Source organism: Heptranchias perlo, chromosome 38 (assembly GCF_035084215.1).
Source record: "Heptranchias perlo isolate sHepPer1 chromosome 38, sHepPer1.hap1, whole genome shotgun sequence".
Classification (NCBI taxonomy): Eukaryota; Metazoa; Chordata; class Chondrichthyes; order Hexanchiformes; family Hexanchidae; genus Heptranchias; species Heptranchias perlo.
Genome location: NC_090362.1, coordinates 6,616,265 through 6,877,943, shown reverse-complemented (window position 1 = coordinate 6,877,943; position 261,679 = coordinate 6,616,265). Strand labels below are relative to the sequence as shown.

General features: G+C 43.3%; 3 protein-coding genes across 5 annotated transcripts; all 3 read left to right on the top strand.

The window, feature by feature from the left end:
• Window positions 1-61,581: 61,581 nt before the first annotated feature.
• Window positions 61,582-64,195, top strand: ctxn2 (cortexin 2). 2 transcript variants are annotated; one of them, XM_067973258.1, is made up of 2 exons: window positions 61,582-62,005; window positions 63,336-64,195. In XM_067973258.1, the coding sequence occupies exon 2, from the start codon at window positions 63,364-63,366 to the stop codon at window positions 63,607-63,609; it is 246 nt and encodes an 81-aa protein (XP_067829359.1). In that variant the 5' UTR covers window positions 61,582-62,005; window positions 63,336-63,363; the 3' UTR covers window positions 63,610-64,195. The 2 variants fall into 2 exon arrangements, with proteins under 2 accessions (XP_067829359.1, XP_067829358.1); XM_067973257.1 differs by having other exon boundaries at window positions 61,587-62,005; window positions 63,308-64,195.
• A 39,070-nt stretch (window positions 64,196-103,265) lies between these two features.
• Window positions 103,266-223,329, top strand: slc12a1 (solute carrier family 12 member 1). Of its 2 annotated transcripts, none has more exons than XM_067973348.1 (26): window positions 103,266-103,905; window positions 127,424-127,555; window positions 128,518-128,593; window positions 137,304-137,399; window positions 149,595-149,734; window positions 149,915-150,025; window positions 150,188-150,299; window positions 150,410-150,537; window positions 150,642-150,726; window positions 152,760-152,911; window positions 155,336-155,443; window positions 161,689-161,812; window positions 164,562-164,663; window positions 164,916-165,071; window positions 168,388-168,487; window positions 175,948-176,059; window positions 182,283-182,423; window positions 182,934-183,040; window positions 186,694-186,776; window positions 194,743-194,898; window positions 213,070-213,192; window positions 214,028-214,139; window positions 220,188-220,274; window positions 221,569-221,704; window positions 221,814-221,881; window positions 222,270-223,329. In XM_067973348.1, the coding sequence occupies exons 1-26, from the start codon at window positions 103,498-103,500 to the stop codon at window positions 222,403-222,405; spliced, it is 3,291 nt and encodes a 1,096-aa protein (XP_067829449.1). In that variant the 5' UTR covers window positions 103,266-103,497; the 3' UTR covers window positions 222,406-223,329. The 2 variants fall into 2 exon arrangements, with proteins under 2 accessions (XP_067829449.1, XP_067829448.1); XM_067973347.1 differs by lacking the exon at window positions 137,304-137,399 and adding an exon at window positions 136,260-136,355.
• Window positions 223,330-234,973: 11,644 nt separating this feature from the next.
• On the top strand, window positions 234,974-261,285 carry LOC137304687 (deoxyuridine 5'-triphosphate nucleotidohydrolase-like). Its single transcript, XM_067973346.1, has 7 exons — window positions 234,974-235,117; window positions 247,668-247,800; window positions 249,299-249,390; window positions 250,691-250,735; window positions 258,952-259,026; window positions 260,719-260,789; window positions 260,906-261,285. Exons 1-7 carry the CDS (start codon window positions 234,991-234,993, stop codon window positions 260,960-260,962), a joined length of 600 nt encoding a protein of 199 aa, XP_067829447.1. The 5' UTR covers window positions 234,974-234,990; the 3' UTR covers window positions 260,963-261,285.
• Window positions 261,286-261,679: the final 394 nt, after the last annotated feature.

Here is a 261,679-nt window from a genome sequence, read left to right as displayed (position 1 = left end):
CATGGCATTATTCAAAGAAGAGCAGGGGAGTTCTCCCTGGTGTCTTGGCGAATATTTATCCCTCATCCAACATCACTATAACAGATTATCTGGTCACTATCACATTGCTGTTTGTGGGATCTTGCTGTGCACAAATTGGCTGCTGCATTTCCTACATTACAACAATGACTACACTTTAACAGTACGTCATTGGCTGTAAAGCGCTTTGGGATGCCCTGAGGTCCTGAAAGGCGTGAAATAAATGCAAGTCTTCCTTTTTTCTTTTTCTCTCACTCTGCTACCTCTGGTGCTTTGACTTCCTTCTCTTTTTTCCTTTTACTGTAGGCCCCATTTAAAGGGCCCCCCGCCAGCGTAAATGGGAGGGTAGCGTTCTGAAGATGGCAACGGGTCACTTACTGCCCCGTTTACCCTGGTGCTCCATCTCGGGCAGGGTCCTGAGAGAGGCGGCCAGAGTGCCCGCCTGTTTCAGGCGTGAGGCAAATATGTAGTATCCAAATTCGGGGTCCTACGGCATACATAGAACCCCCTATTGCAATTTGAGATACAAATGGGCAGAGCTTGCACCCTGCATACTCTGTCCGTTTGCACCAGGCGTTGAGCGGCCTAACCATACTGCTGGAGGCTGCTCAGAAAATGGCCAAAGTTTCTTTTTTAGCTTTTCTTTTTGTGGGGCCAGGCGCATCAGTATTGCTCCTCCTGGGCCCCCCCCAGGTGCGAGCCAAACGATTTCCTACCCTTCCGCGAACTAAAGTGGGATACCCGTTTGGCACCAGCTGCATGTGGCAGGCATGTTTCCCTGACGACCGTCCATTGTACGCCTCAAGTTAAAATCGCCCCTCATATCTGTGGTCGACACCAACTGTTAACTGAATGTAATCATTGCCAAGCCACTTCACCTCGGAAGTTGGTGCCATGTGAAAGAAGAAGATTAAACTCTCTTGTACAAAGTAAACCCCTCATCTCTTTTATTTAAAGTAAATCATGGTAGCTCCCACCTATTTGGAGTTCTCCTCACTTTTGTACAATAGCATCAGCCTCTTTGATCGTCTCATCCCAGAGAACAGCGGGCCTGTGAAATAGGCTATTGGCTTGTGCGGTGAACGCTGATTTGCTGAATTCCTCCGAGAGAGAGCTGGACCTGTTTCTGGCTGGAGTGGAGATCACCGTGTACAAGACGTAGGTACCCTGTGATATAAGTCAGGGTCAATGTGGTCCTAGTTTCGATCGGGGTTGGGGGGTGAGGCTGGAGAGGAATTTTCCACATTTTTTCCGCCTAATTGGCCTGGGTTATTAATCTGGCTTTTCCACCTCTCCCAGGAGATTACATGGCTCCAGGTGGGATGGGGAGTGTGTGTATCGTGATGCATAAGGCATCACCACTGTATGGGACAGGCTGGCTGGACCTGTTCAACATTTTCGTATGTTCGAGTCCGAACAGTTCAGGGCTCTTCTGTCCCTCTCCCTGCTCCAGTAACGGAGCCTACACAGGTGGGTCGCAACCCCACCGAGGTTACAGGGGACCCGAGCTTTGGATCTGGTGCTGTTCAGGCTGCGAGAAATCATCTCAGCTGGGTGCTGCTGTATACAGATTGGCCCTTAGGCCGGTCTGAATAAATTTCAACATGAGTTACATCATTGCATCGGGTGTTTACATGATGAAACAAAAGCTTTGCCAATTATCTTTGAAGGGTAACAATGCGCCTTGAATGCGAATATTAGTTTAGGTGCTGACTTCTATGGAGACAGAGGGTCGTCTGACGCAGTCCAGCATTTAGTTGCCATGGCGCGTTGCTAAGACACAAGTGGCCTCACAGGATGTGTTATCACATCAGAGCTATCAAACCTGTTGGGGAGGGGGAGAGGGTCAATTCTATAGTTAAACATTCATCCTAAACACCTCAGCTCCTTTACTATTTTATATGTAGATTATTTCACCAAAGTTGCATAGTTTCACTGAGGCACTATTTCCCAAATGTGTCAGAATATTAATAGTGTGGGCCCAAGTTTCCAGCTTTCAGACATTAGGGTCTTTTGGACGAGATGCTAAACCGAGTCTCCGTCTGCCCTCTCAGGTGGACGTTAAAAGATCCCTTGGCACAATTCGAAGAAGAGCAGGGGAGTTCTCTCCGGTGTCCTGGCCAACATTTATCCCTCAACCAACACCTAAATAGATTATCTGGCCATTATCACATTACTGTTTGTAGGACTGTGCTTATTTTCTGTTAAAGCTGTAAATTTAAATAAATACAACTGGTAACTGATTGGACGCCCACGCATCCAGTGTGGCTGTATCGGAAAATTGGGTGGAAACCATTTCGATATTTTTTTCCCTCCAAAATCCACCTGAAGTGCCTTTATGTGCAATGCCAGAAAACATCCCCCCTCCCACACGTTGGCCATGTTAACAAGGGCATTTATTCAATACTCATGACACTGAAAGAAAGACTTGTATTTACATAGTGCCTTTCACGACCTCAGGACGCCTGAAAGCACTTTACAGCCAATGAAGTACTTTTGAAGTGTAGTCGCTGTTGTGATGTAGGAAACACAATTGGCGCACAGCAAGATCCCACAAACAGCAATGTGATAATGACCAGAAAATCTGGTTTTTAGTGATGTTGATTCAGAGATAAATATTGGCCAGAACACTGGGAGAACTCCCCTGCTCTTCTTCAAATTAGTGCCATGGGATCTTTTATGTCCACATGAGAGGGCGGTCAGTGCCTTGGTTTAAAGATGGCACCTCTAACAGTGCAGCACTCCCTGACTGGAGTGGTAGCCTAGATTTTATGCTCAAATCTCTGGAGTGGGACTTTAACTCAGAGACAAAAGTGGTATCCACCTCTTGTTTGTTATAACTTTTCCCCTGGGCGGAGCTCAGGTTGAAGGAAGTCCAGATTTGGCTAACTCAGCACAGCTCACCCTCGACATTCTGCGTTGCCGTTGGCGTCAGACTCAAAAAACGGAAATGCGATTGGGAATTTAAGAGTTAAGTGAGTAAATTATTTGCAGTCAGTTTTGGACGTGTCCTGTCAGACAAAATTGGCCGACCTCCGAAAGTGATGGGGGGGGGGGGGTCACGACCCCTCGACCTCTCCCCCCACCAGCTCTGCCGTTGACTTTTCCTGTCCCATTTGGATTATTCTTGACTTTGTGATAAATTTAGTTGATATGGAAAAACGATCTTATCTGAAACAAAGCAAGACCAGACAGAACAGTGACATGGGTGGCTACAATCGACTGAGGGACCCTGCGGAGACAGAAGGTTATCTGCGTGACAGCTCTCAACTGTTTCAATGCACATTTTAGAATTTCTCCATTGTATAAGCTCTAAGGACACTGGACAATCTGTTGGGGAGGCAGTAATTGGAAAAGAGTGGCCAATGAGCAAGTTTCAAATGCCATGGGTTATTCAGATGTTATGGAGGTGCTGACAGTGCGGAATATGTAGGCCCTGATTCTAACCCGGGCCAGGCCTCCTGTCGCACTGCTCCCCGGACAGATCCAAGAAGGTGACTCTGGGCCTGTGCAATATGTGCTGGATATGGCCTCTACGGATAGCACCCTTCTCACCTCCTGTCTTCCAATAAGCCCAACTGCTGCTGGTGCCAGTTGCTGAGGGTCTTGCTGCTCCTCTTCCTCCTACTGCTCCTCCATCCAGAAGAAACTACAGTAACAATAAAAGCCCCGTGATGAGCACAGGACGCTTAATGATAAGGCAAAAAAAAAGGGCGCATAAAGCGATCTGGAAACTGTAAACTCTCCTGGCAAACCAGACGAAAAAGGATCCTATAATCCAATGAACTGCAGCTCGGTGCCCCTTTAAATACGGCTTCAGTGCCACCAGAGACCAATCCCACCAGGTTTTATTGGCGGCTCAAGCACTGGGCGGGAATTCTGCGATTTTGAGTGAAGGTCGCGGCCCGGCCCTAACTACGTCACAGGACCTCGTCATATGTTGACGAGTCTCCCGCCTGCCTGTGTTGGGCGTCTGTCCCGAATCAAAGAAAGTCCAATGTAAAATAGCAGCAGGCGGAAATGGAGTGGCAAGTGCACAAATGGGATTTGAATCCCTCACCCATCAGGCTGGTAGGGTCAAAATTGGGCCTAGAGACTCTGGAAAGATACATTCTGGTCAGAGGCACTTTGGAGAGAGATACTTTGGAGAGAGATACTTTGGAGAGAGATACTTTGGAGAGAGGAACTTTGGAGAGAGATACTTTGGAGAGAGGAACTTTGGAGAGAGGAACTTTGGAGAGAGATACTTTGGAGAGAGATACTTTGGAGAGAGGAACTTTGGAGAGAGATACTTTGGAGAGAGGAACTTTGGAGAGAGATACTTTGGAGAGAGATACTTTGGAGAGAGGAACTTTGGAGAGAGGAACTTTGGAGAGAGGAACTTTGGAGAGAGATACTTTTGAGAGAGGAACTTTGGAGAGAGATACTTTGGAGAGAGATACTTTGGAGAGAGGAACTTTGGAGAGAGATACTTTGGAGAGAGATACTTTGGAGAGAGGAACTTTGGAGAGAGATACTTTGGAGAGAGATACTTTGGAGAGAGATACTTTGGAGAGGTGCTCTGCTTTTTTTAACGTGCAAAATGGTAGTTTTTTTAAGAAAATAAAATACAGGATATTGATGTGGAATAAACTTGCTGATTGGAGCCTTCGTTCTAAAATGGAGACACTGACAACATTAGGGGCAAATCAGCTCAACGCAATCTAATAAATCCCTCTGTAAGTTAAAAATCTGTTTCTAACAGATTGCTCAGGCAGGATATGCGATCACTACAGTCCTGTTCATGTTACCAATAGCACACAGCACCCTGTGGTAACAATAGGGCAGAAGGTTCTTGCAAATATAAATTGTGACAGATTCTTATGTGCTGTTTCCTCTCACACACCCTTGCCAAGCAACTGTTGGATCTTCTTCATTTACTTCCCTTGGCAGTAGAGGAGCGAGCATTTTCCTTTCATGTTTAACTCTAAAACATCATTTACACCAACAACTTGAAGATTTTGATTGGGCCCGAAACCTGCTAAAAATGTATTTGATTGAGTAAACAGGGGAACTATATTGTGTCATCAAGTAAACCCAGATCTGGAAGGCAATCTCTCCTCCTGTTTACATACAGCAGAGTTTGATGTATACATGCAGAGGTATTTGATGTATATACAGAGGTGTTTGATGTATACTTACAGTGGCATTTGATGTATACTTACAGCGGTGTTTGATGTATACTTACAGAGGTGTTTGATGTACACATAGAAGATACCCACCTGAGTGTGTGAGAAGCCCACGAGTGTGTGGGAAGATCACCTGAGTGTGTGAGACCCCCACCTGAGTGTGAGAGAGGATCACTTGATTGTGTGAAAAGGATCACCTGAGTGTGTGAGAAGATCACCTGCGTGGAATGTGTGACATTCAGCTGTTAGGACCAAAGATTTACTAGAATGGTTCCAGGGATGAAGGACTTTAGTTACATAGATAGACTGGAGAAGCTGGGATTGTTCTCCTTGGAACAGAGAAGGTTGCGAGGAGATTTGATAGAGGTATTCAAAATCATGAAGGATGTAGACAGAGTAGATAGAGAGAAAGTGTTCCCATTGGCGGAAGGGTCAAGAACCAGGGGACATAGTTTTAAGGTGAATGGCAAAAGAACCAAAGGTGACAAGAGGAAAAACTTTTTTACACAGCAAATGGTTAGGATCTGGAACGCACTGCCCGAGGGGGTTGTGGAGGCAGATTCAATCATGGCCTTCAAAAGGGAACTGGATAAGTACTCAAAAGTAAAAAATTTGCAGAGCTACGGGGATAGGACGGGGGAGTGGGACTAGCTGGATTGCTCTTGCATAGAGCCGGCACGGACTCGATGGGCCGAATGGCCTCCTTCCGTGCTGTAACCTTTCTATGATTCTATGATACTAAGTAGAAGGGAACATAAACAGCTGCAATTTGCAATCCAGTGACATGCCCACAAGCTCACTTTTGCCAAAGGACTACGCAGTTAGAGAGTGGGAGAGAGGTGAAAGGAAAAAGCAGAGAGGGCTCTCCGGACAGCAATCATCCAAGTCAAAGAGGAAAAAAGAAGAGATTTCTAATAGGAAGGCAAGAAATAATAAAGGAGGGACAGCACAAGAGGAGGAATGAGAGTAAACAATTGCACGAGAATACACAAGGGAATAAATAGAAGGCAAAGATGAAATGGAGATGGAAGTGAAAGGAACAGGTTAGCAGTGTAATAATAAAGAAGACTCCCTGAGGTGACGAGCGCTTTGTGTGGAATGCAGACGGGAAGTTTGTGAACCTGCAAATATCAACTTGAACATAAAGCTCTGATAATTCGAAACTAGAGAGGGAATAGAAACTGGCTCTAAAGGATTTGCTTCAAGCCGTATGTCTTTGACACCGTTACCATGGAGACTCAGGGAACTACACTGTTAATTAAACGAAACCCTGGTATTATTCTGCAAAGCAAAATGTGTTCTTGCAGTTGACCTCATTGCTGAGTATGGCGCTCCCTCCCGGCGAGGAGACTCACTCGACGGGAGCACAGATCGGAGGATCGGATGTGAGGAAGGTGTGCCTGATTCCCTCTGCTATCGCCTCCAGCCGCCTCACAGTTACTCTGCTCATATATCAGTTTCTAGGCATGCTATCCTCAGGACAATATCTTTGCTTGACTGGCCATTTAAAAAATTTCTTAAAAAATACTCATTGCAATGACGCAAATTATATTGAAACACAACATCCCAACAAGTGACATCACCGTGTACCGATCTCCAAATTAAAAAAAATTGCTAAGCGCAAGTAATAAGGAATGATGTAACCAGGGTGATAAGGAGTCAGATCTTTTAGTGGACTGATCAACAGATGGTAAATGAAATTCAGTGGGGATAAGTACAAAATAATCAGTAACGGAGCAGAGAAATGAAAGAGGGATTATGTATGTGATGCAGCAGAGGAGAGTGATGTGTGCTGGCAGGACCACAGCATCGAACGCCAACTACGCCTCTATGAAGTGGAAGCTTTTTTCTGTTGCAATAAATATGCATCATACCACATAGTATCATAGTAGGTACAGAACAGGAGGAGGCCATTCGGTCCATCGTGCCTGTGCTGGCTCTTTGAACCAGCTATCCAATTTCCAATTAGTCCCATTCCCCTGCTCTTTCCCCATTGCCCTGTAAATTATTTCCCCTTCAAGTATTTATCCAAGTTACTATTGAATCTGCTTCCACCACCATTTCAGGCAGTGCATTCCAGATCATAACAACTCCCTGCGTAAAATAGTGTTTCCTCATGTCGCCTCTGGTCTTTTGCCAATCATCTTAAATCTGTGTCCTCTGGTTACCGACCCTTCTGCCACTGGAGACAGTTTCTCCTTATTTACTCTGTCAAAACCGTTCAAGATTTTGAACACCTCTATCAAATCTAACAACCTTCTCTGTTCTAAGGAGAACAATCCCAGCTTCTCCAGTCTCTCCACATAACTGAAGTCCCTCATCCCTGGCACCATTCTAATAAATCTCTTCTGCACCCTCTCTAAGGCCTTGAAATCCTTCCTAAAGTGTGGTGCCCAGAATTGAATACAATATTCCAGCGGAGGCCTCTGAGATGGCTGACGAATCCTGCCAGGACTCAACGTAGGAACAGGAGTAGACACAGGATTGGCAGTATTGATTAAGGAGAATATTGCAGTGCTGGAGAGAGAGGATGTCCTTGAAGGGTCAAGGACAGAATCTATTGGTTAGAGTTAAGAAACAAAAGAGGTTCCATTACACTACTGAGTATATTCTATAGGCCACAACTAGTGGGGAGGATATAAAGGAGCAAATTTGCAGGGAAATTACAGAGACGTGAAAGAACTATAGAGTAGTGATAATGGGGGACTTCATCTATCCTAATATAGATTATGATAGTAATAGTGCAAAGGGCAAAGAAGAGGTGGAATTTCTGAAGTGTGTTCAGGAGAACTTTCTTGATCAGTATGTTTCTAGCCCAACAAGGAAGGAGGCATTGCTGGATCTGGTTCTGGGGAATGAGGTGGGTCAAGTGGAGCAAATGTCAGTGAGGGAATATTTAGGGAACAGTGATCATAGTATCATAAGGTTTAATTAGTTATGGAAAAGGACAAGGAGCAATCTAGAGTAAAAATACTTAATTGGAGGAGGGCCAATTTCAGTAGGTTGAGAACGGATCTGGCCCGGGTAAATTGGAATCAAAGATGAGCAGGCAAAAGTGTAATTGAACAATGGGCAGCCTTTAAAGAGGTGATGGTTCGGGTACAGTTTAGGTACATTCCCACAAGGAGGAAAGGTAGGGCAACTAAAGCCAGAGCTCCCTGGATGACGAAAGAGATAGAGAGTAAGATGAAGCAGAAAAAGGGGGTGTATGACAGATGTCAGGTTGATAATACAAGTGAGAACCAGGCTGAATATAGAAAGTACAAAGGAGAAGTGAAAAAGGAAATAAAAGGGGCAAAAACAATGTATGAGAATAGACTGGCAGCTAAAATAAAAGGGAATCTAAAAGTCTTCTATAGGTATATAAATGGTAAACGGGTAGTAAGAGGAGGGGTAGGGCCGACCAGAGATCGAAAAGGAGATCTATGCATGGAGGCAGAGGGTGGGCTGAGGTACTAAATGAATACTTTGCATCTGTCTTTACCAAGGAAGAAGATGCTGCCAAAGTCACAATAAAAAAGGAGGTAGTTGAGATACTGGTTGGGGTAAAAATTGATAGAGGAGGTACTAGAAAGGCTGGCTGTACTTAAAGTAGATAAGTCACCAGGTCCGGATGGGATGCATCCTAGGTTGCTGAGGGAAGTAAGGGTGGAAATTGCATAGATGCTGACCATAATCTTCCAAACATCCTTAGATACGGGGGTGGTGCCAGAGGACTGGAGAATTGCAAATGTTTCACCCTTGTTCAAAAAAAGGTGTAAGGATAAACCCAGAAACTACTGGCCAGTGGTGATGGGGAAACTTTTAGAAACAATAATCCAGGACAAAATTAATAGTCACTTGGACAAGTGTGGATTAATAAAGAAAAGCCAGCACAGATTTGTTAAAGCCAAATCGTGTTTAACTAACTTGAGTTGATAGTTAATAGAAAGGGTTGATGAGAACAATGCGGTTGATGTTGTGTATATGAACTTTCAAAGGGCGTTTGATAAAGTGCCACGTAATAGGCTTGTCAGCAAAATTGAAGCCCATGGAATAAAAGGGGCAGTAGCAGCATGGATACGAAATTGGCTAAGTGACAGGAAACAGAGAGTAGTGGTGAACGGTTGTTTTCGGACTGGAGGAAGGTATTCAGTGGTGTTCCCCAGGGGTCGGTATTAGGACCACTGCTTTTCTTGATATATATTAATGATTTGGACTTGGGTGTACAGGGCACAATTTCAAAATTTGCAGATGACACAAAACTTGGAAGTGTAGTAAACAGTGAGGAGGATAGTGATAGACTTCAAGAGGACATAGACAGGTTGGTGGAATGGACGGACATGTGGCAGATGAAATTTAACACAGAGAAGTGCAAAATAATACATTTTGGCAGGAAGAACAAGGAGAGGCAATATAAACTAAATGGTACAATTCTAAAGGGGGTGCAGGAACAGAGAGACCTGGGGGTTTATGTGCACAAATCTCTGAAGGTTGCAGGACAGATTGAGAAAGCGATTAAAAAAGCATACAGGATCCTGGGCTTTATAAATAGAGACATAGAGTATAAAAGCAAGGAAGTTATGTTAAACCTTTATAAAACACTGGTTCGGCCACAACTGGAGTATTGTGTCCAGTTCTGGGTACTGCACTTTAGGAAAGATGTGAAGGCCTTAGAGAGGGTGCTGAAAAGATTTACTAGAATGATTCCAGGGATCAGGGACTTCAGTTACGTGGATAGACTGGAGAAGCTGGGGTTGTTCTCTTTAGAGCATGATGTGGAGATGCCGGTGATGGACTGGGATTGACAATTGTAAACAATTTTACAACACCAAGTTATAGTCCAGCAATTTTATTTTAAATTCACAAGCTTTCGGAGGCTTCCTCCTTCCTCAGGTGAACGTTGTTGGAAATGAAATCCTCGAAATGAAATCGCATTTATACATCACAGAACAATGCTTGGTGATTACAGACAGTTTTTTCAACTGCCCGTTGCTAAGGCAATCAGTGTGCAGACAGACAGGTGTTACCTGCAAGGTCTCCGAATATACAAATCACCAAAAAAAAACAAAAAAACAAAAAAAACAGAGATAGAGAGATAGAAACAGAAAAGACAGCAACTGACCCGTTATATTAAAAACAGATAACATTTGTTCGCTGGTGGGGTAACGTGTAGCGTGACATGAACCTCTTTAGAGCAGAGAAGGTTGAGAAGAGATTTGATAGAAGTGTTCAAAATCATGAAGGGTTCAGATAAAATAAGCAAGAAGAAACTGTTCCCATTGGCAAAAGGGTCGAGAACCAGAGGACACAGATTTAAGGTGATTGGCAAAAGAACCAAAGGAGACATGAGGAAAATCTTTCTTACACAGCGAGTAGTTATGATCTGAAATGCGCTGCCTGAAAAGGTGATGGAAGCTGATTCAATCATGGCTTTCAAAAAGGAATTGGATGCGTACTTGAAGGAAAGAAAGTTGCAGGGCTACGGAAAAAGAACGGGGGAACGGGGCTAAGGAATTGCTCTTACAAAGAGATGGCACAGGCTTGATGGGCCAAATGGCCTCCTTCTGTGCTGTAACGATTCTATTCAGTCCTTTGAACCTGTTCCGCCATTCAATTAGATCATGGCCATTTATCCACTTTGGTTCCATAAACTTAATACCCTTACCTAACAAAAATCTATCAATCTCAGTTGTGAAATTTTCAATTGACCCCCACCTCAACAGCTTTTAGGCGGGAGAGAGTTCAAGATTTCCACTACCCTTTGTGTGAAGAAATACTTCCTGACATCACCCCTGAACGGCCTAGCTTTAATTTTAAGGTTATGCCCCCTTGTTTTGGATTCCCTCACCAGAGGAAATAGTTTCTCTCTATTACTTTATCAAATCATTTAATCATCTTACACACCTCAGTTAGTCACCCCTTAATCTTCTATATTCAAGGGAATACAAGCCTAGTCTATGCAACCTGTCCTCATAATTTAACCCATTAACTCGTGTCAATGACGGACATCGACAGAAGTAGAAGGAATACCTGAGCTTCTCACTGAAATTGTGTATCGCAGACCATGGGACAGAGTTTGCTGACCCTGTGCCTGGGACTATTGGATTGGCTCAGCATGATATACACAGGGTATTCACCGTGTGTGCTGCTCCCTGCCCGATTTTCCTACATCCGTTGTGCCAGTCGGTGCAATAGCACGGAACCGGGAAAATCTGCCCCTCATATTTTAATAGTGCCGATAAACACGCACCTCACACCGTCACACGACTCCACAACACAATATGTAAGCAGAACCCCCCAGGCCTCCTGCTCCCGATCACTGTCCAGTCACAGTTGCTGAAAACATATGCATGAGCTTTGAATTAAGGATCAGACTGGGGTTAAGCTGCGCTGGCCCCCATGGCCAAATTGCCTGCTGATACCAGGCTCAGACACAAAGAGCTTCACTTGGGTAAGGGGCTGGAGGGAATAGTGGAGCTGTATACCGACATGAATCACCATCATTGGGAGCGATAGGTAGAAACAGGTTAAGTGAAGTAAATCATTACTCTTTGGCTCGTCTGCATTGTTAGAGGCTCCAGTGCACATCCATCACTTTACTCTTAGCCGTTACACTTAAACAATAGCCAACATCCCTGACACATGCCCACAATTAAGAAAGATGAAGTATTTTTGAAGTGTAATCATTGTTGTAATGTAGGAATCGCGGCAGCCAATTTCTGCACAGCAAAGTCCCACAAACAGCAATGTGATAATGACCAGATAATCTGTTTTACTGATAAGAACATAAGAAATAGGAGCAGGAGTAGGCCAATCGGCCCTTCGAGCCTGCTCCGCCATTCAATAAGATCATGGCTGATCTGATCCTAACCTCAAATCTAAATTCATGTCCAATTTCCTGCCCGCTCCCCGTAACCCCTAATTCCCTTTACTTCTAGGAAACTGTCTATTTCTGTTTTAAATTTATTTAATGATGTAGCTTCCACAGCTTCCTGGGGCAGCAAATTCCACAGACCTACTACCCTCTGAGTGAAGAAGTTTCTCTTCATCTCAGTTTTGAAAGAGCAGCCCCTTATTCTAAGATTATGCCCCCTAGTTCTAGTTTCACCCATCCTTGGGAACATCCTCACCGCATCCACCCGATCAAGCCCCTTCACAATCTTATATGTTTCAATAAGATCGCCTCTCATTCCCTCACCAGTGGAAATAGTTTCCACTGTTGGTTGAAGGTTAAATATTGGCCAGGACACCAGGGAGAACTCCCCTGTCCTTCTTCGAAACAGTGCTGTGGGATCTTTTAAGTCCACCTGAGAGGGCAGACGGTTTAATGTCTCATCCGAAAGACAGCACCTCCGACAGTGCAGCGCTCCCTCAGAGCTGCACTGGAGTGTCAGCCAGGCTTATGTGCTCAAATCTCTGGAGCGGGACTTGAACCCACAACCTTCTGACTCAGAGGTGAGAGTGCTACCCACTGCGCCACGACTGACACGTACAGTAGCACTGTAGTTACACGAAAGATATATCTCTTTCATTGTACATCCAGTCTCTGCACCTCCTTACAATGAGGGAGATATTGTCCTTTCTGTACTTGCACATTACTATTTATCCCACAGCCCAGAGGATACAATAGAAAGAAAGAACTTGTGTATCCAATGATAGGATTCTGCTCTCTGCAGTTGTCACCTGTGATGAATGTAATGTCAATCCAATGCCTCGTAACTAATGTAAATTGTTATTCTGCTTACAGACTGTTGCGGCATTGAGAATACGTATCTGAATTAACAGAGAAAGGGAGAATAAGACGGAGAGTGGATAGGTTTGCCTTTGGAAAAATTGCCCATTTCAGGACCAGATTGAATTTTACAATCAATTTTCAAATCACTGTCACATGCCTAGAATTTAAACTTGGGTATAATCCTGCAATGAGGCATGTGTTAAGTTACCAGAGAAGCAAAAGAGAGAAGCTTAAAAGGAAGTGACTGCAAAGGTAGTTTTACTGAAAATTTGTATAAAGGACAGAAGCAACTAGGAGGAGACATTTGATGCACAGTTTGGGCACTTTTAACCCACGTGATCCTGCCACATTACCCTTGGGGTGTGGGAGCGGCCTAATTTAATATGTAGCGTGGAATTTGAGTGCGAATCCTCCTCCTGACTGGATCTCGGCTGTTGGGAGGGAGGGAAATCAGGGCAAGCAGTCAAAAGGCTGCTTTTATAAGGCGCATTCATATGGCGCCTTCCGTGGCCTCATGACATCCCAAAGTGATTTACAGCTAATTAAATACTTTTGAAGTGTAATCACTGTTGTGATGTAGCGGCAACTAATTTGCACACAGCAACACCCAACAAACAGCAAGGAGCTACACGGCCAGATAGTCTGTTTTAGTGAGAGTTACTAGAATGGTGCCAGGGATGAGGGACTTCAGTTATGCGGAGAGACTGGAGAAGCTGGGATTATTTCTCCTTAGAGCAGTGACAGTTAAGGGGAGATTTAATGGTGATGTTCAAAATTATGAGGGGTTTTGATAGAGTAGATGGGGAGAAACTGTTTCCACTGACAGGAGGGTCGGTAACCAGAGGACACAGATTTAAGATAATTGGCAAAAGAACCAGGGGAGAGATGACGAGAACTTATTTTACGTAGGAAGTTGTTATGTGGAATGTACTGTCTGAAAGGGTGGTAGAAGTAGATTTAATGGTAAATTTCAAAAGGGAATTGGATAAATACTTGAAAAGGAAAAATTTGCAGGGCTATGGTGGGGGGAGTGGGACTAATGGATAGTGCTTTCAAAGAGCCGGCACCAGCACGATGGGCAGAATGGCCTCCTTCTGTGCTGTAAGGTTCTATGATTCTATGAAGTTTCACAGAGAAACATAAAACAAACATTACACTGAAAACAAAATAAATCCTGCAGCTTGTAACAGTAGAAAAAGGGACGGCATCTTGCTTTTTCCCCTTCTTTATTCCATCATAGACTAATCAATCCTTTGACTCACATCTCAATGTTATCTTTCAATTTCTGATCTTTGCTGCACCTATGCAACTCCATTACAGCCTTTGTCTGCTGTGTGAAAGAGCTGCAATCAACTCCTCATTGTCCTCCGGCCTAAAAGTTTTCTCCGTTGATGACAGAGTACCAGGAGATGGGGGCGCTGGGGAACCAGTCAAGAATCCCAGTCCCTTTCTCGGTTCACTTTCCAAAACTGAGACAACTGCCTCTCTCTCTGCGAGTCCCGTATCCTGTCTTAGGGTTTGGATAAACACACCACTGAGCTCTGCCATTTCCAAGTGCAAAGTAATACATTTTGGCAGGAAGAACGAGAGGAGGTAATATAAACTAAATGGCACAATTCTAAAGGAACAGAGAAACCTGGGGGTATATGTGCACAAATTTTTGAAGGTGGCAGGACAGGTTGAGAAAGCGGTTAAAAAAGCATACGGGATCCTGGGCTTTATAAATAGAGGCAGAGAGTACAAAAGCAAGGAAGTTAAGTAAACCTTTATAAAACACTGGTTTGGCCACAAATGGAGTATTGTGTCCAATTCTGGGCACCTCACTTTAGGGAGAATGTGAAAGCCTTAGAGAGGGTGCAGAAAAGATTTACTAGAATTGTTCCAGGAATGAGGGACTTCAATTACAAGGATAGACCGGAGAAGCTGGGGTTGTTCTCCTTAGGGCAGAGAAAGAAATTTGATAGAAGTGTTCAAAATCATGACAGAGTCAAGAACCAGAGGACACAGATTTAAGGTGATTGGCGAAAGAACCAAATGCGACGTGAGGGAAAACTTTTTTACGCAGCGAGTAGTTATGATCTGGAATGTGCCGTCTGAAAGGGCGGTGGAAGCAGATTCAATCGTGGCTTTCAAAAAGGAATTGGATAAATATTTGAAAGGAAAAAATTTGCAGGACTACGGGGAAAGAGAGGGTGAATGGGACTAACTGGATTGCTCTTACAAAGAGCCGGCATGGGCTCGATGGGCCGAATGGCCTCCTGCTGTACTGTAACGATTCTATGATTCTATGATTCACTCCCAATTCCTCTAGACTATAGTTAAGCTCCTCATATCCGTACTCTCGCTGTTCACTGATTTGGGGCCTCTCCACAACTTACGCTAAGTGCTCTCTCTTCTGTTACTTGATCCTTCACTATCTCATTCTCAGTTTTGAGACGGTCCCTTTCTTGTGAAACTTTAAGTAGGGCTTCTGTAACAAGCTATTCCAGTCGCTCTTAAATCTTGTCTTTAAGCTCCTGTACTTCATTCTCCTGCAGCTGTTTAACCATTTGCTTACGCTCTCTACTCTGAACTTCTACTTTACTAACCTCCTTGGTCAGACAGTCAATTCAGCCAATGAGTTGGAGGTGGGGCAGGACTTACAGCAAACAGTCCGTTTTACAGCAAACCAAGTCTATTTACTCAGCAAACTGCAAAGCAAACAAAGTCTATTTGTAGAGTCTACTTAAAAAGAGTCTCTACGACCCAAACCACCGCAACTTCTCCTGATAAAAGCAGGGCGATTTCTCCAGCAAAATGCAGTGAGCAGAGGATAGTTATATAACACAAACTAGGTGTGTAAAATCAATCCCAGTCACTTACAGCAGTGTAGGCTCCAAGGGTGATTGATGGGGAAATTACACAATCATCTCCATTCTGGCCAGGAATAGTGGTGTCACTGTAAGCAATCTTTTATCTTGGCACAATTCCTGCATCATCAAGAATAGACCCTGAACCAGAACAGACTTGATTTTGTTCTTGCCTTTCTTTGGGTCACTGAGCTCTCCTGCCAGACACTCAGTCTGGAGAATGGACAGATTATCCTGTGGAAAAATGATCTATTACAGGACCAGATTGAATTTTACAATCAATTTTCAAATCACTGTTACATGCTTAGAATTTATACTTGAGTACAATCCTACAACGGGGCATGTGTCGGGTTACCAGTCAGAGAAGCTTAAAAGGAAGCTTAAAAGGAAGTGACTTGCAAAGGTAAATTTACTGAAAATCTGTATAAAGGACAGAAGCAACATTTGATGCAATGTCTCAGCACAGTTTGGACACTTTAAACCTAGTCTCTTGTCTAGTTCAACACCCATTTATGGTAACGTCACGGGGTAGAACTAAGCACAGCTTCCTCAACAAGTGAAGAACACATGAAACACGGAGAAGGGTCATTTGCCTCATCGAGCCCACTCTCCCTGGAGGGTGGAGTTTCACTTAGCTCCAGGTAACTCTGTCTCTAACAGTAGTTCTATCTGGACAAGCACAGCGACTATAACCCGTGCTCTGTGTTGGTTAGCTGTGCAGTTTTAGCTGATTAATCTCCCCCCGGGGCAGGATTTTTCTCAGATCGGCAGAAAAATGGCAGGTGGTGGGGGAGGGGCGGGTCTTCTGCCAGCCCATGTGATCCCGACACACTTACCTTGGGGTGGGGAGAGCTGCTTAATTTAATATCAAGGGTGGAATTTGAGCGAGAATCCTGCTACTGACTGGCCCTGGGCCGCTGGGAAGGAGGGAAAGCAGGGCAGGCTGTAGGAAATGACTTGTATTTATATAGCGCCTTTCATGACCTCAGGACGTCCCAAAGCACTTTACAGCCAATGAAGTATTTTTGAGGTGTAGTCACCGTTTTAATGTAGGGAAACGCGGCAGGCAATTTACACACAGCAAGATCCCATAAAAGGCAATGAGATAATGACCAGATTATCTTTTTTCATGATGTTGGTTGAGGGATAAATATTGGCCAAGACACCGGGGAGAACTCCCCTGCTCTTCTTTGAATAGTACGATGGGGTCTTTTACATCCACCTGAGAGGGCAGTGGGGCCTTGGTTTAATGTCTCATCCAAAAGACGGCACCTCCGACAGCGCAGCACTCCCTCAGTACTGCACTGGAGTGTCAGCCTAGATTATGCGCTCAAGTCTCTGGGGTGGGGCCTGAAACACAGCTCAGACTGGAGGAAGGGAGAGATAGAAAGGGAGAGAGAGGATGGAGCTGCACTTGAACGTTGAAAAGCAATGGCAGAAGGAAAGACTCCCATTTTGGGGCGGGGTGGGGGAGTCTGCAATGATTCTCAGAAGCAACAGTGGTGATGATGCTGGCAGAGATAAGGGCCAGGAGACAAAGGCTTGGAACCCACCGAGTTATACTCCAGAAACAGGATGTTCTGGCAGTCTGGAGGGAGGTCAATGCCAAGTCTACCAACCCACGAACAGCTCTTCCCTACCGGAAATATGTAAATGACCTCACAAGGCTGGCGAAGGTAAGTGAAGGCATAAGTGCCCATGTTAAGATACTGCTGGAGGCATTCATGACCAGATAGTGTGAATTAATAAATGAATGAGGCCTTTATTAGATACAAGAGACTCCCATTGCCCCTCACGGGCACATCTCCTCTCCAACCATTTCTACTATTCCATATTCCATTTCCTGCAATGTTTGAGTGAGATGTGAAGAGGCTGCTGCTTTCCCTGCACCCGATAGCATGCTCACAAGGGAATGTCTGCAGACATCTGGGTGAAAAAACATTGGGGGTAGAACTTGACTCCGTGCGATAGTGTAAAACGGGTGATAGCGAGTCGGCAGCCAATTTCCGGTCTCTCCCGATTTTTATTTGGATTGAAGTCAATAGAAACTGTGAATTAGCCTGTTCCATGTCTGAATCTTTCTGTTCTTTGCAAAGGAGAAAAATTCACAGAACCGGAGGCAAAGGATTAACACAGGTGGATGAATGGCAGCCATCAGACCCCTCAGTAGGCATAATGAGGAAGCTCTGCAACTCCTGGGCAGACACAGTGTGGGAGATGGAGACATTGGAGGGAAGGTGTCAGGTCGAGGTTGGTACTGTGAGTTTTTGCCGTCAGAAGACTTTCTGATGATGTGAGAGGCCTCCTCCTGTTGCTCAGTCACATTTTCTGATTTGCAAGCAAGGGAGCACCTTCCTAAGGTGAATGTCCCTTGAGTCCCTCACAGGTGCTGTACGCTTACAGAAAGAAGCATCTGAGGGGCTGCCTGGCACCGCTAGAGAGACCCTTTATCCACCTGATTCACCCACTCCACCGTGGCGCCCAGCCCAGATACACCCACTTGGGATGACTGCCTTACTGAGACAGAGCGGATATCACTGGGTGAATCACGGAGCAGAAGGAGCTGAGAGAGAACGATAAGGAAACGTTCATCTCTCCCTGGCCAGCCGAGGAACACAAGGACCAAGATCTCGGGAGCCCAGTCTTTAAAATATCTCTGACTCGGGAGCATAGATCTCATTGGCAGGCAATGGAGAGAGTCTCCTCTCATGGTGCAGATGGTGGAAAAGTTGGAAGAGTCCACAACCCACATTCACAGGAGGGAAGGCATGATGTGAGGGACATCCTGTGACTGTGGCAGTCCATGAGATCAATGCAGCCTCAAGACATCAGGATGACGCTATAAAGGCAGTTGCCACTTTCGGAATGGTGCCTGAATAAATGTGTTCGATGGCATCCTGTTCACCTCTCCTACTGCTGCATCTTAATGCTGATTTTAAAGCTTTGACCTGCATGTGTTCTCAGTAATGCAGCAAACTGACTGATCCCTGCCAAGACCCCTGCTGTTTTATGATGGAGTCTGTGCCAAAATAGTTGATTGCCGTTTTCACTTTTACCACTAACTGTCAGCGCGCTGCTGATGTTGCTTCATGTTTGCAGGTCTGGTTCCAGGAAATGACGCCATTTGGCTATGGGGAGGTGTAACCTTCACACGTTAATTCTTGGAGTGTGGCGGGAGCAGTGGCCTTTCGTAGGCATGCTGCCTGATGTAATGGTTCGTCTTAGTAATCGTCTCCCTGTGGTCCTGAGACTACCGGCCCTTCTTTGCTGCTCATCCTCCTCTTCCTCAAAGTAAGCCTTGCTGACAGACCCATGCTGCAGTGTGGATTGATCCAGCTGAGTCATGCTGGATGAACTGCCAGTTCTCTCTGTTGCCTTAATGCCACCTTCATACTCACTGAACTACATTGACTTCCGGTCCGGTAACACCTCGTATTTAAAAATTCTCCTCCTTGTTTTTAAATCCCTCCATGACCTCGCCCCTCCCTATCTCTGGAACCTCCTCCAGCCCTACAACCATCCGCGATCTCTGCGCTTCTCCGATTCTGGCCTCTTGCGCAGCCCCGATTTTCAACGCTCCACCGTTGGCAGCCGTGCTTTCAGCTGCCTAGGCCCTAAGCTCTGGAATTCCCTCCCTAAACCTCTCTGCCTCTCTACCTCTCTCTCTCTCTTTAAGTCGCTCCTTAAAACCTACCTCTTTGACCAAGCATTTGGCCACCCGTCCTAAGAACATAAGAACATAAGAAATAGGAGCAGGAGTAGGCCATACAGCCCCTCGAGCCTGCTCCGCCATTCAATAATATCATGGCTGATCTTCTACCTCAGCTCCACTTTCCCGCCCTATCCCCAAATCCCTTGATTCCCTTAGAGTCCAAATATCCATCGATCTCAGCCTTGAATATATTCAACGACTGAGCATCCACAGCCCTCTGGGGTAGAGAATTCCAAAGATTCACGACCCTCTGAGTGAAGAAATTTTTCCTCATCTCAGTCCTAAATGGTCGACCCCTTATCCTGAGACTATGACCTCTTGTTCTAGGCTCTCCAGTCAGGAGAAACAACCTCTCAGCATCCACCCTGGCAAGCCCTCTAAGGATTCTATATGTTTCAATGGGATCACCTCTCATTCTTCTAAACTCGAGAGAATATAGGCCCATTCTACTCAATCTCTCCTCATAGGACAACCCTCTCATCTGAGGAATCAATCTAGTGAACCTTGTTGCACCCCCTCTAAGGCAAGTATATCCTTCCTTCAGTAAGGAGACCAAAACTGTACACAGTACTCCAGGTGTGGTCTCTCCAGAGTCCTATATAATTGCAACAAGACCTCCTTACTGTCATACTCCAACCCCCTTGCAGTAAAGGCTAACATAACATTTGCCTTCTGAATTGCTTGCTGTACCTGCATGTCAACTTTCTGTGATTCATGTACAAGGTCACCCAAATCCTTCTGACTACCAACATTTCTTAGTCTCTCACCTTTTAAAAAATATTCTGCTTTTCTATTCTTCCTGCCAAATTGGATAATTTCACATTTCCCCATGTTATACTCCATCTGCCACCTTCTCGCCCACTCACTCAACCTGTCTATATCCCTTTGCAGCCTCTTTGCATCCTCCTCGCAGCTTACTTTCCCACCTAACTTTGTATCATCAGCAAACTTGGATACATTTCATCAAAAGCAAAATACTGCGGATGCTGGAAATCTGAAATAAAACCAGAAAATGCTGGAGAAGCTCAGCAAGTGGACATGACCCTCGGTCCCTTCATCTAATATCTCCTTATGTGGCTCGGTGTCAAATTTTGTTTGCTAACCCTCCTGTGAAGCGCCTCGGGAAGTTTTACTACATTAAAAGCGCTATATAAATACAAGTTCTTGTTGTTGTGTCATTAATACATTATGGCCTGGAAGTCAAGCTTGTGCAAATTTGCATGATTGGCCTTTAATTGGTAATTAATGGGCCTGTTTACGTGCGTTAAACCAGTTCAGTCCCAGGAGGAATTCTGAGAGTTTTGCAAACACACTAATGCTCCATTAATGCTAATGCACCAAATTACTACACAGTTAGCCTGTGCTTTATCTCTTCCACAGAATAATTTAACCCCCATTCTGTTTAGCACAAACATGACAAATACTTGGATTTGAGAATTAAGAATATTTATGTATTAATGAGGATAATCAGAAAAATAGTTGCTCACTAATCTTGGAAATAATATTTCTATTTAAATCTAATTGAAAGGAACATGTTGTCTTATCAGCAGTTAAACGACTGTTCTGTCTCTTGGTTAGTATAGTGAACACGATTATACAGATCCCGTTTTTGAATGAATATTTTCCATAATTTAATAGAATGAAAATCAATACAGATTTGGAGAACTGACTGAGTGAGCATATAACTAATAAATAACTGGGAAAGCTTATGAGTTCAATCATTGCAGCACAGATAGAGAATCAACATTCTTCATGTACCTTTATACAATTCATCTGAGACGCAATCTAGGACCTATCAGAAGATTACAAATTCAATCATCATCACATGGGAAGAGGCCTAAAGCCAAGTAAAGTTTTTATGACCGATTCGGGTGTCTGTATCTATTGGGAAAATGGGTATAGAACTTTTCTCCATGTCTTTATGTAAATATTCTGAACAATCTTCTATCAGGAAAGATTGAAACAGGCTGGGGCTCTCTCTTCCAGAAAAGAGAAGACTGAGGGGTGACCTGATAGAGGTCTTTAAGATTATGAAAGGGTTTGATAGGGAGAAGATTTTTCCACTTGTGGGGGAGACCAGAACAAGGGGCCATAAATATAAGATAGTCACTAATAAATCCAGTAAGGAATTCAGGAGAAACTTCTTTATCCAGGGAGTGGTTAGGATGTGGAACTCACTACCACAAGGAGTAGTTAAGGCGACTAGCATTGATGCATTTAAGGGGAAGCTAGATAAATACATAATGGAGAAAGGAATAGAAGGATATGCTGATAGGGTTAGATGAAGTAGGGAGGGAAGAGGCTCGTGTGAAACATAAACACCAGCATGGACCAGTTGGGCTGAATGGCCTGTTTCTGTGCTGTACATTCTATGTAATTTAGATCTAATTCCTTTATATTGTTTTTTTCCAACTATTTCTCCTCCAGAGTTCCCTTCTGAATCGAGCTAGGATGTAGGTGAAACAGAGACTGAATACTGCCACTTCTGTAATGCTACCTCCATATTCAAACCCACATGGACACTATTAATTGCTCCAACATGTCCCTCCAGCCTCCTGACCACTACCCTACATAAACTCCAACTCATCCAAAACGCTGTCCTTCATATCCTATCCAAGGCTATGTCCCACAGACTCATCACCTCTGTAACTCGTGTTCTATCCCAGGGTTAAGTCCCACAGACCCATCACCTGTGTAACTCGTGTTCTATCCCAGGGTTAAGTCCCACAGACCCATCACCTCTGTAACTCGTGTTCTATCCCAGGGTTAAGTCCCACAGACCCATCACCTGTGTAACTCGTGTTCTGTCCCAGGGTTAAGTCCCACAGACCCATCACCTGTGTAACTCGTGTTCTGTCCCAGGGTTAAGTCCCACAGACCCATCACCTGTGTAACTCGTGTTCTGTCCCAGGGTTAAGTCCCACAGACCCATCACCTGTGTAACTCGTATTCCATCCCCAACAAAGTCCTCCAGAGACATCACCTCTCTTGTTTGTATCCTGTCCCGGGGCTAAATTCCACAGACCCATCACCTCCATCGACTCTTGATCCCCCCCAGCTCATCGATATTAAAGTCCTAATTCTCATTTTACAATCCTTGCATGGCCATGTACCTCTCCTGCCTCTCAGCTTTCTTCAGCCCCACATGCCAGCTCATCCTCTGCTCCTCCACCTAAGGCTTACTGTGTGTTCCTCTCTCCGTCCCCATGCTATTATGTCAGCGAAAAAGTGCCCATATTCTCGAACTTCTTTCCGAAACCCCTCTGCCTTAGCACCTCTTTCCCCACTTTCGGAAGCCTCCTCAAGGCCTAACTTTTTGCCCAAGCCCTCCGTCACCTCCTATCACCTCTCTCCCTTTTCCTGCTTTGAATGCTCCAATCTCCTGTAGAGCGTATTGTTGTGTGGAGGGTTCTATATACGTTGTTATGGGCAGTGGCAGCCTCACCTATCAAACCCCAAGTGGTTGTTTCCTCCTGGAAATCGTTGAGTTGGCCGACCATTATACATCCCACCTGATTTTCCATTCCATTGACTTCAAATCGGGCGGGGCGGATAATGGACGTCCAATTTGATATCGCCCATTTTACACTATCACCCAAAGGTAAAATCACCCCCCTTGTCTCTGTTTGGCCTCTCCTCAGCAAGCTTAGCATCTCGCCATGTTTGAAGGTGCAAATCTTTGCGCTGAGACTCTGTGATGTACAGTTGCCGATGTATAAATGCAACATTATGGCACCACATTCACAGCGTGTTTTTTAATATATCATTAGCAACCTTCATTTCAGTCATTCAGCAGGATAAATTTCCTGCTTCCTGCTTAAAATTCAAGTACAACAGTCTTTACAGTAAATAATACTGAAAGCAATCTATTAAAATAAATTTACAAGGAGAGGTACAACACTGAAATATATTTGTTTTTACTGATTATTTTTGTTTTCTACATTTCATTGATGGTTTATATTTATTGGTTTCTGGAAAGTATCACCGATAACCTGATAAAACAAGCTGCTATGAAACCCAAGAACAACTTGCATTTGCATAGCACCTTTCACATAATAAAACACCCCAAAGCTCCTCGCACATGACAGCATGGACCAAACGGCAGTCGAAGAATCAGGAGAGTTGACTGAAAACCTAGCTGAAAAGATGGCCTTTGAAGCTGGAGTCTAAAGTGACAAGGTGAAGTGTTTTAGTGAGCAGGTTGCAGAGGGTGGGAGCGGGACGAATGGAAGTTCCTCTACCTAGTGAGGAAAACACACACGAGGCCAGAGTCAGAAGATAATGGGGTGTGGGCCATGGATGTAGGGCCATAAGAGGTCACATAGATTGGGTGGGACAAGGCCATGGAGACACGTGTCAATGAGAACTAGGATTTTGAATTCAGTGTGTCGATGGCTGTACATCGGAACATAGGAACAGGAGGACCTGGCCACTACAAACCATCTTCTTAAACCCTTTTCCCCTGTCTCCTCTACCCTCACCTCCAACAACAAGTGCGAGAAGTTCATGGACTATTTTGACACTAAGATTGAGACCATCCGTTCAGCTGCCTCTGCCGCTTCCCTCCCTTCCCCTAGCCCACCAAGCCAAACTTCCCCTACGGTTCCCCCCTGCCCTCACCCATCTTTCTCTAGTTTCTCTCCTATCTCCCCTCATGCCCTCTCCGAGCTCATCTCAACCATCTCGTACTCCCTCGCCCCTATTCCCACCAAACTGCTGACCACCCAACTTCCTTTCCTGGCCCCCATGTTAGCTGGTATTGTTAACGGTTCCCTCCGTTACCGTCAGGTACTGTCCCCCTCCCCTTCAAATCTGTCGTCACCTTTGACCCCTCTGTCCTTGCAAATGACCACCCCATCTCCAACTTCCCTTTCCTCTCCAAAATCCTTGAACGTGTTGTCGCCTCCCAAATCTGTGTCCATCTTTCCCGCAACTCCTCGTTCGAATCCCTCCAATCAGGTTTCTGCCCCTGTCACAGTAATGAAACGGCCTTTATCAAAGTCACAACAACATCCTATGTGATTGTGTCCGTGATAAACTATCCCTTCTCATCCTTCTCGACCTGTCTGAAGTCTTTGACACAATTGACCACACCATCCTCCTCCAATGGCTCTCCCCCGACGTCCAGCTGGGTGGGACTGCGCTCGCTTGGTTCCATTCTTATCTATCCAGTCGCGGTTTAGAGAATCACCTGCAATGGCTTCTCTTCCCGCTCCCACACCGTTACCTCTGGAGTCCCCCGAGGATCTACTCTTGGCCCCCTCCTATTTCTCATCTACATGCTGCCTCTCGATGACATCATCCGCAAATACAACGTCAGGTTCCACATGTGCGCTGACGACACCCAGCTCTACCTTTCCACCACATCCCTCAACCCCTCCACTGTCTCTGATTTGACATACTGCTTGTCCGACATAGCAAAAATTTCCTCCAATTAAATATTGGGAAGACCGAAGCCATTGTCTTTGGTCCCCTCCACAAACTCAGTTCCCTAGTCACTGACTCCATCCCTCTCCCTGGTCGCTGTCTGAGGCTGAACAGACCGTTCGCAACCTTGGCGTCCTATCTGACCCTAAGATGAGCTTCCGACCACATATCCACTCCATCACCAAGACAGCCTGCTTCCACCTCCGTAACATCGCCCGTCTCCGTTCTTGCCTCAGCTCATCAGCTGCTGAAACCCTCACCTATGCCTTTTTTACCTCTAGACTTGACTATTCCAATGTTCTCTTGGCCGGCCTTCCATCTTCCACCCTCCATAAGCTTGAGCTCATCGAAAACTCTGCTGCCCATATCCTAACTTGCACCAAGTCCAGTTCACCTATCACCTCTGTGCTTACTGACCTACATTGGCCTCAATTTTAAAATTCTCATCCTTGTTTTCAAATCCCTCCAGGGCCTCACCCCTCTCTGCAACCTCCTCCAGCCCTACAATCCTCCGAGATCTCTGCGCTCCTCCAACTCTTGCCACTTGAGCATCCCCGATTTTAATCGCTCCACCATTGGCGGCCGTGCCTTCAGCTGCCTAGGCCCTAAGCTCTGGAATTCCCTCCCTAAACCTCTCTGCCTCTCTATCTCTCTCCCCTCCTTTAAGATGCTCCTTAAAATTTACTTCTTTGACCAAGCTTTTGGTCACCTGTCCTAATGTCTCCTTATGTGGCTCGGTGTCAAATTTTGTTTGATAATCGCTCCTGTGAAGCACTGTGGGACGTTTTACTAGGCTAAAGGTGCTGTATAAATGCAAGTTGCTGTTGTTGAGGAGGCCATTCAGCCCCTTGAGCTTGTTCTGCCATTCAATTAGATCATGGTTGATCTGCACCTCAACTCCATTTACCCGCCTGTGCTCCATATCCCTTAATACCCTTACCTAACAAAAAAAAATCGATCTCAGTCTTGAAAATTTCAATTGTCCCTCAGCATCAACAGCTTTCTGGGGGAAGAGAGATCCAGATTTCCAATACCCTTTGTGTGAAAAAGAGCTTTCTGATTTCACTCCTAAATGGTCTAATTTTAAGATTGTGACCCTTGTTCCCACCGGAGGGAACAGTCTCTCTCTATCTGCCCGATCAAATCCCTTTATTAATTTTAAACACATCGATTAGATCACCCTTCAACAAATTTATGCAATGTCACTAAAAAATTCCATTAGTCATTTTTGCTAAACCGACAGCACTTTAGTCACTTTGAAAGTGGAGAAACTGCTCCTGGAGCTGTAAACACGGAATCACCACAGGAAACAGAAGCAGATTCTTCAGCTTCGAGGACAGACTTTGTTGCGAGATGTAGACTTCAGTGTCAGCCTTGGCTCAGTTGGTAGCACCCTTGCCTTTGAGTCAGAAGGTCATGGGTTAAAGCCCCACTCCAGAAACTTGAGCACACTGGATGGAGTTTCTGCTCGTTTATGCCAGTAACATCGTCCGAACCAGTGCAAAAAATCAGGGAATTTTAAACCTAAGTGAATTATGCTCGAAACCACTTACGTTCGTGTTTTCCATGGTTTTTTCCGCTGGTTTAAGATTCAATTCGCCCGGATCAGGCCCCGCCCACAAAACTGGCCACGCCCCCAGGTCGACATTGCGAGATTCCGTCAATTGTATTGGTTCGGGAAGGCTTTTCAAATTGTGGTAATATTCTTAGGCCGAAAGGCGTTTGTGGGCACGTTTTAAAAGTTTTTTTATATCAAAAAATATTTCATTTACTAAGAAACTGACCTGTGTACACCAATGAAACCAGTAAATAGTTCAGTATAGATTTTTAAGTTATTTTCAGTGATCTTAAATCAGGTTACTCACAGGTGGAGGACTGGACACCATTATTGAAAATGATTATTTTTTGTGATAAACCCATTTTCAGTTGTATTAATAAAACTGCACCAGGTTACTACTCTTGAATACACCAAGGAATGCTTTTTAAAGGAAAGAAAAAAATGATTCCGTTCTATTACGCTGACCGATTGCACTGGTTCATGGAAGATTTTACGTTTGTGATTATCCGGATGAATTTTAGCGCAAACTTGAACTGTAATCTAACTAGTGCAATTTTGAGTGCAATTTGGGCCCAATTTTCCAATAGTGCTGAAAGCGGGCACTCAAATCCACAATCTAGACTGATAGTTCAGTGCAGGAAAAGGGAAGGGAAAGGAAAATCGGACAGCCAATCCGATTCCGGCGTTTTACAGTATCACCGAAAGTTAAAATTGCCCCCTGGGAGTGCCGCCCTGTCAGAGGATCAGTGCTGAGGGAATGCTGCACTGTCAGAGGATCAGTACTGAGAGAGAGCTGCACTGTCAGAGGATCAGTACTGAGGGAGTGCTGCACTGTCAGAGGATCAGTACTGAGAGAGAGCTGCACTGTCAGAGGATCAGTACTGAGGGAGTGCTGCACTGTCAGAGGATCAGTACTGAGGGAGAGCTGCACTGTCAGAGGGTCAGTACTGAGGGAGAGCTGCACTGTCAGTGGGTCAGTACTGAGGGAGTGCTGCACTGTCAGAGGATCAGTACTGAGGGAGTGCTGTACTGTCCGAGGGTCAGTACTGAGGGAGAGCTGCACTGTCGGAGGGTCAATACTGAGAGAGTGCTGCACTGTCAGAGGATCAGTACTGAGGGAGTGCTGCACTGTCAGAGGAGCAGTACTGAGGGAGTGCTGCACTGTCGGAAAGTTAGTACTGAGGGAGTGCTGCACTGTTGGAGGGTCAGTATTGAGGGAGTGCTGCACTGTCGGAGGATCAGTACTGAGGGAGTGCTGCACTGTCAAAGAGTCAGTACTGAGGGAGTGCTGCACTGTCAAAGAGTCAGTACTGAGAGGGTGCTGCACTTTGGAGGGTTAGTACTGAGGAAGTGCTGCACTGTCAGAGGATCAGTACTGAGGGAGTGCCGCACTGTCGGAGAGTCAGTACTGAGGGAGCAATGAACTGACGGAGAGTCAGTATTGAGGGAGCGATGAACTGTCGGAGGGTTAGTACTGAGGAAGTGCTGCACTGTCAGAGGGTCGGTACTGAGGGATTGCTGCACGGTCAGAGGTGCAGTACTGAGGGAGTGCCGCACTGTCGGAGAGTCAGTACTGAGGGAGCGATGAACTGACGGAGAGTCAGTATTGAGGGAGCGATGAATTGACGGAGAGTCAGCACTGAGGGAGCGCTGCACTGTCGGAAAATCAGTACTGAGGGGGCACTGAACTGTCAGAGGGGCAGTACTGAGGGAACACTGCACTGTCAGAAGGTCAGTACTGAGGGAGTGCTGTACTGTCGGACGGTCAGTACTGAGGGTGTGCTACACTGCCGGTGAGTCAGTACTGCGGGAGCACTGCTCTGTCAGAAGGTCAGTACTGAGGAAGTGCTGCACTGTCAGGTGGTTCATACTGAGGGAGCGCTGCACTGTCAGAGGGTCGGTACTGAGGGAGCACTGCACTGTCTGAGGGTTCGTACTGAGGGAGTGCTGCACTGTCGGAGGGTTAGTACTGAGGGAGTGACACACTGTCGGAGAGTCAGTACTGAGGGAGTGCCGCACTGTTGGAAATTCAGTACGTAGAGAGTGCCGCACTGTCGGAAGGTCAGTACTGAGGGAGTGCTGTACTGCTGGACGGTCAGTACTGGGGGTGCGCTGCACCGTTGGAGTGGCAGTACTGAGGGAGTGCTGCACTGCCGGAGGGTGAGTACTGAGGGACTGCTGCACTGTTGGAGGGTCAGTACTGAAGAAGTGCTGTGCTGTCCGGGGGTCAGTACTGAGGGAGCGCTGCACTGTCGGAGGGTGAGTACTGAGGGAGTGCTGCACTTTGAGATAATCAGTACTGAGGGAGTGCTGCACTGTCGGAGGGTGAGTACTGAGGGAGTGATGCATTGTCGGAAGGTCAGTACTGAGTGAGTGATGCACTGTCGGAGGATCAGTACTGAGAGAGTGCCGCATTGTCAGAGAGTCAGTATTGAGGGAGTGCCGCACTGTTGGAGGGTCAGTACTGAGAGATTGCTGCACTGTAGGAGGGTCAGTACTGAGGGAGTGCTGCGCTGTCAGCGGGCCAGTACTGAGGGAGCGCTGCACTGTCGGAGGTTCCGTTTCGCGGATGAGACGTCAAAATCGAGGCTCTGTCTGCCCTCTCAAGTAGATGTAAAACATCAATGGCACTAATTGAAGAAGAGCAGGAGAGTTCTCCCGGTGTCCTGGCAAACATTTATCCCTCGACCAACATCACTTAAATGGATTATTTGGTCATTATCCCATTGTTATTTGTGGGATCTTGCTGTGCTCAAATTGGCTGCTATATTTCGCTACATTGCAACAGTGACTACACTTCAAAAGTAATTAATTTGGTTGTGAAGTGTTTTGGGACATCCTGTGGTCGTGAACCGTGTTATATATATGGAAGTGCTTACTTTCTTTCAGGAGTTAGATCCATCTTGATTCAAACTGGGGTCCTTATCTGTTACTAGTAATACAAATATTATGTATTTACAATTAGTGTAATTATTTTGTTTTGACTCATTGTTTATTTCAGCAGATGGCAAAGAATCCACGGCCGATCTGAGATTCTCCATCTCTTCCATTCCATAATGAAGAAAACTTCTATAATATTGGGAAGTTATCCAGTACGAAGTGTGTACAGACATGCACTGAGTGGAAAATAAAAATCTATTGACACAAATGTCATTCAGATCTTGGTTCCTTTGATTTTTAGCACTTTTTATTTGAATGAATACTTCATATCAACGCTATCATGGAATCATAGAGCACAGAAGGAGGCCATTCGGCTCATCGTGCCTGTGCTGGCTCTTTGAAAGAGCTTTTCAATTAGTCCCACTCCTGTACTGTGAGTGTGAGGAGGAGAGGCAGATCGATAATGGAGGGAAGAATGAAAGGGGAAAGATAGGGGAATGGAAACACAAGAAAAATCTGCTGTCTGGACTGATTAGGATGATCTCGTCCCTGTTCAGTTTAGATGAAAACCTGAGCCAGCTGCATAGAAATAGAAGTCTAGGGTATGACCCAGTGAAGGCCAAGTCTCCAGGCCCAGTACTGTGCATTATGGATATCACGTGTCTGTAATCTGATGCTGTGTATTGTCTGAATTCCCTGGACAGAGGCACAGACTGTGTGAATTCTGCTCCATCCAACCCTGCCAAGAGAATTTTGCAAACCACAAACACTAATTAAAGATTAACTAACAATGCAACTAATTTTTCATTAAGCTTGAAATAAATTCCTTTCTCTCATCAGAAGCTGCATTGCCCAGAAACAGGCATGTTCAAAGTAGGTGCATCAGAAATAGTGTCCCTATAGACAAAGGGGTGTCACCAAAACAATTCAACAAATATACAGACTAAATTTAGTATTCTATCATTAAACTGAGTTTTCATTGATTATGTTATGATAAAATGCTATTACATTTTATTAATAGAACAACAAAATTCCTCACCATTAGTTCTATAGCAGAAAGTCACAATGAGGCAGTAACCTTTCTTCCAGTTCTAGTGTGTTGGGAATTGGATATATACATGAAAAGGAAAAATTTGCAGGGCTACGGGGAAAGAACGGGGGAGTGGGACTAATTGGATAGCTCTTTCAAAGAGCCGGCACAGGCACGATGGGCCAAATGGCCTCCTACTGTGCTCTATGATGGTGTTGATATGAAGTGTTCATTCAAAAAAATCAAAGTGCTAAAAAATCAAAGAAGCCAGGTTCTGAATGATGTTTGTGTCAATAGATTTTTATTTTCCACTCAATACATGTCTGTACATATGTCTTACTGCATAACTTTCCTTTAACAAGGGATCTTTGAGCAGTATTCATTTTTTGAAGCATCCAATATCGTATTCCTCCTTGCTTAGCTCTCCTGCACTTTAATCTTTAATCTGGGGAGATGTGTACAAAAACACATCAGGAAATCACTCTCACTGAAGGTGCTGGGAGGCCATAATTTCTGACGGTCAGTAATTGTAATGCCGACTAACTGCCAAACGGAAAATAGCAGTCTTGGCTTTAAAGTTTGTTTTATTGATTTTATCACCAGGCTGCACTTTCCAGTATGGGTTGAACATGGCAGTAAACAATTAAGGTGCCAGCCGTGCCTCAGTGGTAGCACTCTCGCCTCTGAGTCACAAGGTTGCGGGTTTAAGTCACACTCCAGACACAAAATCTAGGCTGACGCTCCAGTGCAGCACTGAGGGAGTGCTGCAGTGTCGGAGATGCCGACTTTCAGATGAGACGTTAGACTGAGTCCCTTTCTGCCCTCTCAGGTGAATGTTAAAGATCCCACGTCACTACTTTGAAGAAGAGCAGGGGAGTTCTCCCGATGTCCTGGCCAATACTTATCGCTAAAACTTATTACCTGGTCATTATCACGTTGCTGTTTGTGGGAACTTGCAGTCGCGTTTCCTACATTACAACAGTGACTACACTTCAAAAGTACTCCATTGGCTGTAAAGCAAGTCTTTCATCCTATTGCCCAGCAGTTTGCCTGATCCCAATGTAAAAAAATTAAGAAAAGAAAATGGAGACGACATAATTTATTTTATATTTGTTGATCGGTGAAAAGAAAAAAGACAGAAATAAGGAACTTCAGCATTTAATTTTCTTGCCATTTAGAAAGAAAATTTGGAAACTCAACATCATGTGATACAGAGATATGGCCAGGCATTAAATCAATTGGATTTGTGTAGATATCCTTTTAATGTATCTGATACATTAAACATTTGATACGAGGATAAAGTTTCATAGCACCTTCACTAAAATGAGTGTACTTAGAAAGATTAAATGATAATGATGCAGCAGCACAAGCTTAATGGGATGCTCCACAGACTGGTATTTTTTGCATCTAATTTGCTTTACAGTCAATAAGAATTACTGCAATATTTTCAAAATGGTTCACTGGGAAAGCGTCCAGCAAAATGCTCTTTACATTTTAGTACCAACCTTATCCAGGTTCTTCTTGCAGGGCTCTGCTGGGCAGTCCAGGAGTCTATAATCTTCAGCACTACCTGGTTTCAGCTTCAGTTTTGAAATGAGACTATTCCACGTGATATAAGCAGTCCCAGCTCCATTGACAGGGGAGACTTGGGTTTAATTACTGAGTTCCTGATCTCAGCTTCACCGTGGGAACGCGAGAGAACGAAAGAACGAAAGGACTTGTAATTATATAGCACCTTTCACGACCTCAGGACATTCCAAAGTGTTTCACAGCCAATGGGAAAACAAGCCTTTTGAAAACATTTGTTTCCAATTTAAATTAGTTTCAACTGCTGCCTGAATCCTCCCAGTGCTGCTAGACCAGGGGACCCCACTCCCAGTGCTACCCTGCCCATGGCATTCCTTCCCACTGCTGACAGACACCAAGACTCTCCCTCCGGTGTTGACAGGTCCCAGGAAGACCCCTAGTGAGGGAAATCCACATTCCACACCCAAGTCCTGCCAAGCGCAGGTTCCCCCTCTCATGCTCCCAAACCCGAGGATCCCTTCCCAGTGCTGTCATATGGCAGGATTGCCCCCTCACAACCCTCCTTACAAATATGTCAAACCCCAGGTTCCCCATCTAGAGTGGTGCTAAACCACGGGGTGAACCCCACTGCTAAATATCAGGACACCCCCACTCCAGCACAGGACACCCCCCCTCCAGCACAGGACACACCCCCACTCCAGCACAGGACACACCCACTCCAGCACAGGACATACCCCACTCCAGCACAGGACACACCCCCTCCAGCACAGGACACACCTCTCCAGCACAGGACACCCCCCCTCCAGCACAGGACACACCTCTCCAGCACAGGACACACCCCCTCCAGCACAGGACACACCCCCACTCCAGCACAGGACACACCTCTCCAGCACAGGACACCCCCCCTCCAGCACAGGACACAACTCTCCAGCACAGGACACACCTCTCCAGCACAGGACACCCCCCCTCCAGCACAGGACACACCTCTCCAGCACAGGACACACACCCTCCAGCACAGGACACACCCCCTCCAGCACAGGACACACCTCTCCAGCACAGGACACCCCCCCTCCAGCACAGGACACACCTCTCCAGCACAGGAAACACCCCCACTCCAGCACAGGACACACCTCTCCAGCACAGGACACACCCCCACTCCAGCACAGGACACACCCACTCCAGCACAGGACACACCTCTCCAGCACAGGACACACCCCCACTCCAGCACAGGACACACCCACTCCAGCACAGGACATAACCCCTCCAGCACAGGACACACCCCCTCCAGCACAGGACATACCTCTCCAGCACAGGACACCCCCCCTCCAGCACAGGACACCCCCACTCCAGCACAGGACACACCTCTCCAGCACAGGACACACCTCTCCAGCACAGGACACACCCCCTCCAGCACAGGACACACCCACTCCAGCACAGGACACACCCCCACTCCAGCACAGGACACACCCACTCCAGCACAGGACATACCCCCTCCAGCACAGGACACACCCCCTCCAGCACAGGACATACCTCTCCAGCACAGGACACACCCCCTCCAGCACAGGACACACCCCCTCCAGCACAGGACACACCCACTCCAGCACAGGACACACCCCCTCCAGCACAGGACACACCCCCTCCAGCACAGGACACACCCCCACTCCAGCACAGGACACACCCCCTCCAGCACAGGACACACCCCCTCCAGCACAGGACACACCCCCTCCAGCACAGGACACACCCCCTCCAGCACAGGACACCCCCCCTCCAGCACAGGACACACCCCCTCCAGCACAGGACACACCCCCTCCAGCACAGGACACACCCCCACTCCAGCACAGGACACACCCACTCCAGCACAGGACACACCCCCTCCAGCACAGGACACACCCCCTCCAGCACAGGACACCCCCCTCCAGCACAGGACACCCCTACTCCAGCCCAGGACACACCCCCTCCAGCACAGGACACCCCTACTCCAGCCCAGGACACCCCCCACTCCAGCACAGGACACACGCACTCCAGCACAGGACACATGCACTCCAGCACAGGACACACGCACTCCAGCACAGGACACATGCACTCCAGCACAGGACACACGCACTCCAGCACACAACACACCCCCTCCAGCACACAACACACCCACTTCAGCACAGGACACACCCACTCCAGCACAGGACATGCCCCCTCCAGCACAGGACACACCCACTCCAGCACAGGACATGCCCCCTCCAGCACAGGACACACCCCCTCCAGCACAGGACACACCCCCTCTAGCACAGGGCACACCCCCTCCAGCACAGGACACACCCCCTCTAGCACAGGGCACACCCCCTCCAGCACAGGACACACCTCTCCAGCACAGGACACACCCCCTCCAGCACAGGACACACCCCCACTCCAGCACAGGACACACCCCCTCTAGCACAGGGCACACCCCCTCCAGCACAGGACACACCCCCTCCAGCACAGGACACACCCCCTCCAGCACTGCTTAACTACAGGCCATATCCCCCCTAGCACTGCTTAACTACAGGACGCCCTCCACATTTACTGCTCAACAGAGCTAGATTAAGAATTATAGGGGCGATGGCACCAAGAAAATTCAAGGCCCCTTCCTTGTGTCCCCGATCCCACAAACTCCCCCCCACCCCGATCCATTAAAACACGAATGTGTAGTAAAATGCATGAAGAAATATGCCCATAGAATGTTCACACATTACATTAACAATAAAGCAAATCATATCACAATATACTATGCTGAAATGAAACTACCCCCTGGAGTGGGCCCCATATTTGACTGGGGTTCCAAAGGCCTGTGTGTTAATCCACCCCTGCTGCCAAATCCCTGAACCACCCCTACAGTGGTTTCAAATCACAAGATAAACTGCTTCCATGCCAAGATGTCCCCAACCATACTAGAAAATCTCCCACCTTACCCCAGTGCCACCAATTGCCAGGACCGCTCCCCAATTCTGCTAAACCTCAGGACCATCCCACCCAGTGCTACCATAGGTCAGGACCTCCCCTGCCCCACTAAACGCCATGATTCTCACCACAAGGTTGCTTATCGCGAGATACTTAGCTCCAACCTAGTACATTGTGACCGCTTTTTTCTGTAAATCCTAGGCTTTATCAAATTTGAAATAAATGTTGAATATATAGGTAAAGGAATAGATATAATAAGAATCAAGCCCAGTCATGTAGTTTTCGTGGAAAGATGGATTTAGTCAGAATACCATATCGTAAAAACACACTTAGCTTTATTCAGTCGCGTTAAATCAGTGGCTCTGATAATACATTGCTCATTGCTTGGCATTATCTCACGGCTGTTATAAAACAGTATATCCTCTAACTTGCTGTGAGTGATACCACGGGTGAACTGCTATAATCGGTGAGTATAAATGTAACTTAACAATAATTACCTTACATCATATTCTATTGCTGGGTTAGCAACATCAACAACAACAACTTGCATTTATATAGCACCTTTAACGTAGTAAAACGCCCCAAAGTGCTCCACAGGAGTGTTAACAGACAAAATTTGACACTGAGCCACATAAGGAAAAAATAGGACAGGTGACCAAAAGCTTGGTCAAAGAGGTAGCATCTTAAAGGAGGAGAGAGAGGTCGAGTGGTTTAGGGAGGGAATTCCAGAGCTTAGGGCCTAGGCAGCTGAAGGCACAGCTGCCAATGGTGGAGCGATGAAAATTGGCCAGAAGAGGCCAGAATTGGAGGAGCGCAGAGATCTCAGAGGGTTGTAGGGTTGGAGAAGGTTACAGTAGCCCCAATTTTAACTCTGGGTGGGTGAGCGGTGGGTGAGTTAGAAATTAACCTGCTGCACAGTAAACAGACTGGGGATACTTAACACCGGGGCCTCATTGACATGAGGACGGTTCATTCCCAGCCGGAAAGTTGGGCAGCCCTTGGACGCCCGCTTGCACTAAGGTGTGTGGGGAAGGGGGTTCCGGGGTGGGGGCCAGAGAGACCTAAGCTTTCCTTGTGGGACTCGGAGGCTGCACACCTGGCAAACTTACCTTTTGTGGCCTTTTCTTGTTCCAGGCAGGTCCTGACTGACCATCACCTGGTGGACAAGCCGCTGTGGCTTCCCCCGCTCAGCCCAGAGTTAAAATTGCAGTCGGAGCTCAATGACATCATAGGACCAGCAATCTGCATATTTAAAGAAGGACCTCACTGGTTGTGGGCGGATGGCTTAACCTGAGTGAAAATCGCGATTGGCGGGTAGCTTTCCAGCGGGTAAAATTAGGAGCTCGCCATTTGGGGGCAGGAAACAGTGTGCTGCAGCAAGCTTTAAATGTCTGCAGCAGTTTAAAGGGGCAGGCACGATGAGAAGACTTTTGACCAGTGCCTAAAGTAAATATCTGTTTTGTGCAATGTCTGCTGCAGGGCACAGAGCCCTCAGTTTGCTAATGTAGATATGAAAATGTGGGTCAAGGACCGGAGGGAGAGCCTTTTCAGAATGAAGTGTGGGAAGACACTTCACGGCCAGTGCATGGAGTTGGCCAGGGCAGTCAGCGTGGTCTCCATGATCCCACACATTACCTTGTAGTGCAGGAAAGAGTTTAATGACTTTACCAGATCAGACAAAGTAAGTTGAGTCATCCAGACCTTCTACGAATGTTTGCCACTTACATGACCTCCTCTCACACTCTGCTAAAGTGCTGAATTGTTGACTAACAATGCCCAGGAAGCTGTGCTGTGCCCTTTCCCCCTCCCCCCACACTCAGCCTTCACCTTGAAGTGTTCCTTCACTCACATTCTTACATGCATTACAGGAAAGCCTTTACTTTTGAGGGGCCAACCAAAGGCTTGTCTTTCTGACTTAAAGAGTGCTGGCAATGTGGGCTCCTTCAAGCAAAGGCATCATGGCAGCTGCCAGGGAAACAAGGGTTAACCTGCATGGCAGTGTGCTGTAAGATCACAAATAAGCTGCACATCGACAGTGTGTGTCCTTCCTTATTGGCACATGTCTGGTCTTTGATGGAACGAGCATGTACGGCTGTGTAGGTGCCATCTATTGACTCCTTGGACTTTGGGGAATCCTGCCACTTGGTAAAATTGCTGCTGCTTCTCAGATAAAGAAGCTGCAGAGAAAAATACATCCAAAGCTTGCCGGATGTATCTGGGCACAGCTGGTTAGCTTATGCTAGTGATGCCCCAGAGGCAGCCTGGGGCATTGAAGTTAAGGGCAGTGATGACCTTAAAAGCCACTGGCAGAGTGATACATATGGTAAAGATGGGCTGCAGGTTTTCTTGAACCATGTGAAGTAACTCTGTGCCAGCTTCCTTTGTAAACCAACACCTGCACAGGCACTGCTCCCCGGTCCATTGCAGATAGGAGCGTCTGTGCCTGAGTGCTCTGTTGTGAGGGTATCAGCAGGTGGGTGGTCGTGTGTCTGAAAACCTGGCTTCCCTCTGTTGCACTTCTTCTTCAAGAAGGAAAGGTAGAGGGAATCCTCAATGGGAAACCCGATGTGCCCTGTCTGGGGTGAATGGTGCCCTGTCAGCAAATGGCATCAAAGTAGTTGGCAAAATTCGATGGTCATCTCAAAAAGACAGAACAAAAATAACGATGATAAAGTTTTAATGGTAATTTAATAATTGAATAAGCTTATTGAGTAATTGAGTTGTTGATTAATTGAGTTATTGAGTATTTGAGTAATTGAAGTTATCGAGTAATTGAGCAATTGGGTAATTGAATGTGCTTATCCTGTCAAACTTAATTGCACCTTCAGGGTAGTGTCCATGCACCCTGGACATCCATTTTCTAACGACATGATGAAGATTCACACAGGAGAATGGTGGGAAATGAGACGAATGACATCACCACGTCATTACCACCGTATTTATATGCGCTTGGAAACAACAGTGCAAAATCTTGCAGGTGCTAAAGTAGGTGGGGATCTGGCAGAACGGATCCCTGCTCCATTATCTACTCCCACTCGCTTAAGTACCAGCCCAAAATCAGGAGAGGCACAGCAAGAAATCTAGGCTGGAATCTTTTTAATTACTTTTTATTGATAAATAACTTCACGCCATGACTTTTAACTACTATTTAACATTCTGGGACAAATGATGCAATCTCATTCATTGGCAAGAAAACTATTGCCTCAGGGAATATGCTATCGGAGAATGATGTGCTGGTTAATTAATAGGAATATTTATGCAAAACATCAATTAGAACTGTCGAGACAATGTACAAGAATCATGTCAGCTGTGGCTCAGTGGGTAGCACTCTTGTCTCTGAGTCATCATGAAGGCTGTAGGTTCAAGTCCCACTCCAGAGACTTAAGCACATAATCTAGACTAACACTCTAGTGTAGTTCCGAGGGAGTGCTGCACTGTTGGTGGTGCCATCTTTCAGCTGAGACATTAGACTGAGGCCCCACCTGCCTTCTCAAGGTAGATGTAAAAGATCCCATGGCACTATTTCAAGAGAAGAACAGGGGAGTTATCCCTGGTGTCCTGGCCATTATTTATCCCTCATACAACATCACTAAAAAAACAGATTATCTGGTAATTATCTCATTGCTGTTTGTGGGATCTTGCTGTGCGCTAATTGGCTGCTGCATTTCCTACATTGCAACAGCACTTCAAAAAGTACTTAATTGGCTGTAAAGCACGTTGGGAATTCCTGAGGTCGTGATAGGAGCTATATAAATGCAAGTTCTTTCTTTTATGTCACACTCGCTGTGCTCTAATGACTACACTTTGTCTGGAGCTTTTCAGAAGCAATGTGAAATGATTAATAAAGAAACTTCTGAGGCTTTGCGATGGTAAAATTCATCTCTGAACTTTCAGCTCATTAGGAAATTCAATATTCACTGCACATGTTCTTTGTAGTAGATTGTCTGGTGGCCAGGAATTATATATTCCTACATGAAATTAGATAAGCAGCAATCCACAGAGATTATAGGAGATGTTGAAAGTGTCCACAATTTATGTTCAAGGGGTCTCAGTCAAGACTAAAAGTAAACAACTATTATTATAGAGTCAACTTAAAACTAATTCCAATATGACTCTTCCTCTACAAACGAATGACCCAAACAATATTGAAGGGCATTGCTCTGCTGAAATGTGTAATTCATGGGATCAATTCTCAGAAATGAGCAGAACAAATGGAGGCAACAGAGGCAGAAACTTCACATAACTTACTACTCTCGGAGAGTCACCGAACTTATTATCTAGCTGTTGATTATGTGCTTCATTTGTCAAGCCGATAGGATACTTTACTGCCCTTCTGAATATATTCTGTATTTTAGGGAAATCACAGAAAAATTAAGAATCTTTCTCTCAGCTGAAGACCAATTACTCATGGCTTAACCACTTGTGTTTTCCCATTTACTCTCGACAGATCGTGTTTTAGTGACTGAAAACAATTCAGCAGAGATGAATGACAAAGTTAATATTTATATTAAAGTCAAACTTGGGGCTCCAAAATCTTCTTGTTTAATACACAGCACACTCCTCCAATATCTAGTTCCCAGCATTAATTTGTTTTAACCATTTCATCTACACAGGAAAAATCAGTTTCTAAGAGGGTGAAGTTCCTCCTTGTATATATTGTCACAACTGCTCCATTGTCCAATGCTCTTTCTGCTGTATTAGTCGATGTTGTTGCTTGGTGTCAGCCTTGGGCCAGTAGTCACACTCTCACCGCTAAATCAGAAGCTTTCTAGTTCAAGCCCCAATCCCGAGACTTGACCAGATAATAAAGGCTAACACTTCAGAGCAGTACTGAGGGAGTGCTGCAGTGCTGCATGTTTTGGGTGAGACGTTAAACTGAAGTCCCATTTGTCCTCTCAGATGAATGTAAAAGATCCCACATCACTATTCGAAGAAGAGCAGAGCGTTCTCTCAGTGTCCTGGCCAATATTTGTCCCTCAACCATCACCACCAAACGCGGATCTTGTCATTATCTCACTGCTGTCTGTGCGATCTTCCTGTGTGCTAACTGACTGTCGTGTTGCCCCACATTATAACACTGACTACATCAAACTACTTCACAAGCTGTGAAGTGCTTTGGGACATTCTGAGGCCATGAAAGTCACTATATAAATGCCAGTACTTTCTTACCCCACAGAGGTTTTCCCCTGGTGTTGCTACATGTTCGTAAGCCCACATTGTTTCAATCAATATAATTCCTACAAGATCAGTGTCACTGAAATCCTTACACAATTGAATCAATCAGAATGCAGCTTCAGTGATGCTGCGAAGCCACTTGTTGAGTACCAATGAGCCACTTAACTGGTATAAACTGCACTTAATTTGTGGTTCCAGCTGTGGAGTGGTCATCAGGAGCAATGGAGCAATAGAACATTAGAACATTAGAGCAATAGAACAATAGAGTAATAGAACAATAGTACAATGGAGCAATAGAGTAATAGAACAATGGAGCAATAGAGTAATAGAGTAGTGGAGCTGTGGAGACAACAAAGGAAACCCCAATTCAACGAAGAGGCTCAAAACAAAACCAGAAAATGCTAGAAGCACTCAGCAGGTCAGCCAATATCGGTGGAGAGAACAAACAAATGAACATTTGGAGTGTGTGAACTCTTCGTCAGAACTGGAAGATATTACAGATGAATAGAAGGGGACAAAGGGAGGGGGGAATACACATACAAGAAAAGAAGTAGAATGACCTGCAAATTGATTAACTGGAAAACAGGACTTGGTTAAAAAGCAGAAGTGCTATAACTATGAGATAATAGGAGGCATCATTTTTTTTGTAGTCATTCTCGTGATGTGGGCGTTACTGGCAAGGCCAGCATTTATTGCCCATCCCGAGTTGCCCTGAGAAGGTGTTAGTGGGCCTTCTTATTGACCGCTGCATGTAACAATCTCTGACAGCCAATTCAGCCTCAGCCAATGCTCCCTTACACAATGCCTACTGATCTTCTCATTGCAGAAGAAACTACATTCAACAGACAGAAATGACTGTGAAACTCTGGAGATGCCCCACAGAGCAGAAACGTTAACCACTTTGAGGAGGCTGTAGCAGATGTTATCTGCAGGGGGGCCTTGGAGGATGTGAAGACAGTGAAGCTGCAGGACATAGTTGAGCTCCCGCTTTGTACCATTATGTTCACAAGTGTAACACTGGCCAAGAACATTACATTCATCTGATACACACAGTGTTTGATTCCGCACTTTGAATTGAGCATGTACTGCAATGCTGCAGCAATATGGATAACAGTAACTATACAATCAAAATGTGCCATCTTCTCTTTTCACAGGACTTCCCAGGATTCAGTGGAGCTAATGCCACTCGCTCTGAGCAAGGCGTTACAGAACAGCCTGCAACAACACTACCATATGGAAAAGAGTAGTCCACATATACGCTGAGTATGTTAGCAGTGAGATTGAACACAGGGTGGGACCCAGAGCACAGGTGAGATTGGGCCAGTGTTGAAAGCTGAAGAAAGGCTGTTTGATGCTCGGCAGAGGCCCAGTAAGGTGACTGGCCCTGGTGCCTCGCTTCGGGATTCAGATCTCATGGGGTCAATTTTCAAACAGAAGTTTGTGTACGAGCACGAACAGGTCACCAGTCTCCACTTGTCTCCGCGCACTACATGCTAGAAGGTGGTCTGCGTTGTAGTGGGAGTCCACCATCCATATCCAATCTGAGCGTGCAATGGCGGGTGTGAGGTGGCCCAGAAACATGCTCTTGGGATAATGCCAGCTCCAATCAGCTCTCATATCTTTAGGTGTTAGTTGTGGGTAAGTCGTAGCACTCGTGCCCCTGAGTCAGAAGGTCGTGGGTTCAAGTTCCACTCCTCTTGACGAGCACAAAATCTAGGCTGACACCTCAGTGCAGTACTGAGGGAGTGCTACACAGTTGGAGGTGCCGTCTTTTGGATGAGACTTTAAATCGAGGCCCTCTCACAGACATAAAAGATCCCATGGCACTATTTTGAAGAAGAGCAGGGGAGTTCTCCTCAGTGTCCTGGTCAATATTTATCCCTCAACCAACATCACAAAAACAGATTATCTGGTCATTATCACATTGTCGTTTGTGGGATCTTGCTGTGCACAAATTGGCTGCCGTGTTTCCTACATTACAACAGTGACCACACTTCCAAAGTATTTCATTGGCTGTAAAGTGCTTCGGGATGTCCTGAGGTCATAAAAGGCGCTTTATAAATGCAAGTCTTTCTATTATCAGTAACGGCCATCACATGTTCCTTCACAATTGAGAAGAGAAGCCATGAAAGAATGCAGCTTCCCCACAGCAAAGGATATTCCTGGAAAAGACAGAGCACTTCCTGAGTCACTTACACATGGATGTAGCAGGCCATTGGGATCTTAAGGAACTCATGAAGAGACCTTGTGGCTGGCACCATACCTAATCCTTCAATTAGGAGCAGGACATGGCGGAATTCGGTGCTTTAGTTCACGAGGTACAAGGGGAAATGTATTGGTATACTACAGTGACTACTTTCATAGCAAGCACTAATACACAATAAAAACAATACCCTGCACTTTTATAAGTGGTAGTCAGTCCTGCTATTAATCTGCTAATCTGAAAGGCATCCAACAAGATAATTTAGTTTCATTCTCAGGGTGTGGGCAACGCTGGCAAGGCTGGTATTTATTGTCCATCCCTAGTTGCCCTTGAGAAGGTGGTGGTGGGCCCTCTCCTTGAACCGCTGCAGTTTGTGTGGTGAAGGTGCTCCAGCAGTGCTGTTAGGTAGAGAGTTCCAGAATTTTGACCCAGAGACGAGGAAGGAACGGCGATAAATGTCCAAGTCGGGATGGTGTGTGACTTGGAGGGGAACTTGGAGGTGACGGTGTTCCCATGCACCCGCTGTGCCCTTGTCCTTCCAGGTGGTGGAGGTGGGTTTGGGAAGTGATGCAGTAGAAGGAATTGTTTATCTGCCACCAAGTATAGAAAGGCCCCAGGAGAAGCTAGAGTGTGATCTGTTTGAGGCAGATTAAAGGAACTATCTCATGTATACTGACTCTTACTCTGATTCCTTTGAAATAAACAGACTATCTGATAAGAAGAAAGAAAGGATTTGTATTTATATAGTGCTTTTTAACCACCTCAGGACGTCCCAAAGCGCTACACAGCCAATGAAGTACTTTTTGAAGTGTAGTCACTGATGTAATGTAGGAACAGAAGTGGAAAGAAGTTGTAGCTAAAAGCTCATCTTGCAAGCCATGATATTCCAAATGAACTTACATCAGTCAATAATCCATTATTCAGCTCAAGGGGGTTCCAAGAGTTTGAACAACACGAGGTCAGTCATAATATCAACTCTCCGATTAAATGGAAGGCAGAGAACACGGTTAAAATTGGAAAGGCACTCCATAAAAAAACACAGCACGTTTATATATTTAGGCTTTTACTTGAGTTATTTTCCTTAGGTTCAGCACCAAAGACACTCATGTAAGTGAGCCCTGGCTCCTTGTGAATCAGTGTACCTTTACCCGCCCAATATCTAGGTCATTGTAGCAAGTTCAAGGGTTGAACAGAGCCCCATTTCACTGAAGTTCATCCTACTGCTGACACGGGAAGTGGTAGAATAAATCCTATATCAGGCCATGGCTTCGTTGTAATCTACCAAACAGATTTATTGAACACTAAATAGAAAAAGAAACAATGTCAAAGATAAATAGTGCACCTGAGTTTTACTTTCAAAATCCTTTAAGGATTTAACAAAGGGAATTAAATGTATCTCTCCAACTCATTTAGAGCTGCCAATAAACATGTATTAAAAAGACCCACAGGATGCTTGTATTTGAATGGATTGCTTTGGACCATTCCTAGGAACAAATTAATTTTTTCCACACACATTTCACCATCTATGAACAATACCCACCTAACAGCTCCTGGAACAATCCAATTGACACCAATTATTAGGAACACTTTAAACACAATGCATAAAGCAAGCATGTAAACAAGGATGTAAATTAAAGGCTGGGAAAATTCCTTGGAGCTGCTCCCGCTCTGCTGGCCATTACTTCACAGGACGTGCAGCAGAAACTCCATTTACAAGCGTAAACAGGATTTCTGCCGCATTTCTGATGATGTAACGCCTGGAGAGCGGGAGCAGCTCCGAGGAATTTCCCGGACAAAGTACATCTCCCTTATACCCACACCAGACATATCATTAGTTCTGGGGCCATTGCGTATCAGTAGATTGGTTATTTTCTTTAAGTGAACCTGATTTCTAATCTGTTTGCACATGCAAGGAAAAAAAGAAGCCAATGACGTAATAGCGTTTGGACCAAAATGCTTCATTTTTGCCAGCCACAACTCTGGTACAATCCTTACTTCCCTTTGCTTGACTAGTACAAAATACTAGGAGAGATACAGGACAGCTCACCATCTCAAAGACTATTTGGCACATGGATCACAACATCCCTCCCTGCTGTGAGCCAAATTCTGAGGTGTAACTCAGGACAGCCAACCAGGCCTCCTTCTACAATGATGATACCAAACAGCTTGATAAGCTTAGAGAAGAAGCTGTCAGAATACAGCCAACAGGAAAGGGATGTCACCACAATTGTAAGTGGATGTCAGATCCTACAGTATAAGAACAGAAGATGAGAAGATCTTTATGAGGAACCCAAGATACTGAAATGCCCTCCTGACTGGACTCCCACCTTCCACCCTCTGTAAACTTCAGCTCATCCAAAACTCTGCTGCCCATAACCTAACTTGCACAAAGTCCCGTTCACCCATCACCCCTGTGCTTGCTCACCTATATTGACTCCTGGTTCGGCAATGCCTTGATTTAAAAATTCTCATCCTTGTTTTCAAACAGCCTCGCCCCTCCTTATCGCTGTAACTTTCTCTAGCCCTACAACCCTCCGCGATCTCTGCACTCCTCCGGTTCTGGCCTCTTGCGCATCCCCGATTTTCATCGCTCCACCATTGGCGGCTGTGCCTTCAGCTGCCCAGGCCCTAAACTCTGGAATTCCCTCCCTAAACCTCTTTGCCTCTCTACCTATCTCTCCTCCTTTAAGATGTTCCTCAAAACATATGTCTTCGACCAAGCTTTTGGTCACCTGTCCTAATATCTCCTTATGTGACTCGGTGTCAAATTTTGTTTGCTAATGCTCCTTTGAACTGCCATGGGCAGTTTTGCTACATTAAAGATGCTATATAAATGCACTTTGTTGTTGTTGCTGGAAGCAGAACCATAATTTGTAGAGAGATCTGCCCAGCCAATCCAAATTAAATACACCATAGCAACAACAGAGGAAAAGACCACAGCCGGTAACTAACAAGACATTGAGCCAAGAAGACAACTGCAGCCTCCGATGTACCAGACTCCCATCAATGCTACAAGAAACAAACCTGTTACCCTAGTAACGAGGAGTGGTAGTGAGAAAACCGCATGACAACAATTTGGTCTTTCAGTAACTTTGAACTGTTCATACTGGAACTGTTGGACATTATAGTTGCTGTTATTTAATTGTTCCTATTTAGATTCAATTTCTTTTGAGGAGAGAGACGTGTTGGTATAACTTTATATTGATAGTCAAGTACAGGATGTTCCCTGACTGTTATCTCTGAACTGACGGTTGAACATTAAACAGCACATTTTTAGTCTTGGAAGTCTTGCGTTTAGTGAGACTGCACGCTGCTGGCCGCATCTCGGGTACAAGCCAACACCGATCAGAAATCCATGGGCGCTCTACCCACCATTTTCCTTCCATTGGAAACTTTGGGCAGGCAGAGCGACCAAAAGGCAGCATGGGCTTCACTACATCCACCCTAAGTCTGGTCTCACTGCTGTGCAATTAAGTTTTTCTATTGTTCTTTATTTTTCCTGAGTGTCTTATGAACTTGATTAACAGCCGTGGCTCAGTTGGTAGCACACCTGCCTCTGAGTCAGAAAGTTATTAAGTTCAACCCCCACTCCAGAGTCTTGAGCACAAAGTCTAGGCTGACACTGCAGTGCAGTACTGAGGGAGTGCTGCACTGTTGGAGGTGCTGTCTTTCGGATGAGACATTAAACCGAGGCCCCATCTGCCTTCTCAGGTGGCCATAAAAGATCCCATGGAACTATTCCGAAGAAGAGCAGGGGAGTTCTCCCCGGTGCACTAGCCAATATTTATTCCTCAACCAACATCAATAAAACAGTTTGTCTGGTCATTTATTTCATTGCTGTTTGTGGGGCCTTGCTGTGCGCAAATTGGCTGCCCTGTTTCCTACATTACAACAATGACTACACTTCAAAAGTACTTCATAGGCTGTAAAATGCTTTGAGACATCCTGAGGTGGAGAAAGGCACTATATAGATGCAAGTCTTTCTTTAATAAAATCCATTCTGGGGCAATAAGTCTTTGCTCAGATATTTTAACTGCTCACCCCCTCCAATCACGCTGGGCAGAGTGGGTTAAAATCCCATTTGAGGTTTCAGATATTGTTGCACCAGCAACTCAAACTGTGTAACTTTAAATAACCTGCTTGAGCATGTCAGGTTCCAGAGGTCCCATGCGCCTGTTTTGCAAGTCTGCTCCTGTTAATTGAAAATCAATTCTTGCTCGAAAAACATTTGAATTATAGATTGGATAAAGCAATTTAAATAAAACAGGAGGTGGCTTTCACGCTATTTCAATTGAAATTAATGGATAATTCAAATTAAGCCACTTCATAATAAGAGACGTAGACTATTTCTGGGCAAGACTGGTTTTAATTTTTTTTAATTCGTTCACGGGACGTGGGCGTCGCTGGCGAGGCCAGCATTTATTGCCCATCCCTAATTGCCCTCGAGAAGGTGGTGGTGAGCCGCCTTCTTGAACCGCTGCAGTCCAGTCAGTTCAATAAAACAATGCATTGAAATGTTTTAATGAAGCCAGCACATCCTCTTCTTGTCCCCTCAAATCGATCGCTGTAAACATGTGAGGTTAAGTGCCCAATTTTCCAGGCCTTGCTTGCTGACAGTGAGGCCTTTGAACACCAGTGGGGCCTAACCCAAGTCTGCCTAGGGTTGGCAACTCTGGTTACATGACCTCCAGTCCCCCACTTCCCCGCCTCCACACTCACACCATTGGTCGTCCGACACGTCAACCCGCGTGGTGCTCCGCCTTCCTACGGCCAATCGGAAAGTGAGTAGACTCTTTGTTACCCAATTTGAATGATTCTTGACTATTAGTCAAACAGCCTTTTTTCGATCTCCATTATTTTTATAACTAATAAATGAAAGTGTTCAAAGAAAATGAAAAAAACACATTTTTTAATGCTCCTATTATTTTTGTCCTGGGTTGCTTGTAGCAGTGTCCTGGAAATTAATTTTCAATTCCTGGAGACTCCAGGACAATCCTGGAGGGCTGGCAACTCTAAATCCACCACTTCAGTGACTTTCCTCAGTAACTTGCTTTATTTAGTTTAAAAAGTGCCCCTTCACTTCCCTTCTTATTTCCTAATGTTTTAATTTGTGTCTACTGTTATTTGAACTTTTCACCATGGTAACCAAATCCATTGATTAAAAAATGTTTTCACTCCCACAGAATTTTCATGCTTCAAAACATCAATAAAATGATTCAAAAGTTGTCTGAATGTTTCCTGAGATATAAATATCAATACTAATATAGAAACTCTGCCCAATAATTATTTCAGCATGTTGACCTTACAGCTACATTTATGCAGTGGCAGCTTTCAAATCAAACAAGACTGCGGGGAAGATTAAATTTTTAAAAATAAGAAGAAAGCGGCTTTTGAGAAAAGACAAAGTAATAAAACCCTGCGGCAGTAAAATTCAAATGTAACTGGTCGTCCGTGCTTGCAGCTGATCCAATTCTCCGCTCAGTTGGAAGTTCTAAGTGGAAAAAAAACTCTGCAGAAAAGTGAATGCAAATCGGCAATAAGTGATCAGGGGGTCAATGTGATCAGAAGCACAGACATAGTAGGCAAATAAGGCGATGAAACGTCAATGGAATGTTTGAGATACCCTGAAATAAAATACTAATGTTAAAGCTGCCGATGGAATATATGTGAGCACACGTTTGTTCGAAATGGACCTTGCGATGCTAAGTTTTGCAGTTGTAAACAATTTTACAACACCAAGTTATAGTCCAGCAATTTTATTTTAAATTCACAAGCTTTCGGAGGCTTCCTCCTTCGTCAGGTGAACGATGTGAAAATGAAATCCTCGAAATGAAATCGCATTTATAATTCACAGAACAATGCTTGGTGATTACAGACAGTTTTTTCAACTGCCCGTTGCCAAGGCAATCAGTGTGCAGACAGACAGGTGTTACCTGCCAGGTCTCAGAATATACAAATCACCAAAAAAAACAACAAACAAAAAAAAAACAGAGATAGAGAGGTAGAAACATCGAAAAGACAGCAACTGACCCGTTATATTAAAAACAGATAACATTTGTTCGCTGGTGGGGTAACGTGTAGCGTGACATGAACCCAAGATCCCGGTTGAGGCCGTCCTCATGGGTGCGGAACTTGGCTATCAATTTCTGCTCGACGATTTTGCGTTGTCGTGTGTCTCGAAGGCCGCCTTGGAGTACGCTTACCCGAAGGTCGGTGGATGAATGTCCATGACTGCTGAAGTGTTCCCCGACTGGGAGGGAACACTCCTGTTTGGCGATTGTTGCGCGGTGTCCGTTCATCCGTTGTCGCAGCGTCTGCATGGTCTCGCCAATGTACCATGCTCTGGGGCATCCTTTCCTGCAACGTATGAGGTAGACAACGTTGGCCGAGTCACAGGAGTATGAACCATGCACCTGGTGGGTGGTGTCCTCTCGTGTGATGGTGGTATCTGTGTCGATGATCTGGCACGTCTTGCAGAGGTTACCGTGGCAGGGTTGTGTGGTGTCATGGACGCTGTTCTCTTGAAAGCTAGGTAATTTGCTGCGCACGATGGTCTGTTTGAGGTTGGGTGGCTGTTTCCTCAGGAGACTAACACGGGACGCAACCAACAGAGTACCCTTTGTCGTCCAGTACTTCCCCGGAGCGGAGAAACTACGCCATGTTCTCCGCAGCCTTCAACATGTCATCAATGAGGACAAACACCTCGCTATGGCCATCCCCACACCTCCACTACTCGCCTTTAAACAGCCACCCAACCTCAAACAGACCATCGTTCGCAGCAAATTACCTAGCTTTCAAGAGAACAGCGTCCACGACACCACACAACCCTGCCACGGTAACCTCTGCAAGACGTGCCAGATCATCGACACAGATACCACCATCACACGAGAGGACACCACCCACCAGGTACATGGTTCATACTCCTGTGACTCGGCCAACATTGTCTACCTCATACGTTGCAGGAAAGGATGCCCCTGAGCATGGTACATTGGCGAGACCATGCAGACGCTGCGACAACGGATGAACGGACACCGCGCAACAATCGCCAAACAGGAGGGTTCCCTCCCAGTCGGGGAACACTTCAGCAGTCATGGACATTCATCCACCGACCTTCGGGTAAGCGTACTCCAAGGCGGCCTTCGAGACACACGACAACGCAAAATCGTCGAGCAGAAATTGATAGCCAAGTTCCGCACCCATGAGGACGGCCTCAACCGGGATCTTGGGTTCATGTCACGCTACACGTTACCCCACCAGCGAACAAATGTTATCTGTTTTTAATATAACGGGTCAATTGCTGTCTTTTCGATGTTTCTACCTCTCTATCTCTGTTTTTTTTTTGTTTGTTGTTTTTTTTGGTGAATTGTATATTCTGAGACCTGGCAGGTAACACCTGTCTGTCTGCACACTGATTGCCTTGGCAACGGGCAGTTGAAAAAACTGTCTGTAATCACCAAGCATTGTTCTGTGAATTATAAATGCGATTTCATTTCGAGGATTTCATTTTCACATCGTTCACCTGACGAAGGAGGAAGCCTCCGAAAGCTTGTGAATTTAAAATAAAATTGCTGGACTATAACTTGGTGTTGTAAAATTGTTTACAATTGTCAACCCCAGTCCATCACCGGCATCTCCACATCAATTTTGCAGTGTTTAGCTAGGCCTTGATTATAGTTGGGAATATCAGGCAGCTGAAGCAATCAAGTGTCTTAGTAATAACTAACTGAGGAGAGCCAGTGCAAAATGAGGGGCAGCATATGGATATGACAGAAATGAATACATAGCCTAGACAATACAATAACCTAGACATGTGTCTTATCTTCTCCCTGCCTCATGAATCTTCAGTCTTTGTCACATAAATACTGATTTGAGCTTGTATGGGCAGCAGGCAGACTGATGTACACTTCATCAGTTGACAACGGTTATTAAAATGAATTGAAGTCCGTAGCGAGCGTTCAGCTTTCACCTAAGACATGTTGTTCACCAATATAATTTCACCCTTCTGCAGAAATAAAATTCCTGTTGTCAATTTTGAAGGATTTTAAAGTTCAAACAAACCATTAGTGCACCACGGTTATATTTAATAGACCCCTTGTTGTATAACTGTTAAGGAATCTGTGATATTTGAGATTACATCTTCTGGAGGCTGAGTAGGAGAAAACGCATTCACATACCCAGGGTTCAGTGCGGACCACCAATGGGCTTTGTGTTGAAGCTCCCTCTCTCCAACTGGTGGGACCCACATTCGATGGTCCGTCCCTGTGCTGCGGACAGGGAGATGATGATGGCAATGTACTCATCCATTTTATGGTGAGCGATGCTGCTTGCGAGGAGCTTCTGGTACCTGTTGTCCACCTGGAAACCAGCACTGGTCAGTTGTCTGATGACCAACTAGGTGACGATTCACCTTGGGAGGAGGAGAGCAGGATCTTTTTTGAAGTCGAGATGGTTCCAAGGATGAAATTCGCAACCAAGTTAACTTTTTGTGGCAGACTCAGTAATCCAACCCCTGAACCAGGTCAGACTACTGTCTCCACAGCACTGTTGATGATTAACCTCCCAATCCTGCCCACAGATGGAAGATCTATCACTGCAGGCTTCTTCCCACTTGACTCCAGACTCCAGATAACTCCAATGCCCCATGGGTTACGCTGGTCCTGGCTGGATAAGCAGCAGGAAGCTTGGCAGTGCTCTATAGTGGTGGGCTATGCAGCTTCAGCTGATCAAACTCCAGAATATCTCTGTATACACTTTAGGGATCCCTAAGCCTTCAATCCACCAACATGTGCCAAAGCTCTCTGGACTTAGGTAAGTATGTGGGTCCCTGCAAGGAGAAAGTGTGCCACTCTGTATTGGCCAAGCAGAAATATTACATTGTGTGGCTTTCTCTTAAACATAGCATGGATTTCTATGTATATCAGACACTTGGCCAATCAAAAAGGCATTAATAGAGCCCTTAAGTTGCATCTTATCATCGTGAGAATTGATTGTGTCCCCGTGTGAAAACTAGGTAGTCAATAGAAACAAGTTATTGAGTAAAACCAGTATCTATCACCTTATTTGCAGCAGGTTTTCAAAGGTTAGGGAGCCCAAGAAATTATCTGTGATGGTCTGAAGTTTGTCGAAGTATTTTAATTGGCATCGAGGCACCCATTAAAATATCTTTGATCTCCTGTTGATGAAAGTGGAATTATGAGTTGGCTGTACATCAAAGTCTTTCAAACTGCATGAAATCAATAACCTTAGGGAGAAGCTGAAATACCCGAAGTTCTCATTTAAGCTCTATATTTAAGCCACAGTCTAGTATGATGAAATACTACGAAGACAATATTTAAATGAAATCACACAGCAGGATTAGACTCGATCTCACTTACAAATCATCTTTGATCAGATCAGATCCTGCTTAGGATCAACCCTTTCCATCTACACAAGCATTTCCGCTCACTAGATCGTTAGAATTAACTGTATGACACAAAATTCGACTTCAGTTCAGAATTCTGGACGCAAGTGTTTTAAACCAAATATCATTTAAGCAGAAGGCTCTTCAGACAATTCTACAGCAGGCGACCGGGAGATCCCCCAGCGGAAATTCACCCCTATATATGTTTGAGTATAAAAATCTATCAGAAAATATTAAATAATCAAATTTGCAAGATGCATGCCTGAGAAAAGCCATTCCAGACAGAACATGGAGGAGATGGGCAATAGCTGAATGATATTTTGAGATGCAACATGAACTAGTGGACAATTCTGTCCTCAGACTGTTGCCCGTTGTATCAGCGTGTATTGGAGGGCATCAGCTGATCACTTGGCTAAGCATCAATGATAGCTTAGAATTGCAAATAGTAGGTTGAGAAAGTTGTGAAAATCGAATGAATCTCACAGCCGATGCTTAAAGTGACTGCACTACCGCTGAATATAGAGCTGAATCCTAAAGCTTGTGAATTTAAAATAAAATTGCTGGACTATAACTTGGTGTTGTAAAATTGTTTACAATTGTCAACCCCAGTCCATCACCGGCATCTCCACATCATGGCTGAATATAGAGCGAGTGGTGAGAATGATCAATTAGAAATACAATGCCATAATCTTCAGCCTTACATTACAGTGTGTTGATGGGTTAGTTCATAGCAGGGCAAAGTTCCACAACAACTGATTTTAATTTTAAATACTTGGGGGGTAATTTTGACTTTGTGCCATAGTGTAAAACAGGTGATAACAAATCTCAGCATCTTCTCCATCAATCCCCAATTTTATTTCCATTCACTTCAATGGGCTGCCGATTCGCTATCACCCGCTTTATACATAGTCAAAATTACTCCCTTGGTCAATTAAAGTCGATAATGTACTAAACAGTGTTCAAACTTTTAGTATGACTGGATGTTGATCTGACTTCACACTCCTGGCCTCACCTGCTGGGAGTGGATGTTGAACACGTGGGCGGCTGCTGTGCACTTTGTTGACCATTTATTTAAACGATCAGAGAATGAAGCACAGCGTGCGTCTGGATTTCGATATATTCTCCCTGCAGGTAAGGCTCTCTCCCCGGAGCCCCGACTCAGAAAATGACTGGTTCCACAGGCTATTCCGCAACCACCACTGATTGTGGGAAAATATTTTAATCACTTTGAGTATATTTATGAGATACAAGATCAAATGGCAAATATTATAGAAGGCTCTCAGTGTGGAGCCTCACTAGATGGCAGAGATAGGAGGTTGACAATATCAAGAAAAAAAGAAAAAAATTGCATTTATATAGCGTCTCTCACAACCTCAGGATGTCCCAAAATGCTTTACAGCTAATGAAGTACTATTAAACTGCAGTCACTGTTGTAATGTAAGAAATGCAGCAGCCAATTTGCGCACAGCAAGATCCCACAAGCAGCAATTAAATAATGGCCAGATAATCTTTTTTAAGTGATGTTGATTGAGGGATAAATATTGGCCAGGACACCAGGGAGAACTCCCCTGCTCTTCTTCAAGTAGTGCCATGGGATCTTTTACGTTCACCTGAGAGGGCTGATGGGACCTCGGTTTAACGTCTGAAAGACGTCACCTCCAACACTGCAGCACTCCCTCAGTACTGCACTGAAGTGTTAGCCCAGATTATGTGCTCAAGTCTCTGGAGTGGGAATATAGGGCCTATTCTGCGACTCACATTCTCATTCAATGAGGCTAAACCCTGGGAATCAGCCTCACAAAATGTCCTGCCTTCTTTCCATATGCAGTAGACTGTTAATAAATTAAGTGAGAGAAATGGATCTTCAAGGTTGCAAATCAAGTTTCTGAATGCTTCCGATTACAATAAATTATATTTCTGTATCACTCTCACCTACAGAAGGAGGCTTCACAGAACTTTAGAAGCTGAGGGAAAAGAAGGAATGCCAAGAAACAGGAAAAAATAGAATTGATGATGGCTGACGGTATGGTCAAGAGTTTTTAAGGAGATAATTAATTACACAATTACAACTAATTACATTAATCCAGCCACATGATGTAAAACTTTGGTACAGTTCCAATTATCTGTTCCTAGATTCTTTAGCACACTTTATATGATACTGCATATTAATTATTAATGGAACTAGCAACACCTAGTGACAGAAAGTAGGTTCTGCAGCAATTGTTTATTGTACTGAAAAGTTAGGGAGAGCTGTTCAGCTGAAGCTGAAATCTTACCATCAACAACCGCCGTCAAAATGAAGCCAGAAAAAATATTTATGATCAACAGCAACATTCTGGTTTCTTTTCTCCTCACTTCTGATCATTTAAAATGTGTTTTTGTTTAAATTTGATTACAGATGTCATCTGTGTACTGGATGCCATTTGGAGCTCTACTGAAAGACTACCATCGGTCCAAGGGACTCCGCGGGTCTCTTTCAAATTCTGATTTACATAGTATTGCATAATATTTACAGCATAGAAACAGGCCATTCGGCCCAACAGGTCTAGTCTGGTGTTTATGCTCCACATGAGCCTCCTCCCACCTTACTTCATCTCACTCTATCAGCATATCCTTCTATTCCTTTCTCCCTCATGTACTTATCTAGCTTGCCCTTCCCTGGCACTTGTACTGCCTTCACCTACTGTCCTTGCCTGAGGGGACTTAAGCCCCCTCCTTGTCTAAACCCACCACTGAGTCTTTGTTGATCATTTCCTCCTGAGCAGGGTTTTTCTGAATCCCTTCTCCAATGTGTTCATTCACCTTGACAGTATCAGACTGTTGACATGCGTGACATGATTATCCTTATTGACCATCAGTCAGAACTCTACACTTCAAGTAGGTAATACCTTCCACATATTGAAAGTATCTGATCTGACCTGAGAAAGTGCGACGTAGGAATTACTGACCCAGGGTTGAAATGACAACAAACAATGAAGCTGCCTGCGTAAATCACTTTTGCTGCATTTATATTAAGAGCTGCAGCTGACAGGAGGCCCGACTCCAATGACAGGACTGTAATATAAATTAGGAAGTGTGAAAGTACCTACAGAGGCCAAAATATCACCTTGGGAGGTGGCTTTTCCTCTGCCACCACAGTCACAGCACCGTGCTGGCAAACTCCTCCGGATGACGGCAACAGCGCTGACATTCTCTCTGGCCATGGATGGGTTGAGTGCTTGTCCTGTCTGCAGAGACCAATCCTTGTTGACCTGTATGGATCAGGAAAGTTCCACCACCAGAAAATTAAAGCTTAAAATGTTTATTTCAATTAATTCTCAGGATATGGGCGTCGCTGACAAGGCCAACATTTATTGCCCATCCCTAGTTGCCCTTGAAAAGGTGGTGGTGAGCCCCTTTCTTGAACTGCTGCAGTCCATGTGGTGAAAGTACTGCCACAGTGTTAGGTAGAGAATTCCAGGATTTTGACCCAGCGATGGTGAAGGCAGGATGATATATGTCCAAATCAGGATGGTGTGTGATATGGAGGAGAACTTGGTGGTGATGGTGTTCCCATGCTTCTGCTGCCCTTGTCCTCCTAGGTGGTAGAGGTCATGGGTTAGGGAGGTGCCGTTGAAGAAGCATTTAAATGTGGCACCTAAAGAATATCAACACTCTTGACAAACAAAATGTCCGAGACACTTTACAGAGTGGTAATAAGAAGATCAGAAAACCGAGCCAGGAAGAGAGAGTCTAGGAGGAATGATTGAAGACTTGGGAGAAAAGATTAGTTTTGAGATGGTTTTTAAAGGAAGACAGAGAAGTAAAGAGGTGGAGGGGTCTTGGGGAGGAAGATCCAGAGAGCAGGGCCTAGGTGGCTTTACCACCAATGGTGGGACTGAGGATGGGGGGTGGGGGGCGGGAGGATGCAAAAGAGGCCAGAGTTGTTAGATGGAAGGGTGGAGGAGGTGAGTCTGGAGAATGTAGCTGAGGTATGGTAGAGTGAGGCCATGGAGTGATTTGAAGGCAAGGATTTTAAATTCAATGCATCGGGGTGGGGGGAGCAGTGAGCCAGTGAAGGTGCACAAAGATGAGAGTGACAGGATAAGATATGAGTAGCTGCAATTCGGACAAGTTGGAGTTTATAGTGTGGGTGAAGGAAGCCAGCGAGGAGAACATTGGAATAGTCAAGACTGGGGGTGACAAAAGCATGGATACAGGTTAAAGGATACTCGGCAGTTGGTTTTCCATTCTTGCCATTACCCTGGAATCTGCCATGCAATACAAATGGTGCAATTCTAAAACATCAGAGTGCTCAGCAGAGTACTGACTCACTCTAGGTAGAACGCGTTCTGCAAATTTTACGCAGTTTCTATCCACTTATGTTAATTTAATAGAGTTAACATAAAAAAATTAAAGGCTTTTTATCTGAATGCATGAAGCATTCGTAACAAGATAGACGAATTAATGGCACAAATAGAAACAAATCAGTTTGATTAAATAGCCAATACAGAGACATGGTTGCAAGGTGACCAAGGGGAACTAAATATTCCAGGGTACTTGACATTTGTAAAAGACAGGCAAGATGGAAAAGGAGGTGGGGGTAGCCCTAATAATAAAGGATGATAAAAGGACAGTAGTGAGAAAGGATCTTGGCTTGGAAGATCAGGAAGTAGAATCAGTATGGGTGGAGATAAGAAATAACAAGGGGCAGAAAACACTGATGGGAGTAGTTTGTAGACCTCCTGACAGTAGTTATACTGTTGGACAGAGTATTAATCAAGAAATAATAGGAGCTTGAAACAAAGGTAATGCAATAATCATAGGGGACTTTAATCTTCATATAGACCGGGCAAATCAAATTGGCAAAGGTAGTTTGGAGGATGAGTTCATGGAATGCATTTGAGACAGTTTCCTAAAACAATACGTCATGGAACCAACCAGGGAACAGACTATTTAAGATCTTACCTTGTGTAATGAGATAAGATTAATTAATAATCTCACAGTAAGGGATCCTCTGGGGAAGCGTGATGATAATTTGATAGAATTTCACATTGAGTTCGAGAGTGACGTACTTAAGTCCGAAACTAGAATCTTAAACTTAAATAAAGCCAATTACATAGGTATGAGGGGCGAGTTGGCTAAGGTAGATTGGGAAATTAGATTTAAAAGTATGATGGTAGATAATCAAATGTGAACATTTAAAGAAATATTTCAAAATTCTCAATGAATATACATTCCATTGAGAAATAAAAACTCCAGGGAAAAAGTGATCCATCCATGGCTAACTAAAGAAGTTAAGGATAGTATTAGATTATAAGAAGAGGCTTATAATGTTGCCAGGAAGAGTGGTAAGCCTTAGGGTTGCGAGAGTTTTAGAACCAGCAAAGGATGACCAAAAAATTGATAAAAAGGGAGAAAATAGAATATGAAAGTAAACTAGCAAGAAATATAAAAACAGATTGTAAGAGCCTCTACAAGTATGTAAAAAAGAAGAGAGTAACAAAAGTAAACAAAAGGGTCTCTTAGATGCTGAGACAGGAGAAATTATAATGGGGAATAAGAGGCATTAAACAAATATTTTGTATCTGTCTTCACAATAGAAGACACAAAAAACATACCAGAAATAGTGGGGAACCAAGGGGTAAATGAGAGTGAGGAACTTAAAGTAATTAATATTAGTAAAGAAGAAGTACTAGAGAAATTCATGGGACTAAAAGCTGACAAATCCCCTGGACCTTATTGACTACATCCTAGGGTTCTAAAAGAGGTGGCTGCAGAGATAATGGATGCATTGGTTGTGATCTTCCAAAAATTCCTAGATTCTAGAACGGTACCAATGGATTGGAATGTAGCAAATGTAACACCGCTATTCAAGAAAGGAGGGAGAGAGAAAACAGGGTACTACTGACTACTTAGCCTGACATTGGTTGTCGGGAAAATGATGGAATCCATTATTGAGGAAGTGGTAACAGGCCACTTAGAAAATCATGACGTGTTTAGGCAGAGTCAACATGGTTTTATGAGAGGAAAATCATGTTTGACAAATCTACTGGAGTTTTTTGAGGATGTAACTAGTTGGGTAGATAAAGGGGACCCAGTGGATGTAGTATATTTGGATTTTCAAAAGGTATTCGATAAGGTGCACCATAAAAGGTTGTTACACAAGATTACACAAAATGTGGTTGATAGTGAGGAGGAAAGCTGTAGACTGCAGGAAGATATCAATGGACTGGTCAGGTGGGTAGAAAAGTGGCAAATGGAATTCAATCCGGAGAAGTGTGAGGTAATGCATTTGGGGAGGGCAAACAAGGCAAGGGAGTACACAATAAATGGAGGGATACTGAAAGGTGTAGAGGAAATGAAGAACCTTGGAGTGCATGTCCACAGATCCCTGAAGGTAGCAGGACAGGTAGATTATGTGGTTAAGAAGGCATATGGAATACTTTCCTTTATTATCCAAGGCATAGAGTATAAGAGCAGGGAGGTTATGCTGGAACTGTATAAAACACTGGTTAGGCCACAGCTTGAGTACTGAGTACAGTTCTGGTCACATTACAGGAAGGATGTAATTGCACTAGAGAGAGTACAGGGGAGATTTACGAGGATGTTGCCAAGACTGGAGAATTTTAGCTATGAGGAAAGATTGGATAGGCTGGGGTTGTTCTCTTTGGAACAGAGGAGGCTGAGGGGTGATTTAATTGAGATGTACAAAATTATGTGGGGCCTAGATAGAGTGGATAGGAAGGACCTATTTCCCTTAGCAGAGAGGTCAATAACCAGGGGGCATAGATTTAAAGTGATTGGTAGAAGGATTAGAGGGGAGCTGAGGAAAAACTCTTTCACCCAGAGAGTGGTAGGGGTCTGGAACTCACTGTCTGAAAAGGTGGTAGAGGCAGAAACCCACACCTCATTTAAAAAGTACCTGGATGTGCACCTGAAGTGCCATGACCTACAAGGCTACGGACCAAGTGCTGGAAAGTGGGATTCGGCTGGGTGGCTCATTTACGGCCGGCGCGGACACGATGAGCTGAATGGCCTCCTTCCGTGCCATAAATTTTCTATGATTCTATGATTCTATTCTATAAGGGCTTATGGGGCTGGTGGTAATATATTAGACTGGATAGAAGGTTGGCTAACGAAAAGAAAACAGAGTAGGAATAAATGGGTCATTTTTAGGTTGGCAGGCTGTAATTAGTGGGGTGCCGCAAGGATCAATGCTTGGTCCTCAGCTATCTACAATCTATATTAATGACTTAAATGAAGGGACGGAGTGTAATGTATCCAAGTTTGCTGATGATACAAAGCTAGGTGGGAAAATAAGCTGTGAGGAGGACACAAAGAGTCTGCAAAGGGATATAGACAGGATAAGTGAGTGGGCAAGAAGGTGGCAGATGGAGTATAATGTGAGGAAATGTGAGGTTATTCACTTTGATAGGAAGAATAGAAAAACAGAATATTTTTTAAATGGTGAGAAACTATTAAATATTGGTGTTCAGAGAGATTTGGGTGTCCTCATACATGAAACACAGAAAGTTAACATGCAGGTACAGCAAGAAATTAGGAAGGCAAATGGTATGATGGCCTTTATTGCAAGGGGGTTGGACTACAAGAGTAAGGAAGTCTCGCTATAATTGTATAGAGCGATAGTGAGACCACACCTGGAGTACTGTGTACAGTTTTGGTCTCCTTATCTAAGGAAGGATATACTTGCCTTACAGGCAGTGCAACGAAGGTTCACTAGATTGATTCCTGGGATGAGAGGGTTGTCCTATGAGGAGAGATTGAGTAAAATGGGCCTATACTCTCTGGAGTTTAGAAGAATGAGAGGTGATTTCACTGAAACATGTGAGATTCTGAGAGGGCTTGACAGGGTAGATGCTGAGAATCTGTTTCCCCTGGCTGGAAAGTCTAGAACTAGAGGGCATAGTCTCAGGATAAGGGGTCGGCCATTTAGGACTGAGATGAGGAGGAATTTCTTCACTCAGAGGGTTGTGAATCTTTGGAATTCTCTACCCCAGAGAGCTGTGGATGTTCAGCTGTTGAGTATGTTCAAGGCTGAGATTGATAGATTTTTGGACTCTAGGGGAATCCAAGGATATGGGGATCCGGCAGGAAAGTGGAGTTGACGTTGAAGATTAGCCATGATCTCATTGAATGGCACAGCAGATTCGAGGGGCCTGCTCCTATTTCTTAGGTTCTAGTTCTTTAAGGAAGTGGAGTGTATTGATAAAGGAAATGAAGTGGACTGTATATGGATTTTTAAAAGGCATTTCTGTATATGCATTTTTAAAAGGCATTTGATAAGGTGCCACATAGGACATTTGCTGATAAAATGAATGGCCCACTGTATTAATGGGAGCATGGCTGCATGGATAGAAAGTTTGTTATAGGACAGAAAACCAAGGGTGTGGTTAATGGATGCTTTTCAGAATGGGGGATGTAAACAGTGATGTCCTCCAGGGGTCAGTGTTGGGAACATTGCTCTTCTCTCTCTCTCTATATATGATCTGGACTTCCAATACCAAAATATCAAAATTTGCAGGCAACATAAAAATAGGGAATGCAATTAACTGTGAAGAGGACTGTACGTAACTTGAGGAGGACACAGGCAAATTAATAGATTGGGAAGATGTCAAGTGGAATTTAATCAGAAAAATGTGAGGTGATACATTTTGGAAGGAAGAGTAGGAAGACTTATATACTGAATGAGAAAACTTTAACGAAAGTAGAGGAGCAGAGAGATTTAGAAGTTCAGATACACAAAACTTTAAAAATGGAAGGACAAGTTAAGAAAACTTTTTAAAAATGCACATGGGATGCTAGCTTGTATCAATAGGGGCATAGAGTACAAAAGCAAAGAGGTCGTGATTGGGCCCCAGTTAGAACACTGTGCCCAGTTTTGGTCTTTACTTTAGAAAGGATGTTAAGGTCATGGAGAGTGTGCATGAGAGATTCACTAAGGTGATACCAACGATGCAAGGCTTTAGTTATGAGGAGAGATGAGAGAAACTGGGACTCTTTTCATTACAACAAAGAAGCTTAGAGTAGATCTGATAGAGGGTTTTTGATAAGGTAACTAGGCAAAAACGATTTCCACTAATCAGTAAGTCAGTAACTAAAGGGTATAGGCTTAAGATAACTAGTAAAAGAATGAAATAAAAGATTAGGATTATTTTTGTTAGGCAGAGGATTGTTGGGACCAGAATCAGTGGTAGAAGCAGATTCCATAATATCTTTTAAAAGGGAAATAGATAAATATTTGAAAAAGGGTATGAGGAAAGGGCAAGAAAATGGGACAAGGTGGTTAGATCTTCTCAAGAGCTGGCATCGACATGAAGGGCTGAATGGCCTCCTTGTGTGCTATGAAATTCTACAATTCTACCTCACCTTCATCACATTGCTTGTCCTGTGCCAACGGCTGTATCTTTGCAGAGTTGGACTCGTCCCAGCCAATGCCATGAGTTAACAGTTCCATCTTTTACTGATGTTACTTTATCAACCTCAAACTGTCAGACTTGGCCCTGATAATGGGCAGTTTTTCAGTGGTGGGGGAGTTTTCTTTAAGAGAACCCCTTCCACACTGGGCGGTGAGAAAGAGGAAGGTCTCCATGGGCAGGCTGGCACGCTGCTGATTTCAAATACCAGCCTCCACTGGCGTATTCACACCCGAGCTTTGGGCAGATGGCAAAGCCACTGATGGTGGCCAAGTTAACAGGTGCAGCACGGAGTGGAGGCTCAGCTCCTGAGAGAGAAAGATTAAAGACATGATGTTTAGCTCCTGAAAGGGGGGGGGGGGAGGGAGGGGGGAATCCATATTGACAGTCCCCCCACCCCCCGAATTTACGTGGCTCTCATGCCCCCCATCAGCAGGCAATGTTGGCACAACCTGTTACCAGTGCCACGCCCTAGTCACAGAGGATGAGAGAGGAAAAAGTGACATACACATTTTTTTAAAGATAAGAACAGCACCAGGTTCAGTTGAGTGGCAGGGCAAGGGTCTGCAAAGACTTGTGTTTAATCTCTGCCAGTCTTCAGCTGCTCCTGCCGTTCGCACGAAGTTTCCAGCCTGATCCATGTAACGGTGTCAGAGGGCGTCTGGTTGAATAAATAAGGACGTTCAAAAACAGACCAGACAGTAGCCGGCACACAGCAAACAGGAGCGGCTCGGGAGCCGGGAGATGCCCGGCACATGCCAGTGCCAGACTCCGGGCTGGGTGCATCAGGTGCCAATGTTGTTGCATCTATCGCCCTGACTGTCTTGGCGTTCAGAGCCGGAGATGAGAGCCCGGCGGCGGCCACGCTGCCTCCCCCCCTCGCCTTGGGGGCTTGTGTAGTATCCGGAGACGGTTCGGCCACTCGGGCTCGGGGGGCTGCGAACGGCCAAAGTTTGGCCTGAGTCGGTGGTGTGGAAGGTGGACGGTGCTGTGAAAGGTGGGTCGGCCGGCGGGGGGGTAACTGGGGTCCGGGTGGAGAGGGCTGGGGGCTGGGGGCTGGGTTCGGGAGGACCACAGATTGCCTGGAGTCCGCGGCACCAAACCGATGGATTCATTTCACAAGATGCGCAACAGGTCAGCCCGCAACTGGGACTGGTGTCTGTTTTATTCCAGTCTCTAACACACAGGGTCCGCCCAGGGCACCGGGCACAGCGATTCCATTACCTCAAGGCAACTTTCACGTCGTTTTGTTGCTGTTTAGCCTGTGGATTGGGATAATTGAATCTGAATGTGGAATCTGTACGGTCCTCACTGTGCGGGAGAACCCAATCTGAGCCGTCTCGTTATGTGTTACTCCCCCCTTGCCCCCATCCCTTCCATCTCTCCCCTGCCCCTACCCCCGTTGCTTCCCCTGTCCTTGCCCTTTCCCCTCACCCCTGGCTCTGCCCCTACAGCTACCCCTTCCACTGCCCCTGCCCCTTGCCCACCCTTGCCCCCTTCCCTGCCCCTACCTCTGCCCCCTTTCCCGCATCTTCCCTTGCCCCCACCCCATGCCAATATCCCTGCCCCCTTCCCCGCCTCTTTCCCCTTTACTGCCTCTTCACCTACCCCGCCCCTTCCCTCGTCACTTACCCTGCCCCTGCCCCGCCCCTTCCCCAACCTTATCCCTTCCCTCACCCCTGCCCCTGCCCATTCTCACACCCCTGCCTTTGATGCTGTTCAGAAGTTTCAAACTGGCATTTGACAGGTGCAGGAAGCTGGGGTCACGGTGCCTTGTCTCAGTGCACCTCACTCCCCTTCACCTCATGATAGAGCTGGGGCTCACCTGTCCCTTTACTGGGCTGTAGAGTTTAACACCCTGCTGTTTTAACCTCAAACCATACACGGGTGACCCTTTTGACCCCTCCCTACCTTTTATTTTTACCTGACGTCAGCATTACTAGACTTTAAAAAATCTAAATTGACTATAATCCTATAAGACCCTTGTGTGCTGTAGCACTGAGTCCATCCCTTGCATGAATTGAACTGGGAGTATCTTACTCACAATGCTGAATTTAATGTTAATAGAAAATGCTGGAAACACTCAGCAGGTCAAGCAGACTCTGTGGAGAGAAGGAGGTAGAGTTAATGTTTCAGGTCGAAGGTTATTGATCTGAAATGTTAACCCCACAGATGCTGCATGACCTGCTGAATGTTTCCAGCATTATCTGTTTTTGTTTCAGTTTTCCAGCAACTGTAGGTTATTTTTTGCTTTTCTGTTTGGTGCTGATTTTAATGTTTTCAAAAATTTTCTCTTTAGGTCTAACTGTGATTATGCTAATTTTTAGAAGACTATAAGGACAAGATTCTGTGACAATGAACAACAACCACTACAACAGCTCCCTAGGTATCGGGACAGGCAACTCCATGAACACCTTTCCACTCACCTTGGAGCAAAAAACCGCGTTTGCCTTTGTGGCCATCTTATTCATTTTCTTGGGCCTTCTAATTGTGCGGTGTTTTCGAATCCTCCTAGACCCTTACAGCAGTATGCCATCCTCCACTTGGACGGATGGGATGGATGGGCTGGAGAAGGGGACCTTTGAGTACACTCTGGCATGAAATCAACAGAGGGCCTTAGTGCTGTGTACCAACTCACCGTGCTGGGATATAAGTGCATAGACTCCCAATGGTGGTACTGGAAACACGGTGGCAATATCAAGGTCCCTATGCGCCAAGGGCTTGGTTACGGGGACAAACTATTAGACTTTAATGCAGAGTTAATTAGTAATTAGATGCGCCGTAGTGTTAAAATATCAGCATATTTAACAACAAAACCTTCCTGTTAGATTGTTAGTTGACGATAGACTGTTGTGCTAACCTGATTTGGTTCAGGAGAAATTTAAATTCTAAATTGTCAGGAGTCATTAATGAATAAATGAAAAAAAAGTTTTATGAATTAGAGCATTGTGAAAGTAATGTGTTGTATCAGTATATGAAATTAGGTCTGCATTATAGAACAGCTGGATTCTAGGGGCTCAGTGACATTATCTGTATGTATGAGTGACTACCATAGCAGGTTATGTCTGTTCATATAGTTCAAAGTCCAAGTAAAGTGGGGTAGAGACAACTAACTGTAATATAGCATATTCTGTGCGCATATGATTGTAAACTTATCGGTCAGGTATATGTAATTCAATATTGCAAATGTGGACCTATGATGTCCAATAAATTAATGTTACTCCACAATTCCTGATTTTGCATAATCTATTCAGAGACTGCAATTTTTTAAACTAATAATATGGCCCCTCAATCTTCACATTGTCTGCACTTTCTCTACTCTCATATATTAATCATTTAGTTCAGAATTCTAACTTTAAGGCTCATTGGGAGTGAAAAATGGAGCAATATTAATACATTTGAACATGCAGAACTTGCTAATGACAGATTGGGCTTTTTGAGTCTGCATTTATTAGTAAGAGAGTGAGAGTTGGTAATTAGAATCATTAGAGAGAACCAGCCAGTTAAAATTGAAACTAACCCCAAGAAAAGCTATGGCAATGTAGAACTGTGGAGGCATTTGTCTCTGATTTAGAAATTCAGTCTTTGATGGATTTTCAAGATGACATCCGACCCCTCAGAACAGAGGTGAGAGTTTCACAACAGGTCCCGGATAGTGCAAAAATTGGGCTTGTTCCATCTTGAAAAGAGAAGACTTCAAGGTGATCTGGTCACTATCTATCCCTCAACCAACACCAGCAGAAACAGATAATATATCTCATTGCTATTTGTGGGATCTTGCTGTGTGCAAATTGGCTGCTGCGTTTGCCTAGAAAACAACAGGGATACACTTCAAAAATACTTCACTGGGTGTGAAATGCTTTGGGACGCCCCGAGGATGTGAAAGGCAAGTTCTCTCTTTCTTCTGTTATAATAGCCCTGATAGTAAAGGATAGCATAAGGATAGTGGTGAGAAAGGTCAGGAAGTAGAATCAGTATGGATGGAGATAAGAAATGACAAGAGGCAGAAAACAATGGTGGGAATAGTTTATTGGACCCCTACAGTAGTTATACTGTTGGACAGAGTAATAATCAAGAAATAAGAGGAGCTTGTAACAAAGGTAATGCAATAATCGTGGGAGACTTTAATCTTCATATAGACTGGGCAAATCAAATTGGCAAAAGTAGTTTGGAGGATGAGTTCATGGAATGCATTCAGGACAGTTTCCTAGAACAATATGTCATGGAACCAACCAGGGAACAGGCCATTTTACATCTTGTCTTCTGTAATGAGACAGGGTTAATTAGTAATCTCATACTAAGGGATCCTCTGGGGAAGAGAGATCATAATATGATAGAATTTCACGTTGAGTTCGAGACTGACATAGTTAAGTCCGAAACTAGAGTCTTAAACTTAAACAAAGCCAATTACATAGGAATGAGGGGCGAGTTGGCTAAGGTTGATTGGGAAATTAGATTAAAAGATATGATGGTAGATAAGCAATGATGAATATTTAAATAAATATTTCATAATTCTCATGAATATACATTCCATTGAGGAATAAAACCTCCACAGGAAAAGTGATCCATCCGTGGCTAACTAAAGAAGTTAAGGATAGTATTAGATTAAAGAAAGAGGCTTATAATGTTGCCAAGAAGAGTAGTAAGCCTGAGGATTGGGAGAGTTTTAGAAACCTGCAAAGGATGACCAAAAAATTGATACTGAGAGAGAAAATAGAATATGAGAATAAACTAGCAAGAAATATAAAAACAGATTGTAAGAGCTTCTACAAGTAAATAAAAAGGAAGAGAGTAGCGAAAGTAAACGTGGGTCCCTTAGAAGCTGAGACAGGAGAAATTATAATGGAGAATAAGGAAATGTCTTCACAGTAGAGGACACAAAAAACATACCAGAAATAGTGGGGAACCAAGGGTCCAACAAGATGGAGGAACTTCAAGTAATTAATACTAGTAAAGAAAAAGTATTGGAGAAATTAATGGGACTAAAAGCCAACAAATCCCCTGGACCAGATGGCCTACATCCTAGGGTTCTAAAAAAGGTGGCTGCAGAGATTGTGGATGCACTGGTTGTGACCTTCCAAAATTCTCTAGATCCTACAACAGTCCCAGTGGATTGGAAGGTAGCAAATGTAACACCACTATTCAAGAAAGGAGGGAGAGAGAGAACAGGGAACCACAGGCCAGTTAGCTTGTCAGGAAAATGCTGGAATCTATTATTAAGTACATAGTAACCGGGCACTTAGGAAATCACAATATGATTAGGCAGAATCAACATGGTTTTATGAAAGGGAAATCGTGTTTGATAAATCTATTAGAGTTTTTTTGAGGCTGTAACTAGCAGGGTAGATAAAGAGGAACCAGTGGATGCAGTATATTTGGACTTTCAAAAGGAACTCAATAAGGTGCCACACTAAAGGTTGTTACACAAGATAAGGGCTCTTGGGGTTGGGGGTAATATATTAGCATGGATAGAGGATTGGTTAATGGACAGAAAACAGAGAGTAGGAATAAACGGGTCATTTTCAGTTTGGCAGGCTGTAACTAGTGGGGTGCCGCAAGGATCAGTGCTTGGGCCTCAACTATTTACAATCTATATTAATGACTTAATATGGAGCCCAGGATCCCATACGCTTTTTTAACAGTCTTCTCAACTAGTCCTGCCACCTTCAAAGATTTGTGTATGTGCACCCCCAGGTCTCCTTGTTCCTTGTACCCCCTTTAAGATTGTACCATTTAGTTTATATTGCCTCTCCTCATTCTTCCTACCACAATGTATCACTTCACACTTCTCTGCATTAAATTTCATCTGCCATGAGTCCGCCAATTTCACCAGTCTATGTCCCCCTGAAGTCTGTTACTATCCTCCACATTGTTTACTGCATTTCCAAGTTTCGTGTCATCTGCAGACTTTGAAATTATACCCTCTATACCCAAGTCCAGGTCATTAATATATATCAAAATGAGCAGTGGTCCTAATACTGACCCCTGGGGAACACCAGTGTATACGTCTTTCCAGTCTGAAAAACAACCGTTCACCTTTACTCTTTGCATCTGTCCCTTAGCCAATTTTGTGTCCATTCTGCCACTGCCCCTTTAATCCCATGAGGTTAATTTTGCTAACAAGTCTATTATGTGGTACTTTATCAAATGCCTTTTGAAAGAGCATATACACAACATCAACTGCACTACCCTCATCAGCCCTCTCTGTTACTTCATCAAAGAATTCAATCAAGGTAGTCAAACACGATCTTCCCTTAACAAATCCGTGCCGACTTTCATTTATTAGCCCATACTTTTCCAAGTGCCAATTAATTTTGTCCCAGATTATTGTCTCTCAAAGTTTCCTCACCACTGACATTGGGCTGGATTGGCCTGTAATTGCCGAGTTTATCCCTCTCTCCGTTTTTGATCAGGGCTGTGATATTTGCAATCCTCCAGTTCTCCAGCACCATCGCTATATCTAAGGAGGATTGGAAAATTGTGGCCAGAGCCTCCACATTTTCCACCCTTACTTCCCTCAGTAACCTAGGATGCATCCCATCTGGACTGGGTGACGTTTCTACTTTGAGTACTGCCAATCTTTTAAGTACTTCCTCTTTATCTATTTTTATCCTATCCAATATCACTACTACCTCCTCCTTTACTGCTACAATGGCAGCATCCTCTCCTCTAGTGAAGATGGGTGCAAAGTATTCGTTTAGTACCTCAGCCACACTCTCTGCTTCCACAAGAAGATCCCCTTTTTTGTCCCTAATCAGCCCCACCCTTCTTTTGACTACCCTTTTACTATTTATATGTTTATAAAAGACTTTTGAGTTCCCTTTTATGTTAGCCACTAATCTATTCTCATACTCTCTCTTTGCCCCTCTTATTCCCCTTTTTAGATCTCCTCTGTACTTTCTGCATTCAGCCAGGTTCTCTACTGTATTATGAACCTTACATTCATCATAAGCCTCCTTTTACAGTTTCATTTTAATTTCTATATCTTTAATCACCCAGGGAGCTCTAACTTTGGATGCCTTTTCTTCCCCCCTTGTAGGAATGTGTCCACTCTGTACCCAAACCAACTCCTCTTTGAAGGCCTCCTATTATTCAATTACTGCCTGCTAATTTTTGATTCCAATCCACCTGGGCAAGATCCCTTTTTAAATCACTGAAATTAGCCCTCCTCTAGTTAAGTATTTTCACATTTGATTGTTCCTTGTCCTTTTCCATAACTATTGTAAACCTAATGATATTATGATCACTGTTCCCCAAATGCTCTCCCACTGAAACATGCTGCACCTGCCCCATTTCATTCCCCAGAACTAGATCCAGCATTGTTTCCTTTCGTTGGGCTGGACACACACTGTTCCCAAAAGTTCACATTTCAGGAATTCCTCCCCCTCTTTGCCCTTTACATTGTTACTGTACCAGTCTATATTGGGATAATTGAAGTCCCCCATTATCACTACTCTATAGTTCTTGCATCTTTCTGTAATTTGCCTGCAAATTTACTCTTCTATCTCCTTCCCACCATTTGGTGGCCTATAGTATACACCTAGTGGCGTAATAGCTCCTCTATTGTTCCTTAATTCTAACCAAATAGATTCTGTCTTCGACCCCTCAACTACAACATCCCTTTCCAGTGTGATAATAGTTTCTTTAATCAATATTGCCACCTCCCCCCCTTTCATTCCTTCCCTATCTTTCCTGAAGTGGAGATGCCGGTGATGGACTGGGGTTGACAATTGTAAACAATTTTACAACACCAAGTTACAGTCCAACAAATTTATTTTAAATTCCACAAGCTTTCGGAGGCTTCCTCCTTCCACACCGTTCACCTGAGGAAGGAGGAAGCCTCCGAAAGCTTGTGGAATTTAAAATAAATTTGTTGGACTATAACTTGGTGTTGTAAAATTGTTTACAATCTTTCCTGAACACCTTGTAGCCAGGAATATTAAGTACCCAACCCTCCCCTTCTTTGAACCAGGTCTCTGTTATTGCGACTATATCATAGTTCCATTTGGCGACTTGAATCTGCTGCTCACCAACCTTATGCTACATACAATTGTGGACATGCACTCCAAACTCATCTTACTCTGCCTCGCATTTGCCCCTTTCTGATCTCTCCTATTTCTGAACTCTACTCCAGTGCTATTTGTCCCTCCCGGTCCTCTGTGCGCCTTGTTTCTCCTCTCCAATGTTTCATCCCACTGCCCATCCCCCCTGCCAAATTAGTTTATATGGCAGTATAAATGGCATCAGGAGACAATTCTGTTTCTGGAGAACAAGAATGGGGGGAATATATATGAAAAGGGCAGGAAGATGGGGCTAAAATCAACCAAAGAGGAACAGACTGTTTGGACCAAATGGCCTTTTCCTGTGCCTAAAATTCTCTCATATAAAGAAACAGTATGAAAACATTCTTTTTACAATAGTCCTCTATTGTAATTCTTTATAAATTACAATTAAAACCATACCTTTATTACCAAATTGTATTTTATGTCAGATTTGTGGCATAAACAGGACACCGTTCTGTTGAAACAAATGCTTTCTATGCATTCTGTTAATGTGAGGAGTGGGAGGGAGACTGTTGCAACTTACATATATCCAGGGTATTGGCAAGTTTTTCAATTCCACCCCCCACCCCCCCCATTTGAAATAAGTTCAATTCCCACTCTACGTTCCAGTATAATTTTCTTTAATTGCTGCCATGTACGTTTCCGCAACCCCTCATTGGTTATCCTGGTGTTCCCTGTGCACTGCTGTACTGTCATACATTCCAAGATTGTTAGAAGTTTAGGCACAGCCGTGGCTCAGTGGTGGCACTTTCGCTTCTGAGGCAGAGGGTTATGAGTTTAAGTTCCACTCCAGGGACTTGAGCACAAAAGTTAGGCTGACACTCCAGTACTTATTGAGGGAGTGCTGCACTGTTGGAGGTGCCGTCTTTTGGATGAGACTTTAAACCGACTGCCTTCTCAGGTGGATATAAAAGATCCCATGGCACTATTTCAAAGAAGAGCAGGGGAGTTCTCCACGGTGTCCTGGCCAATATTTATCCCTCAACCAACGTCTGAAAATCAGAATATATGGTCATTATCACATTGCTATTTGTGGGAGCTTGCTGTGCACAAATTGGCTGCCATGCTTTCTACCTTACAACTGTGACTATACTTCAAAAAAGTACTTCATTACCTGTATAGCGCTTTGGGACAGCCTGAGATCATGAAAGGCACTATATAAATGCAAGTCTTTCTTTCAAGTCTTTCCAACTTGGTAGAGTTGGTATAGTTCACTCAGGTATAGTGGTGCTGGTCACTCCTGTAAGTGGTCTGCCTGCCTTGCCCACACTGCCCTATATCTGACTGTACAATAGCATAACCCAGGGGTGTGATCTGAACTGGATATTCGTGTCTTTTGCTCGTACACTTCTTCAATCCTTTTGAAGGCGGACCAAAAAAATACTTGGTAGAACGAGGCCAGATATGAGTCATTAAGCTGTTTTATTTCACAGAAAATGGATACACAGAGCTACAGCTATGGTCAGACTCACAATTCCATCAGTGCAACTTGTCTTTGCGTAATAATACAAAATAATGAACACGCCAAGCTTGCATGCATCAGTGGGTCACCTTGCTTGACTTAAACAACATAACTTCTAACTACACCCCTGTATTCTAACCTTCTTGCAGCCTTTGCTGGGCCTGACTTCCACTTCAGCTTTCTGTTTTAAAACATCTGACTGACTTTACAGCCTTTACTGGACCTTCCCGTTCTCTGTTTTTATCACCATCGGTTCACAGCCAAAAGGGAAGGCTTGCCAGACCACCTCTGCTGAGCCCCTGGGATCAGAGACTTCCAACACAATGGGTGTGAGGTATTTACCAATTACTGATACTGGAAATGAACTGCTTATCATCTAGAGTGTTTGGGGAGGCAACTTCAAAGCTGAGATTATTGGCATTTTAACTTTCATTTCATTGACTTTTTAAAAAAACATGTATGAATACACTTTTGCTTTAAAAACCCAACATTTAAATGCAACTCTTTCCTCCCAAATTCTTTCTGTCGAGAAAATGCCAAACATCCTGAAATGCAACAAAGATAAATACAGATCAGGAGGGACATTTTGCCCATCTTAGTTCATCGATCTAGAAAATCCCAAAGTACAACTATCACAGCATCCTACTGCATCTTAAATCACTCCGAAGGTTTTTGCCTTAGAGGTGAAGGAACCAGTAGAAGCCATTTAGCAGAGAGAATGAACCATCTCACTGACAGTAAATGCTATAATTCATTATTTCAGTGGAGCGACAATACTTTCAAAACTTGAGCTCAGCATTGTTCATCGTCAAGTAGACTTGATCTTGAATTAAGCGACATCACCACTTTTTCTATCCATATGGGACACTGATTTTCTGGATGTGGGTGACACTAGCAAAGCCACATTTATTACCATCCCTAGTCAACTGACAACTGGGGTTAGGCAAGCTAGGCCACCTTAGAAGGCATTAAGAGTCGAGCATATAGTGTGGGACTGGAGTTACATGAAGGCCAGACCAGGTGAAAAGAAAGACTTGCATTTATATAGCGCCTTTCATGGCCTCAGGATGTCCCAAAGCACTTTACAGCCAATTAAGTACCTTTGAAGTGTAGTCACTGTTTAATGTAGGAACCACGGCAGCCAATTTGTGCACAGCAAGTTCTGCAAACAGCAGTGAGATAATGACCAGATAACCTGTTTTAGTGATGTTGGTTGAGGGATAAATATTGGCCAGGACACCTGGAACTTCCCTGTCCTTCAAATAGTGCCATGGGATCTTCTACATCCACCTAAGAGGGCAGACGGGGCCTCGGTTTAACATCACATATCCAAAAGTTAGCACCTTCAACGGTGCAGCACGCCCTCTGTACTGCCAGCCATGATTATGTACTCAAGTCTCATGGAGTGGGGCTTGAACCCACAACCTTCTAACTCAGAGGCAAGAGTACTACCCACTGAGCCAAGGATGACACTTCCCTGAAGGGCATAAGTGAAACAGTTGGGTTTTTTATAACAATCTGACAGTTTTTATGGTCATCTTTTCTGGTGCTAGTCCAAATGATCAGATTTATTGAATTCAATTCACAACTTAGATTTGAACTCACAATCTCTGAGTCACTATTGAAGCACCAGAATAACTACACTACAATACCCTGCTGACTTTGATGTTACAAATGGCTGGATTTTGATATCTCATCGGTTCTGGAGATTTTACAAAATGTCATCCATCAAGCACTTTCACAGTATAAAGGATGTCAAAGTTAAAGTAATGAGATGTTGGTGTATGGAACCACACCAAAGGAATATGACAAAGCATTGAGAGCAGTGACCTTAGGCAGAAAAACTTTACACTGAACAAAGACAAGGGTGGGTGTAATAAAAGAAGCAGCTGAAATCTATGGGCATATATTTTCTTAAAAAGAAGCACATCAGCAGATCCAAACATCAAGAATATGAATGCTCCCTGCAACCTTAGCAAAGTCATAAGCCTCCCAGGAATAGCCAGATTTGTAGCAAACTTTGTTGAAAGAAAGAACTTGCATTTATATAGCACCTTTCATGACCTCAGGATGTCCCAAAGCGCTTTACAGCCAAAGAAGTACCTTTGAAATGTAAGGAATCTTACAACACCAGGTTATAGTCCAACAGTTTTATTTGAAAATCACAAGCTTTCGGAGGCTTTCTCCTTCGTCAGGTGCGTCACACACCTGACGAAGGAGAAAGCCTCCGAAAGCTTTTGATTTTCAAATAAAACTGTTGGACTATAACCTGGTGTTGTAAGATTCCTTACATTTGTCCACCCCAGTCCATCACCGGCATCTCCACATCTTTGAAATGTAGTAATTGTTGTAATGTAGGCAGCCAATTTGTGTACAGCAAGGTCCCACAAACAGCAATGCGATGATGACCAGATAATCTGTTTCAGTGATGTTGGTTGAGGGATAAATATTGGCCAGGAAACCAGGGAGAACTCCCCTGCTCATCTTCAAATACTGCCGTGGGATCTTTTACGTCTAGCTGAAAGGGCAGACAGGGCCTCGGTTTAACATCTCATCCGAAAGACGTTATCTGTCACACAGGCACTATGTGAACTAACCAGAAAGAATGGGATGGGAATGGGAGATAGAGACCAAAACACCAGCACTCACTTTAAACAGTAAATGTCAGCCTAGGTGGTCCTGGCATCATAGTTGTCCAAAGGAACCTTTCTCAGTATATGACCCAGATAATGGTACAGCAGCAGAGCATTGTCATTTGTTGAGCAATGCTACTCACAAAGAGAGAAACGCTCTGAAATCATTTTTCAACATCTTTGACAAGTTTACTATTGTACTGAATGATGCAATTGCTATGCGAGGCACAAAACTTGTAATAGAAACAGAAAATGCTGCAGGTCAGACAGCAGCTGTGGAGAGAGAAACGTAGGGTTAACATTTCAGGTCAATGACCATTTGTCAGAGCTGGAAATATCCTTTTCACTGCAGGTTGGTGCTCTAACATTAGCAGAAGAAGCGAACCAAGGTGTCATAAAAAATGTATTCCATTCCAAACAACAACAACAACTTGCATTTATATAGCGCCTTTAAAATGGTAAAATGTCCCCAGGCACTTCACAGGAGCGTAATCAAACAAAATTTAATACCGAGCCACATAAGAAGATATTAAGACTGGTGACTAAAAGCTTGGTCAAGGAAGTAGGTTTTAAGGAGCATCTTAAAGGAGGAGAGAGAGGTGGAAAGGTTTAGGGAGGGAATTCTAGAGCTTAGGGCGGCAGCTGAAGGCACGGCCGTCAATGGTGGAGCGAAGAAAATTGGGGATGCGCAAGAGGCCAGAATCGGAGGAGCGCAGAGATCTCAGCAGGTTGTAGGCCGGAGGAGGTTACAGAGGTCAAGAGGGGCGAGGACATGGAGGGATTTGAAAACAAGGATGAGCATTTTAAAAATCAAGGCGTTGCTGGACCGAGAGCCAGTGTAGGTCAGCGAGCACGGGGTCATAGAGTCATAGAGAGTCATAGAAGTTTACAACATGGAAACAGGCCCTTCGGCCCAACATGTCCATGTCGCCCAGTTTATACCACTAAGCTAGTCCCAATTGCCTGCACTTGGCCCATATCCCTCTATACCCATCTTACCCATGTAACTATCCAAATGCGTTTTAAAAGACAAAATTGTACCCGCCTCTACTACTGCCTCTGGCAGCTCGTTCCAGACACTCACCACCCTTTGAGTGAAAAAATTGCCCCTCTGGACCTTTTTGTATCTCTCCCCTCTCACCTTAAATCTATGCCCCCTCGTTATAGACTCCCCTACCTTTGGGAAAAGATTTTGACTATCTACCTTATCTATGCCCCTCATTATTTTATAGACTTCTATAAGATCACCCCTTAACCTCCTACTCTCCAGGGAAAAAAGTCCCAGTCTATCCAACCTCTCCCTATAAGTCAAACCATCAAGTCCCGGTAGCATCCTAGTAAATCTTTTCTGCACTCTTTCTAGTTTAATAATATCCTTTCTATAATAGGGTGACCAGAACTGTACACAGTATTCCAAGTGTGGCCTTACTAATGTCCTGTACAACTTCAACAAAACATCCCAACTCCTGTATTCAATGTTCTGACCAATGAAACCAAGCATGCCGAATGTCTTCTTCACCACCCTATCCACCTGTGACTCCACTTTCAAGGAGCTATGAACCTGTACTCCTAGATCTCTTTGTTCTATAACTCTCCCCAATGCCCTACCATTAACGGAGTAGGTCCTGGCCCGATTCGATCTACCAAAATGCATCACCTCACATTTATCTAAATTAAACTCCATCTGCCATTCATCGGCCCACTGGCCCAATTTATCAAGATCCCGTTGCAATCCTAGATAACCTTCTTCACTGTCCACAATGCCACCAATCTTGGTGTCATCTGCAAACTTACTAACCATGCCTCTTAAATTCTCATCCAAATCATTAATATAAATAACAAACAACAGCGGACCCAGCACCGATCCCTGAGGCACACCGCTGGTCAAAGGCCTCCAGTTTGAAAAACAACCCTCTACAACCACCCTCTGTCTTCTGTCGTCAAGCCAATTTTGTATCCAATTGGCTACCTCACCTTGGATCCCGTGAGATTTAACCTTATGTAACAACCTGCCATGCGGTACCTTGTCAAACGCTTTGCTAAAGTCCATGTAGACCACGTCTACTGCACAGCCCTCATCTATCTTCTTGGTTACCCCTTCGAAAAACTCAATCAAATTCGTAAGACATGATTTTCCTCTCACAAAACCATGCTGACTGTTCCTAATCAGTCCCTGCCTCTCCAAATGCCTGTAGATCCTGTCTCTCAGAATACCCTCTAACAACTTACCCACTACAGATGTCAGGCTCACTGGTCTGTAGTTCCCAGGCTTTTCCCTGCCGCCCTTCTTAAACAAAGGCACAACATTTGCTACCCTCCAATCTTCAGGCACCTCACCTGTAGCTGTCGATGATTCAAAAATCTTTGCTAGGGGACCCGCAATTTCCTCCCTAACCTCCCATAACGTCCTGGGAAACATTTCATTAGGTCCCGAAGATTTATCTACCTTGATGCGCGTTAAGACGTCCAGCACCTCCCTCTCTGTAATATGTACACTCCTCAAGACATCACTATTTATTTCCCCAAGTTCCCTAACATCCATGCCTTTCTCAACCGTAAATACCGATGTGAAATATTCATTCAGGATCTCACCCATCTCTTGTGGTTCCGCACATAGATGACCTTGTTGATCCTTAAGAGGCCCTACTCTCTCCCTAGTTACTCTTTTGCCCTTTATGTATTTGTAGAAGCTCTTTGGATTCTCCTTTGCCTTATCTGCCAAAGCAATCTCATGTCCCCTTTTTGCCCTCCTGATTTCTCTCTTAACTCTACTCCGGCAATCTCTATACTCTTCAAGGGATCCACTTGATCCCAGCTGTCTATGCATGTCATATGCCTCCTTCTTCTTTCTGACTAGGGCCTCAATCTCCCGAGTCATCCAAGGTTCCCTACTTCTACCAGCCTTGCCCTTCACTTTATAAGGAATGTGCTTACCCTGAACCCTGGTTAACACACTTTTGAAAGCCTCCCACTTACCAGACGTCCCTTTGCCTGCCAACAGACTCTCCCAATCAACTTCTGAAAGTTCCTGTCTAATACCATCAAAATTGGCCTTTCCCCAATTTAGAATTTTAACTTTTGGGCCAGACCTATCATTCTCCATAGCTATCTTAAAACTAATGGAATTATGATCACTGGTCCCAAAGTGATCCCTCACTAACACTTCTGTCACCTGCCCTTCCTTATTTCCCAAGAGGAGGTCAAGTTTTGCCCCCTCTCTAGTCGGGCCATCCACATACTGAATGAGAAATTCCTCCTGAATACACTCAACAAATTTCTCTCCATCCAAGCCCCTAATGCTATGGCTGTCCCAGTCAATGTTGGGAAAGTTAAAGTCCCCCACTATTACCACCCTATTTTTCTTGCAGCTGTCTGTAATCTCCTTACATATTTGCTCCTCAATTTCCCGTTGACTATTTGGGGGTCTGTAGTACAATCCTATCAAAGTGATCTCTCCCTTCCTATTTTTCAGTTCTACCCATATAGACTCAGTGGGCGAACCCTCGGATATATCCCCTCTCACTACTGCCGTGATGTTCTCCCTAATCAAGAACGCAACTCCCCCTCCTCTCTTACCTCCTGCTCTATCTTTCCTATAGCATCTGTACCCTGGAACATTGAGCTGCCAGTCCTGCCCCTCCCTTAGCCATGTTTCAGTAATAGCTATAACATCCCAGTCCCATGTACCCATCCATGCCCTGAGTTCATCTGACTTGCCCATCAGACTTCTTGCATTGAAATAAATGCAATTTAATCTAGACTTCCCTTGGTCTTTGCCCTGGGGTAATGGGTGAACGGGACTTAGTGCGAGTTAGGAACTACCCAACCTCCGCAGATGTCAAAATTACATGTTAATTTTTGGCAAAAACTATGACCTCTGTGGTCCTACCACCTCTATGATTATCTGCTGGCCATAATTGATGAATGCTCCAGGTACCCAGTAGCAGACATGGTGAAATCTAGAGTTCCATGCACTGTTTGACAAAATGTGCTCCTGTTTTGGGAAACCCGAAGTGGTCAAAACCAGTAATGGTGCAGCCTTCAATGACTAAGCAGTTCACGCACTACCTTGGGTTCTGTCATTGAAAGATCGCTCCTCGTTAGCCCAAAGCCAATATGGAGGCCAATAGCTTCATGAAAACACTATGGTAAGCCATCGCCACTGCCTCTGTTGCAGGAACATCATGCAGCGAGCATTCCTGCGATGTTCCAACATGGGCTGGCTGCATGTGAGGCTCTGCAAATAGTAGTGCTCCTCACAAATTTAACCTGTAGTGTGCTGATCCATTCCACGGTTTCTATCTGATACTGGCGCAGCATTCCAAAAATAGGCTAGAGACAAGAGGAAAGAGAATGCCCAAATAAGAACTCAGATGTCAAAAGTGTAGAAAGACCTGTAGAAACTAGTTAGGGTAGGCTAGGCTGACGGTTGTTTGAACTGTTGTGTTCTGTATCTTTATTCACTACAGATATTGTGTTAGCTTATTTCCAATCCTGCTCGTCAGCATTCATCAACACCCTCACAAGACTGGAACATCATAGAATCATAGAATTCTACAGCACACAAGGAGGTCACATGGCCCACGGCACCTGTGCTGGCCCTCTGAAAGAGCTATCCACTTAGACCCTTTCTCCTGCTCTTCCCCAAAATCTTTTCAAATTTTTCTTTTTCAAGTATTTATCCACTGCCCCTTTAAAAGCTATTATGGATTCTGCTTCCAGCACTGCTTCTGGTCATACATTCCATGTCCTAACAACCCTCCGCATAAAATAATTTCTCATAGCCACTTACTTTGTTCTTTTGGATGATGAGCTTAAATTTATGCCCCCTAGTTATCAACTCAGTTACTAGTTGAAATAGTGGAAATCATTGCAATCTTAGGACAGGTACCGTTTATCCCCAGGATTTCATTTGTTTGGAGCCTTTCGAGCCTTTTGAGCCAACAGTGACTACACATCAAAAATACTTACTTGGCTGTGAAGCGCTTTGGGACATCCTGAGGTCATGAAAGGTGCTGTATAAATGCAAGCTCTTTCTTTCAATCTCGGTAGTATATGTGTAATGGGAGATTTTAATTGCCCATTCATTCAGCGATTTGATAGAGGTCAGCCAAGTATTGAGCGGGGTATGGCTGAAATATTTGTGGATGTTAGAGAGAAATACTAGGGGGGGAAATCATTTACTAGACTCAATCCTTAACATTTATCCTGAGATGGTATCAGACCTCCATGCGAGGAAACATCTGGACAATGGTGACCATAATCATATGACATTTAAGTTGATTAGCCAAGTTACTGCTGCACATAATTTAATGCTCATGCCAGATTTTAGGAGAGATAAATTTATGGGAATTAAGTTGGATTAGCGTAAGGTTGGTTGGGCACTGATACTAGGTAAAGCCATACTTGTGGACAAAGAGGATGTGTACACTTCTCACATTAAAAGGAGTGTGCCTAATAAAATGAAACCAAATTGATTTAATGGTGACGTCTGACAGCAGAAATATTTTACCAGATACAAGAAAATAGCTCTCAACTGAATAGAGTACGTATAAGATTCAATTGACCACCAAAAAAAGGATTGTGGCAGTGATAGCAAGGAACTGCTATTGGTTATGTTAGAGTCAGAGAGGGATCAAGGACTGCACAGAGCCTTTGAGAGATCTCACAGGACATATTTGAGTATAGTCCCAAGGGATGGCTGCTGAATGGTTACTTTTCACTGCAGAAGAGGATGTTGAGTTGCCTGAGCTGATGGACAGATGTGAGGCTAAAGTTGAATCCATGTGGGCAAGTCGATGAAGAATTAGTCCTGGCTAGGATTAAAATTCTTTAGAGAAGGCTGCTGGTCTGATTGTATTCACCCTGGAGTGCTAAGGAATAGTGGCCATGTTATTACAACCACTGGGTTCCATATTTAACAGTTGCGGTCTGGGATATGCCCTGTGAGATCTCTCAAAGGCTCTGTGCAGTCCTTGATCCCTCTCTGACCCTTGTGGACTGGAGGGAGGCCTAAGTGGTACCAATGTTCAAGAAGGGGAACAAGTCACAACCTGGGAATTACAGGCAGTTAGTTTGACATCATTTATAGACAAGTTACCAGAAGGAGTTATTAGAGAATGCACTGCTTTGGAGAACACAGAGGTTATTAGGGAAACCCAGCACAGCTTTTGGAAATAGAGCTCCTGTCTCGCCAACTTGGTTGAATATTTTGAAGGGATCACAAATTTGGTGGATGATGAAAGCTCGGTAGATATCGTGCATGGACAGCTCTTAAGTAAGATTGCATCCTGTGGGATGGTGGTCAAATTTTAAGCTAGATTGCAAAAATGTTTGCATTCGCGTAGGCATAGGATAGTTATTAATGGTAATTACTTGGCATGGGAGCCAATCACTAGTGGCATCCCGCATAAGAACATAAGAAATAGGAGCAGGAGTAGGCCATTCAGCCCCTCAAGCCTGCTCCACCATTCAATAAGATCATGGCTGATCTTTGACTTTAACTCTATTTTCCCGCCCGATCCTCATACAACTCTTGATTCCCTTGGAGTCCAAAAATCTATCGATCTCAGTCTTGAATATACTCAACGACTGAGCATCCACTGCCCTCTGGAATAGAGAATTCCAAATATTCTTGGCCCTCTGAGTGAAGAAATTCTTCCTCATCTCAGTCCTAAATGTCTGACCTCTTATCCTGAGACAATGTCTCCTATGGATCATGCTAGGATCATTGCAGTTCACCATCTTTATTAATGGTTTGAATGGAGGCGTCGGGAGTACAGTGTTTAGTGATGACACAAAGGCATGTGCGGGAGTTAGGACTTTAATAGACTGATTTAGATACAATGGGGGAATCGGCCCAGGTGTGAATGGTGTCCTTTAATGTGGATCAATGCAGCATGATTCCAGGCATGTGTATACCATGCAGCAATACCCACTTAAAGCTGCAGAGCAGGAGAGGGAAACATTGAACGTCTGCAAGTATTGCAAGGTCATAGGGAAAACAAACAGGAATTATAGCAGTTAAAAACAAAACTAGGAATAAAATACTTACCCTGTACAAGGTCTTGGTATAGCAGCATCTACAATACTAGTTTTGGTCCCATCACATGGTGAGGGATATTGAGGCCTTGGAGAAGGTCCAGAGGTGGGGAACTGAATGATACCTAGTCATGGGGCTCTTAGTTATCGGAATAGGCTCAGGGAACTTTTTTTTTCACTCGAGAAATATAGACTTAGATTGAGGTCTTCAAAAAAATGAAGGGACTAGATTCTGTTTGGGTGAATTGGTTATTTGCGCTGCATAAGAAAGGAAGGACTGGGGGCATCAGTATAAACTAAGAAAATATAAAATTAGGTTGGACACCAGGAAATGCTTCTTTTCACAGAGATTGACAGAAAGTGTGGTTGTATGGATTTGCTATAGCTTTCAACAGGGAGCTAGACAGGGATTTTTTTTTTCATTCTCATGATGTGGGTGTCACTGGCAAGGCCAGCATTTATTGCCCATCCCTAGTTGCCCTTGAGAAGGTGGTGGTGAGCCTTCTTATTCAACTGCTGCAGTCCCTGAGGTGAAGATTCTCCCACAGTGCTGTTAGGTAGGGAGTTCCAGGATTTTGACCCAGCGACAATGAAGGAACGGATGATAAATGTCCACGTCAGGATGGTGTGTGACTTGGAGGGGAACGTGCAGGTGGTGTTGTTCCCGTGTGCCTACTACCCTTGTCCTCCTAGGTGGTAGAGGCCGCGGGTTTGGGAAGTGCTGCCAAAGAAGTCTTGGTGAGTTGTTGCAGTGCATCCTATAGATAATACACACTGCAGCCACGGTGCACCAGTGGTGGAGGGAGTGGATGTTTAAGCTGGTGGATGGAGTGCTGATCAAACACACTGCTTTGTCCTGGATGGTCTCGAGCTTCTTGAATGTTGTTGGAGCTGCACTCATCCAGGTAAGTGGAGTGGATTCCATCACACTCCTGACTTGTGCTTTGTAGGTGGTGGAAAGGCTTTGGTGAGTCAGGAGGTGAGTCACTCACTGTAGAATACCAAGTCTCTGACCTGCTCTAATAGCCACTGCATTTATATGGTTGGTCCAGTTAAGTTTCTGGTCAATGGTGACCCCCAGGATGTTGATGGTGGGGGACTCACAATGTCAAGGGAGGCACCCTCTTGTTGGAGGTAGTCACTGCCTGTCACTTGTGTGGCACAAATGTCACTTGGCACTTATCAGCTCAATTTCAGATGTTGTCCAGGTCTTGCTGCATGCGGACATGGACTGCTTCATTATCTGAGGAATTGCAAATGGAGCTGAACAGGGTGCAATCATTAGCGAAGAGCCCCATTTCTGACCTTATGATGGAAGGGTGGTCATTGATGAAGCAGCTGCAGATAGTTGGGCCTAGGACACTGCCCTGAGGAATTCCTGCAGTGATGTTCTGGGGTTGAATGATTGGCCTCCAACAACCACAACCATCTTCCTTTGTGACTGATTCGACTCCAGCCACTGGAGAGTTTTCCCCCTGATCCTCATTGACTTCAGCTTTACTAGGACTCCTTGGTGTCACACTTGGTCGAATGCTGTCTTCATATCAAGGACAGTCATTCTCATCTCACCTCTTGAATTCAGGACTTGTGTCCATGTTTGGACTAAGGCTGTAATGTGTTCTGGTGCTGGGTGATCCTGGCAGAACCTATAGTGAGCATCGTTGAGCATGTTATTGGTGATGATGTGGAGATGCCGGTGATGGACTGGGGTGGACAAATGTAAGGAATCTTACAACACCAGGTTATAGTCCAACAATTTTATTTTAAAATCACAAGCTTTCGGAGATTATCCCCTTCGTCAGGTGAATGAGTGAAAGGTTCTCAAATCGCATATCTTATATTAGGCTGGGACACCATCACACCAATCAAAAGGTGTCATTGGTGTTCAAACAGGCCAGTCATGGAGAACAGTACGTCCCAGTACACTGAATATACATTGTGTCAATTACACAGACAGAGAGAAAGAGACCCAAATGGCAGAGAGAGAGAGAGAGTATTAAAAACAGATAACTTTTTTTCCCCTTTTGCTGGAAAAAAAAGTTATCTGTTTTTAATACTCTCTCTCTCTCTCTGCCATTTGGGTCTCTTTCTCTCTGTCTGTGTAATTGACACAATGTATATTCAGTGTACTGGGATGTACTGTTCTCCGTGACTGGCCTGTTTGAACAGCAACGACACCTTTTGATTGGTGTGATGGTGTCCCAGCCTAATATAAGATATGCGATTTGAGAACCTTTCACTCATTCACCTGACGAAGGGGATAATCTCCGAAAGCTTGTGATTTTAAAATAAAATTGTTGGACTATAACCTGGTGTTATAAGATTCCTTACATGTTATTGGTGAGTAAGTGTTGTTTGATATTACTGTTGACAACTTCTTACGTCACTTTACTGATGATTGAAGTCAGGAGTGGAAGACATCTTGAGTTATAGAAGGTAGCTGGGGTTAGCTGTGACTAGTGATACCAGTTAATACAGTCTCCTAGAGCTTGCTCACTTGCCTTCAAGGGTTGGAGAGGAATTTGCCAGAGCTTTTTCCTAAGTTGGACCAAAGTTTTTTCTTTGGTTTTGACTCTCCCAGGAGATTGAGTGACTGGGGGGATGGGGGAATCATGTTGATAGTGTGTCTAGGATGCACTATGTCTGAATGGGACAGGCTAAACGGACCATTTGGTCTTTTTCTGTCCTTTTTGTATGTTCATATGGGACCTGTATCTCATTGAGGACAAAATTATTAAGCCTACTTATCCAGATAACGAAAGAAGAAAAAAGAAATAAAGAATTTGCATTTATGTAGCACCTTTCATGACCTCAGGACGTCCAAAGTGCTTCACAATCAATGAGACACTTTAGAAATGTAGTCACTGTTGTAATGTAGGAGATGTAGCAGCCAATTTGTGCACATCATGGTCCCACAAGCAGCAATGTGATAACGACCAGATTATCTAGATGCTTTTTAGTGATGTTAGTTGAGGGATAAATATTGGCCAGGACACTGGGGAGAACTCCTCTGCTCTTCTTTGAATAGTGCCATGGGATCCTTTATGTCCACCTGAGAGGGCAGATGCGGCCTTGGTTGAATGTCTCATCCAAAAGACAGCATCTCCAACACTGCTACATACCCTCAGTACTGCATTACAGTGTCAGCCTAGATTAGGCACTCAAGTTCCTGGAATGAGACTTGAACCCAAACCATTCTGATTCAGAGGTGAGAGTGTGACCACTGAGCCAAGGCTGACACCTGGCCAAGACTAACGTAGGGCATGATAGTAGTGTCTGCTCTACTGAATATTTGGAGCAAGTAATCACTGAGCACATATTAGTTATTTTACGTTCATCCTCCGTTTCAGCCCATTAGTATCGTTTTGGCATCTCCGCTCTTCTTTGACAACCCTCTTACAGCTCTAGCACTGGAAGCATTTCTTGCTATGTTAAGTGCCTGCAACTATGCTTATTTCTAAGCCCTTCTATGGCCCAACCTCTTAGCATGGTTCTGAAGGTTTCTGGATCCTTCCCAGTGGGCCCCACTCATGGTTCACCTTGCAGGCTTTGTCGGGTTTGTTTTTCTTTCTTATTTTGGTTTGGATTGCCTTGTTGGTCCATTTAGGGTCAATACTTGTTTTACCTGTAATTCCTTATCCCAAGTGCTTAGTTATTCTGCTTTCGATGCAGTGCCTCTTTAAATGTGTTCCAGTTGTCCTCAGCCAAGGTGTTGCTAAATAATTCCACCCCAGTCGGATTTGTTAAATCCCTTTCCTCATTCGCTTGAAGTTATCCGTTTATATTCTGGGCTGTTTTTCCTCAGTAATGTTGACTCCTAGATCATACATCCAGTTTGATCATGTGGGCCCATAGATGTAGTATCAGCGCTGCAACATCAGGCTTCACACATTCCAACCATTTATTTCCTCAGTCATTTATTCAATTAAAAATAAATACGAGTGATTTATTTACATTATTATTGGTTCAGGTCTTATCGCTTTTTTAATGTCCGTCATGTTTTGCTGCCAATTGTGAATTACTGGACCGTCCTTTTCCAGCCTCCAGAATACAATAAACATGAATGGCATTTTAATCCCCAGGAAGATCCTTTAAAACAATTTTCAGCCTTCCATCGATTTTTTTTTTGTAGTTTACTAATACAAGGTAATTACTTTTTATTGCAATTCTCCTGATAAATTGTCACCCGTAGAGTATTTATAGCGATTATCAAAAATAAAAGGTTTCACTGGTGAAGGAATATCTGCTGCAATGAACTGCCTCTCGTACAATAGACTATTGGGTTAATTAATCAGCTCCACTGTGAATGAATGAATTCAGACACGGGTCGGTTCAGAGAGTGAGCCGCAGGCGGCGCTCGTCTCCACCCACCACACACTCCAGAACTTGTGCCCAGCTCCGATTACTGGTGAATGGTGCTATTCGGATTCAGTCCCGCAGTTGGTGAGTGGGTAGGATTACAAAGCATGCTATTATATTGCAGCGTGTGATCTGAAATGCCACGTTGCATCTGGTTGTTAATATCAATCAGTTCACATCCAAACGTTGTTAAATTGTGAATGAATTGCATGAAATTATTTATTGATGGCCTGTTCTGGGCACTGTGATGTCACTTGAATTGACAACCTGGCAGCTTCAGTCATTTTCTCGAAACTTTGAATGATAACCACATCAAAACCCACCCAGAATTTATTTAACATGCGGCACAGTGTGAACTGCCTGAGTACAAGAAAGGGTACATGAATTGGTAACATGTTACATCAACACTGTAATTCATTTTTCTTGGTTAACATTAGGAATTGCAAGGAATTTTACACATAGAAATTGCACAGTGTGTGTATTATAGTGATAGTGAGTACCCGGAAGTGATTAAATGGCAAAATAATGGAAGGGTGGGGAAAATTACAAGAAAATAATCTGATTGAGGGATTTAGGGACCTCATTAACTGCAAGAAAAACCTCAGGCTGTTTTTAATGTCCATCTGATCTCCTTGATTAATCCTGCCGTTACACCTACCTACCTCTCATCTGTATAGTACGAGTAAAGCTCGCGTGGCATTGCTCCAGGGTGATCAAGATCCTGGACTGTGATTTCTGATGATTACTGCAGTCCTTCTGCAGCCTGAACATAACATCCCTTGAGTTTAGAAGGTTGAGGGGGTGATCTAATCGAGGTGTTTAAAACGATAAAAGGATTCGATATTTGATTGCTAACCTAACGGATAAGTAGGTTATTTGAGCCAATTACGATTTGTGATGCTCTTCAGCTATGAAGCCTTCGAGCTGTGGTGTCTCTGAGGTCACCTGTTCAGGTGTGAGGCCTTTGAAAGGTGCAAGGTTTTATTTATATGGGATGATAATGTGGGATGGTTTTGTTTTCTTCAAGATGTTTTGACTTGGAGCCTGGGTGGAGGAATGGATGGGACTGACTCAACAGAAGAGGAACCTTTCGCAAGGATTAAAGCTACACAAGGAGAAAAGGAGTCTGGCATTGAAGACAAGTGAAATCAGGAACAAAATAGTTCGGTTTGAGAAACAGGTGAAATTAAGTCAGGAGGAAAGGAGTTTGGCATGGAAGGTAATGGGGCCAGGCTGCCTGAGGCACCTTCTGCAGCTTTAATGAGTGGAGTCAAATCAGTAGGAAAGAAATCTGCATCAAGGAAAGGAGATAAATGTTGGTATGAAAGTAGAGGTAACAATGTGGAGAGGCGTGTTGGGGAGGATGTGCAGGTAAAGGATAGATAGAGATAGTAGGCAGATGGTAAGGTGGGCCAGGGAGTAGTGAAACTGAAATTCATGTCAAAACAGGTGAGGAAATGTGTCTCCATTGTTCATTGCCAGAAGACTCTTCGCTGAAATTTTAAAACATAACGTAAGGATTACTGAAATCTTCTAACTCCCCAAGGTGGAAATGAAGTGGCTGATGTCGCCATTTTGATAAATGTAACCAAGCCTTCCATTTTATTAAATCTAATCCAGTTGATGACAGTAACTTAACTTCTACATTTAGGAGCCCTTATGGTGCTGAATGGAGACTCACATCAATTCCATTTTCAACCGGATTTTAGTCTAATGGAGAATGAGACGTCCACATATCTCTGAATACAAAAGGTAAACAGAATTTTTTTCCTCCAGTGCTCTCCCCTTTTCTTTCCTTTTCCCCTGAAGATGATGACTCATGTTGGGGTACAATCCTCCAGGTCCTTGCCCAAGTGTCTATTCTTCATACGTAAGCACGGACAGTGAGCATCAGCAAGACATGCATCTGAGGAGAGTGTTGCCACTAAACCCAACCCTGTCCTCGCCCAACATTTATGTACGCATGGTCAGTGTGATCTCCTGAACTGGTTTCAATCACCCGAGGGGGTCGGAGAGGAATTTGCCATTGTTTTTTCCCTTATTAGCCCTGCTTTTTTTGCCTCTCCTAGGAGATCACATGGCTGCTGGGGGGGTGGGCGGAATTGGTTGGGGGGTGGGGGGAGGCAGTTTCTCGTCATGGTGCTCCAGGCATCATGAGTGTGGGGCAGGCTTGATGGACCAACTGGTTTTCCTGTCCGTCATTTTCGTATGTTCATATGTATCATCTACCAATGCACACTTTCCATCAGTGGTCACTAGTTAGTAACCCAGAGCAAGAATCCTGAAGGATCTTCTCCCTCCATAGTCTGGAGACAATGAGGCTAATTGTAGCATCCCCAACACTGGCCCAATTGAGATCAGCTAAGTCAGCACACACCAAAGACCAGGGCTGGGACCTGCTTGGTCTGCATGGCTCAGTACCGCACCAGGTGTCGCACTTACCCACTGAGGTATTGGGGGAGACCAAATTTGACTGTCTCTGCTGTTGCAGCTCTGCAGTTACTGCATCCTACCATCTGGTTCCTATTGTCACCATTGTCCTTAGCACCACCGATGATTGCAACTGCTTTAACAGTACACAGCCGATTACATTGACCCATCCTTTCAACAACTGTATGGGTCAGGTTGGTCCTAGGGCACCAGACCAGCTCTCGACTTGTCTGTACCAGTGCTGCTGATCCAGTTTTTATTTATTCCCAGCTCACAGCTGTATTCTTGGCTCCGTTATTCAGACTTGTTTTCTTTACCTTTCAAGGAGCCAACTTTTCAAACTGAGAGGACCTCCAAAACCTATGAGGCACAGAATATGGGCTGCCATATGCCCACAGCTGCCGGCTACCCGTTGGAACCCCCGCCCCCACCTCCCCCATGGGATTTTTCCCTATCTTTCCGCTCCATTGCTTCTCCCATCGGTTGAGCAAAATTAAAAAGCAAACTAAATTTCACCAAGATAAACCTAAATATTTGTGCCTTCACGCCATAATCCACACCAAGCTGTTATATAGGTAGCAAACACCCAAAGGGAAAAAAGAGATAACTTGCAATTGGTCTCTGAACAGGCCAGTTCCACTGACACTATAGATATGAAGTGAACACATAAATGGATCATCCTCAGATCACACTGCTGTACTGTTTGCACAATGAAATAAAGGAGCCACAAAAATTCAGAGAAGTGCTTTCTGACATTGAAACATAAGTGCATTGGGAACAGGGATAGGCATTCTGCCCCTCGGGCCTGCTCCGCCATTCAATTAGATCTGTACCTCAACTCTATTTATCCGCCATAGCTCCACACCCCTTAATACCCTTACCTAACAAAAATCTATCGATCTGAGTCTTGAAAGCTCCACGATAGATTTTTCTTCAACTCAAGAATTTTTAAAAAGAAAACAAAGACTTGGGAAGTTTCCACAGGTAAACGATTACCATTAATGTTAATTAGTCATAGAATTAGCGTCTCGTTTAATATCAGGAGAGCTTTCACCTTCATACTAAGTAGTGGTCCCGTGAAGGGCACAGAGCAGTTCGAGGTTATTCTGTGTAAGCAAAGCCAACAGTCCCAACATGTTAACTTTGCAACTAGGCTTCATTTGTATTTAAAGTGCAATGTTGCTAATAGCAACGCTGGAGGTGTACTACATACATAACACTTGTCTAGTTGCTGGTTTTTAATTGGAAAAACTGGTATTTCTCTTGAGTTATGTTTAAAGAGAAAGCAATCCTTTTTAAAATCAAACAATTTCAGAGAATTTTAATTATGAAAATGTCTTCTGATTCTCTGTGTTTTATATATTTAAACAGTAGATATAGCAAGCATCACTGGGTAATTGGGTTGGATGACTGACTGACCCAGTGTGTGGGTGGATGGGTGGGTGGAGATGCAAGATTGAAAAATAGCCAACTGCCCAAGGTGTTTCAGTTTATTTAATTTGATTTTTGATTCAATTATACATCTGCATGTGTACATCTTCCCTTAAACTGGCAAAAATCCCACTCTAACAGATCTGGGGGGGAGAAAAGCTGCATTTACAATACAAGGCTGCACTGTGAGGTGGGATTCTTGGAAGGGATTCTGGGATTCTTGATATTAGTGATTCATTCCCTGATAGAAAAGTTATATTCCTCAATGTGCTTCAACAGAGAATGGCTGGATATATATATATGTATATATTCAGATGAGAATATCAATAATCAAAGCTCTAGGAAATAAACTGGAAAGATAAATCCCTTGAAAACTGTTCATACTAAATAAAGAAGGTCTCAAGTCCGTATTGAAATATTTTAACCTGATTATGACCAAAGGGAGCATCCACATCAATAAGCATCTGTAACCCTAGTGCAGAGGTGAATTTGGACAATGTGAGTCATCTATATGAATTACTTCTATGGTTAATGAGCATTACTCTTCAATTTCTCAGAAAATACTGACTGGTTTTATTTTGTACCCAATAGATTATGTACAGTGCCTGTGCTGTCTGCATGGAGATGAGGTGGGTACCTTCTGTACCATTAGCATGATTATCCATAGGGAAAAGATCCTTCACATCTGTGCTAGGTGTTGTGGACATGAGGTGAGTCTCCTTCTACTCCTGTGGTACGATTGTCCAATGGAGCACATATTTTGCAAAGGAATGTTTAGTTTTCTCCCAAGTTCCCTGAAGAATTGGTTCCCCTTTTTCCTGGCCCTTCCAATTTATACAGCTGTATTGAGTCACAAACCTAGAACGTGAAACCTAAAATGTAAAACAGTGTTTGCAGAACTCAAGGAGCAGTGATGGAATTTAGAGTTGACCTGTGCAACTAAAGAACATCATGACACGTACCTTTTGCCATTCCTATTGCTTACAAACGGATACGGTAGTGTAGTGGTTATGTTACTGATACTTGTAATCCAGAGGCCTAGACTAATAATCTATGAACATGAGTTCAAAGCCCACAATAGCAGTTTATGAATCTAAATAAATCTGGAATAAAGAAAAATCTGTTAATCAGTATATGTGACCATGATTGTCATGAAAACCTAACTGGTTTGGGAAAGAGTCAATGTGGTTGACTCTTAACTGTCCTCTGAAATAGTCTAGAAAGCCACTCAGTTGTATCAAACTGCTACAAAATAGAAGAATAAAACCAGATGGACCACTTGGCTGCAACCTAGGCATCAATTCCAAATACGTTGAAGGCCCAGTCAACTTGCAAGATCTCACTCTACAGGAATTTTTCAGCTTAACAAACATAGCTTACCTCTCTGCAGCCACATGACATGTCCTTTGACACATTCCTTTTTTAGAATCATAGAAAGGTTACAGCACGGACGGAGGCTATCCAGCCCAACGAGTCCACGCTGGCTTTATGCAAGAGCAATCCAGTTAGTCCCACTCCCCTGCCCTATCCCCGTAGCCCTGCAAATTTTTTACTTTCAAGTATTTTCTATCCATTTAGGTCAAAGAGTGATTGGATCAAGAAGAAGCTCATTCAGCATAAGCAACAATTGCAATCCATATACATCGACTTAAAATGAGCAAAAGAGGCCTCGCTCACAATTCAAGTAACACCACTTTCTACAAGGACAAACCCAATAACACAAGTCCCGCTTGACTGGAGGTTTCACATTCCATTGAATGCTCTCTTCTAGTTTCCTTCTGTTTTCTAAAGCTGGACATTTTATCTGTTTTTCAGTGCGCTGTTAGCAATACACAGGTAAATTATTCAGCTAGTTCTGGTGCAGTACATAGAAAGGTTATTGCTTGAGCAGAACCTGACTACAGGAGGGCAGTATCTACGGCAAACTATTATGCAGGTTCCCTGGCTGTGGGCCGAATTCAACTGGGCGAATTCATAGTTTGAGAGTTCACCAGATTTAGTTTACAAAACTAAGGCCAGATTTGTCTGAATTTACATACAAATCTGGCATCCTTTTTGCAAGCTAAATGCTGTATCAGTTTGGGTCAAGATGACCTAAGATGAATGGATTTTTGCCAGTTATGATGAGTACTTTATGGATCTTGGTCATGTGCTAGGAGTCATTAAATCACTGACCTGAAATCTGCACTTAAAGCTCTCAAATTCTAACCCAATTAATCAGGGACATCGCCCATGAGAATCAGGGACACCCAAAACAACACGGTTTGCTGGGTTACCCTAGGTTGCTATGGTAGGGACTTGTGTAAGACTCTTCATTACCTTCTCATCAAAGTTCACCAGGCCAATTCTACAAATGCCTGCTCCCTGGCCGGGGCTGTGCACACTGGGTACACAGATTGAGAAACCACGGGTATGCTCCCCATAATTTACTCATCATTCATTTTAAGGGACAGAAAGTCATGGGGAGCAGGCCTGTAGTTTCCTGATATGTGCTCCTAACAGGTGAGGCTATTTTGTAAAATCTGCCCTAGCATCTTCGTGGTCTAGATGGCAACACAGCACAGGGGCTGTGGCACACTCACAGGGCATGCAGGTCAGAGAGACTGGACTCTGAAGTTTTATCCCTGTCACCAACCCATGCCCCCTGTGAGTGCGGCTCCACGCTCAAAGCTCGGGATCCTGGAATTAGCTCTTGTGTCTCTTTCAAATATCGATCAACCTGCTGTGTATTCCCAGCAGTTTCTGTTTTTGTTGCAGATTTCCAGATTTCAGTTTTTCTATTTATTTTTTGTGTTCAGAAAGTGGATTACATATTCAGAACCACGTCATCATTGATTTTATTAAAACAGCTCATTTAATGGCAATTAATAGGCTTCTTTATTAAAGTCATACCACTCTACTGAGAACTAGATGAGACAAAGTAGCAAAGTTAAGAACATGGACTTGTTTAAAAATGAACATTTTTAAAAGCACAACAATCATCTCAGCTTTCTGCTGGGGGTTCAATCAATGACTATGCCGTAATCAGTTATCTTTCCTCACTCTGGTTCTCCAAGTCTTATATCCCTATTTCTCTTCCATATGAAATCACACATTTTCTGGTGCAGTCTTTCACCACTTTGGCATTAGTGTTAGCACTGGAAATCTGGACAATCCCAACTGCCGATGGCAAGTTGATCTTTATAGAGTGCAATTTTGGAGCTGCTGGGGCAGATTTTCCTCTTCAGTGCTTGGGTGTAAATCAGCACATGGGTGGAGCGCATGGAGGAAAATCGATCGGGGTGGAATTCATTTTCACAGTTTTCTATCCCTTTAAAATGAATGGACAGGAAATTGGACGGGCTGTGTTAGCAATGTGCGATCCTCCCCGCATAATTTTCCTCTTTGTACTCCACCCATGCGATTCTTTACGCCCAATAGTTACAGAGGAAAATCTGCCCTACCATGCACAGGAAAAACTTGTTTCATGGACAGAACGCTGACTTGCGGATGCAGTTCTGGAGAGCAGCTCTAGTTAAGAGTATTGCATCTGGAGTTTTGCACTCAGTTCTGGGCACCGCATCTCAGGAAGGATATATTGGCCTTGGAGCGGCTGCAGCGCAGATTCACCAGAATGATACCGGAGCTAAAAGGGTTAAACTATGAAGACAGGTTGTATAGACTAGGCTTGTAATCCCATGAGTATAGAAAATTAAGGGGTGATCTAACTGAGGTGATGATTAAGATGATTAAAGGAGTTGATAGGATAGATAAAGAGAAATTATTTCCTCTGGTGGGAGAGTCCAGAACAGGGGGGCATAACCTTAAAATTAGAGCTAGGCTGTTCAGGGGTGATGTCAGGACGCACTTCTTCACACAAGGGGTAGTGGAAATCTGGAACTCTTTCCCCCAAAAAGCTGTTGAGGCTGGGGGTCAATTGAAAATTTCAAAACTGAGATTGATAGATTTTTGTTAGGCAAGGGCTCTTAGGGATATGGAACCAAGGCAGGTAAATGGAGTTAAGATACAGATCAGTCATGATTTAATCGCTGTAATTATGCTTCTTTTTTATCGTGGAAACTTTTGATTACCACATTTTTCTTTTTTTTGTGTGTGTGTGTTTTCATTCCGACCACGAGTGAGGGTGTTGTAATGGTGCTTTAAGAACAACTACTTTTGAAAATGAGATGCAATATCCCACTGTGAGTAATAAAATACACATTGAGGACTTAATGAACAGGAACCAAACAGGTCATAGGATTAATAGCACTCTCAAAAGTGAGACAATCAAACTGTCAAGCACAAATAAAATGGGAAAAATTGAAATCTGAAATAAAAATGTTGGAAATACACATAGATAGGTTAATGATTTGGGTCGAAACCTAGGGGTAGATCTTGACTTTGTGCAATAGGGTAAAATGGATGATAGCGAATTGGAAGCCTGTTTTACATCTCTCCCGATTTCTATTTTCGTTGACTTCAATGGAAATAAAAATCAGGATTGATGTAAAACGGGCTGCCGACTCACTATCACCCATTTTACACTATCACACAGAGTCAAGATCTACTCCATATTGTCAGAACTCAAGGTTTACACACAAATCATTGATGCCAACGGGTTTAAAGTGTCTTTTGAGCTTTTCCAAAGATTGTAAGAATTTTTGGCTTCCTGTTGTGCCACTTCCCTTTAAATGTTGCCATCCTTTCAATTTTACCTCAGTCACAATTTTCCAGTCCCACCACCTGGAATTATGAATAACTATCATAAAGAGCTCTCCGTGGAAAATTAATTGCAGTTGGCATACTAGAGCATAACCTGTAGCAGCATAAATCGGGCTGGTTCATAGCTGAAAATAGATGGGTGAACTTTGCGCCGTAGCATTGTTTTTGGGGAAATGGCGCAGGAATCATTTGCTTCAAAGAGATGGACACATTTTGGATCAGGATGTCCTGCCTGCCATTTTCCAATGTTGCGTGCAGGACATCGTTTCCAGAGGACACACATGTGAAAATCCTGGAAATCTTGAAGTCGCTTGGGAATCAGCTGTGACCAATGGGAACTGTTCTTTGATAGTCTGTGCCAGCAGAGGCCAGATGAAGAGCTGTGCCACCTGCTGCATGGGCACCTGTAGCTACCGTGAAATACGTTACATCATAATGGTTCTGGAACAATTTGGTGAAGCACAAAGTAAGAATCACCACCTGCTTACCCTATGGGAGTTTATAGACTCCCTTTAGTCCTGTTATCATACTTCTTCTAAGTGCCAGCTCAAGGCCTGGGGTCTGTGATATAGACAACTGCTTCCCTCTAGTATGATCCACTTGGAACAAAGGTGGCCCTCTTCCCAGGGATTCTGAGACCTGGATGGATCCGTGGTGGTCTGTCTCTCAGGACTTGTGTCCTCAGCAGGCTGAGTCTGCATTCTTAGTCCCACTTTCACAGGCACCTGTGCAGATTGACAATTCTTCATCTAAACTATCTAATTCACGCCGCGTCTGTCTCTCTGGGTTGGTGAGTGCTAGTGAGGGGGAGCAGGACAGAGTGAGGCTCATGGTCGCTGTATCTTTGGTCCTTCTTCCGCTGCTCGAGCTTGTGATCAAGGAGCTTGTCACTTCCTTCCAGATTGCTCTTGCAACATGGTTTGCAGGCTTTCCCCCTTTAGCACCAAAAAAGTGGATCCCTCCTCAGCCTTATCTCATTTAAGAGATGCTGTAACGCACTGTCTGCAAAATTAGCTGCTCTTCTCTTCCTCTCACTTCTTTCTGTCATGATGAGTTCAGGAATGGGGACATTCGCCTTTTAAATGCAGGCTGCCTTTAAATGATGCTACACTCCACCTCCCCGCCCCCTCCCCCTCTCTGCATTTTCCAGGCCCTCTGGGGACAATTCTGCTCTATTTCTGGCTGCATTACTGACTATGTCCTGCCCAGCATTATTCAATGAGCTGACCCCAGAATTTCCAATGGGATCAGCTTCCCAGACTTAAGTCCTGCCTCACTGAGGTGGATCATGGTGGGATCATGGGACTCAGAATTTCAGGGTCATTGTATCAAACTATGGATAAGAACATAAGAAATAGGAACAGGAGTAGGCTATACGACCCCTCGAGCTTGCTCCACCATTCAATAAGATCAGGGCTGATCTCAATTCCTCTTTCTTGCCCGATTCCCATATCCCTTGATTCCCTTAGAGTCCAAAAATCTATCGATCTCAGCCTTGAATGTACTCTATGACTCAGCATCCACAGTCCTCTGGGGTAGAGAATTCCAAAGATTCACAACCCTCTGAGTGAAGAAATTCCTCCTCTTCTCAATCTTAAATGGTTGACCCCTTATCCTGAGACTATGCCCCCTAATTCTAGACTCTCCTGCCAGGGGAAACAGCCTCTCAGGATCTACCCTGTCAAGCCCCCTCAGAATTTTGTACATTTCAATGAGATCACCTCTCATTCTTCTAAACTCCAGAGAATATAGTCCCATTAGAATCATAGAATCATAGAATGGTTACAGCACCAAAGGAGGCCATTCAGCCCATTGAGTTGGCTCTCCGTAAGTGTAGTTCAGTTAGTCCCACTTCCCCGTCGCCCTGCAAATTTTTTTCCCTTCAAGTACTTATCCAATTCCCTTTTGAAAGCCACGATTGAAACCCCCTCAGGCAGTGCATGCCAAATCATAACCACTCGTTATGTAAAAATTTTTTTCCTCATGTCATCTTTCGTTCTTTTGCCACTCACCTTAAATCTATGTTCTCTGGTTTTTGACCCTTCCGCCAATGAGAACAGTTTCTCTTTATCGACTCTGTCTAGACCCTTCATGATCTTGAATAACCCTATCAAATCTCCTCTCAACCTTCTCTGCACTAAGGAGAACAACACCAGCATCTCCAGTCTATCCACGTAACTGAAGTCCTTCATCTCTGGAACCAGTCTAGCAAATCTCTTCTGCACCCTTTCTAAGGCCTTCACATCCTTCCTAAAGTGCAGTGCCCAGAATTGGACACAATACTCCTCATAGGACAACCCTCTCATCCCAGGAATCAATCTAGTGGACCTTCGTTGCACCACCTTTAAGGCAAGTACATCCTTCCTTAGATAAGGAGACCAAAACTGTATACAGTACTCCAGGTGAGGTCTCAGCAAAGCCCTATAGAATTGTAGCAAAGCTTCCTTACTCTTGTACTCCAACCCCCTTGCAATAAAGGCCAACATGTCATTTGCCTTCCTAATTGCTTGCTGTACCTGCAAGCTAACATATTGTATTTCTTGTATGAGGACACCCAAATCTCTCTGAACACCAACATTTAATAGTTTCTCACCATTTAAAAAATATTCTGTTTCTCTATTCTTCCTACCAAAGTGAATAACCTCACGTTATACTCCATCTGCCACCTTCTTGCCCACTCACTTAACCTGTCTATACCCCTCTGCAGCCCCTTTGTGTCCTCTTCACAGCTTACTTTCCTACCTAGCTTTGTATTGTCAGCAAACTTGGTTACATTACACTCAGTCCCTTAATCTAAGTCATTAATATAGATTGTAAATAGTTGAAGCCCAAGCACTGATCCTTGTGGCACTCCACTAGTTACAGCCTGCCAACCTGAAAATGATTTATCCCAACTCTCTGTTTTCTGTCCGTTAACCAATTCTCTATCTATGCTAATATATTACCTCCAACCCCAAGAGCCCTTATCTTGCATAACAACCTTTTATGTGGCACCTTATCGAATGCCTTTTGAAAATCCAAATATACTACATCCAATGGTTCCCCTTTATCTACCCTGCTAGTTACATCCTCAAAAAACTCTAATAAATTTGTCAAATACGATTTCCCTTTCATAAAAAGATGTTGACTCTGCCTAATCATATTATGATTTTCTAAGTGTCCTTAATAATAGATTCCAGCATTTTCCCAACGACTGATGTCAGGCTAAGTGGCCTGTAGTTCCCTGTTTTTTCTCTTCCTCCTTTCTTGAATAGCAGCGTTACATTTACTACCTTCCAATCTGCTGGGACCGTTCTAGAATCTAGGGAATTTTGGAAGATCATAACCAATGCATCCACAATCTCTGCAGCCACCTCTTTTAGAACCCTAGGATGTAGGCCATCAGGTCCAGGGGATTTATCACTTTTAGTTCCATTAGTTTCTCCAGTATTTCCTCTCTACTGATATTAATTACTTTAAGTTCCTCACTCTCATTAGTCCCTTGGTTACCCACTATTTCTGTATGCTTTTTGTGTCTTTTACTGTGAAGACAGATACAAAATATTTGTTTAACGTCTCTGCCATTTCCTTATTCCCCATTATAATTTCTCCTGTCTCAGCCTCTAAGGGACCCATGTTTACTTTTGCTACCATCTTCCTTTTTACAATCTGTTTTTATATTTCTTGCTAATTTACTTTCATATTCTATTTTCTCCCTTTTTATCAATTTTTTGGTCATCCTTTGCTGGTTTCTAAAACTCTGCCAATCCTCAGGCTTACTACTCTTCTTCACAACATTATAGGTCTCTTCTTTTAATTTAATACTATCCTTAACTTCTTTAGTTAGCCATGGATGAATCACTTTTCCTGTGGAGTTTTTATTTCTCAATGGAATGTATATTTGTTGAGAGTATTGAAATATTTATTTCATTGTTTGCCATTACTTATCTACAGTCACACCTTTTAATCTAAATTCCCAATCTACCTTAGTGGGCGCTTCTGCCCTATTTATGGCTGCACTACTGACTATGTCCTGCTCACCATTATTCAAATGAGCTGACCCTAGAATTTCTAATGGGATCAGCTTCCTAGACAACAGGTGTACTTAAGTCCTGCCTCACTGAGGTGGACCGTGATGGATCATGGGACTCGGAATTTCGAATTTCAAGTTTTGGAATGGGACTCGGATCTTATAGTATTACTACAATAAAACACTAAGATAGCATATCATTTGTATCTTCCTAATTAAAACTTTCTCTTCCCAAACTTATACTAGAGTAAGAAACCTCTCACTTTGTGTCATCTCTGCCTAATGGAGATTATGGTAGTTGCTTGTCTAAGAGCAAACATAATTGGCTCTTAACTGTCCATCTTAACTATAATTTTATTTAGCTGATTTAAACATTGGGCCTTAATCAAGTATTCTACCAGAAGCAACTGGTGCCTGCCAGCCCTGTTTTAGTTTTTATAACCTCTGCTTGTAACCCATGGTGCATTTATATTGCCACTTTACTACTTCACTGTTAAAAAACAAATCAGTAATGTAAACAAGGTGGGGTTGCTGACTCAGAGGGAACTGGTTTTGACCAGTGCCTCCAGAAGCAGCTCCACCTTCAATGTCAATATAAAGAGATGGTGAAGTCGCGATCAGAGGCCACGTTTCTGGTCACTGGCGGGTTGAGCAGCTGTGCCCATTTGTACGGGTCAGCAAAGCACTTTTGCAGTCTGGAAGCTCATGCATGCGTAGTTATTTAAATTTGGTCTTGTGCTATGGAAATTGCCTCAGAATATAACAGTATAGCCACAGGGAGCGGAGCCGGCATTGCATACCTGCTTCAGGGGACAGTTCTTGAATATAAATGCTCCCTTTTAAGATAAAGATTCCTTGAAACTATACACCGACTGGAATGATTTGTAAATCAATCTTACCTTTAAACATTCTGCCTAAATGAGTTCACTGGATTTCTAAGTAGACCAACATTAAAATACTTAGCCTATATCTTGAGTACATCTCCTACACAGCTAGAGATACAATTGTGATGCCACATTTGAAACTGGCATTGTAACTAGGAGTTGGGTCCTAATTTGATCCCAGAACACACCAAGCCAAGCAGTGTTAAACCCCATCAGAGGGCCATTTCACATTGCTTTAAGTTCACACCAGCTGCAGCAGCAACAACAACAACTTCCATTTATGTAGCGCCTTTAAAAAAGTAAAACTTCCCAAGGCACAATATAACTCCAGCCTGGTGTGAAGCCAAAGTTGGACCTCTTTCTAACAATAAGAATCAGTTGCCCAGTAGTGAGGCTCTGCACAGTTGTCCCAGAATGCATGAAAAGACCTATGGTGGCTGATCATAATGCAAACTGCGGTCATGCGCAATCAGTAATATAACTCCTATCTGCTGACCACACATCGCACTTCACAGATATAGGTCTGAGACTGGTACCCTGCAGTATAATCACAACCTAAAACTAAATTTAACTGTACCTTTTAGACTATGTGTACAGGAGGCAATCTCTGTTTATCTTCAGTGTCCTCCTTAATGCCACATGATCTCATATTGGATCCTAGGGTTACCAATTCTGGTTGGATGTATTCCTGGAAGTTTAACTACATGAGGTCCCACCACCCACTGCCCCAACACCACGCTCCCACCATTGGTTGGTCCTCATGGCACACCACCTTCCCACACCAATTGGAAAGTGAACAGACTCTTCGCGATGCAGTTTCATGATTCTTGATTGTCAAACAGACTTTTCCCCCCAACTCCTATATTTTTATAACTAATAAACAAAAAAGTGTTCAAAGAAAATGAAAAAAAGCCACACAACTTTTTTTAACAAAGTGAGTATTGCAAAGTGAGTATTGACACCACTGTGTCAGCCAATGAATTGGAAGTGGGGTGGGACTTACAGCAGGATTTACAGCAGAATCTATTTAAATATCCTGCTATAGCAAACAGTCTAGTTACTCAGCAAACAAAGTCTATTTAAACAGCGCATTACTTCCATTGAAGTCTAATTTAATCTAAGGAGGGTAGAAGAGCAGCAATCTGTTTCAGACCTGCAGCTACTGGGGGGAACTGTTTCAAGGTCTGTTGTCTGGTTAGGTGTAATATTTCATCAACAAAAACACATTTGAAGTTATTTTGATTTGAAAGATGCCTATTACAGTTTCAGACTGGTCTTTTATACACCACTGTTATAACTATCGAGTTGTAAATTTAACAACAGTTAATTGTTGTAAATAACTGCTTCATTTTAAAATGTTGACAGGGAACCATTTTCAAATTAGCCCCTGTACAGTTGTGTAGAGTTGGCTTTAAATAATTCATGGCACTGACTTGGCAAGTAGTTCGACTGAGAAAATGGACCTTTCTTAGACTGTGCACTTTTCTCATCTATCTGCCTGACACTGATTTTCTTCTAAAATTAAGGCCTGATTTGATATAGCTAGACAAATCCACACAGCCCCTGATGCTATAGCAAGTATCTACGTGAGTAAGAAGTGTGGGTTGTATTGGCCTTTCTTGCGTATTTACATAGAAACATAGAAAATAGGAGCAAGAATAGACCATTCGGCCCTTTGGGCCTGTTCCGCCATTCAAAATGATCATGGCTGATCGTCTAACTCAGTACCCTGTTCCCGCTTTTTCCCCATATCCCTTGATTCCTTTAACATTAAGAAATGTATCTATCTCCTTCTTGAATACATCTAATGACTTGGCCTCCATTGCCTCCTGTGGTAGAGAATTCCACAGGTTCATCACCCTCTGAGTGAAGAAATTTCTCCTCATCTCGGTTCTAAATGGCATGCCCCGTATCCTGAGACTGTGACCCCCGGTTGATTTTCCTTTTATGTTTTATTTCAACATTTAGTCTGCTGAGATCACCTTTTTTGTTAACAAAAACTGAGTTGATTGGGATTCGACTTAAATCATAATTATCTGGGTCATGAAGGTAAGATTTGGGAGGATCGCATTTGTGAAACTGAATGTATTTGTAAAGTTAATATCATACTAACTGTCTTGAGTTAAAACGCCGGAGGAACGCTGAGCCCGTGACTTGAGTCCTGTTCTAACCTCCCCACGTCAAATTACCACAGAAAATTCCAATAATTCAGCAACAATTGAAAAGAAACGTGTTCCCCCAGTGGAATTCACTTCCTGATGATATGCAAATAAAACAATTATTACAATGTTAAATCTTTGCAGGGAACTAAAATAACAGTAGCTGTAAGGCGTTGCACATTTAAAAAAAATCAAAGTGTTGAATTTTGTTATAAAAACTTCATTTGTCTCCACGTGCTCTCTTTGTTTCAGCAAATAATTTGAAAAACAAAGCTGATAGGAATAGAAAATTTGAGTCATGACATATTGGCCCTGATATTGCACTAGTTCACAAACGCTTAACAGGCTGACATGAACCCATTTATTTTAAACCCTTCGCTAAAATAGGAAGAGGAATTTCAGACCAAAGTGCTCAGCGTTTGGAAGCTTCAGGGACAATAACATTTTGGGGAGTCCAAAACTAGAGGTCACAGATTTAAGATAACTGGCAAAAAAAAGAGGTAGATGAGGAGGCATTTTTTAAAAAAAAACACAGCGATCTGGAATGCACTGTCTGAAAGTTAGCCCCTCAATACTACTACATTTTAAAATTCCGATGGCATTGATTTTCCAACAGTTAGTGTTGCCACTGTAATAGTTACTGGAAACCAACGATTTGTACAAATAATAGTGGAGTAAACAATGCACATTATTTAGAACAATTAACGCAATTTATAAAAATATTTGAAACAAATAGGAAATACTGAGATGGGGATTAAAGCTGAGTCTCGCTCTCTCTCTCTCTCTCTCGGCTTCATTCCTTTTTCCCTCCGGTCGAGATTACATTAATGTGTTTCTGTCAGCCTGTTTTATCATTTTTCAATGTTCAGAATTTACCCGGGCTGTTTGTCTTTTTCTATCTTCAATCTATTTCAAGTTACAACTTTACATTAAAATTCTTCTCTCTCCTGCCCAACACGCACAGTTTAGCTTAAATTGACTTCGGCGCTATTTCTCAACAGAGTTCGCTCACAATAAAATACCTTCTACTCGTACATTATTATATCTGCCCCCGATCTACATCGTGCCCTCACTCGGTTCATAGATCACAAGATTCATTTCATGACATTTGCCGTACTTTGGATCTTCAATAGAGCGACACCTGATATTCACAGTCAAACACAGTAGAAGATCCTTTAAAATTGCAGACAAGATTCATGATATATTTACTTCTGAAACTAAACATTTATGCAATGAAGCAGCCAACCCCGACGTGTTCAATCGGCTGAAAGAGCACAGGCTCCCAGCTATTAAAATAGAGTTTAGCTTTTTTTGATCAATATACACTGCCAAAAATAATTAACAGAATAGAAAAAAAACATTCTCCTCTTGTAAAGCGGGTGTAGTTTGGTATATAACCGGCTGCCTCTTTGTATTTCTCACAACATAAATGTTGGTAATGGGAATCACTTCAATTCCCACTTTCCTGTTGTGGTTGAGGAACAATATTCCTAGAAGAAGCTATAGTTTGTCTTGGGAAAATGCGAATTAATACACGACCCCTTTGAGGTTTTTCCAGTTTTTGTGCACTTTACTGTGGGGTTGTCACTGAATTTGAATTTAATGAGACACGTATGCACATACAGCAAAACAAAAGCACAATTCTTTGTATGTTTCCTTGATGATTGTTCACTCCGATTTATAGTCTATTTAAGGATTGTGTCGAGGGATTAATGTTACGGACACATGTAAAACCTCGACACGACCTGTATTTCCTCAGCAAGATTGGCACTGTTCATGTGATGAGTCGCCCTTTACCCAATCTGTTCATCGAACAGAAAACATTTCAGTTCTATATTTTCTAGATCTGCGGGGTTTAGGCTTTGCAATGGAAAAAGGTGGTACTTAATATCTAGAAAACGTGAACAAATTTAATCGCTTTTCTACCCATGGTCAAATATCAGATTTGCTCTTCCAAGTTCTACATAGAAGTTACAACACGGAAACAGGCCATTCGGCCTAATCAGTCCGTGCCCAGTCTCCATGAATAAAAAGGTTCACTTTTTTTTACAGTGGGTGAAACATAACTACGTCTTAAATTCAAAGAATCTTTGTTTCCCTCTGAAGGCATTAATCAAACTGTATTAAAGTTCTCAAATGAAATGGACCTTAATTAACAAAATGATAGGAGAAATTGCAGTACATATGATATGAACGAATGTATTAATTTGTTTAGGCAGCTGAAGTTATAAATCAATTTCACACACATTCTCTTCGGAAAGTAAAATAACCTGGTAATATGAATAAGGTATATGCAAACAGACAAGACAAAATGGTAACCTACTTTTGTTTGATATCTTGCATGTATCTCGTGTTGCTTGAAGCGCAGCGTCTCATTTTTTATTCGTCAGGTATGGTAGAATAGGTTAGTCAGTTATTAAAACACATTTTGATTAGTGTCTCTAGGACTACAGTCCTACATTATTTGTGGGGGAGGGGGATAATTAGATGTTATTTTTGTAAGTCTTCAGAAAAGGAATGTAACTCTTGTACAGTTGAACTTACTCTCTCAAATAAAATGTTTACGCAGCGGCTTGTTATGATCTGGAATGCACCGCCTGAAAGAGTAGTGGAAGCAGATACAATGGTAACTTTCAAAAGGGAATTGTATATATACTTGAAAATGGAAAAAAAATTACAGGGCTGTGGGGAAAGAGATGAATAGTGGGACTAATTGAATAGCTCTTTCAAAGAGCCGGCACAGGCACGATGGACCGAATGGCTTTCTTCTGTGCTGCATGTTTCTATGTATTCTGCAGATTGCTTCCTTATGGTAATTAACATTTCATCCTACTAATATCAAATCTTTTAATAACATTTTACTACTTTGGCAAAATATAGTTGACCCGACGAGCATATAAATGTTGTTATATATATAAATATTTTTTAAAACTTTGAATCTAAGTGCTAGGCAGATGAATATAGAAACCCCATTACCTTAGCCCAAGGTCTTAGCCTTTTTAAACCACAGACTGACGCGCATGCGCGAGCGAGGGGTTGGCGCTATAAAAAGAGCGGGAAAGGGCGTGCGACGCGGATTGCCGTTGGAAGCGGCTGGGAGAAGGAGTGTGAGGGATTAAGAGTAGTTAAAAAAAAGAATATCCTGGGACCTGGACGGCTGAAAGTAATAATAGTGAGTGGAGATCGGTGACGGAGCTAGGAAAGTCGACGGAGAATAACAGGGACCAAAGGCAGTTGCTAGGGGCCAGGCGGGCAACGTGAAGCGGTCTGAGGTCGGCGCCATTTTACCCTCCCCAATTTTAGCTAACGGCGAGGCGATGGAGAGAGACTTCAACCCGAGCTTCGCCGGCGCGGATGACACGGGCGGGATGCCTTGCAGTCGTTTCCATGTGAGACTCGTGGATGAACAGCCCATGAGCGGCGTCCCGCAGGATGACGAGCCGCCCGAGTACGCCGCCTCTTCTTTCGAGATAGAGGACGGGGTGAACCGGCTTCATCACTTCGAGTACAAGGGGGCAGGAGGAGGCTTCCAGAACCGGGACTCCCTTCGCCCCGACAGTACCCTCCACTCCTACGACACCATCACCAATTCCTACCTGAAAACCTTTGGGCACAACACTGTGGACAGGGTGCCTAGGATCGATTTCTACCGCAACACTGGCAGCTTCAGCGGTATTAAGATCAACAGACCCTCCCTGGCAGATCTCCATGAAGACTTAAAGAAGGTGAGGGCGAGTTACTTACTGTACTAGTCACAATGCTGGTGCTTGCACCAAGTGCAATGCGGCGTTGCATGCAAGTTACATGCCATTTAAACAGTTTGGTTTCAAACGTTTTAGCCGTTCCAAACTGTCTTCCTGGTGTGGCTGGTTGTTCCACCATGTCAACCTTGGCTCAGTGGTAGCACTCTTGCCTCTGACTCAGATTTGAGCACATAATCTCGGTTGATACTCCAGTGCAGTACTGAGGGAGTGCTGCACTGTCCAAGGTGCCGTCTTTTGGAAGAGTCGTTAAACCACAGCCTCTGGTAGATGTAAAAGATCCCATGGCACTATTTTGAAGAGCAGGGTAGTTCTCCCTGGTGTCCTGGCTAATATTTATCCCTCAACCAACATCACTACATTATAAATAGTGACTATGATTGAAAAGTGCTTAATTGGCTTTAGGGTGGCCTGAGGTCATGAAAGGTGCAAGTCTTTTCTTTCTTTAAAGGGGAAGGGATGTCTAGGCACTGTACTTTCTGTTCAAAGTACTCTCCCAGCTCCATAGGTAACATAGGTGACCATATTGTTCATATCAGAAAATATAACCCTTGCAACAGTTTTGCCAACTGCTCTGGTGAGAGTACCATGCAGAGGTATATGTGTGTCCTGGAACAGCTGTAATCAGTGCAGTGAGGATTAGCACTTCACACTGGCTTGGAAGCTGATCTGGGCCAATTTGGTGTTGGAAATTAATTCACTACATATTTTCATTGTAGTAATCTCATGGAGAGAAGCTCTTTCTGGTGCCCTTCTCTCCACCACTACTCCAGTGAAATGTGATAGGAAGGGCCATGTGTGTTGCAGCTGTTAGTGTTTCTTTTTCTAAGGTTTGATCACTGGTTTGGTTCCCAGACTAGTCTTGCATCTTAGCCCCCATTGTTGTGAATTGAGCCCCTTTAGGACACACCTGGCCCTTCCTGTAGCATATCACTGGAACATAAACAGGAGCAGGAGTAGGCCAGACGGCCCCTCGATGCTGCTCTGCCATTCAATAAGATCATGGCTGATCTTCAACCTCAACTCCACTTTCCTGCCTGATTCCTGTATCTCTAGTCCAAAAATCTGTTGATCTCAGCCTTGAATATACTCTGACTCAGCATCCACAGTCCTCTGCGGTAGAGGATTCCAAAGATTCACAACCCTCTGAGTGAAGAAATTCCTCCTCATCTCAGTAGCAGTAGAGAGAAAAACACCAGAAAGGGCACGTTTGCATGAGGCTGCTGCAATGATAATACATAAGTTAGTTTCCAGATGCATTTGGGGGAGTATTTTGATCAGAAAATTCTGCTGTAGGACCTAGGTTTTCTTCCACTTTATATTTTCACTTGAATTCTGTTTGCCCTGTTAACCTATTCTGAATTCTTTATCTTTTTCCTATTTTTATTACTTGGTTTTTTTTCTATCTCTTCTAACTGTGACAAACAGAAAAAGATATGGAGATATCTAGACACAAAAGGCATCATGGGGATGGGGAAAGAGTGGGAATATGGTATTGAGATAGAGGATCAGCTATGATCATGTTGAATGGTGGAGCAGGCTTGAAAGGCTGAATGGCCTACTCCCCCTATTTTCTATGTTTCTATAGACAGGAATAACGAATGGGAGAGAAGCAAGGACAAAGTTACAGGAAGCTCTGTTTTGGAACCAGAGCCCGTTACAAAAAAAATTGTATTATTGAAAACTGGCTTTAATGGCTGGTTTTCCATTCAGTCAAAAGTCTTTGCATTGTTTAACAGGTAAAATTGTTGGAAACCCAAAGTACCCAGAAGGACCTGCATTTGCTCATGCCTGTAATGATAATCTGCTTTTTACTTTTTAAAAAATAGAAGCCTATATTGAAATAATTATTTGCAGGAACACTCCTTTTTTGTCCTTTTCAAACAGTGTAGATTTCCCCAGCAGAGGAAATAGCTTTTCTGTATCTACTCTGCAATGCAATGTGATAATGACCAGATAATGTGATTTAGTGATGTTGGTTGTGGGATAAATATTGGCCAGGACGCTGGGGAGAACTCCCCTGCACTTTTTCGAAATAGTACCATGGGATCATTTACATCTGCCTGAGGCCTTGGTTTAACAGCTCATCCGAAAGACAGTGCAGCACTCCCTCAGTACTGCACTGGAGTGTCAGCCTAGATTATGTGCTCAAATCTCTGGAATGGGACTTCAACTCACAACCTTCTTACTCAGACGAGAGTGCTACTGCTGAGCCAAGGCTGACAGTGATCAACCAGCCATACCAGGAAGACAGTCTGGAATGGCTAAAACGTTTGAAACCAAATAGGACTTTTCAAAAAAAAAAGCAGGGGGAGGGTTCAGGTAAGGGTGAATTTTTAAATCTAAAGAGAAAAGTCAAGACCGTAGAGCAGTATAGCGATTTGGGTTAAGATAATCGGTGTCAGGAAGGGACAGAGAGTTTAATGGTAATAGTGCATCAGTGAATAAGGTCAAATCAGGGAAAAATAGTAAGAAGTTAAAATTAAAGGTGCTTTATCTCAATGCACGAAGCATTCGTAACAAGTTAGATGAATTAATGGCACAAAGAGATAAATGGGTTTGATCTAGTAGCCATTACTGAGACGTGGTTGCAAGGTGACCAAGGTTGGGAACTAAATATTCCAGGGTACTTGACTTTTCAAAAAGACTGACAAAATGGAAAAGGGGGTGGGGAGTATCCCTGATAATAAAGGATGACATAAAGATAGTAGTGAGAAAGGATCTTGGCTTATAAGATCAGGAAATAGAATAAGTATGGATGAAGATAAGAAATAACAAAGGGCAGAAAACATTGGTGGGAGTAGTTTATAGGACCCCTAACAGTAGTTATATTGTCAGACATTGTATTAATCAAGAAATAAGAGGAACTTGTAACAAAGGTAATGCAATAATCATAGGGGACTTTAATCTTCATATAGACTGGGCAAATCAAATTGGCAAAAGTAGTTTGGAGGATGAGTTCATGGAATGCATTCGAGACAGTTTCCTAGAACAATATGTCATGGAACCAACCAGGGAACAGGCCATTTTAGACCTTGTCCTGTGTAATAAGACAGAGTTAATTAGTAATCTCATAGTAAGGGATCTTCTGGGACGAGTGATCATAATTTGATAGAATTTCATGTTGAGTTCAAGAGTGATGTACTTAAGTCCGAAACCATTGTCTTAAACTTAAATAAAGCCAATTACATAGATATGAGGGGTGAGTTGGCTAAGGTTGATTGGGAAATTAGATTAAAAGATATGTCAGTAGATAAGCAATGGCAAACGTTTAAAGAAATATTTCATAATTCTCAACGAATATACATTCCATTGAGAAATAAAAACTCCATGGGAAAAGTGATCCATCCATGGCTAACTAAAGAAGTTGAGGATAGTAGTAGATTAAAAGAAGAGGCGTATAATGTTGCCAAGAAGAGTAGTAAGCCTGAGGATTGGGAGAGTTTTAGAAACCAGCAAAGGATGACCAAAAAATTGATAGAGGGAGAAAATAGAATATGAGTAAACTAGCAAGAAATATAAAAAGATTGTAAGAGCTTCCACAAGTATATAAAAAGGAAGAGGCTAGTGAAAGTAAATGTGGGTCCCTTAGAGGCTGAGACAGGAGAAATTTATAATGGGGAATAAGGAAATAGATGTTAAACAAATATTTTGTATATCTTCACAGTAGAAGACACAAAAAAATAACAAATAGTGGGGAACCAAGGGTCTAATGAGAGTGAGGAACTTAAAGTAATATTAGTAAAGAAAAAGTACTAGAGAAATTAATGGGATTAAAAGCCAACAAATTCCATGGACCAGATGGCCTACATCCTTGGGTTCTAAAAGAGGTGGCTGCAGAGATAGTGGATGCATTGGTTGTGATCTTCCAAAATTCTCTGGATTCTAGAATGGTCCCAGTGGATTGGAAGGTAGCAAATGTAATACTGCTATTCAAGAAAGGAGAGTGAGAGAAAAGGGGGAACTACAGGCCAGTTAGCCTGACATCAGTAATTGGGAAAATGTTGGAATCTATTAAGGGCATGGTAACGGGTCACTTATGAAATCATAATATGATTAGGAAGAGTCAACATGGTTTTATGAAAGGGAAAGTGTGTTTGACAAATCTACAGGAGTTTTTTGAGGATGTATTCAAAAGGCATTCGATAAGGTACCACACAAGGTTGTTACGCAAGATGAGAGCTCATTGGGTTGGGGTAATATATTAGCATGGATAGAGAATTGGTTAATGGACAGAAAACCGAATGTAGGAATAAATAGGACATTTTCAGGTTGGCAGGTTGTAACTAGGGTGCTGCAGGGATTGTGCTTGGGCCTCAGCTATTTACAATCTATATTAATAACTTAGATGAAGGGACTGAGTGTAATGTATCCAAGTTTGCTGACTATAAAAAGCTAGATGGGAAAATAAGCTGTGAGGAGGACACAGGCTGCAAAGGGATGTAGACAGGTTAAATGAGTGGGCGAGAAGGTGGCGGATGGAATATAATGTAGGGAAATGTGAAGTTATCCACTTGAAGGGAGAATAGAAAAGCAGAATATTTTTAAAATGAGAAACTATTAAATGTTGGGTTTCGGAGGGATTTGGGTGTCCTTGCACACAAACACAAAGTTAACATGCAGATACAGCAAGCAATTAGGAAGGCAAATGGTTTGTTGGCCTTTATTGCAAGGGGGTTGGAGTAAGGAAGTCTTGCTGCAGTTGTACAGGGCTTTGGCAAGGCCACGCCTGGAGTACTGTGTACAGTTTTGGTCTCCTTACCTAAGGTACGATATACTTGCCTTAGAGGCGGTGCAATGAAGGTTTACTAGATTGATTCCTGGGATGAGAGGGTCCTCCTATGAGGAGAGATTGAGTAGAATGGGCCTATACTCTCGAGTTTAGAAGAATGAGAGGTGATCCCATTGAAACATATAAGATTCTGAGAGGGTTTGACAGTGTAGATACTGAGAGGCTGTTTCTCCTGGCTGGAGAGTCTAGAACTAGAGGACATAGTCTCAGGATAAGGGGTCGGACATTTAGGACTGGGATGAGGAGGAATTTGTTCACTTGGAAGGTTGTGAGTCTTTGGAATTCTCTATCCCAGCTCAGTTGTTGAGTATATTTAAGGCTGAGATCGATAGATTTTTGGTCTCTAAGGGAATCAAGGGATATGAGGATCGGGCGGGAAAGTGGAGTTGAGGTCAAAGATCAGCCATGAATGGCAGAGCAGGCTGTAGGGGCTGTGAGGCCTACTCCTGCTCCTATTTCTTGTGTTCTTATGTACACTCTCGAATCATTTTATAATTTTAAAAACCTCAATTTGATCACTCCTCAACCGTCTAAATGTGGGAATTCAAACCAAGTCTTTGCAATCTGTTCTCATAATACTAGAACTTAAAGGATTAAATTATTCTGGTGAATCTTCATTGTACACCCTCTAAGGCCAATAGCAGCTTCCTGAGGTGCAGTGCCCAAAACGGAACGCAGTACTTCAGGTGGGATCTGACCAAGGTGCTGTACAACTGAAGCATAACCGCCTCCCCTTTGCATTCCAGCCCCCTTGAGATGAAGGCCGACATTCCATTAGCCTTTTTGATTGCTTTTTATATCTGTGCAATAGTTGAGCCTAAAAAATAAGTGTGTGTTCACTCATTGCATGAAAAATGTTACTCTATTTTACTTGGACACCCAAATCGCTTTGCTCCTCCACAGTTCCTAGTCTCTCGCCATTAAGAAAATATTCCGATTTGTCTTTCTTGTTTGAGGAGTGGAGGACTTCACACTTCTCCAGATTGAATTCCATCTTCCATAGTTGATGGGAGGGATCAACAGAGAGGTTCAAGCACATATTTACCCTGAGTGCAAGTAGATGAAGCTATTTTTAAAAAAAAAGTCCATAGAATTTTGGGCATAGAGTGCAAGAGTAAAGTAGTAATATATTTGTTCAAAACATTGGTTAGGCCACAGCTACAGTACTGTGTGCAGTTTTGGATGTCTTATTGTAGAAAGGATGTAGAAACCATAGAGAGCATACAATGTAGATTCACCACAATAATAAGGATGAAAACTACAGTTATGAGGAGAGACTTGAGATACTGGGACTATTCCACTAGAACAAAGAAGATTGAGGAGATTTATTAGAGGTTTTTAAAATTAGAAAGCTTTTGATTGGAAATTTCCTATGGCTGGGAAGCTAGGGACCAGGGTTCATCAATTGAAAATTCTCACTTGAGAGTGAGGAGAGAGGTGAGGAGAAATGTATTTATGCAAAGAATTGGTAGAACTGTGGATTCTACTACCCAGTCAGTTAGTGGAGAGTGGAAAATTCATGGAGAGGAAAGTGGGAACAAAGGTTACCTGGTTTTATCAGTTGATTGGTACCCAGTCAGACAGTATTATGAACAAGTACTGTCTACTGAAGTCTGCCATTGAGCAGCATTTGAATCAGTGGCATATGCAGGAGAGACCTCAGGCATGCAGGGGGTGAGTGTAGATGGAGTAACCCCCTCAAACGCTTCCTATAATGATGAGGCATTGAGGTTCACAGTTGAAGATGTGATAAAGACTGTTTTTGACCTGCTTGGAAATATATTAATGGCAGTCATAAGCAGATTCAGAGACTTCAGCAGGGTGCAGTGATTCCAACATTATTAGATCAGTGCCAACAGTCTGTGCAGAATCAAAAGAGTGGGTGCCTCTCATTTTCCTGCTAGTCCCTGCTTTTTGGAAAGTAGCAAAAGAAGCACCCCAAAACTTGCAGGTCCACACAGCCGGAATAAGACAGGCTGTTAAAACAGGCAGGAGTGTTTGGGTCAGCAACATATGGAGATAGTGGCTGGCAAAGTTGCAAGCAGGAATCCACTCAGAAATCCTCAACATCTGCTCCTTTCAATAAGCCAAAAGCATGATGGCACTAGTTTACATAAGAAAGAGCATGATGGCACTAGTTTACACAGCATGACCGCATACCACTCAACATATTGTAAACATTCAGTGTTGCTGTAAAATTGATGTGAAAAAAAAATTGCACATAACAATAGTGAGCAAAAAAGCCAGTCATGTACCACCCAAAAAAGTGGCAGACAATTTTAGTTGAAATATAAGTACAAAGTTCTATATTCTATATCTGTTACAGAAAGATCTGTGTGCAGATCTTATGGTTGAGGATGGGGTGAGAATAATCAGTGCTGGTTCTACATGTACCATTTGGGGCACTGGTATAAATGTTGCAGGTGCTTTTTATTCTCCCTAATCTTCTTTCTGGGGCCTGTCTTGCTGCAGCTCTTCATCAGTCATGTGCATGTTTCTTTCAAAGGTAATACTGTGTAACATAGAAGCAACTACAGTCATTCTGTCAACTTGATCTCAGACACTAACTGGCACCACCAAACGATCCAGACCTTGGAATTGTTTTAGGAAGACAAAGGTCTAGTCTACTATATTTCTGCCTTGCAAATGTGTGTCTTCATAGCCCCTTTCTTTTGGAATCTGGGAATTCCATAGAGATCTCATTAGCCACATTTGAAGTGGGTTAGCCATGTCTCCCAGGAGCCAAACTTGGATTGTATCTTCCCCTTTGAACATTTGAGATACCCTTGGTTGTGTGGGTTGTGAACACTTTCCAGAAAATCACATTAACTGCCATGATTATTTAATGGTAACTGCATATAATTTCAATATTGAGTGAGTAGTGACTGTTTCTGTTGTGTAAAGGAAAGGCACTGCCTGCACAAATGGTGGAGTTTAATCAATGAGCCTTGTACTTGGGGAATGTGACACAGCTGGTCTGCCTCTCCAGCCAGTACTGAGTTCCAGGTTGTGATAGAGAAATGCATTTTTGCCACAGTGATGCAAAGGCAAACTGCATACTGATTGATTTGAGTGATGTCTCCTGTTGTTGCCTGGAAGCACCCAGTGGTGTAGAAATTGACTATAGTGATCACTTTCATTTCCACTGAAAGTGCCATCCTGATGCTGCTCTGGCTGCAAATCCATTTCCTGGAGCTGTTACATGACTTGGGCTGTTGAGATGAAGCCTCTTTCCACATAGCTTAAGAACATAAGAAAAAGGAGCAGGAGCAGGAGTAGATCATATGACCCCACGAGCCTGCTCTGCCATTCAGTAAGATCATAGAATCATAGAATCATAGAAGTTACAACATGGAAACAGGCCCTTCGGCCCAACATGTCCATGTCGCCCAGTTTATACCATTAAGCTAGTCCCAATTGCCTGCACTTGGCCCATATCCCTCGATACCCATCTTCCCCATGTAACTGTCCAAATGCTTTTTAAAAGACAAAATTGTACCCGCCTCTACTACTGCCTCTGGCAGCTCGTTCCAGACACTCACCACCCTTTGAGTGAAAAAATTGCCCCTCTGGATCCTTTTGTATCTCTCCCCTCTCACCTTAAATCTGTGCCCCCTCGTTATAGACTCCCCTACCTTTGGGAAAAGATTTTGACTATCGACCTTATCTATGCCCCTCATTATTTTATAGACTTCTATAAGATCACCCCTTAACCTCCTACTCTCCAGGGAATAAAGTCCCAGTCTGTCTAACCTCTCCCTGTAAGTCAAACCATCAAGTCCCGGTAGCATCCTAGTAAATCTTTTCTGCACTCTTTCTAGTTTAATAATATCCTTTCTATAATAGGGTGACCAGAACTGTACACAGTACTCCAAGTGTGGCCTCACCAATGCCCTGTACAACTTCAACAAGACATCCCAACTCCTGCATTCAATGTTCTGACCAATGAAACCAAGCATGCTGAATGCCTTCTTCACCACCCTATCCACCTGTGACTCCACTTTCAAGGAGCTATGAATCTGTACTCCTAGATCTCTTTGTTCTATAACTCTCCCCAACGCCCTACCATTAACGGAGTAGGTCCTGGCCCGATTCGATCTACCAAAATGCATCACCTCACATTTATCTAAATTAAACTCCATCTGCCATTCATCGGCCCACTGGCCCAATTTATCAAGATCCCGTTGCAATCCTAGATAACCTTCTTCACTGTCCACAATGCCACCAATCTTGGTGTCATCTGCAAACTTACTAACCATGCCTCCTAAATTCTCATCCAAATCATTAATATAAATAACAAATAACAGCGGACCCAGCACCGATCCCTGAGGCACACCGCTGGACACAGGCATCCAGTTTGAAAAACAACCCTCGACAACCACCCTCTGTCTTCTGTCGTCAAGCCAATTTTGTATCCAATTGGCTACCTCACCTTGGATCCCATGAGATTTAACCTTATGTAACAACCTACCATGCGGTACCTTGTCAAATGCTTTGCTGAAGTCCATGTAGACCACGTCTACTGCACAGCCCTCATCTATCTTCTTGGTTACCCCTTCAAAAAACTCAATCAAATTCGTGAGACATGATTTTCCTCTCACAAAACCATGCTGACTGTTCCTAATTAGTCCCTGCCTCTCCAAATGCCTGTAGATTCTGTCCCTCAGAATACCCTCTAACAACTTACCCACTACAGATGTCAGGCTCACTGGTCTGTAGTTCCCAGGCTTTTCCCTGCCGCCCTTCTTAAACAAAGGCACAACATTTGCTACCCTCCAATCTTCAGGCACCTCACCTGTAGCGGTGGATGATTCAAATATCTCTGCTAGGGGACCCGCAATTTCCTCCCTAACCTCCCATAACGTCCTGGGATACATTTCATCAGGTCCCGGAGATTTATCTACCTTGATGCGCGTTAAGACTTCCAGCACCTCCCTCTCTGTAATATGTACACTCCTCAAGACATCACTATTTATTTCCCCAAGTTCCCTAACATCCATGCCTTTCTCAACCGTAAATACCGATGTGAAATATTCATTCAGGATCTCACCCATCTCTTGTGGTTCCGCACATAGATGACCTTGTTGATCCTTAAGAGGCCCTACTCTCTCCCTTGTTACCCTTTTGCCCTTTATGTATTTGTAGAAGCTCTTTGGATTCACCTTTGCCTGATCTGCCAAAGCAATCTCATATCCCCTTTTTGCCCTCCTGATTTCTCTCTTAACTCTACTCCGGCAATCTCTATACTCTTCAAGGGATCCACTTGATCCCAGCTGTCTATGCATGTCATATGCCTCCTTCTTATTTTTGACTAGTGCCTCAATCTCCCGAGTCATCCAAGGTTCCCTACTTCTACCAGCCTTGCCCTTCACTTTATAAGGAATGTGCTTACACTGAACCCTGGTTAACACACTTTTGAAAGCCTCCCACTTACCAGACGTCCCTTTGCCTGCCAACAGACTCTCCCAATCAACTTCTGAAAGTTCCTGTCTAATACCATCAAAATTGGCCTTTCCCCAATTTAGAATTTTAACTTTTGGGCCAGACCTATCCTTCTCCATAGCTATCTTAAAACTAATGGAATTATGATCACTGGTCCCAAAGTGATCCCTCACTAACACTTCTGTCACCTGCCCTTCCTTATTTCCCAAGAGGAGGTCAAGTTTTGCCCCCTCTCTAGTCGGGCCATCCACATACTGAATGAGAAATTCCTCCTGAATGCACTCAACAAATTTCTCTCCATCCAAGCCCCTAATGCTATGGCTGTCCCAGTCAATGTTGGGAAAGTTAAAGTCCCCTACTATTACCACCCTATTTTTCTTGCAGCTGTCTGTAATCTCCTTACATATTTGCTCCTCAATTTCCCGTTGACTATTTGGGGGTCTGTAGTACAATCCTATCAAAGTGATCTCTCCCTTCTTATTTTTCAGTTCTACCCATATGGACTCAGTGGGCGAACCCTCGGATATATCCCCTCTCACTACTGCCGTGATGTTCTCCCTAATCAAGAACGCAACTCCCCCTCCTCTCTTACCTCCTGCTCTATCTTTCCTATAGCATCTGTACCCTGGAACATTGAGCTGCCAGTCCTGCCCCTCCCTTAGCCATGTTTCAGTAATAGCTATAACATCCCAGTCCCATGTACCCATCCATGCCCTGAGTTCATCTGCCTTGCCCATCAGACTTCTTGCATTGAAATAAATGCAGTTTAATCTAGTCTTCCCTTGGTCTTTGCCCTGCTTTCTCAGACCATCTGTCCGGTCATGTTCTGTACACTCTCCCTTACTGCCTTTTGTTTCTGTCACCACTTTATTTCCCACTGACTTCCTGCATCGGTTCCCATCCCCCTGCCACATTAGTTTAAACCCTCCCCAACAGCACTAGCAAACACTCCCCCTAGGACATTGGTTCCAGTCCTGCCCAGATGCAGACCGTCCAATTTGTACTGGTCCCACCTCCCCCAGAACCGGTTCCAATGGCCCAGGAATTTGAATCCCTCCCTCTTGCACCATCTCTCAAGCCACGTATTCATCTTAGCTATCCTGTCATTCCTACTCTGACTAGCCCGTGGCACTGGTAGCAATCCTGAGATTACTACCTTTGAGGTCCTACTCTTTAGTTTAACTCCTAACTCCCTAAATTCAGCTTGTAGGACCTCATCCTGTTTTTTACCTATATCGTTGGTGCCTATATGCACCACGACAACTGGCTGTTCACCCTCCCCCTCCAGAATGTCCTGCAGCCGCTCCGAGACATCCTTGACCCTTGCACCAGGGAGGCAACATACCATCCTGGAGTCTCGGTTGCGTCCGCAGAAACGCCTGTCTATTCCCCTTACAATCGAGTCCCCTATCACTATAGCTCTGCCACTCTTTTTCCTGCCCTCCTGTGCAGCAGAGCCAGCCACGGTGCCATGAACCTGGCCACTGCCACCTTCCCCTGGTGAGCCATCTCCGCCAACAGTATCCAAAACGGTATACCTGTTTTGGAGGGAGATGACCGCAGGGGACCCCTGCACTGCCTTCCTACTCTTCCTCTGTCTGTTGGTCACCCATTCACTATCTCCCTCAGTAATTTTTATCTGCGGTGTGACCAACTCACTGAACGTGCTATCCACGACTTTCTCAGCATCGCGGATGCTCCAAAGTGAGTCCATCCGCAGCTCCAGAGCCGTCAAGCGGTCAAACAATAGCTGCAGCTGGACACACTTCCCGCAGGTGAAGGAATCAGGGATACAGGAAGGAGCCCTGAATTCCCACATCCCACAAGAGGAACATGACACGGCGCTGGGATCTCCTGCCATGACTTAACCCTTAAATTAGCTTAAGAACAACTACAATGTCAAGAGAAAAAAAAAGGAAAGAAAAACTACTTACCACTCCCTTTAAGGAGTTTACTCCTTTAAATTGTTCTCAATTTAGAGAATGTTAACTACACTAGGGACCTTGATTCACTAAAAAATAAATGCTACTTCCTTTCAGACCTGCAGACCTTCCCTTTCCTTTTACTTCAGTTACTGTAGATAAGGAGAAATACTCACCTGAACCTACTCACCAATCAGGTGCCTCCCCTGTGTCGCGTCCCGATCTGATTCCTGACGTCACTTCGAACTCGGTCGCAGCTCCGCTCGGCTCGGCTCCTCTCAGCTGTTCTCAGCGCTCTGAAATCCCGCCTTTTATCGGACGCTCCCTCCGCTCGGCTCGGCTCCTCTCAGCGCTCTGAAATCCCGCCTTTTATCGGACGCTCCCTCCGCTCGGCTCGGCTCCTCTCAGCTGTTCTCAGCGCTCTGAAATCCCGCCTTTTATCGGACGCTCCCTCCGCTCGGCTCGGCTCCTCTCAGCTGTTCTCAGCGCTCTGAAATCCCGCCTTTTATCGGACGCTCCCTCCGCTCGGCTCGGCTCCTCTCAGCTGTTCTCAGCGCTCTGATGATCTTCTACCTCAACTCCACTTTCCTGCCCTATGCCCATATCCCTTGATTCCCTTAGAGGCCAAATATCCATCGATCTCAGCCTTCAATATAGACAACGACTGAGAATCCACAGCCCTCTGAGGTAGAGAATTTTAAAGATTCACAGCCCTCTGAGTGAAGACATTTTTCCTCATCTCAGTCCTAAATAGCTGACCCCTTATTCTGAGACTGCCCCCTAGTTCTAGACTCCAGCCAAGGGCAACAACCTCTCCGTATCTCTCCTGTCAAGCCCACTAAGAATTTTATACGTTTCAATGAGATCACCTCTCATTCTTCTAAACTCGAGAGTATAGGCCCATTCTACTCTATCTCTCCTTAGGACAACCCTTTCATCTGAGGACTCAATCTAGTGAACCTTGTTGCACCCCCTCTAAGGCAAGTATATCTTTCCTTGGGTAAAGAGACCTAAACTGTACACAGTACTCCAGGTGTGGCCTCACCAGAGCCCTATATAATTGCAGCAAAACCTCCTCACTCTTATACTCCAACCCCCTTGCAATAATGGCTAATGTAACATTTGCCTTCTGAATTGCTTGCTGTACCTGCATGTCAACTTTCTGATTCATGTACAAGGGCACCCAAATCCCTCTGACAACCAACATTTCTTAGTCTCTCTCCTTTTCAAAAAATATGCTGCTTTTCTATTCTTCCTACCAAAGTGGATAATTTCACATTTCCCCACGTTATACTCCATCTGCCACCTTCTCGCCCACTTATTAACCGGTCTGTATCCATTTGCAGCCTCTTTGCATCCTCCTCGCAGCTTACTTTCCCACTTAGCTTTGTATCGTCAGCAAACTTGGATACATTACACTCGGTCCCCTCATTGATATAGATTGTATACAGCTGAGGCCCAAGCACTGATATTTGCAGCACCCCACCAGTTACAACCTACCAACCTGAAAATGACCTGTTTTCTTTCCTTTAACCAACCCTCAATCCATGTTAATATATTACCTCCAATCCCATGAGCCCTAATCTTGTGTAACAACCTCTTGCGTGTCACCTTATTGAAATGCCTTTTGAAAATCCAAATATACTACATCCACTAGTTCCCCTTTATCTACTCTTAGTTACAGAAAACTAATAGATTTGTCAAACACTATTTCCCTTTCATAAAACTGTTGACTCTGCCTAATCATATTATAAATTTTTAAGTGTCCTGTTACTACGTGCTTAATAATAGATTCTAGCATTTTTCCTACTACTGATGTCAGGCTAACTGGCCTATAGTTCCCTGTTTTCTCTCTTCCTCCTTTCTTGAATAGTGGGATTATATTTGATACCTTCCAATCCATGGGGACTGTTCTAAAATCTATGGAATTCTGGAAGATCAAAATGAATACATCCACTATCTCTGCAGCCACCTCTTTTAGAACCCTAGGATGTAGGCCATCAGTCCAGTGGATTTGTTGGTTTTAGTCCCATTAATTTCACCAGTACTTTTTCTTTACTAATATTAATTGCTTTAAGTTCCTCACTCATTATAAATGTAAGGAGTCTTACAACACCAGGTTATAGTCCAACAGCTTCGTCAGGTGAGTGAAGGAGGAAAGCTTGTGATTTCAAATAAAGCTGTTGGACTATAACCTGGTGTTGTAAGACTCCTTACATTTGTCCACCCCAGTCCATCACCGGCATCGCCACATCATGGCTACTCTCATTATATCCTTGGTTCCCCACTCTTTCTGGTATATTTTCGGGCCTTCTACTGTGAAGACAGATACAAAATATTTGTTTAATGCCTCTGTCATTTCCTTATTCCCCATTATAATTTCTCCTGCCTCTACCTCTAAGGGACCCATGTTTACTTTTGCTAATCTCTTCCTTTTCACATACTTGTAGAGGCACTTACAATCTGTTTTTATATTTCTTGCTAGTTAGCTCTCATATATTCAATTTTCTCCCTCTATCAATTTGTTGGTCATCCTTTGCTGATTTTTAAAACCCTCCCAATCCTCAAGCTTACTACTCTTCTTGGCAACATTGTAAATCTCTTAATTTAATATTATCCTTAAATTTTCTAGTTAGCTACGGTTGGATTATTTTTCCCGTGATGTTTTTATTCTTTCTTGCTGATGTTGGGTGAGTGATGCATTGGCACTGGATAGAAGTAAATAAAAAAAAAACTTGCATTGATATAGTGCACATTCACATTTTCAGACTGTCCTAAAGCACTTCACAACCAATTAATTACTTTTTGAAGTATGAGCAGTGTTATGTAGGTAAGCATAACAGCCAATTTGCATTCAGCAATGTCCCACAATCAGCAGCGAGATAAATGACCAGTTAATCTGTTTCTTTTGGTGTTAACACCAAAGGAATTTCCCAGCTCCTCTTCCAGAGATTATTAATATCAACTTAAACCAAGAGCCCATCTGCATGCTTATCGTCTCTTCCGAAAGACTGCATCTCTGACAATGCAATATTCCCTCAGGACTGCACTGAACTGTCAGCCTAGATTGTGTTCAAGCCCTCAAGTGAACCCATAAACTTCTGATTTAGAGGCAAGACTGCGACCACTGAGCCAGGCTGATACTTACATGGAATGTACAGCACAGAAACAGGCCATTTGGCCCAGCAGGTCCATGATGGTGTTTATGCTGCACACAAGCCACCTCCCTCCCTTCGTCACATCCTTCTATTCCTTTCTCCCTTGTGTTTATTTAGCTTCCCCTTAAATGCATCTGTTAGTTCCCTCAACTATTCCTTGTGGTAGTGAGTTCCACACTCTGGGTAAAGAAGTTTTTCCTGAATTCCCTAGTGGATTTATTAGTGACTCTTATATTTATGGCCCCTGGTTCTGGTCTCTCCCTGTAAGTGAAAGCATCTTCTCTACATCTACCCTATCAAACCCTTTCATAATCTTAAAGACCTCTATCAGGTCATCCCTCAGCCTTCTCTTTTCTAGAAAAAAGAGCCTCAGCCAGTTCAGTTGTTCCTGATAGGTGTAACCTCTCAGTTCTGGTATCATCCTAGTAAACACCTTCTCCAGTGCCTCTATCTTTTTAGTAATATGGAGATCAGAACTGTTCACAGTACTCCAAGTGTGGTCTAACTAAGGTTCTATGCAAGTTTAATGTAACTTCTGCTTTTCAATTTTATCCCTCTAGAAATGAACCCCAGTGCTTTGTTTGCTTTTTTTAATGGCCTTATTAATCTGTGTCGCTACTTTTAGTGTTTTGTGTATCCGTACACTCCAGATCCCTCTGCTTCTCTACCCCATTTAGACTGTTATTTTACAAGAAATATGTGGCTTCCTTTATTCTTCCTACCAAAGTGTACTACCTCACACTTACCTATATTGAAATTCATTTGCCAATTACATGCCCATTCTGCAAGTTTATTAATGTCATCCTGTATTTTGTTGCAGTCCTCTTCAGTATTAACTATATCCCCCAATTTGGTGTTGTCTGCAAATTTTGAAATTCTACTTCCGATTCTCGAGTCCAAATTGTTTGTAAATTGTGAACAGTGGTCCCAGCACTAATCCCTGTGGAACACCACTTCCCACCTTTTGCCAGTCTGAGTAACTGCCTTTAACCCCTACTCTGTTTTCTGTTTTGTAGCCAACTTGCTATCCATTCTGCTACTTGTCCTGACTCCACATGCTCTGACCCTAGTCATGAGTCTACTATGTGGTTCCTTATTGAAGACCTTTTGAAAATCCAAATTATTACATCTACTGCATTACCCTTGTCTACCCTTTCTGTTACTTCAAATAATTCAATAAAGTTGGTCAAGCATGACCTTCCCTTTTCAAAATCTGTGCTGACTATTCTTTATTATATTTTTGGTTTCTAGATATTTTTCTATTATATCTTTGAGTAAGGATTCCATTATCTTTCCTGCCACTGATGTTAAGCTAATTTGTCTATGGACTTGTTCTACCTCCCTTATTAAATATAGGAATCACATTAGCTGTATGCCAGTCCTCTGGCACTATTCCCTTTTCTAATAAAATTTTTATATATATGTAATAGTGCCTCTGCTATCTCTTTAACTTTTTTAATGTGCGTGGATGTAATCCATCCTGACCAGGCGTTTTATGCTCTCTAAGTTTGACTAGTTTATCAATTATCTCCCCCTTTCTATCTTAAATGTTTTTTGTCTTTTTGCTCTCCTCTTCTAATGTCATATTCACCATGTTAGTCTCCCTGGTAAATACTGAGGCAAAGTAATTAATTAATATTTCTGCCATTTCACTGTCATTACCTGTGAGTTTATCCTTTCGTGGCCCTATTCCTATCCTGATTTTTCTTCTGTTGTTTATGTATCTGTAGAATATGTTACTATTTCTTTTTATATTCCTTGATAATTTTGTAATTTCTCTTTGCCGTCCTAATTTTTTTGACTTCTTTCCAAACCTTTTTGTATTCCCTTTTGTTATCGTCTCTTTTATTGTCTATGTACTTAGTGTATGCCCTTTTCTTTAGTTTCAGTTTTGCCCCTATTTCTTTATTTATCCATGGTGTCATTACTGGCTAGTTTGTCCTTGCTTTTTAGTGGGATATATTTCTCCTGGACTCTCAATCACTGTTTCAAATGTTTCCTACTGCTGTTCTATTTCTTTGTCAGTAAACTTGGGGCTGTAAGTTTGACTCCTAAGTCTTTGAACTTCTGACTCATGATCTCCTCCTCCTCCCTAGTATCTAGCATTGCCAGATTTAATGAGACACTCGTGCTTCAAAGTTTACCAAAAGACTTCTCTTTCAGTTAACCTCTCGTTTCTGCTCACCACTGGAACTGCTGGCTCCCTCCAGTACTGTAACCAAACTTTAAATGGGATAGATTCTCACCTATGTTGGAGTGAAATAAATCCTGTATAAGTATACATTTTCCAACTGCTGTTCAATAAGCAGTTAAAAATGTTAATCCACTGTGCCTTAACATAAGGTAGAAACATTTTCTACTATGAGCCAATGTAGGAGCATGGGCAAAAGTTGTCCAGCTGAATTAACAGCAAATCGCAAAATGGCTACCTCTTAATACACATTCAGCACACGTGCTAGTTCTAACCAGCAATACAAAATAAATCCCTTTAGAATGCTTGATGCTGACAGAGAATAGAAAATATTCCATTCTCCATCACTAGAGATGCTCATTTTAAGGACAACTTTATCAAATATTTAGAGAGGAAAGAATGAAAACATTGCTGGCACGTAAAAAGTATAATGGTGTGTTGACAGAAATGTGACTGCATGTAGACTGCTGCAGTGTAAAGGCAGGGACTTGGTGGTTTTTACATTACAAAGTTTGTGTTGGTGTGGATTTTGTAATCCAAACCTTCCTCAAGTATTGTCATACTAGTGAAAAGAACTCCACCATTTGGCTGTGGGTTTCATGCCGGTATTGGAACAGTGGGGCTGATCTTCACCAGTTTGTGCCTGCGTGGTGGCTGAGTTAATGAGGTTAGTATCCAGTGCAAGCGTTATTTAAATAGGGGTCCTATCATGCAGATCGGACCCTGTTGCAATTTTCAGGCTATTCAGTGGCACTGCTGCTGAGGGAAGGACCCGCACAGGAAACTCACATTGCAGGAATTTGAGTGTTTGGAGCACTATTTAAAGGGGTACTCACGTGTAAGTAGCTGTATCATAGCATCTGTTCTGGTAAAAAATTATTGGTTTTTCCAGAGTTCTGTAATATTGTGGGAGAAGACATTTTCAGGACTTGAGCCTGTTAGAAGGTAGAAGGTCTGATTTAAAATGGGAGTGGTTTTGGCTACTCCTACATGGTTAGTGGAGGAGGAAATGCAGCAGCAGCAACACCATGGGGAGCCACAAGTTGCTGAGGGAAAGCAAGAACGTGACCGTACCAAGCTCAGAGGGTGTACCTGACCAGTAATGCATACCTTGATTTCTCATTGGAGAAGTTCGTGGGTGGCAGCCGGAGGACAAGGGCTATCCTTTGAACACCTGACCAATGACCGTGTCATGTCACTCTTGCACTCTGGCAGAATAGCGCTACAACCAGAGCCATGGCGGTACCTGCGCTGTGATTGAGCAGGTGATTGGCATCCTGAAACAACGCTTCCAATGCCTCAATTGTTTGGAGGGAGCCATCCAATGTCGGCCACACCAAGATACTCGCATGGTGGTGTCATGCTGCTTGCTGCATAATTTCGCCATCCAGCATGGCCAAAGTATGGTTCATTGAGTACCAGGAAGATAGCCATGATGCTGAAAGAGAATGCTGATGGAAAGGGGACAGCTCTCTGCCACACCATCTGGCAGCTTGTGCAGCTAGAGACCACCTAATACAGCAGCAATTTGCATAAAGTTCTCCTCACCACCTCCAAACTGCCAACATCCTTCCCTCCTTCCACCCTCCTTAGATGAAATGAAAACCAAACACCATGGTCCCCATATTAATGGGGAAGCCGGTAGCGGTAGTGGGGTCGCAGAGGCCCTGCCGATCTTAACGGCAGCCTCACTTAAATAATTCTGTGCAGACTCTCTCCCGGCAGCCGGCCAGATTGACTGCCTCGCCAGCGGGCGGGAGTGGAAATTTTGCGGCAACAGGCCACAGCCGGGAACCCATGGGAACGATCCTCTGCAGTTAGTGGGGGGAGGAAGCTTCAGGCTGCGATCGGGAGGGTGGATGAAGGAAGGAACTGGGTCACGATCGGAAGTGGGGAGCCTGCTGATGGCAGGAATGAGCAGGATCTGGATGCTTGGCTGATTTTCCCCACCCCGCCACCTTCCTAGCTAGATTGAACCTGAGACATTATTCTGCTTGATGAAGTATTTGCCCTTTCATGCTTCAAGTTTTTGAATGAAATGGATGATATACAGAGCTCCATGGAGTGATATTGTAACTCCAAATTTCTTAAAGTAAGCTTTTTTTAAATTAACAGAATATAAGACCCATCAGGATGTAGAGGCATTGGAGAGGGTGCAAAAAAGATTCACAAGGATGATACCAGAACTGAGGATATACTTATCAGGGAAGGCTGAACAGGCTGGGGCTCTTTTCTCTAGAAAAGAGAAGGCAGAGGGGTGTCCTGACACAGGTCATTGAGATAATGAAAGGGTTTGGTAGTGTAGACGTAGAGAAAATCTTTCCACTTGTAAGGAAGTCCAAAACTAGAGGTTATAAATATAAGATAGTCGCTAATAAATCCAATAAGGAATTCAGGATAAACTTCATTACCCAAGGAGTGGTAAGAATGTGGAATGCACTACCACAAGGAGTAGTTGAGGCAAATTTCCGGATTACTCCCGATGCCATTTGCTAGCGAGTATAGAAATAGGAGGATAAAGCAGATGATTGCTTGGCTGGAGAGAAGACGCCAGGAGGGAGGTCTTTAAATTCCTGGGGCATTGGGACTAGTTCTGGGGGAGGTGGGACCTGTATAGGTCGAACAGGTTGCACTTCAACAGAGCTGGGACCAATGTCCTTGTGCGGAGGTTTGTTAGTGCTGTGGGAGGGGTGGGGGTGAAATTAATTTGGCAGGGGGATGGGCACCAGGATATAGCATTGGAAAGGAGAAGCAAGGTGCACAAAGAATTGGGAAAGAAAGATAGCACTAGAGCAAGAAATAGTACGGTATTAGGTGGGACCAGACTAAAAGAGTACAATAAATTCTAAGATAGGTTTACAGTGCATGTGTGTAAACGCACAAAGCGTGGTAGACAAGGTTGGAGAGCTGCAGGTGCGGTTAGGCACATGGGACTATGATGTTGTGGTGATAATGGAGACCTGGCTCAAAAAAGGGCAGGATTGGGTACTAAATATTCCTGGATACAAGGTGTTCAGGAAAGATAGGGAAGAAAGGGGGGGGGGGGTAGTATTGATTAAGGAGAATATTGCAGTGCTGGAGAGAGAGGATGTCCTGGAGGGGTCAAGGACAGAACCTATTTGGTTAGAGTTAAGAAACAATAGAGGTGCCATTACACTACTGGGTGTATTTTATAGGCCACCAACTAGCTGGAAGGAGATAGAGGAGCAAATTTGCAGGGAAATTAGAGAGCTGCAAAAGCCATAGAGTTGTGATAACAGTGGACTTCAACTACTCTAATATAGACTGGGATAGTAACAATATAAGGGGCAAAGAGGGGGAGGAATTTTTGAAGTGTGTTCAGGAGAACTTTCTTGACCAGTACGTTTCCGGCCCAACAAGGAAGGAGGCATTGCTGAACTTGGTTCTGGGGAATGAGGCGGGCCAAGTGGAGCAAGTGTCAGTGGGGAAACATTTAGGGAACAGCGATCATAGTATCATAAGGTTTAGAATAGCTATGGAAAAAGACATGGACCACTCTAAAGTAAAAATACTCAATTGGAGGAGGGCTAATTTCTGTGGAATGAGAACAGATCTGGCCTGGGTAAATTGGAATTGAAGATTGGCAGGCAAAACTGAATTGAACAATGGGTGGCCTTTAAGGAGGAGATGGTTCAGGTACAATCTAGGTATATTTCCACGTGGGAGAAAGGTAGGGCAGCTAAAGCCAGAGCTCCCTGGATGACACAGATAGAGAGTAAGATGAAGCAGAAAAGGGTGTATGACAGGCTGATAACACAAGTGAGAACTGGGCTGAATATAGAAAATTCAGAGGAGAAGTGAGAAAGGAACTAAGAGGGGCAAAGAGAGAATGAGAATAGACTGGTGGCAAACGTAAAATTGAATCCAAAAGTCTTCTATAGGCATGTAAAGAGTAAACGGGTAATAGGGGGTGTAGGGTTGATCAGGGACCAAAAGGTGATATACTCATGGAGGCAGAGGGCATGGCTGAAGTACTAAATGAGTACTTTGCATCTGTCTTTACCAAGGAAGAAGATGCTGCCAGTCTCAGTAAAGGAAGATGTAGTTGAGATACTGGATTGGCTAAAAATTAATAGAGGAGGTACCAGAAAGGCTAGCTGTACTTAAAGTAGATAAGTCACCCAGTCCGGATGGGATGCATCCTAGGTTGCTGAGGGAAGTAAGGGTGGAAATTGCAGAGGTACTGGCCTTAATCTTCCAAACACCCTTAGATACAGGGGTAGTGCCAGAGGACTGGAGAATTGCAAATGTTTCACTCGTTCAAAAAAGGGTCTAAGGATAAATCCAGCAACTACAGGCCAGTCAGTTTAGCATCGGTGGTGGGGAAACTTTTAGAAACGATAATCTGGGACAGAATTAGCAGTCACTTGGATAAGTGTGGATTGATCAGGGAAAGCCAGCATGGATTTGTTAAAGGCAAATTGTGTTTAACCAACTTGATAGAGTTTTTTGATGAGGTAACAGAGGGTAGATGAGGGCAATGCGGTTGATGTGGTGTATGTGGACTTTCAAAAGGCATTTGATAAAGTGCTGCATGAAAGGCTTGTTTTCAAGATTGAAGCCCATGGAATAAAGGGCAGCAGCATGGATACAAAATTGGCTAGGAAGCAGAGATTAGTGGTGAACGGTTGTTTTCCAGAACTGAAGGGAGGTGTACAGTGATGTTCCCCAGGGATTGGTACTAGGACCACTGCTTTTCTTGATATATATTAATTACTTGGACTTGGGTGTACGGGGTACAATTTCCAAATTTGCAGATGACACAAAACTTGGAAGTGTAGTGAACAGTGAGAAGGATAGTGATGGACTTCAAGAGGACATGGACAGGCTGGTGAAATGGGCGGACACATGACAGATGAAATTTAACGCAGAAAAATGAGAAGTGATTCATTTCAGTAGGAAGAATGAGGAGAGGCAATATAAACTAGAGAGCACAATTCTAAAAGGGGTACAGGAACAGAGATCTGGGGGTTTTTGCACAAATTGTTGAAGGTGGCAGGGCAGTTTGAGAAAGTGGTTAAAAAAGCTTACGGGATCCCGGGCTTAATAGGCTTAGAGTACAAAAGCAAGGAAGTCATGATGAGCCTTTATAAAACACTGGGTCGGCCACAACTGGAGCATTGTGTCCAGTTCTGGGCACCGCACTTTAGGAAAGATGTGAAGGCCTTAGAGAGGGTGCTGAAGAGATTTACTAGAATGATTCCAGGGATGAGGGATTTTAGTTACTTGGATAGACTAGAGAAGCTGGGGTTGTTCTCCTTGGAACAGAGTAGATTGAAAGGAGATTTGACACAGGTATTTAAAATCATAAAGGGTCTAGACAGAATAGAGAGAGAGAGAAACTGTTCCCATTGGCGGAAGGGTCAAGAACCAGAGGACATAAATTTAAGGTGATTGGCAAAAGAACCAAAGGTGACATGAGGAAAAGCTTTTTTACGCAGCGAGTGGTTATGATCTGGAATGCACTGCTGGGGGAGTGGTGGAGGCAGATTTAATAGTGGCTTTCAAAAGGGAACTGGATAAATACTTGAAAGGAAAAAATTTGCAGGGCTATGGGGATAGGGCGGGGAGTGGGACTAGCTGGATTGCTCTTGCATAGAGCCGGCACGGACTCAATGTGCCGAATTGCCTCCTTCCGTGCTGTAACCTTTCTATGATTCTGTGAAATATTGTAGATGCAGTTAAGGGGAAGCTAGATAAGCACATGAGGGAGAAAGGAATAGAAGGGTATGCTGATAGTTAGATGAGGGAGGGAGGAGGCTCGTGTGGAGTATAAGCACCTGCATAGACCAGTTGGGCCGAATGGCCTGATTCTGTGCCATAGTTTCGATGTAACTCGATGTCCCATGGATAAGTACTCTCCATTAATAATGGCTCGTAGTTACCTTTCCTAACTTCCTTCTAATAGAATAAAATAGTGTATTTATTAAATACGATTTATTAATCTTATTTTTAGGATATCATATCAGTTCCTGGTACTGTGGATGGTGTTGCTAATGGCGATGGTGTGCTAAGTGATGAAGCAGGAAGAAAGCCTCCAGAAAATAAGGATGAATTAGTGAGGTTTGGATGGATCAAAGGTGTGCTGGTGAGGAAATACTGCTGAATCTGTAGCATGCTCATTTGTATTGAAATGTAACAATTAAATGAAAAGTTTAACCTAATTACAAAGCATAATTTCTTTTAAAATGGGACTAGTTAAGTAGGAACTTGACTTTGTGTTATCTTTAAGCTGTGCACTAAATTTTAAAACACTTAGAAATGAGTTCTGTGTATCCATATCTTTGGCAAAATGGTACAGCTTCCAGGATAAAGTTACCTTTCTATGTTGCGTAGCAATATGTTAACGTGAAGTTGAATGAACTCTGTTCATTGCTAAATGCAACATACTGAACCCATAACTTTTTCACAATATACATTTACATTCCATGTAGCGTAAAATGAAAGTGGTGTTAACCTATTCCCTCGAGAGTTTTGCTCTACTTTGTTCCGGAGTAAGGTTCAGCCCTGAGCCTGGATTTACATTGCCAATTTAGTGCTGTTGCAAAACTGAAATCACTTTGTACTGACGCAAAATATGCAGTGTAAATTTACCCTTAGTGACCAGATCAAATACCCACGTTTACCAGCTTAATGATCAGTTACTTATCAGTGTTGACACTGTATAGTTCTTTGTTTCAATGGACTGTATTTCAAAATGTGTCATACTTCACTGATGTAACATTCTTTCATGAGCCATGTTGGAAACTTGATTGAAGGTTAAAGAAGCTTAGAGAGAATACTTTTAAAAATAAATGTAATTCTCCATTGTGTCTTAAAAATAAATAGTAAATTATTGGTGCAGCTCTGAATGCAAGCAGAGGCCCAAAATGGCCAATCTCTATGGGAAGGGATATGCTTCACAAAAATTAAGATGAATTTTTTTTAATGCAGATGACTGGCGGGAAAGTGCTATGTACTGAAAGTAGTGCCTTCTAGGTTTCTCTTCAACATCATGTGTATGGAAACCATAATTCAACTTTGAAGTTAATTATATATCTTGTATTATAGGTGCGATGTATGTTGAATATATGGGGTGTGATGCTTTTTATTCGACTATCATGGATAGTTGGTCAAGCTGGAATAGGTATGTTTGCATCTTTTGTAATAATAATTAACTGATGCTATAAAATTTTAAGTCACAAATATGGGGCTTTTTGTAGTGTAATTGAGTTAGATATTCATATGATAGCAGATAACAAGTTATCAAAGCGTGATAATACCTGCCACTGCTTTGTGCTTCATACTATTGGAAAACTAAATCAAATGAGCCCTCTTTGTTTACACTAGAAACTTACTGCTGGGAATAAACAGAGCAGACCTTCAGGCCCAGTTAGTTTATGGAATTATAGTGCAAAGAGTGAGGTATTTTATTATCCCTTTAAAAAAAATGCCATTGAAGATATTAATAGACCTCAGTCCTGATGAAAACAGGAATCCAGTTGTGTCCATTAATGGCCTTTTTAAAAAAAGTTATAAGTGGCCTGATCACCATTGCAGAAATTGGGATATCAACTGTTATTTCTACACACTTACCCCTCCTTGTTGTTTTTCCTGTTTTATTGCCAATGTTAATACCTGCAATAAAAAAAAGTTTTGTGGCTGTTATTACCACCATGTCAAAAAGTTAAAATTAGGTGGCACAGTTGCTGTGGGGAAAAAATGTTTAGCTCCCTTATTTAAAAACTATTTAAGCTGGATAAAATATACCTGTGATAAGCATATTAAGAAAGTCTGTTAGTATGTCAAGACAGATTATCTTCTGCTAAAATAACTTATTGAACTTTGTTTCTAATAATTGTTTTTTTTTCCCCTGGTGAAAAGCTTCCATGTTAATTTAAAAACATCAATACTTTTAGTAGTACCTTCTTCAATTGTCTTTTTATCCTTTTATTTGCCTTGCATTATTGAATGTGCAAATTAAAATGTAAAACTGTTTGAAGGACAAAGAAGGAAGTACCGCTTTTTAAGTTAAATCGAACTTTGTAGTTACCATTCTGTGTAACAGAGTAAAATGCATACTGGTATTGTAGGAAGAGGGTAGGCAATAGAAAAGTTAGACATATATTCTGATTTGTCCAGTTTCTGCCAAAATGCCATTAGTGATTTCTCTGGAGCATGTCTAACTACTAGTTTGTGCCTTTTTTAAAAAAAACATTTTTAAATGTTCAGATTTTGTTGCCTGCTTTATCTTTGTCATTTGGCTTCCATGCCTCATTAACTTTCAAATGTAACTGTCTTCTGGGTTATTTCGCTCACCTTGATGTTAAAGTCTAATATAGCTTCAGGCATAAGAACTCTTTTTGTTAAAAAGAGTTACTTATATTTTCCTAGTTTTAGATATATTTTTGATTATGCAAAAATTGTGGGATTTCAAAATTATATAAATGTAACAGTTGGTCTATTTTCTTTTTTTATAATTAGCAAAAAAGCTGACCTGGATATCAAGATGTTCCAGTAGGAAAATAAACACTAACTTTCTTACTGGCCAGATCTTATCTTGCAGTTACTACCATAATGGCTGTGAAATTAGTTGTGAATGTTGCTTTTACCTGCTGATAGTGAGAACTTGTAAAACTTTGCTGAACTTTCATTGAATTGCCATTTTATTGCATTCTCATTTAACAACTTAACTATTGTAAAATATTTAAACAAAAAATGTGCAGCAATGCAAACAAACCTGATGTTTTTCAAATCAAAATGTAGGTTTGTTCTAGTAAAAGAATTTAATTGCAAACTTTGAAGTCTGAGTACAGTGGTTATGAAAAATTCCTCTTCAGAGACCAATTAATGCCACCTAAGGTTCTATTTTCCAACATTGTCATCAGTGTACAGTACTTTACCTCTTCAGTTATCCCCATTTAACCCCATGAAAGTTCTCACTGACTCATTCAGCTAGAAAGATGGGACAAGATAGTTCAGGTTGCAGATTTCACAGTAATTACCTCCAGTACACTTATCTGAGCAATCGATGGAAAATGGACATGCTGCCATTTCTTCAGCATGGAATGCTTTACTATTACACTGAGCTCCATTCAGTAACCTTACTGAAAACTCCTCTCCTGTGGTATAGGCCTGCATTCTGCTCTGAATTACCACCTGTTTTGGTGCAGTAAATGGAGCACAATGTGTTCTGAGGCTGCTGCCATAAATCTGCCACAAAAATCTACACATGAATTCTCCTACCAAAAAAACACCAATTCCCTTTAAGGCTCACCAAGCCAATTCTGCCACACTTAAGTGGGATCAAGGGGGCATGGCTAATCCATATCAATGGTGGTAAGAGATGCTGCAAGATATCCCTGAGGCGGATACCACATTGAGGAGGCCATTCTGTGTGCTGCTACTGAAGGTTAGTGTTTCTTTTCCTGTTTACTGACCCTTGTTGTCTTTGAGGGTTGAGTCAGGCCTTCTGCTGCTACTTTTACTCAGCTCTGATTAAAATATTGCTTTGTACTCTAAACATGGATTTCACAATGGGAATACCTTTGTTTTCCTGTTATCACGAGAAGGAGTCTGAACACATGGAAGAGGATAGGTTGGAGGCTCTTGGAGTCAGGCAAGGAGTCATGACTTTTGGAGTCATCCCTACACATAGACTTACTCGCCAGGGTCTACAGACTAAAAGTCTTACTTGGGCATCCTCGGTGCAAGGTGGGTACACAAGGAAGAAAGGAAGTGGAACAGGAGAGCCAGCTACAAGAACAAGGAGATCCCAAATAAGAATTCAGAACTTTCAATAAATAAAAGTTGATATATCAAACAGTCACTTCACACCTGCCTGCTTTCCCTCTCCTGCCCCTCACCCTCACAAAGTCCCTCACTTTCAAAGACTTCTGCCAAGGTCCTTCATAAGAAGTCTACATTTCCCCTGCCATCATCCAACTCTCAAAAGTTGAAAGCATACACAGAAATGACCTTGCAGCTCTCTGATCAAGGTGTCTTTACTTGAAACTACAACATTCACTAGAAAGTGCCGACTAAATCTATTCTCCCTTTCAACAACTATTTCTTAACACTGTGACTACCCTTTGTGCCAGCAAACCTACTTACTGTAGTTCCTAATCTGCTACTCCTACAAAGTGCTCCCTGAGTGGCATGGTTGAGGGGTGAGTGCCTGGGATGGTTCTCCTGAAGCCTTGGAAACCTGAGGTGACTCTTATCTCAGGTCAGCTGCTGTCCCTGAGGAATCTGCTTCTGGCAACCTGGCGTGTGCAGTAGCAAGGGCTGCTTGGCTCATGTCTGAAGGTCCATCATGAAGACATTGGAGGGGCATTAAGGAAGTAGGTTCACTGCCATTCGGGAGAGACGGTGACATCTGCTTCCCACCCTTTGCAACCCACTGTTATACACAAGCCCAGAGGTACTACTGGTTGGTGGTATTATAGACTGGTCCCAATGAAATGTTGGCAGCCCCATGAAAGTGTTCTGTCAAAGCACTTATTAAAGCATTGATAGCTGCTACTCCAGAAGTGACCAATGTCCTTATGAGCTCTTCCTGGCGTCTTGATGCTACAGCACTTTCCTGGGCTGTCAGTCTCTGGGGTGTTCTGCAGGTTGTAAGAAGCTTTTTGCAGTGCATTGCAGACGTGAGTAGTGGACTTCTCCTACTTATCCATAATCTTAACCATATATGCGGAAACCGTCTCCACTGCCTGCACGTGAGATTGATGTTCCTGAATCATTGTTCTTTTGAATACTGGGCCCCTGAAATCTGGATCCCTGGGCTCCTTAATTGAGGGGGAAGGTGTTTCACCCATCCGTGGAGAACTGTCACTCCCTCTCTTCCACTCACTGGTGCTCAATTGCTGCACTCAGTGTCAGCCCTTTTGAATGTCTGCCTAAACACTTTCAATGGCAGAACAGAGTTGATGAGAATGTGGCAGCAGCTACAGGTCTGGAAGTGCCGGGTGGCCTTTTTCTCCATGGCACCCTGTGTGATGTGAAAGACTGAAGAACTTGTTTAACCATACACATTGATATTTGCCAGTGAAAAAATGGCAGGTGAGTGTAATTGTACTGCAATATTTTGAGAAAGCACATGAAGCTGAAACTACATGTGAGGATACTTGCCTAGCCTTTACCAACCTTTTCTTGCCAGCTTGTCCTCTCGTACAACCTCTCCTGTCCATCTACCTATTAAATCTAATGCAGCCTCTTCTTGCACACTCAAGGTTTTCAGTGTTGGTGGTCCTCCTCCAGTTGTCCTCTGCGGCACTGGTTGTATGCCCTTTTTCCTTTGGAGGGAGTGAATGTTACAGGCCTGCGAGTGTCATGGAGAGGTCATAAATGTCATGATAAGAGGTGAAGTTGCCATGTTTTTTTTTTAAAAAAAGGTATCCTTGAAGACTGACAGAAGCCCTTATGATAGGCAAAGTGAATTGAGAGAGTGGCTTTGGTCTACAAACACAAATTAGTTGCTGCAACATAGGAACACTTAAATGGTTTATATAAAGTCTGAAAACAGAGCAAGGTTACATTAATCATCATGTCAGTTAAGTAAAATGATAAAACGGGGGAACTACTATGGGAAGGGAGGAGCAAAGTTTGTCATCTGTTTCCCCCCCCCCCCCCCCCCCCAAACAATCTGCTGATTTAGACATTGAACATCCTGCCTACATGGATGAAAGCTACCAATGCATAGCACAACTCATCTATAGTTTATGGAATGTGAATGTTGACATTGGAGAGAAATTAGAATGAGGGACATTTAGTTCAAGGAGCAAAATTGATGGAAAGAAAAATATGTACTCTGACGACTAAGGCTGTGACCAGAACCAACAACCATAACAGGAGGGAGAAGTGAAGAGGAGCTGATCAGTTGTGCTGGGACTGCAGAGTGGCACAAAGTCCTCTGCCCCATCTAACAGAGCTATGTCACCATTTTTGAAATTATGGTTGGCTATTTGGCCAGTGATTTTTTTTTTCCTCTCTGCTGCTTTGTTTATGGGCAAATAGATCCAAAATGTTCAAAAGATTCTGGAGTATGGATAGAAATTTACCGTTTCTAAGTTTTGTTTTCATTCTGCTACCACCACACACATTCATCACTTATTTGTGGACTTGTCCAGAGCCGCTGCTGTTGTCTGCAAGGTGTTATTTTGCTGACTGACCCTGTTTCTCCACTTCCTGTTTGTGAACTCCCTCCCCAAATGGTCCAGTGGAAATGGCCTTGTTGGCAGATGGAGTCATAAACCTGTGGTCCAGAATGTTCGTTTGATCTGCCACTGAGCTTCCATCCAAAAGAAATAACGATACCTGAAACTAGCTCTTATAAGCTTCAAAGTGAAAAACGGGTGGGGTGGGGGGCATTGAAAATTGCCACCATTTCAGACCCGCCTCCAACCTGCCCATTTCTGGTTTTCACCAAGGTTGGGGGGGGTGACCAACCCACTCACAAGAGGCAGGTGGGGCCATAAAACCTTCCAAGGAGGCTTCGGGCCTCCATTGTTCTGGATTTCTGGGCCTTCTGCTTTACGCCTCGTGAAAGGAGGCGAGAAGGCTCGAGACTAACAGTTAGGTTCCTGGAAAGGCACAGCTTGTGGGCCCGGAGGAGCAGGAGTGTTCCCCCAGGCCCAAAAAGCCTAACTGCACCGACCCCCCCCCACCCCGATCTTCCCCCTCAATGATCGCGGACCCCTCTGATGACTCCTGACCCTCCCCCATGACTCGCGCCCACCCATGTGACCCCCCCCAATCTATCCATCCAAACAAAGACTTACCTGAACACGTCCTCTCACTGGCTGGTCTCCTGTCCGACTGAGACCAGCCTGTCACTCAAGCCGGTCAGTCGGACAGGAAACTGACAAAAAAAAAGACGTCCTTACGTCAAAATCGTAAGAATGATAAGGGGGCTCAATTTGACCCCCACCCCCTTCCCGGCTTGGTTTTAAAATTGAGCCCCATGTGTTTATGCCTTAACCCAGAGGCCTAGAATTTCTACGCCTTAGGTGCATCGCTTTTACGCCAATGGAAAATGAGTTGCACCTGCCGTTGGTTGAGAGGTATTTACATGAGAGTTCCTTGGGTCAGCTCATTTGTATATCCATTGGAGTAGTGATCGGTGTACAATCTATGTAAAACTGCTTCCAAATATACGCTGATGACACTCAGCTGTATCTCTCCACCACTTCTCTCGCTCCTTCCACTGCCACAATGTTGTCAGACTGCTTTACCGATATTCAGTTATTCATGAGCCACAATTTGCTCCAGTTAAACATTGGGAAGACCAGCTATCGTCTTCCTCCCCCCAACACAAAGTTTGTACCCTCACTATACACCCCATCCCCCTCTCAGGCTGAACAAGACCATTTGCTGTCAGTGTCGTATCCTGGAACTCCCGTCTTAACAGCATTGTGGGCGCACCTTCACTACATGGACTGCAGCGGTTCAATAAGAAGTCTCACCACCACCTTCTCAAGGGCAATTAGGGATGGGAAATAAATGCCGGCCTTGCTAGGGACGCCCACATCCCAAAAAATGAATTTTTAATAAACTGACCCTGAGCTGAGTTTTCACTCCATATACTCTCCATCATAAAGTCAGCCTACATAACATTGCCCGCCTCCACTCTTTCCTCAGCCCATTTGCCACTGAAACCCTCATCCATGCCATTCTCACCACAGACTCAACTATTCTAATGCTCTTTTGGCCCCAGACATTGAGGAGGAAGACATTTTAATTGATCGCCTTACAGTAAAGGCCATGGTTTCCTTTTAGAGAAACATTTAAATTATGAACATTGCTTCTTCCGCCCGTTAAGGTCCTCTGGCTTTCTCACCAGAGTGGCAGGGTGTCTCTCCAATTTTCCTGCTGGGCAGATTGAGCAGATGCCACTGTTGCACCTCGACAGTTATGGACCACTTGCTCCAACTATTTCCTGATTTAGAACAGGGTCGACTTCTGCTACAAAACAAAAATCCAAATATAAAATTATCTCTCTGTAAGGTGATCTGGTGGCAGTGTATTGGGTATGCAATGGACTTCATTGTGAAATGGTAAAACACATTCATCATTGTAGTTTTGCACATGGTGAGTTCTTAATCTCTGCCAAGCAATTTAGGGAAGTGTTACTCGAGAGGGAGGAATATCAATCCTGCCATTGCACATCTTTTAGTGGAAAGTTTGAGTGACGGAAGACTGGGGACAGGTTGCTTGGTAATGGTCTGGGTGGGGAGTAACTAATAAAGAAGATGGGAAAGCATTTTTACAAAACATTGATCCTTGAGTCCTTTTATTTTATCTCCCTAGTTCTGGTTGACAACAATGATTGTTGTGTTTATTGCCGCAAATGAATTTATGTGAAGCGAGAACTTCTCAAAAGACGTGTATATTCGCTACTGACCCGTCATTTCACTTATCACCGTCTGAGAAGGGACTTACAACCTTTGTGAAGGTAAACTCTGATACAGGTGCTGAATGTTTATTTTTTAAAAGGTTGTACAAACAGTATATGGATTTATATGGCTGCATGCAACAACTTTAGGTGGAACATTTTTCTAGATGGCTAAACCTGTTGCAAAAGCACCTTAAATCTTTTGGAATTCAAACCCCAGCTTTAATTTTTTGTTTGTTTATTTGTAGGAGCAGCTTACAGATTTTCCACATCTGAAATGTCTAAATGTAGCAAATGCATAATAGGTTTCAGGTTTACTGGTTGTTTGCAGTTGGGACTATGTTCAAAGAGAGCACAGAACTCATAAGTTGGTGACTCAGTTCAATGTAACTTGTGTTTTTAAATTCATTGCCGACAGGTCTTGGAGTTGTTATTATTCTTCTGGCTACTATAGTAACATCAGTTACTGGGTTGTCAACCTCCGCTATATCAACAAATGGATGTGTTCGTGGAGGTAATGATTTTAGCTATACTTGGGTCACCAAAACACGGAACTGATTATGGTAGGTGTATAGCCTCTTGGCAACATGTTACTGTGTCTGACCTTTCAATGTGCACTTGCGTTCAATACTTTGACTGGTCTTAATAATGTTGCCAAGGTGACAATTAGGATGCTGTTTGGTAAAATGTCTTAAATCATATTTCCTGTCTGAACAAGGTGAAGGTATTTTTAATGTACTCTGTTCAAGGATGAGACTAGCACAGATTCCTTTCATTTTTTTTAGTACATTTCAGATATTCTGTTTGAGAATAAGAGCAGCACAGATTCCCTTTATTTATTGGTTCCCTTTATTTAATGGTACATTTCAGGTATCTTTTCATGGATGGGAGCAGCACAAATTTCTTAATTTTTGGTACATTTCAGGTATTCTGTTCAAGGATGGGAGCAGCACGGATTCCCTTTATTGGTACATTTCAGATATTCTGTTCAAGGATATAGAACAGCATGGATTCCTTTTATTGGTACATTTCAGGTATTCTGTTCAAGGATGGGAGCAGCACAGATTCCCTTTATTGGTACATTTCAGATATTCTGTTCAAGGATATAGAACCGCATGGATTCCTTTTATTGGTACATTTCAGGTATTCTGTTCAAGGATGGGAGCAGCACGGATTCCCTTTATTGGTACATTTCAGATATTCTGTTCAAGGATATGGAACAGCATGGATTCCTTTTATTGGTACATTTCAGGTATTTTGTTCAAGGATGAGAGTGGCACGGATTCCCTTTATTTATTGGTACATTTCAGGTATCTTTTCATGGATGGGATCAGCACAGATTTCTTTTAATTTTTAAGTGCATTTCAGGTTCCAGTCACCAGTACCAACCAAAGGGTTGAATTGCTGCATAGATGACTAGGTATGAGAACTATGCTTAAGACACATCTGGGATTCTTTACAGGTCTTGGAGTCATCATCATTTGCCTGAGTACGGTGGTAACTGTCTTAACAGGTATCTCTATGTCAGCCATTTGTACCAATGGAGTTGTTCGAGGAGGTAATGTAAAAAAATATTCTTCCACTATTCAAAGTCCTATTTCACTTCTGTTTTTGATAGAGATATATATACATTGTATAAAAAATAATTAATGGCATCCTTCATAGCTAATATATATGAAAGCTGCCTTCACATCACCCATAAAAATCAATGGAAATTACAATTTACTTAGATTTTTAAAATACTTATTCTAAATGTACTTTTCAACCTGATAATTGTAACTGTGCTGCATAAAAAGAAGGCAAAACATGGTGACACTATTTCCTTCATTAAATTAATAGATATTAATAATAGAATAATTGTACCAAACTTTCCCTCAAAACAAAATGTAGTAGGTTTTTAATAATTGTAAATGTTAATAAGTGTCATTTTAGTTAACTAATATAATAGAAAACTAATTATTAGCCGCAGCATTTTAGGTGTACAAATGGACCACAGTATCGTATCTACAAATTCAAAACTGGGATCCAATATTTCTGTGTAATGTACAAGCCACTGTCAGCCCATTTTCTTTTATCCCTGTGAATTTAAATTCAGGAGTTCAAGGGGAAAATATTGTGGAGTGAGGGAGGAAGAAAGAAGTACTTTTAATCCTAAGGTGGTACTTCCCTCTCCTCCTCGCACGAGGCAAGAAAGTCAGAGAACATGCCCCTCCTAAAATCATCTTTGCTTTGTCTTTTGAAAAGGTAACCCACTATATCAGGTCTCCTGCTTAGGTGACTTGTCTAGATCCATCTCTTGTTCTCTTTGAACTGTGTGGAAACAGGCTCTCTTAATGGCTCTGCATGCTGATGCTACTGAAAAGAAATAAGAAAGACTTTGGAACATAGCAACATAGGAACAGGAGTAGGTCATTCAGCCCCTCGTGCCTGCTCCGCCATTTGATAAGATCATGGCTGATCTGTGATCTAGCTCCATATAGCTGCCTTTGGCCCATATCCCTTAATACCTTTGGTTGCCAAAAAGCTATCTCACATTTAAATTTAGCAATTGAGATAGTATCAGTTGCCGTTTGCGGAAGAGTTCCAAACTTTTACCACCCTTTGTGTGTAGAAATGTTTTCTAATCTCACTCCTGAAAGGTCTGGCTCTAATTTTTAGACTGTGCCCCCTACTCCTAGAATCCCCAACCAGCGGAAATAGTTTCTCTCTATCCACCCTATCTGTTCCCCTTAATATCTTATAAACTTCGATCAGATCACCCGTTAACCTTCTGAACTCTAGAGAATACAACCCCAATTTGTGTAATCTCTCCTCTTAACTTAATCCTTGAAGTCCGGGTATCATTCTAGTAAACCTACGCTGCACTCCCTCCGAGGCCAATATGTCCTTCCGTAAGGTGCAGTGCCCAGAACTGCTCACAGTACTCCAGGTGCGGTCTAACCAGGGTTTTGTATAGCTGCAGCATAACTTTTGCCCTCTTGTACTCCAGTCCTCTAGATATAAAGGCCAGCATTCCATTAGCCTTATTGATTATTTTCTGCACCTGTTCATGACATTTCAGTGATCTATGTACCTGAACCCCCAAGTCCCTTTAGACATCCATTGTTTTTAACTTTTTTTACCATTTAGAAAGTACCCTGTTCTATCCTTTTTTGATCCAAAGTGGATGACCTCACATTTGTCTACATTGAATTCCATTTGCCACAGTTTTGCCCATTCACCTAATCTATCAATATTGCTTTGTAATTTTATGTATCCATCTACACTGCTTACAATGCCACCAATCTTTGTGTCATCAGCAAACTTAGATATGAGACTTTCTATGCCTTCATCTAAGTCGTTAATAAATATTGTGAATAATTGAGGCCCCAAGACAGATCTCTGCGGGACTCCACTAGTCACATCCTGCCAATGTGAATATTTACCCATTATCCCTACTCTCTGTCGCCTTTCGCTCAGCCAATTTCCTAACCAAGTCCGTACTTTTCCCTCGATTCCATGGGCTTCTAACTTAGTTAACAGTCTCTTATGTGGGACTTGCATTTATATAGTGCCTTTCATGATCTCAGGATTTCCCAAAGTGTTTTACAGCCAATGAAATACTTTTGAAGTGTAGTCACTGTTGTAATGTAGGAAATGTAGTAACCAATTTGCGCACAGTGAAGTCCCACAAACAGCATTGAGATAATTATCAGATAATCTGTTTTTGTGATGGTGTTGAGTGATAAATATCAGCCAGGACACTGGGAAGAACTCTCCTGCTCTTCTTTGAAACTGTGCCACGGGATCTTTTACATCCACCTGTCAGGGCAGACAGGGCCTCAGTTTAATGTCTCGTCTGAAAGAAGGCACCTCCGACAGTGTAGCACTCCCTCAGTACTGCACTGGAGTGTCAACCTAGATTTTGTGCTCAAGTCTCTACCTTCTGACTCAGAGGAGAGTGTGCTACCAACTGAGTAACGGCTGATACCTCCTGAAAAATTAGTACTCAGTACTGAGATTTTCAGTTGTACTCTAATGCCAAGATAGACATCCAGAATCAAGAAGCATGCTGATCTCACTCAACTCAATGACAGCTGGTTAGAGATGAGTGTAATATATGAGTATGTCTTTTCCAGCCAAAGACTGGACATAATGGGCAGCATTTTAGCACCCGCTATCGGGTGCGTTCCTGGCGGGGGGGCCCCGAAAATCGTGAAATCCCGGAGCGGGACTGGAGCCTGCCTCGAACCCACGCACTTCCGGGTTCCCTGCTGATGCGCCGGCGTGCGCGCGCAGCCCCCGCTGGTGGGAATCCCGCAGGCAATTAAAGCCAGCGGGATGCCAATTGAAAGTATTTATTTAGGTATTTCAGGTCATTAACTGACCTGATTAAGGGATTATGTGAGGAGGGTTGGGATTTTAGAGCAAACTGGGACTGTTTCCCGTTCTGGGGGAAACACTCCCAGTTCAAATGGACCTGTTGCAGCCATCAGCCTGTGGCAGCTGCAAAGGTCCATTTGACAGGTTGGGGGGAGACCCTCACTCATTGCAGGAGGCCACTCTGACACTTGGGACAAAGTTTGGCCTCCACCACCCTCCTCTTGACAATCAAAGTCACCAACTTGCACACTTACCCCGGTGTCCAGACACATGTACCTACCTTGTGGACCCCCTCAGATGTACATCATCCGGATGGGGGCCGCCGTAGCTGCAGTCATGACCTCCTCGGAGGGCGAACAGCATCACCAGCCTCGCCATCCACGCCGTCCACCTCTGACACGTGGAGCTCCACAACAGAGTGCTGTGACACATCCACCTGCACAGCAGGAGGGAGGGCTACCGCAGAGAGAGATGCGTCGCAGAGGGCACTACTGTCGCCACAGGGTCCACAGACCGAGGCTCAGCTTCCTGGACCTCACTGAGCAGCAGTGCACACGGAGGCTCAGAGTCACTCGACATGTAGTCATGGACATCTGCAGCCTCCTTCATGCCAAGCTGCTCCCGGCTGGCCCGAGCACCATCTTCTTACCTGTCGCTGTCAGTCACCACTGCCCTCAACAACCTCTCCTCCGCATCCTTCCAGGGTGCAACCGGGGACATCGCCGACGTCTCTCAGCCGTCTGCACAAAAGAGCCCTGCGAATACACCTACACCCACTCTGCAGTGACACAATGGGTGGCATCAGTTGTGGGTCTTCATAGTGATCCTCAGGAAAGGGCATTATTGCACAGACCAGACAAGATTCGTGAAGACATGGCAGTGGTGCCAATATAATGTGATGTGAGTTGGTCAGAAATTCAATATAAGTAACAACCATGACAAACCCTCAAACACCCTTGTGCATCCCCTTCATGCTCACGACACGTTTGCCTTACGCTGCCTACTGCACATATGTGATGCATGCCCTGTGGCTGCAGCACAGGTAGTGGCAGGATGAATGAGGCTGGCCGTGAAAGAAATGCATGAGGGTGAGTACGAGATAGAGCCATGAGATTGTATGAGGATTGGGTTGAGTGGTAGTGGCGGGATGAGTACTGGCGAGGTGAGTAGGTGCAGGTACGATGAGGATGAGGTTTGAGTGGGTATGAGGGGTGATGTGACAGAGTAGTGTTGGCAGTGCAGAAGGAGATGTGGGTTGGGGGCGGAGATGTGGGTTGGGGGCGGTGATGTGGCAGACGGAGTGTAGGGGACAGAGTAAGTGTACTCACTTTGGCTGACCTACTGAGGTCATTGGAGCGCCTCCTGCACTGTATGCAGGTGGGCGATATGTTGGTGGTGCTGGTGACCTCCTCTGCCACCTCGAGCCAGGCCTTCCTGGTGGCAGAGGCAGGCCGCTTCCTCCCGCCCGCCGGGAGGAAGATCTCTGTCCTCCCCCCTCCTCCTTACCCCATGTATTGATACCTGGAGTGAGGCATCATTAAACTGGGAGCAGCCTTCCCCCTGGGCTGCTCCATGCTGTGATTTTTTTCTGTTTGTTGCAGCATCAGTCAGTGGAGGACTGCCCCTTTAAATAGAGCTCCTCCAGCTGACAGATCTTACTGCGCATGCGCAGTCCACCTGACGCGCAGATCTGCAGTGGGGAACCCGGAGGAGCAGGTAAGTGGATCCAATTAGTGGATTGTATGCTACAATCGCGCGGGGAGCTAACTAATTTCACTGGGCGCATTACCCACGCGCCCGATAGCCCCCCGCCGAGAACCCGCAGCCCTGCTGACATCGGGCCCAATAGGTTAGATTTTCCAATGTGGATGCAGTTTACACCCAAATGGTTTGAAACAGTTGTTAACTGATCCGAAGTGAACTGTGCTACTTGCACCTAATTTTCTGTGGCCAGTTCATTATTATACCGGTGTGAATTGAAAACTGCATATGGCTGAAATTTAAAGGGTTGCGGACAATTTAAAGTAGCAGAATGGGACAAAATTCTTTACAGCCCTAGAATAGCCTGAGGGCACTTCAGCCAATAGGTACCTTTGCCAATGCTGAAGCGGGAGAGGGCAAAGCAGTAAAAGGCAGAAATGAAGAGAAAGGAAACCCATGGTTCAGGGTTGAATCTGTAGGCGTGTGATGATACATCCAGCATTTTATCCCTTCTTTGGTGAAATGGAGGTGGTGCTACATGAAGTAGTTTCCAAGGAAGGTGGCTTTTCTTGTCACTTCATGGCACCATCCTCTGATCAGCATTTAATTATACCTGAAGAAGTTGGAGGCAATTGCCTCACAATACTAGCTTTTTCCATGCATCAGCAAGTAGTGTTTCACTTACCCATTACAGTTGTAAAAATAAATGGTATTTGGTTTTGGAATTATAAATGTAATCCAATAAATGCCTTTCTCAGCTTTCTGACATAAGGAAAAGTGAAGGACTTTTATTTAAAATTTCAGCTAACTAAGACCTTTTTAAATTCATTGTCCAGTTTGTTTTCAGATTATTTTTTAAAATTTTGCAAACTGGAATATAGTTCTACATTCAGCTTTTCCACTGAAAAAAGCAAGAGGAATTCAAGGATTTTGAAAAAGCAAGCGATTTCTGCTTCTGTTTCTGGCAGTCTTTCTGTGATTTAAAAAAAAAATCATTAGCTTTCCTTGAATAAAGCTTTGCAAACTAGTCCCCTAGCTTTCCTTCAAATAATTTTGAAGAACTCCCAGGCAGATATTGTTAGAAACTGAAGACAAGCATTGCATCAGTTGGACATAGTAAATGCTGCTGATGCATCGTAGAGAACTGTACATGTTGCATACATTCAGATATAGGATCTGCCTTCAGTTTACAGTCATAGCTCTGGACAAACATATCAAGTTCAAGTGCAGTCTTTTGGAAAATGCTGTGCCTAAAAGTAAAAACTTCAATGAAGGTATTAAAGACACAAGACAATTCAAAAGTAATCATGTTATTCATTAAATGTTTTTTTGATGTTTTAATTGTGCTTAAAACCTTATTTTGGTTATGAGAAACATCAGTTATTAAGAAAATAAATGGCAGGTGCAATTATATTCAAGAAGCATTTTGCTTGATTTTATTGATTCACTTTTTTATGTTTAAAAGAAAATTATTGGTAGATTCTCATGGTTGGTCATTCAGGAATGGGTGTTTTCACAAGTTCTTATGAAAATAATTTCTCGCTGGCAGTTTTCTAGCTGCTTATCATTTGATTGGTGCTATTAAAGTGAAGCAGCAGCAAATCAACAAAGTATGAGAACAAAAGCTCAGCAAAAGTGTGGCAGCAGGAAATTGTACATGGATGGAGAGGGATCCTTGGAAGTCAGGAATTGTGGGGGAGGCCCCAGGGTCAGGGAACATTAGGGGTGATCCTGTGAGCAACAGAAATAGTTTGTGAGCACTAGGAAAGGGAGCCCAGGATCTGAGAGTGAGAAGGTGATGGGGGAAACTTGGGAATGGGGTTCCTGGTGTCCAGCAGCATTAAAGAAGAGGTTTGAGGGCATCGATGGGGACAGACTCTAGTAATATTGGGGTGCTGGTGAGATCTGGCCGTATTAAGGAGTCAGGGTATAACAGCCGTTATGCTGGTGAGGGATGGGGGCCTAGAGAATGGGACCTAAACTGGCCATGGCCTATTTTGGACTCTGGCGATAGTACTGCATTGCATTTCCATCTGTCGGCCTCCTCCGATGCATCAGCAGCCCATTTTGACCAATTACTTCAATTAGATAGCTAAGAGAGGATCAGGGGTCATATGTTTTAAGTTGCATGAGCAGATTTAAGAACATAAGAAATAGGAGCAGGAGTAGGCCACATGGCCCCTCGAGCCTGCTCCACCATTCAATAAGATCACGGCTGATCTTCGACCTCAATTCCACTTTCCCACCCTATCTCCATATCCCTTGATTCCTTGTGTCTAAAAATCTATCGATCTCAGACTTCAATATACTCAATGACTGAGCATCACAGCCCTCTGAGGGAGAGAATTCCAAAGATTCACAACCCTCTGAGTGAAGAAATTTTTCCTCATCTTGGTCCGAAATGGCCGAACCTTTATCTTGAGACTATGACCCCTAGTTCTAGACTCTCCAGCCAGGGGAAACAATGGGATCGATATTACCAGGGCGGCGGGTTCGCGGCGGGAGGGTCTATTGGGCGTGTGGGTAACGCGCCGGGTGAAATCAGTCTGCTCTGCACGCAATCGCAGGCTGATTGAATCCACTTAGCTGGTCTTCCGGGTTCCCCACTGCTGAGCTGCGCGGCGGGCGGACTGTGCATGCGCAGTAAGGTCTGTCAGCTGGAGGAGCCCTATTTAAAGGGGCAGTCCTCCACTGACTGACGCTGCAAGAAATAGGAAAAATTACAGCATGGATCAGCCCAGAGGGAAGGCTGCTTCCAGGTTCAATGATGCCTCACTCCAGGTCCTACTGGATGGGGTGAGGAGGAGGGGGAGGACAGAGATCTTCCCCCCCCCCCCCCCCCCGGCGGGCAGGAAGAAGCGGCCTGCCTCTGCCACCAAGAAGGCCTGGCTCAAGGTGGCAGAGGAGCTCACCTGCACCACCAACATATCGCCCACCTGCATACAGTGCAGGAGGCGCTGCAATGACCGAAGTAGGTCAGCCTAAGTAAGTACACTTACTCATTCCCCTACACTCCGTCTGCCACATCACCACCCCCACCCCACACCTCCTTCGGCACTGCCAACACTACTCTCACATCACCCCTCACACCCACTCAAACCTCATCCTCATCTTACCTGCACTTACTCACCTCGCCAGTACTCATCCCGCCACTACCACTCAACCCAATCATAAGAAATAGGAGCAGGAGTAGGCCAGTCGGCCCCTTGAGCCTGCTCCGCCATTCATTAAGATCATGGCTGATCTGATCCTAACCTCAAATCTAAATTCATGTCCAATTTCCTGCCCGCTCCCCGTAACCCCTAATTCCCTTTACTTCTAGGAAACTGTCTATTTCTGCTTTGAATTTATTTAATGATGTAGCTTCCACAGCTTCCTGGGGCAGCAAATTCCACAGACCTACTACCCTCTGAGTGAAGAAGTTTCTCCTCATCTCAGTTTTGAAAGAGCAGCCCCTTATTCTAAGATTATGCCCCCTAGTTCTAGTTTCACCCATCCTTGGGAACATCCTCACCGCATCCACCCGATCAAGCCCCTTCACAATCTTGTATGTTTCAATAAGATCGCCTCTCATTCTTCTGAACTCCAATGAGTAGAGTCCCAATCTACTCAACCTCTCCTCATATGTCCGCCCCCTCATCCCCGGGATTAACCGAGTGAACCTTCTTTGTACTGCCTCGACAGCAAGTATGTCTTTTCTTAAGTATGGAGACCAAAACTGTATGCAGTATTCCAGGTGCGGTCTCACCAATACCTTATATAACTTCAGCAATACCGCCCTGTTTTTATATTCTATCCCCCTAGCAATAAAAGCCAACATTCCGTTGGCCTTCTTGATCACCTGCTGCACCTGCATACTAACTTTTTGATTTTCTTGCACTAGGAACCCCAGATCCCTTTGTACTGCACTACTTTCCAGTTTCTCGCCATTAAGATAATAACTTGCTCTCTGATTTTTCCTGCCAAAGTGCATAACCTCACATTTAAGTTAGATGTCTCGAGGTTCTTTTCCAAGAGCATAGTAGACCTATGGAACAAGTTGCTGGCTTGTGCATTGAGTACTTATTCACTGCATACCTTCAAAAGAGAGCCGTACCAGTTTCTGGCTGGGGTGGAGATCACAGAATACAAAAGGTAGATGGAACACTAAGTAATATAAATCATGGTCAGTGTGGACTCCTGGAGTAGTTTTAATTGCCTAAGGGAGTAAGAGGAATTTCCTAGATTTTTTTTTCCCTCCCTAAAGTAGCTGTAGCTTTTTAAATCTTTTTTTGCCTCTCTTAGGAGATTACATGGCTGCTGGTGGGTGGAGGGTATTGTGAATCATGACGCTCAAGGTATACTGATTTAGGAAGCAGACCTGGATGCATTCTAAAAAGGATTCCCCACTTTGACCACATACATTACCTTTGTTCTTGTCTACCTTGAGATAGTTAAAGTCACCCAATATTATTGCCTTGTTCTTCCATAACTCTGAACGGTCTGCAGATCTTCCCCTTCACCTCATCTCCACTGTTTGGTAGCTTATAATGCACATGAAGAATTGTACTATTTCCCTTCCTATTAATTCTATCCCTATAGATTATTTAAGAACATAAGAAATAGGAGCAGGAGTAGGCCAATCGGCCCCTCGAGCCTGCTCCGCCATTCAATAAGATCATGGCTGATCTGATCCTAACCTCAAATCTAAATTCATGTCCAATTTCCTGCCCGCTCCCTGTAACCCCTAATTCCCTTTACTTCTAGGAACAATTTCGTAACACAAATCCCCGAGAACAAGTGTTGCAGCTCCATGATAGAAAACTGCAACCCTGTCCCCATTTTTCTTCCCTATTTATCCGTAGAATATTATAACCAGGAATATTAAGTTCAGAGTCTTGCCCAAACTTAAGCCATGTCTCTTTTATAGCTCCTACATCATGTCACTTCAGAGCTATTAATGCTTCTAACACGCCAATTTTATTTTGAATGCTTTGTGCATTCACATACTTGCCACATAATCCTGACTCTAGGCTAAAGGAGCACTGGGAATCCTGTCTAGGGCATTGTGAGCACAGAGTGTGGGGCTTGGAATCTGAGGAGTAGGGAGGAAAGTCTTGGGAAGGGGAGTTGGATGCAGCACAACTGGGTAAGGGAGTTTTGAGCATGGGGTGGAAAAGTCTAACTGTTTTGAGGGGGCACAGTCTGGCTGCTTTGTGGTAGAGGAGGACCAGGAGAATGGGACCTGCCCTTGGCCCCTTTTTGGACCATCAGTCGCTCCCCTTTCTCAACTGTGTTCCCACCTGTCAGTTTATTCCTTTGTTGTCAGGAAGTGGATTCAAGCCCCACTCCAGAGACTTGAGCACATAATCTAGGCTGACATTTCAGTGCAGTACTGAGGGAGTGCTGCACTCTTGGAGGTGCCGTCTTTGTGATGAGACATTAAACAGAGATCCCGCCTGCTCTCTTGGGTGGATGTAAAAGATCCCATGGCACTATTCGAAGAGGAACAGGGAGCTCTCCCGGTGTCCTGGCCACATTTATCCCTCAATGAACACCACCAAAAACAGATTATCTGATTTCATTGCTATTTGTGGGACAGTGCTGTGTGCAAATTGGCTGCTGCATTTCCCTATATTGTAAGTGACTGCACTTCAAATTAATTCACTGTGAAGTGCTTTGGGACATCCTGAGGTTGTGAAGGTGCTCGATAAATGCAAGTTCTTTCTTTCTGACCCATCAGCCCTTGCTTTCTCTATCCTCTGTGGTTCCTGTAGTTACATCCCTGCCTTAAAAGCATTTGATGCACTATTAGTGAGTTTGGCAACTTATACAGTTTTTAATAAGTTTCAATTTTAAAAAATGTACTTAAAACATTCAATAGTTCATTATTTGCAGTTCCCCAGTTTTTAAAATTTAAAATTTATCTGTGAGCAGTAAAAATGGGTCTAAAGAAAAAGATTTTTTTACCGGAATTTTTAACCTTTTGAATAAAAAAAAAGAATGTATTCTCCATCTTTGACAGTTATATTAAAAAAAAGACATTACAGCTGCTGGTAATCATAGGTATGGTCTAAGTGAGCAGTTTTTATTATAAAAGGAGCAGTTGTTAATATTTTGATGTCAGACTTGCCCGAAGTAAACATTCGAGAATTAAGACCCTGCAGTTTCTGCAACTCTGCTCTGTCACTGGATGTGTTGCAGGACTTCCAGCTATTGACCCCCTCCCTAATTCCGGGATAAAGCCATTTAAATGAAGGGGGCATATTACCGTGTCATTTCCGGGATTCCTTGTGTGTTCGCTCTGTGAAGGGTGAGGGTTGTTTGAGTGAAACTTTGCCATTCTGTTGAGGGGAGCAGGCAAGGTCAAACGGGCTGAAGATTTTAATTTCTTAAATAAATCTGGGAATTTATCTGGAGCTTTTTCCTAATGGCAATCAATATTAATGGACACTAATATCATGTTAATTTTAGACGGTTAAAGGGAGATGTGATAGAGGTGCTCAAAATTATGAGGGGTTTTGATAGAGTAGATGGGGAGAAACTGTTTCCACTGACAGGAGGGTCAGTAACCAGAGGACACAGATCTAAGAGAATTGGCAAAAATATCCAGTTCTGCGAGTGGGGTTGATGAGAATTTTTTTTATGCAGCGAGTTGTAATGATCTGGAATGCACTACCTGAATAGGTGGTGGAAGCAGATTCAATAGTAACTTTCAAAAGGGGTATGTTTTTATGGGATGAGTATTGGGCAAACAGAAATTCTGCATGTGTAGATTTTACAGTAGCTTGGCACTTAAATACTTGATCTGAAAGCAAATTATTGTATATAAAACAAAACGTGTTTAAAAGAGTCATACTCACAAAAAGATTGTGATGTCATAAATATTGGGAACAAAGAGATTAGAGCTGTCCTTTACAAACTGAAGGAGAATAGCTGGTATAAAGCAATTTCTTTTGATCAGCCTGACAACTGACACATGCAGAAACACATCAACATGTTCAAGTGTATAAGTAAGTTCTGAGTGTTTATCAATATCATCTTCTATCTGTTTCTCCTGTTGTGTATAATATATAGCAATTTATTTTCCTGTGTTGGGTTTATCACTTCTCCATTTTGTTTTTTTTGCTGAGAGAATGAGAGTCACTGACAGTAGGCCAAAAGTAACATTAATGTACTCTACTGACTGGTAGAGGGGAAGTACCATCCCTTCTGTTTACTGTAGTCCATGTTATTTGTCTAACTCAGCAAAAATACCATTATCAGAATTTTCATGATAATGTATTTGGGCAACTGATGGAGTAAGAAATTCACTTCCTGTTCAGAATTATGCTGAGAAGAGCCTATGCTGGAATTGGTTTGTGTATTCAAAAATTTGTTGCAACTACATTTTTGTTTTTTAGTGAGTTTTATTTGTATAATCATACATGAGAAAAATAAGGTCCAAAGATTTTTGATTATTCCCAAAGCAAAAATTGATGCAAAGCAATTTCACCATCCAATTCTCTAGAAAGGTCAAATGGCCATCTCCTTTACACCAAGTTGTAAATGAGCTACCTGTAGTTTAGGGCAGCAACCTTAGCTTAGTTGAACATGTAATTACTATAACTGCAAGGAGCTCTTTCTCTTATCCAAAATTATAATTTGGGCACAGACTTCTATTGACATGTGACTTCTAGTTTTAGAATTAACTATCTTCTAATCTAAACAGGTGGTGCCTATTATCTCATATCCAGAAGTTTGGGACCAGAATTTGGTGGATCTATTGGCTTAATTTTTTCCTTTGCTAATGCTGTAGCTGTGGCCATGTATGTTGTTGGGTTTTCAGAAACAGTAGTGGATATCCTGAAGGTAATACTATATTTCTTTGTGTATCAAACATAATTCAAGTTTGTAACTAAATATACAGCTGTCATCTTTACAAACTTATTTCAATATAAATGAGAATGTAGCATAAATTAATTCACTTTTAATAAGAATCCTGTCTATGAACTTCATTATTTTTGGCAACAGTTTGGCATTCTTTTGTAGGAAAATAATGCACTCATGGTGGATCCAATCAGTGATATCCGAATAGTAGGCTGCATTACAGTAGTAGTACTTCTTGGTATAACTGTAGCTGGCATGGAGTGGGAAACAAAGGTATGTTTTTAGCTACATTTTTTAAATATCAGCTTAAAGTAGCAGTTACTTTTATGAAGTGTCTTATGTCATATTTAGGTAAAACCCAAATGATATTTTGTCAGTTATTTGCTGTGATAACAAATGTGGTGTTGATGCAGAATTATTTTTGTCTTTTAACAGGCTCAAGTTATTCTTCTCATAATTCTTCTTATCGGTATTGTTAACTTCTTTATTGGGACTGTCATTCCAAGTACTGCTGAAAAAAAAGGCAAAGGTTTCTTTAACTATCGAGGCAAGTTCTATTGTAAAGAACAAGTTTGGTGGGAGGGATTAAAAGTTTCAGACCAGTTAATTTTGAGTGCTAGATTTAGCAGTTTACTATATATTTTTTAACCTTTGTAGCCAATGTATTCGAGGAGAATTTTGGGCCTTCTTTTAGGGATGGAGAAAGTTTCTTTTCCGTGTTCGCCATCTTTTTCCCAGCTGCTACTGGTATTCTTGCTGGTGCCAACATCTCAGGTGATCTAAAGGTATGTTCCTAATGATTAATAAGAAATAAAATGATTACTTTTGATATTTTAAGATTATTCAATTTATAAAGCAAAGCTTTGTGACTCAAAACTTTGCATTTTAGGATCCACAAGTAGCCATCCCTAAAGGAACGATGTTGGCTATCTTAGTAACAGCTTTGACTTATATAGCTGTTGCCATCTGTATAGGTAAGGTAAATTGCTCGTTCTTGAATAATGATTGTTTAGAAACTGAAACATGAGCACAAGAGATTGTAGACAGATGAACACAGATACAGAGTACTTCATGGTCCGGATTTTCCACTTCTACATTTGCCAGCTCAGGATTTTAAGCCCATATAATGAATGAGCAGAAATTGCAGGCTAGTAAGTGCTAACGACAGAGGTGGAAAGTCCTGGCCCAGATCTTTGTGAATACACAGTATAAAAATGATATAACAGTCTTTCATTTTCAAAAATTGAATGCTTTTGTCATAAATGCTTTGAGATAATTCCTTAACCCTCAGACTGCTGACAGGTCTAGGAAAGTTTTTGTCTCCGGGACGACTAGTTTTGTTTGTTTATAGGTTCATTCCCTATGATGCTGAAAATACTAACATTACAATAATAGTTACTCAAACATCAGGAATAGCTTTTTGCTATAAAATTAATCCAAAACTAAATGAACACACTTTTAACTCTAAATAAATGTAAAACTTTAATTCTGGTCACCGTATTATTTTCTGTCCTATTGCCCTCTCTTTCCCATTCTCAATCTAGCATATTTTACCTTCTAACTCTAATTGTACCATTTCCCTATCTAATCTAATTATTCTAGTTTTGAATTGAGTAACTGTATTTAATTATTATCACAATGATCTGCAGACTACAAGTTTTGGCATCTATGTAAATGTAACCATGTTTACACAATGGAACACTGCACATGGCGCTCTTGACTTTTGGATCTTGCAGACAGATTATTCACTGGATTGTCATGGAATGTTGCGATCAATATCATCACGTGTTGTAGAATCCCAGTAATAGAGAACAACAGATATCTGGGAGGGATAGCTGGGTGTAATGCAATCAAAAGATCAAGACTAAGTCAAACCACAACAATGAAGCATGAATAACTTATACACGTCATCTGAACCACTATCTTCATTTATATATAATGAAGGTCATAGAGGATGTTTTTCATTTTTGCAGAAAAGATACCCAGGAACAGAAAGTTGTAACCAGATATAACATAAACTATGCTTCTGGTACAGCATTCTGTTTCCTTTATTAAACTATGGATTCAACAGCAAAAATATCTCTTGGATTAGACTTCAGAAAGCAAAGTTAAGTTAGCTGTGTACAGAACCTCCTCTATGAATATTGCCATTTCTATGATCATTGCATGGCTAAACTTCTTTAAATTTGATTGCAACTTGTTAACATAGGTTAGCATTTACTTACTTTTCAACAATGTGAAATATTTTTGTTACAGGCTATGTGTTTGGATATGCTTTAATTATAAACATAGCACTGTATGGGCAAGTGTGATTATTACTTTAATTATTGTGAGACTATTATTATCACTGTCAGCTTTAGCTCAGTGGTACCAATCTTACCTCTGAAGCAGAAGGTTGTGGGTTTAAGCCCCACTACAGAGACTTGAGCACATACCTGACACTTCAACTGCAGTACTGAGGGAGTACTGCACTGTCAGAGGTGTCATCTTTTTAGATGAGATGTTTAAACTGAGGCCTTTTCTGCTCTCATGTAGACGTAAAAGATCCCATGATTTTATTTGAAGAAGATCAGGGGCATTTTTCTGGTGTAGTGGTTAACATTATCCCTCAACCAACACCACCAAAACAGATTATCTGGTCATTTATCTCATTGTGGTACCTTTTTGTGCACAAATTAACTGCCGCATTTGCCTACCGTTACTCTTGCATAGAGCCGGCGCGGACTCGATGGGCGAAATGGCCTCCTTCCTTGCTGTAACCTTTCTATGATTCTACGTTACAACAGTGTCTACACTTCAAAAGTACTTAATTGGCTGTGAAGCGTTTTAGGATGCCGAGGACATTAAAACACTATATAGATTCAAGTTTGTACTTTCTAATGGTCATATATAAGCAGGAAGCCTCTTTTAAGCCATGACCTCCAATATGTAGTCTAACTCTATTTGAGACTGAATTTGCACATTTTTTTTAACACTAAAATCTTTTTTTTGCTGTCTTTCCTTTCAGGTGCTACAGTTGTACGTGATGCCACTGGAAATGCCAATGATACCATCAGTTCTTCGACAAGCTGTAATGGTTCAGCAGCCTGTATGCTGGGATATGATTTCTCTGTCTGTAACACACAGACATGCGATTTTGGTTTAATGAATAACTTCCAGGTAATTACTTGTCTTATGTGGTCATCAATTAAGGCCTAATTTAATATTTTTTGTTAGGTAGGAACTTTTACATTGAATACAGGAGATAATGGGGGTAATTTTCAACTTACTGCTGGAGTGTAAAACTGGAGTTGCAGGTTGGGTGCCTGTTACAGAAACAGTCCAATTTTTCTTTTCAGTGGAACCATCTAAATTTCAGGTTGGCGCCCACTATTTGGAGTTTGCTGTTGTAAGGATGCAGGTTTATGATAGTAGCCTTTAACTAATCAGTAGTAGCTGTTTTGGAAGGACTGACTCAAATCTGTAAGTGTGCCCTCTATCAGTATGGGAATAGTCACTGGAGTTCTCCAAGCATGCTAGTTTTCATAATTTAAGTTAAAAGCACACCCCTTTTCCTGGGCTTGTTCTATGCTTTGAATCTTCTACACAGACTTGTGGCTCAGTTTGTTTGATCACTTAACATCTCTGGATGAAGAGCTAGCCTTTTCCTATTTGTGTGTTGATGTGGCCGTTAAAGATTTCATGGCATTATTTGAAGAACAAGGAGTTCTCCTAGTGTCAAGGCTAGCATTTTCTCCATCTATCAATATAATCAAATGAAAACAGATTAACTGGCCGTTCATTTCATTGCTGTTTATGGAATGTTGCAGGTGCAGAATGGCTGCCATATTTGCCTCCATAGAACCACATTGCAAAGAGTAATGAATTATGTGTGGTATTTCAAGGTGATAATAAAGATACGTGTATTTCTGTTTCTTTGGGTTTTCCTGACTCAAGTAATCCTGATATCGTTGTTACCCAGTTTTGCTGCTGTTCCCATTTGTGTTTGTATGTCAACTGATTATCTTGGAATTCTCAACCCAGCTGCTTCCTATCATTGGGGTCAATTTTAACCCCATGCACCTGGTGGAAACTGGGCGGATGGGCAGTTAAAACAGAGCCCCTTTCCCGCTGCCTGCGATCTTAACCTGCAGGGATCTACAAGACCTATATCGTTAACGGAGCCTCGCATGCAGCCAGTGAGTATTGGAAAATGGATGGAGAAGCGTGGGCAGCACACCCATTTCCAAGATGTGCTGGCTATGTGCAAGGCCCTTCTGACGGCGTAGAGTCTGGCAGCATTTATCCCAGAATTCACAGGTTTATGGCTTCATATTCAACCAAAGCTTAGATTGTTCTAACATTTTAATTTAAATGCTAGTTTTATGGCAATATATAGTATTAATGGTATAAGCCTAGACTGAGGAATAAAATACCCAGTTCAATTTTTTTTCAAGTTCATTTTTTTTTCTTCTGTTCTTTTCTTAGATTATTAATGCAGCTCACAGCAGGAAGATGTGCTGCTTCCTTAATTTTCTGTCTGACTCTCGATTATTTCAAGCTTGTGCCTTAATTGTTACAAAAGTGATAAGTCTGCAATTGGCATTTGGTATTGCATACTGCAAGAATTTTAACCACCTTACCATATTTCAACCAAATGTGCCAGTAAAGGAACTAAAATATATGTGAAAGATACATGGACATAAAAAACAAAATCCTTTAAAGAACTGAAATAAATAAATGTTTCCATGAAAGGATCAACTTTTTTTTTCTTTATTCGTTCATGGGATGTGGGCGTCTCGACATTTATTGCCCATCCCTAATTGCCCTTGAGAAGATGTTGGTGAGCCACCTTCTTGAACCGCTGCAGTCCGTGTGGTGACGGTTCTCCCACAGTGATGTTAGGAAGGGAGTTACAGGATTTTGACCCAGCGACGATGAAGGAACGGCAATATATTTCCAAGTCGGGATGGTGAGTGACTTGGAGGGGAACGTGCAGGTGGTGTTGTTCCCATGTGCCTGCTGCTCTTGTCCTTCAAGGTGGTAGAGTTGGGGGTTTGGGAGGTGCTGTCGAAGAAGCCTTGGCGAGTTGCTGCAGTGCATCCTGTGGATGGTACACACTGCAGCCATTGTGCACCGGTGGTGAAGGAAGTGAATGTTTAGGGTGGTGGATGGGGTGCCAATCAAGCGGGCTGCTTTATCTTGGATGGTGTCTTATGAACATGTAAGATACCAGGCTATAGAATAGAAGAGCAGTTAGATATTCTTGTTGTTTTATGCTCATACAAATTAAGAGCAAGAGTAGGCCATTCGGCCCCTCGAGTCTGCTCTGCCATTTGATAAGATCATGGCTGATCTGATTGCGACCTCAACCCTACTTTCCCGTCTACCTACTATAACCTTTGACTCCCTTGTTAATCAGGAATCTATCTAACTCAGCCTTAAAAATATTCAATGACCCTGCCTCCACCGCTCTCTGGGGAAGAGAGTTCCATAGACCCACGACCCTCTGAGAAAAGATTTCTCCTCATCTCCATCTTAAATGGGAGACCCCTTATTTTTAAACTGCCCCCTAGTTCTAGTCTCTCCTTTTGTGTTTTGTAGGTTATGAGCATGGTGTCTGGTTTTGGTCCCCTCATCACTGCAGGAATCTTTTCAGCCACTCTTTCCTCTGCCTTGGCCTCGTTAGTCAGTGCACCCAAAATTTTCCAGGTAAGAGAACAGAAACTAATTATTCAGTAATAAAATATAATCCAGAAACCAGTTTTTCTTGTTTTTTATAAACATAAAAGTTGTTTCTACTAATAAATTGAAACCACTAAAAATGCATCTTTTTATTTACAGCCTTTAGAACAAATATAAAATTTTAATTTGTAATAGAAACATGTAAGATACATAAGTTATTCATTGGGAACCTGAATAATATTTTGCATACTTTATATAGTCTAAAATATAATGAGATATGCTTGTTTTACATTTGTAGAATACAACAAAAGCCATGACCGGTTTAAAAATTAAACAGTTGTGTGCACACTTGTCATCAATGAGTTTCAGCTGTAATCATGGAGGTTCTCCAGCCATAATTCCAAGCAATTTGGAGTCTCACCTGATACAAAAAGTACACTAGCACTGCACAGTTGACTCAAAAAATACCTGTGCAAGCATAACCTTAGTAAAATGGAGCCAAGCAACGCCCACATATCAAAGTGATATTCTAATAACTAGAACACGTAGATACCCTGATTCCTCTTAAACCAAATGCAAATTGATGACATCAGTACCTCGATGACCACCATGCAAGTATTCTTGAGTGCAAGTATATATCTTTGTCGCTCATGAATCTCTTTCATCCATGAAATAAACATTGTATGCAACAAATGTGCTATGCTATATCTTCTATTTATCCCACCAATGAGGAAAACCTTAGCCCACCTGTGACATTGTCAATTGTGAGCTCTGCACTCTTCTTGTATTATAGTTTATTTATTTTGTGGAATAGGTGACATAAAAGGATGTGGCCAGAGAATACACTAATAATGTGATTTGAGTTTAATCATAGAGTGGTTGGGGAGGGGCTAGACAAACTGTATTGGGATAGCCACAGGCAAGTCAGATTTTCCCAGTCAAATACATGGTCTAGCAATACTGGTTCAGTAAACCGTTAACTATTCAGTATGGCAGTGCTCTTTGGAGAAAATAAGTTCCACAGGCAATAGCATTGCATGGTCTTCCTGGTTTTCTATGCAGTTTTTGGATTGACAGAAATATAATGATGCTTCTTCAGTCAGTCTTGTAGAGGACTGATCTCTCAACCACATCTCTGATATGACTTAGAGAAGGCAATCCTCAAATCAGCTGCTGTGCACATCTTTGGGCTGTAGTTGTGACAAGGAGCAAGAGGTGCTCTACAGCCTCTCTAACAAGACTGCAATATTCCATCACCAGGTGATAGAACATTAAGGTGTTCATGATGACAAGCGGCACCAAGTTTTTCCCATCATGTTTTATGACTCAAAAGCGATCAGATGATTATTCAATCATAAGATGTAAACATTTGCATATTTTAGACTTGGGTGAGCAAGATCATGATAAATCTTTCTTGTCACAATTATTGACTTGGTTTTCTGAGCACTGAAGATAAAACAGCATTTCTCCATTCACTGTCTAATTCAGTTTTTCTAGCTGCAGTGATGTAGTCAACACTTGTCTTTCGGTTGGAGGGTTGTTTAGTTTGTGAAGAATGGAGTTCTGAACAAATGATCAGTTTTGATGAGACCCACCAGGCATTGAAGATGAGAAATTGAAGCAAAGCACAAGAGATCTTTGTTTAGGTGTTGTTAAAAGGATGGCAAGTGCCCATTTATCTTCACAGTCTTTGTATCTTCTGAGGAAATTGGTTATCCATTCAGCTCACCTGGTGTTAAGGTTTGTGCTGCAATTTCTGGCAGAAAACAGGGAAAATTGAGGTTGCAGTGTCAGCTATGCTGGAGACCTAAGTTGTTCACTGTTTGCTCCAAACTGGAGGTAAAATGTTTGGCAGGGAATTTTTTTAGCTAGTGTAAATTTTTTAAAGATCCCTTTAGACCTCTTTTTGACACAATAAGTGATTCCACTTCTCTTGACCTCCACTTAAATATTCCAGTCATTGTCTGCCCTAACTTTGAAATGGTTAAAATAATGAGTGCACTAAATGCTGTACAATTTTTAAAGATTGAGAAGTAGTACCTGTGTTTCTTTATATTTAGTACACAAGTGCCGATGATAGAGGTATAAAAGGGAGACCAGATTGCATTGGCATCCGGTACCTGTGAGTGCATCTAATGCCTCAGGACCAACTCCCTGGATGTGACTGGGGGAAAAAAAAACTGGCAAGCACTGTACACAGTTACCCAGGGAGTTGGTCACTAAATTATGGTGCTTGAGGTTGTGGAGTAATCGCCATTACACCTGTAACTTTTAAAGTGACCAGATCCCTGATTTTCTATTCTTCAGCGTTTGCTATGATATGAGTGAATCATTCACAATGACAATGCAACCACAATGTCATCAAGGCTTTGTTAGGACACGGATTCTGTGTGCACTTTAGCACCAAGCTGCAGCACTGCACATCCAGGCAGAAACACTCCTTTGCTATTGGTAATTTGCCAAAGATGCAGGGTATCATTGATTGCAGGCACACCAAGCCATTTTTTAAAAAAAAGGATATTAATCAATGTGGAGATAATGTGCGATGTTAGCCTGAGGCACATTAAGAGGTCCGTGCCAAAATTGGCCTCATTTAATGTTGTTTTTGAGTGTTAAAGCAAAAATTCTATTGTTGCAATTATTTGTGTGACCCAGAGAAGGTGTCCAACGTATGGTGTGCTGTATATGCTCAAAAATGTTGCAATAAAGTGAGAACAGCATGCAGGATACTGATAAACTACAGCCTCCTGGGGATGAGCAGGACAACAAGGGACCAAAGGATCTGGTTGCTGTTGCCAGTCAGCAGATAATTAAATTTTTTAGCTCTGCTCTATTGCTGCTGAAATGCTGTGGTATGGCATTGATCTCATTGTCTTCTGGTTGGTTGTAGGAGACTAGTCATCCTCTGTAATGGTGACCATAGACAGATGCTGGTGTGTGCTAAGGTGGATTGGGGGGCACCAAGACCTTGAAGTACAATGTTTTAATGTGAAGGCTCATGCTGTGCCTGTACCTTCCTTTATTAAGTCTTTTTTGGCTGGAGAACATAACTTGACACATTGCCATATTTATTGCAACTGGAGGGCTGCTGAATGAGGAAATCTATGTACAAGCAATTGGGAAGACTGCATCAGTTTTAGGATTGGCTGGGAATGTTGTCACCCCTCCTTGCAAGAATTCAGAAATTTGCAAACCAGATACTCAGAACTTTTTGGCTTCACAGGAGTCTATCCAATTGCGCCATCCCCGCAGGTGGACACTGCTTTGCAAAGCAGAAGTCAAGAGCTCAGTGCTTAGGCCTGCATCTGTGGGTGTCACTGAAACTGTAAAACTCCTACATTTCACTCCGAGGCTCTGCATTCTTTCTCCCAAAGAATCAAAACTGACCATGAGTTTCCTGCACTAATGCACTAGTGCAGGCAGTAAGTTTGCATGCTATATAAATATGTGCTCAGAGATCGAGGATGCCTTTAAACTGTGCTCCATAACATGGGAGGAACTTACCATGCCCCCAACATCATTCTCTGTTCCAAATGATTTGTCTTAAGTCCCCATTCCTAGACAACACAGTAATGACAGCAATGAAATGGATCTTCAAAAAGAGCCTGCTGCCCCCTCTGAAGACTGTTTTGTGCTTTGGTACCATCACCAAGTGATCTGTGCTGATGCTGAAGAGTGAGGTGCTTGTTGGGAAAAAGCACAATTTTCTGCAAGAGTGACAGTGAGGGTGAGTATGATTATGTAGATTTCTGTCTCCCACTCCTGGCACCATGACGCTGCCTTCATCTACTGAGAGCACAAGGTGAAAAATAAGCTGTGGCACACATGTAGCAGTGTGCCTGCAGTCACAGCAATATCATTGATGTAGGAAGAAGGCATCCATGCTTTTGAAGCCTGAGCAGGCATACTGTCCTGTTATCACAACCACGTATCGGCATCCTCTTTCCCCTCTCTCCTCCCCACCCCCCCCCCCCCCACCCTCCTGACGCTGGCGCTGCACCACTTTAGCCTGCAACAACCGAAGGATGGCAAGATCGTTATAATGCATATTATGATGCAGATTGCACTTTGCATGTATTTAGTTACACCTTTGTTGCTTTGGCTAATTATCCTGCAACTTCTTACAGTTCCATTTTGCCAGTTATAATTCTGCACAAACTCTACAGGAATGAAAACAGAAGCTGCCCTACCCAATTTTCTAACTGCATTATGCTCTCATCTGCATGAAATGCTCAGCTGTGGGAGATTTACATAGGTTATGTGCTCATTTGCTCATAATTATAGAGCTGTTTTTATATTGTACACCGTTTAGATGAACTTTTTATTCCCCCTCAACCTGTGGCTGTGCATCATACGCATCCTGTGACACCAGAAAAATCGGCTATGGTTGCCTTTTGTTTGTTTGTTTCTTGCTGATTTGTTGTACAGTCCCCACCGCTTACACCAACCCCGCTTATCCCGGTCAGCCACCTATATCGGACAAATGGTGCTAACATTTTCTATTACCATAGGCGTCAATTATAAAAGTGCACTGACTATTTCAGGCAGTTCAAGCAATTGTTCACACCTCATTAAAGTGCGATTACCTGTCACTGAGTCCTTCCAGGCAGCCCTAATTTGCATATGCAAGGAGCCTAACCCCTGTTTCAGGCGAGTGCCACAGATGCCTGGGAACCTGCCTTACTAATACATTAGTGCCCATACCCCATGCGCAGATTGGGCGCAGGATATTGCGCCCCAAAACTGGTCCTTATTGTCCCTGTTTTAAGCCTGGAAAACAGGAAAAACAAGGACCAATTCCCCTCATGTCTGCTGTGTGTCAAGCAACAGGACGCTTCTAACACTATCAGCTAAACAAATAAAACTCAAGCAAAAACAATGCTGGAAACATGCGACAGGTCAGTCAGCATCTATGGGGAGAATAGACAAGTTAATGTTCCAGGTGAGGACCCTTCTTCAGAAATGAAACTTAAGAGGGCAACAGTCACATTAATGCAATCAGTAAAAGGGGAGAGGGAAAAGTGTATGTGTGTGTATAAAAAAGTATAAAAACGACAAACCCAGATAGGAACAATGAGTGGAATGATGTAGCAGATCATCTCAGTCAAGTAATGGACCGAAGAATTAAAACATTAAAGAAAAAAAGGGTGTGTAAATAGTTTGCACTGAAAGGTGCCAAGGGAAGGGTAGGTGGAAGTAGTGGTCGTGGAAAAGTGAAGCAGGATAACGTGGAGGGAACGGTCCATCTGGAAAGCGGAGAAAGGATTGGAGAGGAGGATAAGATGTCTTTGGTGCTGGGATAATTTAGCAAATGGCAGAAAATGATCTGGTGGAGGCAGGAGGTGTGGAAGGTGAGGACCAGGGTAACTTATTTGTGAGAGGAGGTAGAAGGCAGAAGCATGGGAAATGGGACAGTCCTGGTCTAATTCCCTGTTGACCACATTAGTGGAGAATCCCCTGTTGAAGTAAAAGGAGGGTATTTCAGAAGCTGTGGTGCAAAATGTAGAGTCATCTGCACTGATCTTTTTCTTCAGCTGAGAATTCCCCTCTACCATAGACAACAGGGTTGACTGGCTCTGTCCCCTTTTAATTTTATTTCACATTGGTGCTCCCCTTTAACTTATTTCTCTCAGTTCCAGCCCCTCTTAAATTTATTTCTGCCCTTTTGCTTTTCCTCAGCCTAGTGCCTACCTTTTTTGTTCTGCTCCACTTAAGTTACCCAGTTTTTGCTGCTACTTTACGTTGCTCTATTTGAGTGCTTTGGAGAGCACGTTTTTATTTTAAATGTATGTTATCTTGCCTTAAAAGTACTGACAATTCTTGATTGGCTTATTTTCTTTGGAAAATAGAAGATTTTGCAGTGACGAAATTGAAGTATTGGGGCTTATGAAAGGGATTGTCAGGCAAATTGTTCTCTATAATGAAGGGTTTGACTAGCAAAGGAGCAAATTCAAAATTAAGAAGTTAGGAGTAAGAAATGTCAAATGAAACTTTTTCATCAAAAGGGTAATCAAGTTATGGAATAAGTTACCAGGAATGTCCAATGAAGTGACTAGTAAAAATTGTTCTAAGTGAAATAGATGTGTTTCTGGAAAGAGAATGGAAGGAGTGATATTGAGAAAGCTTGTAGGTAGAGTTGATCCATCTCATTCGGCCCAATAGCCTTTTCTTCTAGCTAAAACTTCTTGTAATCTCCTGCTAAGACTATTTTCCTTTCTGGAAAGAGCTGCGATATTATGTGTTGTGAGTAATTGAGCTTATTGTCCCCACAGGCTCTCTGCAAGGATAATATTTACAAGGGGCTATATTTCTTTGGCAAGGGATATGGGAAGAATAGTGAACCAATTAGAAGCTACATTTTAACCTTTGTTATTGCTGTTGCATTCATTTTGATTGGTAAGTGAGGTTTAGTTTTTAAAAAAACATATTTGCTTTAAATGTTATGTTTGAAAAACTGATTGCCATTTATACCTCTGTTCAGCAGTAAAACCTTTTAACCTTTAAACTGTTCACAGGTTTAGGGAAATTTATCTCCCTGGGCCATCTGGTTTTCAGTTTTCCGCTCCCATTCCATGATACTGTAAAAATATTACAGCAATAAAGAAATTCAAACATTCAAATTGCGATTACTGCAATATTGGCATTAAACTAAAATAAATGTTAAATATAATTTTATATAAAAATTTTTAAAAATTGACACCACCAAAACAAGTTTCTGTTTTCTAGTGAGGCCTAAAATGGAATATTGTGTGCAGCATTTTCAAAATGGCACTGATGTGTTGGAAGAGAGTACAGAGAAGCACAACAAGGGTCTAGATTGTGAATTCACATAGCTCAATTTGTTTGTAAAAAAGACTTGAGGGTGCAAAAGACGAGAGCTATGGCTAACCTAAATGAAAACTGGCTACTTACCTGTGATGAACGTAGACCGGAACACAATAATGTAAAATTAGCTTCAGTCAAGACTGGAGGTGAGAAGAAATGTTTCCCCTACCCCAAAGAAGAAATGTTCCTACTACCCTGCAGAATACTGGATAGTGAAACAAGCTCCCAGCAAAAAACTTAATGTAATGTTGGTTAACTCATGCAACACTGAACTGGATAAATATCTAGTAGTGAATGTGATTTAAATGTTATAAGTAGACAGATAATCAAATATTCTATGGAACATGGTGCATGTCGTACTTCTGAGTTTAAGGAAATGTCTGGAAAGAAGCTCGCCACAATTGAATAGTCAAAATGTGGGATAGATTAATATTGAGTTTTGTTTGATTGCCTTTGGGACTATTTATGCAAAGCTTTTCCTCGGGAGATTAATTACTTATGGTAGAGTTTATGATGAAGTGGATTGTACCTGTGAAGGAGCAGCCTTGGTGGATGAATGGCTTTTTCTCATTCCATACAGATGTTCGTATGTGTGCTTGTCTACTCCACTGCTGAAAATTTTGGGCTGCACATAAGAACATATGTATGGAATAGGAAGAGGACAATCAAATTAAATGCATGGGAAAAGAGTTGAGAATCATAGAAAGTTATGGCACAGAAGGAGGCCATTTGGCCCATCATGTCCATGACGGCCAATAAAGAGCTATCCAGCTTAATCCCACTTTCCAGTACTTGGTCCATAGCCCTGTAGGTTACCGCACTTCAAGTGCACACCCAAGTACTTTTTAAATGAGTTGAGGGTTTCTGCCTCTACCACCTTTTTTAGGCGGTGAGTTCCAGATCCCCACCAACCTCTGGGTGAAAAGAATTTCTCCTCAGCTCCCCTCTAATTCTTCTGCCAATTACTTTAAATCTATACCCCCTGGTCACTGACCCCTTTGCTAAAGGAAATAGGTCCTCCCTATCCATTCTATCTAGTCCCGTCAAAATTTTATATTCCTCAATTAAATTTCCCCTCAGCCTCCTTTGTTCCAAAGAAAACAACCCCAGCCTATCCAATCTTTTCTCATAGCTAAAATTTTCCAGCCCCGGCAACATCCCGGTAAATCTCCTCTGTACCCTCTCTAGTCTAATCACATATTTCCTGTAATGTGATGACCAGAACTGTACGCAGTACTCAAGCTGTGGCCTAACCAATGTTTTATACGGTTCTAGTATTACCTCCCTGCTCTTATATTCTGTGCCTCGGCTAATAAAGGAAAGTGTCCTGTATGCCTTTTAATCACCTTTTCTACCTTTCTGCTATATTCAGGGATCTGTGGGCATGCACTCCAAGGTCCCTTTGTTTCTCTACACCTCTCCGTATCCTCCTATTTATTGTGTATTCCCTTGCCTTGTTTGCCCTCCCCAAATGCATTACCTCACACTTCTGTGGATTGAATTCCATTTGCCACTTTTCTGCCCACCTGACCAGTCCATTGATACCTTCCTGAAGTCTACAGCTTTCCTTCTCACTATCAACCACACGGCCAGTTTTTGTATCTGCAAACTACTTGATCAAGCCCCCCACATTCAAGCCCAAATCATTAATATATGTCACAAAAAGCAAGGGACCCAGTGCTGAGCCTTGCGGAACCCCACTAAAAACAGCCTTCCAGCCACAGAGACACCTGCTATCCATTACCCTTTACTTCCTGCCACTGAGCCAATTTTGGATTCAACTTGCCACTTTCCCATGGATCCCGTGGGCTTTTACTTTTTTGACCAGTCTGCCATGTAAGATCTTGTCAAAAGTCTTGCTAAAATTCATGTGCACTACATCAAACGCGTTACCCTCATCGACCCTCCTTGTTACCTCCTTAAAAATTGATAGGTTTTATTATGGAAATAATTTAGAATACTTAAATCGTATGTACAAAATGGAACAGTGACTATATATGCTTTGTTTTAATTAAATGTAGTACAAACTGAAGTGTGAAATGGTGACTATCTCTAATTGTGTTTATCAAAATTTGAAAACATGCTCTTGGTTTGCATATTAATTTGACAGTTCAGTTTTGAAAATAGTACATGCTGAACACGTTAACACTGAGCCCAGAAAATTCTCTGTCACTAGTAGTGGGATTTTGAGCTAAAATGAAGGGTTAAGGTGAGGAAAAAAGTTTGGAATTTAAAATAACATTCCTATAAATAAGTATTCTTGTGTTCCCATATTGTATTTTGGTGAAATCTGAAATGTAAACATTGATTTTTTTTTTAGCTGAACTGAATACCATTGCTCCAGTTATCTCTAACTTCTTCTTGGCCTCATATGCACTCATCAATTTTTCATGTTTTCATGCTTCATATTCAAAAACTCCAGGTTAGTATTAAGCATGGACTTCAACTGAATATAAATTGACAAGAACTCAAGTCCTCATGTTAGTGATTACTATCTAGCATCGTTTTACTATTCAAATACCAGTGTTCTGCATGAATTATTGATTTTGCAGTTCAGCATAAGTCGGCATCTTGAACACAGTTTTTATATTGCCAGTTTTCATGATTTTCTTTTGTAATTTAAAATGAGCAGAATGTGAATCCACTATTGATGTAATCCCATGTGTTTTAACAGGGTGGCGTCCTGCATTTAGATTTTACAACATGTGGGTGTCGCTGCTTGGAACTATTTTGTGCTGTGCTGTCATGTTTGTCATCAACTGGTGGGCAGCTGTAATCACAGTTGCAATTGTATTATTCCTTAATATTTATGTGATTTACAACAAACCAGGTGAGAGCTTTTAGTTGTCTTTAGTGAACATGCACAAAATGATGAATTGAATGTACCATTTCAAACATGCTAAAAGTATTTTGGCCTAGGTTTTCTGCTGATTTTTCCATCCGATCTGAGGTGGACAGCGCTGGAAATGTGCGTGGGTGCATGCCAGTGATGTGACATTGGGGGAAACATGGCCTCTGCCGTGTTCCTACCATTTGCCCAGTGCGGACATGGGATACAGGGACCACCCATTAGGCCTTGGTATCTAGCATGCACTGGTCAATGGAGGGGCCTTCGGATTTAATCATGAAGGGGCTTATGCAGTCGCACTCTGTGCAGCCGTTCACAGCCCCAGGAGCAGCAGGAGAAAATTTGGCCAACATTTTAGTTTTTCAGGCAGCTCGGAGGCCTCCCTTGCTCTAGCATGCAAATAACCCTGTAATCAGAAAGTGTCCGGGGCTATCATTGTGGTTGGCAGAAGTCCTGCCCCACCAAAGATACCCTCCAGTTGGAAAGCCTAGATGCTTGTGTTTAGTGCATATCTGAACTGATTGATAATATCTGTTCAATTTCAAAAGATGGGAACAAAGTGGGTGAAATTGGCCTTGAGCAGTAGTGTGAAACGGGCGTTAGAGAATTAGCTGCCATGTTTGCCTACAATGGCAGTAATGTTACCTCAATGATGTAGCAGTGAACTGCATACTGGCTTTTCTGAGAGGGGTCTTTTTTTTGTTGTCTGGAAGCACCTACTGGCATTGAAGTTGAGTGCATTGGTCTCTTTCACATCTGCTAAGCGTGCTATTTGGATGTTCTATGGCTGCAGGTTGACCCGGTTCTAGTTGACCAGGGTTTGAGGTCCCATCTTTGTCAAGGTGCAGCCTCCTTACTCACTGCCTCATTGAGGTTCAGGTACGTGTCATGTCTTTGACACTCATGCTATGTTCATTAGTAGCAAATCCTGTCCATCTGCTCCTATGGCTTTGAACCTTCTACCCTGTATTCACCTGTTTTGTGTCCTTCTTTCCAAGATATTCTAATGTTGCCAGTCTTGATGTGACAGGCTATGTAAAGTTCACTGATCAACTCATCCTTTAGGTGGTATCTCCCGCTCTGTTCAACACTGGAACTCTACCGACTCCCTCTGGTGCTTTCATGGCAGCTTTAAATGGGAGAAGTTAATGCAGTGTGGAATAAAGTAATTCCTAAATAAATTTGTATGTTCCATACCAATTGCTGCTTAATAAACAAACAAAAAAATAATCCCATGAGTAAAATAAGGAGCACGGGCAAAAGTTAAACGCCCGATCAATTCACAAAATTACTACTCCCAACTCAGAAAATTAATCCCTTCTGAGAAAATATCAGGTCCTAAATTTCAATTTTGTTACTAACAATTTTTCAGTGCAAAATCAGGGTTTCTATTTGTTTTTCGGGAGCAAAATTGGGCAGAAGCTGTTTCCACCTGTTTTCACCCAAAACCTGCCCACCTCCAAGTTTCCTAATACAATTTGATCCTTTCTGCAACTCCCCGTGCTGAATCTCGTGAGGTCATTATAATATATGATGAGGACCAGTGACACTGCAGCCTCCAATTTCCTGGCATGCTCAAAATGCACTAGGGGCAAATTAGAATGAGATTAAAATGCAGTTTTACCAGCATCAACTGAGACAGGTGAAAGTGAGGTGTATCTGCACCTGAAGAGTGTGGAGAGTTTGAGTGGTGATCACTGCAGCTGCGAGAATTACTTTTTGGAGCAATTTATCTTTTTCGGCATTCTGCCTAGACAGCCTTGGACTTGTCTAAGACTGAAATCACAAGAAAAGTTTGAGCCCGCACCCACCCACAGTAAGGGCTTATCAGGAGCAGGTATGCCATTTCTCTATGGGCATACCATTCTATGCCATTACAATAGAGGAGCAGAGGATGGAGGGAAAAAAAAGTGATGCAACATTTAAGGAAGATGCACTGGACCAGGTTTTACCCTCACCAGTGAATATACAGGCAACACAGGTCCAATGAGAACCTTAGTGAGGAGATATGTACTAGAAGATTGCGCTTCACCAAAGAAGCAATAGGCTAGCTCTGCTACCGATTGCACAAGAACCTACAGCCATGCTCTGTCCGAATTGCCACAGTCTGGCTATAAAGGTGACAACCGTTTCAACTTTAATGGCACGGGTAATTTCAGGCAGTCACGGGAGATCTCTAATATCAGCCAGGCTGAAATATGGTGACTGATGCACTTTACAGGAGAGCTAGGGAATTCACCAACTTTCGCATCACAGCAAGGCGGCAATGGGATAGGGCCATCCAATTTAGTGGGATTTCTGGCTTTCCCAGTGTCAAGGGTGCAATCAATGATACCCAAAAAAAACCCTCAACTTTCTAAACAGGAATGGCTACCGCTCTCTGAATGCACAGTTTGTGTGTGACAACATGCAAAGGATGCTACATGTTAAAGTGAGATATGCTGGAAGTTGTCTCATTCCATTATTCCTTTGAAACTTGACCCTCCCAGACCTCTTCAAGGAAGAAAATCAGGTTAAAGAATGGCTCATGGGCGATGAGGCCTATCCCCTGCTGCCATAGATAATGACTCCACTCAGTGACCCAAACAGCAGCAAAAAAAGTGCTACAACGAGGCACTGGTCAGGTCATTGAACTTCTTGTGGCATTGATCTGTAGTCCTGGGGAGAGTTGACATTCAGTGCGAGTGCCACCTCACTCCATATGGCATGAGACATTTTTTGGAGACTTCCTCCTATGGGCACTCTGTCTCTTTCATCATGGAGGGTTTGCAGGTCTATGTCATTGAAGTTGCGGGCTCTTTTATGCCACTGGACCATGACCGTGCCCCTACTTTGGCTGCCGTTGCCAGTTGCTGCTTTGGTAGTTTTCTTAAAGTGACACAATAACACTCATGAGACATCTAGTCAAGCTAATTGGCATGAACCAAGTGAGCCAAGTACTTTGGTCCATACCTGCTTCTCCCCCAGCCTGCTGCTGAATTTTAAACCAGAACTGGCCTTTTAAAAGTTACAGTCCAGCACATTACTCCCGCTTTACATGGGATTTATGCCAATGACTCCTCCAGTGGATATGGAAATGAGCTGATCCATAAAAGTCTGGTGCAAACAGCTCTCCAGACTATTGGTCGGCACAACTCATCTTGCACTGACACAAATGTGCTCGTGGAACGCATCCTGTGGAAATTCAGGGCCACAGTGTTAACCAACAGGTGAAATGACCAATTTCAGTATGATAAATCAAGAAAATAATTTTGCTTCAATTTGTGATACTGACTCTTTAAAATACTGTTTTTAACAGAGGTAAATTGGGGCTCTTCAGCTCAGGCCATGTCTTATGTCACTGCCCTTCAAGATGCCCTTTCACTGACTGGAGTGAACGATCATATTAAAAACTTCAGGTATGGTAGGAACAAAATAACAAAGATTGACTTATATAAATGAAGGCCCTTAAATTCTGTGGAGGTTTCCCAATTTTCCTCTGTAACTTCACCTGAAGACTGGTAGAGCTTCTAGAAAAATAGCTGAAAGCCTATGATAGGAGATTGGGAAAACTCCTGCAGGATTTCAAGGTTGAAATGTATCAAGCTCATTATTTTCCATTTTACAGATCAGTGTTTTCTGGAACACCCAGTGAGGAAGCTCTAAAGTTTGTTCAACAGTTAATACTCTACAACTTTTATTGGACAAAGCTGGTGGAAAGTAGTTTCCTCACCAATTTCTGAGTCTATACTTTTGATAAATGTATTAGATACTCTGAGAATGCTTTTATTTCATAAATTTTGATAGCGATCTGGAAGTGTAATATCCTTTGATCAAATTTGAAAAGCAGTGTACAAATTAGAAGGGATTACAGTGAGGACTAATTTGAATAAGTTGTTCTTTGCTAGTTAAAGAAATTGAATTAACAAATGAATCCCAAAATGCTGAAAAACATGACCCCAGCAGTTTCTTGGTGACGCGACTATGACCGCAACTATTGGATAAATAACGACTTGCAGAGCTGAATTTCAGACATGGGAAATAAATGGGCCCCCTATTCCTGAACATAGTTGGTATAAAAATGCTGTAATCTGGGTGGGCAGGGTCAGAAATTGGGGTGGGTCCTGGCCCTGCCCCGATGTGCACTCATGAAATTGTGTAGGATTTGGAAGCAGGTGTACAATATTGTGTGGGGTGTTCATTGTCAAATAACTCAAAAAAAAAGTTGCTTAAAATATGTGAGGAAGTGATTGAAGGTTATATGTGTAAGAATAGGTAATAACTGAATGAGGTAACAAAATGGTAGAAACACTCAACAGGTCAGGCAGCATCATGAAACAGACAAGTTTACATTTCTAGAATGGATCCTCTGTCAGATTGAAGGTGAATGATGCCCCAAATATGTTTCTGGAACTGTTTGATGCTAGAGACCCTCCTACTTGTAGATGCCATTAGGTGAAACAGGAAGTCTTGCAATCTGAGGGAAAGAGGGAAGTTGTGTTGAATGAAATTGATTTGAGGGCAAAAGAATGCAGAGAAGTGGCTGAAGTGTTTGGCAAATGAATTACAGAAATGCCTAGTTTGGCATTGAAAGTCTGCTAAAACTCAGCCTACTGTAGAGGTGAAAAAAGCAATTGTTGGTATATTGGCCTTTCTAAATGTAGGGAAATGCTTGATGAAAATGTGAACCTGCGACATGGGAAAAACAAGAGGTCTTACAAAACCATTATACACATTGATCAACAGATCAAAGTGTTGCCTTGCCTCTGAGGAACATCATAGTATTTGAGGCACTAGAACACCCTACAGCAGAACCCATGCTGAAATACTGCAATAAGCAGCACGTCATCTTGTAGTGTAATGTCCTAGATGTCCAAACTGCTGGAATATTTTAATATTGCTGGCTTGGAAAAAGGGATTATTGAAGAAAAGAAGGGTTCCTAGTAATAGTTCAGGCTCTCTCCCAACACTTAATTTGTATTCACAGCAAAAAAGGCAGCTTCAATAAGCAGATCTAGTCTGCTTCAAACTGAAATCTGCACCCTTGCACGTGCCATGAGTAGGGTGCAGGACTAACAATTACCTGTAATTATGGCCTGACACACCAGAGACCACATGGCATTCCCACCATGTCTACTTTGAAAGATGATAAATACCCCACTCTCAGGCCATTACATACAGGCTATAACTAAAAGACCGTTTTATTTACAAATAAGATAATACACAAACAGAAAAACACATTTTAGGAAACAATAAAAGTTGTATCAGTCCACAAAACTTTATCGGAGCATATTTCTCAGACAGTCTGATAATCTGCAAGTTTTTTTTGAGGAAACCGTCTTTTATAAACTTTGCAGTATAGTATTGGTATGTGAGTCAGGCAGTATTCCTGCCCACCACACAAAGGCCAATGGTCGAATTTCTCTCGATGGCTGGGTTAATGCCAGAAGTGGGTTCAGGCAAGACTTCCAACTGTTCTGACCCTGCAGTGACCTCAGCCCATTTTCGTGGGTCAGGATTAATTAGGTATTCAGGATGGGCTCCCAGCTCTGCAACCATTGTTCCTTGGGAGCCTGCTGGGCTGGGGGAGGGAAATCATGTTTTGCTGCAGTGCATCAATTAATGCAGCAGCTTAAGTTAACAAGGTAAAAAATTAAAAGGAACAGCAGCCTAGATATTCAGCAGAGAAATAATTTGTAAATGGTTCTGAATGAACCTGGCTTATTAGTAATGGGTAGCTGGAACAGTGGGAAAATGCAGAAGTACATAGGATGATCTAAGTGCTCCCCTAGGCTATCCTTTAGCTGTCCTCTGGCTGCCGCAAACATCTAAATCCTTTTTCCATGCAGGCGTCCTTTCTGATGAGCAGAGATAGAAATTAAGGAAAATCTGATGGAGATGTAAACCTTGCACATTTGTCATTAACCTGCAGTGGGATGGGAAGATGGTGGATATGGAAGGAAAGAAAGGAGGGGGGGGGGGGTGGCAGTATTGATTAAGGAGAATATTGCAGTGCTGGAGAGAAATGATCAAGGAGGGGGTCAAGGACAAATCTATTTGGTTAGAGTTAAACAATAGAAGTGCCATTACACTACTGGCCGCCAACTAGTGGGAAGGATATAGAAGAGCAAATTTGCAGAGAAATTAGTGAGTTGCAAAAGCCATAGAGTAGTGATGACAGGGGACCTCAACTACCCTAATATAGACTGGGACAGTAATACTGTGCACCATTCAAAATGATCATGGCTGATCGTCTAACTCAGTACCCTGTTCCCGCTTTTTCCCTCTATCCCTTGATCCCTTTAGCATTAAGAAATATATCTATCTCCTACTTGAATCCATCTAATGACTTGGCCTCCACTGACTTCTGTGTTAGAGAATTCCACAGGTTCACCACTCTGAGTGAAGAAATGTCTCCATCTCTGTTCTAAATGGCATACCCCGTATCCTGAGACTGTGACCCCTGGTTCTGGACTCCCCAGCCATCGGGAACATCCTCCCTCCATCTAGTCTGTCTAGTCCTGTTAGAATTTTATATGTTTCGATGAGATCACTTCTCATTCTTCTAGACTCTAGTGAATATAGGCCTAGTCGACCCAATCTCTCCTCGGACGTCAGTCCTGCCATCCCAGGAATCAGTCTGGTAAACCTTGGTTGCACTCCCTCCATGGCAAGGACATCCTTCCTCAGATAAGGAGACCAAAACTGCACATATTACTCCAGATGTGGTCTCACCAAGGCCCTGTATAACTGCAGTAAGACATCCCTGCTCCTGTAATCAAATCCTCTTACAATGAAGGCCAACATACCATTCGCCTGCCTAACTGCTTGCTGCACCTGAATGCTGGCTTTCAGCGACTGGTGTACAAGGACAATCTATCACCATTCAGATAATAATCTGCCTTTCTGTTTTTACAACCAAAGTGGATAACCTCACATTTATCCACGTTATACTGCATCTGCCATGTTCTTGCCCACTCACCCAACTTGTCTAAATCATATTGGAGCCTCTTTGCATCCTCCTCACAGCTCACATTCCACCCCAGCTTTGTGTCATCTGCAAACTTGGAAATGTTACATTTAGTTCCCTCATCCAAATCATTGATATATATTGTGAATAGCTGGGGCCCAAGCACTGATCCCTGCTGTACCCTACTAGTCACTGCCTGCCCCCTGGAAAAAGACCTGTTTATTCCTACTCTGTTTCCTGTCTGTCAACCAATTCTCAATCCATGCCAGTATATTCCCCCCAATCCCATGTGCTTTAATTTTGCACACTAACCTCTTGTGTGGGACCTTATCAAAAGCCTTCTGAAAATCCAAGTACACCACATCCACTGGTTCTCCCCTATCCTACTAGTTACATCCTCAAAAAATTCCAGTAGATTTGTTAAGCGTGATTTCCCTTTCATAAACCCATGCTGACTTTGTCCAATCCCGTTAATGCTTTCCAAGTGTTCTGATATCACATCTTTTATAATAGACTCTAGCATTTTCCCCACTACTTATGTTAGGCTAACTGGTCTGTAATTCCCTGTTTTTTTTTTCTCTCCCTTTTTTAAATAGTGGGGTTACATTTGCCACCCTCCAATCTGTAGGAACTGTTCCAGAGTCTATAGAATTTTGGAAGATGATCACCAATGCATCCACTATTTCCAGGGCCACTTCCTTTAGTACTCTGGGATGTAGATTATCAGGCCCCGGGGATTTGTCAGCCTTTAGCCCCATTAATTTCCCTAGCACTTTGTTTTACTAATACTGGTTTCCTTCAGTTCCTCCCTCTCACTAGACCCTTGGTTCCTTAACATTTCTGGCAGGTTATTTGTGTTCTCCTTTTGTGAAGACAGAGCCAAAGTATTAGTTTAATTGGACTGCCATTTCTTTGTTCCCCATTATAATTCCTCATTAGAACAGTGAGGAGGATAGTGATAGACTTCAAGAGGATATAGACAGGCTGATGGCATGGGCGGACACGTGGCAAATGAAATTTAACGCAGAAAAATGCAAGGTGATACATTTCGGTAGGAAGAATGAGGAGAGGCAATATAAATTAGAGGGCACAATTCTAAAAGAGGTGCAGGAACAGAGAGACCTGGGGGCATATGTACACAAATCATTAAAGGTGGCAGGGCACGTTGAGAAAGTGGTTAAAAAAGCATACGGGTTCCTGGGCTTTATAAATAGAAGGATGTAAGGAATCTTACAACACCAGGTTATAGTCCAACAGTTTTATTTGAAAATCACAAGCTTTCGGAGCTTTCCTCCTTCGTCAGGTGTGTGAAGGTTTCATAAAAGCACCGCATATATAGTCACAGAACAATGCCTGGTGATTACAGATAATCTTTCCAACTGCCTGTTATCACACCTCTGCATGTTTGGTGTTCAGACAGGGGAACATTACACCCAAGACCACTGAATACGCAAGCGGTCAGATTACAAAGACAGAGAGAGACAAAGACTCTCTGTCTTTGTAATCTGACCGCTTGCGTATTCAGTGGTCTTGGGTGTAATGTTCCCCTGTCTGAACACCATCCATGCAGAGGTGTGATAACGGGCAGTTGGAAAGATTATCTGTAATCACCAGGCATTGTTCTGTGACTATATGTGTGGTGCTTTTATGGAAACCTTCACACACCTGACTAAGGAGAAAAGCTCCGAAAGCTTGTGATTTTCAAATAAAACTGTTGGACTATAACCTGGTGTTGTAAGATTCCTTACATTTGTCCACCCCAGTCCATCACCGGCATCTCCACATCATTTATAAATAGAGGCATAGAATACAAAAGCAAGGAAGTCATGATGAACCTTTATAAAACACTGGTTCGGCCACAACTGGAGTATTGTGTCCAGTTCTGGGCACCGCACTTAGGAAGGATATGAAAGCCTTAGAAAGGGTGCAAAAGAGATTTACTGGAATGAATCCAGGGATGAAGGACTTCAGTTACATGGATAGACTGGAGAAGCTGGGGTTATTCTCCTTGGAACAGAGAAGGTTTGGAGGAGATTTGATAGTTATTCAAAATCATGAAGGGTCTAGACATAGTAGATAGAGAGAAACTGTTCCCATTGGCGGAAGGGTCAAGAACCAGAGGACATAGATTTAAGGTGATTGGGAAAAGAACCAAAGGTGACACGAGGAAAAGGTTTTTTACACAGCGAGTCGTTAGGATCTGCGTTGCAATGCCTGAGGGGGTGGTGGTGGCAAATTCAATCATGGCCTTCAAAGGAGAACTGGATAAATACTTGAAAGGAAATAATTTGCAGGGCTACGGGGATAGGGCGAGGGAGTGGAACTAGCTGCATTGCTCTTGCATAGAACTAGCATGGATTCGATGGGCCGAATGGCTTCCTTCCTTGCTGTAACCTTTCTATGATCCTGGAGTGGGGCGAGGAGGAAAATCAGCAGAACTATTTTGGTTGGGAGGTGGGGGCGGGCGAGTTGGGGAGAGGAGAAGAGAAGATTCAGCAGGAGACCTCCAAGCCTACTTTCCTGTTTTCTCTGCCTTGAGCACGTGGTAAATGTGAAGGAAACTGCACCCCTGGTGTCATTTCCGGAAACTGAAATGGAGCTGGAAACTGGACAGTACGTGTTGGATAGTGAACTAAATATGATTTGATATGGTACTGCCTTTATGCCGAAAGAATCTTTTCGTGTCACAGATGTTAACCTTGAGACATTAACTATTTTCCTGTCAAGATAGATTGGTCGCTAAAAATAACGGGGTTGGATTTTCGCAAGTGCCGAGGGGTTCTCCCAATCGTCCATCGTAACTTTGGCTAAAGAGCCACAGAAAAACTGCATTAAAAACTTACCAATACAGATTTCAGTTGTGAAAAACCGATCATTAAAGCTCATGACTGATTATGTTGAGGAGCTATCAATAATGCCATCCAGTTCTAAGTAAAGTGGCTAATGACCATCTCTGGATCATGCAAAGATTTAGAATGCACTGTGATGCATGACATTGCTGATATAAACTAGTTCCATCTGTATTGTGACTGGTGCATTTGCTATGAGACATTAAACAACTTTATCGAGCTGAAGAAAATGTATAAAAGTTAATTAGAGAAAATAAGCTGACATTACAGTCCATTCCCTTCAATCAGAAAAATACATTGGTGATATGGGAGACATTGTAAATTGCCCCAGAACAAAATAAAACCAATTGCTAAAGTCGGTACAGTAACAGTCAAGCCTGCTCAGGAAGTGCAGTGCTGCACTTTTAAGGCCAAGAAAATCATGGCATGATACTGGCTACGAATTTGAACTAGTTGTTCCTAACAAATGTGTTAATGGGGCTGATTTTCTTAGCCCCCCTCCACAGTGCCCTGGTGATGAACAGGAGCAGTGCATCTGAAGTATAAACTGGACTGACTCCCAAATTACTAATTGCAATTTTTTTCCTTGATTCAGCTCCCATTTGCTACTGTAAATGATCACTAGATAATTGTGGATGAGGAAAGCCATTTGGCCCTCAGGATCTCTGGAAGGATGACCACAGACACCCCCCTCCTCTCTGCCAATTGTAGCATCCAGTTGTTTCTTAAATGATTCCAGGGTTTTTGCCTGTACTACTCTATCTGGAAATATATTCCACGCATTGAAAGAATATTTCCACCTGATTTCTGACCCAGCAGTTACAACATTTTTATTTTTGCCACTTCAGATACACGTCTCTCCTGAGCAGCACTGAAAAATCAAATGAAAATGTCATACTTTTTAAAAGTAAAAGTTGAGCTATTTACAAAAAGTGAGGATAAAATAATGTAATGCAGTGAATGTACTCAAACTTTGTCAAATGGTAACATTTTTAGCAGTCCTTTGTATGATTTCATGAAACTTTTCCAAAAAATAGTTTACTGTTTCTTCTTCCCATAGGCCACAGTGCATCGTATTGACCGGATCACCTATATCCAGGCCGGCCTTGTTGGATTTAACACTTGCTTTCACCAAGAATTTTAGTCTGTGCATCTGTAGTCAAGTATTTATGGTAATTACTTTGTTACAGATTTCTGTGTGGCAATTTTGAACACTTTTTAAAAAATGCAGCACAATGCTAAATGTTCATAGATCATAGTGGGAAGCACATATGAATGATTTTTTTTGGGAAAGCTGGATATATCTTCCCTTTGTAAGCCATAATTCTTTATTATTTGTTCAACCTCCACATGCTAATAGGATTATTGCATCGTCCCATGGTGCAAATCTCTTGGGACTGTGGCTACAGTTTGTCCTAATGCTGGCACTGACCACCGGTGCTTCTATTTCGAGATGAGATGTCTACCTCAGAGGCTTGGTGAGAAGTGAGGCTTGCACCCTTTGCTCAAATACTATGGCTGACCATAAATCATTTCAAATGCAGATGCTTGTCCAAACAACTTTCAGATCTGGTGCTGGAGAATGTAAAAGTTAGTTGACCTGTCAGTATGGGATCTGACAAGAGTATAGAACTAGATGGTGGACTCCCTCAGCAGGGCTCAGGTGCAGCCACATAAGTAAACCTCCAACAGGAGGCAGTCCAGGTCATTTTCCAAAGATGGGGCTTCCAAGAACGGACCCCATGCCAACTTTCCAGCAGCTTCTACTCCACATTCAAAGACTCCAGAACCCTGTCATTGGATTTCTTAATGCTCTCCTGACAGAGGGGAATCCTGTACTCTCTATTCCGTTTATAGTGCTAGTCATTCCCAAGATTTAAGAAGAAGAGATAACCTTGATTATCCTTAGGTATTGGTCAAGAATACCTAGTTTTTGGACTTCCAAGTCAGGGAGTACCAGATTTTGCTTGGGGAGAACCTGCTGACCCAGCAAATGGCAGATCTAGCTCATTGGCCCACAGGGCTTCCACTGAACAGCTCTTGAAAAAACAAACTTGGAACAACTGGCTTTCTAGCAGTTGGTAGTGACCATTCTCCTTTCATAAGAACATAAGAAATAGGAGCAGGAGTAGGCCACGTGGCCCCTCGAGTCTGCTCCGCCATTCAATCAGATCATGGCTGATCTTCGACCTCAACTCCACTTTCCTGCCCAATCCCCATATCCTTTGATTCCCCTAGAGTCCAGAAATCTGTCTATCTCAGCCTTGAATATATTCAACGACTCAGCATCCACAGCCCTCTGGGGTAGAGAATTCCAAAGATTCACAACCCTCTGAATGAAGAAATTCCTCCTCATCTCAGTCTTAAATGTCCGACCCCTTATCTTGCGACTGTGCCCCCTAGTTCTAGACTTTCCAGCCATGGGAAACAACCTCTCAGCATTTACCCTGTCAAGCCCCCTCATAATCTTATGTTTCAATTAAATCACTTCTCATTCTTCTAAACTCTTCTACTCAATCTCGCCTCAGAGGTCAACCCTCTCATCCCAGGAATTAATCTAGTGAACCTTCGCTGCACCGCCTCTAAGGCAAGTATATCCTTCCTTAGATAAGGAGACCAAAACTGTACACCGTACTCCAGGTGAGGTCTCCAAAGCCCTGTCGAATTGTAGTAAGACTTCAAGACTTCCTTACTTTTGTACTCCAATCCCCTTGCAATAAAGGCAACATTCCATTTGCTATCCTAATTGCTTGCTGTACCTGCATGCTAACTTTTTGTGTTCCTTCTAAGTTGCGCTGAACACCAACATTTAATAGTTTCTCACCATTTTAAAAATATTCTGCTTTTCTATTCTTCCTACCAAAGTGAATAACCTCACATTTCCCCACATTATACTCCATCTGCTACCTTCTTACCCACTCACTTAACCTGTCTTTATCCCTTTATCCCTGTGTCCTCCTCACAGCTTACTTTCCCACCTTGCTGACGATACAAAGCTAACTTGGATATGCTACACTTGGTCCCTTCATCTAAGTCATTAATATAAAGTGTAAATAGCTGAGGCCCAGGCACAGATCCTTGCGGCACCTCACTACTTACAGCCTGCCAGCCTGAAAATGATCCGTTTATCCCGACTCTGTTTTCTGTCCATTAACCAATCCTCTATCCATGCTAATATGTTACCCCTAACCCCATGAGCCCTTATCTTGTGTAAGAACCTTTTTATGTGGTACCTTTTCGAATGCCTTTTGAAAATCCAAATATACTACATCCACTGGTTCCCCTTTATCTACCCTGCTAGTTACATCCTCAAAAAACTCTAAATTTGTCAAACACTATTTCCCTTTCATAAAACCATGTTGACTCTGCCTAATCATATTATGATTTTCTAAGTGCCCTATTACCACTTTCTTAATAATGGATTCCAGCAATTTCCCAACGAGTGATGTTAGGCTGACTGGCCTGTAGTTCCCTGTTTTTTTCTCTCCCTCCTTTATAATTTCTCCTGTCTCAGCCTCTAAGGGACCAATGTTTACTTGTGCTATTTGTTTCCTTTTTACATACTTGTAGAAGCTCTTACAATTTGTTTTTATATTTCTTGCTAGTTTACTTTCACATTCTATTTTCTCTCTTTACCAATTTTTTGGTCGTCCTTTGCTGGTTTCCAAAACTCTCCCAATCCTCAGGCTTACTGCTCTTCGCAACATTATAGGCCTCTTTTAATCTAATACTATCCTTAACTTCTTTAGTTAGCCACAGGTGGATCACTTCCCGTGGAGTTTTTATTTCTCAATGGAATGTATATTTGTTGAGAATATTGAAATATTTCTTTAAAGATTTGCCATTGCTTTTCAACAGTCATTCCCTTTAATTTAATTTCCCAATCTACTGTAGCCAACTCGCCCCCTCATACCTAGTAATTGGCTTTATTTAAGTTTAAGACTCTAGTTTCTGACTTAAGTATGTCACTCTCAAACTCAATGTGAAATTCATCATATTATGATCACTCTTCCCCAGAGGATCTCGTACTGTGAGATTACAAATTACCCCTGTCTCATTACATAAGACAAGATCTAAAATAGCCTGTTCCCTGATTAGTTGCATGATGTATTGCTCTAGGAAACCGTCTCAAATGCATTTCGTGAACTCGTCCTCCAAACTACCTTTGCCAAATTGATTTGCCCCATCTATATGAAGACTAAAGTCCCCCGTGATTACTGCATTATCTTTGTTACAAGTTCCTATTCTGTCATGATTAATACTCTGTCCAACAGCATTACTACTATTCGGGGGCCTATAAACTACTCCCACCAGAGTTTTCTGCCCCTTTTTATTTCTTATTTCCACCCATACTGATTCTACTTCCTGATCTTCCGAGCCAAGATCCTTTCTCACCACTGTCCTTATGTCATCCTTTATTATTAGGGCTACATTTCCTATGGGAAGTCATTCCTTTTTAAGATGTATAATGCCAAATTTGTGCATTGATGCCAGCAGGACCTTCAACCTTCCAGGGTATGCTGACAATTCTCTTTCCTTCAAATGCTATGAGATGAAGACCTCTCTCCAAACCTTGTTAATATGTTATTGGTGTCTCTGCCTATCACCCCCAATGACGCACACTTTGGTTTCGTGTTCTGTGAAGCAGACTTGGAAGGTGTGCCCCATAATTTTTCAGGTTGCCCAAACTCAGAACTTGAATCTGGTTCTGAGTAAATTCATGTCAGATCCATTTGAACTTGTCGATTGTTCAAAAAGTTGTCATTTGAGAATTTTGTATTACATAAGTTTAAAGTTCGTGATTATGCATTGAAAAAAAGCGCTGGAATGTTTGAGGTCTTGTTGGACTCTAGTTTCTTTTCTGGTGTTCCAGTGGACAAAGAACCAAGGATGTGGTGATAGCGAGGTCAGCATGTTCGCACTTTGGGGAGAGTCACATGATTGAAAATGTGAAATTTAAAGGGACAGCAACAACAACTTGCATTTATGTAGCATGTTTAATGTACGAAACGCCCCAAGTGCTTCACAGATGGATGTCCAACGAGGAATAGAGGGGATTAGGAATCTTGATGGAAAGTTTGGTTTAAGAGATGGTTTTGAGGAGGTTTTTAAAGATGAAGATATTTAAGAAAGGAGTTCCAAAAAATAGGACAGAGGCAGCTGAAGATTCTGCCACCTATACCAAATTTTGTATACTGCTGTCTGCATGTGGAGGTTGAATGAGATGTTAAGAATATTTGATCACATACCATAGGTATATTCTTACATTTATTAAAAGCTCAAGCTCCACATACATAGTTGTGACCCAACTTACTAAAAAAAACAGCGGTTTGGCCAAGAATGAGGTCTTGTATCAAGTAGAGTCTGAGAAAGACCACCCGATGAAGTTAGCTGCATGTGGACAAAGCTGCTAGGCTATTTTCACCCCTGACCCTGTTGGTTGATGATTATCCTTTTTGTTTGTGGAGGTTGAACTTGTGGTAGGTAACATTTATCAAGTTAGTCATTTTACATTAAGGTTAAAACTGGTACGTTGTGTTTTGAATAGAATTTTTCAAAAACACAATTTTAGGTTTATAGATTATGACTTTTATTCCATTACTGCATGTTTTTGATGCCAGAACAGAAAACAGATGATTTTCCAGTAAAGGAAATCTGATATTTCTGTAATGGGGAAAATAATAACATTCTGGGAATGGCACATTAGCTTCAATGGTATAGCATTGCACTCCCAACCAGATTGTCACATGTTTAAATCTTCAAACATCTATTACTGGAGCAGGATGGCTATTCAGTTGAATCCTCTTTTATTAGTCTTTGCAGATGCCAGCAAAGAGACAAAGCAATTGCATCACACAGTATATCACAGGTTCAATCCCTGGTCTGTGGTGAGTTACCTGATCTCACTTAAGATTGGGTGTTACAACTGTTGTCAACATTCCTAAATTGGCTAAGTTTTCACTCCTGAAGGCTATCCACAGTAAAACTGACTTTTCTGAAAGTCTCATGCTGACCTGATCACATTCAAATCTGTCATTTGAACTCAGATACTGTGATGGGCTAAATTTGTTCATTTTCAGCCAAGCCACTAGATGGAGCATTGCACTGGTTTGGGCAGGGGGGATAAGAGAAGAAAGAAAGGAAAACTGTTAAGTTAGAGCTTCACTTGAAAAGAGTTTATATATATTGTCAACATTTGTGGGAAAGTCCCAGAATATCATGTTGAAGTAGAAGGAAAGTTTAGCAAACAGATATTTAAAATGAGTTTTAAAAAATGGGTTGCAAGCTGGCTACAAAACAGAAAATAGAGTAGGGTTTAAGGGTAGCTACCCAGACTGGCAAAAGGTGAGAAGTGGTATTCCATAGGGATCGGTGCTGGGACCACTGTTCACAATTTATGTAAACTATTTGGACTCGGGAATTGGCAGTACAATTTCAAAATTTGCGGATGACACCAAATTGTTAATACTGTGGAAGAATGCGACAAAATACAAGACATTAATAAACATACAGAATGGGCGTATAATTGGCAAATGAATTTCAATATAGATAAGTGTGAGATGGTGCATTTTGGTAGGAAGACTAAGGCGGCTACATGCTGCTTGGATAATAAGAGCCTAAATGGGTTGGCGGAGTAAAGGGATCTCTGGGTACAGATACCCAAATCACTAAAAGTAGTGACACAGGTTAATAAGGCTATAAAGAAGGAAACCAAGCACTGGGGTTCATTTCTAGAGGGATAGAATTGAGAAGCAGAGAAGTTACGTTAAACTTGTATAGAACCTTGGTTAGATCACACTTGTGCACAGTTCTGGTCTCCATATTATAAAAAGAATATAGAGGCACTGGAAAAGGTGCAAAAAAGATTTACAAGGATGATACCAAAACTAAGAGGATATAACTATCCGGAAAGGCTGAACAGGCTGGGGCTCTTTTTTTCTAGAAAAAAGAAGTCTGAGGGGTGACCTGATAGAGGTCTTCGAGATTATTAAAGGATTTGACAGGGTAAATGTCGAAAATGTTTCCACTTGTGGGGTGACCAAAACTAGAGGTCATAAATATAAGATAGTCACTAATAAATCCTATAGGGAATTCAGGAGAAACTTCTTTACCCAAAGAGTGGTGAGAATATGAAACGTGCTACCACAGAATAGTTGAGGCGAATTGCTTAGATGCTTTTAAGGGGAAGCTGGATAAGTAAATGAGGGAGAAAGGGCTAGAAGGATATGCTGATAAGGTGAGATGAAGAGGGGTGGGAGGAGGCTCATGTGGAGCACAAACGCAGGCATAAACCTGTTGGGCTGAATGGTTTGTTTCTGTGCTGTCGACTCTATATAACTATGTAAATGCACATTCAAAATAATACAGTTCAACTTGTCCACTGTTTTCTGTTAGGGCCCACGAAAGCAGACTGTAAGTGAAATTAACATGAACGTGGATAAATACCAGCAGTGGCTTGCGAAGAACAAAAAAAAAGCCTTCTATGCAGCAGTGGCTGGAGACAACCTGCGTGATGGAGTAAAGTGCTTACTTCAGGTTGTTGCTCTATATCTGTATTATCAAGTCCTTAAGGCACTGAATGTACTTTTGAGTAATTACATCTGATTTGCTAGAAGTATACACTGTTTAAATTAAGTAGATTTGCACCAATTAGCGGGCCCAATATTTTTAAATGCATTAGATTGTAGAATTTATGCTTTAAGTGCTACAAATATCAGCTGTATTCTTCCAAACAAGAGACTGCATTTGCTTTACTTCAAAAGAGGTTGGTGACATTTGTTATTAGGGAACCTGGCTTAAATACTTAGTCTAATATGCTAGGTTGTCTGTTTTACTGGTTTGAAAGGAAAAAATTTGCAGGGCTACGGGGATAGGGTGGGGAGTGGGACTAGCTGGATTGCTCTTGCATAGAGCTGGCGCGGACTCGATGGGCCAAATGGCCTCCTTCCGTGCTGTAAACTTTATGATTCTACTTTTCAATGATTAATGGGATGGGCCTCTACCATAAATGTTTAATTGGATACAATTTAACTTGTATTCCACTAGGCTTCTGGATTGGGTCGAATGAAGCCGAATACGCTTGTGATTGGATACAAAAGAGACTGGCGTACTGCTAATTCTCAGGACATTGAGAATTATGTTGGCATTTTGCAGTAAGTGGTTTTTGCTATGTTTGATTAAAGTTGGGGTAGTGTGGCTCTTAGAAGTAGTGACTTTTTATTGAGCAATGTCAACAAATGCTGCAGAGTAATGTCTTCACATTTATATATAAATCAGCTGTGTGAGCCAAGAAAAATTCCTTCTCTTAAAAACAAAATATCTTTAAGAACCTTTAAATTCAGTTTTCACCAATTTCCACTGATTAAATTTTTGGATGGTGTATTGGTGAAAACTGAATTTGAGAGCCCCCCAAAAGTTCCCATTGTTTCCTGCCAAAAAAATCAGGTCTGAAGACGTGCACAAATCACATCCTTGACATCAGCATGTATTTTGTGTGATGTATTTGCCATGCCGAGGTCACTGATGTGATGCCCATGCACCTCTGGACCCAATTTTCGGCCAGAAAAGAAACAAAGGCTGCACGATTTGGATTTTTTTTTGTTATATATGGAGCAAGGACAGCAGGGTATTGACAGTTACCACACTGATAGTCCCCTGAAAATTGAGGTTACCAATCAAAGGCTGACCACACATTGGAGGTATTGTTTACTAAAAATAAGAACTACCAGATTCTCAGAAATCCCTTCCACAAAGTTAGCAGGCTCAGATGTAGACATTGTAGAAGCACTTGATTTGACTTGCAGGCACGCACACACTGGTTGCAGTCAGTGACATGAAAGTAAATGTAAGAAAATAAATATTTCCATTTGCGTTTCAAGCCATTACATTCAGTTTCGTTTATGTTGCCTAAGAAATAATGGGGTGAATTTCTGTCTTCATCGGCTGGATGGCAATCTGGCGGAGTGGATCGCTCAACCATTATAAAATGCATCCGAATTTCATCCCATTGAAATCAATGGGTTTTATAATGGTGGGGCGATCTGGTCCACTGGAGTATTGTCTGGGAAGACAAAAATTTACTCCAACCTGTGTATTGCAGAAGAGTGATCTGCTTGCTAGATTGAGGTGGTGATATTGGAACTGTAGAAAATATTTATTGAAGGACAGTGGGAACGGTGTAGGGAGGTCTTGAACTGTGAAGCTTTTAGGGCGGACGCTTAGAAGAAGATCTCCTCAATCATGGTCTGCCAAAGGTACTTGTGTCTGCTGCATCTTCAGACTGCATAGCGAGCTTCGTTAAAGGGCTCCTGTTTACACTTCAGATATGCCGTGTGGACAATACACCAGTCCATGCTTAATCTTGAAACTTTGGCTGGGTTGTACTGAAGGATGCCCCCACTGGGGTCACTGGAGGTTGCAGAGGCACCATGAGTCATGGCTGCAGTGGGTAATGCAGGTCATCCAGCAGCCAGTCCTTGAGTTGCTGGATATAACAATGTGGACATGGTGGACTGTCTTAAATGAACGTGCTGTGACTGCTGCCAGGGAGGCAGACATTCACATCTACAATGATAGTCAAACGTTAATTGAATGGAATCCAGTCAACGTTCAGCTTGTGTTTGACCATCAGCGTAGAACCATGCATATGAATGCCCATCGCCCTGGCAGTAATCATGGCACATTTCATTTTAAGACAGTCCACCATGGAGCATGTAGAGCTGTATGCACCCCATCAGCGACACCCGAGACTTTAGAGAAACCTGCCTTCTGAAAACCTTCAGCTCTCACGTTGTTCTTTCAGCCCTTTGGGAAAATGATGCATTGTTTGCAAGAGCTAATAATTTTATCAGTCACCCGTTTTAAGTAGCAACTAACTGCAAATTGACTGATCCTATGATGTCCCCACTTTCCCCCGGAAATGGCCTAAGGCCAAAAATACAAGATGCCTGTCACCTTCACTGCCATTGGCAGTGCTATGCCTAACTTGTTGTTTGGCTGCAGGTCCTTCTACAGCAAGTTACACACTTAGTGATGGCTTTCCTCATGAATCTGAGCCTGATATATTCAGTTGGCTGGATATGTGGGTAGGAGCCCGCCTGCTATATTGCCTCATTTTCCTGGCACCTTGCATTCCTTGCTCATCCTCTTCCTCGAAGTAACATACAAACAGACTCCCATTGTAGGAGGGGTGTGGTGCTTGGCAAAAAATATTCCCCCAAATCAGTCCAATTAGTCACTCTATCACATAGTAAAGGGATACTTGCAACCAAGTTGGAAACGCTCTCCCTTTCTTACTCATTGGAAGAACAAAGCCGGCTGTTGATGGCTACTTATTTAACCGCTATCTGTTTTCAGGCACTGCTCTTTGTCTGGGCACTTCTTAGACTTGACCCCATTCTGGCATTAACTGAGGAAAATTATTTTGACATTACTTCTACATCATTAGCATACCATTTAAACAGGCCTGCTGAACTCAGATGCAACAGTCCCAGCCTCATTCCAAGATCTGCCCTGAAAGAAGTGTCTTCTGCCACTGGAGCTGAAATATAGCATTGAGTCTCTGCCCATTTTTCCTCTGAGTTATGAACTAGATCCAGGTGTTATAGGGCACTAACATGAGGAAAATTGGCCATAAGGTATCGCCGATACAATAGTGAATATCTAACAGGAGATATGAATCATTTACGTGTTTGCATTGAACATATGTGGAACAAATCATGCCGTTCTGCTAATAAAATCAACAAACCAATTTGATCATTAAATCAAAGATACAATACCTTTAGACAAATGAAGTGAGTAGTGCAAATTCTGCACGTCACCCAATGGACCCAATTTTCCATATTTGTGCAGTAGGGCAAAAACACTCCCCGCTAGTTAAAGTCTGTGCTTTTGCTTTTTTGTGCTATATTTCACCTTCAAGTGAGAATTTATAGCATGTGCTTTAAGACTGGTCCAAGGGCAATCTTCATCTCTAAATTCCTTAATAAGGGATGGAATGCTATCACTTTCCATGATTGTCTGGGCTATCTTATATTTTTTAATTGTACTATATATAGCTGGAGATATAGTTTGATTTAATAGACCATGGCTAAGATAAATGTAAAGAATCTTACAACACCAGGTTATAGTCCAACAATTTTATTTGAAAATCACAAGCTTTCAGAGGCTTTCTCCTTCGTCACATTCACCTGACGAAGGAGAAAGCCTCCGAAAGCTTGTGATTTTCAAATATAACCTGGTGTTGTAAGATTCTTTACATTTGTCAACCCCAGTCCATCACCAGCATCTCCACATCATGGCTAAGATATGCAGTACTCTGGCCAGAAAATTCTGTAAGAATTGTAAAAATTTAGGAATTAAAGTTTGTTGATTTTAAATTTTTGTGGTGGATGGTAAAAGTATCTTTTATCGGGGCCAAATCACATTCAGTCAGTGTTAGTTCTAACTAGAAACTGTTGAGCTGAGAAACTTAATTACTGTGTTTGAGATTTTACAAGTTTTGTGCTATCAACATGGAGCTTGTGTACCAGGAGTGCATATTAGAAATTTGGGCACTGAGGTCAGTGGGCCTTGCAGGATTTTCCATTCACTAAAATGAATGGATGGAAAATCCTGACCCCTTGTATTCAAATTGTTCATATGGACACCTGGCGTGTGAAGCTACATGCATGGTGCGTGAGTTTATAAAATCTACCCGTATAACTTTAGCTTCAGTTTTTAAAAAAAACTAATGGCAGCACAATGAATTTCAGGGATGAATATCAATCATATCTGTGATTTTGAATTATGATATTTTTGTTTGCAGTGATGCCTTTGATTTTGAATATGGTTTGATGATTCTCAGGATTAGCCAAGGACTTGATGTGTCTCGCATACTTCAGATTCGAGGTAGGATAATGAAGCAACTACACTAACCATCAAAATAAAAAGCAATAAACTATAATTGCTGGAAATCTGAAACAAAAAAATAAAATGTTTGGAAACTCTGTGGGTCAGTCAGCATCTGTGGAGGGAACAGATAAGTTAATATTTCAGGTGTAACCTTTCATCAGAACTAACCACCAAGCTGTAGGAGCAGATACTAAATAAAGCTTCCCTTTCCTAAGAGATTCTTGCTATTAACATAAATAGAAATGGGAGTAAATAAAACACTGCGGTTGATTTTGACTTTCGCTATCACCTGTTTTACACTATTGCCCAATCGGCAGCCCATTTTACATCTCTCCCGAATTTTATTTCCTTTGATGTCTCTCCTGCCCTTCCCTATTACCATTGTTCCCAGGACTGCCTGGTGAAAGGTGGCATTAGGCCCCAAATAGCAGCAGTAATGGCCCCAAAGTGGAGGTGTCTTCGCCCTCTGATCCCTTACCTGCTGATGGCTTGGGTCTCAGCTGAGGCTTTTGGAGGAAGACTTGTTCCAGTCTTCAGGGCCCTGTGCGCCTTTAATGTTTCCTTCCATCTATCTGGTGCTGCAACAGTGATCCTGCATGACCCACTTACTGGCCTGGATCGCTCCACAAGCCCACCATAAGAACATAAGAAATAGGAGCAGGAGTAGGCCAATCGGCTCCTCGAGCCTGCTCCGCCATTCAATAAGATCATGGCTGATCTGATCCTAACCTCAAATCTAAATTCATGTCCAATTTCCTGCCCGCTCCCCGTAATCCCGAATTCCCTTTACTTCTAGGAAACTGTCTATTTCTGTTTTAAATTTATTCAATGATGTAGCTTCCACAGCTTTCTGGGGCAGGAAATTCCACAGATCTACTACCCTGAGTGAAGAAGGTTCTCCTCATCTCAGTTTTGAAAGAGCAGCCCCTTATTCTAAGATTATGCCCCCTAGTTCTAGTTTCACCCATCCTTGGGAACATCCTCATCGCATCCACCCGATCAAGCCCCTTCACAATCTTATATGTTTCAATAAGATCGCCTCTCATTCTTCTGAACTCCAATGAGTAGAGTCCCAATCTACTCAACCTCTCCTCATATGTCCGCCCCCTCATCCCCGGGATTAACCGAGTGAACCTTCTTTGTACTGCCTCGAGAGCAAGTATGTCTTTTCTTAAGTATGGAGACCAAAACTGTATGCAGTATTCCAGGTGCGGTCTCACCAATACCTTATATAACTTCAGCAATACCTCCCTGTTTTTATATTCTATCCCCCTAGCAATAAAAGCCAACATTCTGTTGGCCTTCTTGATCACCTGCTGCACCTGCATACTAACTTTTTGATTTTCTTGCACTAGGACCCCCAGATCCCTTTGTACTGCAGTACTTTCCAGTTTCTCGCCATTAAGATAATAACTTGCTCTCTTTTTCCTGCCAAAGTGCATAACCTCACATTTTCCAATATTGTATTGCATCTGCCAAATCTCCGCCCACTCACCCAGCCTGTTTATATCCCCTTGTAGGTTTTTTATGCCCTCCTTACTCTCTACTTTCCCTCCCATCTTTGTATCATCTGCAAACTTTGATATGTTACACTCGGTCCCCTCCTCCAAATCGTTAATATAGATTGTAAAGAGTTGGGGACCCAGCACCGACCCCTGCGGAACACCACTGGCTACTGGTTGCCAGTCTGAGAATGAACCATTTATCCCAACTCTCTGCTTCCTGTTAGATAATCAATCCTCCACCCATGCCAGAATATTACCCCCAATCCAGTGATTCTTTATCTTGAGCAATAATCTTTTACGTGGCACCTTGTCGAATGCCTTCTGGAAGTCTAAATACACTACATCCACTGGTTCCCCTGTATCCACCCTGTACGTTATGTCCTCAAAGAACTCAAGCAAATTTGTCAGACATGACTTCCCCTTCGTAAAGCCATGCTGACTTTGTCCTATTAAATTATGTTTATCCAAATGTTCCGCTACTGTCTCCTTAATAATAGACTCCAAAATTTTATGCACCACAGATGTTAGGCTAACTGGTCTATAATTTCCAGCCTTCTGCCTACTACCCATTTTAAATAAGGGTGTTACATTAGCAGTTTTCCAATCTGCCGGGACCTTTGCCGAGTCCAGAGAATTTTGGAAAATTATTACCAAAGCATCCACAATCCCTACTGCCACTTCCCTCAAGACCGTAGGATGTAAGCCATCAGGTCCAGGGGATTTATCCGCCTTGAGTCCCATTAATTTACTGAGTACCAATTCCTTAGTGATTTTAATCATATTTAGCTCTTTTCCTCCCCCCACACCCCCCCACCCCTAGAGCCCCTTGTTTGTCCAGTGTTGGGATATTCTTAGTGTCCTCTACCGTAAAGATTGAAACAAAATATTTGTTCAGCATTTTTGCCATCTCCATGTTTCCCACCATTAATTTCCCGGTCTCATCCTCTAAGGGACCTACGTTTGCCTTAGCCACCCTTTTTCTTTTTATATAACAGTAGAAACTCTTGCTATCTGTTTTTATATTTTTTGCTAATTTATTTTCATAATTTATCTTCCCTTTCTTAATCAATCCTTTAGTTACTTTTTGCTGTCTTTTGAAGACTTCCCAATCTTCTATCCTCCCACTAAGTTTGGCTACCTTATATGTCCTTCCTTGTTTTTAGTCGGATTCTATCCTTAATTTCTTTACTTAGCCATGGATGGCTGTCATTTCTTTTACACCCTCTTTTCCTCAGTGGAATATATATTTTTTGAAAGTTGTAAAATAACTCCTTAAATGAACACCACTGCTCATGTACCGTCTTACCCTTTAATCTATTTTCCCAGTCCACTTTAATCAATTCCGCTCTCATACCATCATAGTCTCCTTTATTCAAGCTCAGTACGCTTGTTTGAGAACCAACCTTCTCACCCTCTAATTGGATTTGGAATGTAACCATGTTATGGTCACTCATTCCAAGGGGTACCTTAACTAGGACATTATTAATTAATCCTGGCTCATTACACAGGACCAGGTCCAAGGTTGCTTGCCCCTTTGTAGGATTAGTTACATACTGCTCAAGAAATCCATCCCTAATACACTCAATAAACTCTTCCTCAAGGCTGCCCTTCCCAATTTGATTTGTCCAGTTAATAATGATAGTTAAAATCCCCCACCATGATTGTATAATAACCCACAACCCAGGAAACTGGCGAAAGTCCTTCTCCAATCCTGTAGGGGTGAATTAAGGGAAATATAACTCATATGATCAATTTTCCACTTTCTTTGTTTCTACCCATCTCCTTGCCAGTCAGAACTGAAATGTCATTGCCACTACGTGGATGTCTGCAGAACTTTAGCCTTCTATGCAGATTGCACAAAGTCTCTTCACAATTGTTTATTTTACCTGTGATATCAATGTCTGTGTTAAAGATATGTCCACATAGTTGCATTCTCCACTGCTAGCTCTTCACCAATAGGAAAAACTGGCTCAGTTAAGGATCATTCAAGCTTATCCACAGCTCTCTTATAGGCATCCTTGAAACAAGTGCACATTCAAATTATCGGAAAATCTGCACATCTTTATTAAACGTCACTGTGTGGAGTTAGTACCCATCGATGATGTACGCTTTGGTAGGTCTGTCCTGCCTGCTGTAGTTTTTGTTCCACCACAAGGCTGTCTTTTCTTCAAAATGTCACTGCTTTATCATCCTCTAGTGGTGTATGGAGAATACGAACATATGAATTAAGAGCAGGATTAGGCTGTTTGGCCCCTCGAGCCTGCTCTGCCATTTGATAAGATCATGGCTGATCTGATTGTGACCTCAACCCAATTTCCCATCTACCTACTATAACCTTTGACTCCCTTGTTAATCAGGAATCTATCTAACTCAGCCTTAAAAATATTCAATGACCCTGCCTCCACCGCTCTCTGGGGAAGGGAGTTCCACAGACTCACAACCCTCCTGAGAGGAAAAAATTCTCCTCAACTCCATCTTAAATGGGAGACCCCTTATTTTTAAACTGTGTCCCCTAGTTCTAGTCTCTCCCACAAGGGGAAACACCCTCTCAGCATCTACCCCTTCAAGTCCCCTCAGGATCTTATATGTTTCAATAAGATCACCTCTCATTTCTCCTAAACTCCAATGTATACTTGTCCAACCTTTCCCCATAAGATAACCGTCTCATCCCAGGAATCAAGTCGAGTGAACCTTCTTTAAAGCAATTATGTCCTTTCTTAAATAAGGAGACCAAAACTGCACACAGTATTCTAGATGTGATCTCACCAATGCCCTGTACAACTGTAGCAAAACATCTCTACTTTTATGTTCCATTCCCCTTGCAATAAATGACAACATTCCATTTGCCTTCCTAATCACTTGCTGTACCTGCATACTAACTTTTTGTGATTCATGTACTAGGACTCCCAGATCTCTCTGTACCTCAGAGTTCTGCAGTCTCTCTCCATTTAAATAATATACTGCTTTTCTGTTCCTCCTGCCAAAGAGGACAAGTTCACATTTTCCCACATTATACTCCATCTGCCAAATTTTTGCTTATTTATATCCCTGTGCAGACTCCTTGGGGTCGATTTTGCAATGGTGGCAGGCTGGCGGTGGGGGCGGGTGGGAAGGTGCGCACGGCAAACCCGCATGAGCAAAACTTGTGTTTCCGACGCGATCGCATATTGATTGCTGATTATTAACGTCCTCTCCGGGTTTCGCAGGATTGACAGGCTGGCTGCCGTCAGAAGCTGCAACGCGAGGCGGTGAGGGGGGTGGGGGGGGAAAGAGAAAACGAGACGTCATCCGGTGCTGGAATGGAAGACGAGGGGGGGGGAAGATCGAGGCTGAAGTGGGGGACATTGAGGAGGAGAATGGAAGATTGGGGGGGGGGGTGAGGAAAAGATTGGGAGGACATTGGAGGGGTGGGGGTGGGGGGGGTTGAAGACGGGGACATCGGGAGGACATCCGGGGTCGGGGGGAGGTTGAAGAGGGGGACATCGGAGCAGGGTGCAAAGGGAGGTTCACTTTGTGTTTTAACTTCCTTCTATGGTGTTTTATTTAATTAGTTTCTTTTTCCCTAATCCGGCCCTTCACACCTGGTTTTACCAGGCATGAATCAGAAGTGGTGGGCAAGTCGCCCAGGTAAGTTTAAAAATCGTTCTAATCACTTACTCTGTCACAGGTAAAGTGCCTTAAGTACCTCAATGAGGTACATTTGGCTCTTTAACTGCCATCCCGCCGGCAATTAAAGCATGCACACAGGTGGGTCCTGGGAAACTCGGAAGTCAGAGGGTTGAAGCCAGCTTCCGAACCCAAACGGGATTTCCGTGATTTTCGGAGCCCCCCCAGCGCACCTGCAATTGCCCCCTAAAATTGAGCCACTTCTGTCCTCTTCACAACTTACTTTCCTACCTACCTTTGTGTCATCAGTATATTTAGCAACCATACATTCGGTCCCTTCATCCAACTCATTGATATAGATTGTAAATAGTTGAGGCCCCATCACTGATCCCTGAGGCACTCCACTCATTACATCTTGCCAACCTGAAAATGACCCATTTTACGCCTACTCTGTTTCCTGTTAGCTAACCAATCCTTTATCCATGCTAATATGTTACCCCCTACACCATAAGCTCTTATTTTGTATAGTAGCCTTTAATGTGGCACCTTTTCAAATGCCTTCTGGAAATCCAAGTACACCACATCCACAGGATCCGCTTTATCCACGTTGCTTGTTACTTCCTCAAAGAACTCTAATAAATTAGTCAAACACAGTTTCCCTTTCACAAAGCCGTGATACTGAATGAAGAACGGTAGATTACCTAGGGTCGACTCCATTTTTTGAATTAAAGATGCCATCCATATTCCTAACCATTCAACCCCACAAGCCCTTACAAAAAATCCTTTTGGTTCAAAATAAATTGATCTCTCTCAAGTACTAATCTTCTGAACAGTGTGTGAATGGGAAGGTTGTCCCTTTTGATATTGCCCAGGTAAAGCGATATTGAAAGTGGCCTATTCTAGCATTGTATGAGGGATACTTTGATTTGAATGAAGAGCCTTCACGTAGATAATCTATCTTTCCTAGTTGCCTTTTAATTAGATGTTGGTAATACTCTGGTAAAGTCTGTACACTCTCTGCTCCATTCTGAGGAAATTTAAATTCTACCACTGCAGGGCAGGCGTATAAATGCTGGCACTTAATTTTTTTTTTAAGTCATTCAGCTTTTATTGAGATGTTTAATGCAGAATCCACAAACATTTGAGAAACCTATATAATGTACTCATAACGACATTCCATTCGTAGGAATGATGCAGCAATGTACCAACCTTCCTCTCCCACCCCTGAGACTAGAGAACTTTTATATAGGTTGCTTTGGAAAAGACTTTACATATGCTGTATTTCAGTGATGATCATTGTTATCAAAAGTAGGGTGTATGTGAAATCCCAGACGGACATAAACTTGTAACGTTTTACGGGGTAGAAAATTAGACTTTGTTGTGCTCATTTTAATGAGCTAATTTCGGGAGCCAACGTCCTGCGCCCAACATACGCCTGAAAGATGTCCAACCCAATATTAGGTCTGGACATTTTTCAGGCATCCCTGACGGCCACTTAAAACAGGTGTTGTGCCCCCTACATAGGCCCCTCATTTACATAATGCCCAGATTAGGTCCCCTCTGGGAAATTGGTGAGCGATGAGCAGAGCAGCAGCCAGGCCTGCTCCGCTCAGGATTCTTCAGCGGCCACTGCGGCCTAAGCAGCAGCCGCCAACAAAAGGTAAGTAATTCCTCCTGTGGAACCAGGAGGAGCAGGAGTGCTCCCCTGACTCCAAAGTACTCGCGATCACTCCTTTTTCCAACCCTCCACCCCCTCTCCTGGGAGTTACCCTCAGATTGCTGCCAGCAAGGCAAGCAGCCAGACATTCATTTTTAAAAAATTGTCAAGCTGCCTCTGGAGGCTCGACAGGTGGCAGCAACTTGCCCAAATATTAATATTAATGAGGTCTGAGGCTCAATTTCAGGCCTGCCTTTATGCTTAAGTGTGTATGCCCCCCCCCTTGTTTGAACTCCTATGGTTTGAACAGTGAGTTCCTATGGTTACTATGAGGAGGAACCCAGGAGAGAGCAGGTAATTCATCACAAGAAGACAGCGGAAAAAGCTAAAACTTGTGTAATTTAGTTGCTCTGCCTCACAGTACAGGCTCTCTGTCCACCATTACAAAACAAGCTTGCAGCCAAAAAAATTAAATTGGATGTCAAAAACAGTCAGACAGAACTGGTTCCACAATAGGTATTACATGGCTTCTAATATTGCCATTTTTTCACAGTTCCAGACTTCCCCTGCGAGTCATAAAATACAGCCTTGGGTACCATAAGTACATTGGCAAATATTTTGCTCAGCTTGTAAAGCATAAACTTGTAAGGAGAATTATAGTACAGTGCTGTAGCATATTGGTTATCCAATATGATGATTGGTTATCCAATATGATGAATGTAGGACGTGGAGTTGGACTTGTGATTCTCCATGAGGCAAGGTTCCAGGTCATTATTGAGAAATGTCCATATGAAGGCCAACTGCTATCCCATGGGGAGAGGAAGGAGAAAGCATTGGAGCTACTCAAAACTACTCTTGTGCACCTCCTGGCAAAAACAGTAAGAGTGATAGAACCTGGTTACCAGACCATTAATAAAATCTCTAGTAGTAACTTTACATAATTTTCTGTTTGCCATGTGAAGACCTTTGTGTTGGGAAAAATTAAGCTTCAGAGGTCTTGTGAAACTTTATATTTATTACTTTAGCGTGATTATATAACATTCAATAGAGAAAATGTATTCAACAGTTTAAATGTCTGGTATGAAGTGCTCAATGTTTTGCATAAACAGAAATGCACTGCTTCTAAACTTAAACTTTTGTTCATGATTTTTGAGTGTGCAGGTGGTGAAAATAGTCATTTTCATTTGTTTCATAGAAGAATTGCAGAGGAAGGAGCAAGAAAAATTAGCATTGGAAGCTGCTAAGAGAGACGAAAAAGAGGATGGAAAACGAGGAATCCGATCACTGAAATTCTTGAACAAAGCTGTCAAATATAGTACTAATAGTACACTAGTAGTGAATGCACAGAAAGGTAAATCATATCCACGAACACTAAAAGTAGCTAAATACACAGTAACATCTTGGCCACGAAATTTCACTGGGGATCTCCCGGTCTCCTGCCATAACTCCAGCAGGAGACCAGTAGGCCCCCAAAGATATGGCTGAAAACAGGCGTTTACGCCGTTACTCTGAGGGTTCCATCAGTCCCTTGCCAGAGTTACCGCAAGAGGCTGGGAGAATCTCTGCAGAATTTCAGAAGGTTTATTTTTAAAAACTAATAATGAACTAGTTGATCTCCTGTGCTGGTGCACACGGTGAGTGAAAGCCAAGCATAGTGGTCAGGTGAGGTGGGGTTAGAGGGTGGAATAAACAAATATTCTCCATTTTAAAGTTATCTTTCCTTATTTTTATAAGATGCATTGGTTTGATATTATTTATAGTTAAATATAACAGCAATTTGAGAAGTAGAAGTAAAAGGATTTGATAGGATAGATAGAGTGTCTATTTCCTCTGGTGGGGTAATCAAGAACAAGAGGACATAATCTTAAAATTAGAGCCAGGACATTCAGGAGTGAAATTAGGAAGCACTTTTTCACACAAAGGGTAGTAGAAGAAAAAAACGTATACACACACCTAATTCTTCCCCAAAAAGACTGTGGATGCTGGGTCAGTTGAAGCTTTCAAGACTGAGATCGATAGATTTTTGCTAGGTAGGGGTATCAAGGGATATGGGTCAGAGGCGGGTAAATCAGTTGAGGTACTGATCATTGAATGGTGGAACGGGCTCGAGGGGCTAAACTGCCTAATCCTGTTCCTATGTTCCTAAAATGGGTCGATGCATAAATGTTTCTCTGCAGTACTGTCTGAGGAGCTAGGAAATGCAAAATTAAGGGACTACAGTGCCACCACTGTCGGGTGTAATTACAATGTGACAGGTTTACAGAGGCAGTTTCAATTCTAAATGTGGACATAGGAATTTATAATGGAAATGCATGCTGGTGTAAGATTTTTAATATACTATAGATAGTTTTTGAGGGGAGATTTGATAGGTGTTCTAAATCATGAACACCTAGTTCATGAACACATATCCAAGTTTGCCAATGACACAAAGATAGGCAGCATTGTAAGCAGTGTAGATGGAAGCATAACATTACAGAGATATATTAATAGATTAAGTGAATGGGCAAAACTGGCAAATGAATTTCACTGTAGGCAAATGGGAGGTCATCCACTTTGGACCTAAACAGGATAGATCAGATTACTTTCTAAATGGTGAAAAGCTTGAAACAGTGGAGGTCCAAAAAGACTTAGGGGTTCATGTACATAGATCACTAAAATGTCATGGACAGGTACAGAAAATAATCAAAAAGGCTAATGGAATGCTGGCCTTTATATCTAGAGGACTAGAGTACAAGGGGGGTAGAAGTTATGCTACAGCCATATAAAGCCCTGGTTAGACCACAACTGGAGTACAACGTTTAGTTCTGGGCACCGCACCTTAGGAAGGATATATTGGCGGAAGTGCAGCGTAGATTTACTAGAATGGGACCTGGGGCTCGATTTTTGGATTGCCGAGCGGGTGCGTTCGTGGAGTGGGGGGGGGCCCTGCTAAAATTCGGGATTCCCGGGGTGGGTCCGGAGCCCGGCTCCAATTTGCCCACTTCCAGGTTCCCCGATGACGCGCTTAGATGTGCGCGCAGCCCCCGCATGCGGGACTCCCACTGGCAATTAAAGCCGGTGGGATCCCACTTAAACCATTAATTAGTTTGTGTATCTTTGTGTCATTAGATAGTTCAGGTTGTTTGCAGACCTGATTGGAAGGATATTTTAGGAGGGGTCGGATTTTCATCTAAACTGCGCGTGTTTCTTGTACTGGGGGAAACACTCCCAGTTGAAACAGATGTGTTGCAGCCACCACCCTGTGCGAGCTGCAACGATCCATTTGACAGGTTGAGGGGGTGGGGGGAGACCCTCACTCATTGCAGGAGGCCACTCTGTCACTTGAGACAGTTTGGCCTGCACTACCACCCTCCTAACACAAAAATTCACAAACTTGGAACCTCAATTCTGGCGTGCAGACACATTTACTTACCTTGCGGACCTCCTCAAACGTACATCTTGCGGATGGGGGCCGCCATAGCTGAAGTCATGACCTCGTCTGAGGACGAACAGCATCACCAGCCTTGCCAGCCACGCTGTCCACCTCTGACACGTGGAGCTCCACAATACAGTGCTGTGACATATCCACCTGCACAGCAGGAGGGAGGGCAATCGCAGCGAGAGATGCATCGCAAAAGGCACTACCCTTGCCACAGGGTCCATAGACCAAGGCTCAGCTTCCTGCACCTCTCTGAGGAGCAGTGCACACGGAGGCTCAGAGTCACTCGACATGTAGTCGTGGACATCTGCAGCCTCCTTGATGCTGAGCTGCTCCCGGCTGGCCCGAGCACCATCTTCTTACCTGTCACCGTCAAAGTCACCACTGCCCTCAACAACTTCTGATCCTTCCAGGGTGCCAATGGGGACATCGCCCACGTCTCTGTCGTCTGCACAAAAGAACCCTGCAAATACACCTACACCCACTCTGCAGTGACACAATGGTTGGCATCAGGTGCGGGTCTTCATTGGTGATCCTTAGGAAAGGGAATTATTGCACAAACCAGACAAGATTTGCAAAGACGTGGCAGTAGTGGTGATAACAAATTTGAATGTGCTTGGCAAAACAAACAAAACTAAATGAAAAACATGACATTCTGTCATACACCCTTATGCATCCCCTTTGTGCCTTGCGTTTACAGGAACCCCTACAGGGGTGCTACCCCTGTGGCTTCAGCAGTGGCAGGTTGCTCTTGTCCATGCCCTGTCCGATGAGATGCTTTGCGTAGATGCCCTCTGGGTTTCGGTGCCTGTGAGGGCCCCTCCAAAGACTGCTCCACCTGCACCTGTGCAGGGGCAGACTTGGCCACCTGGAGAGGAGGCAGCATTGTGGGTACTGGTTGAGAGGGGGGGCAATGGGTGAGACTTGGAAGCGCTTTGAGTGGCATCCCCACTTCCATGCCCCCTTTTGCCATCATCCCTCTCCTGGGCCAGGCCCACATCACTCCTTCCACCCTGCTGGACAACAGTTTGGAGAACTTGTGTGAAGTCTTAGAAGGCCAGTTGTAATGTATCTGTCAGCCTGTTTAAGGCGGCAGAATGTTGCTCACCCTGAATCCGAACGGCCGTTGTTAGGGCCTGAATGGACTCTTTGTTGAGCCGTGCTTGAAGCTCGATGGAGGCTAGCCTTCCCGCACCTACCCGTGACACTATCTGAGATGCTTTCACGTCCCTGTGACAGTATTCCACTCATGCAGGAGTTGGACTCCTCCATCCTCTGCGCGATTGTGGCGAGCGCGCGTGGCAACTGTTCCAGTACCTCGGCAATGTGCTGCTGGCCCTCGATGATGCTCCTTTTCATGGCTGGCCCCCAGGGTTCAGCATCTGGGTCCAGCTGAGCAGAGCCTGGAGAAGAGTGCTCCCACCGACGCGGACTCTCCACGGCTGCCCCTGCCGCCAGGGTCTGCTCGTGCTCACATATGTGTGGTGACTCACTATGTGCAAGCCCAACTAAGTGAGGACGGGGACCCACCGAGGTGTGTGTATCTGCACTGGTGGATGGCTGCCTCAGATGTGACTATGCCCCCTCAGAGGCTGGCAGGTCCTCTGAGGAATCTCCCTCCGCAGTCACGGTGGTCGCAGATAGCCCTGCAAGAGAACAGAAAGCAATATTAAGCATGTGGACAGATGTTGAGGTGCTGCAGATGCCAAGTGATGTTAAGATCATTCGCTATCATGAGTGCTGTTAGATTTCTGTCACCAGCCGCTTGTGCGCTCCCAGTCTCTGTGTCCGCCACGGACAGGCACTCCAGCGTGCGGCTTATTTCCATTGCCTGCTGCTCCGCGTCCGTTAGGACCACCTGGTGTGGCGGGCTCCCTTCGGTCCTTGCCCTCTCCCGGGCATTCTGGCACCTCTTCTATCAAGGCAAAACACAGAGAGGCGTGATTGAGTGATGGTTGCATAGTGACCGTGAGGGAGATGCATGGGAGGGTGCATTTGAGACATAGCCATGAGATTGTATGAGACTTGGGCTGCGTGGTAGTGTTCGAATGGGAACTGGGGCAGTGAGTAAGTGCAGGCAAGGTGAGGATGATGGTTGAGTGGATGTGAGGACTGATGCGAGAGTGTTGTGGTGGCAGTGCAGAAGGAGTTGTGTGGTGGTGGAGGTGATGTGGAAGACGGAGTGTGAGAGAATGCGTAAGTATACTCACTTTGGCTGACCTGGTTAAGTCATTAAAGCGCTTCCTGCACTGGACCCAGGTTCGGCCGACATTGCTGCTGCTGCTGACGTCCTCTGCCACCTCGAGCCAGGCCTTCTTGGTGGCAGAGGGAGGCCACCTCCTCCCATCTCTCCTCCTCCACCCCATCGAGCAGCACCTGGAGTGAGGAGTCAGAAAACCTTGGAGCAGCCTTGCCTCTGGCCTGCTCCATTCTATTATTTTGGTTCTTTGCTGCAGGAGGAGCATTGAAGGACTGCCCCTTTAAATAGGGCTCCTCCTGCTGACAGCCTGTAATGTGGGTGCGCAGTGCGTCTGCTGCGCAGGTCTGCAACGGGAATTCCGGAAGCACGCGTAAGTGCCTTCAATTAGGCTGCGATCGGGTGCGGAGCACCCTGATTTCACTGGGCACGCTACCCACGCGCCCAGTCGACCCCCCCCCCCCCCCCCCCCCCCGCTGCCAACCCACCTCCCTCCTAATTATCGGGTTCCTGGACTCCAAGTGTTAAATTACAAGGCGAGATTACACTAACTAGGATTGTGTTCCCTGGAATTTGGAAGATTAAGTGGTGATTTGATCAAAGTTTTCAATTTATTAAGGGGAACTGATAAGGTAGAGAGAAACTATTTCTGCTGGTTGGAGTCTAGGACTAGGGGACATAGCCTAAAAATTAGAGCCAGGACTTTCAGGAGTAAAGTTAGGAAACACTTCCTAGAGGAAGTGAGGGACCTTGGAGTGCATGTCCACAGATCCCTGAAGGTAGCAGGACAGGTAGATAAGGTGGTTAAGAAGGCTTTCTTTTATTAGCCGAGGCGTAGAATATATAAAAGCAGGGATGTTATGCTGGAACTGTATAAAACACTAGTTAGGCCACAGCTTGAGTACTGCGCACAGTTCTGGTCACCACATTACAGAAAGGATGTAATTGCACTAGAGAGGGTGCAGAGGAGATTTACGAGAATGTTGCCAGGACTGGAGAATTTTAGCTATGATGGCAGAGGAGGCTGAGGGGTGATTTGATTGAGGTGTACAGAATTATGAGGGGCCTAGATAGAGTGCATAGGATTTCCCTTAGCAGAGGGGTCAATAACCAGGGGCATAGATTTAAAGTGATTGGCAGAAGGATTAGAGTGGAAATGAGGAAAATTATTTTTCACCCAGAGGGTGGTGGGAGTCTGGAACTCACTGCCTGAGAGGGTAGTAGAGGCAGAAACCCTCAACTCATTTAAAAAAAAATACCTGGATGTGCACCTGAAGAGCCATGACCTGCAGGGCTACAGACCAAATACGGGAAAGTGGGCTTAGGTTTGGTGGCTCGTTTCTTAGCCGGTGCGGACACGATGGGCCTCCTTCCGTGCTGTAAATTTTCTATGATTCTACATGCAAAGGGTTGTAGAAGTTTGGAACACTCTTCCGCAAACGGCAGTTGATGCTAGCTCAGTTGTTAATTTTAAATCTGAGATTGATAGTTTTTTGTTAACTAAAGATATTAAGGGATATGGGGCTAAGGCTGGTATATAGAGTTAGGTCACAGGTCAGCCATGATCTCATTGAATGGCGGAACAGGCTGGAGGGGCTGAATGGCCTACTTCTGTTCCTAAGTTCCTATAATTGGATAAATACTTCAAAAGGAAAAATTTGCAGGGCTCTGGAGAAAGAGCAGGGGAGTGGGACTAATTGTATAGCTCTTTCAGAAGAGCTGGCACAGGCACGATAGGACGAATGGCCTCTTCTGTGCTGTATCATTCAATAATTCTATGATACAGTTTAGAGTAAATTAGGCATGCAGTCCCAAGTTAGTTTTGATGGTATGTATAAAAATGCAAAACAAACCTCAAACACATGTGACTGTGTGCATTCTGCCAGATCCTTTTCCTCACATCCCAACATTTATTGATGAGAAATGGTTAATTTTACATCAGGATGAGCAGACTGCAGCAATAGAACTGTTATTGGAAACCAGCAATGGGCACAGTGCGAATCTCATCGATGTTTAAAACTGGGTGCACTCGGGTATGAGAGTTCATCCACTCAAAGCAGATGCCCTAAAGGGAGAAGGTACCGGTTTTTTTTAAAAAGAAAAAAAAGTTTTTTTTTTAGGTGGAATTGTCTTTTAATGCATCTTTTTGTCTCCATTTTGGTATGTGTTATTTGATTTTGCTAGGAGGGCAAAAGAGGCACTTCCTTTGATTGCCTGGCATAAAATTGGTATGTCACCATGCCACTCCAATGCAAGAGTGTAAGGCCCTTTAGAGCCAAAGAAAATGACCAAAATGTTGTTATTTCTCCAAAGGGAAACATGGCCATTGATTTTAAGGGGGGATCGATTACCATTGCTGGCAATCTATTTGGGTCCTTAGTAAGGTCCAGTATGGGACCTAAATTAACTCTCAGCTGGCATAGGTCCTGCTTGGCCTATTGGTGACGTACTAAGCAGAATTCCCAAGGTAGTCCAGAAGCTCCCTCCAAAGCATTGTTTTGATCTAGGGGTAGATCCGGGTTCCACCCCAAAGTGCAGGTTCCCTGCAACCAATCCTCCTGACTTACGTCCTTTGGCCCCAAAATTCTGCTGGGGTTCATGTATTGTTTGCTGTCCATGCCTTTTAATAATAGAGAGAAAGATCTAACAATTCATGAGTAACTGTAAGTAATACTGAAATTCCTCCTTGTGAGTAGAATAATCTGAATATTCCATTGTTTCCAATTGTGCTGTTCAGTTCTACAGCAGCTGTTGAAATGACGACTCATTCAAAAATATATAACCTTAAATGTCTTTTACAAATACAAGTGAGGTCATTGGAATTCTTGTGGCACTGGTCTGCAGGCCTGGAGTGACGAGTTGGCACTCAATGCCAGTGGCACTGGTCTGCAGGCCTGGGGTGACGAGTTGGCACTCAATGCCAGTGGCACTGGTCTGCAGGCCTGGAGTGACGAGTTGGCACTCAATGCCAGTGGCACTGGTCTGCAGGCCTGGAGTGACGAGTTGGCACTCAATGCCAGTGGCACTGGTCTGCAGGTAGCATGAGTGGCATTTCTGGCAGGTTTTCTACCATGGTCACCCAGCAGTCTATCTTCTAATGTCAGTTTCCTTGAAGTCAGAGTCTATGAAATTATGGCCTCTTCTGTGCCTGTGTGCTGTGCCCTGCTGCCTTATTTGGCTGCATGTGCCAGCTGCTCCTTTGGTGGACATTCTTAAAAAGTATCAGAAAAAGATTAGTGAGATATGCAGTGGTTAACTGAGAGTCAAGTCAGTGAGCCAAGCACTGTTCCTTCCTTATCTGCATGTCCACAAGTCTGCTACTGCAGGCTTCTGCCAGAACTATCTTTTTAAAGGATACACTCTAATTTCCATGCATGTCAATAGATTACATTCATTTTACATGGGATTTATGCTAATCATTATTCCAATGGATATGCAAATGAGCTGGCCCAGCAAATTCTTGTCATTACCTCTCCAGACCACTGGCAGGCACAAATCTTTTTCCACTGGTGTAATAGTGGCATGGAAATAAATGTACCCCCATTTTGTCTATCTGTCTCCCCCCTTCTCTCACTCTGTCCCATAACTGTTAGCAATTAGAATCTCTGTCTCAGATATAAGCGATTACAGCATTTACCTTTTCTAACAGTCAACAAATCACAGGTAAGAGAATGTTATCTTCAAATTCAACTTTTTTTGAAAATTGAATTAATGTTAGCATCTTTAACATTCGCAGCTTAATATGCTTTCTGAAGTTCATAGAACATAAAACAAAAAGCCACAATGTGTTTAACCAATACTTGTTTTTTTTTCTCTCTTCTCTCTCTCCTCTCACGCACACACACATTCAACATAAACATTATCTGAATAAAGTTTTTGAAATTAGTCCTCTAGCTTTTCTCAAAAAAAACTCTGCAGAAACTGCTAGTAGCTGAAGAAAAATATTCCATCAGTGCAGCTGACTGAATTGCACTGCTGCCTCCTTGGCAATTATGTACACTGCACATACTCAGACTGCACAATCCACATTCAGCTCAGTGTTACAGCTCTAGACAAAAATATGAAATCCAAGCCCAGGCTTTTAGGTGAATCTTTAATGAAGATATTCGATGATTAAATTTAATCATGCTACTGTGAAATACATATTTTGTTTAAACCATTAATTTGGATGTTAGAAATTCCAGTGACTGAAAAAAAATGGCAGGTCAAAAATTGGCAGATAAAAATTCAGAAAGCATTTGTGAGGAAAAGATAATACATTACCACACGGTCAAATTGTGCAGTTACAGAATTACGAGTTTACATAGGCAGATTCAATTGTAAATGTGGATATAGGAATTTATTGACATAAAAGTATGATTAAAAAGGGTGATAATAGAAAGTAAGCTTTTGTAGACAGGTTGTGCACAGGCACAAAATTTTTAATAAGATAGAGATATTATAATTATGCTTTTTTATTATGAACTCACAGAAAATCAACAGCTGTGAGAGGCAGCATACGAATAGCAACAGCCATTATCATGGTTCTTTGTTGATTATTAGAAAAGAACACTGGGGCTACTCATAGAAAATGGACTATTTTTAGTATATCTCTTTGGTTGTAAATATTTTGTTTAAAAAAATTTTCTTCTGAACCATTTTTGAGGCTTATAGAATGTTTTATATAAGAACATTGAAACTGTACAAACAAAGAAGTTTTGAGGTAATTTTTGTTCGTTCATGGTAATTTATGTTTCCTAAAGACTTTAAGTTGGCAAACACACTAATAGCAAGTATGGAGAAAGTGGTGGTACTCAAAGGTGTAAAATGGGCTGCAAATGGGTCTTCAGAAGTCTACATTTTAATTTAGGCATTCTGCTGGCATCTGGTTTACTTATCTGTTTGACCTTATTGTACCTAAAACTGCTCTCATTTGAACTGACAGGTTATATAGTAGTAGTGCTAGATGTGAAGATAATTCTTTGTGTCCAGTCAAACTGTATTGGCATATTCTAATAGATAACACAAAGCTACCTCGAAGCCTAGTTAGGTTTTGAATATCCTCTAGAGAGACCTGTCTGTCAGATGATGTTACCCTTTTTCCTGAACTGTATCTGTGAGCTCATTGCAAGTCTAAAGGTATAACCCAGAGGCTAGGTACGGTTTAGATCTTCAGACTGAGATAGCCTTTCAGTGAATGCATTTACTGAATGGGCAGTCAGTAATGTTTGTCAGTTTATGTGCTCAACGGACCTGTAGAAATAAACATCAGCATACTGACGGTCCAGGGAGAACATAGACTTGTGCTGCATCATAACAAATCCCTTTGTCAGATAAACTTGGTTGAATATTATATATTGTACTTGGGTTTTTGGAAAGATCTTGACTAGGTTCCACATAGGGGACTAATAGCTAAGTAAAGGAGTCATAGTATGGCACTGGATAGATAATAGGCTTAAAAGAAGAAATGTTTTCTTGTTTTAAGCCAATTAGCATCAATCCACTGCCATACTAACTCTTAACCTGAGACATTCAGCCTTTAGCCCCATAAATAGCAGCTTTTGAGAAAGAGAAGGAACTTGCATTTATGTAACGCCTTATCATGCCCTCAGGACATCCCAAAATACTTCACATGCAATGAATGACTTTTGAAGTGCTGCAAGAGGGAAACGTATCTACACTTGGGATGGGTGGGCTGGGAGCACGGGGTGCGGGCTAAAGAAGTCTCTAATAGAGTTCTTAAGATGTGGAGTGTGAGTAGAGGATGCTGATTTTGCTCCCGAGTACGTTTTTGAAGGGCATTCCCTTGAACATGAAGTAGAAAGTCTCGCACTGCCTGGTCAATTGCCATCTCTACACCTAAGGTGAGTATTAGGGCAGAGTATTAATGCTATCACAGTGGTGTACCATACCAAATAGAAACAACATTGAAAATAGGAGCAAGAGTAGGCCATTCGGCCCTGCTCCGCCATTCAAAATGATCATGGCTGATCGCCTAACTCAGTACCCTGTTCCTGCTTTTTCCCCATATCCCTTGATCCCTTTAGCATTAAGAAATATATCTGTCTCCTTCTTGAATACATCTAATGACTTGGCCTCTGCTGCCTTGTGTGGTAGAGAATTCCACAGGTTCACCACCCTCAAAGAAGAAATTTCTCCTCATCCCGGTTCTAAATGGCATACCTCGTATCCTGAGACTGTAACCCCTGGTTCTGGATTCCCCACCCATCGGGGAACATCCTCCCTGCATTTAGCCTGTCTAGTCCTGTTAGAATTTTATATGTTTCGATGAGATCACCTCTCATTCTTCTAAGCTCTAGTGAATATAGGCCTAGTTGACCCAATCTCTCCTCATACGTCAGTCCTGCCATCCCAGGAATGAGTCTGGTAAACCTTTGTTGCACTCCCTCCATGGCAAGGACATCCTTCCTCAGATAAGGAGACCAAAACTGCACACAATACTCCAGATGTGGTCTCACCAAGGCCCTGTATAACTGCAGTAAGACATCCCTGCTCCTGTACTCAAATCCTTTTGCATTGAAGGCCAACATACCATTCGCCTTCCTAACTGCTTGCTGCACCTGAATGCTCGCTTTCAGCGACTGGTGTACAAGGACACCCAGGTCTCGTTGCACCTCCCCTTTTCCCAATCTATCATCATTCAGATAATAATCTGCCTTTCTGTTTTTACAACCAAAGTGGATAACCTCACATTTATCCACGTTATACTGCATCTGCCATGTTCTTGCCCACTCACCCAACTTGTCTAAATCACATTGGAGCCTCTTTGCATCCTCCTCACAGCTCACATTCTACCCCAGCTTTGTGTCGTCTGCAAACTTGGAAATGTTACATTTAGTTCCCTCATCCAAATCATTGATATATATTGTGAATAGCTGGGGCCCAAGCACTGATCCCTGCTGTACCCTACTAGTCACTGCCTTCCCCCAGAAAAAGACCCGTTTATTCCTACTCTGTTTCCTGTCTGTCAACCAATTCTCAATCCATGCCAGTATATTCCCCCCAATCCCATGTGCTTTAATTTTGCACACTAACCTCTTGTGTGGGACCTTATCAAAAGCCTTCTGAAAATCCAAGTACACCACATCCACTGGTTCTCCCCTATCTATTCTAATAGTTACATCCTCAAAAAACTCCAGTAGATTTGTTAAGCATGATTTCCCTTTCATAAACCTATGCTGACTTTGTCCAATCCCATTAATGCCCTCCAAATGTTCTGTTATCACATTTTTACAATAGACTCTAGCATTTTCCCCACTACTGATGTTAGGCTAACTGGGCTGTAATTCCCTGTTTTTTCTCTCTCTCCTTTTTTAAATAGTGGGATTACATTTGCCACCCTCCAATCTGTAGGAACTGTTCCTGAGTCTATAGAATTTTGGAAGATGATCACCAATGCATCCACTATTTCCAGGGCCACTTCCTTTAGTACTCTGGGATGTAGATTATCAGGCCCTGGGGATTTGTCAGCCTTTGGCCCCATTAATTTCCCCAGCACTTTTTTTACTAATACTGGTTTCCTTCAGTTCCTCCCTCTCACTAGACCCTTGGTTCCCTAACATTTCTGGCAGGTTATTTGTATCGTCCTTTGTGAAGAAAGAACCAAAGTATGTGCTTAATTGTTCTGCCATTTCTTTGTTCCCCATTATAACTTCCCCCATTTCTGACTGTAAGGGACCTACATTTGTCTTCACTAATCTTTTTCTCTTGACATTTGTAGAAGCTTTTACAGTCAGTTTTTATGTTCCCTGCTAATTTACCCTCATATTCTATTTTTCCCCCTCTTAATCAATCTCTGTCCTCCTTTGCTGAATTCTGAACTGCTCCCAATCCTCAGGCTTGCCACTTTTTCTGGCAATTTTATATGTCTCCTCTTTGGATCTAATACTATTCCTAATTTCTTTTGTAAACCACAGTTGAGCCATCTTTCCTGTTTTATTTTTGCACCAGACAGGAATGAATAATTGTAATTCCTGCACACGTTCTTTAAATATTAGCCATTGCCTATCCACAGTCATCCCTTTTAGTAAAGTTCCCCAATCTATCATAGCCAAATGTAGCCTGGTGGTTCCAGTCATTCCCTGGAATGAGACTGCTTCAAAAATAACTATTTTCTTGTAAGTAAAAGGCATGGCATGTATTTTTTCCCCAAATTGAAGCTACTGAAGGGTTTTAATACAAAAAGTTCTGTTCTCAAGGGGCCCATACCGGAAGATGATATGAGCGCTGCTTGGAACCACCATCTCCAGGCACAAGGGTGTGCTTCAATTTAGCTTCTTTGATCTTTGATAAAATTCTAAGAAATACTCCTTAGATAGGTGTTGCCTTCTCCTTTTAATTTAGCGGTAGTCAGGCATAATTATATTTAACCCTCGTATTTTGTTTTCCATCATTCTTGTTGCTGTACCAAGTTTCTGTTTGTTAGCTTGTTTAGAAGGTTTATTTTGGGGAATCTTGTCTTGAAACTGGCTTCCTTGCCTGTAATTTGACCAAGTTGGGCAGATGATCGTTACCTTATGTTTCAACTGAAGCCCTTGGGTTTTGACTCTGACCCAGCCTGATGCTAAACGGCAAACCTGACTACTAGTCAACTTCCATAATAAAAACATTCTGGCCGTCTGCAATAGCACTAATACTCTAACCACACACTCACAACTTTTTTGACTGTCAAATAGATAGTTACTTCCCTTGGGCCTGATTTTCACTTGGGAAAATCAGCATTAACTGGACAGTAAGGGACTCAAAATGGGGTCAGTAGCCTTAATGCTCTGTTAAAGCCAATGCTCTGTCCATTGCTATTTTGAAAGGGGCCTACCCTGGGCGTCAGGGCACCCTTCTGAAACTGCCGATAGGTAGTTAGGACCCCAATTGCAACTTTAAGGGACAAGTGGGCAGTCCATGCGCTGTGCATGCTTCGTTCATATGTACTGGCGTTCCAATCAAGAAACAGCCAGATACATTTTTAAAATTGATTTTTGTTTTGGAGCCAGCAGGACCGACCGGCGAGCTGCATCGGGAACCCGTTTGGTGTTCGCAACTGGCCGGTCAAATACAAAGAAGTTGCGGCTTCAAAATCGCTGTGGCCAAGTGGAGCACTCCGCCGGGCAGCAGACCAAAAGTCAAAATCAACCCCCTTGTTTTTTATTAGTGCTTTGTGTTAGATTTATAATAATGTTCTAATAATGTCAAAAACTTACTGTACCCTTCTGGCACCGAGGTTGCTTTCAAAATCAGGATTCAGGCAGTGCCTGAAGTTTGACTCTGCTTTTATGATCGCAAACAATTGATGTATATGATGTGTTCCGCTGAAACATGACATCAGTGAATGTCAACTGCACTTCAGCTTTTTAGCTTGGACACAAGAGATCCCCAGCATCAGAAGACTAGGGAAACTAGAAATATTTAGCCTCGAAAGAAAGTGAATGTAGAGGACCTGGTGTGTAATAAATAAATAAATAAATGGTATAAAAATGTAAATGCGTACCACTATAAGGTAAACAATGACAGCAGGACGAGATCAAAAGTGCAAATTTGGGACTGATGTTGGGAAGAATATCTTCACACAAAGTAATCAACACTTGGAATATACTTTTAGGAACAGTACTAAAGCTGAAAGCCTTAGGCTCTTGAGTCGCTCTTATCAGAAGCTGATGGGTAATGGTAGGTTTTTCTTTCTGGACAGATTGGCCAAATGGCCTTTTTATTTATCTTGTAACTACAGGCATTCAATGAGGATGAGATCAAGTGGTGTTTGATCTTGAGCATAAGACTCCAAAAATCTCTAGGGAAAAGCCAGCATTTCCGACATTGAAGATATGGCATTGGCAGCACACACCAACCTTGTTCCACCCAATACATCAGGTCACCAAAGGTTGAGGTTCAACCATCTTGGCAAAAGTTCTCAACACATCATCTATGACTGGTACTATCCAGCACTAGATACTTTGTCACTGATCAGTATGAATTGGCTACATCCATAAACTAGTTTGTCCCTAACTATTATTTGTGTCATTTGTGATATTCTCAGTAAAGTTGTCTTCAAGGAAAGACTCGTCCACTGGTTAGCACATTCTCTATTTCTGCCACCTATCCAGTAAGAAACCTTGGGTTCAGTTGTGGGGGTGTCCTTGAAATATAGTGTGGAATTTTCAATCAATATCATTTAACACCATTGTCTGGTTAGGAAAAGTGAATGATGTACAAGTTGGCAGATCCATCCTGGTAGCTAGAATCCCTGTTCACCACTAAGGCCCCCTTTTCTTAAGACCTGTGATGGTATAGGTATCTTACACAGCTTTCTGCTACTAATGTGATGTAATTTTAGAATATTTTAATGAGCTGTTCCCTCTTGCAACAGACTTGTCACATTTCCTGTAAATGGACCTCATGTCTCCTATGAGCCAGAAACTGCAGCCCAGCACTTTTCTGCCCCTGCAGAGACCTTGTAGCCTCTAGGACTCATAATCCTAGGTCATCAGTGCCCATTGCACTTTATCTCTCTTCAAACCACTCTGGAAGCAATATTATCAACAGACCCCATTTAAAGTACTGCTTTCAGTTATAGGCACCACACCACAGGAAGAACGTATTTGCTTTGGAGAGGGTGCAGCTCAGATTCACCAGAATGATACTGGGGCTAAAAGAGTTACATTATGAGGACAGGTTGCATAGACTAGGCTTGTATTCCTGGAGTATAGAAGATATAGAAGAGTTTATTGAGTGTATTAGGGATGGATTTCTTGAGCAGTATGTAACTGATCCTACAAGGGGGCAAGCAACCTTGGACCTGGTCCTGTGTAATGAGCCAGGATTAATTAATAATGTCCTAGTTAAGGATCTCCTTGGAATGAGTGACCATAACATGGTTACATTCCATATCCAATTAGAGTGTGAGAAGGTTGGTTCTCAAGCAAGCGTACTGAGCTTGAATAAAGGAGACTATGATGGTATGAGAGCGGAATTGATTAAAGTGGACTGGGAAAATAGATTAAAGGGTAAGACGGTACATGAGCAGTGGTGTTCATTTAAGGAGTTATTTTACAACTTTCAAAAAAAATATATTCCACTGAGGAAAAAAGGGTGTAAAAGAAATGACAGCCATCCGTGGCTAAGTAAAGAAATTAAGGATAGTATCCGACTAAAAACAAGGAAGGACATATAAGGTAGCCAAACTTAGTGGGAGGATAGAAGATTGGGAAGTCTTCAAAAGACAGCAAAAAGTAACTAAAGGATTGATTAAGAAAGGGAAGATAGATTATGAAAATAAATTAGCAAAAATATAAAAACAGATAGCAAGAGTTTCTACTGTTATATAAAAAGAAAAAGGGTGGCTAAGGCAAACGTAGGTCCCTTCGAGGATAAGACCGGGAAATTAATGGTGGGAAACATGGAGATGGCAAAAATGCTGAACAAATATATTGTTTCAGTCTTTACGGTAGAGGACACTAAGAATATCCCAACACCGGACAAACAGGGGGCTCTAGGGGGGGGGGGGGGAGGAGCTAAATACGATTAAAATCACTAAGGAATTGGTACTCAGTAAAATAATGGGACTCAAGGCGGATAAATCCCCTGGACCTGATGGCTTACATCCTAGGGTCTTGAGGGAAGTGGGAGTAGGGATTGTGGATGCTTTGGTAATAATTTTCCAAAATTCTCTGGACTCAGCAAAGGTCCCGGCAGATTGGAAAACTGCTAATGTAACACCCTTATTTAAAAAGGGTAGTAGGCAGAAGGCTGGAAATTATAGACCAGTTAGCCTAACATCTGTGGTGGGTAAAATTTGGGAGTCTATTATTAAGGAGACAGTAACGGAACATTTAGATAAACATAATTTAATAGGACAAAGTCAGCATGGCTTTACGAAGGGGAAGTCATGTCTGACAAATTTGCTTGAGTTCTTTGAGGACATAACGTACAGGGTGGATAATGGGGAACCAGTGGACGTAGTGTATTTAGACTTCCAGAAGGCATTCGACAAGGTGCCACATAAAAGATTATTGCTCAAGATAAAGAATCACTGGATTGGGGGTAATATTCTGGCATGGGTGGAGGATTGGTTATCTAACAGGAAGCAGAGAGTTGGGATAAATGGTTCATTCTCGGACTGGCAACCAGTAGCCAGTGGTGTTCCGCAGGGGTCGGTGCTGGGTCCCCAACTCTTTACAATCTATATTAACGAATTGGAGGAGGGGACCGAGTGTAACATATCAAAGTTTGCAGATGATACAAAGATGGGAGGGAAAGTAGAGAGTAAGGAGGACATAAAAAACCTACAAGGGGATATAAACAGGCTGGGTGAGTGGGCAGAGATTTGGCAGATGCAATACAGTATTGGAAAATGTGAGGTTATGCACTTTGGCAGGAAAAATCAGAGAGCAAGTTATTATCTTAATGGCGAGAAACTGGAAAGTACTGCAGTACAAAGGGATCGGGGGGTCCTCGTGCAAGAAAATCAAAAAGCCAGTATGCAGGTGCAGCAGGTGATCAAGAAGGCCAACGGAATGTTGGCTTTTATTGCTAGGGGGATAGAATATAAAAACAGGGAGGTATTGCTGAAGTTATATAAGGTATTTTTGAGACCGCACCTGGAATACTGCATACAGTTTTGGTGTCCATACTTAAGAAAAGACATACTTGCTCTCGAGGCAGTACAAAGAAGGTTCACTCGGTTAATCCCGGGGATGAGGGGGCGGACATACAAGGAGAGGTTGAGTAGATTGGGACTCTACTCATTGGAGTTCAGAAGAATGAGAGGCGATCTTATTGAAACATGTAAGATTGTGAAGGGGCTTGATCAGGTGGATGCGGTAAGGATGTTCCCAAGGATGGGTGAAACTAGAACTAGGGGGCATAATCTTAGAATAAGGGGCTGCTCTTTCAAAACTGAGATGAGGAGAAACTTCTTCACTCAGAGGGTAGTAGGTCTGTGGAATTTGCTGCCCCACGAAGCTGTGGAAGCTACATCATTAAATAAATTTAAAACAGAAATAGACAGTTTCCTAGAAGTAAAGGGAATTAGGGGGTTACAGAGAGCGGGCAGGAAATTGGACATGAAGCTGAGTTCGGATCGGTCAAGGCCCTGTGGGTGGCGGAGCGGGCCCAGGGGCTGAGTGGCCGGGTCCTGCTACTTCTTGTGTTCTTTAGATTTGAGGTTAGGATCAAATCAGCCATGATCTTATTGAATGGCGGAGCAGGCCCGAGGGGCCGATTGGCCTACTCCTGCTCCTATTTCTTATGTTCTTATTAAGGGCTGATCTAATTGAGGAGTTTAAGATGATTAAAGGATTTGATAGGGTAGATAGAGTGAAACTATTTCCTCTAGTGGAGGAGTCTGGATGATGTCAGGAAGCACTTCTTCATCCACTGGTAGTGGAAATCTGGAACTCTCTTCCCCCAAAAAACTGTAGCTAGGGGTCAATTGAAAATTTCAAAACTGAGATTGACAGATTTTTGTTAGGTCAGGGTATTAAGGGTGACGGAACCAAGGTGGTTAGATGGAGTTAAGATACAGATCAGCCGTGTTCTAATTAAATTGGGGAACAGGCTCATGGAGCTGAACGGCCTACTTCTGTTCCTATGAAATGGACTCAAATCCTGAATTAACAAACCAGATTTATTACTGAAATTAAACAAGTAGGACATGTACAGAGCGCCACGAGCTTTGATACAATGAGAGCTCTAATATGTAAATAATCCAGTCTCCAGGATTTGGGACGGTGTTGTGGGGACAGATGGGTGAGCGGAAGTCCTCCCCCAGTACACTTTGGTAACAATTCATGCTTGGGAAGTATCATACGGACTTTGCTGCAGTTTGGCAGTAGTTTAGGCTATTGAATTTTTACACTGTTCTTTGGCAACTAATTATATTGGCTGCGCAAACAAAATAACTTCTTTTTTATATTTAGACTATAAAATCAGTACTGGTTATGCTGCAGATTTCAATCAACGCCTATTGGAAGCTAGTACTCAGTTCCAAAAGAATCAGGGCAAAGGCACAATAGATGTGTGGTGGCTGTTTGATGATGGAGGTAAGAAGCATATTATTCTTCCAAAAAGTCTAATTTTAATATATGTGAATCTAATTTGTAGCATTTTTAAGGCATTTATTGGATAGCGCCTTTCACGACCTCAGGACGTCCCAAAGTGCTTTACAGCCATTAAAATACTTTTTAAAGTGTAGTCACGAGCTGCCGCATTTCCCACATTACAACAATTTGTGCACAACAAGCTCCCACAAACAGCAATGAAATTAATGACCATATCATCTGTTTTAGATGTTTGAGGGAGAAATGTTGACAAGGACACCGGGAGAATTCTCTGGTCTTTGAGGTAGTATCATGGGATCTTTAACGTCCACCTGAGAGGAAAGACAGGTCTCTGTTTAATGACTCATCCGAAAGACGGCACCTCTGACAATGCAACACTCCCTCATTACTGCATACAAGTGCCAACCTGGATTATGTGTTAGTCTTGAGTAGAATTTGAACTCACGACCTTCTGACTCAGAGGCAAGAGTGCTACCGCTGAGCCAAAGCACAAAAAGTACTTATTGTCTGAATCACATTCATTCAGTGACTATATAAAAATTTTCAAGTTGAGATTTCTAGCAGTTTAAAGAATGAACATATTCAGTCAGGAATACTTGTGTATATAAAGGTTGAAAGATTTCCTGATAACCTTTTGGGTATTAGCGATGGTTGTTGGATCCCATGTGTAATTCTGATATTGCGTATAGAAATCTAAAATGATTCCAATCTTCATGTAGGAAAAAGAAACTTGTAGTATTAAGTGAATAGTGATGTAATTAATCTCAGTTTATTATCACTTTAATAGTTATTAATCCCAATATCATCACTTTAATAGGTTTGACTATTCTCATTCCCTATCTGTTAACTACACGGAAAAAATGGTGTGGCTGTAAATTGCGTATCTTTATTGGAGGGAAGTTGGACAGCATTGATGAGGAGAAACGAGCGTAAGTTTTGTTTAAAACTATGATTTCTTGCATATTTAAATCAATTAGATATTATTAACACAGTCAATGATGAAACATTTACACTTTCATTGTTTTTCAGCAAACTTTGCAAACTGAATTTTTGTGTGGTGAACATTCATGAATACTGGTAACATGCTAATCACAATGCTTTAGCAACATTTTTGAAAATATATAAAAACAAATTTGAGTTGTTTTTCTAACAGCAAAGGACGTGGGAGGGGGACTGTTGTGATTAAGGTTGTTTATGAACAAGCTGCATTCAATTGGGTAAGCGTATGAAAATTAGGTTTTTAAATAATACAAAATTAGCAGAAATTCATCACTAAAACCACTGAACTCCCCAGCAACAAGTGCACCAGAGTCCTTCATGGTAATTTGTGCACCCAAATGAGTCATCCTGTGTGCCTGCATTTGGGTGCGCATATTGGCATTAAAGGGACTCTAGGGTTTCCCTTTGACACGTCAAATTTGAAGTAACATACAATCATACAGCACAGAAGGAGGCCATTTGGTCCATCATGCTGTGCCAGCTTTTTGAAAGAGCTACACAATTAGTCGCACTCACCTGCTGTTTCACCATAGCCGTCCATATTTTTCCTTTTCAAGTATATGTCCAATTCCCTTTTGATAGTTATTATTGAACCTGCTTCTACCACCCTTTCATGCTATACATTCCAGAGTATAGCAACTTGCTGCGTAAAAATATTTCTCCTCATCTCTCCTCTGGTTATTTTGCCAATCACCATAAGTCTGTGTCCTCTGGTTACCAACCATCCTGTCAGTGGAAACAATTTCTCCTTATTTACTCTATCAAAACCCTTCATAATTTTGAACACCTATTAAATCTCCCCTTAACCTTCCCTGCTTCAAGGAGAACAATCCCAGCTTCTCTAGTGTCTCCACATAACTGAAGTCCCTCATCCATGGTACCATTCTGATAAATCTCTGCACCTTCTCCAAGTCCTTGATCTCCTCCTTCCTAAAGTGTGGTGCCCAGAATTGGACACAATACTCTAGCTGAGGCCTAACCAGTTAGGTTCAACATACCTTCCTTGCTTTTGTACTCTATGCTTTAAATTAGGGGTATTTTTAACCGGGCGGAAAGCTGATGGGATCAAATCAGCCCGATTTGAGTTCAATGGAAAGTAAAATCGGGCGGGGTGTAAAACGGATGGCAGATCTGATCTCGTCAGTTACTCGCCGGGCAGGTTAGGTCAAAACTCCCCCCACTGTTTCAGTTGGTTGCTTCTGAAATAGTTGTCCAAAATTGCTTGTTGTAATTTGCATGAAGTTAATGGAATTTTGATCAGTGAGATAGTAAATCAGCTTTCAGTGCTAGTGGAAATTAGTGTTTTGTAATTCAGCTCTAAATTTGCTGCAAAACCCCAGATGCCCTTCGCCCCACTCCACACACCCCCAGTACTGTGAAATTCCACATTCTGACCAGTGCTGTCAACTCAAGACCTCTCTTCCCCACCACCCCCCCCCCCCACATCGTTCCAAATTTCATATCCCTTCCTCCACCAAATACTACAGATGCCACATGTTCCCATTCTGCCAAACCCCATATTGTGCCCTCTTCAGCGTTCCCACATCTCCGAGTGGTCCCAGACTCTAGCCTGCCTCTGAATGTTCTTAAACCTCAGCGCAACACCCTGCTACCAGATGTCCACCCTGCGGAGCACTGAAATATTCCAGCCTAGAAATTCGATGACGCCGAGCTCGTTTTACAACCGTAAAACGAGTGTCGAAGTATCCAATATGGCAGGCAGCATGTGCACACACATTCTGAGCCGGAAGTGCACCATCCGCCATATTGTGTAGGTCCCGCGCCTGAAATAGGCTCTTTTTATATGCAAATAATGGGGCATAATGCATGTATGATGCCTCCTTTATCAAACTGATTTGCCCTGCACGCAGGAAAACTAGGTCTCCATGTGGCCTAACCCACCGAAAAGCTACCTTTTTAAAAATACTTTGCTGAAATTGGAGCCAGGAGGTGCAGGTGTACATCTCCCAGCGCCATATTAAAACCATGGGCCACTGCTGGCCACAGCTTGCCTCCCTGCTGATCATTGCCTCGACACCCTTTTCGATCGCTATATCCCAAGACCTCGTTGCCAGTGAAGCAGTGGCCCTAAATTCAAATGTTATTCGCCAGTGAACTGACTGAGCATGGACGTTCGCAGCTCGCCGGTCTGATGTAAATGAGGCCTGAGGCCCAATGTCAGGTGGGCCTCAGGCCTACCCGTTCCAGCACAGGGATCGATCCTTGTGCTGAATTTGTGCCGTCCTACCGGGGCGAACCACTTTTTATGCCCCAATGTCTCGGCCTCCCCACTCCTTTGTTGTCTGCACCCCCAAACAAACCTGATGGGCGGTTTTGCTGCTCCGCCTCTATGCCTGCAGTGAGCCTCATCATGGCTGTTTTCTTTGCAGCCCTGTCTCTGGCCTCCATCCCTCTGCCTGGCTACTTGTTGCCAGGGATATAAACCAGAATATCTGACGCACTCTCAAAGTCATTGCCTAAGTGAGAAGTGCCTAGTTACAAGAGTTGTAGCTTGTCATACCTTTCAGCCAAGTTTCTATGGAATTTCAAGAAATTCCATTAGAGAATGGAGTGCCCTAATGACTCAGCGAGTTAGTAACTGAACTACAAGAAACCAGGAAAGTTCCATGATCTGTCCCAAGTTAGCTGCTCAGCAGTAGGAGTAATATAATTAGCCCTGGATTAGAGAGGAGAAAATCTGACAGGGTATCTGCCTCAAGTCTCTAGTTACTCCTGTTGGAAGTTAAGGTTAAGGATGGGAACCAGCTTGGTGGTGATATGTGCCAGAATCAATAAGCCTCCTGGTACTCACTGTCAAGGGTCACAGGTGAATAATAAGCACTTGAATGTGGTACTAGAGGGCACCCAGCAAGAAGTCAAAGCCCTGAGAAGAGAAGAAAGTTAATGAGAAAAAACTACTGGTGTATGATGCCAACACGTACACCAGTATTTATCCCTTCACATAGGCAAATGATAATTAGCCTTATGTTGGGACATTCCCTTAGGCATTTTGCTTAACACTGGTGAGCTGCAGAATGCCAGCAAGACAGCATCATGTGATATTTGAGACTTCGCAATTTTACTTTGTTTTGTTTGGATGATGTATAGATCTTCAAAACAATGTTTTAGGAGGAAGAGAGCCATGTTATTTTTTGTTTCAACTGTAAAATAGAAGAGATTTCAAGGTCAAGCTTCAAATTAGCTACAACTTTCTTGGTTAGGTTAAGATATACCTGACCTTAGATACTAATAATATCCCTAAGGCTAGCTTGTCAAGGCATGTGGCATTTATCAACAAACTCTGCTGTGTTAAGACAGCTATGTATGTGCAAACCAAATTATGTCCAGAGTAATTAACATTGCAGTTGTTTATCACTCGGACATTATTTGTTGCTGCGTTTTGCTTAACCCATTGCTTTTCAGCATAGAGAATACGTTGCATACACTATCAAGGACCACTATCACCACCTTCATCCTGAGTAAGCCACGGGGTGGGCACAGTGGATAGCAAGGATAGAGTTTTTAGCAGGGATCAAAACAATGGCTTTGGTCTTCCTGATATTCAGTTGTAGGAAATTCTATGACTTATTGTCGGGCAGTCTGGCTGCATGGAGATAGTCCTGGGATTAAGGGAAATGGTGGAGAGGTAGACCTGGGTATTAATCAGCAATCATATGGAAGCTGACCTGTGTTTAAAGATGAAGTGAAGGGGGCCAAGGATGAGTCCTTGGGAACTGCAGATGTAATTGTGTAAGAGCTGGAGGAGAAGCCATTGCTGGAAATGTGCTTACTGCATTGTAGGATGGACCCGTGTAAGGGCAGTCCAACTGAGATGGATCATGGGGAAGGATGGCACTGATTGACCGACCACCCTGTTCAACGTCACTAATAATATCTGCTGTCATTGCAACCTCGATACTTCATCCCTCCTTGATCTCTCTGCACTGACCGTATCAGATTTTGCAGAGAGGTCAAGGAGGGATGAAGTATCAGGGTTGCAGTGATAGCAGGTATCATTAGTGACATTGAACAGGGTGGTCGGTGTCATGGGGAGAGCCAAAACTGGACAGAAGGGATTCAAACAGGGAGTTGTTAGGCGAGTACGCATATGGGAGGCAATGACATGTTCAAGACCTTAGACAAAGGGAGTTTAGACATTGGGCAGGGGTAGAGGGGACGGATAGTTCAAGGAGGGCTTTTTAATGGTGGTTTTGAAAGGCCATGGCACAATGCTTGGATAGAGGGAGTGATTAACAACATCAGCATAAGGGCCAGGAAAGGTAGTTGAGTGGGAAGAGGACCAAGGGAGAAATAGAAGAGATGAACTTGGAGAAGGTGGTGGGTGATTGGGGAGAAGCTGCAGATTCATATTTGGGGTTAGGATAAATGAAGGACTGGGAAATGGTTGGCAATGGGGGGGTGACCGGGGGTTTTACTGGAAGCGGCTGTATGGATGATGTCAATCTTTGAGACACATAAATTCATGAACACCTAGGTGTTGGCAGTGAGGGAAAGGGGTTTGAAGATACAATTTGTCACTGTTCAAAGATGGATAATGGTTATGCTGCCAAACAACACAAATGCTTGACCACTCCTTAAAATATCTCGCTTGGTATGAAACAATGCAATAGATGAGGTGTGTATATATATATATATATATATATATATATATATATATATAATATATGTGGATAGTGCTGATCATCCTTCAGTTCCTTAATGGATGAGCGATTCTTGGCAGATTGACCATATCAGCTTGGGATCTAGGTTTGTAATCCAGGAACGTGGCGTGGCTGTGGTGATGCATGGTCTTGTATTTGCCACTTTACGGAGTTGGTAACCATAAGATAATCTTTACATCAATGAAGTGAGAAAACGTTTATATTTTCACCACTTGAGTACAGCAAAATTCATGTGGTTTAATCTGCTATAAATGAGCAATCATAGCATCATTCCAGTGCTAATTTACAAATCTGCACTTTCATGTTAATTCCGAGAACCAAAGGGAGCTGAAAGGGGATATTGTAAGATGGAATGGGCTGCAAAGTGGGAGATGGAATTTGGTGTCAGTAAATGTGAGATGTATTTTGGTTCAAAAAAATAAAAGTAATAATTATATTTTGAATGGGGGAAAGCTGGGTAATGTGGGAGAACAGAAGGATTTGGGAGTTCAGGTTCACAAGATATTAAAAGCAGCATCTCAAGTGGATAAGGCCATAAGAAAAGCTAGTGAAACACTTGGCTTTATGGAAAGGTATAGAATATAAAAGTTGAGATGTAATGGCAAATCTGTATAAAATATTAGTAAGACCACAATTGAAGTACAGTGCAATTTTGAGTTCCACACTATCTGAAGGATGTTGAGCCAATAGCAAGCATACAGCGCAGACTCACTAGGATACTCCCTGGATAAGAAAATACAAAGAAAGACTTAAATTGTGGGAGGGGCGTGTTTTCATTGGAACAGAGGAGGTTAAGGGATGATTTGATACAAGTGTTAAAAATGATAACTGGATGGAACAGAGTAGATAGAAACAGACAGTTTCCAGTAATTGATGGGCCCACAACAAGGTGGACATAGATATAAGATTAAATTTAGGACAGAGAGCAGGAGAAATGTTTTTACACAGGGTTGAGGGGCTGTGCAATGCTTACATGAGTGGTTGAAGAAAAAGGGATATGAGAACAGAGCGAGCTCTTGGGATTAGGAGTATCAAGGGATATGGGGATCGGGCAGAAAAGTGGAGTTGAGGCCAAAGATCAGCCATGATTGAATGGCGGAGTAGGCTCGAGGGACTGTATGGCCTATTCCTCCTATCTCTTATGTTCTTAGTACTGCTCATGTGAAGGAATACACCAGCATGGACTGGTTGAGTTCAACAGCCTGTCTCCATGTTGTAATTTCTGTGTAAAGTAAATGTGACAATGTTTAAAACCAGTTACCATTCTTATCTTTTATCCCTCTTGCTTCTGTACAGAATGGCTGCACTTCTGGGCAAATTCAGGATTCAGTGTGCTGACATCAAGGTCATCGGAGACATTAACATGAAACCAAGCAAAGAGAGGTATGGAGAGTCTGAATGGTTTCTTCAATAACCCGTGCTTAGAAAGCTGAAACTGTAAAATGGATATTTCTATCTGTTGCATTCAACCTCTTTACAGCAGCACAGCATATTAGAGCTTCAATGTTTGCGAATCATGGATGGGGGTGGTATGTGGGTTCTTCTCAGCAATCCTCCAGGCACTGACAAACTCAGCCAACTAGTGGCCGGTTTCAAGAATGTTGTTGGTGGAATCTAGGATAGGTCATGCTCTCTGTTAGCTGTGAATGATGTTACAAAAGGAGACTAAATCTGGGGAAGGGGAGAAAGGAAGGTGTTGTCTCAGAAAAAGCCATTCCCTTTATTGCTGAATGTATGATCTTGTGTCTGCTGCATGGCCGGCTCACTCCAGATGTCATACTTTGTTACAGATGCAAAACAGAAAGAAAGTCAGTCATTGCATGCTGGATTCTTGCAAACTGGAACCAAAAGAATTACAAGAACGTAATCTGTAAACTTTCCTCACCACCAATAATGAAACTGTAATTGACCTCAGGCTTATGCTATTTAAGCAACTAAACTGTGGCCTAAAAGGGACAGGGTAACTTAAATACAGCTCCACCTCAGCAACAGAATAATATTTTTTGTGATCAGCTCAACTTGTAATGTGAAATAAATGCTTTTAGTAAATGTTCTGCAGCACAGAATGGTAGAGCGTGGATTTGCACGTGTATTGACATGCAGCAATTCCCAAACTCAACTAAGCTATTTAGAACCAGTACCAAATGGCTGCCTTAAGATTGGTAATGTCAGAGGCTTGGAAAGAGGACACTTGGCCCCTCTTATTCAGGAATGGTGCACAGATGTGAAGGATAGGAGGAGACTGGAAAAATATAAACTCTGATATCTAGCTTGCAGAATTTTGCAAATTTTTGATGGAATTACTTGGATACTATTCTGAGGAAGTACGGCCAAGGACAAGATTAAACTCTCCATTCAAGTATGTGTACAAGCATTTAATTTTTTTAAGTTTGAGGGAACCATCTATGGCTGTGAAGACTTAAGATTTGACTCTGTTACTAAGATTAATAACTGTACAGTGTGAAATGTAAATTGTCTTGAGGGTACTTTCTAGTGTATAACATATCTTCAGTAAAAGTTGAAAATACAGAACTTAGCCAATTGGAAGACTATTGGATATGATTAAATTGCTCCTTACATAATTGCAACATTTTACTGAACAAATGTGGAAGGCTATCATTAGTTATGGAATCATTTTTAGCCTTGCCTGGTTGTTAATTGTAATGACTAATTACAGCTGGAAAACATTTGAGGAATTGATTGAACCATACCAACTGCACGAGGGTTCCAAGGATCCTGCAACTGCCGAGATACTGCGGCAAGAGTATCCATGGAAAATTACCGATGCTGAGCTGGAGAGATTTAAAGACAAGGTGGGCAGAAAATGCACTCAAAATGCAAATTATGTCTCTGAATTATTTAGTTTTCACACGGTTAACATAAGTGTACACGTTGTTACAGTGACTTTTTTTTTAATTAAAGACTTACCGGCAAGTCCGACTCAATGAACTTCTGCAGGAGAACTCCCGAGCTGCCAATATCATTGTTGTGTATGTAAACCCTGTCAATATTACATATCAATCAACAAATTAGGCATTGAATATGACAAAGTAGTAAAGATTGTTCTTAGTGCTTTAGATAATGTAACACGGCAGATCCAAAAGTATATTTTCCTCTACTCTATTTAGTGGGAAAAGTAAATGATTGTAAACATTGCTGTATATTCAAATCTGCTCTTTCGCTAAAGTAGTGAACAGAAGAAAATATAGCCCCTAATGTGTTTTCAGTTCAGTCCATACATTGGGAAAGTGATTGTTGTAAATTCTACTTCTGTACTCTTTGCAATACAGTCGCTCGTATTATCCACAAATGGAAAATTAGAACTTATTGATAACCTTTTTTAAACTTGATAACTTTTCATTTTCTTTCACACACTAGGAGTTTGCCAATCGCAAGGAAGGAGGCTGTATCAAGTTACTTGTATATGGCTTGGTTGGAGATTCTTTCGAGAAACCTACCTCCTGTCATAATGATTAGAGGAAATCAAAAGAATGTGCTGACCTTCTACTCCTAACGGAAAACTGCACATCAAGGCTGCAGCAAATACCACATTGCAATACTTATTTATCATCCAGTATATTTGACAATTGCTTAAAAAGGGCAACACTTGATTTAAGTAGCAAATAAGCTTTATTCTAGTTTCTCTGATTTCCAGCTACATGTCATAAATAATGTTACTAGTTACTCTTCTAAAATTACATTTTCATGTTTGGTCACCATGACATGTAATAGCATGATTAATAGTACCCTGCATTTTAAAAAGCTGTTTGTGATCTACAATTACTCTGTAATTTGACAAAGATGGAATGATTCCCCTTGTGCAGTCATTAAGCTTAAAAGATAATATGCTCATCATATAGCCATTATGTAGAAACAAAATTGTTCAGCCATAAGATCTTCAAGGGGTTTCCAGTTCATTGTCACAGCCTGATCGCCCCTTTAACTCAGTTTAAATCAGGGTTTGATTAGACATGTTGACTTAATGATTATGTACAGTGTATTCTTCGACTTAATGAGAGTACACATAAGAACCACCGGTTGAGAAAAGTCTGCTTATGCTGTCTGACAAGGTCACATTCAGGAGCACAGAATCAAAACTGAACTGAAAGCAAGAAAGTAGAATGTGCCAAACAGGACAAGATGCACAGATTTGTGAACAACATATACAGTGAAATGAAGAAAGAAAGATGGACAAAAATGGTAGAATAGAACGAATAGAGAAAGGTGTAAAATTTAATAAAAAGGAAAGGCACTAATTTTATCATGAGGAATCAGTTATATTTTGGAGGGATTTCTTGCTAATGTCACAAATATTTATGTTGCTGACATTCAGAATGTAATTGACTGTGACTTCAATATAAATAACAATCTAATCTGCAAAACATTAATGGTGTCCTTATGTCTGATGACTGTTGAAATAAATTGCACTAGAATTTAACTTTGTTACCCTCTTACCTTCTTCCAAATAACAGAGTTTTAAAAATGCAGTGTTCCTTACCATTTTCACCAAACTGCTATTGTATAAGTTTTTCCGTTTCTGTTCATAACATTTAGTTTTTGAATCATGAATCATGTAAACAGTACATGGTATTATAATTTTAGCCTCCAATATTATGCAGATTATTTGAGTTTTCCACTATTTGTCCAGCTACAAATAGGCTTGTGGCCTATTTTTGCCTTTGTGAATATTTTGAGACTTCAGTTCCATGTTTTTTTTTAAAAATTGGACAGGGTTAAAAGATTTGTGATGAAATATAATTTTGGGGATCTAATTGTGCAAATTATGCCCATGTAATATTTGTCAAACTTTACAACACCAAAGTTATCTATATATTTGCCATTATATTACCAGACTATGGGAATTTTAACCCCCAAGGACAGGTGGGAGAGAAGGTAAAAATAACAAACCCATCCACTTCTGGTTTTAAGATGGGTCGGGGTGTGGGAGCAGGATTCCTGGCAGGTACAAGGAGGCGAGAAGGGACGGATCCATGAGGTGCCTTTATTGCACTGCTTGTGGGCCAGAAGGAGCAAGAGTGTTTCCTCCAGGCCCAGTGATCTTACTTGCTGCGATTGGACTCCCGCGACGTCTGAACACCCCCCCTCCCCCAACCACCACCTGGCGTTGGCTGACATCCTCCCCCACCCCTGCGATGTCCATCCCCCCATTTCCACCCCCGCGATGTTTGTCCCAAATCCCTAACTGTACAAATATAAAAATCATTTACCCACCCCCCCAGCATCTTCTTGTAGCGAACTCCCTCCTGACATCCACTGCCCAGCTGCTTTTCCACCCGACAGTATGGCCGGCTGTGGCGTGGGAAACAGATGTCCTGCAGTTAAATTCTGTAGGATGTCCGGGAATCCCATACTTCCAGCTTTCCCGTACGGAAATCCTCTCTTCCACACCCCACCCCACCCCATGCTTTCTTTACAGCCAGAAGTTAGAAGGCTTGGGGGTTCAAGCACCATTCCAGGGCTTCAACACACAAATCTAGGCTGACACTTCAGTACAGTGCTGAGGTAGTTCCGTATTGTTGGAGAAGCCATACTTTGAATGCGACTTTAAACTGAGGCTCTGGCTATCTGTTCAGATGGGTATGAAAGATCCCAAGGCAATTTTTTTTTGAAGGGCAGGGTGATCTGCCTGTACGCTGGCCACCATTCGTCATTCAACTAACACCACCAAGAGATTCATTATTGATTCTACTCATTGCTGTTTGTGAGATCTTGTTGTCCGAATTGGCTGCCATGTTTGTCCACAACACAACAGTGACTACCTGGTAAAAATAATTCATTGGCTATAAAGCACTTTGGGACATCTTGAGGATTTGAATGGTGCCATAGAAATGCAAGTTCTTTCCATTGGTTTTCACACCAAATTATTCATGTTCTGCCAGTAATGAGTATGGTATTCTGAGAATTTCATCATTTTGTTTTGCTGCTAATCTGAAATACACACTAACACATTTTGCTGTGAAAGCACCAGCAACGTACAATGCTTACATTGTTCCTGAATTTCTTAGATTGTTGGCTCCCTAGAAATAGCACAAATGACAGCAAAACAAAAGGTGGGTGAGTGCAATCGCTGAGAAAGACAACATAATTTGACCTACAAAGAGACTGTAATATAAAAAATAAGTTAGCAAAATAATACTTTATTTAAGTATGAAATATGTCAATCACAGCAAAAGCAAGCAGGCAGAATTTTTTCCCTACAAGAACATGAATAAAATCAGTATTGGAAACTATTATTCAACATAATTTGAATCCAAGCATAACGTGACAGTAAATGATTTATTGTACAAATTATAAATCAATATCTAACTATACTGTATATATAATTGAAAAATATTTACACATTTAATGTTGTTCTTCAAATATGGTAAAATTTGATTTTACTTATCCAAAGAAAAATAAATGTGTGTCTAATTGAACTGTTTAACTTTGGTTCACCTAGGGACATTTTTCGTTTCTAATTATATAGAAATGTTCAGTGCTGTTAAGTGATTTAAAGTATACTAATGCAATAATAAGCTAATATTTGCATAGTATCAGACATTGTAAAATCTACAAAACGCTGCCTAGACTGTAAATCAGATATCTCCTATAGATTAGGTTTTATTAAAACAGAGGGATATGTAGTGACAGAAATGGATCTTTAAAAAAACCTTTTCCTTAGTGAGGTCCAAGGTTCAGTCACTCATCTGTACTGTGTTAGCACATCTCATCATTAACCTTAACTTTTCCACACAGTAACAACCTTGCGTGTGGCTCCAGAATAATATGCCCACAGTATATCATTTTTCTCATGTTAATCAGCCTCACCACTTTTTTTTGTACTGGTTCAAGGACTCTCATAAGTCACTTCTTTTCAAATTAATTTTTGACATTCATTTAGTGCCCATAACTCTCACTCCCTCACTTGTCATCTTTCTTTAATATTCGAGGTCCAGTTTTTGTATCCGTATAATGCTGTTGGCAACACATATCACTTAAAATTTCTATTTTACAGTTGTACAGAAACTCCTTAATATTAAACGTCTCTTTTTCAATTCTTACCTTCTGTTTAACTTCTTTGTTGCTTCAGTCATCTGATAACGTTGTTTACTAGGGTAGTCTAATTATATGAAATTATTCCATTTCATAGTGTTTATATCAAGGTCAGTTTTTGGAATGCTGTTTTCCTTTGTGATTACTATTGACTTTGTCTTTGCATTAAGTTTCAAACCATATTCAAAATTGATCTAGTTCACCTTCTCAAGTATCTCCTGTAATTTCCTATCTATCTGCAATCAGTACAGTGTCATTTACATACTTTTGGTTACTTATCAATTTTCTATTGATCTTGAGCCCAACTTCTAAATCATCCACACTGCGGTGTCGATTTAACTCCCCCACCTTTTGCAAACCAGGGATGGAGGCAGTTAAAATGGAGCGAGGGACTTAACCACTCCTTTCCTGCCCCGATCTGGATGACCACAATTTTAAATTACAGGGGGCAAGAACACCCTCTCCAACCCAGCAGGGGTGCTTTTTAAATATGCAGAAACGGCTCTGATGGAGCCCGATCTGCTATTTTAACCTGAGTCCTAGCTTCCTGCCTGGCCAAACCTGCCGGGATCAGCAGCCAGACCAGAAGAGGCCCATCAAGCCAAGTTATCTTTTAAAATTCAATTTTCTCGTGGGCCAGGAAGAGCATAAGTGCTCTTCTGAGTTCCTCAAGGAAACTTTAGGCCTCCCCTGCCCCAGGCATCCCTCAACTGCGATTTCCCCCTCCCAGAGCAACCTTGTGCCAGGGGCTGTTCCCCTGGGTCCTCAGTGATTGCCTCCTGCCAGCCAACTTTAATGTCGGGCAGCCACTACTCAACTTTTGGTCGGAATTCAGCAAGCGGCATATAATGAGGCCTGGCTGTAAAAATTAGCAGAGCCTCCTAGCTACCGCTTGGTCAGGCCGGCCAATTGCTTTGCTGCTTTCCTGCCCGAGAGTTAAAATCGAGCCCCATTTCTCAATGAATTCAGAGTATACGTTGAAAAATTTGGATGGCATTACACATCTTTGTTACACTCCTTTTCTGAGGACATATTTTCCTGCCCTTGTGCTGAACAGTCCAAGGAGCATGGAGATTTCCTGTTCAAGGCCATTTACATGACCTGGGAACACCCCTTGGCTAGGCCTAGCAGCAACAGGAGGGTTGAGAAATTTAAGTGAAGCTGCAGGCACGTCAGGCCTCTGAGATGGGGTGGGGGGGTGGGGCGAGGATTTCTGACTGCTAATGCTTGGACATTTTTAAAAATGAAAACTAATGCAGCCAAATTTGCAGCCTGGGACTGCCTGGTTGATGGGGGTCTAGGACATACTATAGTGTCATGTTTCACTAGGTGCCCAGCAACCGTGTCAGCACTGAAATGGGGTGGGAGGCCATGTTTCCTACACTCTTGCCATTATTTCACAGGACAAGCTGAAATCTTAGGTGCCCTGGCCAACACTTATCCCTCAACCACCATAACTAAAAAAACAGATTTGGTACATTTATTTAATTGCTGTTTGTGGGACCTTTCTGTGCGCAAATTGGCTGCCGCATTTCCTACACAACAGTGACTACACTTCAAAAGTATTTCATTGAACGTAAAGTGCTTTGGGACATCCCAAGGTCGTGAAAGGCGCTCGAAAATGCAAGTTCCTTTTCTTTTACACCTCTTGTATTTTTAATTTTTCTAAACTATCTAGGCCAGTACCCCTTCATCTAGCATTTTGTCAGGATGACAAGCTTTTCAACCCTGCAGTGCGTAAAATTGGACTAAACATTAGGCCTTCATAGTCAAGTCTCTCATCCCTGGTATCTTCCTAATAATTTTCCACAGCTCCAATATCCTTTCCATAATGGAGTATCAAAAGGTATACACAGTGCCCCAACTCTGGCTTGTACAGATTCACCACCACCTTTTATTTTCTCTTTTTATGGCTTCTGCCATGTGAAATCCTACTTTTAAAAATCTGCACCTCTAGATCTCTATCATAGATATTAGTTGATCTCCCATGGTGTTACATGTGGGGCAGAGTAGGCCGCCCCAATCCTGAGTCAAGGGTCATTAATGATGCAAAGTGAGCTCCCAGCTGGAATCCCACCACCAAGCGAGAACCCACTGCTGCCGTCCAGGAAAGTTGAGTAATACTGCAGCACCTGAAATAGGGGAACAACAGTTAAAGGGGTAGAAGAACCTTGACAAAGAATCTCAGCCGCAGCTTTTGTAGGCCTCAGCCGAGACCAGTCCTACAACGGTAGGTATTCGGGTTGAAATGGCGGGAGAGGAGGTATGAACTAGGCCCTCGCCCTCCATAAGATGACTATGGGGGCTTTCCAGCTGCTACACCAAGCCTACTACCACCTTTCATCAGGTGATCTTGGGGAGCAGCAACAACTCGGGTGGACAGGATGGAAATTGGATAGCAATCTGGGTACAACCCTATAATGCTGTTTGCATGTGGTTGATGGGAAGGAGCCGTCCCAGCAGGGATAGCGGGATGGTTATACAAGCCAGGGCAAGCAGTAGGCCTCTGTCCCTTTTTCACGTTGCAGTTGCGGAGGAAAATCCAGCCCAGGGAGTCAAAACTTGAGTGCAGTATTCAGATGAAGTGGGGCTAGAGAGTGAGGGATAATTGGACCAGGGCATGTGAACATAGGATTTTTAGTAAGATATAGATGATCTTCTTCATCCTTTGAAAGTTGTTTAACCTCTAACACAAGGTCATCAATTTACCCAAACCTCATTTCCCTTAATTATCTAATGCTACTTGGAGCTGTTCCATTTGAATTTTTGGTGCACTGCTCACATTGTCATTCCAAAGAATGAATGTGTCGAAACTTAACACTATACCAATGCACGAACACACTCAGACCAGTATCGAATAAAATAATCTGGCCTTAAATAGATTTCTAAAAACTTCAACCTAATTTCTTGCCCGATAGTCAACCAACTTCTTTTTAAAGTCGCTAAATTAATTAGCACCAATTCCATTCCACACATCAATCACTGAGATTAAAAAAAACTTCCAACCTATCTCCAGCCTCATGAGGCTTGACTAACTTGTATCTATGCCCTGCAGTCAAAGTTTAAAAACCTACTTGTATTTGTATCATCCATTCCTCAATCTTCTTCAGGAAAAACAAATTCAGTTTTTTTTAAGTCTATCACAGTTTAGAGCTTTAAGTTCCAGAATCATCCCACTCCTCTATAATCTATCCAATGTATCAACATATTTTGAAGTTATTGTGGCCACAATTGGGCACAATACTCCAACTGTGGTCTCATCAATGAGTTATTGAGAGTTAAAATAACCTGCTTTGAATTGTAGTGAGATGTCTTTAATGCAACTCTAGGTCACTAATTTGCCTTATTAACCGCCACACATACTCACAACCAAATCTTTCTATTTTCTACTCTTGTGAATGAAAATCCACCCATGTGTGCATATAGTTCTTCTTGCCTTTACCAATATGGATTATCTTCAACTTCTCCACATTAAACTCCATTTGCCATTCTGTGGCCTATACACATAATTGATCAGGTCTAATTGAATAGCTTCTATCTCGTCTACAGTGTACACCAGACAATATCACTTGGTGTCATTGCAAATGTCACAACATTACTAGCACCCATCTCTGTATCACTTATGAACACTGAACAAAAGGGGCTATCTATCTCATCCAGGGCACCTAACCTCACATTCAGGAAATCCCCTACCTCTTCATAGTCTGCTAAATGTTTTAAATATCTAGGAATTATAGTGAAACCCAATTTCTTACCCTTAGACAAGAGAATCTTTCCCTTTTCCACTCTAGCGTCTATGCTAAAATGAACAGATTTAAAAATAAACAGCCTATGCATCTCACTATTCCTATATCAACACAGCATTCCAGTGACTTAAACATGTATGTTTCCAAATTCCCTGCACTGGCAAGAAATCCAGAATAAGATTCGAGTGACTACAGGTCTCAGAATAGTAGGGAGGATTGAGCCTCAGGAACTCTGGGTAAAGGACATAAGAAAAGTCAGGAATGAGAAAAGGTCAGTCAGCATGTCAGTGAGAGAAGCTCATTATAGAATCCAGGTGAATTTTGAACAACCTCAATAGTTTAGTCTCGACTACCTGTCTCATTATTCCAACATTTATTACACTTTGACTAAATTAGTTAAAAATAACTTTCAGTGAGAACTTATTTCCATTTTTGTTCCTACTTTGAAGTAATAATTTGTGGACCTTATATATCTGTATAATTAAAAGTTGCATCTAGTGTGCATTCGTAGTACATGGCAAAGTATACATCACACTTCAAAGTATTACACATGGAAAGTGTCTGTCACACTTACTGATTTTCATCGCTCCACCGTTGGCAGCTGTGCCTTCAGCTGCCTAGGCCCTAAGTTCTGAATTCCCTCCCTATACCTCTCCACCTCTTGCTCCTCCTTTAAGATGCTCCTTAAAACCTACCTCTTTGACCAAGCTTTTGGTCACCTGTACCAATATCTCCTTATGTGTTTTTTTAAAAATTCGTTCATGGGATGTGGGCGTCACTGGCGAGGCCAGCATTTATTGCCCATCCCTAATTGCCCTTGAGAAGGTGGTGGTGAGCCGCCTTCTTGAACTGCTGCGTGTGGTGAAGGTTCTCCCACAGTGCTGTTAGGAAGGGAGTTCCAGAATTTTGACCCAGCGACGATGAAGGAACGGCGATATATTTCCAAGTCGGGATGGTGTGTGACTTGGAGGGGAACGTGCAGGTGGTGTTGTTCCCATGTGCCTGCTGCCCTTGTCCTTCTAGGTGGTAGAGGTCGTGGGTTTGGGAGGTGCTGTCGAAGAAGCCTTGGTGAGTTGCTGCAGTGCATCCTGTGGATGGTACACACTGCAGCCACAGTAAGCCAGTGGTGAAGGGAGTGAATGTTTAGCGTGGTGGATGGGGTGCCAATCAAGCAGGCTGCTTTGTCCTGGATGGTGTCGAGCTTCTTGAGTGTTGTTGGAGCTGTATTCATCCAGGCAAATGGAGAGTATTCCATCTCATTCCTTGTAGATGGTGGAAAGGCTTTGGGGAGTCAGGAGGTGTGTCACTCGCCGCAGAATACCCAGCCTCTGACCTGTTCTTGTAGCCACAGTATTTATATGGCGGGTCCAGTTAAGTTTCTGGTCAACAGTGACCCCCATGGATGTTGATTGTAGGGGATTCGGCGATGGTAATGTCGTTGAATGTCAAGGGGAGGTGGTTAGACGCTCTCTTGTTGGAGATGGTCATTGCCTGGCACGAATGTTATTTGCCACTTGTCAGCCCAAGCCTGAATGTTGTCCAGGTCTGTCTGCATGAAGGCTCGGACTGCTTCATTATCTGAGGGGTTGCGAATGGAACTGAACACTGTGCAATCATCAGCGAACATCCCCATTTCAGACCTTACGATGGAGGGAAGGTCATTGATGAAGCAGCTGAAGATGGTTGGGCCTATGACACTGCCCTGAGGAACTCCTGCAGCAATATCCTGGGATTGAGAAGATTGGCCTCCAACAACCACTACCATCTTCCTTTGTGCTTGGTATGACTCTAGCCACTAGAGAGTTTTCCCCCTGATTCTCATTGACTTCAATTTTACTAGGGCTCCTTGGTGCCACACTCGGTCAAATGCTGCCTTGATGTCAAGGGCAGTCACTCTCACCTCACCTCTGGAATTCAGCTCTTTTGTCCATGTTTGGACCAAGACTGTAATGAAGTCTGGAGCCAAGTGATCCTGGCGGAACCCGAACTGAGCAGGACGGTGTCATTACAATTGTGAAACGCCTTGGGACGTTTTAATACGTAAAGAGCGCTATACAAATGCAAGTTGTTTCTAGCAAATCCTGGGTGTGTGACATGCCTTGGAAGTTGTAATCTTCACCCTAATCCTGTAACCTGCAATACGCAGAATGCATCATGACAACCAGACAGATTTACAAATAGCAATGGTGAGGTAGAAGTGGCAGAAAAAAAAAATCAAAATTAAAAGATTTTACTTTCTCAGTACTTTAAGTCGCTAAATAAAACTTCCAAGCTAAGGGAATTTGGATTTAGCTGTTTTTATTTGTTTTACTGAGGGGGACTGATGCTTACTTCAGGCCAGAAGGGCATGTTTTTATAAGATGCTTTGATGCTGATCTTGGATATGTGGCTCTGGTCAATCAGGCAGGCTACACAGCACGTGTTCAAATTGCTGGGTATTAGAAACTCAACAATGGGAAAAGTCTCTGCTATAGCACTAAATAGATTTCAGCAAGAACTAGAAGGGGAAGAAACATCATTTACGATCATGTAAATAACTGAAAAAATTATTTTGGGGAGGGAGGAGAGAAGCATAATTAAAGTACTTAGATCTTAAGCACATTCACAGAAGTTACGATAAACAATGTATATTCTATAACATAAATAACTGAGAATAAGAGGTTTGGGAAGGAAGAACTAAGTTACTTGCATTTCAAACAAGTTTTCTAGAGGTAAGGAAATAGTATAAATATATGAGGTGTGTATGTCTCGGTATCAGCAATGTTTAATATTTTTATTTTGTGTCAGTCGGGAAATATATTGCTTCAGTAAATTTGCTGTATAACCATGGAGAAATCAGTTATATTTAGACTGCTGTGTAATAAATACATAAATTATACAAAAATATATTATCATGGTAATGATCAGAAACTGTGTTCCAGGTCACAGACCACTTGTGAACAAACAATGAGAAATCCACTAGTATCTGTTAATATACATTGATGAGGCTCCCCAAACCCCCCATTACATTCTAACCAACATTCCACCCTTCTGTTTAATTATTTTGAAGTATAGACAACGGTGACAATGCTCGATATATATCCACAACAAAATGTATTAGTATGCACATGTGAAGCAAGTCAGAGTCCACACAATGGAGAATTGCCCACACTGTATTATATATACAAATTTATACAAAGGAATAAACAAGTTCAAAGGTAACCTACATCCAGCAAATAAATCCATTTGCTTTTGCTTGCTGTCCCTTCTGCCTATCTGCTGTGAAAATATGACTTTCATGGGGGGGGGGGGGGGGGGGGTGGAGAAGCCTCTCCTATCCCCTTGCACAACTTGGCCTTCAATGACATCCAGAATCGAATGAGTCCAAAAGCACCCTGTAGTGGTAGTTACCCCCGTAGTCTGGAGGGGCATCTGGAAGTGAACAAATACCCCAGAGTATACCCACCCTAATCCCATCTAACAATTAATTGTTAACATAAGCCTCAACAGGTTCAAAACTTGGCATGTGAAAGGATTTACAAAAGTTGATCAGTACTACTCAAAGAACAGCCCATAATCTTTCAAGAAAGGGTCAACAAATACCAGCTCAGCCAATGGCACATGTTCAACTGCCTCCAAATCGACTAATGCTCTCAGGAACCCTAACATACTCTTAACAGAATGCTTCTCAACTTCCTCAGGAGCTACAGGCACATCCCCACTTTCTGCACAAAGATCTCCTGAAAGTTCTAAGTGAGCACGATTGTTGGGTGTGTGTCTTAGAGGCAACGAATGGAAGATAAAATGGAGATGCTCACCGTCAACCCCTGCATACAAAATATGGGACAGCCGGTTCAAAATAAGACCATAAGCATATTGTGAAACACACAAGTTTCACCAGTTCCGTCCCTCTCTCTTTGACTAATGTTGGAAGGGTGTGTGTGCTTGGCCTGGGGTGCACACTGCTATATGCTTTCTAATTCTGCCCGCACCTTCAGCCCTTCTGGATGGATATCCTGAAGCAAAAGAACTGGTAGCCCTAAGGAGCCAATCCTGTGTTTAATTGGCCACCTACCCAGGGTTTGGAGGGAGGACAGGGGCAATAGGCTTTTTAATAGGGGTGATACAGAGTTGCCCCAGTGCCACCAAACAAAAAAAATCATAACAAGTACCCTAGGGAACCACTAATATAATAAAATAAACAAAAGATCCAAATAAAATAACATGATTTTTTGTCACTGTTGCTGTATTAAGCAACAATTATAATATTGTATACGTCTAAGATACACTCTATAACCTGCACTGCCAACCGGTTGCGGAACTCTTTTTCCCACTGTGCACGTCGAGCAGCACGTTTTTGTTACTTGCAGCAAAACAATGCATCCTACTACTTTGGCATAACACAACAAATGTCAACAAAGTGCCTCCACTAATTTTGGGAAGAGATAATCATCCCCTGGAGCTAGTTGACCCAACCTGAAGGAGTGAGGAAAGATGGTAACCCCAATTCTATGCAGTTGCTCCCCCTCGCCACCAGCACTGACACCATCCTGACTTGGATATGCCCGTCTTTAGGATGAGACATTAAATCGAGGCCCTGTCCGCCCTCTCAGGAGAACATAAAAGATCCCAAGCCACTATTTGAAGAGCAGGGGAGTTCTTGCCAGTGTGACAATTATGGCTTCTTGGATGGCCAAGTTACCCTCACCAAGTTAATAATTCTTTAACTCAATGAGTAATGCTCAATAACTCAATATATAACTTATATATGACACTTCAGGAAGCAGGGTTTACAATGTATACTTGCAAAATTCCCATACAAAAATCAAAAATGCAGAGTTTGATTAAATTAAGCAAAATACGAAATTCGTAAGTCAAAATAACTGACTATAGGTAAGTGCTGTTGACAGGCCTGGTTTCACCAAAAAGCTTCCAGGGCGGCGAGTGGAGCAGTTCACAATTTTGTTTGAAATCAAATTGTTTCAAAAAAAATCTTGTGATGACATTTAAACAACAAATACACAATTTGAAACACTAAGACAATGAACCATGTATATTAATGAACTTATTATACTAACGGACTTATTATACTTAACGGACTTTTTATACTAATAAACTGCAGCTCCGTGGGAGAGACATAAATCGAAAGAATAGCCAGAAATATGTTTAACATTTCAGTTCTTGGAACAAGAGTGGGCTCCTACAGAGAGAAATGCAACACAATGCAGAGAGCGGCACTGTTATCTGGTCGATTTAAAGGCGTTTCCGATCATATGATGGTTACATAGAATCCCAACATGCACCAGGCTCTATTCGGCAACATGGCTCTCCTTAAAGGGCTGCTTCGCTGCTGTTTCTTGGTTTCTGGTGACTTTGCGGGAGTCAGCGTGTATGGAAAGGCATTTTGCAGTTCTACGATGAAGCGGACTGGAGACTGCTCCGATAAAGGTACGTCTCCGGCTGTGTGAACACCCACACAGAAACACCTTCGGGAGACTCGCAAACCAGGCCAGGAGGGAATCTGATCCGCTGTTTCCCCGGTTCCTATTTGTTTCCTTCCGGGGGCGGGATTGTAACGAAATGGTCAAGTAACGGGTAGCGAACGCCGCTGTTTCCCTTTTCTGCTGCTGCTTAAAGGCTCTGAACTTGTGGTAATGTGTATTCGCAAAGCTCCCAATTTGGACATTTATAGAATTGTAACAATGCTATAACTCTAATTATGGTATTTTTATAATCCTTATTTTCAATAATTTACCTATTACTAGGCTCTTGTGGATTATAACTTCCATTGTGATGTAGCAATATTGTGTTTTTTTTACAAACTACAAAATATCTACATTTCTTGAACTACGTACGGTGGCAGGTGTCTGTACTGAAAGACTATGACCCCTGTTGACAAGTAAATAGCTTGCATTTCCCAATTGACTCTAGTCCATTATTTTAAGGGTTGAGTCCATGGGTAACTCCTGTCCTCTAGTATACAGAAAACGCAGGGAATTGGGAGGTGTAATTGGAACACCAGTCACCCAGCAGTCTGCCTGGAAAGTGTAATTTGATCGAGTTAGTGGCAGGCAGTACAATTTTCAACCTCTGCTTGAACTATGCAGAGACACCAAAGTAAAGTGGCACTGCAGGCATTACCCCTCAGAGTTCAGAGCGCTAGCACTGCCCGCGGTTCAGACGATGCCCGGCGCCAGCACTGCCCGCGGTTCAGACGATGCCCGGCGCCAGCACTGCCCGCGGTTCAGACGATGCCCGGCGTTAGCACTGCCCGCGGTTCAGACGATGCCCGGCGCCAGCACTGCCCGCGGTTCAGACGATGCCCGGCGCCAGCACTGCCCGCGGTTCAGACGATGCCCGGCGCCAGCACTGCCCGCGGTTCAGACGATGCCCGGCGCCAGCACTGCCCGCGGTTCAGACGATGCCCGGCGCCAGCACTGCCCGCGGTTCAGACGATGCCCGGCGCCAGCACTGCCCGCGGTTCAGACGATGCCCGGCGCCAGCACTGCCCGCGGTTCAGACGATGCCCGGCGCCAGCACTGCCCGCGGTTCAGACGATGCCCGGCGCCAGCACTGCCCGCGGTTCAGACGATGCCCGGCGCCAGCACTGCCCGCGGTTCAGACGATGCCCGGCGCCAGCACTGCCCGCGGTTCAGACGATGCCCGGCGCCAGCACTGCCCGCGGTTCAGACGATGCCCGGCGCCAGCACTGCCCGCGGTTCAGACGATGCCCGGCGCCAGCACTGCCCGCGGTTCAGACGATGCCCGGCGCCAGCACTGCCCGCGGTTCAGACGATGCCCGGCGCCAGCACTGCCCGCGGTTCAGACGATGCCCGGCGCCAGCACTGCCCGCGGTTCAGACGATGCCCGGCGCCAGCACTGCCCGCGGTTCAGACGATGCCCGGCGCCAGCACTGCCCGCGGTTCAGACGATGCCCGGCGCCAGCACTGCCCGCGGTTCAGACGATGCCCGGCGCCAGCACTGCCCGCGGTTCAGACGATGCCCGGCGCCAGCACTGCCCGCGGTTCAGACGATGCCCGGCGCCAGCACTGCCCGCGGTTCAGACGATGCCCGGCGCCAGCACTGCCCGCGGTTCAGACGATGCCCGGCGCCAGCACTGCCCGCGGTTCAGACGATGCCCGGCGCCAGCACTGCCCGCGGTTCAGACGATGCCCGGCGCCAGCACTGCCCGCGGTTCAGACGATGCCCGGCGCCAGCACTGCCCGCGGTTCAGACGATGCCCGGCGCCAGCACTGCCCGCGGTTCAGACGATGCCCGGCGCCAGCACTGCCCGCGGTTCAGACGATGCCCGGCGCCAGCACTGCCCGCGGTTCAGACGATGCCCGGCGCCAGCACTGCCCGCGGTTCAGACGATGCCCGGCGCCAGCACTGCCCGCGGTTCAGACGATGCCCGGCGCCAGCACTGCCCGCGGTTCAGACGATGCCCGGCGCCAGCACTGCCCGCGGTTCAGACGATGCCCGGCGCCAGCACTGCCCGCGGTTCAGACGATGCCCGGCGCCAGCACTGCCCGCGGTTCAGACGATGCCCGGCGCCAGCACTGCCCGCGGTTCAGACGATGCCCGGCGCCAGCACTGCCCGCGGTTCAGACGATGCCCGGCGCCAGCACTGCCCGCGGTTCAGACGATGCCCGGCGCCAGCACTGCCCGCGGTTCAGACGATGCCCGGCGCCAGCACTGCCCGCGGTTCAGACGATGCCCGGCGCCAGCACTGCCCGCGGTTCAGACGATGCCCGGCGCCAGCACTGCCCGCGGTTCAGACGATGCCCGGCGCCAGCACTGCCCGCGGTTCAGACGATGCCCGGCGCCAGCACTGCCCGCGGTTCAGACGATGCCCGGCGCCAGCACTGCCCGCGGTTCAGACGATGCCCGGCGCCAGCACTGCCCGCGGTTCAGACGATGCCCGGCGCCAGCACTGCCCGCGGTTCAGACGATGCCCGGCGCCAGCACTGCCCGCGGTTCAGACGATGCCCGGCGCCAGCACTGCCCGCGGTTCAGACGATGCCCGGCGCCAGCACTGCCCGCGGTTCAGACGATGCCCGGCGCCAGCACTGCCCGCGGTTCAGACGATGCCCGGCGCCAGCACTGCCCGCGGTTCAGACGATGCCCGGCGCCAGCACTGCCCGCGGTTCAGACGATGCCCGGCGCCAGCACTGCCCGCGGTTCAGACGATGCCCGGCGCCAGCACTGCCCGCGGTTCAGACGATGCCCGGCGCCAGCACTGCCCGCGGTTCAGACGATGCCCGGCGCCAGCACTGCCCGCGGTTCAGACGATGCCCGGCGCCAGCACTGCCCGCGGTTCAGACGATGCCCGGCGCCAGCACTGCCCGCGGTTCAGACGATGCCCGGCGCCAGCACTGCCCGCGGTTCAGACGATGCCCGGCGCCAGCACTGCCCGCGGTTCAGACGATGCCCGGCGCCAGCACTGCCCGCGGTTCAGACGATGCCCGGCGCCAGCACTGCCCGCGGTTCAGACGATGCCCGGCGCCAGCACTGCCCGCGGTTCAGACGATGCCCGGCGCCAGCACTGCCCGCGGTTCAGACGATGCCCGGCGCCAGCACTGCCCGCGGTTCAGACGATGCCCGGCGCCAGCACTGCCCGCGGTTCAGACGATGCCCGGCGCCAGCACTGCCCGCGGTTCAGACGATGCCCGGCGCCAGCACTGCCCGCGGTTCAGACGATGCCCGGCGCCAGCACTGCCCGCGGTTCAGACGATGCCCGGCGCCAGCACTGCCCGCGGTTCAGACGATGCCCGGCGCCAGCACTGCCCGCGGTTCAGACGATGCCCGGCGCCAGCACTGCCCGCGGTTCAGACGATGCCCGGCGCCAGCACTGCCCGCGGTTCAGACGATGCCCGGCGCCAGCACTGCCCGCGGTTCAGACGATGCCCGGCGCCAGCACTGCCCGCGGTTCAGACGATGCCCGGCGCCAGCACTGCCCGCGGTTCAGACGATGCCCGGCGCCAGCACTGCCCGCGGTTCAGACGATGCCCGGCGCCAGCACTGCCCGCGGTTCAGACGATGCCCGGCGCCAGCACTGCCCGCGGTTCAGACGATGCCCGGCGCCAGCACTGCCCGCGGTTCAGACGATGCCCGGCGCCAGCACTGCCCGCGGTTCAGACGATGCCCGGCGCCAGCACTGCCCGCGGTTCAGACGATGCCCGGCGCCAGCACTGCCCGCGGTTCAGACGATGCCCGGCGCCAGCACTGCCCGCGGTTCAGACGATGCCCGGCGCCAGCACTGCCCGCGGTTCAGACGATGCCCGGCGCCAGCACTGCCCGCGGTTCAGACGATGCCCGGCGCCAGCACTGCCCGCGGTTCAGACGATGCCCGGCGCCAGCACTGCCCGCGGTTCAGACGATGCCCGGCGCCAGCACTGCCCGCGGTTCAGACGATGCCCGGCGCCAGCACTGCCCGCGGTTCAGACGATGCCCGGCGCCAGCACTGCCCGCGGTTCAGACGATGCCCGGCGCCAGCACTGCCCGCGGTTCAGACGATGCCCGGCGCCAGCACTGCCCGCGGTTCAGACGATGCCCGGCGCCAGCACTGCCCGCGGTTCAGACGATGCCCGGCGCCAGCACTATCCATAATTTTTAAAAGGATAGTAGATAAATGTTTGTAAAACAAAAATATAGGAATTATGGATTTCACGATGGTTAATTTCGTAAGGGTGACTGAGGACTTGAATCTGGTTGATTGGGCAGCCCTACTAAACGGGGATATTACCAACACCGAAGACAAATGGAATACCTTTTAAAAAGATCCTAATGCAAATAAGAGTCATTCATGCCCTTTGAGTCAAAAGATGGGCACATGGTAAAACAAAGCTGAAGTGTAAGGACAAATCAAACTTGAATAAAAATACTTTTACAGACTTAAGGAGAGTAACTCTCAGGAGATCGGGTATCGAGCTCAGCTGAAGGCAACAAAAGCTGCTATCAGAGCAGTCAAAAGGACACTGGACAAGGTGGCATTGGACAACTGCAACAGCAAAAGTAAAATCTCTTCAATCTAGGTTAGGGATCAGAGCCATTAATAACTGCATACGGCCATTAAAGAAGTACTCAGGGCAAATACAAGTGGACTCCCGGACACGGCAGAGGTTTTAAATGGCTACTTTGCATCAGTCTTCACTCCAGAAGATGATACTTGGTTAACAACAATGCTATGTACAATTAACTCTAAAGTGGATGCTGGTATAATGCTGGATAGAGTAAGGGGTCTCAAAACTGATTGGACTGCTGGTCCTGTTGTCATTCACCCCAGGATGCTGAAAGAAATGGGAGCTTTTGTACAAACATATGAATATTACATAGGAACTGAAGTATACCATTCAGCCCCTTGAGCCTGTCCCATCATTCAATTAGATCATGCGTGATCTGTATCTTAACTCCATTTACCTGCCTTGGTTCCATATCCCTTAGAACCCTTGCCTAACAAAAATCTGTCAATCTCAGTTTTGAAATTTTCAATTGATCCCCAGCCTCAACAGCTTTTTGGGGGTGAGAGTTGCAGATTTCCACTACCCTTTGTGTGAAGAAGTGCTTTCTGACGTTACCCTGTATGGCCCCGCTCTAATTTTAAGGTTATGCCCCCTTTTTCTGGACTTCCCCCACCAGAGGAAATAGATTCTCTCTATCTACCCTATCAAATCCTTTAATCATCTTAACATCTCAATTAGATCACCCCTTAATCTTCTATACTCAAGGAAATACAAGTCTAGTCCATGCAACCTGTTCTCATAATTTAATCCTTTCCGTCCTGATATCATTCTGATGAATCTATGCTGCACCCCTCCAAGACCAATACATCCTTCCTGAGGTGCAGTGCCCAAAACTGAACGCAGTACTACAGTTGCGGTAAGTTATATAAGCATTGAATTAGGTTAGATCTATGGAGGCGTTTTTTCTCAGTCATTGACCTTTGGAACAAGTTGCTGACTCCTGCAGTGCGTGTGTATTCACTGCAAGCATTTAAAAGGGAGCTGGACAAGTTTATAACTGTGGCTGACGTCACAGCATACAAAAGGTAGGAGGGGTATTGGGTGATGTCTCCTGGAACTTGTTTGATCGGCTTTGGGGGTTGGGGACTAATTCCCCACTATTTTGTTTCCCCCGAATTTGCCTCTCCCAGGAGATTATGGGGCTGCTGGTGAGTGAGGGGAGGACGATGGGAGGCACAGTGTTACATTGCACTATGACTGTATGGGACAGGCTTGATGGACCAGCTGTTTCTTTTTCCTTTGTCATTTTTGTATGTTCATATGAGAGGGCAGGGGAATGGGGCCAAGTGCATTGCTCTTTTACAAAACCAGCACAGGTACAATAGGCAGAATGGCCTCCTTCTACGCTGTAAAATTGTGTCCTGGGCATCTGAAAAGGCACTGCATAAATGCATGTTCTTTCTTAAATAAGCACTGTAGTTTTATAGTAAATGGTGAAAATGCAGAAGAGTTGATGCTGCTGGTGGTGATGGCAGCATTGCAAGGTACCCTGTTGTATCCAATGGTATAAAGAACCACTGCAAGAGGTGGCCTTTCCCTGCACTGCCAGAGGCAACTGAGCTGGAACAGAGATAAACAGTTGCTGGTTCCATAGTGGGTAACCACTGATCACTATATTCTCTGACGGTGGGTTTTCACATTGCTGGCATGTATGTGTAGACTTTCCCTCAATCATCAGGGAAGTCTGCCATTGGAAATTGAAAGCTGTGATCCAAGATTTTTTTTTAACAAACTGTTCACGCGTGTGTACTGTTTATCTGTGGCTAGTAGAACTGTGGAACCTGTTCTGCAATGTAAACAGGATGGATTCCAAACACTGGGAACCAACTGTTATTTCTATTTGAAACAGTTCTGTATTATATAAAGGCAATAGAAAATATGAACTAAAAGTTGTTCTTGTTTTCCTCTTGGGCAGAACATTTAATGAAGAGAAATACTGCTTCAAGTTTGTGCCGGCAGATAACACAAAATCACATTTATAAAATGAGATGTTTAAAATTTAAATAATAAAACTATAGTGTCTAGGCAGTTTTAAAGATGTGTGCCAACAACAACAACAACAACTTGCATTTATATAGCACCTTTAACGTAGTAAAACATCCCAAGGTGCTTCACAGGAACAATTATCAAACAAAACTATAGCCAAAGGTTTTGTGTAAAGATGGGCACTATAAATATAAAACATTGTTGCTGTGTTTCTCTAGATTTGTCTGTCAGTTCCACATTAAGCATATGTTTAAAAGGTAAACAGTTAAAGATTATTTCCACAGGTGTGGTGAGTAGTTAACAAGGAGCATAAATTGAGGATTAGTACAAGAAGCCTAAAAGAGAAGTCAGAAGGATTTTTTTTTAAACAATGGGATTTTAGAATATGCAGAGCTTCACGAGAAGTGGAGGGAAATAGCAAAGAAATGGGATTGGAGTAGACAGTTCCTGTGGGGGAGTCGGGGCTAGCAGTGAAATTAGCCTGAATGCTTCCTTCTGTACAGAAATTCTACAGTTCTATGCTTTTTGATCATCTGAGGCCAGCAGACTAGTCATGGAATCAACCAGTTCAGTGCAAGAACCATGACTGACAGTAAATTAATACTGTCTTCTATATTTCATTATTACTGAGCAGGATGCTTCTTCTAGGAGTTGAGTGGCTGGCCATTTATATAGAATTGTGTTCTGTATGTGATTTTACTTTTTAGAATTACTGTAAATAATGCCTATTAAAACTATTTGGAGCCTGGGCCTTCCTGTAGCATAAGTTGGTATTTCCATCAAGAAAATCGCTGATTTTTATTTGCTCCACCATTGGCAGCTGTGCCTTCAGCTGCCTAGGCCCTAAGCTCTGGCATTTCCTCCCTAAACATCTCTGCCTCTCTAACTCTTTCCTCCTTTTTAAGACCCTCCTTAAAACCTACTTTTTTACCGAGCTTTTGGTCACTGGTCCTAAAATCTCCTTACGTGGCTCAGTGTCAGAGTTTGCTCGATAACTTTTTTGATAACGCCCCTGTGAAGCGCCTTGGGAAGCTTTACTATGTTAAAGGCGCTATATAAATGCAAGTTATTGTTGTTCTGGAATAACTAGAAGCGAGAGTGCAAAGTGCACTGGCTGATGAGGATCGGTTTGAATCCAAAGCGCACAAGAGGATCCGGATTTTTTTTTTTTTATTATTCGTTCATGGGATGTGGGCGTTGCTGGCAAGGCCAGCATTTGTTGCCCATCCCTAATTGCCCGATCGTAGGGTGCCTGCTTAAGGGGGCACAGTGAGACCACTGAAAAGGAGAATGCGTCATTAAAGTAAACTGAATCTTTTAGTCAGAAGTAGTGGAGAGATTTAGGAAATCCCAGAGACTAGGGCCGAGGCAGTTGATTGCACTGTCGCTGACAGGAGGTGTAGTGGGAGGAGATTGCACAAGAGGCCAGAACTGAAGGGGAGTGAGCTGGGATGTAGGACTGCAGAAGGTTTCATTCATAGAGCAGAATGATGACGTAGAGGGATTTGAAAACAAGGACATTTTGAATTCATTCTATTGGGAGTTGGGCAGCCTGTGGAGGTTGATGAGGACAGGTGTGAGAAACAAATGTAAACAGTGGAATTTTCAAAGAGTTGGAGTTTGTGTCTGGTGAAACCTTAGCACCTCCAGACTCAACTATTCCAATGCTCTCCTGGCTGGCCTCCCATCCTCCACACTCCATAAACTACAGCTCATCCAAAGCTGCTTCCCACCTCCTGTTCTGTACCAAGCCCTAATCACCTAGCACCCCTGTCCTTGCTAACCTACATTGGCACCCAGTTCCCCCAACACCTCCAACTTAAGATTCTCATCCTTGTATTTAAATCCCTTCATGACCTCACCCCTCCCTAGGGAAGGAGTCTTGAATTAAAGAAAGCACGGAGAAAGATTTCAGAGGGGTTGAGGCAGCAGTCGTGGGAATGAGGTAGGGCTGAAGTGCAAAAATGGAAGTAATTAGTTTAAAGTACGTGGTATTAATTGAATTCCCAAAAGCACATATTTTATAAAGCCATTGTACATTTTGATTGCGATGTGCTTGCAGGAGGAGTAGTTTGAGACATCGGGTTTTTATCAACAATTTCATGAATTCTTGTGGCATCTGAGAGCCTTAGTTCTCTTGTGTGCTCAAGGTGCAGTCTGGAATATTCACACCCACAACAACAACTTGAATTTATATAACACGTTTAACATTGAAAAATTTCCTATGGTATGATCAGACAAAAATGGATGCTGAGCCAAAGAAACAGATATTAGGAGGGGAAAAAGGTGAGTTTTAAGCAGGATCTTAAAGGAGGAGTAAGAGTTGCAGAGGTTTAGGGAGGGAATGGTGGTGGACAATTAAACAGCTAACGGGAGGAGGAGGCTCGGTAAACATCCCCATCCTCCATGATGGCAGAGTTCAGTGTGAGTGCAAAAGACAAGGCCGAAGTGTTTGCAAACATCTTCAGCCAGAAGTGCCGAGTGGATGATCCATCTTTGCCTCCTCCTGATATCTCCACCATCACAGAAGCCAGTCTTCAGCCAATTGGATTCACTCCACGTGATATCAAGAAACGGCTGAGTGCACTGGATGCAACAAGGGCTGTGGGCCCCGACAACATCCCGCTGTAGTGTTGAAGACTTGTGCTCCAGAACTAGCCGCACCTCTAACCAGTCTGTTTGAGCACAGCTACAACACTGGCATCTACCCGACAATGTGGAAAATTGCCCAGGTATGTCCTGTCCACAAAAAGGACAAATCCAATCTGGCCAATTACCGCCCCATCAGTCTACTCCTAATTATCAGCAAAGTGATGGAAGGTGTCATCAACAGTGCTATCAAGCGGCCCTTACTCACCAATAACCTGCTCACTGATGCTCAGTTTGGGTTCTGCCAGGACCACTTGGCTCCAGACCTTGGTCCAAACATGGACAAAAGAGCGGAACTCCAGAGGTGAGATGAGCGTGACTGCCCTGGATATCAAGACAGCATTTGACCGAGTGTGGCACCAAGGAGCCCTAGTAAAATTGAATTCAGTGGGAATCAGAGGGAAAACTCTCCAGTGGCTGGAGTCATACCTAGCACAAAGGAAGATGGTAGTGCTTGTTGGAGGCCAATCATCTCACCCTCAGGACATTGCCGCAGGAGTTCCTCAGGGCAGAGTCCTAGGCCCAGCCATCTTCAGCTGCTTCATCAATGACCTTCCCTCCATCGTAAGGTCAAAAATGGGGATGTTCGCTGATGATTGCAGTGTTCAGTTCCATTCACAACCCCACAGATAATGAAGCAGTCCGTGCCCGCATGCAGCAAGACCTCGACAACATCCAGGCTTGGGCTGATAAGTGGCAAGTAACATTCGCCCCAGACAAGTGCCAGGCAATGACCATCTCCAACAAGTGAGAGTCTAACCACCTCCCCTTGACATTCAACGGCATTACCATCGCTGAATTCCCCACCATCAACATCCTGGGGTCACTATTGACCAAAAACTTAACTGAACCAGCCACATAAATACTGTGACTACAAGAGCGGTCAGAGGCTGGGTATTCTGCAGCGAGTGACTCACCTCCTGACTCCCCAAAGCCCATCCTCCTTCCCAGTGGCTGGGGAGGAGGATGGAATTGGTGGCAAGGGTTCAGAGTTTGTCGTGGAGCCGAGGGTGATGGCTTTGGTCTTCCCAGTGTTTAACTGGAGTAAATTGCAGCACGTGCAAAACTGAATATCAGACAAGCAGTCTGACAACACAGAGGCAGTGGACATATCAAGACAAATGGTGGAAAGGTAGAGCTGGCTAAAGTCATTGTACATATGGAAGCTGACTCCATGGCCCTGACACTCTGAGCCGGGAAGAGAGCAGGAGTGCAGGGGGGGATTTTTAGATGGGAAACCCAGAAGTCATGTCTATTTTGATGTCATATTTTTATATTTTTTAAAACAGGTTTTGCGCCTGTCTGCCAGCTAGCTTATCGAATGGGAAAGCAGCTGGGGAGAGATTGGGTACTTTTTGCGGGGGGGGAGGGAAAGAGTCAGGCATTGGGGAGGGGGTGGGGGCAGTTGGAGATTGGGTGGGGGAATTTGAGATCGCTGGAGGGGGGGGGGGGGAAAAGAGTTGGAGATCATCGGAAGGTGAGGGCAGTCGGAGATTGTAAGGTGTGTAGAGGTTAGCTTGGTGGTGCCCGGGGAAGCACTCCTGCTCCTCCTGGCTCATAAGCAGTGATGTAAATGCACTTACCTCATGGATCTGTCCTCCTTGCCTCCTTTTACCTGCTGGGATTCCTGCGGCTCAGGAAACCCGGCCTCCATGGGTTAAAAATAAAATATTTAGGTAAAATGGAGGCATGCAGCCTCCACATAAGATTTTACTGACCCATCCGCCTCCTGAGAGTGGGTTGGTCGCTCGCCCCTCCGACCCACCTCCATTAAACCTGGAAATTTAAGGAGACGGTTGATAGTGGGGTAAAGAAACTGGATGGGCAGATCCATGAGGTAAGTGCATTTACATCACTGCTTATGAGCCAGGAGGAGCAGGAGTGCTTCCCCGGGCACCACCAAGCTAACCTCTTTACACACCTTACGAAGTGGGTGGTTTTGACAGCGAGTGAGGCCTGACGTTACTTCATATGGTCCAGCCAGATGTGCTGAAGGACTTGCGAGAGCAAAGATGGTGGCTATACAAGGGGGAGCAACCGGGATGGGAGAGAGTAAAGGTTTTTTTTTAGGACAAGGGCATCAAAGGTGGAGAGGGAGTGATTGAGCAGGTCCACAGGTGCAGAAATATCATTGTGAGGAGAGGACCAAATTTTGGACTGTTGGGAGTTTGAAAGTGCATTTGCAAGTTACTTGGGGAAAAAGTTTATTCCAGGGGCGGCAGCAAAAGGAAGTGTGGTTGAAAGGGCAAAGAGAGATCTGGGTGGTGATGGATACAAGGAAATGGTGAGAGGTAGCCAGGTCTGAGATTGAGTTGATGGGAGTAGAGCGACCATGTGAGGTGGCAAGGAAGGGTGTGTGGTGGCCGTGAATGTGGGTAGGAGAGCTTAAATGGAGGGAGCAGTTAAGGGAGGCTCCACGACAAACTCTGAACCCTTGCCACCGATTCCAACCTCCTCCCCAGCCACTGGCTCAGGCTGAACCAGATTGTTTGCAACCATGAAGTCCTATTTGACTCCAAATTGAGCTTACGACCCCATGCATTCTCCATTTACAAAGACCAACTACTTCCACCTATGTAACACTGTGAAATCAGAGGGGAGTTGAGATTAAGATTGAAATGACCTGAGGATTACATAAAATTACATAGAATGTGCAGTACAGAATCAGGCCATTCGGCCCAACTGGTCTGTACCAGTGGTTATGCTCCACACCATCCTCCACCCACCCCTCTTCATCGCACCCTATCAGCATAACCTTCTATTCCATTCTCCCTCGTATTGATCCAGCTTCCCGTTTCCACTGGCAGGTGGGTCGGTAACCAAAGGATACAGATTTAAGATAATTGGCAAAATAATTAGGGGGGAGGGGAGATGATGAGGAGAATTTTGTTTTTTTTATATATATGCAGAGGGTTGTTACGATCTGGAATGCATTTACCTGAAAGAGTGGAGGAAGTAGATTTAATAACTTCCGAAAGGGGATTTGGATATTGAAAAAGGAAATATTTGCTGGATGAGGAATAGTACAGAGATGGAGGGAGGGTATCTTGATGTGAAACTGGAGCTGGACCTACCTCGGAGCACTCGATAATTGATCCGGTGTAAAATCATCAATAAAATGATGAAGATCGATGGGATTGGAGGGTTTGCAGAGCGCCCGCCTGCTCGCGCCGCCTCCTGATCCGATTGGTTGTTTTTGGCGGTTGGCTGTTTTTGGCGGTTGGTTGGTTGGTTTTTTTTTTGGGCGGGTTGTTTGAAGTTGGCGGGCTGTCCGCTTGCAGACTGACTGAGTAATTGGATGTGTTGTCTCCTCTCTCCCGGTACCATGCCTTGCACTGAAGTCATCGCTGCCGCTCCTTCCCCGGTGAAGCGCGCCCGGGAGGAGAAGGCTGTCCTGAAGTTCGCCAAACTGAGTGAGAACGCGCAGCCGCCGACCCGAGGCTCAGAGCGGGCGGCCGGTTACGACCTGTACAGGTGAGGCGGTGGACCCCGGACCCCGGCGCCAACTCTCGGGTCGGGGAAATGCCGCCGGTTTTAACGCGGTTTATTTTAATCAAGTGTTACGGCGGTGCGTAAAGTTCCCCCTTTTAACTACAAGAGAATCATTAATTGTTTTAACCTAGTTTTCCCCTCTCTTTTTCTACCTCACTATACTTTTTCCTCTTTTCCCTCACTTATTTTTCCTCTTTTTTTCCACCTCACGATATATTTTTCCTCACTTATTTTTACCTCAATTTTTTTTCCTTACTATTGTTTCCACCTCTTTTTCTTCACTATTATCCAACTCTTTATTTTTTTACCTCACCGTTTTTATCCTTTTGATTTACTTGCCTGGGTTGTGGGGGTGAGGAGCGCCCGACAGTGCTTTGCCCGAGTGGTCATTATGTGTGAGGCGCTGCAGTGAGTGTCGTGGGCTGTTCAACCGCAGGGATCGTTGTAACTCTCCCTTTCCTCGCTCGATGTCCGTGAGGGTGACTGGCAGCGAAGGAACCGTTCAGTAAACAGCTGTAGAAGGGGGATTTTAACCACAAGCGGGAATGGGGTGGACACGCAGCTAAAGTAGCTGCAAAGATTTACTGCCCCCTTTCCGCTTCACTGCCATCTTAACTTTGCCTCTTTTTTTAAAATGGCAAGACGCCTGCCTGACTGACAGGAGCCTCATTATTAGATGTTACTCAAGGTCTTATGGCGGCTACAGGACTCATGTCATTTTAACCGTCCAGTGAGTGGGGCTCAGTAGAACCTGGTGGGGAAGAAAACTTGGCCCTCTTAAGGCAAGTCAAAAGCTTTCCTTCGGTCGGGCGAGGTTTCCCGGGCGGGAAGGCCACCAGGTTTTAACTCCTGCCCCGGGTGTTAAAAGTCCACTCCGATTTACTTTTCCTTCTGCTGCCATTTCTAATTTGTCCACTAAAAACAGGGGGAATGCAGCTTGGTGCTTTTAGTTTAAATAGAGATCTGATGGGCACTCGCAAGACCCACCAAGACGTGGGTCTCAGATGCCATTCAGCCCTTTATATTATGGAGTGCTGTTGCCTGAAGTAATACTGCGTGCTTGCAAGCCCTCAGTGTAAAACTGCTTTAAGTTGGTATGGACTGGGAACCACACCACGTGGAACTGTTACTCGCTGAGGCATTGGATGAGGAATAATCGTTTATAGAAAAATAGGTGTGCAAATCTGATAGTTTTAAGTTAAAGAAATCCACGAATTGGCGTGTGTCTATGTGGACAAATAGTTTATAATAATTCATGTATTCTATAAGTGCAGGAAATTGGGACTAGCTTAGTGGTATAAACTGGGCGACATGGACATGTTGGGCCGAAGGGCCTGTTTCCATGTTGTAACTTCTATGTATAATGTTCTATGCCTTCCATGTGTATGGATCAGTGTTTTCCCCTTCCTTGTGATGGGAGGAGGGGACCTAGACGATACATACCCTGCTGTCCTGCTCAGCTCTCTCTGGTTGTTTGCAGTGCCTATGATTATGTGATCCTTACTCAAGATAAAGTTGTTGTGAAGACTGATATTCAGATTGCAGTTCCTTCTGGATTCTATGGCAGAGTGGGTAAGTGTGCTTGAGCTGATATAATCATTTGCCTTTTTTTGTGCTTTGTTCATTTGTTTCTGAATTTAACACACAATTCCACAATTTCAGGTTTATTTACTGATGTAAGTCTCTAGCATCTGAAGTGGGGGCATAATGGGGTGAAATATTTTTGGGCGGTAGCGCAAAATTGGTGATGGCGAATCAGCAGCCCATTTTACATCCCGCCCGATTTTTGTTTTTCTCTTTAAAATTGGGTGCGGTGTAACGCAGGCGCCCAATTTGCTATCGTCCGTTTTGCGCTACAGTCAAACCAGTTTCACTCCCAGTGCAAATGATTCCACAGATTGTCATTGTTACTAATCTGTATAATATTTTTGGTCCTGTCTGTCTGAAGTTTCATGTAGCAGCTTTCTGATTAATTCAGTAAAGGCTTATATTTCTTTTGGCTTGGTTGACTCTTAAACCAGTCACATTCTAGAAAAAAAAACAACCAACCAAAAATTCCACCCAAAAAAATTGAGATACAGCCACTGTCACAGGTCCTCCTCTGCACACTATATCCCCATAAAGTAAAATTTGTCACTTAAATCGTTTTTCAAAAGAAATCTGAAACTTGCCCATCCCAAAGTTGCTTCTTTCAGCCCAACCAGGCAGGGCCTGATGCATTCTATTGATCTTCAGTATCCATGATCTCGGATGCACCGTACCCAGCTTCTAACCCGCCCCACCTCTACTCCACTGCCTGACCCATACGTGCTGAGGCTGTATGTTCGAACATGCCAATGTGTTAGTTTTAATGAGCACCTTTTGGTTCCTTGTCTCTGCTGAGATTCAAGAGTTGTAACATTTATTACCTTCTCATTCACAAACTTGCCCTGTTTTATGCTGGGGAGGGGTATCACAGACCAGGAGGGGATAAAAGTACACATTAGTCTTTACTCTGGATGTGGGGGAAATTGTCTTGTCTTCCCCCAACCTTGTTGCTTAAACTTTTGTGATCCCTGTGGAAAAATTTATTTCAGTTTAAACTAAGAAAAATGAAGAGTTAATAAATGCCTGAACATGTGCTTACAGATGCAGACTGAGTAAAAGTTCTTTGTCTTTCCTCCCACACTTAATATTCCTTCTTAACATTAGCCAGCAGCTGAAATTGTGTTGGTACAGTTTATGAATATGTAGAAATAGTGAAATGATTACTACAAAAAGACATTTTGTCAAATTTTGGGTAGGCTGTGCAGAATTTCAATGTGGTAGTGGGTTGTTCATCACTGGTATTGCAGAAAATATTAATTTTTTTTCTTTTTTAATCCTTTCCAAGCTCCAAGGTCTGGATTGGCAGCAAAACACTTCATTGATGTTGGAGGTAACTTGCACTAAAGTATTGAAACAGAAATTGTGCACTGTGGCATTTTCAGCTTATTTTGAAATTATTTGGAAGCAGATACAAACATAAATCAAAAGCAAAATACGGCGGATGCTGGAAATCTGCAATAAAAACGGAAAATGCTGGAGAAGCTCAGCAAGTCAGGTAGCATCTGTGGAGAAAGAAACAGAGTTAACGTTTCAGGTCGATGGCCTCTCATCAGAACTGGAAGATGTTAAAATTTTTAAGCAAGTACAGAGCCAGGGAAAGGGAGGGGAGGAAAGAACAAAAGGGAAAGTGTGTAATAGGGTAGAGGGCACCAGTGATTAAATGTCAAAAGGGATGATGGTGCAAGGCAAGGAAGGTGGTAATGGGACAGGTTAAGAAACAAAAGATCGATCAGGAGTAGCTGTAAATGGCAGCAGCAGAACCATTACCAGCACCAGCTGACCAAAAAAATGGGTGCAGTGGTTATGATCTGAAGTTATTGAAATCAGTGTTGAGTCCGGAAGGTTATAAAATGCCTAAACGATTGATGAGGTGCTGTTCCTCGCTTACGTTGAGCTTCGTTGAAATAGTGTAAGGCAGAGGACAGAGTAGGAGTGGGGAGGGGAATTAAAATGGCAAGCGACTGACAGGTCAGGGTCACGCTTGCGGTCAGAGCGGAGGTGTTCAGCAAAGCATTCACCCAGCCTGCGTTTGGTCTCCCCATTGTAGAAGAGACCGCATTGTGTACAGCGGATACAGTATACTAAATTGAAAGCAGTACAATTAAACCGCTGTTTCATTGGCCGTCTCAATTTCTCTACTCCCCTCACTCACTAACCTACCTACCTCCCTCTGAACTCACAGCACTCCGTTCTCAGGTCCAACCCTGGCATTGTCATTAAACCTGCTGACAAGGGCGATGCTGTGGTTTGGCGAACAGACCTCTACCTTGCGGAGGCTGAACGCCAACTCTCCAACACCTCCCTCCTACCTCCCCCGGACCATGATCCCACTGCTGAACATCAAGCCATAGTTTCCCAGACCATCACTGACATCATCTCCTCTGGAGATCTTCCCTCCATGGTCTCCAACCTCATGGTCCCCTAACCCTGTACAGCCCACTTCTACCTCCTTCCCAGGATCCACAAACATGACTGCCCTGGGAGACCCATCATTCCAGCCTGTTCTTGCCCCACAGAACTTATTTCCTCCTATCTTTGGTATCTCCCTTGTTCAGTCTCTTGCAACCTTCTGATGCCCTCCGCTACTTTAACAGTTTCCAGTTCCCCAGCCCTATCTCTTTCCTTTTCGCCATGGACGTCCAGTCCCTCAACACCTTTGTTCACCACCAGGAGGGCCTGAGGGCCCTCCGCTTCTTCCTTGAACTGAGGTCTAAGCAGTTCCCATCCACCATCACCACCCTCCTCCGCCTGGCTGAACTTGTTTTTACGTTGAACAATTTCTCCTTTTGACGCCACTCACTTCCTCCAAATAAAAGGTGTCGCTATGGGAACCTATGCCTGCCTTTTTGTGGGATATGTGGAACATTCCTTGTTCCATTCCCCTCCCTTACCTCTTTTTCCACTGTATCGGTGCCATTTCCTGCTCTTGCCCCGAACTGGAAAATTTCAACAACTTTGCTTCCAATTTCTACCCTTCCCTCGCCTTCTCGTGGTCCATCTCCGACTCTTCCTTTCCGTTCCTTGACTTCTCTATCTTCATTTCTAGGGATAGGCTGTCAACCAATATCTATTATAAGCCTACAGACTCCCACAGCTACCTTGATTACACTTCCTCCCACCCCGCTTTCTGTAAGGACTATTCCCTTCTTCCAGTTTCTCTGTCTCCGACTCATCTGTTCTGACGATAACCACCTTCTGCACCAGTGCTTCTGATATGCCGTCCTTTCTCCTCAACCGAGGATTCCCCTCCACTGTAGTTGACAGGGCCCTCGACTGTGTCTGTCCTATTTCCCGCACTTCTGCCCTCACCCCTTCCCTTCCCTTCCAGTTCCATGACAGGGTCTCCCTTGTCCTCACCTTCCACCCCACCAGCCTCCATGCTCAATGTACCATCCTCCACCATTTCCGCCACCACAGTGCAATCCCACCACCAAACACATCATCTCCTCCCCCTCCCCTTTCAGCATTCTGAAGACACCGCTCCCTCTGCGGCACCCTAGGCCACTCTTGCATCACCCCAACACCCACTCTCCTCCCCATGGCACCTTTCCATGCGAGCGCAGGCGATGCACCCCCTGCCCCTTCCCACCGTCCAGGGCCCCAAACACTCCTTCCAGGTGAAACAGCGGTTTACTTGTACTTCTTTCAATTTAGTATACTGTATCCGCTGCACACAATGCGATCTCCTCTACGTTGGGGAGACCAAACACAGATTGGGTGATTGCAAGCATGACCCTGACCTGCTGGTCGCTTGCCATATTAATTCCCCTTCCCACTCTTACTCCTGACCTCCCTGTCCTCTGCCTCTTGCACTGTTCCAATGAAGCTCAACGTAAGCTCGAGGAACAGCAGCTCATCTTTCGTTTAGGCACTTTACAACCTTCCGGACTCAACACTGATTTGAATAACTTCAGGTCATAACCACTGCTCCCATTTTTTTCAGTCAGCTGGTAATGGTTTTGCTGCTGCCATTTACAGCTACTCCTGATCAATCTTTTGTTTCTTAACCTGTCCCGTTACCACTTTCCTTACCTTGCACCATCATCCCTTTTGTCATTTAATCACTCGTGCCCTCTATCCTATCACAGACCTTCCCTTTTGTTCTTTCCACCCCTTCCCTGGCTCTGTACTTGCTCAAAAACTTTAACTCTTAACATCTTCCAGTTCTGACGAGAGGTCATCGACCTGAAACATTAACTCTGTTTCTTTCTCCACAGATGCTGCCTGACTTGCTGAGCTGCTTCAGCATTTTCTGTTTTTATGACACAAACATAAATGCTGTCGTAGCCTGAGGAATGAATGAGGTATTGGAGAGACGCATCATCAGGCTTGTAACTTGACTTTGACACTCCAAAGTGTGTGACATTGGAGTACAGTGCCACCTATTTTGGAAACACAGATGGTAGGTCTCAGTTAAGTAAGCAACATCTCCACTTAGCTTTCAGGGCATCTTTTTGGAGGGCTGAATCACATGGAGATAAATTTAAAAAAAAAAAAATTCGTTCATGGGATGTGGGTGTCGCTGGTGAGGCTGGCATTTATTGCCCATCCCTAATTGCCCTTGAGAAGGTGGTGGTGAGCCGTCTCTTGAACCGCTGCAGTCCGTGTGGTGAAGGTTCTCCCACAGTGCTGTTAGGAAGGGAGTTCCAGGATTTTGACCCAGCGATGATGAAGGAATGGCGATATATTTCCAAGTCTGGATGGTGTATGACTTGGAGGGAAACGTGCAGGTGGTGTTGTTTCCATGTACCTGCTGCTCTTGCCCTTCTAGGTGGTAGAGGTCACGGGTTTGGGAGGTGCTGTCGAAGAAGCCTTGGCGAGTTGCTGCAGTGCATCCTGTGGATGGTACACGCTGCAGCCACCGTGCGCCGGTGGTGAAGGGAGTGAATGTTCAGGGTGGTGGATGGGGTGCCAATCAAGCGGGCCGCTTTGTCCTGGATGGTGTCGAGCTTCTTGAGTGTTGTTGGAGCTGCACTCATCCAGGCAAGTGGAGAGTATTCCATTACATTCCTGACTTGTGCCTTGTAAATGGTGGAAAGGCTTTGAGGAAGACAGGAGGTGATTCACTCGTTGCAGAATACCCAGCCTCTGACCTGCTCTTGTAGCCACAGTATTTATATGGCTGGTCCAGTTAAGTTTCTGGTCAACAGTGACCCCCAGGATGTTGATGGTGTGGAATTCGGCGATGGTAATGCCGTTGAATGTCAAGGGGAGGTGGTTAGACTCTCTCTTGTTGGAGATGGGTCATTGCATGGCACTTGTCTGGGGCAAATGTTGCTTGCCACTTATGAGCCCAAGCCTGGATGTTGTCCAGGTCTTGCTGCATGTGGGCTCAGATTGCTTCATTATTTGAGGGGTTGCAAATACAACTGAACACTGCAATCATCAGCAAACATCCCCATTTCTGACCTTATGATTGAGGGAAGGTCATTTGATGAAGCAGCTGAAGATGGTTTGGCCTAGGACACTGCCCTGAGGAACTCTTGCAGCAATGCCCTGGGGCTGAGATGATTGGCCTCCAACAACCACTCCTTTGTGCTAGGTATGAATCTGGCCACTGGAGAGTTTTGCCCCTGATTCCCATTGACTTCAATTTTACTAGGGCTCCTTGGTGTCACGCTCTGTCAAATGCTGCCTTGATGTCAAGGACAGTCACTCTCACCTCACATCTGGAATTCAGCTCTTTCGTCCATGTTTGGACCATGGATGTAATGAGGTCAGGGGCCGAGTGGTCCTGGTGGAACTCAAACTGAGTATCAGTGAGCAGGTTATTGGTGAGTAAGTGCCGCTTAATAGCACTGTCGACGACACCTTCCATCACTTTGCTGATGATTGAGAGTAAACTGATGGGACGGTAATTGGCTGGATTGGATTTGTCCTGGTTTTTGTGGACAACATACCTGGGCAATTTTCTACATTGTCGGGTAGATGCCAGTGTTGTGGCTGCACTGGAACAGCTTGGCTAGAGGCGCGGCTAGTTCTGGAGCACAAGTCTTCAGCATTACAGCCGGGATGTTGTTGGGGCCCATAGCTTTTGTTGTATCTAGTGCACTCAGCCGTTTCTTGATATCACTTGGAGTGAATCGAATTGGCTGAAGACTGGCTTCTGTGATGGTGGGGATATCGGGAGGAGGCCGGGATGGATCATCCGCTTGGCACTTCTGGCTGAAGATGATTGCAAATGCTTCAGCCTTGTTTTTTGCACTCACGTGCTGGACTCTGCCATCATTGAGGATGGGGATGTTCATGGAGCCTTCTCCTCCCGTTAGTTGTGTAATTGTCCAAAACCATTCACGACTGGATGTGGCAGGACTGCAGAGCTTTGATCTGATCCGTTGGTTGTGGAATCGCATAGTTCTGTCTATAGCGTGTTGCTTCCACTGTTTAGCCAGCATGTAGTCCTATGTTGTAACTTCACCAGGTGGCACCTCATTTTTAGATATGCCTGGTGCTGCTCCTGGCATGCTCTTCTACACTCCTCATTGAACCAGGGTTGATCCCCTGTCTTGTTGGTAATGGTAGAGTGAGGAATATGCTGGGCCATGAGGTTACAGATTGTGCTGGAATACAATTCTACTGCCCACAGGCCTATCAGGGGTGCACAAGATAAATCCACAGGTAACAACAGTAAAATGGCAGAAATGTTTAATAGTTACTTTGCCTCAGTATTTACCAGGGAGACTAACAAGGTGGGCAGGACATTAGAAGAAGAGATCAAAAAAGATATTAAAACATTTAAGATAGAAAGGGGGGAGATAATCTAATCAAACCTAGAGAGGATAAGGCCCCCTCTTTCCCCCCCCCCCCCAATCTGGATGGATTGCATCCGCAAATATTAAAAGAAGTTAGGGAGGAGATAGCCGAGGCTCTATTACAAAATATATAAAAATTCTCTAGAAAAGGGAATGGTGCCAGACGACTGATGGACAGCTCATGTTGTTCCTATATTTAAAAAGGGAGATACGAACAAATCCAGGGAACTATAGATCAGTTGGCTTCACGTCTGTGGTAGGAAAGATAATGAAATCTTTGAGTAAAGATGTAATAGAAAGACATCTAGAGAATGAAAATATAATAAAGAATAGTCAGCACAGATTTCAGATGGGAAAGCCATGCTTGCCCAACCTTATTGAATTCTTTGAAGAAGTAACAGAGTAGACAAGGGTAATGCAGTAGATCTAATATATTTGGATTTTCAAACGGTCTTCAGTAAGGTACCACATTGTGGACTCATGGCTAAGGTCAGAGCATGTGGAGTCGGGACAAGTAGCAGAATGGATAGCAAGCTGGCGACAAAACAGAGTAGGAGTTAAGGGTAGCTACTCAGACTGGCGAAAGGTGAGAAGTGGTGTTCCACTGGGATCGTGCTGGGACCACTGTTCACAATTTACAGTAACTATTTGGAACCTGAAGTCCCATTTCAAAATTTGCAGGCGACACCAAATTGGAGGCTGTAGTTAATACAATGGAAGAATGCGTCAAAATGCAAGAGGAAATTGATAAACTGTCAGAATGGGAGTGTAATTGGCAAATGAATTTCATTATAGTTAAGTGTGATGTGCATTTTGGTAGGAAGAATACTGCTTGGATAATAGTCTAAATGGGATAGGGTACAGATACACAAATCACTAAAAGTAGCGATGCAGGTTAATAAGGCCATTAAAAGGCAAATCAAGCACTAAATCATCATTTTCCAGAGGGATAGAATTGAAAAGCAGAGAAGTTATGTTAAACTTGTATAGAACTTTGGTTAGACCACACTTGGAGTATTGTGCATAGTTCTGGTCTCCATATTATAGAAAGGATATGGGGCATTGGAGAGGGTGCAAAAAAGATTCACTAGAATGATACAGAACTGAGAGGATATCCTTATCAGGAAAGACTAAACAGGCTGGAGCTCTTTTCTCTAGAAAAGAGGGGTGACCTGATAGAAGTCTTTAAGATAATGAAAGGGTTTGATAAGGTGGACGGAGAGAAAATGTTTCCATTTATGGGGGAGTCCAAAACTGGAGGTCATAAATATAAAATAGTCGCTAATAAATTCATAGGGAATTCAGGAGAAGCTTTTTTTACCCAAAGAATGTGTAACGTGTTACCACAAGGAGTAGTTGAGGCAAATAGCATAGATGCCTTTTTAAGGGGAAGCTAGATAAGCACATGAGGGAGAAAGGAATAGATGCTTATCCTGATAGGGTTAGATGAAGTATGGAGGGAGGAGGCTTGTGTGGAACATAGACCAGTTGGAACGAATGGCCTGTTTCTGTGCTATGGTTTCGATATAACTTTCATGTCTTTCCACCATGCTTATGGCAAAGTTATGGCAGCCCAGGGGGAGCAGGTCCAAAGTATTTCTGGGCAAACTCTCTAGCAGTACAAAGTACCGGACCTATAGAGAAACATCCCATGGCACTTCACAGTCTCTTTTTACTTGGAGACCTTTTGGCCCTAAACACCTTGTAACTTCAAAGGGACCTGTACCAACATTTGGCAGCAGAATAACATTGTATGGCGTAATGCTCCCGTACTTATAAAACAGCGCATCCTTTGATTTGCCATGAGCAGCACCACAACAGATCTGCTTCTTTCCCTTCTTCCTCATCTCTCTCCCTCTCAACCTTTCCTTTTCCTCTTCTCCCTATCTCTTCTGTCTCTTTCCTCCCCCTAATTGTTTCACTGTCCTCCTACCTTCCCAACTTTTCCATCCTCTCCTGAATCTTTCACCTGCCGCTCACCCCAATCCATCGCTGCCAGTTGCCATGCTGAATTCAGCCGATGCCAACTTCACAAATGGGCGCTCTGGACTCTGCCCCTCTTTTCCTTCCTGTTGCCCTTTGTGCTCAACACTGACTATATTGTTCATGTCACGTTCCCTGTGTCACATGGCATAAATTTGTTAGATTCCACAGCAACCATTTTCCCGATTGATGATATTCTGCTTCCAACCAGATGGTGGAGCTACAGTGCTTTAGAATTACATTTTCTCCTTCAAATTAAAATGTTTTTTAGAAATTGCCAACTTCATGTCAAACAGTTGGACTTGGACGTATATCATGGTCGCTGGGTCAAAATCCTGGAACTCCCTATCGAACAGCATTGTGGGAGCACCTTCACCACACAGACTGCAGCGTCAAGAAGGCGGCTCACCACCTCCTTCTCAAGGGCAACTAGGGATGGGCAATAAATGCTGGCCTTGCCTGCGATGTCCACATCCCAAGAATGAATTTTTAAAAAAAACTTGAGAGGTATATGCCAGTTGCCTGACAAGGGTGACTATTTTGTTTTTGGGGTGAGGGAGCAGTTCAATAAAGTGGTCCCACTTTGTTCTCCCGATTAGCAGAACAGAATTGAAGTTAAAGCTGCCCCTTTCCAAAAGGAAGGCTACAAAGATTTTTTAAATTTAATTGTCTGCTATGTATGTGCATGTCTTCCATCTTTGGTGCTGTCCATTGTGCCTGTTGCATTTTGTATGGATATAGATCATTAATGTTATATTTAGCCTTTGTATTAAAAACCTGTAAAATCAATTGTCCCCTTTCTCTTTCTCAGCTGGTGTTATTGATGAGGACTACAGAGGAAATGTTGGTGTGGTTCTGTTCAACTTTGGCAAGGAAAATTTTAAAGGTAAGGGGCAGATAAGCACTGAATGTACCTTCGCCTCACTTCTGTTGCCATATAACGAACAGCGCATTCCACAAAGTGTTTCACTCTAGGATTCTTCTCTATCTGTGGTTCCATTGCAACTGATATGACCATACAAACATGATTAAAGTACAAATTGGAGAATGAGAGGGAAAAGCACTTTCTCTGGCCACCAAAGTGGGGAGTTCCATTCAGACAGGTTTATAATAATTGCATGAAGTGATCTACCAAATTATTTGGTACATTCTATATGGAAAATATTTAATATTTGTAGTACAGAATGTATGAGATTCTAAAAATATTACTGGAAGTTTATTCCCCTACATGTTGTATTTTGTCTTATCACATCAAAGTGTCTGTATTTCACAATTAATTTTGAAGTGCAGTGAAATTGCTGTTTTTTTTTAGCCCCACCAAAATATATATAACCCATTTAATATAATTAATCAACTTTTATCATGACTCTTCCAAATTCAATGACCGTGTTCAATTGTCTGTAGTTATGTTAACATATCTTGCCTTATGGGACAAAATTCCAGTTGTCAAGATCCACACAATGTTATCAGGCAAGTAGTAGATTAGCTTCTAGTATTTATTTTGATAGCCTTAGGTTTCTGTAGTTTTTGTTGTATTAATAAAACATTGTCTGGTGACGGTCTCCACCTGTTTTTTAAATGATTTGTTGTAGGAGCCCAGTTGAACTAAGCTTATTCGGCATTGTCTGGGATTAAATCGGGGAGCTTTTCATCAATTGGCCACCAAACCCTTAAGTTGTGGGGAGGGGGAATCGCTCCCTGAAATCTCTTGTGACAGTTGCTAGATGTGTGTTTAAGCATTGGGTAAGAGAATTGGATTCGGCTCCATAGTGGAGTTGCTTGCCAAATTTGAATGTCTAGGCTGACACATGACGAATGGCCACTTGGTACCAGAGAACTGCTGGCATCTGAAACAGATCGCAGTATGAGTCACCCACTGCCTTTTAACAGAAGAGGGGATTTATGTTGAGTGTCTTACCAAGTGATGGCTGGAGCAGATTTATCCAATTGCATTGATGATTCCCAGAAACTAGTCACATCAGGCTCCATTATTTATTTGGTGGCCTGGCTACCACACTTAAGATATCAATACCTCCCTTTTTTGTTATTATGAAATAATAACGCATTAGACTTGGAATTCTTTTTCATGTGTGTGCCAGTATGAGTACCCCACCATCAAGCTCTGGTGTTAAGTAGTAAGTTTTAGCCCAAAGGAAAATATGCAGTAAATATTTTTGTAGGTGGAAATCATTTTCTAACAGTGACCTGCTGCTCATTTTATTGAGTGTAAAATAACTTTTTAGGAAGTGGGACCCTTTTGCACTTCTTTGTGAAAAACTTCCAGGTTTCAAAGCATAAAGAATGTTAATGATGGTGGTTCAGTTTTCTAATAATCTTGAATAGCTTTGAAGTTTGTTTGCACACTGTGTATGGTATCTGTTCACTTTTAATCAACAGATGGAAACGTTACAAGACATCGTAAAATGTTCAGTTAGACTTGAACCAATTAAAGTATATAAGTGGAAGGGCAAACAGGAGAGCTAAATGGTCAGGACTATTTGTATTAAATGATTTTGAAAAGACACTAAATAAAACATTGAATTTCTTTTTCCTTGCTTTCAAATTTCTATTTTGGTAGTTAAAAAGGGTGATCGAATAGCTCAACTGATCTGTGAACGCATCTGCTACCCAGAACTTGAGGAGTTAAAGGTGACTAATGTATTATTAAGTAAACCTTTCCTATTGCGGTTTTATTTTAATTTCTGCTTAGGATGTAACCTTTTCCTTTTTTTAAAAAAAAAAATTGCCCTCTTGTCTTTTTGCAGACCCTGGATGAGACTGAACGCGGTGCAGGTGGCTTTGGTTCCACTGGTACGAACTGAACATGATGTCCTGCCAAACCAAGTCGGCCACTGCCTAATTCTGTACTGAGATGTTACAAGTTGTGTATTCTTCATGAGACAGCAACTTATGTGATCTATGGTGTGTTTGTTTAACACTTTGTGGGGAAATTTCTAAAACAAAGTGATGGTCCATCCTAACATGAAGCTGCTCCCTTTAGGGTTTGTATGAGATGGTCTTGATAGTGACTGTAAGACTTTGTTACTCCAGTTATGTATTCTAGCAGTAAGCTGCTGCTAGAATAATCGGGTATATTTCATGACTTTTTTGGTCATAAAAATAAACATTTAGATTTTGTTACAAACGGTGCCTTTATGGATGCACACTATATATAAGGACATATTTTCATCTGTACACTAATGTTAGTGGGGGGGGGGAAATCAGTGTGACTATAAAGCAGGGAACCCCACTTTATACACATTTTCCCACTAATAGCAAATGGAGCGAAACATACACCATACTTTCTGGATTTGATATCGGAGACTAGAAATTTTACAGTAAAGTAATTGTCAAGTCCATTTGAGAAAAAGCCACCGCATGTATGCACATTGTCAAAGTTCACAAAAATCAAACTACTGACCATTGCATGATTACGTTAAAGGTCAATGTCAAGGAGCTAAACCAAATATTATTCTGGAAACAACAAGTTGTTTCACAATGCTCTGCTTGCTGGTGGCAAGGACTGATCAGAGGAGGGG

Bases quoted from the DNA above. Each gene is read 5' to 3' on its own strand.
- ctxn2 (XM_067973258.1), top strand. From the start codon at position 63,364: ATGAACAACAACCACTACAACAGCTCCCTAGGTATCGGGACAGGCAAC.
- slc12a1 (XM_067973348.1), top strand. From the start codon at position 103,498: ATGGAGAGAGACTTCAACCCGAGCTTCGCCGGCGCGGATGACACGGGC. The intron at 127,556-128,517 runs GTGAGGAAATAC...CTTGTATTATAG, and splicing joins GATGGATCAAAGGTGTGCTG to GTGCGATGTATGTTGAATAT. The intron at 221,882-222,269 runs GTATGTAAACCC...TTCACACACTAG, and splicing joins GCTGCCAATATCATTGTTGT to GAGTTTGCCAATCGCAAGGA.
- LOC137304687 (XM_067973346.1), top strand. From the start codon at position 234,991: ATGGCTCTCCTTAAAGGGCTGCTTCGCTGCTGTTTCTTGGTTTCTGGT. The intron at 235,118-247,667 runs GTACGTCTCCGG...CTTGCACTGAAG, and splicing joins TGGAGACTGCTCCGATAAAG to TCATCGCTGCCGCTCCTTCC. The intron at 259,027-260,718 runs GTAAGGGGCAGA...CTATTTTGGTAG, and splicing joins TGGCAAGGAAAATTTTAAAG to TTAAAAAGGGTGATCGAATA.